The sequence below is a fragment of the Carettochelys insculpta genome, chromosome 1 (genome assembly GCF_033958435.1).
Source record: "Carettochelys insculpta isolate YL-2023 chromosome 1, ASM3395843v1, whole genome shotgun sequence".
In the NCBI taxonomy this organism is placed as follows: domain Eukaryota; kingdom Metazoa; phylum Chordata; order Testudines; family Carettochelyidae; genus Carettochelys; species Carettochelys insculpta.
Genome location: NC_134137.1, coordinates 46,512,311 through 46,800,668, shown reverse-complemented (window position 1 = coordinate 46,800,668; position 288,358 = coordinate 46,512,311).

Sequence of the window (288,358 nt, the reverse complement as noted above, 5' to 3'; positions counted from 1 at the left end):
CTTCCATGAGACCACTGGAAAGAGGAAGAATGCCCATGCCTCTGCTCGGCTGGCCACCAGTTTGGCAGCCCATGAACACCCTGCCTGGACATTAAGTAGGTACACTCCAAAGTCAAGAGCTATGACTGGGATACACCAGTGACATGGCCAGGAGGCCAGAATCCTCCACTTGCTCCTTCTACAAGGAGCTTCACAGCCTCCTTGGGGGTGAGGACAGCTCCTCCCTGCCCCCCACCCCTGCCGCCTTCTTGAGACCATGGCAGAGGAGCCTTCTGTGGTGATGGAGCTGGACATCAAGTTGGAGGAGGAACAGCCAGGACCATGGAACCAGACCACCCAGCTGGAGCCAGAGCCAGAGCCACTGTCAGACCAGGACTTGAGTGATGAAACCCTTGTCATCGCTGTGGCCTTGGCATCCTCCAGCCAAGCCAGGTCAAGCAGAGCTTCCCCAGACTTGTTTGAGGGTCTCCCCAGGGTCTCCCCAAATAAGTATCTCATGTGTGATGCATCCCAGGCCATGGCTGGAAGCAAGCCAGCCACATAGCCACTGGCCCCAGCCCAGATACCCCCTCAGAAGGCCATGGCTTCCAGCTTGTGGGCATGCCCAAAGGTGACAGTCAGCACCTGCTTCTGTGGATAGCTCCATGAGCTGCATGCATGGGGACAGGGTGAGGGGAGGCCTGCCCCACCCATGTTTCCCAATGCTCCTCAGTGCCCAGGATCCCCCAGGGCCATTGGACAAAGGCGAAAGGGGGGTACTTCCCATGAGAAGTCAGGGGCACGGCCCTTGGGGCTGTGGTGCAGGACTGACGTACCATCTTTCTCTCCCTTCCATACTTTCAACTGCACCATCTGAAGGCCAGGCAAGCCCCAGCACACAAACAGGGCCAGCCAGCCCTGTCCATGATGTCAGGCTGGGAAGTCTAGGAGTGGTGGCAGAGATGGGGCAGGTCACCCCCATAACTGGTGCCTGGGAAGGCTCATCCCTGGAGGGCATGTCGGCATGCCATGGACTATGATCTTGCAGAGCAGCAGCTGCGGGTGGAGGAGGCAGACCTGTTGTGGCAGTGGGAAGCCTGGGCCAAGCTCATGGTCCAACTTGGGAGAATCACTGGGATCCTAAGGGAGCAGTCAGCCCAGCCTCCTGCTCCTGCCACCCTCCATCTCCTGCCCTCTGCTGCCCCTGCTACCCCTGCAGTCCTTCTGCTGCCCCTGATGCCTCTCCTGCCCCCACCACCCACTGCCCTTTCTGTCCTGCTCCTGCCCAAAATCCCCCTGGTTGTCATGCTGGGCTTTGTCCAGTGTCTGATGGCCATAGTGGGTGGGTGATGCTGTGTCAGCCCTCCTGTCCCCCATCCTCCCCAGCCCCCCACTGCCCCATTCCTCCCACCTAGTTCCCCCTTTTCCTGCCACTGAGCCTGAGCCTGAGCCTGAGCCTGCTGTACTTCTTCCATGGCCATACCTCCCTGAGATCCTAGTTCTTCCCCAGCCTCGATGGGGACCCCAAACCTGGGATGGGAGGGAATCCTGCAGCTGCATGATTTCTGGCCCCCACACCACCTTGAAGGACTAAGGCCCCCACACTTCCTGTCCTAGGCCACTCTCCAACTTCAAATGACACCACCCCCTGTTCCAAGCTCCTCCATACATATATGTTAACACTCACATTTTGTCAATAGTTTTCATTAATGTGTTTCCAGTTTCAATAGTAAAGGTTTTATTTTTGCACCCCCCTTGTCCTTCATTACTGCAGGGGTGGTGAGTGGAAGGGGGTGGGAAGAGTCACGGTAGGGACAGGGTGGGGTTGAGGGCCAGAGGACCCAGCAGGGGGTGCCCTGGGGCCTGCAGGTAAAGGTCTCCTGGAGGGCCTCCCAGATCTTCATCCCATCATGTTGGGCTTGACAGTCATGGGCCAAGCCTGGCTGTTCATGCCCTGGGTCAGCCTTGTCTGTTGACCCCGAGGAGAAAGACTCCTACTTTCCCTCCACAATGTTGTAGAGGGGGCACAGCATGCTCCCACATTCTGGGGACATGCACTCTGATGTCCAGGTGCACAAGGAGGCACCTGAACTGAGCCTTCAAGCAGCCAAAGATGCACTGCACAGGGCAGTGTTCCTGGTTGAGGCAGCTGTTGAACAGCTCCTGGATGGGATCCGGCTGGCCTGTGTACAGCCACATGAGCCAGGGCTGCATGATGTAGGCCACATCCCCCATCATGCACAAGGGCATGATGACATCCCTGATCACGAGACCTCACTGAGGGATGTCGGTATCCACTTCCATCCTCCAGCAGAGGCTGGATTTGTGAAAGATCTGCATATTGTAGTCCCGGCCCAACCAGCCCTTGCAGATATCCATAAAGGGTCCCCTGTGGTCCACCAGAGCCTGCAGCATGACCAAGTGGAAGCCGTTGTGGTTGATACAGCAGGCCATTCTGTGCTCCAGGGCATGGATGGCAACGTGAGTGCCACTGATGGCTCCAAAGCAAAAGGGAAGCCAAGGTCGGTGAATCCAGCAATGTCTGTGTTCAGGTCCCCGACATGGACAGCCCTCTGGAGTAGGATGGTGTTGATTGCCCTCATGACTTGCATGGGATGGAGAGTGGACACACTTGTGAGTGTGTGAAGGGGTGCCCCTGGCCCTAGCAGGCTCCCCTCTTCCTCTCATCCCCCTTCTCCCCCCTCTAAACCCTCTGGGTACTCCCTCACCACAAGGCTACCCTCCCAGCAGTTGGCCTGTGTGGAGTTGGAGCGGCACATTTCCCCATGGATAGGCCTCCCTGCCCCACCTGCCCTGACCCCTCGCCCTCCCGACCCTGGCTCCCAAGGGTTGCCCTTGCTGGGTAGGACCCTCTCTCTACTTGTGCTGGGTCTGTGAGCTAAGCATGTGTTACCTCCATGAGGAGAGTCCTGATGGTCAACTTCTCCACCCCAAATTGCTGTCCCATGGAGCAGTAGCTGTCCGGGTTGGCCAGCTTCCAGATAGCAATGGGCATGCACTTCTCAAGGGACAGAGCAGGCTGCATGCAGGTGTCCTGGCATTGGAAGGTGGAGATGAGCCAACTGCAGAGCTCCTGAAGGGTCTCCTTCCTTATGTGGAAGTTCTGAAGCCATTGCATATTGTCTCACTTGCCAGTCATGAGCCGGTCCCACCTGTCTGAGCTGTTAGGGTAGCGCTAGATGCATCTGATGACCTGGAGGTGGGGGCAAGGCTGGGGCTCTGGGTGGTTGGGTTCCTTGGCCCCTGTGGGAGGTTTCTGCTGCTGGAGGACAGCTGCAATTACATTGGCCAGCATCTCAACTGGGACATGGATGCATTGCCAGCCCAGAAGCTGCTGTGGGTCCATAGCTTTGAGCCACCAGCTTCTGGTCCCTGCACTGGCTCTGCTCTGTGCAGGCAGGGACCCTTTAAAGGAGTGCCTGGCCAAAGCTCCCAGAAAGGTTTGCCAGCCATGCAACCTCATCTGCATTGTTTCCTGGCCAGTTCTTTTGAAAGAGCGGCTGAGGCTGCGTGGCTACTCTCTATCAAAGGATACGATCACTTTGTTGATCCACTTTTTGTGTGTGGCCACAAACCTTCAAAAGATGGGTTTTTTTTTCAGAAGAGATCTTCTAAAAGATCTTCTTCCAAACGACCATGGTAGCCCTAGCTAAACAGAAGAAATAGCCTGGACACAAAATAGTACTACTGCATTTCAATATGTGAGGAAATTAAATGTGCAAATTATCTGCACATCAAGAGAATAGAACAGCCAATAAAAATCAGGTTACAAAGAATACAATTGTTTTCCTTGGGTAGTTGCATATTTGGACCAAATGATTTGAGGAGAATTCTGGTCTCCCAAAACAGCAGCAAAAGATTTGAATCCTGCCATTCAACTGTGCATTACTCTGCCAGTCAATTATCCCAAACAGTGTACCTGATCATGACATACTTGTGCACGTAAATAACTTTGCTCATGTGAGATATCCCACTGGCTTCACAGAGAATACTCACAAGTGAATTAACTCACTTGTGAAATTGTTTGAAGGGTTTGTCCCAATAGTAAAATCACCATATTTTGTATGCCAGTGGCAAATGTGATTTCACACATCGTGCCAATGAGTATTTATTGTTGTTTCTGTTCAAATTCTGCTGTATTCCTTTGACAGCTAATACCATGGTGGCTTTCTTACTTGTTGATGGAGATAACGGGGTTCTGTTATAGATTTATAGTCCACAGTGTAAAATTTGATTAGTTCATGAAAGGATAAGAATGGCCATGCTGGGTCAGACCAATGGTCCATCTAGTCAGGTATCCTGTCTTCCAACAGTAGATCATGCCAAGTGCCCCAGATTAAATGAACAGAAGAGGTAATCATAAAGTGATCCACCCCCTATCATCCACTCCCTGATTCTGGCAGTCAGAGGCTAGGAACACCCAGAATAGGGAGTTACATCTATAAATGACCCTTCCCTCCATAAACTTACCCTCTTTTTTGAATGCCACTATAGTTTTGGCCTTTACAACATCCTCTGACAGCAGTACCCACAGGGGTGATATTGGACAAGTAGGAATCCCCTTTCCACTCATTTGCCACAGACTCAAACTTCTAAAGTTATCTGAAATGGCAGTGTCCCCATCTGACTGGCCCCTCTACACACTTAATGGTGTGCCTTGGGAACCTCCAGTTATAATAAGATTTTAACTCCCAAACAACAATTATAAATAGTGTATATCTAATGGATCAAATTAGAATTCACACACACCTTTACTTAACAACTTAAGGAAATGGGATTTCAGATGAAACTTGAATAAAATCAATTACCAATGTACACAGAAATAAACAAAACTTATGTAACTGACCGGTACCCTGCCATCAGTGATTTCATCCAGAGTGTACACTCCTCAGATATCAGCGTTTCAGATACTTGCTTGCTTTGGCACGCTGGCAGGTATTCCACTGGAATGCAGATGGCTCGGTGGAAGTTCTCTGTGTCAGCGTGGGCAAAACAGCAAGCTGAACAGCCCCTTTGACACAGGACCTGGCCCCTGCAGCACTTTAACAGGCACAGAGAATTACAGTCCCTTCTCTGCAGGGCTTCACTTCAGCAGGCTCTGGCTTCCCACAGCAGTTCCTGGACTGGGAAAAAGCTCCTGCCCTGAAGTGGTCTGTTTGATCACAGACCACAGTGTGCTTTCACAGTAGCCCTAACTCCCAGAACAAAGAGACTACCATCTTCTCCCTCTGCCTACCAAAAAGCAGTTTTCTTCCTTTCTGTTCCTAAGGCGTCATGAGAGTTGTAGTTTCTAGAGCTAAACTGAAGCACAAAGGATCCTCAAGTAAAAGTCAGAAGATCCTGTAGAGAGAGTAGAGGCATATACACCCGTAAATTATTGAGTTCTTTTTAAATAAATTCTTAAAAAGAAAAATATGAAAAATAAGCAACATTTCTAAATTAAGATTGCATTTTCACTGTTGTGCATCTGTAAGTAAAACATCTTAATGTCCCTTTAGAATAATTCGACGTATGTAGGTAGTCCTTTGTGTCCAACGATGACGTCAAAAAATGTGCAAAGAACCTGTGCAGAATGTCTGAAGTGGAAAAGCCATTGCACAGGGGCAGTTCCACTCTCTTGACCTCAGAAACCTGGTTCCAGTGGTATGAAAAGTCATCATGGCTGGGACTTTCTAGGCTTCAGTGGATGGCCATGCCATCTTTGGTGCCTTGTCATGCCCTTCGCTCTCCACAGAGTGTTGCAGAACTGTCTTACTGGTCGTTGGATCCTGCTGTTGATCTCATCCGTCCAATCCACTGGGGCCAACTTTGCCTGCTGGGATAGGCAATTCCCTATCTCACCTCAGGTTTCAGACCTGCTGGCTACCCTAACCTGGTTTACCCGCCTGTTGAAGTGGTTTATCAGGGTGTGGCCACTGCATACTACAGCTTCTTGGAGCCACAGGTGACAGCTGGGTGCCAAGTGGGGACCAAAGGTTCACGAACTGCCCCCGAAGAGACACGACAAATCCCCACACCAGAGTTGCTACCCCTCCCTGGGCACCCCATACACCCCAATTTGACATTAGTCTAACTATAATATAAATAATATGTAAATCTCATAAAGATATTTTGTTTGTTGTTTATGATTCCCCTCATTTTGAGAATCTGCGATGCGAACAAATTGGAATATTTGATTTTAGAGAGGTGGTGTGGCAGAGCTTGAACTTCCTCGTTCAGATGTTAGCTGGAGAAAGTTTGCCACATCCAAGATTAAAGTTCTTACCGAAGCTTTGTACTTTTTGCCCTGAGAAGTGAGGGATAGGTAAGATCCTTTGTGTGTGAAAAAAGTATAAAGAAAGGCTTGATCATCAAATTTTCAGTCTGCAGACAAAGAGAAGCCTGGTGATGATGTGGTGGAAGTGACAGCCAAAGAATTCTATCTGAACTCCACTTGCTTTGTGCACTAGTTCTCCATAGCTATGAGGGAAGCTCAAGGTGTGAGCCATCTCAAAAACATTGGAAGCATTAAGCAATAAAGTTATGTGAGGTCAATTAAAGCTCCATCTACCAAGAAGAGGATTTCCATCTCACATACCTAGGGGATGTTCTGCATACATAGCTGATTGTGCTACCATTAGGGCAACCATATCTGCCTGTCCCAAATACGGATAGGGAGATATGGGGAAGAGGGGCAGCTCCTCCAAGCCTCAGGGATCCCAGGGAAGCTGCAGCCTCTGGAGCTCCCTGTGAGCCCTGGGGAAGCAGCAGCTGCCAGCATTCCCTGGCAGCCCGGGAAAGCGGCAGCAACCGATTTTCCCTTGGAGCCCCTGGGAACTGGCAGCCACTGTTGATCCCCAGAAGCCCTGGGGAAGTGTCATCTGCCCACGTTCCCCATGCTACCCCTAGGCTGGTGTGGCGGGGGGCAAATAGGGGACAATGAGTTCCTTTTAAAAAATAAGTCGAGATGCCTTTTTGGCATCCCAAATACGGGACTGTCCCACCCAATATGGGATGGATGGTCACCTCAGCTAGCACTCATGTTATGGTAGACTCCTTAGAGGAGTATTAAAGGATTCCTAAACATGTAAAGGAAACAAGGCTAAGGGGAGACAGGCTTCATCATCCACTGCACCTATGATATGAACAAGAAGGGAAGCCCCATTTTGGTTTAGTTGAGAGAAGAGAAGGAGCATGAACGGATATGGTGATAGCTGTGTCAGTGAAAATGCCAGACACAGGAGACAAATCTGAGTGCTGGTGTCAACACCGGGAATCTAGAACAGCAAAGGAAGCTGCAATAAAGGCCAGAGAAGGAGAGGTTTAACCTTCAGAGTACTTCTTCCATATTTATCCAGGTAATATTAGTTGCCATGCACATACATTTAACAGCAAAGTATGTGTTGATGTCAATTTTCTGGGTTGAGTGTAGTATCCCTAGAGACTATTGAACATTTGTTGTCAGTCAACCACAACAGAAACCACCAGAGTCAGTGAATACTGACCACGGCTGCATGGTGAGGATTTAACCTTGCCTAATCCTCATCCATGCCTCATGCCTGGACCAAGGCAGTAACTGTCAATTTCTTATTTGCAATACCTTGGCTAAGCTAACAGATCATTCACAGTCCTCCAGGGCCTGTATCCTTGCATTTGAGTAAAGAAAATGAATGGAATGAGTACGGTTTTGATGTCAGGAAGTTATCTGAAGGTGTGACCCTGGCTGTATAGCTGAGCAGAAATGGAGGTCAGTTTTTCCTGTGGCCATCTCTCATATCGTCATGCATCCTGGACAAGCAAAGGCAGAACAGGCAGGGAAGAGGATGAAAAGGGGGCTGAGGTGGACTGACCCTTTCAGTTTAAAAGAGAGAATTGGGGTTGTTTTTACGTGGGGGTAGAAGGCTATTCCAGCAGATGAGAGCGTTTCAAGATGAAAGAGTTCCATTCTAATTATGTTTCACATGAAACTGGGTGCCCAGGAGCATATGGAGTATTAGTAAATAGACTAATATTTGGCCAGGAGCTCTTGCCCTCCAACCACAATGAGTTTAAATTGTGTTAGCTGTAACATTAAAGGGAGTACACAGCCCAGATAAGCAAAAGCAGATGCTTATTTTTCTGGATGCCTTCCTTAGCTTTTCAGCAGGAACAACGTGCCCCAGAGGAAGAGTACAAAAATAAAAAGTTCAGAAATAGCTTTTTCTACTTCTAAGACCAACTAGCTTCTTAAACTACCATGATGTCTTATTCACTTTGGAAAGAATTTACCAATCCCACAAATTAACGGTCCTAAGATTGATATGTTTGTCGTACTTTAGAAGGCTCACTCCTTGAGCTTCCCTCATAGGTATGGAGACCTAGTGCATGAAGCAAATAGAGTTCATCTCAGGTATTCTTTCTAAAACTATGCCTATTTATGCACTTCAGGGATTAAAAATCACTCATGGACCTTTGTAGAAGCTTGGATTACATTTAAACATTGTAATTCTTTGATGGTTGGTACTTAATTTATTTGGTGTCCTTTTCTACCTACTTCTGGGCAGTATTATTTTTGTGTGTACAAACATATGAACTAGGAAAGACAAGCTAATTAAAGCATGTATAACTCTTCTGCCAGGTGCTGTGCGCAATGGAAAAGAGTTAGGTTCAGTTTTCTAATTGGTTTCTTTGGAAAATTAAAACAACATCTACTCAATGAGGAACACAGAAAATTATGTATACCACCCTGAACACTTTTGACAGGCAATATTTCCCTACTCACAGGCACTGAATCTAGGAGTTTGGGGAAATGGAGGTTGGAGCAACAGTATAAACTTGGGAAGCCAGCAATTAACAATCAACAGTATTATATTTTATATTATATTATATAATTAATAAATCAACCATAGAATATTTACAATATTCTGTAAAGCTCCAACCCTTCAAACACCTCTTGCATCTGGGATTGGCCAATAAGCTTTAGTTATTTTCCTCCTCCTCAGCTTCCCCACTTCCAGTTGACTGTCCAGAGCTCTAGGGCTACGTCTACACGTGCATGCTACATCGAAATAGTCTATTTCGATGAATAACGTCTACACATCCTCCAGGGCTGGCAACGTCGACTTTCAACTTCGACGTTGGGCAGCACCACATCGAAATAGGCGCTGCGAGGGAACATCTACACGCCAAAGTAGCACACATCGAAATAAGGGCGCCAGGAACAGCTGCAGACAGGGTCACAGGGCGGACTCAACAGCAAGCCGCTCCCTTAAAGGGCCCCTCCCAGATACAGTTGCACTATACAACACAAGATCCACAGAGCCGACAACTGGTTGCAGACCCTGTGCCTGCAGCATGGATCCCCAGCTGCAGCAGCAGCAGCCAGAAGCCCTGGGCTGAGGGCTGCTGCCCACGGTGACCATAGAGCCCCGCAGGGGCTGGAGAGAGAGCGTCTCTCAACCCATCAGCTGATGGCCGCCATGGCAGACCCCACTATTTCGATGTTGCAGGACGCGGATCGTCTACACGTGCCCTACCTCGACGTTGAACGTCGAAGTAGGGCGCTATTCCCATCCTCTCATGGGATTAGCGGCTTCGACGTCTCGCCGCCTAACATCGATTTCAACTTCGAAATAGCGCTCGCCACGTGTAGCCGTGATGGGCACTATTTCGAAGTTAGTGCTGCTACTTCGAAGTAGCGTGCACGTGTCAACATGGCTTAGGAGTCCAAGATTCTGGCAGGTCAGTCGGTAGTCCTGAAGGCAAGGGCTGCCTCAGCTGCACTGGGGCTCTACTGCCTTACCCAGCTGAAGTAATTTCAGCTCTGGTTACTGGTGCAATCCACCTCAGCACCATGTCAATTCAATTCTCTCCGTGGTCTCAAAGTTGCCTTAGCCCTGTCCACCGGCTCAAAAGCATCTCAGCTCAGCTTGCTGTCTGAAAAGCATCTTCTGTCTTCACCATGCTCCTGCACTAGCTCTTTAGAGCAAGATCAGTGGTATCTAAACCCCTGACTAGAGTCCTTATCACAAGAGCTGCACTCAGAAAACAAAACAAAACAAAACAAAAAGAACACCTAAACAAACCAGAAGGCCTTTTTCATCTTTCTTCAGGTAGCTATGTCCTCTAAGGCAAACTGCCCCTTCACCAGAACTACTTTGAAGCAGTTTCATCATCTTTCAGTTTCCCAGAAAAGATAACGGTATTTTATTGATCTCAAACTCAAAATGCCCCAATCTGTCACAAAAGTGAAATACAGACTGAACCTCTCTACACCGGCACCCTCGGGACCTGACTGGTGCTGAATGACAGAAGTTGCCACACCACAAGAAGTCAATATTGTAGAGCAGCATTACCAACACTTCCACTGCTTACATGTTGAATCTCTCTAATCAGGCACTCTCTGGTCCAGCAACATCCATGATCCAGTATGGTTTTAGTTAGTAGAATGTCTTCTTATCATAGTTGTGTTCAAGTTTCCTGCTGTCCCATAAAGTTCTTTTATAGGTACCAGTCCTGGTTCTGAATGTTTTGTGTTGTTATTTAGCTTTAATTTGCCCTAAATGTCTTCTCAGAATCCAGTAAGCAGTGGAAGTGTTGGTAATGCTGCTCTACAATATTGACTTCTTGTGGTGTGGCAACTTCTGTCATTCAGCACCAGTCAGCCTAGAGTTAGGAATCTTCTACTGGTACATTCATTCATTTCCCCTTGCCTACTAACAGCGTACCAGTAGAAGATTCCTAACTCTAGGCTGCCCCTATGCATCTGGAGTGCTATGAACAACTTTTCTTCCTATTCATGGACAGATGTCAACAACCAGCCCACCATTCTGAGACTTCTGGCCATAAGGCTTGCACATACAAAAACCTGATGCTTCCCTAAGCTGGCAAAATTATGTCTGTCAGACTCAGGAAGGAGGTGAGTTTCTGAAATTGTAGCTGCCAAACTACCATAGTAATCAGTTATAACTCTGATCCTCTTCAGAAGCCTAACTTTTCCTTATAATTACAAGATATGTTTTATAGGAGAATAATAACGATATTTTATATGAACTGAACCCACGTGTCCTTGTATGACAGAAAGACTCATGCCAGCAAGAAAGCACTGTACTCTATAGGTTTATTCTTGAGAATTTTCAAGATTATATAAAAAACTAATACTGTTAAAATTGTTGATTTAACAATCTTTTCATGTCAGTGGTACTACACTGGGTAATTGCATCTGAGGATCTAGTCCAATTTCTATAAAGTATCCTAGAAGAGAATCTTAGATAAAAACCTTTAAGCAACTTAAAAATCTCCTGCAATGACATGCCTGTAGGTTTCATGGAAACTTTTGAAAATGCACGAGATGCTTAAATTAAATGTACAACCCTTTGGTTCTATATAATACTGATGGAAAGGAATCCTTAAATACTGAACCCAGCCCTGCTTGCTGCCAACTCCACCTGGCAGAAGGGTTACATCAATATAGATATTAGGTGCACACATTTAGGATCCTCATAGAGCCATCACAAAATAATATCCATGTTAGAGAACAACAAGAAGTCCTATGGCACCTTATAGACTAACAGATATTTTGGAGCATAAGCTTTTGTGGGCAAAGAACTGCTTCACCAGATGATCAGATTTGTCATCTTTGCCAACAAAAGCTTATGCTCCAAAATATCTGTTAGTCTATAAGGTGCCACAGGACTTCTCGTCGTTCTCAAAAATACAGACTAACACAGCTACCTCTCTGATACTTGTCCATATGTTAATTTTCCTACAGTGAATTTCCTCTGACAGAATTGAGAAACGCTCTCCAATACCTTTACTCACCTTTACTTTCACAGGCAGCCCATTCTAATCCATGAAAGACTAATCTCAGATTTAAAGAAAGTGTGACTTCAGTAATATATTTTGAGCATTTTTTGTCCTGAAGTCATTTTAAAGTCAATTGGCTTCATAAAAAACTGCCAACAAGACAATGAAATAGAAAAAATACAAATTGATGTTTTAAAGACCCACAGTAATGTTTGAGTTAGTCGCTTGCTCAAAAATTGAGCCATTACAAACTTAACGGGAACTGATGGCAACTGAAGTGATAAAGGCAACGAAACACTCTCCAAACCAACATCTGCATCCAATCAGAGAAATTAAGACAAAAATGACAAGGACAATTAATGAAGGAATTGTTTCCTTGCCAATGTTTAACTTAAAGAAGCTTGGCCCCATTCCATTTAGAAAGCACACCGGCACAATCAGCATGCCATTTCTGCATGAGATGTGACGGGGGTTCTCAGAGCTATCTGAAGAATGTCCGTAAATATCTGTTTGAAATCTGGACCATGAACAAGCTTCCCAATACTCATGACACTCTTGGTTGATCTCTCCTTTCAGATATTTCCACACACAAAAATTCTTTGCATTACTTATACATTACCTCTGCTAATATTGTAGCCACATTAATATTACAATTTTTGTGGATAACAAGTTGTTGCAAGACTGTGCCAAGTCCCCATGTAATTACTTGCTTTTCTCACACTGCTCAGTCCTCACACTGACTTCAATACACAATTTGACCACAAGCCATAAAGCACTAAAAGCTGTTTTGGAAGATGTGAGAGGAATAATTAAAACCAACCCTTTTCAATTTAGTATTTGACAGAAGGCAAAACTTAGATGTAAGATTTTAAATAAATGTTAATTCAATAAATAAATAGATAATAAATTGCAGTTTAAGTGCGATTACAGTGATTTTTTCTCTAAATAAAAATAATTGAATGTTTGTACAGCATTCTTCACAAAAGCTGTGTCTACACTGCAGAGTTCTGTTGATAAAAGTCACCGTCAACAGGTATTTCCCAAAAGAATCTCTGTCTACAGAACATGTCTGCACCTAATACAGGCACTCCCTGTCAATGCCTTCTGTTGACAGCGAGCAGCCAGACTGCCCAGCCCTCTGTCAACACAACAACCAACCAGAAGCTCTACAAATGGCATCCCTGTGAACCGAAAGCCCTCTCTGTTGACAGAGGGCCCCCTGGAGCATCTACACTATATTTTTGTCAACAGAATCTGTTGACAAAGGTGCTATGCCTCATAAAGTCAAGACAGAGCTCTGCCAGGAAAACTACAGTGTTCTGTTGACGGATTCTTGACAGAATGCATTTGTAGTGTGGACGCTCCCTAGATTTGTTGACAGAAGGCCTCTTCTGTCAACAGAACTGTGTAGTGTAGACCCAGCTAAATAGCGCTAAATCATCCTTTTATTCCAGCAAGAGTAACCCACAAGGGAGGTGGGTTACTCACTCATCCTTGTGCTTATCCACAAAAACACCAAAGCATCTGAAAGGATTTCAAATCCGAATGAAGATTTTCAAAGTCTTGAAGGCTTCCTAAATTTTTGGGTGTTCAAGTTAGGAGACCTGAAAGGAGCCTGATTTTTGAAAGAGCAGAACCCTCCATTCTTCTGAAAATAAGGTAATTTCTCCCTTTCAAAAGTAATTTGACAACATACAAATATGAGTAATGGGGAGGAAGGAGGAAGAATTCAAGCATAGAGGGTCTGGCAACAGAGGGGCTTTTTGCCACATGGCCTCTTTACTGCCAGCACCCCCCTCTGCCAAGACCGAGCTCTCATGCGGCTATGCTAATGAACTGGAGGACCATGCTAATGAGCAGCCATTTGCAATTTCGAGGCTGCTCATTAGCATGGACCTGCTGGGAAAGTGATGCCATGTAGACCCAGTCTTGGATAAACTAAATGGATTGATCTTAGTTGGTTTTTGACTATAAGACAGATTTTCCATCACTCAAGAATGTATTTTTCTAGCTCTTTTCTGAACCTTCTGCAGCTCAAAAATATCATTTCTGAGGTGGGAACCTACCACAATTATATACTGTATCACAGAATTACAAATATTTGTGGGCATTGAAAGAAGGGGAGAATTGATCAGGGATGCCAGGGACAATATATAATAATTGTCAGTGGGCAACATATAATAATTGTCAGTATAATATTGCCACAGGATTTGAACCACAGTAACTGGAAAAACTTTTATTATCTTCAATGGATTTTGGATTGGTCCAAAAGGGAACATTTGGATTTAATACCAAGAATAATATTGTTTAGTAATATTTTAGACTATAGAATAGTTTCAGAAATGAAATACTGGTTGAGTCTCCATTATTCTGTTATTCAGACTCAAGATTACTCAATCCATGGGAATGTTGCTAGAAAAAAAAATCCAATCATGGTACATCATAAATCCAGATAGAAAATCTGGCCTAAATATGAGAATGTACTAAGAACTACAACTCTTAAGAGGCACCACAGTGACATTTCCAAATAGAAATATTTTATTTACAGTCAAAAACTAAAAGAACTTTGGATTTCAGAATTTTTAGAACAAAAAGTCTCAATGCTCCCCTAAAAGCAGAAGTTATTTTTTAAAAAACCTTTTAGATCAAAACAAAAAAAAAGTCATCAAAAATCAGTTTTGATAGAAAATTTTCAACCAGCCATAGTCTCAGTTAAACTTTGTGTCTCCTTCCAAAATGGCTACAATAGAAAGCCTTCTGAAGATGCTGTAAAATAGTTAAAATTGTATATTTTTTAAATAGAGAATAAGCTAGATTTCAAAAAAATTGCCGAATTCAAGAAGACTTACGTTAAATTTATTGAAGTGTTGAAATTTCTCCAGTAACAGATTATACGGTCAGGCTGCCGTTACATTACAGTGCTCTGTCAACAAAAGTCATGGTCAGAAGACATTTCCTGACAAAGCTTCTGTTTACAGAGTGTGGCCACAAACCCACCAGCTGCCCCCACTTTGATGAGCTGGACTGCCTCCTAAAGGAAAAGGAGGCAGCTCCTCCATACTATCCTGGACACCACAGAGCTGGAGCTGGAGCCTGAGACTGAGGCTGAAGACCTGGTGGGACCCAGGGGTGGCAGCATCCCACAGTGGATGGGCAAGGCCACAAAGGCCGCAAGTGATGATGAGAGATCCAGCAATGGGGTCCTTGTCATCACGATCCTATCTGTGTCATCCAGCTGAGCCCCCACTACACCTGGGCCTACCCTGACTTCCTAGAGGGACCCTCAGCTAGGTCCTGGGCACTTCATATGCCTCAGCATATGGAGATGTGGGGCACGCGCATCAGCCATAGCTGTCAGCAGGCCACTCACATGGCCACTTTCCCCAGTCCAGCCCCAACCCAAACAGCTGCACTTCTCAGGCCCTGGAGGAGGCCAGATGCAGAACTCAGCACCCACTCCCATGGGCAGAACCACAGGTCACGCACACAGGGAGGAGAAAGTGAGGTTTCTGACCAAAGCCTGCATATGCTCTACCCATGTGGGGAACCTCAGCAAATGGGATCTCCCAGGGCTAGTCCACAGAACTGATGGGTTGCCCCACTCTCCTCTTGTGTCTCCACAGCTCCACCATCCAGGGGCTGGGGTGCCCCACAACAGCCAGCAAGGGGGCTGGGACAACCACACCTCTGCCCTGTGGAACCAAAATAGCATCATGCAGGAGTAGCTTATGATGGAGCAGAAGACCTGGGGTTGGGTGTTGGGTGCCCTCCACTCCCTCACCTGGGTCATGTCCCAGCCTCCCACTCCAACACCAGCCAATCCTGCAGCCCCCCACAGCTCCCCCTGCAGCCCCACCCACAGATGTATTGAGCTCCTGCAGGCACATGCCTTACAGATAGAATATAGACTAACACAACTACGTCTCTGTTACCATATAAGGGACAAGAGGATATAAAGAACCTTTCCCCTGATAAGGGCCAAGGAGCAAGGCCAAATCCTAACCCTACTCCTTCCACAGATCACAGAGAGGGCAAGCACAGCAGGGGTAAACTGCACTTTATAAAGAGAGGCAGCCGAATTTTCCCTGAATGCCAGACCACTTCAGAAGGCCTTTTGCCTCTGGATGTTACTCTTGGAACTATTCAGCTCTGCATCCCTCCTTATCATACGCTATGCAATTTAGTCAATAATAAATACAAGTGAATGAGGTAAATGGTACTGATTATTTTGAAATACTTGCTGGGTTTAACAATATTGTGAACTTCATGAACAAAACAAAACAAAACAAAAAAGACCCAGTAAGATACTACAGCAGTGTCAAGTGACGTACAAAATAAGAGCATATTATTTTGTGTTCATATTTCACATATCTGCACCTGAAATTAGTTGAAGCATTGATAAATCAACCTACATAGCTGCTTTTGCAAAAGGATTCTGTATATTGCCACCATCTGTGCAACCACACTTTTTAAAAACACAATATCAGAAAAAATGGCATTACAAACATTCTAAAAGTGTTACTCGGTATTCCAAACTCTAAAACTTTCTTCCCCTATTAGGTTTTCATTAGGATTTGGAATGGGGTGAGCAGGGTGAATTTCTCAATCTTAGATCAGTCAGAAGAAAAAAGATATCAAGAAAATCCCTACAAAAGAACATCACATCTAGAAGCAACATGTCATTTTGCATCTTACAAATTCTTTGAAAAGAATAAAATGTGGTTTGGAAAGCAAAGTGGTAGGCCATTAAATTCCATCTGAAGAATTAAGGAAGATCTGTTTTCTTCTGTCTTTTTGCACAGCTTTTTCTGGATTGCTTTATAGATTTGTAAAGCCCCTTCAGACTATCTTATGTGACAGGCTAAATATGATATTGTTATTTTTGTTGTGAGGACAAGTGAGCTACTCTAAAATATTTGGTCTACAAAATTGAATCTGTAATCATTTTTTTATGGAACATGCAATAAACACATCATACTGATTATGATCAGTTGCTTCTGGTGGTTATTCAAAATTGTATGGAGGAAAACAGCTCTTCAAACACTGTTCTTACATCTGTGACAGAGTATAATGCCTATTAGAATTAAGTAGTCGGGCTTCTCCCATTTTACCAAATCACAAATGCGAGGAAAACAAGAGCGTAAGCAGACATCAGAGGAATGAAGACAAAGAGGAGGACATGGACATATGTGAATCAGTGGAGAGAAGGAATGGGGAGAAGCTGGCTGCAACTGATACTTTGTGCACAGTGGAATGCCAGGTCTAGTGCCATGAAACAAACTTCAAAACTTCTGCATGTGTAAGGCCACTTTCATGGAACTTCAGAAATTGCTTCCCTGCATGCTGGAGCAGTGTGATACCAAAATGGCGATAGTTCTGTGGAAGCTTGCAACATTGGACAGCTACTGGTCAGTGGGCAATCAATTCAGCGTGGGCAAATCTACAGTGGGGGATGCTCTGGTCCAGGTAGCCATGGCAATCAATATTCTTCTGTTACAAAAGACAGTGACTCTGGGAAGTGTGCAGGACATAGGCCATAGTTTTGCCACAGTAGAATTCCCCAACTGAGGTAAGTTGATAGATGGAACACATATCCCTATCTCAGCACCAGATCACCTTGCCACAGAATAGAGAAATTGCAATGGGCACTTCTCCAGGGTGTTGCAGGCATTGGTGGATCACAAGGGTTGTTTCACTGTCAAATATATGGGATGGTCAGAAAAGGTGCACGATGCACACATCTTTAGGAACTCTCGTCTGTTCAGAAAGCTGCAGAATGGAACTTTTTTCCCAGAACAGAAAATCACCACTGATGATGTGGAGACGCCAATAGTGATTCTCGGTGACCCGTATTGCCCCTTGGTCCCTTGGCTCAGGAAGCCATACACAGGCAACCTGGACAGCTGTAAGGAGCAGTTCAATTAGATGCTGAGCAAATGCAGAATGGTAGTAGAATGTGCATTTGGCCATTTAAAAGCCAGGTTCAATAGCCTCCTGACTCAGTTATATCTCAGCAAAGGCAACGTTCTCCTTTTGGTGATAGCCTGATGTATGCTCAATAATTTATGTGAGATCAAGCTGGGAAATTTCATGCCAGGTTGGAGGGCTGGGGTAGATTACCTGGCCAGTAATTATGAGCAGCCAGACACCAGGGCAACAAGGATAGCACAGCAAGGATCCTTGATAATTAGGGAGGCTTTGTAAAACCGCTTTATGAATAACCAAACAACAAGATCAAAACAAAAAGCAGTTAAGTAGCACTTTAAAGACTAGCAAAATAGTTTATTAGGTGAGCTTTCGTGGGACAGACCCACTTCTTCAGACCATAGCCAGAACAGAACAGACTCAATATTTAAAACACAGAGAACCAAAAACAGTAAGCAAGGAGGACAAATCAGAAAAAGATAATCAAGGTGAGCAAATCAGAGAGTGGAGGGGTGGGGGGGAAGATCAAGAATAATATTGAGTCAAGTATGCAGACGAGCCCCTACAGTGACTCAGAAAGTTCCCATCACGATTTAAACCATGTGTGACTGTGCCAAATTTGAATATAAATGTCAGCTCGTCCACTTCTCTTTCTAAAACAGTGCGATAATGTCTCTTCAGTAACACACATACCTTGAGGTCATGGACAGAATGCCCCATTCCATTAAAATGTTGACTAACTGGTTTGTGGATCTGGAGTGTTTTGATGTCTGTTTTGTGCCCGTTGACCCTTTGTCTAAGGGAGTTAGAAGTCTGTCCAACATACAAAGCATCTGGGCATTGTTGGCACATGATGGCATATATGATGTTAGTAGAGGAGCATGAGAAAGTGTCCGTGATTCTGTGAGTAACCTGGTTAGGTCTAGTGATGGTATTTCCAGAGAAGATATGTGGACAAAGCTGGCAGCGGGCTTTGTTGCAGGGAAAGGTTCCAGGACTGGTGTTCCTGGGGTATAGACTGTGGCTGTCAGTAAGGATCCTCATGAGGTTGGGAGGTTGTCTGTAGGAGAGAACAGGCATGTTTTAATGGAATGGGGCATTCTGTCAATGACCTCAAGGTATGTGTGTTACTGAAGAGACATTATCGCACCGTTTTAGAAAGAGAAGTGGACGAGCTGACATTTATATTCAAATTCGGCACATTAACACATGGTTTAAATCGTGATGGGAACATTCTGAGTCACTATGGCTACGTCTACAAGTGAAGCCAACATCAAAATAGGCTATTTCGATGAATAACGTCTACACGTCCTCCAGGGCTGGCAACATCGATGATCAATGTCGACGTTGCGCGGCACCACATCGAAATAGGCGCTGCGAGGGAACATCTACACGCCAAAGTAGCACACATCGAAATAAGGGTGCTAGGCACAGCTGCAGACAGGGTCACAGGGCGGACTCAACAGCAAGCCGCTCCCTTAAAGGGCCCCCCCCAGACACAGTTGCACTAAACAACACAAGATACACAGAGCCGACAACTGGTTGCAGACCCTGTGCCTGCAGCATGGATCCCCAGCTGCTGCAGCAGCAGCCAGAAGCCCTGGGCTAAGGGCTGCTGCCCACGGTGACCATAGAGCCCCGCAGGGGCTGGAGAGAGAGCATCTCTCAACCCCGCAGCTGATGGCCACCATGGAGGACCCGGCAATTTCGATGTTGCGGGACGCAGATGGTCTACACGGTCCCTACTTCGACGTTGAACGTCGAAGTAGGGCGCTATACCGATCCCCTCATGAGGTTAGCGACTTCGACGTCTCGCCGCCTAACGTCGAAGTTAACTTCAAAATAGCGCCCGACGCGTGTAGCCGCGACGGGCGCTATTTCGAAGTTAGCACCACTACTTCGAAGTAGCGTGTACGTGTAGACACAGCTTATAAGGGCTCATGAGCATACTTGGCTCAATCTAATTCTTGATCTTCCCCCCCCACCCCTCCACTCTCTGATTTGCTCACCTTGATTATCTTTTTCTGATTTGTCCTCCTTGCTTACTGTTTTTGGTTCTCTGTGCCTTAAATATTGAGTCTGTTCTGTTCTGGCTATGGTCTGAAGAAGTGGGTCTGTCCCACGAAAGCTCACCTAATAAACCATTTTGCTAGTCTTAAAGTGCTACTTGACTCCTTTTTGTTTTGATAGTGCATAGACTAGCGCGGCTTACTCTCTGTTACTATTCAAACAACAAGATGGTAGTCATCTCTGTTACTCTTAAGAAGGTTCCCCTTGTAACCACCCTCCTCCCTTGAGCAGCACAAGCAATAAAGATATTTTTGTGAGCTTAACCATTTTTATTTCGGGGACACTAAAGGCTTTCATGGCAGGTGGATAAGCAAGGGCATTTTGCCATGACAGGCAGGGAAATATCAGTCTTCTGCTCTCAAAAGTGTCCTGGGGAGTGGAATGCAAGACTGCCCTGGACTCCACCCTACTCCACATTCTGGGGTGCCAATGGGGGCAGGTTATGGAACATGGTGAGGAGCACATGTGGTTCAGCATGGTCTGCAGTGGGGATCTTTGCTTCTGTGCCGGGAACCGCAGGAGCTCTGTTTGCTGCCTGACCAACTGCAACATCTCCTCCTGGGTCTCCAATTCATGCTCTTTGGGCACTCTCCTCACCTCACGATCCACGCGCCTTTCTTCATGATCAGCTCACCTCTCCTCCAGTGTGGGTCTCCTCCAGGCATTTACCTGTTCTCTGTCCATATGAAAGGCTTCCATGTTCTAGATAAACATAGCTTCCCATGCTTGTTTTCTCCTGTGTATCAGTGCCAGTCTAACTGCTGGAGAGGGGGGCAAGCAGTGGTCAAAGAACCCACTTTTGGGCACATTGCACCAAAACGTAAGTGAAGGCCAGACATTAAGGAAATACATTGAGCATAGATAAGTTTAACAACACACAAAGTAATTTAATGAAAAAAACCTTTGTGGAACACGGTACGGTTGTATTCCACGCAAGGGCAATTTTTGTCTTTTAAACATTCTCTGTGCAGCAAGTAGTTCACACAGATTGTAAGGGACCTGCTTGACTCAGTTTGCTTCCAATCATGGTAAGGCGCAGATGTGGGGCATGCTGTCAAGCCTATGACAGCAAAAGCAGTTTCTGCAGCTGTGCATGCTTCAAGAGGGTGAGGGTTGGGCCTAGGGGCTAGGGGCTGTGACAGTCACCATGTGCTTCTCCTCCATGCTTTGTGGGGCATTGAACGTTTGCCTTCCCCCAGAGGCCCAGGAAAAGGAAGGGAAGCTGGGGTTGGGAAATGCATGGTAGTGTGGCTTGTGCTATTGGGTCTTTGTGTCTCTTGCAGTCACCGCATGCTTCTACTGCCCACTCTATCTTTTTCCCCCAGCATCCCAGGGAAGTGATCAGAGTGGTTCAGGCATGGTGGAGCAGCTTGCGCTTTCCTCCTTGTGTGTGTCTGTCTCAGCTGACACCTGCTCTCCCCTTGGTTGGGACCATGAAAGTCTCCCTTCCCTTAGGAGCCTGGGGAAGGTGGGGGTTGTGGAGGGGGAAGTTGGTCCAGGCATGGAGGAGCAGCTTGTGCTATCATAGTAACTTAATGCTTCTTCCCTTGCTTCTGTCTAGTTGCAAAAAGAGATATCAGCATCCTTAGAATAACAAACATTGACAAGAAATGGATGCTGACTGAAGGTGGTCAGAAGGCTTGTTATGGTGTGGAACTGCTTGTGGTTCAATGACACCAGATTACTTACTGATGGTGTGGCATGGGAGGGTGTCCCGTCGAGGAGGTCAGAACAAGGCAGGCCTCCCCAAAAGACTCCTGAGAAGAATTAAAGTGTACTTGTCTGAGAGCGTTGTGGGGATGTGCAAGAAGGATTGAACCTCTATCCCCACACACATTAACAAGCTGTTCAGAGGGCCCTGGGCTGTTTAAGTACATCACCTGCCACAGAACACGCCCAGTTGCCTTAATCCACTTGTAGTATGACTAAAAATGAGAACTAACCAGAGGTCCCCTCCCCACCATCAGGGTCCAGCTGCAAAATGTCTTGGGAAGCAGGAACGAGAGCCAACATTACAAAAAGTTCCTGACTGTTGGCCAGATGAGCATCTCTGTTTACCTGCTGATTATTATTGTCCGTCTTATCATCATCCATGTTCAACTTGCTATTGCCAGAGGCTTCCTGAGGAATCTCTTTGGATGTATTCACAGACTCTTCAGGGATGGAGGTTGTTCCCCACATCCCCAGAATCCCATGCAGTTGCTTGTAAAAGCAGCATATTTGTGGCATTGACCGAGAATGGCTGTTTGTTTCCTTTGTCTTCTGGTACACTTTCCTGAGGTCCTTTATTTTACAGCAGCCCTGTTGGGCATCCCTGCTGTATACTTTTTCCTCCATGCCCTGTGAGATCTTGGTGTACCTGTCTAGGTTTCTTTTGCTGCTTCATAGTTTTGCCAGCACAGATTCACCCTCACCTCACTCCACAGCAATGAGGTCATGGATTTTCTGCACTCACCATGCTGGAGCACATCTGTGACCCTGGAAACTCTGGGCCAGATGTGTTGCTGAGCTGTGGTACACTCACCACACTGGCCAAACAGGAACTGAAATTCAAATTTTCACCTGGCCATTTACTGCACACCAGAGCTGCATCTACACGTGCACGCTACTTCGAAGTAGCGGCAGTAACTTCGAAATAGCGCCCGTCACGTCTACACGTGTTGGGCGCTATTTCGAAGTTGAAATCGACGTTAGGCGGCGAGACGTCGAAGTCGCTAACCCCATGAGGGGATGAGAATAGCGCCCTACTTCGACGTTCAACATCGAAGTAGGGACGTGTAGACGATCCGCGTCCCGCAACATCGAAATAGCGGGGTCCTCCATGGCGGCCATCAGCTGGGGGGTTGAGAGATACTCTCTCTCCAGCCCTTGCGGGGCTCTGTGGTCACCGTGGGCAGCAGCCCTTAGCCCAGGGCTTCTGGCTGCTGCTGCTGCTGCTGCAGCTGGGGGTCCGTGCTGCATATACAGGGTCTGCAACTAGTTGTTGGCTCTGTGTATCTTGCACTGTTTAATGAAAGTGTGTCTGGGAGGGGCCCTTTAAGGGAGCGACTTGCTGTTGAGTCCGCCCCGTGACCCTGTCTGCAGCTGTGCCTGGCTCCCTTATTTCGATGTGTGCTACTTTGGCGTGTAGACGTTCCCTCGCTGTGCCTATTTCGATGTTGGGCTGAGCAACGTCGAAGTTGAACATCGACGTTGCCAGCCCTGGAGGACGTGTAGACGTTATTCATCGAAATAGCCTATTTCGATGTCGCAACATCGAAATAAGCTATTTCGAAGTTGGGTGCACGTGTAGACGTAGCCCAGGAGAGCAGCAGAGCTGAAAGAGTGTGTTAGATTGTCACAGTGGGGCACTATGGGACACCTCCAGGAGGCCAAGGATATACAATTTCTCAGCTCTCCATGTGTGCTACCCTAACGTTGACCATGCAAGTTTGAATTTGGGATTACTCCTAGTGAAAAGCAGAACTACAAAAGTCAACTTTAGGAGCCCTTGAAGTCAATGGAACAGACCCTGTAGCACGGCCTGATTGCTTAGAAATTTGACCTAAGTCTCCTAAATTCAACCTAATCTTCTAGTGTAGACCAAACCTCAGTTTGCTTCTCTCTCAGGGTGAGCTAGAGAAAAATACTGCCCCCCCACCACACACACAATAGAACAGGGCCTCCCTTTATATAATCTTCTGGTCTCCTCTGTCAGGTGATTAACTTATCAGCCTCAACAGGTGACCAGAAACACCTGCTGTTGCCAAGACAATCTCCTCTCCCTCCTTCCCACAACCAGTACAGACTTGAATAACTGGCTTGCCCTCCTTGGTAGGCATCTCTTTGTCATTTGGATAGCAGATCATCAAAGTTTAATGACCTTCTGTTGTTTACCCAGTGCTCACTTCCCTCCAGAATTCTAGTGCAAGATGCAACTCAAAAGACAGCCTGACCATCCAAATGCAGTTTGTAGTCTGAGACATGTGTAGAGTTCATAATCTCAAACATACTTCATAAACTGTAATGACAGATGCTCCATATTGGCACATACCCCAAAAAGGGACAGACACGATCCTGGTCTAAATTTAAAAAACCTGCTAAGAAACTGTTGAAAACAGACAGAGGTAAAAGCTGTGTTTACAAAGAGAAAGAGTGCTACATACCTCTCTTTGTAAACCAGATTTCCTGTTGAATTAAAATTAAATATTTCAAAATAAGCCCTATTCTTAATAGTCTGAGGTTTACTGGAAAGAGTGTGTGCATCCCTTAGACACTGCACAAGTTATTTCCAAATAACATCTGTTATTTGGAAATAACTTGGCCATGTAGACATAGCCAAAGAGACCTCTTGATACCACTTGTAATTAACAAACAGGACCTGGGATAATTTCTCCAGGGCACCTCCCTGGAGTATCCAATTGTAATTATCACAACATCTCCCCTCTTCAATGCTCTGTAGTGCTTCATCTGAGAATGGTCAGAAATCAGTGCAGCTGTGACACTTCCTGCAGTTTTGGCTGATTGCTTGTGTTGTCCTCAAAAGAGAGTGCATTTCTAAACAATTTCCATCAAAAATCTTGGAACACCTATAAAAATCCATGATATTTGAGCTCTCTGCTTTTGTAATTGGCATATCCATGTACCAGTAACAATCCCATTACATAAACAAAGAAAGTATAACAAGGTTGGTGCTGATCCAAGTTTTGTAGGTTTGAAAACAATTTATTCAATTTGCAATAACTTGGGCTAACAAATAAAATCCAGAAAATACACAATTTAAGAAACTACAGGTTTAAAACCCACAACACACTTTGATTAGGGTTGTGTTGATATTTTGTTGTGGATCTTTGCCCATAACCTAACCTGTGTGAACTGGGCTTCATCAAACAGTTTCAGAGCATTGTCTGAAATTTTCAAATGGAACAGAACCAATTGGAATACTTTTCTTCTTCAGTGGAAGCCAAGAACTTTGGGTGGGGCTTTTAAAAATGTTTAATGCAGCAAAGTATAAGATGAGTGATGAAAGGTTATAAAATCCAAGTTATGTGGCATTGTGGCAACTGAAAGCATACCAAGTTTTTCTTTATTTGTGCACAAGTGGATTCTACAGAAGTCCCAGTTTGCCGCTTCCTGATTTAAGCCCTGCTATTCTGGCAGCACTGGGGCACCTCCAGATTGGATAGAGCGTGAAGACTCCGTAATTTTTCTTGGTAGGGCATTCTGGGATATGTATTGATTTATTTAGATTTTGGTTTCTAAACTACACCTATTGTTTCTCCATAGACAGCGGGCCTGGACAGGAGTGTGACTTGACAGTATACTATGTAAAACTTAGGGAACAGTCCGCAGAGGTCATTAGGAGCCTGTCTCCTACTGAAATCAATGGGCTGTAGGAGTACCTTTGAGTTACTGGGCCCATATATCATTTAATGGCAGGTCAGGTCAGCATAAGACTTAATCCACTCTATTTTTGTGAAAATGACTTGTGATCCGACACACGATATGGAGACTCTGCAGAGGGACCCAACTGGTCTATTTGCAGAGCTCATGTACTATTTCTTCCACTGTTCCATATCTGGGGGATGAACAGTACCATTGCCATGTGGCTGAATATGGCATTAGGTGATTCAGGTGTCCAATCCAGGAATTTGTTTCAGGCCTTGATCATCTGATCCTAACTTGTGGCTCTTGGGAAGTACGTTGTTAAAAACGGTGGTGGTGAAATGTCCAAAAATATAAATATGGCTTAGTAAAGGGTTCAGCTGTTTGCTGTAGTTGACTTAATGTTAACTGGACATATTCCCCACCTCCCACCATGCACACTTGTTCTGTTTTAGTTCACTGGAGAGGTCATCTTACTGACTCTCTGAAAAATTCTAAAGCTGGCTTTGCTAAGGAGAATGATTCCTCTTAGCTGTTCCCAGGACTTGTTGGGCAGCTCAGGGAAATGGAATAGATGGCAGAGATGAGGTACTGGATTTGAGGAGCAATGAAAGCTGAATACAGGAACATCAGTGGGCTTAGGACCAGGCAGGAGATGGGGTGGGGAGACAGAAAAGGGCAATAACCCCATGGTCGGGTGAGTCAAAAGTGTGTAGGGAAGTAGCAGCTGCTGCTAATGCAGAGAGGTGGTGGCCAGAGCCCCACACCCTTTAAATCACTGTCTGAGCCCCATGTGTTGCACACCAGGTGGCTCTGATGGTTGGCTGGAGGGGCTGGGGTGCACAGCAGCATGCTTAGGTCTATATGGCACTGGGGTCTGGCTGTTGCCAGCCCCTTCTGTTTGAGGCTACGCCCCTTCCAGGAGCATGGAGCTGGTCCCCCACCAACTTGCCCAGGGACCTGGCAACTGTGTTGGCCCCACCACCTGCAAGGATTGCTTTGCTTTGACTACAAGAATGCTTAGATGATGAGACCTATGAGAAAGACTTCCATTCCCTTCACTTGGCTTTTGCATTATGCCCAGAGAGCTTGTTGATGCCTGGCTGTTGCTTGATTTACATTGTAGGAAGGAACACACATACACACACGTATCCTAGAGCTGGAAGGGACCTCTGGAGGTCATCTAGTCCAGTCCCCTGCCCTCTTGGTGGGACAAAGCACCATCCCTGACATCTATTTGCCCCAGTCCCTAAGTGGCCTCCTCAAGGATTGAACTCACAATCCTGGGTTTAGTAGGCCAATGCTCAAACCACAAAACAAAGTACAGTGTTGTTTATGCTAGTCTCCTATACTTCCTAGAGCCATCATTTAATTTAACCTACCTTTACTTCTGCCCACACACATCTCAATAAAATATAACAGAAGCCTAAATGAGGAAGAAACAACTCAGTAACGTTAAAAGAAATACTTTTAATATGGCTGAATTGGCCGTTGGCAATAACAAGTGTGAGAAACGGTATCTGCCATCTGCTTATCTCACAGCTGCATCTTCTGAATGAGAAGAACAGGAAGAGTGAGAAGCACCCTCTGAAACACCATGGGCTCATCTACACTAGCGCCCTCCTTTGAAGGGGGCATGTAAATGAGCCCTATTGGTGAATAGCAGTGAGGTGCTGCACTGAGTATACAGCACCTCATTAGCATAATTCTTGTCATGCGAACTTTGAAGTCACTAACTTCAAAGTGCCAGCAAGCAGTGCAGCCAGGGGCACTTCAAAATACCCGTGCAACTTCGAAGTGCCCTTACTCCCAAAACCTTATGGGAGCAAAGGCGCTTTGAAGTTGTACCTGTACTCCAAAATCCCTGTGGCTACCTGGCTTGCTGGTGCTTTGAAGTTAGCGACTTCAAAGTTTGCATGTCGAGAATTATGCTAATGAGGTGCTGCATACACAGTGCAGCCCCTCGTTGCTATTTACCAATCAAGCTCATTTACATGCCCCTTTGAAGGAGGAGGCTCGTGTAGATGAGCTCTGTGAGAAATGAAAAATATCATACAGCATGCTCTGTAGACAAGTTAACAGTGGCGCACAGTTGGCTAGATGTATTTTCCAGCTAGGTGTCTGATTTTCCCTCTCAGTCACACAGCTTGATTTACTATAGAGATAATGAGAGACTAGTTCATGTAGTATAACTGTGATGATGGCCACCATCTTCTAGACAAGCTTGGTATTCTAGCTCTAGTGTTCCTTCCATGTTCCACTACTTTGACTATAAGGCATACATTTGGGAGCTGTCTTGAGGAGATTATTATGATGAGTGCAATTTGCCAGGTGTGGAAGGAGCTGTGGGAAGAAATAGTACTCATAGTAAAACCTGCCCTAAGGAGCAGGGATGCCGTCTTCTGAAATCCGAAAAAGAAAAATATTCTGAAAAAAAAAAAATTCAGGGCCCTGCGTACTCTGTGCCACCATGAAAACAGACTGAATGGCTAATGCCCCTGAATTCTTTGGTACGCTAATTTTAGCACCAAGATACTCCCAGCATTCCCACCCATACAACCGTTGCTCATAACTACCAATACTAATTAATGTACAGTGTGTTGATGATTATTTTCAAAGATTTGCTTTTCATTCTGCACCCTGTCATTCTGGTTCCATTCTCCAGCTGCAGTCTTCCACTATTTGGTTCAGGGTACCTAACACAGAACCACCTTCTGCTCATGTATTCTGTGAAAGGACAGAGCTTGTAGCTGGTTTTAATAAATCATCTTCTTGGCAGCTGCAGTGTTGCCGATACTGCCAACCTCAGCAAATTAAACATCTGACTCTCACCATCCCTGTCTGCAAAATGAATTTCAGCTCTGTCATACCAATGCACTTCTGCCCTGTTCCTTGAAACACTTCAGGGGCATGCACTGAAATCCAGATTAAGTCGTCCTTGTTTGGAGAGCAGGAGAGCAAGATCCACCTCTGGACTGGTGCTGGCAGGTCAGAGAAACGGAAAAAAACAAACAAAAAAAAACAGGTGCCTGGTGGCAATACAAAGGAGAATTGTGCGGCGAGAATGCTGAATTTGGTAGCAATTTGGTAAGTTGCCAGATTCCATGGCTTTAGAGTCAGGGAATTCACTAGCCCTAGTTAAGGGAAATGGAGCAGTTCACACCTCTAAAGCGAGTGCACCAGGTCGTACAGGTTCAGACATACACCACCCCATTACACATTTGTACGGTTATCTTTGCAAAGCAAAGGGCTAAAAATATAATGTAAACAACAAAGAAAGTAAAAGTTCAGAGTTTGCAAGGCAATTCTGTGTGGCAAGGATTAGATTCCATAGTAAATTCTGCTGCTTATGTTCCACATGGAAACACATGTAGTAATCTTGAAAAGTGAACTGAAAGAGCAATCACCAGTTAAGGGGTTAACGACCTAACTCCTACTTTCGTACAAGTCTGTCATGATTCACTTACACCGGTATACATCAGAGTATCACATTGAAAGCAATGGAGTTACACCACTGTAATAATAGTGCAGGTCAGATTAGAATCAGTCCTTTAAAGGCCCTCTCTGTGCTGTTCTCATTCAGTTGCAGAATGTGCTATATGCCCTGGGCTAGATCCTCACCTAGCATAAATCACTGTAACATTATTTATGTTACCAGAGCTGTGCCAATTTGCACCAGCTGAGTTTCTGACCTTTGAAGCAAGTTCTCTATTATGCTCACCCTACTTGCATTCATCTCCTCCCAGAAGAATTCCATTCTGAGAGGTCAGGAGACAAGACTCTTCTTCTGATCTAAGCCTGACATTTTGTTTAATCAGCCCCAGAGAATATCTCTGCTACTAATATCGGAGCACACAAAAGCCCAGCAAAGGTTGGAAGAAGAGCTGGAAAAAAAAAGTCTCATGAAAGAGAATGATGGCAAAAGTTGTGCTTTGATGCTGGAAGCCTCTCACACTGCAACTTAGTGCAATGCCAACAAACCACAAGAAAGACATTTTTTTGTTATGCATTTAAGTTCAGTTGGCCAAAAATGGCTCTTACCCGCCCTAGAGTAATTCTAACTACTCCACTGGGCTTGCATCTGTGTGAACGCAGTATTTGAGTCATGACTCGATCACATTTATAACGTGCAAACAGAATAAAGTCCAGAGCAGTCATATACGTATCTGATGGTTTAAAAGGGTCAATTTTGCAAAGTAAAAACAATTATGAGCCAGGCGGGAGGAATAATTTAACCAGAAAAACCTGAATGACAATTGGGAATTGTTTAAAAACACTTTTCTAATTACGCCAAAAAACACAATTCCACCAATAAACAAGAAGACTGTGTTGGTTACAAAAAACACAGTTTAGAGTTGAAGTAAAGGTAGCTATAATACACTTGTTCATGTGTGTGTGTGTGTTTATGCATAAAACAATAAATAGAAGAAAGTGGAAGTTGATGGTAATGTCAGAAGGTAGGAATAGCAAAAAACTGGTAAGAGAAGCAAAGCCACACAAGGAAAAATCTGTGGTCAGCAAGTTAAGAACAATAAGAAGGATTTTGACAGTATTTTGATAACAAAAAGAATCCTGACAAGGTTATTTATCCACTTCTAGATGTAAATGACAGAATTATCATTAATAATGCAAAAAAGACAGAGGAATTCAGTAATTATATCTGTTCTGTATTTGGGGAAGAAATGATATAGGTGTATCATGAAATGAACTCTTTCCATTTCACTAATATCTTAGGACTGTGATACACATACAACAGCTACTAATATTAGATATTTTTGAATAAGCAGGGACCAGATAATATGCGCCCATGAGTTTAAGTTGAGCTGGCTAAATAACTCACTGGACCAGAAATGCCGTTTTTTCTCTGAACACTTGGGAAGTCAGAACACTGGAAGATAGCTTACGTTGTCCCAAAATTGAAAAAAGGTAAGTAAGATGAAACAGATAATTTCAAGTCAGTCAGTCTTACTTGGACCCTATGCAAGGTAACAGCACAGCTGATCTGGGACTCGATTAATGAAAAACAAAAAGCAGGATAATCTAGTTAGTGCTAATCAAGATGAGGGGGCTTAATGCAGACTCACAAGATGATTAAAAATATACTTTAGGGTGATAGACTGATGGAGCTTGATCTAGTTAACTTATGCCTTAGAAGACGATATAGTAGATTGGTGCGGAGCTAGTCTACAGAAACTAAGCCACTCCACACTGGACAGGGAAAGATGGAAGGAAATAGTGAGAGAGGCATCAGACACTGATGGGCGCTGTGCGCACAGTTATTGATGATGGTGATGAGGTTGTTCTTGATCACCCACTATTAACCTTTTGTCTCTCTGTGCTATTTCACCTTGAATTTTCACTTACAATATATGTTAACTACCTATGCTAAATAATCTGTTCCACCTTCTGTTTAGCCATAATACTCTGTGTACATGTCCCAGACCTGAAGAAATGTTCTGTGTACCTTGAAAGCTTGTCTCTCTCGTCAACTGTTGTGGGTCCAATGAAAGATACTATCTGGCACTTTTCTACTTAGAAAAGAGACAACTAAGGGGATGTATGATAGAGTTCCATAAAATCTTGACTGGTGTGGAGAAAGTGAATTAGGAAATGTTATTTACTCCTTCAGATAATACAAGAAAATGGAGTCTACCAATGAAGTTAATAGGCTGTATGTTTAAAACAAACAAAAGGAAATACTTCACAAAATACAGAGTCAACCTGTGGACCTCGTTACCAGGGGACTTTATGATGGCCAAAACTATAACAGGATTCATGGAGGATATGTCCATCAATGCCTATTCACTAGGCTAGGCAGCCATGCAAAACATCGCATCCATAGCCTCTGTGTGAAGCTGGAGTTGATGACATGGGCTTAATCATGTGACTGCCTGTTCTGTTTATTCTCTTTGAAGCACCTGGCATTGGACACTGTTGGCAGACATGATACTGGGCTAGATGGACCATTAGTCTGAACCAGTTTGTTCTTATGTTCCAGAGCAACCAGGAACGGATTAGAACCAATTAAGTCAAGCAGACAGACAACATAAGACATCTGTTGCCCATTAAAAACTTGCTAGAAGCAAGGAAGACAGACAGACTAATCAGAACACCTGCAGCGCATTAAGAACTAATTTAAATGACTCCCCTTCAGGAAGGTGGTGTACTAGAAGTTGGCAGTAATATGATGTGCTATGGAAGAGCTGGGAGTATGAGCATGGTCAAGTTCCAGGAGGAAGATGTCAGGAGGAACTGTTTGGAGAAGTGGACCAGGAAAAAGGAATAGCTCTGGTAGTGGATGAAAAGCTACCTGTTGCTGCTGCCCTCAGGATCCCTGGGCTGGAATCTATAGTACAGGGAGAGCCTGGGATCCCCTCAATCCTCCCATACCACTACAGAGGCACTACCTGACGGGGAAGACTGGAACTAAGGATGGTTCTAACAGCAAACCCATTTGACTGATCTGTGATGAAAGTGGATTGGTAGGCTGTGACCCTGACCTCCAGAAAAGGAGAAAGGCTATGGTGAGGGTCATAGTGAGCCTCTGAGGCAAGCCCCAACCGCCTAGGAGTGCAGCACAGCAAATCCAGAGCTCTATGTAACTATCTATCTATCTATCTTTAAAGTATTTATCCTTGCAATACTCCTGTAAAGTGTTATTATCCCTATTTTACAGACAGGGAACTGAGGCACACAGAGGCTGAGGGCTTATCTATTTATTTTATGGCAGGCTATGGCATGAATCTACTCCACACTAGCCTGCCACATGCTAACCAACTATAGGAATCCTACTGATGTGTGCTAAAAGTTTGTCAATGCACTTTGCTCTACCCCACTTTGAAATAGGAGTAGATTAAAATACACAAACAAAGTATTAGTGTGCATTACCTGAGTCCACACAGACAGGCTGTGTCTACACTATGAGATAAATCTGACATTTTAATAAATTTGATTTTTAACCTTTTTCTTATGAATTCGAATGTAAGTATCCTCAAACCTTTTGGAAATTCGACCCACCATTTCTCCAAGTCAAGTTTCCACGTCCCCATTGCCTTATCTGAGTTTGACTGTGTGAGCAATGCTTTGTGGGTACCTCTCCTGCAGTGCCTTAGTCCAGGTTGCTTGTGGGTGTTTCATGTCGGAATCCCAGAATGCAAAGTAGTGTCCCAGAATTCAGACACCCAGTAACTGCATGAAAATGAACTAGAGATTGCACCATTTCCTGTGGCATTTTCTCTGGCATAGTGCTAGTGCAGGCATGGATCCCCAGATGTTTCAAGTCATTGCACTTACCGTTACAGCAACTTCCTGGACTGTTGCACAATTTTGCTTTCTATTAAAAGCACAGAGCTGGTTCAGTATGATGATGATGATGGTTTCAAAGTGGAAATCTTTGAACTGTGGTCCAAGAACTCACCAACGCCGGCTGCCCTCAATCCATTGATGACAGTAGAGTGGCAGTTTTGAACTTGTGAGACCAGCACACACTGGTGGGACCACATCGTTTCGGAGTCCTGGGACAAGCAGCAGTGGGTACAGAACTTTTGGATGTGCAAGTCCACTTTTATGGAACTTTATGATGTGCTGATACCTGCCCTGAAGCAGAGCAACACAAGAATAAGTCTGGCTTTAACAGTTCCAAAGCAAGTGGCAATTGCTCTGTGGAAGTTTGCAACACCTGACAGTTACTGGCCAGTGGCAAATCAATTCAGGGTGGGCAGATCTACAGTGAAGCCTGTGGTGGTGGAGGTTGCCCATGCAATCTGCTGACATCACCTCAGGAAGACTGTGACCCTGGGAGATGTCCAGGCCACAGTGGATGGCTTTGCTACCATGGAATTTCCTAACTGTGGTGGGGCAATAGATGGCACGCAGATCCCCATCATGGACCTGGACCACCTGACCTCTGAGTTTATAAACAGAAAGGGATCCTTCCCAATGATTTTGCAGGCATTGGTAGCTCACAAATGTCATTTCACCTACAACATGGGATGGTTGGGGAAGGTTCACAATGCATGCATCTTCAGGAAATCTGGTCTGTACAGAAAGCTCCTGAATGGGTCTTTTTTCCCAGACCAGAACATCAAGATTGGTGATATGGAAATGCCTATTGTAATATTGGGTGACCGTGATTACCCTCTGCTCTCTTGTCTTATGAAGCCCTGCACAGAAACCCTGGACTGCAGCAAGGAAAACTTCAATAACAGACTCAGCAAGTGTGGAATGCTGGTGGAATGTGCCTTTCACCATTTAAAAGTGAGGTTCAGATGTCTACTGACCCTTTGGATTTTTCTGAAATTAATATCCTCACCATGATTACAGCATGCTTTACTTTGCATAACATTTGTGCATCCAGGTAGAAGAATTTCCCTTCTGCCTGGAATTCCAAGGCTGAGGCCATGAGCAGGGCTTACTCTCAGCTATGTACATGGCCATTCATCAATTGCCACGAGGAGGCAGCAGCAATCAGGAACGCTTTAAAAAATAGCTTCATGAATGATCTATCACATGCATGATAGTGATGTATTTCTCTGTTGTAATACCAACCAAGTCCCACTCCCCACACTAATCTGTGCTCCCCAAGTGTGAACCAATAAATCAGACCTTGTTTTACTGAAAGAATGCTTTTACTTGGTGGGAGGGGGCTCAATTGCAGGAAGTAGAATGGATATGGAGGTAGGGTTATTTTCCTGAAAAAGGGCACCTGTGCTTTGAGCCTACTTCTTCCATACCTGTTTCCATCTGCTGTGAGTCCTCTGCAGACCTGGGCTTAGCAGCATCCACCTGTGCTTTCAGCCTGCTCCCTGTAGCACTCAGTTTTATCTGCTGCAAGTCCTCTGTGGATGTTGGCTTGGTGGCAGGCGCCTGTCCTTTCAGTAAACTCCAGTTCCGCCCAGTTCCCCACAAAATAAACTTATTCTTTTGAGCTTAGTGTGATTTTTGGCATGCTTGAGAGACAGGGTGCACAAATGTGGGAGGGAAGGCAAAGCTATTCCACCACCTTTGACAAAGCTTTTTTCCCCTGCCTGTCTCTCAAGCATGCCAAAATCACACTAAGCTCAAAAGAATAAGTTTATTTTGCGGGGAAAGAGAGGTGTAAGTGGCAGGGAAAAAAGCTTTGTCAAGGGTGGTGGAATAGCTTTGCCTTCCCTCCCACATTTGGGGACCACGACAGGGTCTTCAGGAGACTCTGGGAAGCATTGAGCAGAGCTTGCAGTGCAGCACTGGGAGTCCCTCTGCAGCTGCAGCATGGAGCACAGGACCTCAGTTTGGTCCCTCACTGCCGTTATGAGCTTTCTTGTTTGCTTTTGCTGGAACTGAAGCATTTTCTGTTGCCACTCAGCTGTAGTCTGCCACCACTGAGCTGTGTCCCTTATCACCTTACTGGTTTCTGCCTCAGACCCCTCCATGTGCTGCAGGATGAGATCCTGCTTGCACCTTTTTCCACTTACTCACTCAGGCTACGTCTACACGTGCAGCCAACATCGAAATAGTCTATTTCGATGAATAACGTCTACACGTCCTCCAGGGCCGGCAACGTCGATGTTCAACTTCGACGTTGCTCAGCCCAACATCGAAATAGGCGCAGCAAGGGAACGTCTACACGTCAAAGTAGCACACATCGAAATAGGGATGCCAGGCACAGCTGCAGACAGGGTCAACGGGCGGACTAGCGCTTCCGGGGCAACAGCTAGCCGCTCCCTTAAAGGGCCCCTCCCACATACACTCAGCCTGCACAGCACGCGGTCTGAGGAGCCATATAGGCACACAGACCCCGAGCGCCGCAGTCATGGACCCCCAGCAGCAGCAGCAGCAGCAGCAGCAGCAGCAGCAGCTAGAGGTCCACCCAGCCCTCCCGGCAGGAGCAGGGCTTGCCCTGGCTCATGCCATGTTGGGGGCAGCTGAGCACCTTCTTGCCCCAGGGGAGGAGATGCCCCCAGGGCAGCGGGGCTCAGCCCCTACCCCTGCAGCACCCCGCTCCACCCCCCGCCTCACACGCCGGCGGCTGTGGAGCTACCCCACCAGCACCGACTGGTGGGAGCGGCTGGTGCTTGGGGAGTGGGACGACGACCACTGGCTCCAGAACTTCAGGATGACCCTCCAGACATTCCTGGAGCTCTGCCAGTGGCTCACCCCCGCACTCAGGCACCGGGACACTGTCATGTGGCGTGCCCTCCCTGTGGAGAAATGGGTTGGCATCGCTGTCTGGAAGCTGGTCACTCCGGACAGCTACCGATCTGTGGGGCAGCAGTTTGGTGTTGGAAAGGCCACCGTCGGGGCTGTCTTCATGGAGGTAAGAGAACCCACAGGGGGAGGCCAGGCCAGGGCAGGGGGCCCAGAGCAGGCCAGGGTAGGGCAGGGCAGGGCAGGGGGGCCAGGGCAGGGCAGGGCAGGGGGGCCAGAGCAGGGCAGGGCAGAGCAGGGCAGGGCAGGGGGGCCAGGGCAGGGCAGGGCAGGGGGGCCAGAGCAGGGCAGGGCAGGGCAGAGCAGGGCAGGGCAGAGCAGGGCAGGGGGGCCAGGGCAGGGCAGGGCAGGGGGGCCAGAGCAGGGCAGGGCAGAGCAGGGCAGGGCAGGGCAGGGCAGGGGGGCCAGAGCAGGGCAGGGCAGAGCAGGGCAGGGCAGGGCAGGGCAGGGGGGCCAGAGCAGGGCAGGGCAGAGCAGGGCAGGGCAGGGCAGGGCAGGGGGGCCAGGGCAGGGCAGAGCAGGGCAGGCCAGGGCAGGGCAGAGCAGGGCAGGGCAGGGCAGGGCAGGGGGACCAGGGCAGGGCAGGGCCACGCACACCCTGCTCACCCCTCATTGGGGCTGTCCCATGTGCTTTCTCTGCAGGTCGTGCATGCCATCAACTCCATGCTCCTGCACAGGCTCGTGAGGCTGGGGGACCCACAGGCCACTGTCGCCGCCTTTGCCACCCTGGGCTTCCCCAACTGCTTCGGGGCTCTGGATGGGACTCACATCCCCATCCACGCCCGGACCACAGTGGAGGCCGATACCTCAATCGGAAGGGCTACCATTCAGTCGTCCTGCAGGCCTTGGTGGACAGCCGGGGACGATTCCAGGACATTTACATGGGCTGGCCTGGCAGCACCCACGACGGCCGGGTTTTCCGCAACTCGGGCCTGTGCCGCCGGCTGGAGGCGGGGACCTACATCCCCCAGCGGGAGATCCCTCTGGGGGACACCACCATGCCCTTCTGCATCCTCGCGGATGCGGCCTACCCCCTCCGGCCGTGGCTCATGCGCCCCTACACGGGCCACCTCTCCGCCAGCCAGGAGCGCTTCAACGAGCGCCTGAACCGTGCGCGCCAGGTGGTGGAGAGCTCATTTGGCCGCCTCAAGGGACGCTGGCGATGTCTCCTGACCCGCCTGGATGCCAGCCCCAACAACACCCCCCAGATTGTGGGTGCCTGCTGCGCCCTGCACAACCTCGTGGAGAGCAAGGGGGAGAGCTTTCTTCAGGGCTGGGCCGCCGAGGCCGGCAGGGCACACCTCCAGCCACCTGCTGCCCCCAGTCGGCAGGTGGACCCAGAGGGGACCCGGGTCCGGGAGGCCCTGCGGGCCCACTTCGAGCAACAGGCCGCGGGGTGAACTCTGGCCAGGCCCCCTACTGCCCGCCCCTTCCTCCCCCACACTCCTGCCCCAACGCCCACACCATGGAGCACCCCACCGCCCCTCCCCCCCACTTGTCCAGGAGAAATGACAGCACGAACTTGTGGGTGAACGTAAATGTTTTTTTTGTCTTAAGGATTTTTTTTTTTTGTAAATAAATAAATATGTGAAACAGAAACCAAAAAGGAGGGACAAACGTTCAACAAAAGCAAGATGTGCACAAATAAAACAATATACAACAACAAAGCAGAGAACTGTGCGCCATCAACAAAACAGAAAAGCAGGGAGGACAACGGGGAGAACTATTTACAGGGGGGGACGGGGCAAACAGGGGCAGTAACATACAGCAGTCCCCAAAGTCTGTCCAACAAGGGGGGGGGCCATGTCCCAGGCCCCTCGCCCCTACAGCCCAGCACTGGGCGTGCCCGGCCGGGAGCTCCGCCGGGCCTGCAGTCTGGTCCGTGGCTGGGTGGGAGCGGGCTCCACTGGAAGGTAGCGGCGCCGGCGAGTCTCGGGTGGCTCCAGGGGTCCCTCGGCGCGGTGGCCCTCACGGGGAGGTGGTGGGGCGACGGCGGACGGCCCGGCGACGGCTGGAGCAGCTGGTGGTGGGGCTGCAGGAGCGGGCATGGCAGGCGGTGGCTCAGCTGGCGCGGCATGGGGGGCCAGGTAGTCAACCAGCCGGTTGATGGTCTCCATATAGGCCCCCCATGCCTCCCTGCGCCAGGCCAGCACCTGCTCCTGCAGCTGGAGGTGCTGCTCCGACACCTCCAGCTGCCGGCAGAGGATGGCGAGCAGCTGGGGGTCCGTGGCCGCCGCCGGTAGCAGGCGCGGGGTCCGCCGTCTGGCCCTCCGCGGGGCCGGTCGTTCCTCGGCCGAGGGGCTGCCCTGGAGCGAGGGTCCCAGAGGGCTCTCCAGGACAACCGAGGCGTCGCCGGCGCTCTCTTCTGGTCCTTCGGATGGTGCAGGTGCAGGTGCAGGACACAGGAGAGGAGGGGGGAAAGAAGAATGGAGACAGGCATTAGTGTGGGCCCCGAGCCGTGGCCTTTGTCCCCCCCGCCCTGTGCTGCAGGTTCCCCATCCCCGTCCCCGGGAGATGCTGCTGTGATGGATGGGGTTCAGGGGTCCCCCTGCCCTGCACCCCGTCCCCTGGTGGGAGTGACTCTCACTTCACCCCGCAGGGTCTGAGAGCAGGAGAGCTTTCTTAGGCCACAGATGGCCAGTTTCTGGCAGGAGTGACAGCACCAGCTGTCGGAAGAGACAGTCCTTCCAACCCGTCGTGGGGAGAAGACCCCAAGGGGGGCCCCTCTGGGATGCAGCTTTCCCCCTCCTCTGGCTGGCTGCCTACCAGCTCTCCCTTCCCCTAGCCTCTACCTGTGGCCCCTGCCCTCGCCCCCCAATTCCAAGCCAGCTCGGCTCCTCCCTCCTGTTTGCTCAGGGCAGAGGTGTCACCTGCCAGCTGTAGCGCCAGGATCCTCCTTTGGCCCTGGGAGCTCCTCGGCTCTGGTGGCTCATATGTGGCCTGAGTCTCCCTTTGGCACCCCCCCCACTCCATCACATGCTGCTGCTGCGGGGTGTCCCACCCCCTCCGCCCAGGGGCCCCTCGAGGTTCCGCTCCCCCCTGGCCCGGGGATGGGGCATGGCACTGTCATGCAGGGTGGCGGGAGGCAGGGGCTGATGGCTGCAGTGCTGTGAGGGCCATGGCCCTAGTGTCCTTGGGGCCATGGCCATGTGAGCGTGTGGGGGGCCCTGGACACATCTCTGTTCCCCCCGCCCCTCAAGCCCCGGGGTGTCCACCAGAGAGGGGTACCTACCTGTGGGTCCGCTCCCACGGTCCGGAGATCCCCGGGGGTCGGAGGCCCTGCTGCTGCTCCGGGATGGCAGGAGGAGGATCTGCAGGCTGGATTCTGCGGAGGAGGAGCCCCCCTCCTCCTCCTCCTCCTCCTCCTGCCGCGATGTCCCGGGGATGGCCTCTGGGGGGGGCCCCCGGGGTGCGGGGCTTGCCTCCGGGGCGGAGTCCGTCTGCAGGGCCTGCTCGGGCTCGTCAGCCGAGGTGTCAAGGGTGGCCGGAGGGGAGGAGGTGTGCCGGGAGCCCGGGATGTCCCTGAGCTCCCTGTAAAAGGGGCAAGTGACGGGGGCGGCCCCAGATCGGCTGGCCGCATCCCGGGCCCGGGCATAACCCTGCCGCAGCTCCTTGACCTTACTGCGGACGTGGTCAGGAGTGCGGGCAGGGTGACCCCGGGCAGCCAGGCCGTCGGCCAGCCGAGCGAACGCATCTGCATTCCGCCTCTTGCTCCCCATTACCTGGAGCACCTCCTCCTTGCTCCAGAGCCCCAGCAGGTCCCGCATCTCGGCCTCCGTCCAAGAGGGGCCCCGCTGCTGCTTCCCAGACTGCGTGGCCCTCTGGCTGCCCTGGCTGCTCTGGCTGCCCTTGGGGGGGGGTCCCCTGGGGGCGCTGGGGGGGCTGCTGGGCAGCCATGGCCGGTGTCAGGGGCTGAGGGCTGTGCAGGCTCGCCGCGGGTGCAGGCAGGAGCCTGCACGTTGCCTCAGCCTCCTGCAGTCAGGGCGGGGGAGGGGACCTTTAAGGGGCCGCTCCACGCGGCCACCAGTGAGCTGAGGGGCTGGAGAGAGCATCTCTCAACCCCCCAGCTGATGGCCGCCATGGAGGACCTGGCAATTTCGACGTTGCGGGACGCGGATCGTCTACACTGTCCCTACTTCGACGTTGAACGTCGAAGTAGGGCGCTATTCCTATCTCCTCATGAGGTTAGCGACTTCGACGTCTCGCCGCCTAACGTCGAAGTTAACTTCGAAATAGCGCCCGACGTGTGTAGACGTGACGGGCACTATTTCGAAGTTGGTGCCGCTACTTCGAAGTAGCGTGCATGTGTAGACGCAGCCTCAGTGTCCCATGCTGGGAATGGAAGCTGGAAAGTGAAGGTCAGAATTGAAATACAATTAACACAAAGTGCTTCCTCATAGAATGAATGGGTCGCTGTCTCTCTCTCAGGGAAACTTTCTTTTTGCAAGGCTGCTTAAGGCTTATTAAGGATGGCATTCGAGGCGTGCATTGCACAAGCCATCATTTACCATCATTTATCCAGAACATTTCATTATGGACATGATAAGCTATTGTCCACTTTTCAGGGTAATGGAGAGGGCTGCAAAGCAGAGGAAGCCATCCAACGTCTTGGGCCAGAGGAAAAAAAATTGGGCCTTTCCTGGAGCAATCCAGCACAAATGACCAAGGCCCACAGAGCCCAGCAGTCACGTGGCAAGAGTGGATGATGGAGAAGGGTTCCATTCCAGCTTCATGGATGGCTGTTGGGGGGACCCTTGTAAAGTGAAAATAAATGCTGGGGAAAGGGGCGGGGGCTTCCTGCCATCTTCCAGGTCATCGGAAAGAAGTTTCTCAGCACTCACTGGAGCAGCCCTCAGGAGGGAAAAAAGGCCATGTAAAGGAAGGCAAACCCGCCTGGGCTGCACATGCTGGTTTGTGGTAGCAGGGTCCAAAAAACCTGGGAGCCATGTGTTGAGGGCGGAGGGTTCGATTCCGGCCACATGGATGTCTGGGTCGGGAGGAATCCCTCTAAAGTAAAAAGAAATGCCAGGGGGAAGGGACATGGGAGGGGAGAAGGCCTGGATAGCCTGCAGCCCCTGTGGTGGGGGGTAGGAAATGGAGGGCCCACAATCCACGTAGTGTGGCAATGCACTCCATGGAAATGTAAAAGGGCACGAAGCATGGGAAAAAAAATCCGATCCAAATTTCCATGCTTTTTTCGGTTGCCAAAGAAGACATCACCCTCTTAAAACTAACATATCGACAAAGAAGAAGAGCTATGCATCCTGTGTGACCACAAGCCTGGACAATTTGCCAAAATGCTGTGAGGTGCCACGACACCAGATCACTATCTGGCTGCCTCGTGTGTCAAGGAGTGCTACCATGGAAGCTGCAATAAGTCAGGCCTGCCCAAAAACCTTCTGAAAAAAATACGAGAGTTCCTGGATGAAACCTTCAAGGAGATCTCCAAAAAGGAGAAACAGTCCATCCCCAGAAATGTTAAAATGCTGTTCTGAGGGGAACTCATCCATAGAAAACACATACGCTTACCCATACCTAGGCCCGCCTACAATCTGGTTCTAGCATTCAGAAAAAAAATACTCACCAGAACAGCTTGAGCCCAGTGCCTTGGGGACAGGTGTAGAGGAGACCAGCTTAAAGCGGACTGACTTGGGGGGGCCTGCATTGCAGGGACCAGTTCCAGATCTAGGGAAGAGAGCTCCAGGATGTTGGGAATAACTTCCTCAGGCATCTGCTCTTTTCCCCCTTCCTCCTGTCCATTGGTCTCTTCCTTCTGGACCCCCAGCTCCTCTTGGATCACCTTGGACTCCAGACCAGGGCCTCCACAAGTGTTGTAACTAATACTGGACTCCGTGGTGGGGTTGCCCCCCCATAAGCACATGCAGGTGTTCATAACAGTGGCAGGCCTATGGAGATGACCCTGGATGCTGGTTGGCTTCCTGGACTCTGTGATAGGCCTGCCGGAGTTCTTTCACCTTCACCTGGCATCGTGTAGAGTCCCAGGAGTAACCTCTGGCGGTCATCTCACATGACAGGTAAGCATAGATTACTGCATTTCTCTTGGCCATCCTAAGTCTCCTTGCCACTGATTCATCTCCTCAAACTGCAAGAAGGTCCAGAATCTCTTGATGGGTCCAAGCTGGAGCTCTCTTGTGAGCCTGAGAACTACTAGGCAGATCAGTACCCTGAGTGCTCATGATTTCAGGAGATGGCTAATGATGTGGTGCAATGCGGTGGGTAAAAGAATCTTTTCATTGTGGGTGCCCTTTATATTTGCACACCTGGGTGCCGATGAATTCAAATTCAAATTTAATCAAAAATTTGCAGGCTTCCTGGGACCTTCCTCCTGCGCACCTGGACAGAAAACAGCAGAAAAGTAAGCAGCCATACCTGGTGGGTGACTGCGTAACTTTGTGGGAAACATACCGAACACTTGTGGAGGCTAATAAATTTGATTTGAAGACAAAGTGCTGCCACACTGTCCTTTATTTGAAATTTTAAATTCAAACTTGATGCTATACCCTCTCAGTTCCGACGATATTGTATTGATATTAGCGTTCCCTAAATCGAGCTAATGGTATTTACAGTGAAGACAGGGGTGTTTTAATATTGAGATAACTCCCTTAAATTTGAATTTACCTCATAGTGTCGATGCAGCCTTAGTCCTTGGCAGGTTAGTGTACGGTAGATTCACAGCTCAGCTTGCCACAAAAATAAATGATCATGTAGATTGTCTATAAGTGACTTGCCCAAGATAGCATAGGAAAACTTGGTGAAAAGGAATTGAGAACAGGGCCTTAGTCTTAGGCTAGTGCTTTGACCATCCTTTCCACAACAAGTTTAATTGAATGGGATTACCTAAATCCTTAAAGGTAAGCCCATAAATACCTTTTATCTGATCAGTGTCTGTCTTGCAGGTCTGTCTTGGAAGTCTGTTAATACATGGTAAACATCGTATGCTCATAGTGGAGAACCAGTTTTAAGGAGCTTAAGATAATGGTCTTTCTTTCCATAAAATATCTGACTAGTCTTTGTTAAATTCAGATAATTCCTGATACTCTTTCATTAAAATAGAAGAGAAGATTGGTAGCTTGGGAGATTCAATTTGATGTTCAAATGTTCTCCAAGCTTGGTAATTTGATTACAAAAGTTTCATTACCTGTCAAGGCAACATCATCAGTGCGCAATAGGTTTTTAATAAAAGTTCTCCCGGACCAGTCTTTGTATAGTCTTTTTGCATGACCCTAACCAAGAGCTGATTTTAATTGGTCGCTTACGGCTATAAGCGACCAATTAAAATCAACTGTTGGTTAGGGTCACACAAAAAGACTGTATAAAGACCGGTCCGGGAGGACTTTTATTAAAAACCTATTGCGCACTGATGATGTTGCCTTGACAGGTAATGAAACGTTTGCAAACAAATTGCCAAGTTCGGTGAATATTCAAACATCAAACTCTTTCATTAGTTATGTGATCCATCCATATTCTTTTGTGAATTCTTCTAAAACACCATATTTCAAAAAACCGTAGTATCTATTATCAATTGTTGCATGTCCATGTTTCACATCTGTAATTTAACACAAACCAAATGTGAGTTTTTAAAAGTCATAATTTAGTCTTCAGATTTATGTCCCTTTTCATCAGATGCTTATTCTTCCAGAATGTGTCTTTTGCTCTTGCTATTCTATTGCTATCTTCAGTATCCCATCTTCCATCTTCTGTAATTATGTTTCCTAACAGCAATAATTTCTCATCCTCTGTATGGCTGTGTCATACATTGGAAATTTTCATTGTTTTTTTTTTTTCAGGACACTAACATAAGACAAAACTTATACCTTGTTCACATTCAACTTTAAACTATATTATTTGCATACTCATGTATAATCTCCACTAACTTTATCAGACCTTTCTTTCAATTGTCTACAGCACTGTCATCTGCACAGTGAATGTTACTCACCTGTTGCACTTCATCTTACATTTGTCCATTTCTTCAAGTTCAAATTGATGTTTATTGAATACTTTCCACATCTGAAGTGGATTTCCATATCATATTTTTTAATTTGGTTTTGCACAATTTACCAAAGTATCTTGGAAGCATGCAATGTTAGGCTGATTGTTCCATAGTTTTTACAGTCCACAGAGCTGGTCTTTTGGGCACTGAAATACACATTGAGGTGATATAGTCTTCTGGCAATTCTTCTGTCTCAGACATATTCTTCGTTACTCTGACAGGGCTTTTAAGCCTTCATAACCTATGCTTTTTAATAACAGCCTGAATTCCATCACAACCTTGTGGTTTTCTATTCAGACAGCTTACCAAAAGAAAGATTTGATGCCCAGGGCATACGTTAAGAGGTTCACTGGCTGATGTTTGATTATGAGCCCTAGAAGGGAATGTTAATGGTAGAAGAATAAGAGGCAGGAAAAAAAAAAAAAGATCTTGGATGCACAGTGTGGCATTGAAAAGGATTGGTGGATTGAAAAGATACGAGTAGAGGATCATGCAGAATGGACTGCCATGTTCACCAACTTCCAGCAACAGAGATGGAAAAAGATGATGCTCTTCTCGAATGAATATGCAGCACTTCATTAGGTTAATTTCCCCCATGGCAACTTCGAAGTTTCAGACTTCAAAGTGCTGGCATGCATGTAGCCGCGGGCACTTTGAAGTGCCTGTGCTACTTCGAAGTCCCTTTCCTCTTCAAAATTTTGAGAACTGAAGGGACTTAAAGCAGCATGGGCACTTCGAAGTGCCCACAGCTACTCGCATGCCAGCACTTCGAAGTTTGAAGCTTTGAAGTTGCCGCAGGGGAAAATTAGCCTAATGAAGTGCTGCGTATTCACCACAGCACTTTTTTAGTAATTGCCCATGGCCCTGATTACCACGGCCCTTTTGCAGTTGAGGCAAGTGTAGACACAGCCTATGTGTTTCTCTTGTTTCATCTCCTAGGTCACAGGATCAGAATTTGAAAACAACAGCAACAATGACAGTTTCCACCCTTGTAACTAACTTCTCCCCCTCCCCGACTTGCTGATTACCATCATCTTTGAGATCACGCAATCAACTTTCTATTCAAACAAGGATTTGGGTTTTTTGTTGTCGTTGTTGTTTCCTTCACAAGCTCTCTATAGCTAAAGGGAAAGGGAACATGAGAAGTGAGTACAAGTAAAGCCTTCTTAATTCTTTACATTTCAAATACTTCAACTTTTTTCATTTTTTTGTTCTTTTTATAAATCAAAGGTTAAAAGGATGTTTAAAGACATATTTGCCAAGGTACTCAGCAGGCCTCTGCTCACCAAATCCCAAAGACTGTTGTAAACTGTTTTAATATTGGATAGTGACTAGGTCAGGGGTTAGCAAGAAGACCCATTTTTTTTCAAAATTGGTAAAAAAAAAACAACTCAATAATTCAAGAGCCACTATGCACGTGACTATAAGATGGTCCTTAATAAATAACATGAAACCATACTTCTTATAACCCCTATTTTAAGAACAGCACACACACAATGATTTGTAATGTGATATATGTTTACTGCAGGATGTTCACAAACTTTTTATATTTTCTATTTTCTCCCACTTTATGTGTGTGGTTGTGTCAGTATCTTCCTGACTTTCACTCCCAAACCCACTTTAGTTATGTTAGTTTTGCTTCATGCTTAATTTCAGTTTTCTTTCTTAAATATGTGCTGCCCTTCACAGCAGGAATGCTGCAAGCTCCCTTTAACTTTTTATCTGTTAGTTTATAAGGTGCCACAGGACTTCTTGTTGTTTTCAAAATCAAATATCCCATAATGCACTGCACATATTAAAAGGGGAGTTATCCAATGTTTTGAGATCAGATATATTTTGCTATTTAGATATGAGTTGGGCTCATGGTTGGGCTTTTAGACATTCATCGAAAATAATTAGGAGGGTTTTTCTTACTATGCAGTCATAGCATTGGGAGCCACACAGAAGTCATTAAAGAGCCTCATGCAGCTCCAGAGCTGCAGGATGCAGAGCACTGGCCTAGCTTAACACCTCTGATTCTTTGGCCACCCTTTTTCAAATGTAAATTAATACAAGATCAGAGCATAGTTTTAGAAGTGAAAAAATTTTAATTGAATATGCAATCCCAGATTTGCCTTTTGCAGAGGCTTGAGTGCTGAACTGTTAAGTTCATGATCCACAAGCGTCTTTGCTAGTAAAAATTAGCTTCTTGCTTTTTCATTGAAGGAGAACTTGTGTTTCCAAGAGACTGAAATCAAAATTAATTTTAAAAGTTCAAATGAGATTTTGCAGAAAATTGTTTCTGCTAGTCTCTCAGAAAAAGACAATGTTTTGTGTTTAACGTACATATACAAATTATAATAAATGTATCTATTTAGAGGGTAGAATTCAACCAAAAATTTAGGAACTATGATATAAGACTGCTGGTACTTCTTTATTCATATCATTGTAAAAACTTTGCAAAGCTTTAGTTACCTTCTTCTTAAAAAAGGGATCTAGGGAGCTCCAGTTAATGACAAACTAGCTATGGCTCACACCTGCACTGGGCAAATTGATTGAAATTATAATTAAAATAGAATAACAGAATGCTTGGAAGATCCCCATATCTTGAATACTGTTTGGAGATCTGATTTCCCCATCTCAAAAAAGACATGTTGGAATTGGAAAAAGTACAGAAAATGGCAACAAAGCGATTAGGGCTATAAAGCAGTTTCCGTATGAGGAAAGTGAAAAGACTGGAACTCTTCAGCATGGAACAGATGAGTAAAGAGGGTAACAACAGGTGTTTAAAAATCATGCCTGGCTTATAGAAAGTAAATAAGGAGGTTCAAAAAGAACTAGGTAAGTTTATTGAGGATAGGTTCGTCAATTGCTATTAACCAGTCTGGACAGGAATGCAGTTCTCTGAAGTAGCCTTAGCCTCTGCCAGAACCTGGGAATGCATAAAAGGGTAAGCATCACTCTACTATTGCTTGTTCTGTTCATTCCTTCTGAAGTCCTGGGAGTTGACCACTGCTGGAAGAAAGGGTATTGGGTTAGATGGATTATAGGTCTGATCCAAGATGGCTGTTCTTATCCTCTCATATTCATAAGAACAACAAGAGGGAACTCAACTTGCTCAAGAAAGTAAGAAAGGAGGAGGTGCTACATTATACATGAAGGCTATATATATTATATATTAAGAATATATACATCTTTTCTGAAGTCCACAAATAGCTAGGAGGAAGATAACAGGAGAATCTCTGGATAAAGATAAAAGGGGTAAAAACAGGGATGATGTAAGAGTATACTGTTGATCACCAAATCAGGAGAAGATGGGTGAAGAGGCATTTCTAGAACTATTAACGTACATCCAAAAAACAAGACCTGATAATAATGAGGGGCTTTAAACACACAGACATCTGTTGGAAAAGTAGGCAAACACAACAGGCAAACACAACATTTTTAATAATTTACTAAAATGTGCTGCAGACAACTGTTTCAGAAAATGGAGGATGTAAGCAAGAGTGCAGTCTTTTCAATTTGATTCTGACCAACAGGAAGGAATTGGTAGTTAATCAGAAGATGGAAGTGAATTTGTGTGAAAAATAGATTTTGTGATTCTGTGGAAAGAAAGGAGCAAGATTGTAAGAATAATTTAGATTAGATTTAGATTAAAGATTTAGATGTTCTCAGTTTGGCAGATACTGATAAAATTATTCCTAGGGTACCCAAGGAACTTGCTTAAGCAATCCTGGAATCATTAGCATTGTCTGTGAGAATGCTTAGAAGAGGGATGAGGTCCCAGAATAGTGGAAAAGGGTAATCACAGAACCTATCTTTAAAGGGAGTAACAAAGAGGGCCTGGAAATCATAAACCAATTAGACAAAATCCACTGCCTAGAAAGACAGAGCAAGTTATTAAACAGTCATTTTTAAGCACCTAGCGGATTGAGGGGTATTAGGAATAATTAGCAAGGGTTTGTTAAGGACAAGTCACATCAAAGCAAACAAATTTCCTTCTCTGACTGAATTCCTGTCCTAGTGGATAGGGAACAAGCAGTAGATGCAATATATCTTAATTTTAGTAAATCCAGGCTGCAGAAATTCTCTGCTTGGAATTTTCAGCCACTTGCCTTGGTGAGGGCAGAGATTCGGGGGCCAGGGCAGTGCAAGGGTATTGCTCCAGGGAAAGGGTGGCATGAGGGTAAGGACTCAGGATTCACACTGGACTCCATTTCCAACAGTTAGTGGGCTTTTTATATCATGTCAGTTCAAATTCCTTCTCCCTGGCAGGCAGAAAGGAGACTTGAATAGGGGCCTTCAGCATCCCACATAGCAATTCTAACCACCCAGCTACCCAGGTAAAGTTTAGGACAGTGTTAATCCTTTTCCCTTCCCATTCTTGGTCATATTATAAAAATGTTTCCATGGGGCCTGATCCATAGGTGAATGCTGCTCACATCCTCCAGACTAGGCGCTGAAGGGGACAGAGGCAGAGGAACTCCTGTCTTCCTCTACTTCATGTTTTGCTGTTGGCCTTAAGAGGCTACACACCAGGCATAAAGCTGCAATGAATGACTTGACAAACCCTTGTACTCTGAGTGGGGCATAGGTCATCTATGGGCCTCCTCCACTTCACTCTGTCTTAGGACAGAACTTTTAGCTGACCCCATGAGTACCCCAGTTGTTGTCCTTCAATCTCAATAGATGTTCTCCACGTTGACTGAGGTCTTCCTCTGTGTTTTCCTTGAGGGTTCCATATGAGAGCATGACCGACTACGCTGAATGATGGTTTTCTGAGAGTGAGGCCTAGCCACTCCCACTTTCTTCTCTTGATTCCATCGTCAATTGGTTCTTGTCCTGCTCTGTTTCAAAGCTGCTCGTTTGTCATAAAGTCTTGCCGTTTGCTGTGAAGGATGTACCTAAGGCATCTGTTTATGAATGTCTGTAGCTTGTGATCTGAAGACTTTTTAGTATGTTAGAAGCATAAGCTTTTATGGGCTTATGCTCCAAAAATATCTGTTAGTCTATAAGGTGCCACAGGATTTCTTGTTGTTTTTGAAGATACAGACTAACATGGCAACCTCTCTGATAGTATGTCAGGGACATTTTTCAAGCTAGAGGACATTGATTTTGCTGATGATGTTGCCCTCTTTTCACACTGACATAAAAGCATGAAAGAAAAGGTCATAACACTAGATAAAAGTGCCTCAGTGACTAGACTGAGAATTAACAAGGGAAAGACCAAGAGAAGGGGGATCAACCCATCCAACAACAACACCATCACGCTGGTAGGGGATGACCTGGAAGATGTGGAGTAGTTCCCCTACTTGGGCAGTATTATGGGCAGAGACAGAGGAACAGATGAGGATATCAGTGCCAGGGCAGGGAAAGCAACAGCCACATTTAAGACTCTTCATCGCATATGGAGTTCACAAATAATGTCTGTGAAGACAAAACTGTGGATCTTCAATAAAATGTGAAGAGTGAGGCTGCAGTGTATGTGCTCAAACAGCAGCACAGGAACATAGGGAAATTTGACTACAAAATTTTAGGTATTGAGAAAAGATAGGCATCTTCAGCATTCGGGGACAGCTGAGCATGAGGCTTGTGAATCCCCGTATTGCCGGCTTCTGGGATTTAGGCACCTAAAGTAGCAGATAAACCTCTTTTGTGAATCTAAACCAGGGTCTGTCAGTCATGAGCTACATTATTTCTCATGATTTTATGTATTCAAGACAAGCTAGAGAGGACGTGAGTAATAATTGTTTTCAGTTATTCATGAGCTTTTTCCCCAGGAGTCATTGAAAAATGTATTCCCTTGCATACATATTTTAAGTTGACCAGCTCTAACCGGAATTGGTTTTCTCCAACTGTGCAGATATTTATATCTGAATCATTCTAGCCTATACTGGGTGGATTGGCTGAGTCTAGTACAGTTCAGAAAGTTGCCCATGCTTTCTTTGTATCACATATACTTGGTCTCATCATGGGCAGAGGCAGAAAAATGTAAGAGACGCTTAGATAAACAGGTTTCCCGATTTAAGCTCCTGAGAGCATGGGGCAAAGAGCTCCAGTCAATACCAAGACAAGGAGTCACACCACTATCCTTTGGCCAACCTCAGAGTGCTTGGAAAAGACAGAGAAGGTCTGAATAGCCTCTGGGCTAAGAAACCTTTGGCAACTCTTCCACAGACATAAATGTGATTTGATCGTTCATTGGAAAAGACCTCCAAAGCAGCGTGTGGCAGATTTGCATTCCTCGCAGTTTAAACAGACAAAGCATTGCAAAGTGAAATTCAGTCTTCTCCCACTAGAGGTCACCTCCAAGTTACAAAAGAGGAGTGTATACAAAGCACTTTCAGAAAGCCTCTCTGTACTATAGGTAGATTGTACAACTTCCGGGCTATGGTTACACTACAGCGCTCTGTCAATAGAAGTCACTGTCGGGAGAGGTTTTCCAAAAAGCTTCTGCTGACAGAGTGCGGCCACACACCAAAAAACCAATCGGGAGAGTGTTCAGCTCTGTCGACAAGGCATCGGGAATGCCCGACTGCTTTCTTGAAAAAACAGGCTCCTGGAGGCACGGCAGACAGGGCTGCCCATTGTTCTGGATGCCCCATCTGTCGAAAAAGGCCACCCCTGTCCCCCAGAGTGGCCACACAGTTCTTTTCTCAACAGAATCTGTAGAAAGGAGCGTTATGCTTCAAAGCCTTGAGGCAGAATGCTGCCAGCGAAAGTGCTGTGTTTTGTCCAGATACCATCAACAAAATGAATTTTGTGTGCGCACACTCCACAAGTTTTGTTGACAAAACCAGGATTTTGCTAGCGAAACTTGCTAGTGTAACCACAGCCCAAAAGATTACTGTTTGCAGTTTTTTTCTTAGTCCTTCATTCATGTCTCAGTAATGAAGCACTCCATTTTTAAATGGCATCTATCACATTTCCCCCTTATTTTTTTGAATGACATCCACAACAAAATACCTGAAAGTTTGTAAATATTTAGGGTTAGCATATTTGAACTTTCAAAGAGATGACACCATGAGAGGGAGTGCATTTGTTTCAGTATCTACGAACACACATTGTATTCATATACTCTACAGTATATTGCTTCTAATGTTCTCTATAGTACATTAATACAAGAGCTGGTTGATCCTAATACAGATCTACTACCATGTAGTATAGCGTTTCCCAAAGTGTGTTCCGTGGCACAGTACTTGTCCTTAGAAAAAAAATACCAGTCCTTAGAAAATACAGTCATTCCTCAAGGTGCGTGAGGGTTGCATTCCACGCAATCTTCACGTGCCTTGAATTTTGCGTCAGTCGGGGAGAGCTTGGGGGGTGAGTTGGGGCCCTGGGATGTGGGCAGGGGGCACTCACAGCCGCTGCATCCCCAGGGCCCTGGGATGGTGAGCACTTGCATCAGTGGCTTCCCTGGGGGTCCAGGCCAGGAGTGCTCGCAGAAGCCACTTCCCTGGGGCTCTGGGCTGGGAGTGCCCGTGGCTGCCGCTTCTGTGGGACTCTGGGCCTAGAGCACCCTTAGCAGCCACTTCCGCAGGGTTCTGGGCTGGCAGTGTCCATGGCAGCTGCTTCTCCTGGGCTCTGGGCTGGGAGCACCTACAGTAGGGAGCTGGAGCCCTGCACAGAGGGGGGTGAGCTGGGGCCATGCGGGGGTTGGGGCCCAGGCATGTGGAGGGGCTGGGGAATGGGGGATGGAGGGGAGCCCCAGTCATGCAGCTGCCCCCCCCCCACTGGGGGAGTTGAGCTGGGGTGCCCTGGGGGGTAGCTGGGGCCATGGGGCAGAGGAGTTGTGGGGGTTGAGCCAGCAGGGGGTTTAGCTGCGCTGCTCTGGGAAGGGGGTTTTAGCCTGCCTGACTGCCCGCAGGGGCAGGCAGCTTGGCGAGCTAAAAGCCTTCTGCCTACCTTCCCAGAGCGACAGCTAGTGCCACTCTGGGAAGGCAGGGGAAGGGGCTTTTAGCCTGCCTGGCTGCCTGCAGCTGCGGGAAGGTACTCAGGGTACAGCCCAGCAGCTTCACATTGTGTGAAACTCGCGTTAATGCAAGTTTCACGCAATGCGAAGCTGCGTAAAACGAGGGTTTACTGTATACATATTACCACTATGTACTATTATTATTGTGAATAAATAATGAACAGTGAAAATTTACTCATTTTTTATTTTGTTTATTTGCTTTTATATTTTAGGCGACAAAAAGAGGTACTGAAAAAACCCGGGTCTCAACTATATAAAGTTTGGGAAATCCTGATATAGTGCATTAATACAACATGAGTTGGTACATACTCATAAAGATACACTGTCTTTCAGGGGTGTCCTCTTTTTTTAAAGTTCAGCAATGGGAACCCTAAAATATTAGTATGTTCTGAAGTACTCTCTGGATATTGCAGATTTATGCAAGGCTCATGGGCAAAGTGGAATAATTGATTGATATGGCTTGGAAATTTTTAAAAGTTGCTTATATAGTTGATATTAATTTTTGTCACATAGTTTTCTCATAACACTATTGCAGACGCTGGATAATTAAAAGCAAAAGGCTAACACCTAGCAAAGTGAGCTCAAGTCTGGTACCACCATATCACAGGACTGCTAGATACTCACAAGTCAATAGGACTGTCCCATTGTTTAAAGGAGAGGCCTCTGTGATTCTTGGATGGGGACAGTTCCAGCCTGATTTCTGTTTCATATGACTTCTGCTGATAACAGTTCTTTAGGTAAGACCTCCCAAGGAATGCAGCCCTACATTATGGAACTGCAGGTGCGGCAAAGCACATAACAACCCAAAGAGACATAGATTCTATCGGAAGTTTACAGCAATCACAGCTACTTGACTTTTAAACAAAGAGCTCAAACTTTCAGGGCTCAGTTTAATGTCTACCACAGTCCTTGGAAAACTTTCCTTTTATTTTAAGGAGTGTGCAGTCAGGCCCTAAATATTCAGTCCTTCCCTCCTCCACCCCAAGAAATAAATACACTTTAAGATAACACACTGTCAGGGGTAAAATCTGTTCACTTTACCACCGCAACACTCCACTAAAGCCTAGAATAGTTTTTAATGGGACAAGCAGAATCTGGTCTTTGATACTTTTGCCATGTATGAGTTCATCTCTAGACATTGTTTCTTACTTTTAAAATGCCATACAAATGACTTAATCTGAGAAACATCCCGTGGCAGGTAAATAAATTCACTAGCATTCCTAAGGATATTCCAATGTTGGCATGTGCCTGGAAGAAATAGCAAATTTAGCAAGCAAACTAGGACACAAGTTGCTGTCACATAAAAAATAAATGCACTCATAAAGTGAAAAAAATCATATGCACCAACTCTGCCACAGTAACAGATGTAAAGTAAGTTAAATGGTTGGAAGGAAATATACTGCATTTTTGTGAGTGAATTTAATCATCCATTATGAAAGAGAAGCTATTTGCCTGTTTGAGTTTTGTCTGTTTCACATAGTTCAGACAGCAAAAGCATTTAACATTAAAGAATTTCTTATTAACCCCATGACATTCAAATCACGTCAATGGATACAGCCCAGCTGTCGATATTAAGAGTATATTCAGTTGTGAGCCTGGTCAAGAGTCACAAAACATCCAAGAAAGGGTAACACATTGTGATACAATGAAAATAATTATTCTGTTATTCATCTCTACTGTATAGATATACCACAACAATGAATAAGATCTCCTCTCTGTTTAAGTTCTTCATGATTTAATATCACAGTTAGGTATGGTGTGACAAACCTTGTAGCCACAGGGAAAGGATGAGGATGAAGGTGATGGGTTTGATAAACATAAAAAGTTTTGCCCTCCCAGGCCTCTTTCAGGCAGCAGCAAAATGTTGGAGGAGTGGTATAATCTGTAGTAAGTAAGCATTATATATGTAACCATTAGGGCAAGTTAGTAGAGCTGTCCTTTGTGATTTGCTCAAACATCTGCTTACAACCGTTAAATAAGTCAGGGTGGAACATGTGGTCCTCATTTAAGACACTGAAAACACTATCATGATGTAGACTGTGAAATTTTAAGAAAGACTACTACTGTTTTGATTATAGTTTCAGACAGAAAATAAAAAGAGAACTGCATGCTAAATGATGTAAAGCTGCGAGAATTCCAGTCTCCTTTAGTAGACTTCCCTACTGCAGATGAAACAACAACATTTTTATTGCAAAACAAGCTAATTATCAAGGAAAGGCACCAGTTTCACTGGCTTTTTTTGTTTCCCTGTGAAGTTATTCATTACAAAATAATAATAATAATAAAATAGATAAAGGAAAAAGAGGAACCAGAAAAAGAAGCAGCAGCAAAAATACATGGAAAATTCAGTTACGATTAATATTCATGCATAATTCCCAATCTTGAAATCCACCTTACTTGTCTATTGAACATCGGTTAATTATATATTGACTTGGGTTTTTTATTCAATTAAAGTATCATTAAATGGCCATGATCTATCTTTGAAAAACATGTGAAAAGATCGTGGTAAGAATCCCTAGGTTAATCCAGCTGCTTAAAATGTGTGTTGTATTTGACCACTTGCCAAGAAAGTCCGTGAATACATGAGCCAGCTGGCATAGGGATGGCTGGTGGGAACCTGTCAGCTGATTAGGACCATAGATAGCTAAGGCCATTTTACAAACTCTGTTTTTAAAATACCTAAGAATGAGACACTCTAGCTTGGCAGCCTGGCAATTATTCCTGCACTGAAATCTTAAGATTTTTTTCTCTTAAATTATGATTTTTGAATCATATTCCTTGAACCACTGAAACAAGCAGCTTATTTAGACTCATTCTGAATATGTGACAAGAAGAAACAATGCATCAAAGCTGTACTTTGGTCTCTAGAGAGCCAAAGCCAGCAATTCTGACCAATGCTGCAAATCAGAAGAATGAAAATATGTGGATGTATCGTATGTAGTAGCATCACTATGCACAGCTTGAAATGTCACGTGTAATAACTTAGGGCCTGACCTGCAGGTGCTGTGCATCCACAGCTGTACTAGACTTTAGTGGGAATTGCAGGTTCTCCACTTGTCTAAGGCTGGACTGTGCTCACATTGGTGAATAGCTACTCCCATGAATATTGCTATTGACTTCATGTGGGACTGCTCACATACATAAATGTTCACCTGCAGAAGTAAAGGATTTATAATCCAGCCCCGAATGTACTATTTTCACTGTAGTGTTTAAGACAAAGAAACTTTAAAGTTCACCAACACTACTGCCATTTCTTCCCCGATTTTCATTATTAAACGCCATATATTTATTAGGCAGAGAAGTGATTTCTTCAGCATATAGACACCATCAATGGCTATTTAGATTCTGGGTCATGTGCGGGGTGCGTGTGTACGGCTGTGTGTCTGCACACCAGGCGTCAATATGGAATTCGCCATGCTAACAAGAGCCCTGCAACAGGCTGTTACTTTGATTTTTTCCACCTGGTGCTCGCTGCAGCAGCATGTCTGACTCGCCATGTGAGTTATCTGAGAAGCTGTCAAAAGGCAGGGAAGATTTGGGAAGTTTTCAAAAACCTGGCAGAGCCTGCCTTCTCAATAGTAACACTTTATGAGACTTTTATTTTCAATCCCATACCTCCATTGCCTGATTTTCTTTCCACTGAGGGAAGTTAGCACCAAAAGCCTCTCAGGTCCCAAAATGTAGCCAGTCACATTTTCTACAATATTTTCTTTTTTTGCTCAGCACAAGGTTTCTCCTCAGCTCCAAGTCTCTTCTTTTCTGCAGAAATAAGGAATGACCTTGTGATTTGTGCAAGGAAAGATGAATATTATCCATTAAGCATCCAGAAGACACGATAAAGCAGATCTTCTTAATTTAAGATTGGTATCTAAAGTCGCTTAATGTTCGCTGATTTACTCAGATGTGGGCCTGCTCATACAGTCAGAAAACAGGGAAAAGACATAACCAACTTTACATGAAAACATTAGAAAACAAAGCTACATTAAAAGATATTATTAAAGTTGCAGAGTTCTCCACTAGATATTTAGAAAGATAATGCCAGAATTAAAGTTGCCCCTAAAGAATTTGCTAGATGTAGCAGAAGGTGAAGGAGAGGGCTGGGCTGAAGTAGAACAATGGCAAGAATAACATGAGGTATAGTGGACAATTACCAGATTTTGTTCTAATTTTTAAAATATAATTTACTTTCAGTAATTCCTAAATCAGATTCCCAGAGCCTCCATTTACACAGAGAAACAGATAAATAATGATAATCTCAGCTTCCTTTCCACTCCATTAGAGTGCCAGACAGGCCATTGCCAACACTGAGAAAGTACAATCACCCTGCCCCTTTGGGCTTTGGCCTTTTCGCTGAGACCAAACTCAAGGATGCCAATTAGTGGCAGTTTTGAGGGCGTCTCTTTTGATGTGGCGTCATGGACTGAGACCACCAACTTATTTCAGGTAGGCCACCACCATGAAAGCTGTTTGTATTGTGGTTAAGGAAAGACATTTCTTGCACCCAACGTCTCAGAAGTTCAATGAAAACCCCACTCATTTAAACAATAGTCAGAGATTTGACCTTACAAAGAAAGTCTGGATAGGAAAATTTTCTGAGTCATGTTAGTAATGAACAGTCATTAATTTAAAGCAAAACACATTGTTTCTTTGACTCAGTGATAGGTAATGAAATACTGAAAGGAACCCACAAGCTTTCAAATTGCAACATTAGCCAGATTTTCAGTGCAGCAAGATCAAAGAAAGGGGATTTGTGAATTATAATCAGAAAGTATCAGACATGGAAACTCACCGCCAAGTTAGCAGAACTTAAGCAATCCCCCACCCTCGTTAGCCTCCTTCCATCTTCCCCCCACTATGTGTATACACACAGTACTTACAATATCCTGCTCCTTTGTTCTGTGTTCTGGTCCATTAGATATGATAAACCACAGGCAGACCTGCCTTGCTTTTGCACTGCTAGGAATCATTGCTTGTCCTTCACTGGAGTAATACGAAACAACGTTCTGTGAGCTTCTGTGCAGGTGAGCATAGCTCAGTATGGGATATTTTCAGGTATAGCCTGAAATCTGAATCTGAAGAATGATCTAAGGGTAATGAACACCATGAGATATGCTGCTGGGATTGTGTTCTGAATTACAGTTTGCACACAGTGGCCCACAGTTTCAAAAGTGACTCGTGATTTTGAGTGCACAATGTGAGATACCTCAAAGCAGTATTATTTTCAGAAAGTGCTGACTGGCTGTCCTCTGAAAACCAGGCACCTGTAAGTTGGCTCAGGTTGAGCATCTAAAAACCGAAGCATCCCAAATCACTTAATACTTTTGAAAATCTAACCCCAAAATGTCTTCCTGTAAGTATGGTGGTTTCTATCCATCACCTCAAAGTGCTTCATGAGTGTTCAATTGCCAAACAACAAAATGGACATTCCACTTGGTACCCTGCAATGCTGGGCCACTAAGATTGAAGTTATGTCTTATTCTTGATTCATATTTCTTTCCATAACTCTCAGTTATTCTTCTTGTTTTATTGTTCTCTTCTTCCAACTCCAGTCTCTTTGTTTTCCTTTTTGTCTAATTTTCCACCCTAGCTCCCCACCCCACCTCACCTTGATGAGTAACACCAGGGACAGGTTATTCTAAAAATCCATCCTGCGGGACTTCTTCACTTTCCTTTGGGGCAGCTGCTATTGGCTACAGTGTGGGACAGGCTACTGAACCAAGAGAACTACCAGAATCCCTGTAGTGATCTTGCATCTGACTCATCACCTCCTGCTGCTGGCATCAAATATGAGATGCAGTCCCTGCCAGATGAAGCAAAAAAGGCAGTATGGGGTGACATATGTCAGCCTGACACTTCACCTGCACTAGGGAGTTCCCCTTCAGACAGCTGCAGTGCAGCAACAGATACTAGACAATGCTGGAGTGACATACAGGGCACAGGGACCAGAACTGGCTTCACAGTTTCCCTCCTGTTCCTATTGTCACTCATTATCCTTAAGTGAATGAAGAAGCTTAAAGAGCTGTGCCAATAGTTAAATGGATCCTATGTCAAGAAGATCTAGTCTTAGCTCTAATAATGGAAAACCCACGTTGGCTGCCCAGCTTCCTTCTTATAAGGTGGGCGCATCAGAGCTACATTTTCCACCTCAGAGTACTATTTGATTCCAGTGTGGCTGAGATGTAAACAGGTGCAATATGCTAGGGAGGAAGTGAAGAGAAACATCAATTTCGACAAGCACAGAGCAGTTGGATCCCTTCCAGAATATCCCTTGCAATACAAGTGGACAGAAAGCCTGGGCAACTGGAGAAATAGTGCCGAAAAGGGTTTCACTGAGCTTGCACTTGGAAGAGCCTGTGAAAAGCACCACATTGAGAAACCAGAGATGTGAGATTCGTTTTTCATGGGGATGCTGAACACTTAGGTAGTAGATAACCAGGTCTGATAAAGGAGCATATGCTTATTCTGCCAAAGAGACAAAGATAGAGTCGTTTTATTCCAATATCTGCATCCAGCATGGAAAAATACAGTAAACTGTTTCATATCTGGCATTTTATTATCTGGAACTCTCAAATAACCAGCATTTTAACCATAAGTCAATTTTAGCTATATTTTCCACAAGTACAGTGTAGTGAAAGTAAATACAGCAAATCCAGGATAAGTTTACAGTGTACAATACTACTGTCATCAGCGGGGTAGCTGAATTAGTCAAAATCAACAAGAAGTCCTGTGGCACCTTATAGACTAACAGATATTTTGGAGCACAAACTTTCGTGCATCTGAAGAAGCGGGTCTTTGTCCACAAAACCTTATGCTCCAAAATATCTGTTAGTGTATAAGGTGCCACAGGAATACTATTGTTGTTGGTAAACAAAGTTCTTTGTTTATTTCTTAATGTTTAATCTCATTTTTCCTTAGTATTATACATTTCTAGGTACACATATCTATCAACCAGAATATTTGGATATTCAGCAACCATCCAGTCCCAGGGCTGCTGTATATAAAAGAGTTTACTGTAAAAGGACACAGAGACAGTTTTTGAGTTTTTTACCCTTAGTAACTTAAATTTCTAAACCAAAAGTAATTCTGAAATGAAAAAAAACCAGAATTATTTGTCTGGAAAATGTAAAAATGAAACACTTCAGGCAATTTTCTTTCAAAAATGTTTTCAGTTAAAAAATTTGTCAAAACTGTTCCTTTCCCACAAACAGTTCCAACTTCTGGCATACCAGCATTTTCCAATAAAACACATTTTGTTAAAAATTCCCAACTAGTTCTAGACCTGAACTGTTTGCTAGGAATGTGTCCAACATACACAGCTGTCAGCATTGTTCTGTCTGAGGCAATAGATAAGGATGACTCATTTTCTCTTCATCTCCACTCTGAGTATTGGAGGCACATTAAAAATAATCATCCTAATGCATTGTCTGCTGTAGCAGCAGCTCTCCTGGGAGTTCTGTGAACAGTGCAGATGGACTGAAGGTGAAGACTGGGTAAGTAAATGATGTGTCTAGACACACATTTACTTATTGCTGCAAATGGACTATTTCTGAGATGATGTGCTGTAATATCACAGGTTCCGGGGTGGCAAGTGCCTCAGCACTGTGTGAATTCTCATATCATCCTTGCCAAGTGGGTAAGCATTATTCTCAGCATAACTCATAAACCTAGTTTTAAAAAAGGGTTAAGTTTGAAAGCATGTTTCACTGGAGTTTAGAAAACACTCCGATTCCATATCTACCCATTCAAAATACCCATTGACCTTCCAGTGTTCCCGCTAAATTTTCCTATCCATTGGCAATTTACCATGTGCACCAGGACACATGTGGCTCTGCACCACCAATAGAAACACATATTGTCTGTTGTGAGTGTCTATGGGCTAATCATCTGGGTGGCACCTGAATGTCTCCTGGGAGGCTGCCCTGGCACTCAGCTTTACAGGAAACACTGCCACCTTCCCCTAGTTCTGTGGCCATCCCTTCCATCTTCCCATAACTTCTCTGCCCTGTCTCATTCCAGCCTCTGCCCTTCAACATCCACAGCTTTTCGCTCTTTTCCCATGCCATTAGAAGCTCTAGGCATTCTTCATCCCTTATATACCTTGCAAGAGTCTTATCCTTCTTCATTCACCATTCATTTGGTTCTGTATAGATGCTTGCATCACACTCATTACTACAGTAGCCAAACTCCTTTCAGTGATACATTAAGCAATGTGACAAACGTGTCACTTGTTTGCTCTCCCATGCTGTCTTGGGGGAGACATGCACAATGCACTGTTTCGTATTGCTATGTTTATGCTGGACAAGGCAAAGTCAATGAAATGTTTCTCGCAATTGGAGCAGAAGGTGATGAGGTGTGTAATGGGTCCTAAGTTCATGCCACAGTTTCAAACTGTCCCTAGGAAAGCTCTGTCTCTTGCGCTGACAAGCTTTGCTCATATTACAGAATGTCACATTGTGCCAGAGAAGAATGGCTGTTGACCATGGTTTTCATCCCAGAGTTTTAGTTAATCTTTTAGATATTCTAGGTCCAGACCAGGGAAGGCCTGAGAGATAAAGACTAAGACATTACATCTAACGGGATCATTCTATGGGAAGTCAGAGTAAGGAGCAGAGGACACATTTAAAGTGGCCAGTAGCACATTAAAGACTAAGAAAATAATTTATTAGGTGATGAGCTTTCGTGGGACAGACCCACTTCCTCAGATCTATAGCCTTACTGAACAGACTCAATATATAAAGAACGGAGGTCCAAAAATTGTTATCAAGGTTGACAAATCAGACAAATTGCTATAATTGTTGGTAAATCAGAGAGAAGGCAGAGAGACAGGGGTGGGGAAGCAGGTGAAACACCAAAGTATGTGAAAGAGTCCTTATAATGGGTCTGATAATTGTTGTCCCTGTTCAAACCACATGTTCATGCGTTGAATTTGAATATGAATGTTCTGAACATTCTCTGTGTAGACGGTTGTTAAAGTCTCTTTTCTGCAAAACACAAACTCTCAGGTCTTTAACAGAATGGCCCTCTCCACTACAGTGCTGGCTGACAGGTTTGTGTATTTGGAGATTTTTTATGTCTGCTCTATGTCCATTCATTCTTTGGCGAAGAGTGTTTGCAATCTGCTCTGTATACAAAGTGTGTGGGCATTGCTGTCACATGATGGCATATATGACGTTAGTAGATGAACAGGAGACTGTGCCCATGATTCTGTAATTAACATGACTAGTTCCAGTGATGGTGTCCCCAGAATAGATATGTGGACAAAGTTGGCAATGGGGCTTGTTGCAATAAAAAGTTCCAGGATTAGTATTATTGTGGTATAGCCTGTGGCTGCTAGTAAGAATACTCAGAAAGTCTTCTGGAGTGTAGCAGCATGATTTAGGATAAATTGTAGGTCTTTAATGATGACTTGCAGTGGTTTGAATTGGGGGCTGTAGGTAATAATGAGTGCTGTTCTGTTATTTGGTTTTTTGGGCCTATCTTAGAGTAGTTAGTTTCTGGGTATTCATCCAGCTCTGTTGATTTGTTTTTTTGTTTTTACTTCTCCCAGTGGATTATTAAGGTTTATGCATGTTTGGTAGAGATCTTGAAGTTTTTGGTCTCTGTCAGTAGGATCAGAGCAGATGCGATCATATCTCAGGCCTTGACTGTAAATGATAGATCATGTTGTGTGTGCCGTATGGAAGCTAGAAGCATGTAGGTAAGTAGGTTTACGGTAAAGTAGTATTCATCTGGCTATGTGTGATTTGTACTGCAGTGCCCAGGAAACGTATCTCTCCTGGAGTGGTCAAGGCTAAAGTCAATGGTAGGGTGCATACTATATGAAGATACACATCTCATAGAGCTGGAAGGATCATTGAATCTTGTTCCCTCCTCTCCAGACAGGGCTAAGCAACATCCCTGACTTTTTTTGTAATCTATTTGCCCTGTACCCCTAAATAGCCTACCTCAAGAATTGAGCTCACAACCCTAGGTTTAGCAGGTTAATGCTCAAGCCACTGAACTACCCCTCCTCAGCTAGCTTGTTAAGGTCTTTGTGGAATTCTTCTAGAGTCTCTTTACCAAGGGTCCAACTGATAAAGATGTCATTGATGTATCGTAAGTAAAGGAGGGGTAATGGGGGATGAGAGCTGAGGAATCATTGTTCCAAGTCAGCCATAAATATATTAGCATATTGTGGGGCCATGCGGATGTCCACAGCAGTGCCACTAATCTGTAGGTATAATTTGTCCCCAGATTGGAAATAGTAGTGGGTGAGAACAAAGTTACAGAGGTCAGACACCAGATTGGCTGTGATAAAGTCAGGGCTGGTATTCCTGATTGCTTGTAGTTCATCTTCATGTGGAATATTAGTGTAGAGAGCCTCTACGTCCGTGGTGGCAAGGATGATGTTGTCAGGAAGTTTTCCAATGTTTTGTACCAAGCGGAGCTTTCTCAGCGTGATGGCTTCATGCCCAGGTATGTTGAATTGCTGTTGTTCAGTGGAGTTGTGACAAAGGGATGAATAACTGAGGTCGGGTCATCATTTGCAAGATACAACAGAGTGTTCTGCCAAGGAGAGATGGTGGAAAATTTTACCCACAGGCGTGAGAATTTAGTGAGGAATCCAGGAGGACTCCTAAACTACAGACTGAAATTGCCAATTTTGTGTGCATATCTTTAACCAAATATATTGCCAGAGTTGAAAACTTTTTAAAATCATTTTCTCCTTCCAAAATCACCTCGCTGATCACACTGACTTTTCTGGGGTTCCACTTCAGCTGCCTATTCTGTATCTATTACTTGATCTGTCCAAGCACTGAGCTGGATTGGCATGGTTGTATGTGCTGAAGGATAGGTTATAGTTGTCATCTGCATATTGCTGGCACTAGACTCCTTGTTATCTGATCAGTTCATTTAGAGGCTGAATGTTCATGGTGGAAAAAACTGTAGTGAGACTAGACCCTTGTGGGACTCCATAAGGGTGGGGTTGTAGTGGTAGAACATGTTTTCTCATCACCACTTGTTGGATGCACCCCTCCAGGTGGACTCAAATCATTATAGCACATTGCCTTAGAATCCTGTCACCTTTCTCAAGTGAGACAGCAGTACTTTATGGTCAACAAGGTCAAGGGCCTTTTGTTGCTTTTTTGACAATTGCTTATTCTACAATCAGGCACCTGCCACCCAATGTTCCATGTTTCCTCCAGTCTGTGTCCCTACCTTATGTCCATTTACAAATTGCTGCCCTGCCACATTTCTTCCTGCTGTCCTTCCCTTAATCCATGCCTTTCCATCTCCAATTCAGCCTATTTGCTGCTGAACAAAAACATGGAGTCAGCAGAAGGTTTGTGTATATCCATAAAGATTTATCTTACGTATAACCTGTCCACATGCACTAAAAGGCACTGCTTCTTAACAAGGACAACTGAACAAAACAAATTCAGCGCTTGCAGGCCAAGTCATTCTGAAGGTATGACAAACAAAAGAAAGTTAGGAAAATTTCCAAAGAGAATGATGGAATGTTTTGAAACACATGCATCTCAAATTCCTCGTCTGGGTTTTACCAAACTTCCCAGAAAAATAAAATAAAATAATATAAACAGCACAGAATGAGATAATGCACCTGAAACTTCAGTGGGTCAGGGTCCTTTCTGGGGAACTCATAGGAGAGGGTGAAAATGGGGCTTTGGCTGATAGATGCCTTCATTTTCATCTATGGAGCAGCTACTGCAGCTCCATAAAACTGTAAGTAGGCTTGGCACCAAAAGCTAGTGGCAGAAGCAGCTAAATGGATCACCACATGGAATGACTAAGAAAACATGTGTTTTTATTTTTAAAGAGCAGCTGAGGTTGGGTCAGCTGGTTGTGATAAAGGAGGCTTCAGTGTTTCTAAATTGATATATAGGGAGGATTATAGGGTGCTCCTAAAGTCAATGGAAAAGCAATTCTGAAATAGTTGAGCTCCTCTACATTCCTTTGGTATTTGTTGCAATAATATTTGTTACTGAGGATTTATTTGCTACAAAAAGTTAGTGTTTTAGTATGCTTCCATGGGTATTCAGCTTTGTATAAAGGATGTACCATTTCTCTCCCCTGTAAACTACAATGCTCTTGAGTCCCATGAGCTGCATGAAACAAAGCTCACTGGGGGGCAAATCAAGTTTTGTGCTGTCATAGTTATGTCTTTAAGATAACATGGCTCTATTAATATAATATAGCATGGAAGGTTGTCAGAGTCAGGTTTAAAAGGAATGAAACCCATTATAACGTGGGTGTTCAAACTCTAATTTACAACCCAAATCCTGAGACCTTGAAGGTGTGTGAGATAACGTGCAGGTTATGGACTAGCATGGTATTCACAAGAGAAAACTATCCTGCACTGTTGTAAATGCGACTTTCTACTTCTATAGCCAACCTAATATAACTGTATCCTGCTTCCCTTTGCTTCTTTTTTTACTAACCCTCTCCAACTCTCTTCCATTTCTTGATGTCTTTCCTCTTTTAAGTTTGTGATAGCAGAGAACCAACACTTTAAGAAACATTTTAAGCAACATTCTAAGCCCACTTAAAATAAGAATAGCTTAGAAGTGGGAGAAGTGTATTAGGAGATGAACGAAAAATCAAGACCCTAGTATTTGGCATAATGGATGGTTCAAATAGGAGAGGCAGACCCCACAGAGAATGAATAGATGATGTAGTAGATTGGTGCAGAGCTAGTGTACAGAAACTAAGCCACTCTGCACTGGATAGGGAAAGATGGAAGGAAATAGTGGGAGAGGCATCAGACACCAATGGGCGCTGAGCCCACAGTTATTGATGATGATGATGATGATGATGATGATGATTCCAAATAAGCCTGCTCTGGCATTTCAAAACAACCCCCATTTCCGACTGATAGCCTAAGTCAGACTGCGCTTTCCAAAACTCCTTGTTTCATGAGAGAGAACGGAAACACTTTCCCTGGTTCTGACTCCCCTTCTATCCAGTCAAGTGGTTCTGCACCTGTAGGGGATCTTTCCTTTGGTCCAAATTGTAAAACACTTGAAAATTGATCCAAGGAAATAGGATCTCCTTCATGTTTAACATTATATTGCTCTAACATTTTCCATTTTTAGTGGCCTGTAGAACAATAGGCTCCTCCATTGGATCAATAGAGAGGTAGGTAGAAGGATTTATTACTTTTCTTCAGGTTTCAAGGCTGTATTTCCACCCTGGCATGCTTGGTTTGTTCTTTGCTCCCCAATGAACTCCATGCAATGAACTCATTATGGGTGGGCAGCATTTTGGCCTTTTGATGTCAGTGGGGCTCCATAGAGGCACACAGGTCTGCTCCCACACAGTTAATTGCAGGATCAAGATTCCAAGATTGGTCTCTGAATAAAGTACACAAAGGTCCCAAACCTGGAAAACACCTCCAGACAGCCGCGCATATCTGCATGGATTTCAAAGTAAGAGGAATAAAGACACAAGCTTAGCCTATTTTACTCCAACGATTACATGACAAAATTGACTTCACTGTGTGTTTTATCACTCTGTTGAAATCTTTTTTTATTTTAGTTTGAGTTTAGAAGTGCCCACAATCAGCACCAGCTGTTTTTTGCAGGTGTGGTGTGTTTTATTTCCACTGACAGAAAAGTGGATATATTTTTAAATATACACTCGCTTTTTCTTTCTTCAGAATATCTAGTAAGGGCCCATGTACATGCAAAACAAAATCTTAAAGCAAGCCCAGAAAATAATCAAAATAAACTGTGATGAGGGACTTTCTTCGTATGTTTAATGTTTAATAGACCTTGCAAAGACTCAGAAGCTTACAATAATGGGAATCTGTCCCTCTGGTATCTTTCACTGTGACAAAATCACACTGTATCAATCAAAGCCATTGATGAAAACAAAATATCTGAGGAGTTCAGAGCAAATGGAAACTGAAGCTGACATTCTATAAGCAGCACACAAAAACTGAGTAGTCAGTAAATTTAATTACAAGCTTGAATAGACTGGCTTAGCACTGTGTCCCATTAGGACTCTGGAAATAAGGCTTCATTCACCCAAATGACCATATAAAGTTACAAGAAAGAAAAAAAAACAGGGTGGGAAGAATCAGTGGATAGAATGCTAAAAGAGGGAATAATCTGTGCGACTTAATCAGTGGACCCCAACAGGAGAACCTCAGGCTTGTATTGGCTAAATATTTGGGTTTTACATGAGCTACAGGAAATGAAACAAGTCACCTGAAAAGATTAACTCTCCATTTTCTAGGATTGATGAGTTGACAGCTTGGTGATGCTCCCCAGATCAGGTTAGAGGCAGTACAATAGCGGCTTATTGAGTAGGAAGTGCCACAAACTAATGAAAGCAAATTGATAAGTTGCTATAGTATGTCACAAAGGATGATACTATTCAACATTTTGCCCTCAAAACTAACAAGTGCACCTGCAGCATTCCAGAGGCAAAGAAAGTGACTGGACTGAAGCCCCTCAGCTAGCTCTTTTGTGTAGCCGTTGGAATAGACTGAAGCAGTATGTTCAGTAGAATTTAAGGTGGGGCTTGCTTCTTAGTTACTGAAATTACAATTGTTGAAGACTAAAAATGGAATGAGATCAGGAAAGTAGAGGACAACTGACAGCAGAGCTCAGATAGCCATTATTAATCTGTAGTCAATAGACCTGGCTTGTTATAGATTCGTAGTAAAAACTGGCATTGCAATAGAGTGCAAGGTGATCCAGTTAACCAGGGCTGAATCACAATAAAGTCACCGAAGCTACAGTCAGCTAGGCACAGCACCCTGCCCTCAGAGATAAGTTTGCACAACCGGTACCTAAACAGGTGAAAGAGAAAGTTTCCTGAATTGCAGCTTTTTCAAATGCTTATACTTTGAAAATGTTCCATATCTCCAGAACTGAAGGAGTGGATCTGCCCCACGAAATCTCATCAACTAATGAATTATTTTGTTAGTCTTTAAGGTGTTAACATGACTCTTTGTTTTGTTTTCTTGTGTCCCCCCCCTGCCCCCAAAGGATCATATTTAAGTGATTTTCCCCCGAGTCTCTAAACATTAGGAAAGCTCCCTCGTTCCTTCCCGGGTTACACAGGAGTAAGCAACACTTTTGTGCCTGGGCACCTGGTGGGTTTAATATTAAAGGAGATCTTGAGTGTCCCAGCCTTGATGTTGAATAGTTGGGATTCCCCTTTCCACCCCTTGCTGCAGTTCCTTATTTCTAAAGGAATATAGATGGCGTTGCCTCCACCTGGGTTGGCTCCTGGTGCTCACTTAATGGTGTGCCTTTGGAATACTCCAGGAATACTTAGTCTAGTTATAATCTGGGTTTAACTCCCAAACAGCAATTATAAATAATATGCAGCTAATTGATCAAACTAGAATTAACACCTTTACTTAAAGTCTTAAGGAAACAGGGTTACAGACTAATCTCGAATAAAAGCAACTGACAAAGTACACAGAAATAAATGAAACTTAACTAACTGGCATTTACACTGCCATCAGTTATCCCACCCCAGAATGTACACTCCCCAGGTATCAGAGCTGCAGATACTTGCTTGTGTTGGTGCACTTGTAGGTCTTCACCTCAGCTGGAGACAGCTGGTACAGGTTCTGTGTGTCAGTCCAAGCGGGGCAGCAAGCTGAAGAGCTCCTCTGACATTGAAACTGGCCCAGGCAGCACTTTAATAGGCAACAATAATTACAGCAACTTCTCTGCCTTGTTTTTCAGCAACTTCTAGTGGCAGTCCTTGGATTGGGAAAAGGCTCTAAGCGTGCCCTGATCTGTTTGATCACAGGCTGCAGCAAGTCCTCAACATCAGGCCACAGCTTTCCAAGAAATGGAAAGCCCCATCTTCTCACATTGCCTGGAAAAAAGCCACAGTTTTCTTCCCCTTTTTTCCCAATGGCATCATGGGAGTTGTAATCTCTAGAGCCAGATTTGCAGCACAAAGGATCCTCTCAGTAAAAGTAATAGACTCCTATAGACAGAGGGACCTACAATTATATTTGAAAGAAGTTATGGGAAGTCAAATTTTCCAGGAGGAGTATTTTGTAGATATTTGCATCTCTTCTCTCTGCATCAGTTTCTTCTCCATTAGATGCAGATCATGTAATTGATATCACACAGGCAGACCCTTGATTCCACTTTGAGATTTAAGCTATGTCTACACAGAGGGTGCTCTTTTGGGATATTGTGGTATCCCAAAATAGCTGCCCATATCTGACAAATGTGGCTGTTGTCTTGAAACAGTTTTCAAGATAATGAGTGTGCTATTCTGGCATCCCTGTATATCTCATCGCAGGAAGAGTACAGGGATGCCTTGAAATAGCACTTTATTTTGGCACATGGCATTGTTTAGACAGCGCCATATGCTGAAATAACTTATTTAAAAATTACTAGAAATAAGCTATACAATTTGCATACTGCAAATTGTGTAGCTTATTTTGAGGTTAGGCTGTCATGTAGACATATCCTTAGAGACTTTGATGGGGATGCTGGGTACAAATCTGGTTTCACTCCTATGGAGTCAAACTGCTGGATTCCAGGCTTAGTTAACAAGATGTTTTTTCCCCTGTTAGCAACAAACAAACAATATGAGCATGACCATTCATCCTTCTTCAAGTATTTGGAACACTGAGGTCCCAATGAAGTTGGAGGAAATTATTATACTTCAAATACTTCATCTCTTCATAATCCTGCGGGGTGGAAGGGATGGGGGAACAAAAGAAAGAAAACTGTAGTATCTCTCCTACAGATCCCTACCTAGATTTCATCCTCATTCTGTTGAAAGTTGCTTGTCTGCAAGTTGGCAGAAACTTTGCATAAAGCCAAGCAAAGGATGAAAAGGTCTTCAGAATTCATGCTGTGTGAAACGTAAGCCCCAGAGAGACCCTCAGGCTATGTCTCTATTAGACATAGATGTCAACTGTTGATACAGAATTTACCTACACTAATTGTGTAGCTAACATTGATTGAGAATCATAGAATCACAGGGCTGGAAGGGACCTCAGGAGGTCATCTATTCCAGCCCCTGCTTTGAGCAGGATCAACCCCCATTAAGTCATCCCAGCCAGGACCTTGTCAAGATAGGACTTAAAAACCTCGAGGGATGGAGAATCCACCACCTGTTTAGGCAACACATTTCAATGCTTTACCACTCTCCTGGTGAAGTAGTTTTCCCTAATATCTAACCTACGTCACTCTCTCTTCCACTTCAGACCGTTACTCCTTGTTCTGCCATCTGACACCACTGAGAACAGTTTCTCTCCATCCTCTTTAGAGCTCCCCTTCAGGAAGTTGAAGGCTGCTATTAAATCACCCCTAAGTCTTCTCTTCTGTAACTAAACAAGCCCAAATCCCTCAGCCTGTCCTCATAGGCCTTGTGCTCCAGACCCTTAATCATTTTTGTTGTTGTCTGCTGAACTTGCTCCAGCACATCCACATCATTTTTATACCTGGGGACCCAAGCCTGGACACAGTATTCCAGATGTGGCCTCACCAGTGCTGAATAGAGGGGAACAACTGCTTCTCTAGATCTGCTTGAAATGCTCCTTCTAATACACCCTAGTATACCGTTAGCCTTCTTGGCTACAAGGGCACACTCTTTACTCAAATCCAGCCTTTCATCCACCATAACCCCTAGGTCCCCTTCCATCGTACTGCTGCTGAGCCAGTCAGTCCCCAGCCTATAACAATGCTTGGGATTCTTCCACCCCAGGTGCAGGACTCCACACTTCTCCTTGTTGAACCACATCAGATTTCTTTTGGCCCAGTCCTCCAATTTATCCAGGTCACTCTGGATTCTCTCTCTACCCTCCAACGTATCTACCTCTCCCCCTAGATTTGTGTCATCTGCAAACTTGCTGAGGGTGCAATTCAGACTCTCACCCAGCTCATTAATAAAGATGTTGAAAAATACTGGCCCCAGAACTGAGCCTTGCGGCACTCCGTTTGAAACTGACCGCCATTCAAATATTGAGCCATTGACCACTACCCATCTTATAGTCCCAGGATCCAACCCATATTTCCTTAACTTGTGGACAAGAATGTTGTGGGAGACTGTATCAAAAGCTTTGCTGAAGTCAAGGTATATCACATCCACTGATCTCCCCATGTCCACAGAGCCTGTTACTTTGTCATAGAAGCTAATCAGATTGGTCAGGCAAGACTTGCCCCGGTGAATCCATGTTCGCTACTTTTGATCATGTTCCCCTCTTCCAAGTGCTCCGAAATGGATTCCTTGAGGATCCCTTCCATTATTTTCCCAGGGATTGAGGTAAGGGTGACCGGTCTATAGTTCCCTGGATTGTCCTTCTTTTCTTTTTTAAAGATGGGCAGTACATTTGCCTTTTTCCAGTCATCTGGTATTTACCCCCATCTCCAAGAGTCTTCAAAGATAATGGCCAAAGGCTCAGCAATGAAGTCTGCCAATTCCCTCAGTACACTTGGGTGCATTAAATCCTGAGTCATGGATTTGTGTACATCTAGTTTTTCTAGATAGCTCAGAACTTCTCCCTTCCCCACAGATGGCTGCCCTCCACCTTCCCATACTGCATTGTCTAGGACCGTTGTGTGGGAGCTGACTTTGTCCATGAAGACTGAGGACAAAGCATTGAGTACTTCAGCTTTTCCTACATCATCTGTCACTAGGTTACCTCTCTCATCCAGTAATGGCCCCACACCTTCTCTGATAACCCATTTATTGTTAAAATGCCTGTAGAAACCCTTCTTGTTACTCTTCACATCCCTTGCCAGTTGCAGTTCCAATTGGGCTTTCACTTTCCTGATTACTCCCCAGCATTCTCCAGCCATATGTTTATACTCTTCCTTAGTCAACTGTCCAAGTTTCCATTTCTTGTACTCATCCTTTTTGAGTTTAAGCTGACTAAGGATTTCCCTGTTAAGCCAAGCTGGTTTCTACTACATGTGCATTTCTTACTATGCAAAGGGATGGTTTGTTCCTGTGCCTTCAGTAAGACTTCTTTAAAATACTGCCAGTTCTCTTGAACTCTTTTTCCCTTCATCTTCATTTCCCAAGGGATCCTGCTTATCAGTTCTCTCCAGGAGTTGAAGTCTGCTCTTTTGAAATCAAGGGTCTGTATGCTACTGTTCTCCCTTCTTCCTTTTGTCCAGATCCTGAAATCAGTGGTCTCATGGTCACTGCAGCCCAGGTTTCCACCTACTTCTATTTCTCCTACTAGTTCTTCCCTGTTTGTGAGCATCAGGTCAACTTGCACACGGCCCCTGCCCAGTTCTTTTAGCACTTCTACCAAGAAGTTATCCCCAACATTTCCCATAAAGTTCCTGGATTGTCTGTGTGCTAATGTATTGGTCTCCCAACGAATGTCCGGATGATTAAAGTCTCCCATGAGAACCAGGGCCTGTGATTTGGAAACTTCACTTAGCTGCCTGAAGAAATCCTCATCTATCTCATGTCCCTGATCTGGCAGTCTATAGCAGACTCCAACTGCAACATCACCTCTGTTATTTCTGCCTCTAAGCTTAACCCAAAGACACTCAACTGGATTTTCTTCCTCAGTATACTGGAGTCCTGAGCAATCATACTTCTCCCTCACATAGAGCGCAACTCCTCCTCCTTTTCTCCCCATCTGTCATCCTGAACAGTTTATAACCTTCCATGACCGTGATCCAGTTATGCAAATCATCCCACCAAGTCTCTGTTATTCCAACCATCTCATACTTCTTTGACTGTACCAGGGCCTCTAGTTCTTCCTGTTTGTTCCCTAGGCTTCTGGCATTAGTGTACAAGCATCTTAGAGAAGTAGCTGATTGGCCCACTTTCTCCTCTTCACCCAAGAAACCCACTTGATTGTTCCCTCCTCCTTTCCCATTTACCTCAGGGCTTGTGTCACCTCCCCTCAACGAACCTAGTTTAAAGCCATCCTCACTAGGTTTGCAAGCCTGTCCACAGAGAGGGAGGTTTGCTAATCGCTGGGATGTGGGATATTCTGGGGAAAGTCTTGCTAAGCCAGTCTTAGTGAAGCTGTTCCACTGTGTGTAAATAATTAGCTATGCACTGAAGTAGAGATGTGGGAACCTGAAGCTTCCACATCCCAGAGGAGTGAGCTAACCACTTGGCTACAGAGTCATTCTCACTTCTGATCTGGTCCAATGATTAAGTGTTCATACAAAATGGAGCAGCTTCAACAGGAAAGATGAGAACAGGACTGCCAATTGTGGAAAGGCAGTTGCCCACAGGCCTGGCATTTCAAAGGTGCCTGAAGGTTCAGGCACTGCCACTGCCAAAGTAGCCACAGTGGCAGCCAGAGTTCCAGGCACCTTTGAAACATCACAAAGCTTGTGGTGGTGTTCCACATGTGGCTTTGAGTGAGCATTGGGGGGGCAAGGGTTGACTGCACTAAACCCTGCCCCTTCTGCCCTTGGCCCCACTCCTTCTGGGGTCAGGGAGTCAGGCCCCCCTCCCACTGTACCCCCCCAGCCTGCAGCAGCTGTTGATACCTCTGCATGAGAAAGCCCAGACCCAGACCACCTCTGAGACCAGTGCTTCAAACGCTTCTTTAAAAGAAAGAGGATACTCAAATTAAGATCACTTGTCCACATCCTATGTCTCCCAAATCCAGAGTAAGGGCTCCAGCCACTGGGCTAACAGTTATAGAGCTGGTGCTAGGCCTGTCCACTTTCACATTTCAGCAGTTTTGCAAGAAATGGCTTATGTGCCTAACTCTAAGCAAGAATCCACACCTGAGAACTCCAAATAGAGATAAGTGCCTCACTCTGATGCAGACTGAGGCACCTAACTCTTTTTGAGGGGTGGCGCTAATGAGTCCACTCCTGAGCTCCTATTTCCTACTGTCTACTTTAGACCCCTACCCAATCAACAAGCTCACTTTTGTGGATCTCTTTTTTACCTAACTGTCCCCATGTATAGTGTAGGAGTGTGGGCATCTAATTAGAATTGTGAATAATGCTCACTCGGGACAAATCAAGTTGTGTGCTGTTACCATATAGACCTAGGAAGCCATTTAAATTATTTATCCCCAAATTATCATGCACTCAGTTTCCTGACGATCCACGGTGAATTACTTTGGCATGAAAGTGGCTTCAAAATATAGGCCTTGATTTACTATGGCATTATTCTGGTTTCATATAATTTTAATTTTGCTGAGTTGTGACTGTGTAAAACAGAAGTAAAGCAGTTGTGAAAAAAGAATATAATCACACTGAAATTGCAAAGAAAGTCTTGCATTGACTGCTGAAAAAAACCAATTATTTAGACATGATTTTGATAAGGTGCAGATGATTTTTGTACTCTGCATTTACCATTAGAATATTTAACATTAGTTTTCATTTCACCGTTTGGGACTATGTGCACACATATTTAGAGAGAGGTGAGGAATAAAAACCAACTGCTATCATTGAAAGGGGCTCGTTCTCTCCAGCATAAATCCATTTTATTTATTTTTAATGGAGAAGGAGAGAAGGACTTGAACAGTAATGAGTGACACAACAGATTAAGAATGTAATTTGAATGTGTTTGGGATTAGACTCATTGCTAACAATAAGATCTGCTAGACACATTCATTGTAGAAATCTGAATATATCTTTCTTCTACCTCTGGGCATGAAGTCAGGTTTATCTCCCAAAATCATGGGCCATATTTTCAAATACACCTCAACATGCCCTTCAAATGTTATCTTTAACACTGTGTATACTTACTTTTTCATGCCAAAGGATTTTAACCATAATAGAAGAAAAATGGTATCGATCAGCATTTCCCAAACTGTGCGCCATGGTGTTCCGCATCATGTAAATAGGTGTTCTGTGGAAAAATTTCAATGCTAGTAATGTTTTTCCTTCAAAAATATTAAAGAAGAAATAATATGCATATCAAAAATACAAAGGTATATGAAGATTATTTTGATTAGGTGTATTAATATTTATAGTTCATTGTATAGTCGTTATTATGCGACTCATGTAGAAACAGAGATGTAAAAACACTCTTCCCATTAAAAAAACTGTCAAATGTTACTTATTTTCATTTTCCAGTTGTTTTTTGTAAAAATAACACATTTATAAAAACACAAAATTAAAAAAATATTTTCCACACCTTATTTGTTTTGCTTTCCTTTCCCATAAAAACGTTTTTTAAGCTTTAAGGGAGGACAGTTCTTTTTTGAACAGTATTGTCCTTTCTACGTTTGTACAAAAGAACAATTGTAGCCATCTTTCTTTTGGATGTTATATTGATGTTTTAGGCAGAGGTGGAGGGGCTTGTTCTTAATTTTTAATTTTTAGACTTAAGTGTAGGGTTTCTAACCATTCTCTTAACAGAAGGAAAATGCAATAAGCTAAGGAAAGTGGCCAGAAAGCATAAGGCAAAATGGTTAGAGGAGCAGCGTGAAGATATATCGTCAGATGCAAGATGAAATGGGTCTTTGCCCATGAAAGCTTATGCCCCAATAAATTTGTTAGTTTATAAAGTGCCACAGGACTTCTTGTTGTTTATTCAGAGAAGAGCACTAGAATAGCTTTTCCTGAACGAATGTTGCCTTAGGAAAGGGTTAAATTAGCAGCGGTAACTGCTACATAGAATAGGGTCAAGGGGAATTTTGTTATGCATCACATAAGTGCGGCAATGCCAATGATTGAGGAGTTCTTCTCAAATCCTTACCTGGTAGGATAGTGCAATATTTTCTTTTCTTCTTAGTGAGAACAGAGGAGGAGAGGAAAATGACTAATCCTCTGAGAAATCCCTTAACACCTGCTTGTACTACTACTACTACTACTGCTTAACCCTTGTACTCCATGTGGAGCATAGCTCATCTACATGTCTCTTACACTTCACCCTGGCTTGAGATGAAACTTATAGCTGGCTGCACGAGTCCTTCAATCTCAGTAGACCTTCTCCACATTGTCCAAGGTCTTCCTCTTTTTCATTTTCCTTGCAGATTCCAAGTGACAGCTTGACAGACTATGCTGCACGATGGTTTTCTGAGAGCGTGGCCTAGCCATTCCCACTTTCTCCTCTTGATTTCAGTGTCAGTGGTTCTTGCCCTGATCTGTTTCAAAGCTGCTCATTTGTTATAAAGTCTTGCCATTTGATGTGAAGGATGTACCTCTGGGATCTGTTTATGAATGTCTGCAGCTTGTGATTTTAAGACTTTTTAGTACACCAGGTCTTGCATCCATACAAGAACACATTCTTCACATTTGTGTTGAAGATCCGCAGTTTTGTCTTTGCAGATATTATTTGTGAACTTCATATGGAACGAAGATTCTTGAACGCAGCTGTTGCTTTCCCGATCCTGGCACTGATATCCTTGTCATTCCTCCATGTATGCCCATAATACTTCCCAGGTAGGTGAACTGCTCCACATCTTCTAGGTCATCCCCTACAAGTGTGATCGTGATGCTGTTGGACTGGTTGATTTTCATTGTCTTGGTCTTTCCCTTGTTAATGCTCAGTCCAGTCACTGAGACAGTTTTGTCTAGTGTTAGCCTGTAGGGGACAGTTAATTCATTCTAAGCAAATTAGCACAATGGACTCCATGTTGGGGATGCATCTATGCTATATTTTCCTTATAGGTAGGTTTACGTAGCAAAGATATTTCAAAATGACAGCCATTATTCTGAAATAGCTATCCTAGCATCCACACACTTCACATAATTTGTAACAGCTGTTCAAGCCCCTGTGTGGTTATTCATAATTCAATTTACTGCTGACATATTGATTTATCTTACTGTGACTCCTTTAATTTTTTTTTAAATCACACCTTTAGCTAAACTGGCACAGCTTTGAATATAGACATGGCCTAATAGTGTGAAGGAGCTTTAGCAGTAGACATAAAATTAATGCACATTCAATCTATGGCCCATTTTACTGCCAGAGCAGTGTAAAAGCAACATACAGTAAATGAGAATTTGGCCCATATATCTTCCTGTATGGGAGCCTGCCCTCAATCCCATGTCTCAGTTGTATTCCTTACATTCTAGTCAAACAAACCTGACTTAGTATCTGCCATTCTGCCATATTACCAAAGCTTATAGGCTTCCATCCCATAGTAAGAGGTGTTGAACTTTCAGAAGATTGAAGGTTTTGGCCATTTTATGCAAGAATTAAGGTACATAAAAATTACATCAAAGCTTCCTTTAACTGCGTGCCTGAAATGCTAAGACCTGTGATTTCAGAAGAAGATAACGAGCATGCCCTGAATTTTGATTTTATCAAGAAAGTAAATTGAGAAAATATATAAAAGTCTGTAATGGATTTAAAAGTAGCCATCCTTCTACAAAATAAAATTTCAAAACGAGACTACAAAGGGCTACAGTTCATTTGCAAATTTATCCTAATCAAACTAGGACAGAATAAGTACTTAGAATGGTTATGTCACTACAAAGTCAATTTCCCCTGTTTTCGTAAGCATACCTCCCCATCATCTGATGGAAGTGAGCCACATCCACTCTGAATTGGCTTTGTTAACACTGATCATACACTTGATAAATAACTGCCTACTTTATGAAACAAAAAGCAGCCATGTAGAACTTTAAAGACTAATAAAATAATTTATTAGGTGATGAGCTTTCATGGGGCAGACACAGTTCTTCAGAGTTGGAGATTTGAACTCAGTCTCCTGGGAGGCGTCACAAGGGAAGACATCAAAATCAAACTGATCCAGAAGGAAATATTTCAATTCAGGAATGCCAAATGACATATTTCAAACAAAATATTTTGGGAACTTACCACTCTCTAAAATAGTTTAATATTTAGCCTTTTTACCCCAGTTCAGGAAAAAAACAAACTTCAAAATATTGGATTTTCCCATGGGAAGGAAATTTTAATTTTCTAACAGCTGTAACTCTACCTGTAGCCTCTAGTTTTTGCTCCTCCCAAATAGTGATTTATGTTGTGTAATCAGTCACCTATATCCTATTGCAGTATTTTTGTATCTCTGACTGGATGTTTCATTGAATGACCCACAAATATCTTTCAAGAGGGCTGTGTAGTCATCCCACATGTGACTATGCACATGACTACATATATTCATAGAAAATGAGGAAAAGCAGTTGTGTACGGGAAGTTTTAATTAGCGTAAGTACCCATTAATATGTATTTTTGCAGCATTTTCTCAGATCTGTCTGAGACTGACAGTTGGAGGGTTCTGTGCATAGACTGAAGTAATTAGAGCTGTGAAGGGAAGAGAGGAAACTGCTATGAAGCTGTAACTGGAACAACAGTGGCTGTGCTGTGCCTTGGTTTGACTCCAGGGAATTAAGATCTAATTCTTTCCCTAATACTCATGGATTTAGATGGAACTGAATATGTGCCAAGTGGAAGGTGAGCCATTTCAATCTCCTAACAAGAGAAATGAATTGGTTATACCTGACCAATATAAACAGCAAACTGCTATTTTATTCCAGAGCTTTTTAACTATGTTATTTGTTTTCAACTCTCTTACACTTTATTGAAATTTCAGTTTATATTGAGACATCCTTTGTTTAAAAATATCAAAGAGTACCTGTGCACTCCAGGTCTGAATTGTTGACTGGTGTTTTTGGTACTAGCTCCCGGGTTACCTTAAAAGCTTGGCTCCCATTTATAAATAAGCAAATGTCCAGAGCTTGCGATTGGAAAGAAAAGTAAACTCAACCTGAAAGTAACCAAACAAGTGCCTGAATCTGCAGATAGCATGGTACAAGTAGGGAGAGGTCTAAATTGCTTTACACATCTTAAGAAGGTATTAAATCAAGACCTGCTGCACCAGCTCTGCATTGACCCAGCTAACAGCACTCCAGCACTGCATTGATTAGAGGGGAAGAGGATAGCGCATGTAGCCCATGCTTTCAGGCATATTCACCCTGGATGCTGCTGCGTGGGGAAGTCCCCCATCTGCCACCCATTCCTCCAGGATCAACTAATGGACCTTTGCTGCTCCTGAAAATGTGGAGGGGGGCTGTTGTCATTCAAGTGAGTGAGGATTGCATTCCATGTTACTGCTGTGGGAAGAAAAGGGGGGGCCATTGGCAACCAGAGAAAATAGGGATTTAGGTCAACTGTGTGAGTACTGCAGAGTGGAGCAAAGATGATCCTTGCTGTAGTTCATTTAGGGCTGGATTGCTCTACTATGGCCTGGTGTTCTCCCACATGTAAAATTCCAAACACAGCAGAACCTGTTAGAAGCCAGAGTAAAGCAGATTTCTCTCTTTATTTAAGTCACATTGGACATAAATTACAAATTTATATTGCTCCTTACTACAGTCATTTTTTTTATTGCCACAGAAGTGCGGCATTCCTATGCAACTGGTCCAAGACACTCTCTTCTCAAATCCTGAGGCTTTCTTGCACAATAGCTTGACTGTACACAGTATTGTAGCTGCAGGTCGGGATCCTGGAGTCCCTTAAAGAGACTTCTGTAAGGTAAATTCTACCTCTTGGACCTGTTAGAATTATTTGCAAAGATTTGTGTTAAAGATTTCTTATAATATAGGAAATAATGGAGATGAAATTAAAAGCACTTGAAATTTACCCAGTACATCTAGCCCTGTTAAAATCAGTAGAACTACTATTGTAATGGAAGCCCATTTGGTTGTAGACTGGCTACAGTGAAGGTCTCTATTTATAAAGGTTATTCCACAACTTCAATAGTACGTTCACCGTCTTGGACATACAGCAGTAATACAGCACATTGGCTGCCCCTCTCCTGTGTAACTCGGACATTATGGTGCTACCTCTTAAAACTGGGTTTATTTTGCCAGCCATTGAAGAAAAACCTTAAAGTTCGTGGATTCATGGGTCAGTTTATTTTCACTGAACAAGAGCACTTTCCTTTTCATGTCAATGGTTTATCAAAGAGATTCCTGCAATTTAAGGTATGTATCAAGAAAAAATATATATTGAGACAAACGTATTGCAAAAGGTTTAAAAGCTATAAATGGTCTTACAAGAAGGATTCTTCCTCCTCGCTACAGAGGTTTGCATGCAGTAAAGGAGTTGCTCTCTTTGAAGTGTTGCCAGCATAAATAGCTACGAGTAAGAATTTTGGTTTTTATAACAAATACTGAAATGCAAGAGAACTATGCATTGATGAAAATACTGTATGGTTCACTGGGACTAGACAACTCAAGCAGATTTAGCTACAATATAAATAAAATGTCTTCCAAACTACTTTTTTTTTTTTTTGTGGTAAAGGGTGTCAATTTTGTAAAATGATTCCACGGTAACAACAATAGCATTCAAAGGCAGATGCTTGTCTTTAAACAAGGACAGCCTTTAGACTTCCTGAGATTTGGAATGCAGGATCTCACCTGCAAAAACAGCTTCAGAGCAGCAAGGTCCCAGCTTCTCACAGAACTCATCTACAAAGTTAATTCATTTTTTTCAGCTAGATCTATTTTATCTCTGGATTTTACCTGTGACAGTCCTTCTATTGAATAAACTGGGTTTTGGATTAGACCCCTAAATATACAGTAATACAACAAATCTGAGATTGTTCCTTTGTTCATGCCATTACACAGTAGTTTCTTGACAGGTTTAACTTCACTAATCTGTAACCCTAATAATTCTCATAAAGTGCCCAGAGATATTACTTTACTTTCCCCTCAGTTTTCATCAAAGAGTTAATGATATAATGTTATAACAAAGTCTCCTTAGAAAGCAGATTTCATTATTTTCACGCAATACACTGCAGGGTATTTCTTCTAAGTGTGCTACGTGGCATAATTTGAAATGATGCAGCGTTTAGCACACATCAAAATAAATGAACAAAGGTTATTTGTTTAATGGTGCAGCAGTTGTGTTTTTTTTTTAAGATTGCATCTGTTCACTTAAAGCCCACTTGTAATCTCACTGAAGTTGATGTCAAAATGGATGACTTCTGTGGCAGTAAGATGTGTTGCCTTGTTGCTATTGTACCACCTGTAATGACTCTTCTGTGGGTGCACAAGGGACAGAGAAGCATGCAAGGGGCCTTCCTTACTTCTACATGCCAAACAATGGCAGGTCAAAAGCCAGGCACTGACCTTGGAGAAGTAAGGGCATGGTTCCTCCATGTGCTCCGAGGAATCTTCTCTCTCCAGAGGGCCCTGAGGGACAATGTGTCTTGGGGGATAAATGATGTGTCCTCTGGCAGGGGGGCAGGGGTCTGGTAAGAGGCACGTACACTTCTGCTCATCCCACTCCCAATGCTGGGACACTTCACAAGGAATTCTGCCTTGCAGTCCAATCAATAGCTTATGTATTAATTATACGGGTTACTTAAGTTTTCTCAGTTCTCACTTTGAGTGCTGACAGATTTCTTCTGTCTCACGATCAGCAGAGCCTTGCATGGATACACATTTTATAACCACTGATGTGGATTTCCTCTGGAGCCGCGGGAGCATCTCAGGCTGCCACTGGCTGAAACCAGCGTCCCGCCCAGGGAGCTCCTCTGCAGATGTGCCACCCTCCCAGCCCAGTCCACTGGCATGGGCACTAGGCTCACTGGCATTTAACAAAGAAACACTCTAGCCCAGCAAGCTGGACAGAGACAGTACAGAATGTACATCTAAATGTCCATATACTCACATCAGCCCTTGCAGATGAAACTGGATTGTTAGCCATTATCTTCCTTCTCATCACCAGTGGCTATATTCTGGCACCATCAAGGGCTCCATCTCTTTCCCCTCCTGCACGCAGGCTGGAATGCAGACTTTCTGACATGCTACGTTGAAGCTGTGTTTCGAATGAATATTCAGTGCGGGTTCTTTCCTCTTACTTGTATTTCCTCACCCGAGTAATCTTGGGTCATTCTTCTACGGGTTAGTATATTAATAATCTTAGCTCATTATTGTGCACATCAACCCATTGCCATGGCACTCCTCTGAGCCAACATTTTATAGATATGCTCTCCAAAAGCCAGCATTAGCTCATGGCTGGTGGTATTATCGACAAAATGCCCCTTCACAGTCTATTTCCAGTTCCCCAAAACTTTGGGGAGACTATTAGGTCATTTTTCTGTGCCAAATTTCACAGGCTCAAGCGTTATGCTGACTGCTGAAGCCAATGTCTTGTAGGATACAGGCCTTTAGGTTCCTTGAATTAGTGCTGCATAGAATAAAGGCAGAGATGAAGTCAATGCAGTGAGTATAGAAGAGGCAAGCTAGCCGTACGGGCTACAGCCTCAGCAGTGGCTCCGGACTCCTTCACAAACCCTGTGCGTTGATGACACAGCTGAACCCTAATTTATGCCACTGCATTTCCCACTTGATCAGCTTGTCCACACTACCTCCCTATTTCGAAGGGAGCATGGTAACTAGGGTGTTGGGAGATAATTAATGAAGTGCTGCGCTGCATATGCAGCACTTCATTAAGCTAATTCTCCCCTGAGGCAACTCCGAAGTGTCAGACTTCAAAGTGTCAGCTCACGTGTAGCCGCAGCTCACCCGCCAGTACTTTGAGGTGCCTCAAAATTTTGAGGCGTAAAGGGACTTCGAAGTTGCCCAGCCACTTTGAAGTACTGGTGGGTGAGCTGCAGCTACATGCAAGCCGGCACTTAGAAGCTTAACACTTCAAAGTTGCTGCATTGGAAAATTAGCTTAATGAAGTGCTGCACATGCAGTGCAGCCCTTCGTTAATAATCTCCCGACACCCTATTTACCATCCTCCCTTCAAAGTAGGGAGGTAGTGTAGACACAGCTGATGTAATTTAGCAAAATTCTCCTGTATCTAGTAATTAAAGGCTGTATTCTCTAACACTGCTGCTGGCGAAGTGTGTAAAGCCCCAGATGGAATAGATATAGACTTCTGCCGTCTATGTGGGGTGGAAGAGAACAAGCTTTGGAAACTCTATGCAAAAAATTGCACTGCATACTGCATAGTTAAGACCTGCCTCATCTCTCTGCAAAGATATTGGTAAAGGGGGTATCTGGAAAAGAGATCTAGGTCACAGCACAAATTCTCTAACGCAAAACTTCACTTAGCCTGCATCAGTTATTCCTTCTCCTAGCCTCCAGTAGTGTCCCTGGAGTGGCTTTGCAGCAGCTACTTTAGACTGAGGTTGAAGATTCATATATACAGACAGCCTGCTGATTTAGATTATGTGCCCTATTCAAGGATTAAGCTCTAAAAGACAGCCATCCACATACCATGATAAATGGAACAGAAGCCAGAGGTCCCATTTTTCCCAGAGAAACTAGTATTGACAAGACCACTACTGGAACAGGGAATGCAGAAAGTTAGGCTGAAAGCAACTCTGCCACGTGGACACAAGGTTTTGTGAATAAAACCATCCACAATCAGCTCTTCCGTCCAGGAGAATTATCTCCACATCTTCTCTAGTCAATATAATGCACCCCCATTTCATTCTTAATTTTCCTCTCCCAAAGACAGTATTGCTATTCTAACACAGATTAAGGCCAACAGAAAAAAAATACAAATCCACAAAGAGCAGAGAACACAATTCAATTAAGACGAACTACAGAGGTTTATGTTGATTTGCTGTGGACCAGGACTTCTACATTTAATATGTTGTGGTCCTGATCAGGCAACTCTTACATATGCCTAAATTTAAGCATATCAGTTGTCCCATTGGCACCAACTCTACAAGCTCAGAATCTTCAAATACTTACCTGTGCGACTTTACTCATATGTTCACACTTCTAAGACTCCTCATACAAGTAAAGATAAACAAGTGAGTAAATGTTTGCAGGTTCAGGCCTATACTTGTGCAGTAGATGGCTGTCTATTAAAAATCTGCATAGAGATAAATACGAAAGTCCTCTGCCAAATGCAAATGCCAAAGAAAAAGCCTCTGAAACCAGAGGCAACATGTTTGCACATGTGCTTGTTTTCCTAAGAGTGCACCATTTGTGATTTAATATTTCATGACGACCACTTTGCTGACAGTTCCCTCAGAAAGGTAAACAGATCATACTGCTCCAGAGCAAGGGAAAGAATCTGTCTTTACATTTACTCGTTCTTGCTTGCAAAATCTTCAGCTGCTTACTCAACTTTGAAGCTTTTGAAGCGCGAGGTGACAGGGGGATTGATAGGAGACATTTGCACTGCACAAAGTTCCTGCTCCATATTTGAATCACTTCCTGGGTGGTCGGAAGGTCAGGAACAGTGAGATGAGCTATGATTAGGTGGTCCCTTCCAGCTGAGTGCTTAATAAAGAATTCCTGTTATCTCCACAGAAGTGGTAGTTAAAGGAAAGGAGGTCAGGCTTTGCATGAGCTAAAGGCAGCAGTCCCGGTCTTCTGCAAACTGGTCTTTGTGCATCCACATTAAAAGTAGAGCATCAGAGCCACACAGAGTATCTAGTCCTTTATTTTTCCCTAACAGAATAACTTGAGCACACATGGCCCTGTAGTAATAAACCTTACTATAATCATTAACAAATACACATTGCCCAAAATTATGTACTTCATTGAGCTATAGAGTTCTGCAAATTTCCACCCACTGAAGATGAGTCCTGGTGTTACTCTGTGGAACGTGTATATTTTGAAATTAATTTCTGAAAGAGAAATGCAAAACGAAATGCAACCAACACACCCAGAAGTAAACTGCCTTGTTTGTCAGAAAAACAATATCTTGGATGACTTAAAGTGTGACATTTAATACAATGTAGAGATTCCATTTAGGATTTGGATCCCACTCTGAGAATGTACTATGTGGGTCGTTCTCTGGAATCTGTCCTCCCCTAGAGTGCCTCCACTGCAAATGTACTGTGCTAAATCTCTCCCACATTGCTTCATTGTTATTGTGGTACTGGGGCAAAAATACTTGGCAGGTATTTCAAAGGAAATGCTTCAGATGGCATGACAGTAGTGAAGTAACAAAATGCCAAGATTAAGGAAAGTGTATGCTTTGCTATGTAGGGCATTTTTTTCCTGACGAACATATTAAAGAGTAGTTCACTCAAGATTTAATGCAATTATAGCAACTGCTCCTGAGACTGAGAGAAGCAGAAGGGACAGTTCTTCACATGTAATCCTTTAAAGATATTAAATATTAGAGTATGTAAACAAGTAGAAAAAAACCATCCTGTTGAATTCATATAAGGTTTTTAATAATAAAGAAAACACATTCCACTTGGAAATTCTCCACTTGCAATATAAATTCCTCACAGGAAAAGTGTAGCAAGATTCTGGATATAGAAAAAACAGATATTTTGTATTAGTATAGTAGCATATTTGCCTCACCAAAGTTTAGACAATAATTTCAACATTTCCATTAAAAGTTGCTATTTTCAGGGATCTTTTAAAACTTGGACATTAAAATTGGTTTCAAGCTGTGACTTGGTAAATGACATCTCAGCCTGGGACTCATTTTTAAGATGAAGGACTTTAAAAATATTCTGGACATCTTTAGTTACAAAAGAGCAACAAAAAAACCCAAAAGTTTTCTGGTTTCATAACATTAAACAATGCCTTTAGTTTGCAAATGCAATTTGTTAAGCAATTATTCCATTTGTTCTATATGGATGAAATGCTAGATGTGAAAATGACTTTGCCATGTGCAGTAACTACTTTCCATAAGCATGATTAGTTTGAGAGTTTGATCTGCATCGTGGGCATGCAAAATGGAACAGTCAGCATGTTTATACCAGTGGGAATGTGCTCATTATATTTTTGCACAGCTTTAGATGCACAAAATATGCATTCAGAAGTATGAACAATGTTTGGAGATGCTCCAACGTGCATTCCAGACTGCCATATAAATATTGATATTTCCCCTTGCTTCTTTCCCCTCTTGAGCCACACCCTTCAAGATATGTGGTCTTTCCCTTTATTTACTCCTGATTGATATCAGTTGCTCTTTTGGCTTTACCCTGCCATTTCAATGATGGATTTATTCCAAATTTAACTCTATCAAAGAAGCTTGTGATTCTTCTTAGAACTGGAGTGATGGCTACCCTGCCTTGATTATAATTAGGCTTCGCGGATTATCAGAGATAGCTTGCAGATTCCCTAAATCCATTTGTTTAGTATTTAACTCAGGTACAAAAAGAATAGTGCATCACTGGTAGAAATATCAATATTAAAAAACAAAACAGAACAACAACAACAACAAAAAATAGAAGAAGAAGATGTGTGAAAACCTTTCTCCATTGACATCAGTGACAAATCTCCCAGGCACCTTGGAGATAGCATTTCACCATTAATGTCTGCATTATCTAAGAAGTGGGTCTGTCCCACCAAAGCTCACCTAATAAACTATTTTGCTAGTCTTTAAAGTGCTACTTGACTGCTTTTTGTTTTGCATTATCTAAGAACATGCTAGTTCACTCCCCTGTATGGATTTTCCCCGTACAAGACATCCAGCTGGAGTTACCGGGAGAAACCAAGAACTCTTCTCCCCTGGGCCCCATGTGTGTGGATGATATACATTATGTAGACACCATGGTATGAAGAAAGGTCCAGATGCTTCAGTGGGCTTCAGATGATGGATCCCTGTGCCCATCCGCAGTCCAATGTGCTTCACCAGGTTCTACAAGGGTACCTGGAACTCATTCCAGGATGAGGCTTATGTCTGTAGTCCTGGGCTGTTGGATAAAGGAACGCTCTTCCCTTATTTCTAAGGTTGGTGTTTTCTGACATAGCTTTAGTATTGTTTTCTGACATAGGTTTGACATGGCTTGGGGATTTACTATTATTATTATGAAAGTGAATACTGGAATTACGGCCTTGTGTGTCATTTACTATCCTGAGTGAAGTTGAAATTTGTTGGACTGAGAAGGAGATTTTCCCAGCTTGCAAAGAGACATTTTCCTTAGAAATGATACAGCTCTGCTAATCCCAGCCATAAAATGGTTCTATTGAATGCCATGGTAGCTTTTGAAACACAAAAAATATCACTATGTTCACTGGGAAAGATTAAGAGACTGACAAGTTTAAAAAATTATTGGCTCTGCTTAAGACCTGCTAAGCACAGTACGGACTGTTTTATCCATTTGTACTCACTCACTTGTCTCCTTCATGTGTCTTATATAACAATTTCCAAAGTCAGAAACAAAGAGAATAAAAAGGCATCAGCTAAGATATAATGGCACAAGATGTAAAAAATTTAGCAGCTGTAGAACCTGGCCTGAAAGACCAAAGCAGATTAAAAACCTAAATATTTATGGTGTTAGAATGCCACATATTAAACATAGATGGTTTTGCTGCTATTGTTACACATTCCATTGGTCCCATGTCGTTGGCCTTCAGGACTTTATTATTCAGTAATTTCAAGCTCTGACACAGACAGAGTAAAATGCATCTGATCTCAATGAATGGCATGTGATGAAAAAAGAAACATATCAGTTGATTTCAGGACAAAAATACCATTTTAATTGTCCTGCAAGTCTATTGATTGATGACAGATGTTACTTTTCCCATTTAATTATTCTTGATTCATTTTCCGAATACAAATATCAATAAATGTCAAAGTATTTTAAATCATGTCAGCAAAGAGTTCATCTAAACAAGATTTCTTTATTCTTCTTCAGATATCTTTTGAATTCCAGGAAGCTTCAGTCAGAATGGCCTTATCAGGGCATATAGTCTCTAACAACACTACATAACATAGCTAGAAGAGCATCTGAGAGTGGAAGCCACACCTCCCTGAGCTGGGATGATGTCAGACTATTAAACTACCGGTTGGTAATTGGACAGAAAACCTCCAAGGAAAATGCAGTAGGAGGTGCTCTTAGTAAGCAATAAATCAGTGTTCCAGCATGGAGCGAGGTGCATAAAATTAAAGACTCATGATCACCTGCTCTTCATTTTAGCACCAAAATGTGGGTGGCAGCTAGCAGATTTTTTTTTTTTTTTAGTACCAGCCCTTCCCCCAAGGAGCTGTCAAGTGAAATTACATGAACTGGGCTTGAATGAGTTGTTACTCACCTCTCCTCTCCCTTGCGCCTTGGTGGAAGGTTAGCCGATGCAGGAGTCTAACCAGCATGACTTCTCCTTTAGCTGTCTCTGGCCACTTAGATACAGCAGAGTGGAGAATATGTTTTTGAAGCTTTAAGATAGTAAGCTATAGAATACACCAATGTGGCACTACAGCAACTAATAGTAATGATGATAATAATAATAGAACTAACAGTGTCATTCATGAAAAAGTTTATGATTTTTATTTGTAATTATTCACAGGCATGACCTATATAGAGGAATATATGTTAGACTGTTCTCTAGTAAATTTAAGTTTTTGATGTTGGATGTCTACAGCTATGCTATATAAAGGTAAGACTTCTTTTGTTTCACCTGTAATTTAGCTGAACAGGAGGAAAAGCGTAGCTATCCATACCAGACCTATATAAAATACATGTTTGGTGTTTTATTAGGATATGATATAGATAAGAAAAATCTTGTTATGACAACTCCATATGCAGTTGATTTAACAGTGAAAATCAAGAGACAATTCATGTAAAATAAAAAGGAAGATAAATAGCTAACTTGGATTGATTTGTCTTTGTTTAGGAGACTTGGCAAAATTTCCATTGTTGGCTATGATCAGACTTCTGGTGCATATCAGCCATTTGTGGGACTCCCCAGAGAGACTGATACAAGTCTGGCTGAAGATAATTGGATATAGGGATTCAATATAGTGTAGATAGTGTAAGCTGACAGGCTGAAAATGATCCTTATGGCCATCCTTTTGTAGTTAACAGTGCCAACAACTGCAATCTTTAGGCAATCCTTTATATAACTCATGCCCAGACTATCCATTCCTTTATTTTTGTTCTCCACAGAAAAAGGAATATTGTTGACTCAATTTTTCTAGGTTAAGAAGTTCAGAAAATTATTCGGCTAATGTCTGATACTGTCTGGCTAATATTTGGCTAAGGTCTGTGCTAGATTCAGCAAATCAATTAGACAAGACATCCATTGTGATCCATGTTGGCAGAGGCAGCTTGTACCACAGGGAAACACCCCAGTCTCCAGAGAAAGGAAAGAAATCTTGATCATAAATAAGTAAGGCCATGAATAAAGCACACATAGATACCAGCTTTGGGAAGACAGCAGTTTTGTTAACAGCATGTATTGTCTCTGGTGAAAAAGTGATCACAAACTGGAACATGAACAAAAAATACTGAAGGATTCTAAGATTATCATAATGTATGAAGTGGTAACAGTCTCTTCAGAGGGATGCCTTCTTTCCCAATGAACTTACAATTAAGGTGAAGCCCCCTTCACCCCCAATGCAATCACATTAGGGTTCTGTAAATCAGGGGGTTGAGTATGGGGAAGAGAGCAAGGCCTGGCTGCCTGTTCAAGTCAGTGGGACTATTCTGCTGAATTAGTGATCTGCCAGAATGGGGTCAGAGTCCTCAGGGTCTTGCAAGATTCAGTGTGTAGATATTAGTAGCAATATAGGGCCAGATTGTAGCAATATAGGGCCAGAAGGCCATCACTCACTGCAAGAAATGAGTTCAAGGAGCTGAAAAGCTCTACAGAAGGAGATAGATGTCTCTTGCTGTTTTGTAAATTGGGGAAAAAACAAATCAATAAATGAGCTAAAATGATGTTTTATCCTAAAACTTACCTGCTATTTTTCATATTTTACTCTCAAGAAACCTTCAAAGGTTAGCTAGGCCTTTGCAGCTGGGATTGTCTTTGCTTGGACCTCCTCGCAATCTGTGTATTTAGATTGGGTTTCCCGAAGCATCATTATAGAACTTGTTTCTGTTTCTTTGATACAATTTCAAATAATCCTTTCAGGCTACTCCATGGCTTTTTGGTCATGAGTTTCCTTTAATGAACTACCTCTGAAATCAGAATGCAGTTCCAGCGTCACCAAACTAAATTGCTTAATGAAGGTCCATTAGTATTGTGGTATGGATGAAAAGACTGAGTGTAAATTTTGGAATGGTTACTTTCCTCCTTTAAGATCACCTGTCTTTGAACTGAATGAATGTTCCTAACATGTCAGCCTGGGAAGCAGTAGCTTCCATATTTGTAACACCTCTATTATTGGCAGGGGACCGCAAGAAGGGCCAGGTTCAGTTCCCAGGGGATTCCATCAATAATACAACCACGCTGGCTTAAGCCCCCACCCAGTAGCCTGGGACAATCGCACTCTACCTGCTGGTTCCTATAAAGGCAGTTCTTCCCCTCTCACAAGTACAGGGTCTGAGAAAGAAACATCTTGTTTAATAACAGTAGCCTAGAATAAAGTTATCTACAACACACACAGTATTTCTAAAAAAAGGAAAACTCCATTATGCAAGGCACTGCCCCCTGAATATGCTAAGCTGAGCTATCCTGCTTACAACTTTTTATCTGCTCACCCCCACTTACAGAGTGTACCTCCACCTCAATGCTCTGCTCATAGTGTGGTCTGGTCCATATGAATCCAGAGTTCACAGGTACATCAGCATGGAGTCTCTTGCCACACTGGGGCAGGATTCTCCACTGGCTGCCTCTGACAGCCGCTTGTCCATAGCTCTCCATCAGCAACTTGCCTGCTGCTTTGTGGGTTTGGCACTGGGCAAAACCCTCTGATTTCAGCTCTCAGTGGTTTCAGTTGTGGGCCTATGCACTAGAACCTCAGTATCGACTGGGCCTATCCACTAGAACCTCAGTATCCAACAAGGTAGATTCTCACAGAAAAACTACAGACCCCAGTATTTGTCTGGGCTTTAGTTCTATTTTTGAACATGGGGGTGGGGAAAGGGTGAGTCAAACCAGACTTATGGCTGTATAGCCAAAAGGATCCTAGCTAGCTCATTCAACTAGTATCCTCTTTTCTATTTTACTTCACAGTGCTTTGCTGAGGGGATCCCTGTGCGAGCTACATCTTACACAGCAGTGATGACTGCCCTGTATCCCCACAATAATTTCAAGCAGTGGTGATATTTCACAGTTCCTACACTGGATGATAGCATAATTTGTGACTTTATAACAAGTAGTTTACAACAGGCAAAGCACCACTGCTTCATCTGCTACCCAGCAGGTCTTGCAAACAAAGCAATTATTTACATATACACACCCTGAACTTTTCCCATTTCCATGTAAATAATCTGTAAAAAACAAATTCCTTCACAGTAAGGAGATAATTGGAGATATGCTTCACTTAGAATTGGAAGGGACCTTGGGAGATCATCTAGTCTAGTCCGCTGCTCTCTTAGCAGGACCAAGCACCATCCTTGTCATCTATTTACCCCAATCCCTAAATGGCCTCTTTGAGGATTAGAGCTCACAATGCTGGGTTTAGCAGACTAATGCTCAAGCCACTGAGCTCTCTCTCCCCCTGCTTGTGAAAGTGACGTAAAAAATACATCTGGGGCAATAAATTGTGACGATTAGAGACTCAAAAGGAAGAGAAGAATGAGAAATAAAGGGCTTGTTTTGTTTTGTTTTGAAAAGTTTGTTGGTCTGGCCCATTTCACTGTAAAAATTTGAACCCCACTTTTCTAGTTCTGCTTTCTGGAATACAGTTTATTTCCCACACTAAACTAGGTCTGTATTGTGGACTTATGAGGAAGGCAGTGAAGTACTGGTCTTGCCTCCCCCCACATCCTCAAGTCAATGCATGACCCAAGAGAGCGTCTGGCACTTAGGTAACATTTGCAAAGGCTTCCAGCACTCTTATTCTGCCACTGGCCATCAATGAGCCAAGTGCAATCTGGCTCATAATTTGTCCCTGGATTTTTTTTCCTTCAAATTTATTTGCATTAGTGTATACTTAGTGTTGAAGATGTTAAAGAAGCCTGAGTTTAGCTTAGTTGCACAAGTTTATAGCACAGACTGTAAGTGGAATACACATACAGCTAATTAAGATATGCATGAAAATCTCACTAATGGACTTGACGTTGAGTTCATGGGCATCCTCAGTTCCTACTGGAACCTGAAAGTTGTCAAGAAGAGGGTAAAATTCCATTTGGCGTAAAACAAACCCCTCCTCAGACAGCTAAGGAAAGTTACATTAAAAAAGAAAAGCTATTTTTAGTGCATGTTTTCACTATCTAATTCTTTCCACTATCTATGAACTCCTTGGCTATGTCTAGATTACAGTGATTTGTCGACAGAAATTTTTGTCGGAAGATATCTTCTGACAAAACTTCTGTCAACAGCTCATGGTCAAACTGCCAAGCGAACTGACAGTGCAATCCACTCTGTTGACAGAAGGAGGCTGGACTGCCTGGCTGCTCTCTTGACAAAATAACCAACCAGAATCACAGCAGACAGGGCTGCATGGTGTCTGGGAAGCCCTGTCTATTGACAGAGGGCCCCTGGAATGTCCAGACCAGCTTTCTGCTGACAGATCTCTGTTGACAGAGGTGTTATGCCTAATGGGGAGCAGGATAAGACTGTTGACAACAATGATGTGTTCTATTGATATACTAGTGACAAAATGCATTGGGAATCTAGACACCCTCTGAGTTTTGCAGATCAAATTATTAGACTTGCAGTCTTCTACCTAACTCTGAATTTCTCAGTAACCTTTGTAAGGTTACTTCACCTGCTATGGGCAAAATAGGAAGAGAAAATAGGATTCCTTGTCCATACCTTTCTCATCTCCTGTTGATGCTGCTAACACATTTAAGCTGTGTCTACACGTGCACGCTACTTCGAAGTAGCGGCACTAACATCGAAATAGCGCCCGTCGCGGCTACACGCGTCGGGCGCTATTTCGAAGTTAACTTCGACGTTAGGCGGCAAGACGTCGAAGTCGCTAACCTCATGAGGGGATCGGAATAACGCCCTACTTCGACGTTCAACGTCGAAGTAGGGACCGTGTAGACGATCCGCGTCCCGCAACGTCGAAATTGTGGGGTCCTCCATGGCAGCCATCAGCTGGGGGGTTGAGAGACGCTGTCTCTCCAGCCCGTGCAGGGCTCTATGGTCACCGTGTGCAGCAGCCCTTAGCCCAGGGCTTCTGGCTGCTGCTGCTGCAGCGGGGGATTCATGCTGCATGCACAGGGTCTGCAACTCGTTGTCGGCTCTGTGTATCTTGTGCTGTTTAGTGCAACTGTGTCTGGGAGGGGCCCTTTAAGGGAGCGGCTGGCTGTTGAGTCCGCCCTGTGACCCTGTCTGCAGCTGTGCCTGGCACCCTTATTTCGATGTGTGCTACTGTGGCGTGTAGACGTTCCCTCGGTGCGCCTATTTCGATGTGGTGCTGCGCAACATCGATGTTGAACATCGACGTTGCCAGCCCTGGAGGACGTGTAGACGTTATTCTTCGAAATAGCCTATTTCGATGTTGCCACATCGAAATAGGCTACTTCGATGTAGGCTTCACGTGTAGACGTAGCCATAGAAGGCATAGATGTAACAGAGGGCACATAGAAGGTTGTCCAACCCACATAAACACAGTGGTGGGACTTCAAACTGTTGATGGAGAAGATCAGCATGCATGCATGACCCTGCACAACTGGGCAGTGGTGCCTACACAGGGGCCTGTGAGTGGAGAAGTACATGCACAAGCATAATATGGCTTCATTGACCACAGGGTGCTGTTCCAGGAAGAAAGACTGCTAAGTAAGGGTGGGGCTTACATATCAAGGAAGGCAAAGAGAGAATTCAGACACAGACTGGCTAACCTAGTGAGGAAGGCTCTAAACTACGTTTGACAGGACCAGGTGACCAAAGCTCAAAGGCAAGTCATACACCTGGAGATCTATGAGATGGATCAGAAATTTCAGGTGTAGGGTGAGCACGAGTTGTAATGGCAGTGTTAAAGGAGAAATAAGACAGAACCGGGAGGCAAAATCAAATCAGTATCTCAGTTGTTTATGTACTAATGTGAGGCATCTGGGGAATAAGCAGGAAGAACTTTGAAATGCTAATAACTAAAAACATCTATGACACAGTTCATATTACAGACACTTGGTGGGATAATATGCATGACTGGAATATTGGTATAGAAGTGTACAGCTTGCTCAGGAAGGATAGGCAGAGAAAATGGGAGGAGGTGTTGCCTTATAAAATTAAAATGCATACACTTGGACTGAGGTTTAGACGGACATAAGAGATAGACTTATTGAGAGTCTCTGGGTAAAGATAAAAGGAGAAAAACAAGGGTGATATCATGGTAGGAGACTCTATTGACTACCTAACCAGGAACAAGAGTTGGATGAAGCTTTTTTTCTTAACTGCAAGGCACATGTTATCCAACAAGTTCTTGGAATGTACTGGACACAATATTTTATTTGAGAGGGTTGAGAGTGTTCTAGATTTGATTTTGAAAAATAGGGAGGAAATGGCTGATAATTTGAGAGTGGAAGGCAGGTTCATGATTCTATGGAATGGTAGGAGGAAGAACAGCAAAATAAAGGTAACACATTTTAAGAAGGTAAACTTTAACAAACTCATGGAGTTGACAAGTATGATTCCATGGTAAGCAAGTCTAAGAGGAAAAAAACAACTGAAGACAGTTCATGTTTTTTCAGAGACTTTATTAAGGGTGCAAAGACAAACTATCCTACTGAGTTAAAAAGATACGAGATATGGCAAGAGATCACCCTTACTTAACCAGGAAATCTTGAATGATCTAAAAATTCAAAACAAGTCCTACAAAAAGTAGAAACTAGGCCAAATTACAAAGGATGAAAATAAACAAATATTACAAGTATGTAAAGGCATGAAATAAGCCCAAACTAGCTAGAGACATGAATGGCAACAAGAAAACTTTCTACACATATATCAGAAGCAAGAGGAAGACCAAGAAGTGTTAGGACTGTTAATAAAGAGAGGTTAAGAAAATAGCAGAAAGTGGGAAAATGGGAGAGGTGCTGAACGATTTCTTTGTCTCAATTTTTAACAAGAAGATTGATGGTGATTAGATGCCTAGCATAAGCTGTGTCTACACATGCATGCTACTTCGAAGTAGCGGCACTAACTTCGAAATAGCGCCCGTCGCGGCTACACTTGTTGGGCGCTATTTCAAAGTTAACTTTGACATTAGGCGGCGAGGCGGCGAAGTCGCTAACCTCATAAGGGGATAGGAATAGCGCCCTACTTCGACGTTCAACGTCGAAGTAGGGAGCATGTAGACGATCCGCGTCCTGCAACGTCGAAATTGTGGGGTCCTCCATGGCAGCCATCAGCTGGGGGGTTGAGAGACGCTGTCTCTCCAGCCCGTGCGGGGCTCTATGGTCACCGTGTGCAGCAGCCCTTAGCCCAGGGCTTCTGGCTGCTGCTGCTGCAGCGGGGGATTCATGCTGCATGCACAGGGTCAGCAACTCGTTGTCGGCTCTGTGTATCTTGTGCTGTTTAGTGCAAGTGTGTCTGGGAGGGGCCCTTTAAGGGAGCAGCTGGCTGTTGAGTCCACCCTGTGACCGTGTCTGCAGCTGTGCGTGGCACCCTTATTTCGATGTGTGCTACTGTGGCACAGCTGATGTTGAACATCGACGTTGCCAGCCCTGGAGGATGTGTAGACATTATTAATCGAAATAGCCTATTTCGATGTCGCCACATCGAAATAGGCTACTTCGATGTAGGCTTCATGTGTAGACGTAGCCATAGTGAAGTTGGAGAAAATGAGGTAGGTCCAGAAGTTAAAATAGAAAAAGAAAAAGTACTTAGCAAAATTAGATGTCTTCAGGTCACCAGGGACTGATGAAATGCATCCTAGAATACTCAAGGAGCTGACTAAGGAGGTATCTGTGTGCCACTAACTGTTATCTTTAAAAAGTCGTGGAAGATAGGAGAGATTCTAGAGGACTGGAAAAGGCAAATATAGCATAAAAATGGAAATAAGGACAACCCAGGAAACTACAAACTGGTCAGCTTAACTTCTGTGGTAGGATGGATAATGGAACAAATAATTAAGGAATCCAATTTGCAAAAGTTTGAAAGATAATAAGGTGATAAGTAACAGTCAGCATGGATTTGTAGAGAACAAAACATGTCAAACCAAACTGAGAGCTTTCTTTGATACTATAATAAGCCTTGTGGGAAAAGGGGAAGCAGGAGGTGTGGTATACCTAGATTTTACCAAAGCATTTGATATAGTCTTACGTGACCTTCTTATCAATAAAACAGGGAAATACAACGCAGATGGGACTGCTATAAAGTGGGCACAAAGCTGGCTGGATAGCTATTTTCAGAAAGTAGTTATCACAGTCATGCTGGAAGGACATAACAAGTGGGTTCCACAGGGATCAGGTTGTGGACCATTTCTGTTTAATATCTCCATCTTCATCAACAATTTAGATAATAGCATATAAATTTACAGATCATACCAAACTGGGTGTGGTTGCAAATGCTTTGGAGGCTAAGTTTATAGCTCAAAATTATCTAGACAAACTGGAAAAATTGTTTGAGATAAATAGGATGAAATTCAACAAGGTTAAATGGAAAGTTCTCCACTTAGGAAGAAACAATCTGTTTAACACATACAAAATGGGAAATGACTGGATTGGTTAGAGTATTACAGAGAAGGATCTAGGGCTCATAGTGGCCCACAAGCTAAACATAAGGCAACAATGTGACAACATAGCAAAATAAAAACAAACATCTTGCTGGGACATATTAACAATTATGTTGCAATGAAAAGATTAGAAATAATTCTGATATATTCTGAACTGAGTAGGCCTCAGCTGGAGTAATGTGCCCAGTTCTGGGCACCCCATTTCAGGAAAAATGTGGACACCTGGGAAAAGTATAGAGAACAGCAACAAAAATGATTAAAAGTCTAGAAAATATTACTTATGAAGGAAGACTTATGAATGTGGTGAGGCCAAATTTGGAATGTTGTGTCCAGTTTTGGGCCCCCCAGTATAGAAAGGATGTTCTGGAGCAGGTTCAGTGGAGGGCAACAAAAATTATTAAAGGGCTGAAGCATGTGACCTTTGAGGAGAGGCTGAGGGGTTTGGGCTTATTTAGTTTACAGAAGAGAAGACTGAGGAGTGATTTAATAGCAGCCTTCAACTTCCTGAAGGGGAGCTTGAAAGAGGATGGAGAGAAATTGTTCTCAGTGGTGACAGATGGCAGAACAATGAGCAATAGTCTGAAGTTATAGAAGGAGAGGAGTAGGTTGGATATTAGGAGAAACTACTTAATCTGGAGGGTGGGGAAGCACTAGAATGTGTTGTCTAGGGAGGTGGTGGAATCCGCATCTCTAGATGTTTTTCAGTCCTGGCTTGACAAAGTCCTGGCTGGGATGATTTAGTTGGGGTTGATCCTGCCTGACGCAGGGGGCTGGACTTGATGACCTCCTGAGGTCCCTTCCAGCCTGATGATTCTATGGCTACGTCTACACGTGAAGCCTACATCGAAGTAGCTCATTTCGATGTAGCGACATCGAAATAGGCTATTTCGATGAATAACGTCTACACGACCTCCAGGGCTGGCAACGTTGACGTTCAACATCGACGTTGCGCAGCACCACATCGAAATAGGCGCACCGAGGGAGCGTCTACACGCCACAGTAGCACACATCGAAATAAGGGTGCCAGGCACAGCTGCAGACAGGGTCACAGGGCGGACTCAACAGCAAGCCGCTCCCTTAAAGGGCCCCTCCCAGACACAGTTGCACTAAACAACACAAGATCCACAGAGCCGACAACTGGTTGCAGACCCTGTGCATGCAGCATGGATCCCCAGCTGCTGCAGCAGCAGCCAGAAGCCCTGGGCTAAGGGCTGCTGCACACGGTGACCATAGAGCCCCGCAGGGGCTGGAGAGAGAGCGTCTCTCAACCCCTCAGCTGATGGCCGCCATGGCGGACCCCACTATTTTGATGTTGCGGGACGCGGATCGGCTACATGTGCCCTACTTCGATGTTCAACTTCGAAGTAGGGCGCTATTCCCATCCCCTCATGGGGTTAGCGGCTTCGACGTCTCACCGCCTAACGTCGATGTTAACATCGAAATAGCGCCCAACACGTGTAGCCGTGACGGGTGCTATTTCGAAGTTAATGCCACTACTTCGAAGTAGCGTGCACGTGTAGACACGGCTTATGATTGAAAGAACTGGGTTTCTCTATCTAGAAGAGAGTAGACTGGGAGGGGGCATGGTATCAGATTTCAAGTACCTAAAAGATTGTTCCAAGGGGAGGGAAAAAAATTATTCTCCTTAGTCTCTGATGACAGAACAGGAAGCAATGGGCTTAAATTGCAGCAAGGGAGTTTTAGCTTGGATATTAGGAAAAACTTCCTAATTGTCAGGGTTGCTAAGCACTGGGATAAATTGCCTAGGGTGGCTCTAGAATCTTCATCACTGGAGATATTTAAGAACAGCTTGGATAAATATCTAACAGGGATGATATATATGGTGCTTGGTCCTGCTGTAAGGGCAGGGGACTGTTCCTGATGGCCTCTTGAGGTCCTTTCCAGGCCTAGTATTCTGTGATTCTGTGGAGGAGCTATCTCTGCTGACTCTATATAATTCAATGCACAAGACAATAATGGAAGTATCCAGTAGTGATAAGAGGCCATGATACTTATGATTACATGTATTCAGTAGCCCTATCACACCATTTTGTTGCTCAGAGAAGCTAAACTGCTATCTGGCCACATACAATGAATAAGTTGTCTCAAGTTGTGTTAGTCAATTTTACTACCCAATCACCCTCATTTCATCCCAAGGAGGCACATCTGGCTTACATCCTTGTGCTGGCTACATACAGAGTGGCAGTGGGTAGCTGGCAGTAATTTCGCCCAGTGTTGGTGACTTTAGGAAGGCTTCCCCAGGCTATTTTGAAAAGTTCAGCCTTGGTTCCAAACTTTCTCACGCACGCCCCTTTCTAGTTATTTTAGTTATAGTCTTTTAGGACATAAATCACTATGGCCAACCCCTGGCTTAGTCACCATTTGCACCACCAAAGCACAATTTACACTGGTAGCAACCGCAGTCAAACTTCTAGTTTAGTCATGAGTTGCAGTTGTGCAGAAGAGTTCTCCCTCTATTGGTCCTGTCATTGTACTTGGTCCTGCCTTTGGGGCAGGGGGTTGGACTCAACGGTCTCTCAAGTTCCCTTCCAGTCCTAGCATTCTACGATTCTATGTTTTCTGTGTGGAATAAATTTTGTTATGTGTGCCAACGCATGTGTGGATGTGCACCACCAGTAAAAAAACACATGAGGCCAGCCTCAGGCAGCTGTGGGTGCTCTGCAAATCAGTTTGGCAGCACATGACTCTCTCCTGGGTGGCCACCCAAGTGCTCAGCTTGCAGGAAACACTGGTGCAAAGCAACTACCACTGCGCTACATTGGTAGGAAACCTCACAGCCTCATCCCGAGTCTGCACAATCCCATCTCTAAACACGGCACTGGTTGCTGGAATCCCAGTCAAGGCCCTAGTTACAATGTGGTCAGGAGCAGCCAGATCACAGCTACTGAACTCAAATGGCAATGGATGAAGTTCAGCATGGGACCTGTAGGACTGTGTCATGCAGCAACACATGGTGGCCACAAATGTTGGAAAAAAAATTAAACACAGAAAACATCTGTGCCTCTTTGCTGTCCAGGCTTATTTTTCCAATACTTGGCATACCTCAAATAGTTCAGCGTGACTTCTCCGTTAGAACAGAAGAAAAGAAAAAAAAAACATGCAATATTTCATCAAGAAGAATATTTCCACTGACATGACAAATTTGATCAGACTCTTCTCCCTCCTTTCTCTTGCTCTTTTCTGAAACTTGCTGTTTGCTGTCCCATCAAGCTGCTCTGCCTGCCAGCCTCTTACTGCTGGTGAGATGTTTGGCTGCTCTCAGGCCATCATCTGACTCCAGTTAGTTTGGTGGGGAGGGGAGAGGACTCCAGCTGTGCTCTGAAATGTTATGGACAGAAGTAACAAAAGGGGAGAGGGTTCAGAGAATCAAATATGTTATTAAGCTTCTTAAAAAAACCTTTTGCCGTGGATGTAAATCACATGCTTGGCAGGCAGATCTGTGGATGTTAGCATCAGGGCGGGGGTGGAGCTGCTTTTTCCCATTATTTTCCTGAAATAGTCTCTAGTTCATACATTTTGTTCCTGTTTGTCTGGCTCATTTTTAATTTATTTCTCTGGTAAGTCCAAGAGGTCAAGATTTAGGACAAGATTTTGACAGCTCCTGCAGCTTATGCAAGAACTTTCTCATCCAAGCCATTTGGGAATCAGTTTTAGGCCTCTCATCATTAATATCATATACTTGTACCTCTGCCTCCCCTCTATTTCTTCTTACCCTATAAAGTACAGCCTCTTACTGACCTCCCCGCAGAAAAGCACTTGAGCATATGCTTAAATTTAAACACGTGCTTGAGTCCCATTGAAGTCAAAGTCAAAAATGCTTACATTTAAATGTACACTGAAGTGCTTTGCTGAACAGGGATGGACTTTGCATGTACTTCACTGAACCAGCCCCTTCCTGCCTCACTTCCAGGCCTGGTGATTGGGATCCGTATTCAAATAGGGTCAGAATGAACTTTCCTTACCTACAAAACACCTGTAGTACCCAGAGGCACTGAGACCTCATCTGGGGTGAGTGAGGTCTGTGCTCTACAGCCTCAGCTGAGAGCTAGCTGGCCTTTAGCTCACATGGTAGAGTGCAGGGCATTAGACCCTATGCTTGTAGGTCCTGCCCCTGGGGCTGTCAGTATTACAACTGGTGCAGTGACTGGGAAAAGCTGCTCAAAGGTCTCAGAAGCTCAGGACATGCTTTGTCAGCCAAGGGAAGCATGTTGTAATGCTGACAGACCAGGGTTGCCAGCCCCAGGGATAGAACCTGTAAGCATTGAGTCTAAAGCCCTCCACTCTACCACATGAGCTAAAGGCCAGCTGGCTCTCAACTGAGGCTGTAGAGCAGAGAATTCACTCACCCCAGATGAGGTGTCCGTGTCTCTGGGTACTACACACCCTTGGTTTGGGAGATGGGGAGGCTGGAGAACTGTCACCTTCAGTCCTATCGTTCCCTGTCCTTGCTGCTCTTCTACACCTGCTATGCTCAACCCCCAGTCAGAGCGACTTTTCTGGCCTGGAAGAGGTAGGAATAATGCCATGGAGGCTCCCCTGCTGCCACACCTGTTTTGATTTTGCCCATTCTGGCCCTGGAGTGAAGAGGTGATAGTGCCTTTGCTTTGCAGAAGATGAGAAGAGAGATGGGAGCTGAGGGGAAGCCAAAGGAATCATTAGCAATCTGCATGTCTGGCTTCAAAGTGGTTAGTTCAGATACGGTTAAATATGCCATCAACTTCTCCTCCTTTCTCCACAGGGAAACAGCAGTGACAATGAGCTTCAGAGGAACTGAACATCAAAAGCTAGGAACAGAGCAGAGCCAACCCAGGGAAGAGTGCCCTCAGGGAATGTTCTACTACTCTTTCCTTCTAACAGGGCAAGAAGTTAGGGTACTGCAATGTGGGCAAGGGGAACTCAGGGGTCTTACAGGAAAGGCCTCAAAGTGCTACTGGACTGCTTTTTTGTTTTGATTCTATATACTTGATATTCATCACCACATGCTCCCATCCCAAAATACAGCACAGGGACCCTACTGGGTGAAGGTGGGAGGGGTTGGTAACTTCCCTCTCCTTTCTGTGCACCCTGGGCAGCTCCATTCATGTACTGTCCACTTTACTCATATAAGTAGAAGGGATGGTCCAGGCCATTGCAAACATCGTTCAGCAGCAAATAATCTTTGTGGAAAGTGGCTAGTAGTGGTAGCAGGAATCTAAACATTGACCTTATAATTAGAGCACATCCAAATTTACTCATCAAAGCATTATTTTACACAAAAATGTTTTTGATAAAAACATTAAATACAACATTGAAATTTCAAGGGTAAAATTTTTGGTTTTGGAAAAAAAAATCGGGTTATGATCAACAAATTCTGGTTTGGTTTCCAAAGTTTGAAAAACAAAATTTTTCCATTGGAGACAGTTTCTGAAAAGTAAAAAATATGGTGGTGGTGGGGGCTGCAGAGGGGCTTAGAGTTTTTATTTCTCACAAAAATGCATTTGCACCGTAAGTGCACAAATGCATTTACAGTGTGATCAGTAGGGCTGGTAATGGAGAGATAATGTAGGGAAAGGCATACTGAGGAATCTTTTTGCTTGTTCAGGACATGATACAACAATGTTTGTTGAAGAAACAAATGTGTATTTAACACACTGGGGCAAAACCTTCATGACAAAAATTTATTTAAATACATGCTCCTCTTTTCCTGCTTGTGATCTGTCTTTGACATTTCTCTAATTATTTTGCTTTATAATATTATTTGCAGAATAATTTTGGTGAATGATTCTTAGTGTTAGGTTTGTCTGGGGGCAGATCATTGCAAATAGTTCATATTAAAAATTCTACTATGCTGAGTAGTTTTGAAGATCATATCAGAAATTATGGCCCAGAATGGATCATATGAACATCTGGGCTCAGGTTGCATATTTATGCCCTTAAAACATATTCTTCAAGAACATTCTCCAGTATTCACTTAAAATTTGCTGTTTCTATGATCTTTCCTACAAATTCCATTGCTATAATATTAATGAAAAGCAAACACAATTTCATACATTCAAACAGATACTTGTGGGCACAGCAAATTGAAGCTGAAATCTTTGTGCATTCCATTTGTGAGGACATGGGACAATCTGATCAGTAATTATTTGAACATAAATGATCAGTGTGATGAGCTGCGTCACACAGATACCCTTGAAACTGCCACCTGATGGGCTGATCGTATTACTGTGCCTGCCCACTTGCCCCAACTGCCCTGTCCTGCTGGGCCAGAAGCTCTGGTATCTCCCATCAAAGTAAAGAGTTTGGGTAACAGCCCCTTCACAGAGTAACACAGACACTGACAACAGCTCTTGAAGGACTAAGCTACAGGGATTTGACAGCACCCAGGAGCACAGTCCCAGTGGTACAAAAGCACCAGATAAATCCATATTACTCTGTATAAAAGTTTTACATACAGAAAGCTCATAAAATTCACTCCCTTTATCAATGAAAGTCAAATACGTGCAGCTGCTGTTCCCACCACGTAACAATTATTTACACTGTTTGCTAATAAACAAAAGTGATTTTATTAACTATAAAAATAGGATTTAAGTGGCTGGAAGCAATAAGAGGTGGATCAAAGTGAGTCACTAAGTTAAAACAAAACAAACTACGCCAGCTATGTCTAATACACTAAGGCTATGTCTACACTTACCCCTTCGAAGAAGGGAGCATAGTAATTAGGGTGATGGGAGATTAATAATGAATTGCTGCGATGCAAATGCAGCACTTCATTTAGGCAAATTCTCCCCCGCAGCAACTTCAAAGAGTCAAACTTTGAAGTGCCTGCATGCTGTGTAGCCACCCACACTACTTTGAAGTGCCTTTGGATAGTAAAGTGCCATGGAGGAGATTTTTCTCAAAAAGAATTTTCCAGTATGGGAAGTCTTTTTTCCACTCCCTCTTTCTCTGTGGAAAAGTGCAAAATTCAACATGGATTCCAACACAGGTAGCATGCTCACCTCTCTTTGTAGGATTAAACATAGTTTAGGCTTACAGGAAAAATAAGACTGTTCACAGGCATTAAGTTATTTAGGTACCACTAATAGCTTTGACTGGAAGACCTAGATTAATAAACAGACTTATATTTCACATTTCTATCTTCACATGCAAGAAAGATTCATGCACACAAATAGAATATACACATTCTGGGGATTACAAGCTCTTGAATGACAGGTTACTTGCCATGCTTTGCATGAAGCATATTTAAATTATGCACATTCATATTCAAAAACATATTTCCGTAAAAATACAGAGGCACAATATCACAATCAGATCCTGTTCCCACTGAGATCAATTTGGAATTTGCCAGCATGGAGAGTTAAATGATCAACAATTTCCCTGTCGCATCAGCCATCCTCATAAAACAGTGACAGCTCATATATGTACAAATTTTTAAAAAGATTTTATCTTTCTCACATAAGGATTCCCATATTTTCCTGCTAATTTGTGGAGTGAAGTTCTGCACCATGAAAAAGAAAATTTAACTGTCACTTGCATTATCTTTATTCATAAATGTAGTTTGAAATATATATCAAGAAAGTAGGAAGATGGCACATGTGTTCACCACCTGAGCAGATGAAAATATCATTGCAAAGGATAATATGATAAAATACATTCACTCCAACCTCCAAGATGAGCTCCTGCATCTGTTAGATATTTGCTTTTATAAAAGTAATTGTAGAGATTTAAGCATTTGAGACCAGAAGAGGGGACAGGCTGAGAAAAGGTAGTGAGATGGAAACATTTTGTTCAGTTCTGAATGCTTGGGGATACAAAACTTGCTTCCCTTAGTAATGTTTTTTTTTTTTATTTTATTTTTTAAGCCCTCATCTCAGAAGCCCTGGAGGATATTATTAAAGTAAATAAAACATTAAGAAAAACACGCACAAGAATATAAATGTAACAGCTGAAATATACGTCAAACTACAAACCACCTACTGTCTCTTTTTTTTCCTGCTTCTCCAAGTCCTCCTCATCCCATAGAACTGTTCTCTCATACCATGAATTAAAATAAGCTTACAAGAAAATAAAAACACATGCACTTGCTACTTCATTTTCAGACCACAATGATTTGTTTACTTATTTTGTGTCAGTATAAAAAGCCCCCAAAACTCACAAAGCATAGATTTTCAGATGTGGGCAATAAAGTGGGCAAAATAAACAAAGGAGACAGTGTTTACTGGAGGAGGGGACTGGATGTTATAACCTTTGAGATACAAGGTATGTCTGCACAGCAAAATTATTTGGAAATAACAGTCATTATTTTGAAATAACTTTGCCAGCATCTACATGACGTGACCACTATTTCAAAATAATTTCAAAATAGCAGACAGCTGATTTCCAAATTGGTAAAACTTGTTCCACAAGTAATAGTGCCTATTTCAAAATAAGCATTTTGAAATAGGGTCTGTGTAGACCAGGAACACAGAAATAAGCCATAGGCTACATCTACACTAGCACACTACGTCGAAGTAGCCTATTTTGAAGAACATTGAAATAGGCTACTTCAACACGTATCATCTACACGTCCTCCAGGGCTGGTGCCGTCAACATTCAACGTCGAAGTAGCGACAGGGAACGTCGAAAGGAGCCACCCCGGAAGGAAATGTGGAGCATCCACACACACAAGCACCCTCCTTCAAAATAAGGGGCCAACAAAGCCTGCGGACGGGGTCACAGGCTGGACTAGCCCTTCTGGGGCAACAGCAAGCCGCACCCTTAAAGGGCCCCTCCCAGACACACCCGGCCTGCACAGCACGAGGTCCACAGAGATGACAACTGGTTGCAGACCCCGTGCACACAGCATGGACCCCCAGCTGCAGCAGTGGCAGCAGGAGCCAGAAGTCCTGGGCTAAGGGCTGCTGCACGCAGTGACCATACAGCCCCACAGGGGCTGGACAGAGCGTCTCTCAACCCCTCAGTTGATGGCGGCCATGGAGGACCCCACTATTTTGATGTAGCGGGACGTGGATCATCTACACATGGCCTGCTTTGACACTGAACATCGAAGTAGGGCACTACGCCCATCTTCGGATAGGAATAGCGATTTCAATGTCTCGCCGCCTAACGTCGATTTCATCGTTGAAATAGTGCACGGCACGTGTAGACGCAACATGTGCTATTTCGACGTTGTGCCAGCTACTTTGAAGTAGCTGACTAGTATAGACACACCCATAAGGGGAGTGTCTACACATGGACTGGGGCTGGCACCGTTAGCCATTGAAAGGGCCATGTGCCACATCAAAAGGGGCCATCCAGGCCTTAAGAAGAGAGCATCCACACACACCCACACCTTTTTCAAAATAATAGGACAGGAAACGCCCCAGGTGGGGTCACAGGAGATCCAAGCCCTTCCAGGGCTGCAATAAGCCCCTCTTCAAAAGGGCCCTTCCCCAGCATCCTTGGCTTGCACAGCATGAGGCTTGTGGAGCCACCATAAGCCCTGCAGATGCAGTGCTCACAGGAAAGGCCATGGACCAGCAACAGCTGGAAACCCTGATGGCTGCTGCCACCAGAGTGGGCATCCTGCTGGCTGCAATACTGGTGGCTGTCCTGCAGCTCCTGGCAGCACCCCCTGCCCCAGGGCAGAAGGGGATGCCCCAGGTCATGAGGTCCTCTGGGGCCCCCTCAAGCACTCCACCAGCTCTGGAGCTACCCCAACAGTTCAGAGTGCTGGGAGAAACTGGTCATGGGGGAATGGGACAACAACCAATGGCTCTGGAATTTCCAGATGTGGTGGCAGACCTTCCTGGAGGTCTGCCAGTGGCTGTCCCCTGCCCTGGGACACCAGAACACCCAGATGTGGTGTGCCCTCCCCATGGAGAAGAGGGTCGGGATAGCTGTCTGGAAGCTGGACACCTCAGATAGCTATTGCTCAGTGGGACACCAATTTGGTGCGGGCAAGGCCACAGTTGGGGCCATCATGATGGAGATAAGGAGGCCTGGGCATTCACCCACTGGGGGGTGATGGCCCGGGGGGCCCAGTGGGGCCCGGGGGGGCTGGGCACACCCTTCACACCCTCATGGGTGCCTATGTTTCCCCTCCCCATAGGTGGTACGTGCCCTAAATGCCATGCTCCTCCAGAGGGTCGTCTGCATCAGGTACCTGGACATGGCCATCGTGGAGTTTGCTGCACTGGGGTTCCCAAATTGCTTCAGGGCACTCGATGGGACCCACATACCAATCCATGCCCCATAGCACAGTGAAGGACAATTCATAAACAGGAAGGGCTACCATTCAGTGGTCCTGCAGGCCATGGTGGACAGCCAGGGCTGGTTCCAGGATGTCTGTGTGGGCTGGCTCAGCTGCACTCATGACACATGGTTATTCCAGAACTTGGGACTGTGCCACCAGCAGGAGGCAGGGACCTACATCCCCCAGAGCTGCTGCACACACAGACCATAGAGCCCTGCAAGGGCTGGGCAGCACATCTCCACCTAACAGCTGATCACCATCATGGCAAAGCATCTCAGTGCATGCCCTTAACGTAGACATGATGCTCTGGTGGAAACCAGGATTTACACTGAGTTCACTGAAGAACCAGGATAAGCTGTACCGGTGAAGGTCACCTGCATAAAAGGTTCATACAGGGTAGCTGCCTTGGGAGCAAAAAGCCAAAATGTAGGCAAGCTCCGAGACTTGCTGTGGCACCATGGGAGAGTCCCTTTATCTGCCTGTGCCCAGGAATACCAATCAGAGACTTGTGCCTTTCAAAGGGTGGTATGAGATATAGTTACTGCTTACAAAGTGAATTGAGGGCCTCAGATGAAAAGCACTGAATAATTGTAAGGTGCTGCTATCTCTCTCTTACGATAGTATCAAAGAATAGCATGCCTTGTTCATCGGGAAAGCAAAAGGAAGCATTTGCTTCTGAAAAAATAACACTTTCATACCTTTGAATTCATTTAATTGAGCAGTTACACATATTGGACATGCAAGTGAGTACCCACCTCTTTTTTATGTGCTCAAAGGTGGGATTATCAAGTGCAGCAGACGCACCTCTAGGATTTCCAGACATTCTTAAATGCCCTTATCTGAAAATCTGGCCCAAATTGTCAAAAGAGTGAAAAGATCTAAAAGTAGAATCACTTTGTATTTGTCACAAAGCTTTTCCTTGGTTGGTTATTGTAACTTTAGTATAACCTGTTCCCCCACAGAAGTCATTTAATGATGTTCGAGTTGGGTCTATTTTTCTCCCCCAGATTAGTCACGTCAGAATATTACGTGGCCAATTTAGAAATCATTTCTGGAGGCTACTTATACAGTTTCTCCAAACAGCCACCTGTTTGGTACAGGGGAAATAGAATGATAAGGGATCTGTTGGGTGCTACTCCTTGCACATTTTTCCTTTCTTTCTCTCATGAGCATGGCTCACTGCACACATACACGCCTCACTAATAATAACACATAAACATTACCTCATGCTTTTAGAATAATTGATTTCGACACTCAGAGCTTTTTGACATTTTCTGTCAATGCAGTGGAAAATTTCCGGCTCATTCTTCATTACAGCCCTAAGAGACAAGCAACGCTGGACTTGTAAGGCTGAAGAGGTTTATTAAAGAGGCTTCTGTTTGAAATTCTAGCATCTCTAGTAATTGGCATTTTCTATGCATTTAGGGAGGGGCAAGCGTTACCTGATACACAAGTTTTCAAGCAAAAGGTATTTGGCTGAATCTGAATCTGACTAAAATGATTACTTTAAGCACACTTTCTTATTCCTTCCTGAGACACATTTCTAACATCATAGTTAGATATGAAAAGACCTGGTAATTCTTCTTGTTTGTGCTCACATCTTGAGCAGGATTGTACTCTTGTTCTTTATCCAGTCACACTTTAAATGACTCAAGTGAGGGAGCTTCTAGCACTACCATTGGCAATATGTTTCTTAGTTTTTTAGGGGGACAAGACATGCTAAAAGTTGCTGGCAACAGTTTAACTTCCCTGAGAGTCCTGTCATTGAAGATCCTACAAATTTCCCACTACTTGTTTTCAAAGCATATGGAGAGCCCCTTAGGTGAATGGTGAAATATTCTGAACTGCAGTGTCAACAACACAGTCATTTCAATCTTTCCTTTTCCTTGGGATTCTAAAGTTCTCTTACTTTCACAGTGTCTACCTGAGATCACGATATAGGTGACTGCAATCTGGCTGTGACACATCTCAGCTAAGACAGAAATAAAATCTGTTGGTCAGAAGGAACATGCTGAGATGTGGGTGTTTGTGCCAACAGCTGAAGTTATGCAGCACTCTTGTTATTGCCAAAATGATTGTGATTCTAATGACCTTATTGGATTCATTGCTTCTCCAAGATTCATTTGCTAATCATGAATGCCTTTCATCACCTTTTGCATCTCCTCTTCCAACACACAGAACTTGCAATGGTCTCTCATACTTCTGTAACCTCCAGATTGGCCTTCTGGAAATGGATCTTCTTGAAAACCATCCTGAAGTGCCAGAACATAGCTATGGTTTGACAAAATGGCTGCAAATATGTCTGATTCCAAAAGCAGTGATTTGCATTGAGGTAATGGCATTGGTGAGCTTCTGTATAAACCCTCTGAAGAATTAGGTCTTACTTAAATACATTTGTTAGTCTCTAAGGTGCTACAGGATAGCTTGTTATTAATTTGCTTTGTAATTTATAAGGTACAAATGTAATTTAATGAACACCAAATTGGCATGGAATTCTTGGGCTTATCCATACACCTTGCAATTTGGACAATGAGTGTATGAATACCAGCGCACACCAAAGTGCTGTACTGTAACTTTCCTGTGTGTATGCTGCAGGCATAAACTCAAGGGTATCCAGCTTGTGTTAACACAGTCTTCTTCAGACAGGATAACATTAATGCAAACTAGAAAACTTTTAGTTCACACCTGCAGCATCCATGCAGTTGAGTTACGATGCAGCATTTTGGTGCAATCTACTATTCACACACACACACCCTCAAAGTCCAAACTGCAGGGCATTGTAGACACTGTCTGTGAGTCATTCTGTTAAATAAAATAGAACTAGTGTTAGTATATAGTTGGAAAGATCATAAATTTTCCTTTGTTCCACTAAATTCAATTGTTCTTACTCACTCAGCAAGGGCTTTTTTGTTTTTTGTTTTGTTTTTTTTTTTTAATTTCTTGGATCCCAATCCAGCAGATCTTACTTAAATAAAAAGTCCCATGTAGACAGTAGGAGTTTTGACTGAATCAGGAGTAGGCCCATTCAAATACTTGTACCTAGTTATCCTATTCTCCACATACCCCATTATGTTATACAGCATTTTAAATGATGTATATAATGAGAACCTCCTGTACTGGCATAAAAGAAATGGCATTGTCTGTGCATTAGAGCTGAGGCCATGTGGAACAAATGGGTTTGGCCAGGCATGTGGGATGTAAACAACCATAAAGCTCTGAGTTACAAGGAGATTAAATCAATGTGGATAGCGAGGGCAGCCATAGAAAAGAGCCATCTTCCCACAAACTTGTAACCACAACATAATACATCAGGGATTGCTACAAAAGGACCTCTCGTACAAGATGACACTGCCTAAGGAAGAGCAGACAGGCAACGACCCCCTGTAGGCAAGCAGGTTGGCTGAAGAAATCCCAAGGAAAAACAAACGTGAGACACAGAAAAGAGTGGTAGCAACTGCAGACATGTAATCAGAAGCTCATCTCCAGAGACAGAATGCCCTGTGGTGAGAGTGAACTGGAAGCATGGGGCAATGAAGTAGTCTCCTGAATGTCACAAAGCTAGGACAGCCTAGTCATGAGGAGGACAGCCATCATGAGAAAAAATGAGAGAAACGGGCATAACAATGTATGTTCAGGTTTGGCCAGGCTCTGAGAACTGACTTTTGAGTACCTTGGCCTAGAATTCTAGTTAAGCCCAGAATTAACAGTGTGCTCCAGGAATGGTACCCTTGTAACTCTGAACTGCACAAACCTGGCTTTTTATGTGGAACTATATCATTTCAAGCACTCATAGTACTAGATCTGGGTAGAGGGATGGGCTTTGCAGCATGTCTCGATCAAAAGTGGCATTCTAACATTGATTTCCATTGGAGAAGGATCCAGGATGTAAAGCAGCTCCAAATTTAGCCAAAGGAGTCAAAGAGCCTTATTCTTCCCTGCCCTGTGTTTTCTGCAAATACCTGTGTAAGGTGAGTGCAAAGTTCTGTGCTCATGCACACAGATGGTAACTTAACTTGTGCTTAGTGGGTCTGATTCTCCTTTTTATGCTGGTATAAGTTGATAGTAACCCGGAAAAGGTCAGTGGCATCACAACAGTGTAAAACCAGTGAGGCTGTAATCAGGATCAATCCCATTTTTCAGAAAGGGAAGGGCTGCTCTTCAGCTAATAATCAGGCCCAAAGTTTCTAAAACAAAGCTAAACTGCACAATATACATTAAACCCTTTCATATCCAGCAGCCCTAGGACTGGGAGTTGCCAGATATTCAAATACTCTGAATAACAGAGAGGTATACCTAGCAATGCATAACACTTAAAAAAAAAAAAAAAAAAAGCAGGATTAGATAGTAAGAAACAACAAAAATGTATGCAGAGTGCTTTATTTACCAACAACAGTAGTATTGTACACTGTAAACTTATGCTGGATATGCTGTATTTATCTGTATTTACATTCACTATAATGTACTTATGGAAAATGTAACTAAAATTTACTTATGGTTAAAATGCCAGTTATTTGAGAGTTCTGGATGATAGAGTGCTAGATATGAAAGAGTTTACTGAATATAGGTCAACTCCAAAAACCTCATCTCATGTACCCACCCTTTCCCCCCAAGTAGCGTTTGGAGTACTGATCTGAACTGATATAATACCATACTCCTCTGGTTTATCTGCAGCTTCATTAGGAAACATACAACTTGTCTGTGACCCACAAATTCTATAGCAGGATAATATGTGCTATAAAAAAATGCCATCTCCCTTTTCTCTAACATTACATTAGTGGGACACACAAAAGCATAATAATATTACACTTGCTTCAAAGAAATTATTCTATACTTTGATCATTGTCTTGTTGCAATCTTGTCAGAAGTTTGTTTTAATAGTCCTTGCTTCCCTTTTTTTTTTTAAACGCCTCATTGTTTTCTCCTGTGTAGGACTAAAGACAAATGTGCATTTATAAAACTGCTACTTGCTTAAAATAGAGACACTATGGTTCTTTCTTCTTCTTTATGCATTTTGCAGTCAGAGGTAGCAGTCAGGTTTCTGGCCTCATTAGGCTCAGTGCTGTACAACTTTAGGCTCCAGTCTTGCAAGCGCTTGTAAATATCCTTAACTTGATACACATGAGTAGTTCCAGGGAAGTCAATGGGACCACTCATTTGACCAGCATTGTCTCATGTTTAAATGCTCTACCGAATCAGGACCGTAGGGTTTATGAGACACATCAGACATATTCCCATGCCAGCTCTCAGTCTCCTTCTTTTGTTTTTTTCATTATTTCTAGTTTCTGTAAAACATGCTGCTAAAAAATCTTGAACGTACTCTTGTGCACATGAACCCAAAAAAACAGTCTCTCTCTGCTCTGAACTAGAACATTATGATAATGAACAGCCTTTTGCTAAGTAAACAAAACATGGATTAAAATATTTAAATCCAATTAATGTAATGGGTATAACAGACTTGTTATAAACAAACTCTAGTAACCACACAGCCAGCACAATGTTATTGTTTTAAAATTGTTTTAAACTTACAGCTATGCCAAATGAGAACATTTGGAATAACTAGAACAAGAATTCTGCAGCCCAGTGGGGCCAATCTAATTGGCTATTTAAAGCATAATTTTAGTCTCTGCATAAGAAAGTTGGCTACAAGCAAAGGTCACTTGGCTTGTCTAAACTCATCCTTAATACATTTTTCCCTGAGAATAGCCACACTTGTTGCTTCTTGAATCACCCTTTTCCTGTCTCCCTTGTTTTTAAAACATCAGCAAGTGGGTTATTTTATGGAGAACAGTAACCTTTTTTAGAATCACATTTGTTTGTGTCATGAATATATACTTCTTTCGTTTTTGTTTCTGATGTCGTGCCTGATCTTACGCAAAGCGTATAAAGGTGATAAGAGTCAGCACTATGAATCCTATCAGGAGTTTACAAATGTCAACTAAAATCTCCTCTTAGAAGCCTATTCCTCTTAGACTTGTATAGATTTGATTCCCCTCTGTCGTGACTCATTTGTTTTTACTGCTATAATCAGATATTTAAGTTTCGTCAACATACTGTCAACACAACACATTTTGCATGTGGACACTCCGTGAGTTTTGTTGACAAATCCCTCCAGTGTAGATGTAGCCTTTGACTCTAGCGCTGATTCATACTCTAGCAGGAGTTCACTCAAACTTGTTTTATATCAGCAAACTTTTCCTCTTTCCTCCAGGGAACCCTTCACACTGGCTTAAACTCCCGTACTTACTCATCAGTCTGCTGTGTTGACCTTTAGCAGCAATACCCTTTTATCTCTCAAATTCTGTTTCCTTCTGGCGCTATTACTGGTCCCAGCCTTGTCTTGCTAGCTGTTTTGTTGCAAGGATGGAAATGGCTATGCAAATTAAGTAATATTAGCAATAGTGTGACTACCTTAATGTTTGTGTTAAGCTTCTGACCATGCCAGTTGTGAAACAGATACTTCCAGAGGCCAGAGCAGTCTCAAGTTGAACTGGATGCTTTTCCAAAGTGCTGTGACTTCCCTTCAAGCAACTTGCTTCCTGAATATAAACATTTAACAGTATCAGAAGATTACATCAAACAAAAGAAGAAGTAATAACTTCCTCTGTGTATCTTTTGTGTGTGTGTGTGTGAGATATGGGACAAACAGAACTGCACACACTACAGTATACAGTAAGCCCTTGACATGTGCGAGTTTGAATTGCGCTTAACTCACATCAATGTGAGTTACGCACAACTCAAAAATCCCGTTCCCCCCCGGCCCTGGCTCAACCCCCTCCCCAGCCATGTGCAGCCCTGGTTCAAACCACCCATCAGCCCCACTCAACACCGGAGCATGGCTCCAGCTCACCACCCCTGTGTGCGGCTCCAGCTCCAGGTCACTACTCCCACACGTGGCTCTGGCTCAATCCCCTTGCCCCAGTTCAACCCGCTCCCCAGCCCCAGTTTAAACCCTCCCAAGCACGGCTCTGGCTCAATTCCCCAGCCCCAGTTCAACACCCCTGCACAGCTCTGGCTCAGCTCCCCTTCCTGCTCTCCCTGCAGCCCTTACCCACCCAGGCTTAACCCCCCTGTTCTCCGCCCATGGCCCCAGCTCACTTCCAGGCTTAACCCTCCCCAACTGCTCCCCCCCAACTCCAGGACGTACCTTTCAAAAGGAGCTCCAGGTACTCCTACTGCTTCATTGGCTGCAGAACATGCATTCTGCCAGGGGAACCCCCGACACACACTTTTACGAAATTCGAGTTCTGAGAAGGTGTGTGGGAATGCAACCCTTGCAGAACTCAAGGGACTACTCTACCATGGACTTACATAATGGTATTACAGTATTTTATCTCTTATTATCAATTCCTTTCATAATGCTTACTAGCATTCTTTTCCCTCTATTTTTTTGACTGCCCCTGCATATTGAGCAGATATTTTCAAAGAAGCTTCAATAATGATTTCAAGATCTACTTCTTGAGTGGTAACAGCTAATTTAGACCCCATCATTTTGTACATATAGCTGGGATTATGTTTTCCAATATACATTACTTTGCTTTTATAAACACTGATTTTCATCTGCCATTTTGTTGCCAGCCACCCAGTTTTATGAGATCCCTTTCTAACTCTTCATGGTCACCTTTGGATTTAACTATCTTAAGTAGCATTGCTCTATCTGCAAACTTTGCCATCTAAAAATACACCCTTTTTTGCAAGCAAACTCCCATGGGGACACTGCTATTTACCTTTATCCAGTCTGAAAACTATCCTTTCATTCCTCTCCTTTGTTTCTTGTCTTTTAACCAAAAACTGATTCATAAGAAGACAGTTCCTCTCATCCTGTGCCTGCTTACTTTGTTTAAGAGCCTCTGTTGAAGAACCTTGTAAAAAGCTTTCTGAAAGTACTAGTACTTTCTATCGACTGGATCACCTAGTCCACATGATGGTTGACTAGCTAAAACTGAATAAATTGGTGAGGCATGATTTCCTTATCTAAAGCTGCTTTGACTTTCCCAAAAATGTTGTTCTTTGCCTGATAGTTCTGTTCTTTAGTGTAATTTCAACCTGTTTTCCTAGGACTGAAAAGAGACTTACTGGCTGAGCTTGATTAGATCACTTACGGACACATTTAAAAAAAAATTGGTGTTACATTAACTATCTTCTAATCATCTGGTACAGCAGCTGATTTAAATGATAGGTTAAATGCCACAGTACACTCATCCCTCGGTATACGAGCACAAATGGCTCCCATCTTTCTGCTTGTAGGTGAAAACTCATAAGAGGGACACTAAATTCGCATTAAAATTCATGTAAAAGTCTCTGGTTCCGAGTGCTTCTAACTCAGCAAAGGAATGGCAGCATATGGTGCTGCTTTTGAAAGGTAAGTGAAGGTTGGATTGGGGGTGAGGAGGTTGGGGACGGTTAAAGGCTGGGGGCAGTTTGGGGCCATGAGTGGGAGGGAGGGTTAAAACCTGGTGGTGGGTTGGGTCCATGGGGTGGACAGGTGAGGGGGGTCAGGCTGCTGCAGGTTGGGTCCATGGGGCAGATGGGGGGTGTTAAGGCTGAGGTGGGTTGGGTCCAAGGGACAGGCGGGCGGGGGGGTTCAGGCTGCTGCAGGTTGGGTGTATGGGCTGGCGGGGGTGGGGGGGTCAGTCTGCAGTGGTTTGGGGCTGCGAGGCTGGCAGGGGTATCAGCCTGCAGCGGGTTGGAGCCATGGGGCCAGCAGGGTGGGGGAGGTGGGGAGTCAGGCAGTGGCGGGTTGGAGCCACAGGGAGGGAGTTAGGCTCATATTGGGGGGAGTTCACTCATCTCATGAACAAAGGTAGGTATATATGTCCTTCGTTTAAGTGAGTACTTGTAAGTAAAGTACTTGTTTAACGAGGGATGAGTGTGCTTTTCAATTTCCTATTTGAGCTCCTTCCAGTAGTGCTGTCAGCTGCTGCAGGCCCTGGGGCAAGGTGGGAGGAGGGCCTGGCTCTGCACCCCAGATGGGACAGGGCCAAGGGTGGAAGGTGCATGGCTTAGGGCACTCAGCCCTCAGCTTTAACTGGACTGCAACACTGCCCGCTCCCCACACTTCCTCACAGCCACACACAGCAGCACTGTAGTCCTGCCACAGCAATTCAAAGGGGCCCAGAGCTCTGGCTGCTGCCACTGCCAAAGTAGCAACTCCTACACCTGCACATCCACTATGTGATATATGCCATCATGTGCCAGCAATGCCCCTCTGCCATGTACATTGGACAAACTGGATAGTCTCTGCACCAAAGAATGAATGGACACAAATCCAACAAGAGCAACTGGAATACACATAAACCTATAGGGCAACACTTTAACCTCCCTGGACATTCAATAACAGATTTAAAAGTAGCCATTCTTCTACAAAAGAATTTTACCACTAGATTACAGAGGAGACATCTGAATTGGAATTCATTTGCAAATTGGACACATTTAAATTAGGCCTTAACAGAGATCTCAATTATCTTATGCATTACAAGGGAAATTCCCCCATCTTTGATAGTCACAGGAACAGCTCACATCCTACTTAATTTGCGTCTCCTGCTGGTCCTATTTGCAACAGGTAACCCCCTCTTTTTCCCTTTTTCCTTCCCACATCCCTACTATAGGAACCGTGGAGTCTAATTATCTACTCCAATAATCTGAAGAGGTGGGTCTTACCCATCAGAGCTCATGACCTTATACATTTGTTAGTCTTTAAGGTGATACAGGACTGCTTGTTATTTCTGATAGATTAGGTATGTTTAAATTATGCAGGCTATGACTTAGCCTGAATGATTAGGTTCTGAGCAATTTCAGTATTGCAGTTTGTGTATGTGGTTTAAAACAATATGGCCCTGTTTCCTCACTGTTCTCTCTGGCCATTTCTATACATGGCACTTTTTCCGGAAGAAGATCTTCCAGAAGAGTGTTTCTACATATCAAATAGGACCTCGAAAGGGCCACCCCTTCTTCTGGAAGAGAGCATCTACACATACAATGGCACTGTTCTGGAAGAACAGGCAGGAAACGGCACCGGTGGGGTCGCACAGCCAGGGAGCCCTTCCAGGGCCGCTGGCCACACGGCCCCTTAAAGGGCCCCATCCAAACAGCTGCCGAGGTCAGCCACATCTATGCACAGTAAGCCAGACCCAGATCCCTGTCCAGTGCCCACCGACCAGCAGGCATGGACCCCCAGCAGGCATGGACCCCCAGCAGCCACAGGACAGCAGGCTTGCCCTCACCTGCACTCTAGCCATCCTCCTGGCCCCACTCCTCAGCCTCCTATGGAGACAGAGGCCCAGGCCCTGTGGGTCCTGCACCCCACCACCCCTGCTGGGCCCCCTCCGACCGGTCCAGTGCTTCTATACCCACGCCACCAGCATGGACTGGTGGGACAGGGTCGTCATGGGGGAGTGGGACAACAACCACTGACTGCAGAACCTGCGGATGAAGAAAAAGACCTTCCTCAAGATCTGCAGCCCCCATACTACGATGCCAGGATACCTGGATGAGGCCAGCCCTCTTCCCGGAGAAGTGCATGGCCATCACCATCTGGAAATTGGCCACCCCGCACAGCTACTGATCCATCCAGCAGCAATTCGGAGTGGCCAATCCACCATTGGGGCCGTCATCCTCCAGGTAAGCCCTGCACCAGACCCTGCCCCACCAGCAGGATGGAGGGGGCAGGCGGGCTCAGGGGACCCCAGGTGCTGATTGGGAGGGAGCAGGGCCAGGGGGGCAGGCAGGCCTAGCCCAGAAGTGATACCACATGGCTGCTGCTGGAGGGGTGCGTCAGTGGGCGGGGCCTGGTAGGGAGGGCGGGGTGAAAGGGGAGGGGGTCAGGGACCCTCTGCGTATGCCCACAAATACGTCCATTCCCCTGCAGGTTGTGAGGGCCACCGACCACATGCTGGTGCAGTGGCTGGTGAGCATCGGGGACCTGGACGCAGTCATTGAGCACTTCACCACACTCAGGTTTCCCCAGTGCTTTGGGGTGATCGATGAGATGCATATCCCCATCAGGGCCCCGGACCACAGTGGCAGCCAATATGACAACTGCAAGGGGTACCACTCCATTGTGCTCCAGATGGTGGTGGATGCCCTTGGGAAGTTCACGGACATTTATGTTGACTGGCTGGGCAGGACACATGACACGCAGATCCTGCAGAATTCCACCCTGTTACGCAGGATGGAGGCCAGGACATTCATGCCCTGCCAAGAGCATGCCATCGGGGATGTCATGATGCCTCTTTGCCTTGTGGGTGACCCGGCCTACCCACTCCAGCCCTGGTTGATGCGGCCATACGTGGGCCTCCCCATAACCTCCCAAGAGCTGTTTAACGCCCAGCACACACGGGCCCGGTATCCCATTGAGTGCGCTTTCAGACATCTGAAGGTGCGGTTCCGGTGTCTCCTCATGCGCCTCAATGTGCAGGTGGAGAATGTCCTGCAGGTCATGGCTTCCTGCTGCGCGCTCCACATCCTCATCAAGGCACATGAGGGGACCCTGCCTCAGGGCGGGATGGCAGAACTGGCTCCCTGCTACCAGCAGCCCACCGAGGCTCCCGACCGGCAGCTCGACTGTGACGGGCTCCAGATCCAGGAGGTGCTTCGGGAGGCGTTCAGCCAAGGGGGCTACTAACCCCCAGACCTCTCTTCACAGGCTCCCCCTACACACACACAACCATGCCTGCACCCCACACCCCCCCGGCCCCCCACCCTCCCCCACAGTAATTGGGGACACAGGGGATGCTGAATGCTAACATATATGTAACCCTCAACCATTAACAACCATGAGAAATGTAAATAGTAAATGGTGAATAATAAAAATAACAACCAAAACTTGATAGGGAGTGAACTATATACATGGGGTAAAGGGACAGGGGCACTGAAATCTGGACGGGGACTGGGGAAGGAATGTTGGGGGGCCCTAATCAAGGGATGGGGTGGAAAGCTGCGAGCTCCATTTCCTGTGGGTGCCCCTCCCACCCCAGGTGCATGGTCCCCTGAAGAGCGCTGACGGGGGCGGAAGCACCAGCAGGTAGGGCTGGTCAGCATCTGGCCCAGCCTCAGTGGAGAGGCCAGAGGGGGGGAGGTTGTGTCTCAGGCAACCCACCACAGGGCCCACCATGGCCACAAGCCATGCTGTGAGGTCCCTCAGCGCAGCATTGGGCAGGCCTAGGAGCAGTAGGGCAGCCAGGGCCTCAGGGTCACGGGCTGGGGACAAAGGAGCAGCTGGGGGCCAGCAGGGAGAAATGCAGGGGAGCAACTGGGGGGGCAGCAGAGAGGGGCTCAGGGGCAGTAGCAGGGGCTTCATTGGGGGACTTCTGGGGGGATTGCAGAGGGGGCCTCCAGGGGGACTTCCAGGGGGACTGTGGGGAGAGCAGCTGGGGGGGCTAGAGACTGGCCTGCTAGGGCCCTGCACATGGTGTGGAGCATCCCCACCACCTCCTCCCATGTGTCCCACCTCCACTGCAGCTCAGCCTTGTCAAGGGCCAGCCATCTTTCGGCGAAGGAGTTCTGCTGGCGGAGGGCTGGTGTGTAGGCTGCGACCTCCTCCTCACGGCAGCTGCATCGGGTCCGACGCACCTGTGGCCGCTGCGCAGCGGGGGCTAGTGGGGGCCCAGTTGGTTGGCTGCTGGGTCCTCCAGCCTGGATGGGGCTGGCAGGGCCCGGGCTCCTCGTCTGGCTGCCCTGGCCCTTGGATGGTACTGCTGTTAAGAGAGAGAGGGTGGGGGTCCGGAGGAAGTCAATGCCACATCTGGGACCTGGGAGGCATGGTCCTAGTCTCCCTAGCTGGTTACCCCCTCCATGAGCCCACGGAATGGGCACGTGCCGGGGAGGTCACTGTGTGGTCTTGCATGCAGTCACCGCAGCAGCCACTGGGGCATGATGCCGGAGCCAGGGAGCTATCCACGTTGGCCCACCCTGGCAATGGGCTTGTGGGCTGGGGTGGGGGCTCAGCCGTGGGGGTTCCAGATGCAGCTCTGCTGCCAAGGGGGGGCCTCAGAATGCTCAGGGGGCACCCGATGGGAGAGGGAGCCAGGTGCTGCTCGCAGGCATGGGTATGCCCTGGGCCCTGACCAGGGATGGGCTTTAGGGCTTCAGGGCCCGGGTCTGGGGTCCAGGTGTCCCCCTCCCTCCACTGTGCTTTTCCGCTGTGTGCTGTCACCCGGGGTGGCATCATATATATCAGGTGATGCCTGACTGGAGGAGGCCTGGCTGCTGGCAGTGTAGGGCAGCGCGATGATGAGGGACGCGTCTGTAGACTCCCCATCAGATGGGATGTCCACAGTGGTAGGTCCCTCGTCCTCCTCCTCCAGTGCGGCAGGGGGTTTGGTTGTGGCTGTCTCCACAGTGATGCAGGGTGGGGAGGCGTCATCCACAGCCAGGAGGTCCCGCAGCTCCCAGTAGAAGGGGCAGCTGGCAGGGGCATAGCCAGATCTGTGGGCACTATCCTGGGCTTGCATGTACCCCTGCCGCAACTCCTTCACCTTGCACCTGACCTGCTCCGGTGTCCGGGAGAGGTGGCCACGGGCAGCCAGACCCTGGGAGAGGTGTGCGAATGCTGAGGCATTCCTCCGGTGCCCTCTGGTGTCCCGAAGGACCTCCTCATCACACCAGAGCCCCAGGAAGTCCTGGAGCTCTGGCTCAGTCCAGGAGGGGGCCCTCCATTTTGGGGGCTGCCCTCGTCCAGGTTCCTGGGGCTCCCCTAGGCAGTGTGGGGTGGCGGCCGGCTTGCCATCCCTGTGGGTTGGGACCCAGTGGGCACTGTGGGGCCTTGGGGAGTGTGGCAGGCAGCCCTGCACGTGCTGCCCATCTCACACTCTCAGCTGCCTGCCACGGGGTCTCTGGGTCCTTGCAGCTTTAAAGACTGCAAGGACCTGGGGACCATAGAAGCTCACTGGGGGTGTCTAGAGTGGCTCCGCTCTCCAGCAGGCTGCCGCCATGGAGAACTGGGACTGCTTCTTTCAGAAGAAGCAGTCTGGGAACATCTACACATGCCTTCTTCTGGAAGAATCTTCCGGAAGAAAGTCCTCTTCCTGATTCTGAAACGGAATACAGAATCTGGAAGAGGGGGCACCTTCTTCGGGAAGAAATCCAAAAGAGCATCTTGCATGTGTAGGCACTCCTCATCTCTTCCGGAAGAAGGCACCTTTCTTCCGGAAGATCTTACCTGTGTAGAAACGGCCTCCATGTCCATTTCTGGGCCAGATCCTCTGCTGATATAAATTGCTATAAGTTCATTCATAACTGTGAATCCACACCCACTTTATACTAGCTCTGGATTGAACCATCTGTAATTTATACTACTCATTTTCATGCCACAGCATGTGAGGTTTTCACAGCCAGTCAAAAGTAAACATCAGCAGTTCAATCATGTAGACACAGCCAGAGACTAATCCATGAATCTAAAGGGTCTGCATATGTAGCCTTGTGTTATTCTGTTGCGTGAAGAAATTCTGCCTTCTATCATTGAACCTGCAAGGTCTACACCACATCACTTTTCCCACAGGCCCAAAATGTGGTTGCTTGTCTAAGCAATGAAATAAACAGCATGCACGCTTCATGTGCTGGCAAACATGTTTATTGAGGGGCTCAGTTGTGTAATCTATATACTTCACACTTCCCTTGGCAGCTGTGTCAGACAAATCTTGAGTCTACTTTAATTTCTCACACTCACTTGGAAGGTTAGGCTGTAGAGTGCATTTTGATTCTCGTTCTGGATTCCCTCCAAACCCAATCTGCCTCTCTTTTTAGGGCTGGGCTGCAGCTGCAAACAGAATGTACGTCTGCAGAGTACTCTCTGCAAATAGTCGTCTTTGTTGTGACTGAGATATTCAGGTCTTTTTTAAGTAGCACCCTTATTTGATTGACTGATGCGCCTGCAAGTTATTTTTGAATCTGGGTTATTTCTATTTCTGATGTAAGATTCTAGATGCTGTATAATTGCTAAGACCGCTCTTTTATTTGATAATACTTTTAATCTAAAATTGGGAGTAAAGTGTGTTGTTGTGTCTGTATGTTTCAGAAATCTTGATGGTCACAAGCAGACTATGGGCGTCTTCCTCATATATTACATTACATTGCCGGGAGGCACAACAACCAAACATTATACCCTCCTGCACTGTCACTAGAAGTCTTTTTTAGGTCTCTTGTTTCTTCCTGTTAGAGATGCATAGGTCTGCTCTATAACTCCTTCTGTATCAGACCCACAAAAAGTAAAAAAGGGATAATATCTATCACGACTAGTATTGCTGTGTGAGTTGTACAGCAATGGCTTTTGATTGGCTGTATTAAAATGATACATATTTTTTCACAAAGTATTTAGAGTTTGATAGGATTTGTTCAACTGCATCAGTGAGGCTCTTTTTCCTCATATAAAAATAATCGTAAATACATATTAAAATAATCACAAATAGATAATATTAGTACATATGGGACTTTTTTAACAATAGTGAAAGGATATTTCTGACGAAAAGCTGGTGACTAAATGCTGCTCAAATGAAAAGATGGGTAGTACTCTACGGCAATCTCCAAAAAGAACAGTGTGTGTGTGTGTGTGTGTGTGTGTGTGTGATCATAATTCTAAAAATTAACAGATGATTTGAACATTAGTTAAAATGGGTCTATTTTTATTTTGCAATGAAAGGCTGTAATGATCTTATGGAAAAGTTATCCCCATCCACTTAACTCAACCAATCGAAATGACCTGCAGGATAAGGGTGAAATCTGGAAGATTAAATTAAAATAAACCTCATGCTTCACATTAGCTTCTTTTTATAAACATATTTCAAAGAAACCCCTTAGCATCCAAATCCGGCTGATGCACAGACTGTCACAAAGATCAATTGAAACCAAGGGTGATGTAAATTTTAATGAAATTCTTTCTCTTTGCAAATGTTGGGATGTAGAGAATATAATGCTTATTTTATTCTCTTAATATAATTATTCTTGCTACAAATATCAAACAAAAGAGTTGGCATTAGTAAACTAGGTTTGGATAGTGTCAGAGGGATAACCATGTTAGGCTGTCCGTATCTGCAAAAACAACAAGAAATGCTGTGGCATTTTATAGACTAAAAGATATATTGGAGCATAAGATTTCATAAAGACGCACTTGGATAATGCATCTGACAAAGTGGGTCTTTGCCCATGAAGGCTTATGTTCCTATATATCTCTTAGGTGCTACGGGACTTCTTAGCTGCGTCTACACGTGCACGCTACTTCGAAGTAGCGGCACCAACTTCGAAATAGCGCCCGTCGCGTCTACACGCGTCAGGCGCTATTTCGAAGTTAACTTCGACGTTAGGCAGCGAGACGTCGAAGTCGCTAACCTCATGAGGAGATAGGAATAGCGCCCTACTTCGACGTTCAACGTCGAAGTAGGGACCGTGTAGACGATCCGAGTCCCGCAACGTCGAAATTGCCGGGTCCTCCATGGCGGCCATCAGCTGGGGGGTTGAGAGATGCTCTCTCTCCAGCCCCTGCGGGGCTCTATGGTCACCGTGGGCAGCAGCCCTTAGCCCAGGGCTTCTGGCTGCTTCTGCGGCAGCTGGGGATTTATGCTGCAGGCACAGGGTCTGCAACCAGTTCTCAGCTCTGTGGATCTTGTGTTGTTTAGTGCAACTGTGTCTGGGAGGGGCCCTTTAAGGGAGCGGCTGGCTGTTGAGTCCGCCCTGTGACCCTGTCTGCAGCTGTGCCTGGCATCCCTATTTCGATGTGTGCTACTTTGACATGTAGACGTTCCCTCGCTGCGCCTATTTCGATGTTGGGCTGAGCAACGTCAAAGTTGAACATCGACGTTGCCGGCCCTGGAGGATGTGTAGACGTTATTCATCGAAATAGACTATTTCGATGTCGGAACATCGAAATAAGCTATTTCGATGTTGGCTGCATGTGTAGACGTAGCCCTTGTGTTTTTTAGGTGTGTGTATTACAGGCAGAGCTATCTATTCTACCTACATGCCATTAAAGCACCCTATTTTCAGCTGTTAACGACATTTACGGACTTGTCCGTTCAGGCTGAAATTTTCCACATTGAGTTTCTACTTTAGGTTGAATATTTTTGGAAAGTTTCAGAAAAAAATAGCCATTTCCAAGAACGAGATTCAGGAAAATGTGTTGCTTGTGTATGTTAAAAAAAAAAAAAAAATCTTAAAACTTTTTCACTGGGCGCTTTGGAACAGAATTTTGTCAACTTCTATAGGTGTTATCTTCTCTGATAAAAAACAAATCTCTAATTTTGATAAGCAAATATTAAAAGTAGTCTTGAGCTCTGAGAGTACATTTCTTTTTATTTAATCATATTGCACTTATAAATAATTAAAGATAAGTAGAATATATGATGGCAGTGCTTACATGCACCAATAAAGATCAGAATCCCATTGTATTAGGCACTTCATAATACATAATGGGTGCATCTATACTAGCCGGCTACTTTGAAGTAGCCAGCACAGCCTCGAAATAGTATGCGTTGTGTCTACATGCGCCGTGCGCTATTTTGACATTGAAATCAACATTAGGCGGCGAGACGTCAAAATCGCTATTCCTATCCGAAGATGGGAAAAGCGCCCAACTTCGACGTTCAACATGTGCAGACAATCCGCGTCCCACTACTTCGAAATAGCGGGGTCCTCCATGGCAGCCATCAGCTGAGGGGTAGAGATGCTCTGTGCAGCCCCTGCGGGGCTCTATGTTCCCCGTGTGCTGCAGCCTTTAAATTACCATGGACCTGGATTTCTTGTGGCAGGAAGCTGAGAGCATGCAGGCAGCAGCACATGCACTTGCTAGCCCTGCATGCCCTCCAAAGGCCCTGAACCACCACCCACCACCCATGGCCTTGAGCCAGCCCCCAAAGCGCCCCCAGGGATCTCCTCTTCAGGGGACCCAGGCACCCCTGGCAGCCAAGTGGGGGGCCAAAAAGCAGCGGGGCCCCTCCTGGTCAGAGGCCAAGCTCCGAGACCTGCTGGGGCTCTGGGGTGAGGCGGACGTGCTCCACATGATGGGGAGCAAGCGGCAGAACGCAGAAGCATTTGCCCAACTGGCCGAGGGCCTGGCCGCCCAGGGTCACCCTGCCCACACTCCGGATCACATCTGGAGCAAGGTGAAGGAGTTGTGTACCCGGGACTCGGCCAGCCGGTCTGGGCCGCCCCCGCCGCTTGCCCCTACTACAGGGAGCTCAGGGCCATCCTGGGCCCCCGGGACACCTCCCCCCCGCAGGCCACCCTTGGCACCATGGCCGACGAGCCCCAGCAGGCCTTAGAGCCGGAGTCCAGCCCAAAGAACAGCCCCACACCCCAGGGCCCACCTGAGGAGCACCTGCCCCTCGGGATGGCGGAGGAGTGGTCCAGCAGCGAGGGGGGCAGGGAGGGCTTCTCATAGACCTCCCCTCCCAGAGCACCAGCTGGGCATCCACCCACCAGGGTTCCCCCAACTGTGGCAATGGACAGTCAGGTACGTACCCCACTGGGCACACAACCGTGGGCCATGGGATGGTGGCATCAGACATGACCAGGAGCCCCACACACCCCCACAGACCCTGACCTGCAACTGCCCAGCCACAGCATGGTCCCAGGATTGCAGCATGGCCATCAGCAACCATCAGCACCCACACCCATGGACAGCACTGTGCCCTAACCTCAGGGAGCAAAGGCACCATGCAATGGGGACACTCAAGAGGGACACCACACCCACCGATGGGGATGGAGACCCAGCACCCAAAAGGAGGTGGGGTGAACAAGCCATGGGCCAGGTCATAGTACTAACAACCTTCCCCTCCTTCTCTCCCTCTCTGCAGCTGCACCATCCAAGACCCCAGGCAGCCAGGCACCCTTCATGGTCCCCAAGACCCTGTCAGAGATCAGCCACCGCCAGCACCCAGGGACATCCCCAAGGCCAGCAGGACGGTCATGCCACCACCAGACCCAGGGGATGGCCCCCGTGGACTCCCAGCTCCTAGCGGCTCTCCAGCAGCAGATGGAGGTGGCCAAGGACAGACTGAGGTTCGACCGGGAGGAGTCCATCAGTACTGGGTGGCGTGGCAGGAGTTCATTGGCGTCTTCCAGGACATAGCCGGGTTGCTGCAGGAGGCTGTCGCCTGGCTCCCACCCCCCACTACCCCCCTGCCACCCTCCCCACCACTCCACCCAATGCCCCCCACCTGCTTCACTGCTTGTCTCGCCACCTGCTGCGCCACCTGCCATGCTGCCTGCCAGCCCCCCAGGACCGGAGCCCACTGGGGCTGAAGACCGGCCGGTGAAGGCATCCCGGCCATACCTGCCAGTCCTCCCAGCCCCCAGCCGGCCGCGCTGGGGACCGCAGACAAGGGGGAGGTCACAATCCGTACCCACTGGGGGTCACTCCCCTCTACACCTACCCCAGACTGATAGGCCAACGACTGAGCCATCCGCTGGTCCCCCGTTTGTATATGATTCTCCTCATTGTGTATAGTTGTTCCCCTTGTATATAGTTGTCCCCCTTTGTATATTGGTTGCAGTTTTTGTTGTGAACATAACACAGTTACCAGTTTTCAATAATCCACAGTTTTATTTTCCAAAGAACCTGAGATGTGTGCTTGTGGGTGGGATGGTGTGGGGGCAGTGGTGTGTGTGTGCGGGCAGTGCGGGCGGTTGCAGGGGGGCCCTCCAGGAAAGGCCAGGGAGGTGCTCAGGGGTCTCCCTGATCAAAATGGGCCTGCAGGACCTCATGGACCTGTTCCCCCTTGCGGTGTGCCTGGCGACTGGGTGCACCAGCCAGCTGGGGGAAGCCCGTGCTGGCATTGACTGCCCACCCCTGGACAAAGGCCTCCCCCTCCTCCACAATGTTGTGGAGCGTGCAGCATGTGCCCACAACCTGGGGGATGTTCTGGAGGCCAATGTCCAGGCGGGCAAGGAGGCACTGCCAGCGGCCCTTCAGGCGGCTGAAGGTCCTCTCCACCACCTGGCAGGTGTGGTTCAGGTGGGCGTTGAACCGCTCCTGGATGGCGTTGAGGTGGCCAGTGCATGGGCGCATGAGCCAGGGCTGGAGGGGGTAGGCCGCGTCCACTACGAGGCAGAGGGGCATGGTGGTATCCCCAGAGGGAGATTCCTCTGGGGGATGTTGGTCCCTGCCTCCAGTCGGTGGCACAGGCCCGAGTTCTGGAAGACACCAGGGTCGTGTGTGCAGCCAGGCTAGCCCACGTAGACATCCTGGAAGCGGCCCTGGCTGTCCACCGTGGCCTGCAGGACCATGGAGTGGTAGCCCCTCCGGTTGATGTATCTTCCCCCGCTGTGGTCCAGGGCACAGATGGGGATGTGGGTCCCATCCAGGACAGTTTGGGAACCCCATGGTGGCAAATCTGGCAACGGCTGTGTCCAGGTCCCCAACGACCCTCTGCAGCAGCATGGCATTGAGCACATGGACCACCTGTGGGGAAGGAACACAAGTGCCCATGAGAGTATGCAGGGTGCCCCAGGCCCCTCCCCCAAAACCCCCCTCCTAGGCACCTCCCTGGGTACCCCCTCACCCAGCCCCCCCCCTCCCCAGCCCCCCTTCCTCTCCAGCCCCACACCCAGCCCCCCCGCCTCCCAGTGGGTGCATGCCCAGGCGTTCTTACCTCCATGATGGCGGCCTCGACCATTGGCCTTTCCCACTCTGAACTGGTGTCCCATGGAGTGGAAGCTGTCTGGAGTGGCCAACTTCCAGATGGCTATTGCGACCCTTTTCTTGACAGGGAGGGTGTGCCACATCCATGTGTCCTGGTGCCTCCGTGCAGGGGTGAGCCACTGGCAGAGCTCCAGAAAGGCCTGCTGGCACATGCAGAAGTCCCGCAGCCACTGGCCGTCATCCCACTCCCCCTTGACCAGCTGATCCCAACACTCGGAGCTGGTGGATTAGCTCCAGAGGCGGTGGAGCACCCAGTGGGGGGAGGAAGAGGGGAGACTGGTGGTCAAGGACATCCCCGTCTGCCCCCTGGGAGGACCCCCCTGCCAGGCGCTTGTGGGCGGCCTCCCATGCAGCACCTAGCAGGGCGCTTGCTCCCTGGGTGACTCCCTGGAAGGCTTCCAGGTGCTGCTGCTGCTGCTGATGCTGATGCTGCTGCTGTTGCTGCTGCTGCTGGAGGGGTCCATGGCTGGTGTGCGTTGGTCTGCGAGAGTGTGGCTAGCGCTCTGCAGACCTTGTGCTGTGCAGGCCGAGTGTGTCTGGGAGGGGCCTTCTAAAGGAGCAGGTTGCTGTTGCCCTGGAAGGGCTAGTCCAGCCTGTGACCCTGTCCGCAGGCTTTTCTGTCCCCGTATTTCCACGGGGAGCGCTTGTGTGTGTGGACACTCCACATTTCCTTCCGGGGCGGCTCCTTCTATGTTCCCCGTCACTACTTCGACGTTGAATGTTGACGGCACCAGGTCTGGAGGATGCATAGACAATACGCATGGAAGTAGCCTATTTCGATGTTCTTACTTTGAAATAGGCTACTTCGATGTAAGCAACTTTGAGTACAGTGTCTACACACAGAAAACACCCCCCTTACTTCGAAGTAGGTGCCCCTGGTGGGGAAAGAATGGGGGAAGGGGCCCCCTGGCGACAAGAGGAAAAGGGGAAGGGGGGCCTCCCGGTCTGGTATTGATGGACATGTCTTCCTTCCCCCCTACCCCCCTGCAGGTTGTCCAAGCCATCAACATGGTGCTCCTGCAACACATTAGCTGCGTCTACACGTGCACGCTACTTCGAAGTAGCGGCACCAACTTCGAAATAGCGCCCGTCGCATCTACACGCGTCAGGCGCTATTTCGAAGTTAACTTCGACGTTAGGCAGCGAGATGTCGAAGTCGCTAACCTCATGAGGAGATAGGAATAGCGCCCTACTTCGACGTTCAACGTCGAAGTAGGGACCGTGTAGACGATCCGCGTCCCGCAACGTCGAAATTGCCAGGTCCTCCATGGCGGCCATCAGCTGGGGGGTTGAGAGATGCTCTCTCTCCAGCCCCTGCGGGGCTCTATGGTCACCGTGGGCAGCAGCCCTTAGCCCAGGGCTTCTGGCTGCTTCTGCGGCAGCCGGGGATTTATGCTGCAGGCACAGGGTCTGCAACCAGTTGTCAGCTCTGTGGATCTTGTGTTGTTTAGTGCAACTGTGTCTGGGAGGGGCCCTTTAAGGGAGCGGCTGGCTGTTGAGTCCGCCCTGTGACCCTGTCTGCAGCTGTGCCTGGCATCCCTATTTCGATGTGTGCTACTTTGACGTGTAGACGTTCCCTCGCTGCGCCTATTTCGATGTTGGGCTGAGCAACGTCGAAGTTGAACATCGACGTTGCCGGCCCTGGAGGATGTGTAGATGTTATTCATCGAAATAGACTATTTCGATGTCGGAACATCGAAATAAGCTATTTCGATGTTGGCTGCACGTGTAGACGTAGCCATTGTCACCCTGGGGGATCTGGTCACTGCCCTCACCGGGTTTGCGGACCTGGGCTTCCCCAGTTGTTTCAGGGCCCTGGCTGGGAAGCACATGGTGATCCAGGCTCCAGCCCACAGAAGGGGTACCTACATTAACAGGAAGAGGTACCACAGGGTGATACTCCAGGCCCTGGTGGACATGAAGGGCCATTATCTAGACGTGTGTGGGGTGGCTGGGCAGGGCCCTTGACCCCTGCATGTTCTGGAATTAATGGCTGGGACGCCAGATGCAGGAGGGCATGTATGTCCCCCCATGGGAGCTCCCGCTCAGGGACATCACAATGCCCCCCGCGTAGAGGCTGACGCCGCATACCCACTTCACCCATGGCTTATGTGGCCCTATACTGGATGCACAATGCTGGCCCAGGACACCTTCAACAGCCACCTCAACCATGCCATGGTACAGTACGGTGGGTGTTTGGGAGTCTGAAGAGGAGGTTTCACAGCTTCTTCACAAGGCTGGATGTCAGCCTCACAAACATTCCCTCAGTGATCACTGCCTGCTGCGTCCTACTTCATCCAGGGCTGGGCCATGGACCCAGGGGGTGGGTATGAACAGCTGCCCACTGTCCCACGCCATGAGGCCCAGAGGGATGGGGCCAGGCCTTGTGCCAGGCCTTTATGCAGGTCCTGCCCTGACCCTCCCAGACACAATCAGCACCACAGCCCCCCACCACCACTTTGACACCCTTCATGCTCCCCTGCCAAATACACCCCCTCCTGTTACCCCACTCCCCCACCACGCACCAAGGACTCAGGGTTAGGGTGGGAACATTAAACTTTACTTTGGGGAATAAATGTATTTGGAAAACAGAACATGCCAAACTGCTTGCAATGCACAGGGGGAACGGGCCAGGGAGGGAGGCAGGGGGCCAGGTGGAGAAACTGAACTTGGAGGGGGGCTGGGAAGGAAGAAGCCTTCGTTGCCCAGGGGCATGGGGGGCCAGGAGCTGTGGCAGCCATGACTGCCCCTACTGGCCCTGGTCCAGGGTCCCCTGTGGGTCTGCAACAGGGCCAGGACCATGGGGAGTTGGGGTGGGGTGGGGATGCTGCGGGCTTGGCTTCTGCAGTGTGTGTAGGGGGGACACCAAGGCTGGGCCAGGTGCCACCCAGCCAGATTGACGCAGGTGGCTGGAGACAGGTCCGCCACATGGTGGGTGCCTTCAGGGGCGGGGCAGCTGTGGGAGGAGCAGCTGCAGGGAGGTTGGCTGCAGGCCGGGCTGGCGAGGGGGCAGGAGATTGGGCGAGACAGGTGGCCAAGGCCTGGGCCACGGTGTCCAGGCTGCTGGCCAGCCACACCCACACCTCCTGCTCCATTGCCAGCCAGTTCTGAAGCACCCCAGTCATCTCCTGCATGATTGCTCAGTTGGCAGCTGCCTCCTCATCCCTTCAGCCAATGCAGGAATGCAGACTGGGGTGATGGAGTAGCCTCCTGCCCCCCTAAGGCTGAAGCCCACTCCAAAGGGATGTGGGGGCTGCTCGAAGATGGACCCATGGAGTCAGAAGGAGACAGGGCAACTGCCTGTGAGTGCTGGGTCCCAACCCCGGGGAGGCTAGGGACCCTGCTTCACTGGCCCCCACCATTCCCCCATGCCACATGATGGCTCATGAGCCCCTTGGGATCCTGAGTGCCCAGAGGTTCCTGCCTGGTGAGGGTCGGGTCATGTTTGCTCCCCCTCCCCCATCCCCAGGCATGTGGGCTGTGGGTCTGTGCCGGGGGGAACCTGTCCCCAGCCTTTGCAACATCCTGCTCGTCCCATACATACCAGCTGCAGCCTCCTTGGGCTAAGGTGAGACACAGGTGGATGAGATGTGGCTGGGTGTCCCAGACCAGAAGGTGATGACAAGGGTCCCATCACTGGATCCCTCGTCATCACCCTCGGTCTTGGTGGGCTGGTCCCCACATGGGGGGTGGGTGGTGCTGGAGGGGCCTGCCTCATCATCATTGTCTGTGGGGGGTGTGGGGCCAGCGGTGTCAACGAGGTGCTCCAGGGCAGCTGCCTCCCTTGGCCCCAGGAGCTCATGCAGCTCACTATAGTAGGGGCAGTACATAGGCTGTGCCTCTGACTGACTGGCAGCATCCCAGGCTTTGACGTATGCCTGCCTCAGCTCCTTCACCTTTATCTGCACACTGTCCCCAGCATGGCTGGGGTGGCTTCAGGCAACAAGCCCCCGGCCAGCCTGTCAACTGCCTCAGCATTCCTCTGGCAGGCACCGCTTTGCCAAAGGACCTCCTCCTCCCCACACAGAGTGAGGAGGTCCTTCAGCTCTGCCTCAGTCCAGGAGGGTCCCCTCCTGGCATGCCCCTTGCCTGAGCATTGTGAGCCCTCAGAGGTGTCATCTGGGGCCTCAGGGGGACAGGTGGGTCCTGGCATGCTGCCATGATGGTGAGGGGGGTGCGGAGACTAGGTGATGTGTCAAGCAGGGGCCGTCCGAGTGGGAGCTCTTGCTGCCCCTGCTTGTGGCGTATTCTCAGCTTCCTGTGTAAGGTTGCCAGTGAGCTGCTTCCTGTTAGGCGTCCATCAGGCACTATAAAGCCCTGCCTGGGCTGGTCAGAGTATCTTTGTACTCCAGGGAATGGACCAGTGACTTCGAAGTTAGCTCCCTTACTTCAAAGTTAACTTCGAAGCAAGGAAAAGTGTGTGTAGACGCTCTGTAGGCTTCTTTGAAGTAGCCCCTTACTTCAAAGTTAGCTTTGAAGTAATTTTGCAGTGCAGATGTAGCCTATTTGTTAAAATATAGTGAATGATGAGTTGATAGAACTGAAGAAAAAGTATATTTGATAGACCTCCTATTTCAAAACTTTTGTTAAAATGTTAAATAGAAAAAATTTAGCAGTCCTCTTTTTAAAAAAATCTGAAATAAAAATTAATGTAATTAAAATAACAATATTTTTCAGAAACACAATCATTTAAATAAAGCATGTACATTTTCTTTTTACTTTCCCTCCCCCACCAACAAATATTATTGAGTTAAGGACCCAAGCAGTGACAGGTAAACCTGCTAGTTATAGATACATTAATTATGTATGGCATTAATTTTACATTCACATTGGCCGTGTCTACACTAGCTCCAAACTGCGAAATGGCCATGTAAATGGCCATTTTAAAGTTTACTAATGAAGCGCTGAAATACATATTCAGTGCCTCATTGGCATGAGGACGGCCTCGGCACTTCAAAATTGCCGCGGCTTGCTGCTGCGCGGATCGTCCCGATGGGGCTCCTTTTCGAAAGGACCCCGCCTACTTCGAAGTCCCCTTATTCCTGTGAGCAGATGGGGCTAGTGTAGACACGGCCATTATGCACTAATTTATATGTATGTACTTATTTAAAAATAAGTGCACAGCCACTACACCCAACAGTCTTCGATCCTAACCATTAGCTGTTGGCTGTTTTCTTGTAGACATCAGAGAATAAGTGGATGTTGGGGAGGGACTTCAAGCACATTTTAAATGACTACAGAGAAATTCATGCAAGAAGCTTCAGCTAACCTTGAATCCTCAGGTATGTCTTTCCAACTAGCTATAGCCATGTTTCATAATACCAACTATATTTCTCAGATCCCCCCGCAACACATACTAAGAAACCAACACAGCACATCATAATTATAAACCTTTATAAATGATAACAGGCAATAAATCTATTTTAGTCTTTAGTCACATGGAGGAAACCAATCTAAGATGTTATTTTACTCTTGTTTTAGGAAGGCAGTTTTTTTCAGCAGTATCAGACTGTTTATGTTGCCATATTTTTCTGTGGTCTTACTTCACAGATATTCATACCTTTTAATGATCAAACGGAAAACTCACTTTTATCAACTTATAAATTTAAACATATCCCAAATAAAATACAGATACATAACACGAGCATAGTAATTTACTTTAAAAAATAGAAATAGGATTTTTAACATTCCTTATACCCCTCTAGAAACAAAAATAGCTTTCATACCAATCTGTAAATTAAGTCATAAAATCTGGTGGGATGGGGGGTGGGGACCTTGTACTGGAGTGAAACAGACTCTGCTGAATTGGAACATGGTGAAAAGCATACTCATCAAGAGCAAAGGAGATTAGAACCATCTTTCACATTGACCAAGCCTGCCTACATTGAGCCATAATAAATGTTTCAGTAGCAGAGGTTGACCATAATAAGTGTTTTTGCTGGCGTAAAGCCAAACCTTAAACAGGGCTCTGTAGGGCTTTGTCCAATTTCTTAATTTAAAAATGCAGTATTCATTTGAAAATGTATATTTTTAGCCATGCCAGTGCAGCTTTGTTGCACTAAAATGTGTTTTTTTACTTTCCTAAATGGTTGATAAACTTCCAGGTTCATTAAAGCAATGTTACAGAGGCATCAAATGATTCTACATCTCCCTCTGGCTTTAAGCTGAAGGTCACCGTAGAGCAGGTTCTTTACTTCTTAAAATATCAAAATGTTTGGTTTTAAATGTTGGGTCCTAATGTACCATAAGTCTTTAAGAAGAACTCCCCTTCCAGGTCTGAGGGGAAGTTTTGCTGAAAACCCGATTGCAAAATAGGATTTAAAGAATACACCAAACTTTTCTTTCCTGTTTACCCTCCTCACTTTGGCTTTATTTTTCACTTGAGAGAGCAACTCTCATAGACTGAGTGTTCCCGAGTAGTTAAAGGAATTCTCATGGGTCTGTCTATTGCTGCTGAATTACTGTGTGTCAGGTATCCCAAACTTTTTACAGCCTCAGAATAGTTGCTGAAAAATGAGTACAGCAATTTTCATCTACTCATTCTCAGAGGGTATTAATTTTTAATTCTTGTCTTATATTGACATTGCAAGCTCTTTGAACCAGGGACTATCTTTTTGCTTTGTGTTTGTACAGCTTCTTGTGAAACAAGGTCCTGGTCCTGACCACTACACAAATGCAAGTAAGATAGGGGAATAAGTCAGACTAAAACTGGGTGGCTTAGTCATCCCATCACATCCTAAATGGGCAGCTGAGGGTTCCTCCTCTCACAGGTGAACTCTCACATGATACAAAACTGCTAAAGCTGGCTCTGTGCCACCCATCCCTCCCACCCACACACACATCTTGGCTGGCCAAGGGAATGAAAGGGTCACTTGGAGTCACCTTTCACCTGTGTTGTGTGTAAAGGTGCAGGCTGAGCCCATAACTTGCAGAGTACTTTGAGGTTCATAGCTCACAGGTGCTCAGCAAGTATAAAGTATTATCAAGGTTTTAAAATGCTTATAAACATACAGGCTCCCAACTACCTTCACTGCTATGTAGTCTACTTAGGAAGCTTACTGAAGCCATGAAATGTATAAGTTAAAATGCCAGAGGCTTGTATCTGTAGCCAAAATAGCATCTTTTCATATAAATAATAGATTTATTATATGTTCTGAGAAAGGTAATTCCTAACATGTAGAGAGAGTAATAAGATTATTTTGAAACATCTTTAATATTTTATTTACTGTTGAAACAGGATATTGGAGAGAACTCTATGAAGATGCTTGGCCTTTGATATCCATAATGAGAAAGTGTTCTATTGCCTCTTCCTGCAGACAAACCTCCAGGAGGTGCTGGAGTGGGTATAAGTGAGTGAGACTCTGTGAAGTTACACTTGTGCAGTCTTTCCCTGGATCACTCCATCAGGAGCAGGATTTGCACCAACACTGAACTGGCCCTGGGCCTCCCCCCTAAATGCCACTGACTTGGCCACTTGCAGTATGAGTCCCGTAATCCTCATCTGACATTATAATCACTTCCATGGCAACCGAAAGTTAGAGGCCAGATTCACTGGTGCTCTAGCTGCTTTGTTCCACTCTGCTGATGCAACCAGCCTTAAGCAGATAAGTCTGTTCCAACTGGTACCTAGCTGTTCTGCATCACCTGAGCTTCATAGGGCAGCCAGAATTTACTGGTGAATCTGGCTCTGCGACATCAAGTGGGGAACTGCCTGCCAATGAGGCAGCTTATGTCATCAGTCTGCACCGTTTTCTCAAAGAGCAAAAATTCCAAGGAGGGACAATCCTGGTGGCATATGTCTATGCCTTCTGCAGGCATCCTGGGTGGAAGGCTGTTGGCCCCCCGTCCCCCGTCCATGGCAGCTGCATCCCAGAGTGGTGGCTTCAGGGGGCCTGCTGACAGTACAAGTAAACACAGTCCTTTTCCTGTTATATATCCTGGCTGCCTCCTGCTTCCTTCAGACAAACTTTCCCAACAAAACTATTGGGTAGAATGATGAATGCTCTCTTGCACCTTCTAAGAGACTATGGGGCTGATGCTCTAGTGCCTCGCACCATAAGTTGTTCTTTACACCTGTGGCATCATTAGTACCCACTTTGCCCTCCCTTTGCACAGTGCTGTACGACTACACAAGGTGCACGGTTGGGGGTGGAGGGAGAGGTTAGGCCCTTTGTACTTTTCATCAGGCAGGAACTGCAACTGAGAATGTTGCTAGATTTGATGTGAGAACATCAAATCAGCAGCAGTTCTTAGCTGAGTAATAGTATATTAATAGTTCTGTTCCTGCTTAATGTAAGCACCATTGTCCTGTCACACAGCAAAGCCAATGAGTGGCAGCTGGAAACAAATACTTAAGAAACAGAGATGTTGCTTTCATCCTAATTTTCCTAATCATGAACAATTCAGAGAAAAACAGAAAGTATCTGAAATACTGCTTACAGAACATGAAGTGCTTTTAAGTTGTCTACTGCAGCTTGGGATGTCTTCTCAAAGTGCTTTGCTATTATAAAAGATGACCTTTTACATAATAGTGCAGCAGCAGCTAAAGTATTCCATTACCTCAATGTTTGCAACTTTTCATTTACAAGGAGCTAAAAAACAAACCAGTGAATCCAATGAAAAATATAAAAATCCCTTTTTTTTTCTTCCAAAAAGAGATGCTTGAATGTTCACATTATCATGCCAGCTTAGTGTAAGGCTGTTTCTCTGTTGCTGTCTGTGTATTTACTCCATTGTCTTTCAATATTACAAAGTCTTTACCTATTAAATATTCCAATGTTATCCACAATGTTCTGTTCTTCAGGGATGACCTGAAATTTCTTAGGAGATCCTTCCCATGTGCAACATGACGTGCCAAAAGAGATTAGGGACACAGCTGCTGAGACCCAACAGCCAATTGCCATCAGCTACTGCCACAGTAATATTTCTGAAGCCTAAATCATCCCTAACACTCAGCTCAGAATGAGATCCTAAAGCTTGCCTTCCGTTGTGAAACAACAGATTTCATTGGGGGAAAGTAAGGTTGAGGTGCTTCTTTTGCTGAAATATAGCTTCCATAGTGCATGGACTACCCATACAACTTCCGTTGGCATTGGAAAAGGTTCAGAAAAGAGCAACAAAAATGAACAATCAAAGAAAGAAAGATTAAAGACTGGTACTTTTCAGCTTAGAATAAAGGAGACTGAGAGGGGATATGATAGTTATATAAAATCATGACTGGTGTGGATAAAGTGAATCAAGAAAAGTGATTTACTTGTTCCCATAACATAAGAACTAAGGGTCACCAAATGAAATTAATGGATAGCAGGTTTAAAACTAACAAAAGTAAGTTTTACTTCACACAGGGCATAGTAGGCCTGTGGAACTTCTTGCAAGAGGAGGTTGTGAAGACCAAAACTTTGAAAGGATTCAATAAAGAGCTAGATAAATGTAAGGAGGTTAGGTCCATCAATGGGTACTACCCAGGATAAGTAGGAATGGCTCTACCTTCTGTTTGTGATAGGTTGGAAATGGATGACAGGAGAGGGATCGCTTTGATGATTACCTATTCTGTCCACTGCCTCAGGGGCATCAAGCATTGACCTCTGTTTGAAGACAGGATACTGGGCTAGATGGACCTTTAGTCTGATACAGTGTGACCACTCTTATATTCTTACATCACAGCTACAGAACTAATTACAGGGTATTCTGCTTATCAGCCTGACAGATGTTTTTGCTTCCTTCCTTTGCTTTTTATGTCCAAGGGTACATTGCACAGCCATTAGTATAGAAATATTTTTGATGGAAATAGTTTCATTTTATCCTGCTCTCCTCACTTCTTCCTAGATTTGGGAAGGAGATTAGAACCACTCAACCATTTCTGTGTAAAACAGCATCCCAATTCAATGTACTTACAGTTCAGTCTGCAATCCGTCCTTGACTGCTGTATCCTCACCAGACCTTGCATGGTGATGGTGCTGTTTTGTTTTTCTGCAGGTAAGCCAGGAAGAGGTAATGTCTGTGAATTGCCAGCCTCCTCATGGACTGAAGTATGGCTTACCGTGATTTAGGATGGCAGAACTGGTTTCTTGGCTGAGAGTATGATTTTTCTCTTTTAAAATATTTTAAAACATCTCTAATTAAAAATGGATGCTGCTGTAAGACTGTCTTTATGGCCATTTAAAAGCAAAAGTTCAAAGAAACCAAAAAACCTGAAATTTTAACTTTCCTTGGTGGTGCATTACTGATTATAATGGTTTGTCACATATGTTGGTGACACTTGTTGCATGGTCTTTTCTGGACATCATATTTACAAACTCTGCACAGACTATTTGACTATAACCCACCGACTTAGGGAGAATGGTGACCCTTCCCCTCAAACTGAGCCTGTATTTCTGTTTAACTCCCCAGATTCAGTAGGATCATGTTTCCACTGCAAATAATGTTTAACGGTCCTGGTAACCCAGACTTAAAATAATATGAAACATGAAACTCACAAGATCTTGTAGCAGGCATGACATTAATCTGTGTCACATCTGCCTGTTAACATTTCAATGCATTGCTGTCTGCATGGTTTTCTTCAAAAGAGCAAGAAAGCACCAAGTATATCAAAGTGAACTGCACTTAAATGTATTAGTCTTGTATTCCATGCTATTTTTAGGTGAAAAAGACAGTGGCTGTGTGGCCCTTTTGCCATCTACAGCACTGTGCATTGTCATGGTTCAGTTGCCCCATCTGTCACATGGAGATAATAATGCCCTCACTCTTTGAAGCCTACTGATGGAAAATGTGTGTCAGAAATGGTCACTGATTGTTATTAGTCAGAACTCCCAGACTATTCTCTGTTATGGAGCAATATTGAAAACTTATCAGCTGAGGAAGTGAAAGTATAGAACAAATCCCTATCCACTTTACTCTGAAGCCATCTTTTCCATTACAAATCCATCTTCCCTTATGCTAGCAGTCGTAATTCAGTGGTGCATGTCTCTCTGCTTACTGCCGTGCTGCTCAATATGCAGCTCTGAGGCTGTGTGTGACTTGTCATAGCTCTGCAAACAGCTCTCTGAGCAAGGCACTGCTTGGAGCCGTCATGAAGTAAGGCATTGATGCCTTGAGCAAAGCTGACAATTTAAACCAAAGCCATGGATAGAGATCGATATGTGGGTGGGAGTGACAAGGATGGAAACAGACTTTCTCAAGGTGCAAAACTGGCCACAGACTTCAAACACTCGATCTCTCACTGACTCATTAGTAATACTGCACCTACTATAACATTTTTGTCGCTGTTTCGAGGAAGAAATTGACAATTGCTTTGCAGCTATCTGAACTGCCTTATAAATAAACTTCATTTGTGCATTTAGAGTGTATTCCAAAGATGTTTATTTTTCATGGCTCTGTGGTTGCTGAAACTTGCATCTCAGCTACTGATGATGAGGTCAAAGGTGCTTTAAAGCTCAGCCCTCGGCTGGAAGAAGTGATATACTCCAGTGCTGCCTGAGGTTTCCAATGCCCAGAGGAAGGGTTTTTTGCTGCTATTTTTCTTCGTAGGGTGTAGTATAAGACCCTTATGGATCGGGACAGCTCCGCTGATTGTGCATAGGGACTATAAGGACCTGGGACCATATTCTTTCTATGCCCAAGCAGTTCTTTCATCCTGGAGAAAATAGGACTGCTAATTGGGACTATCTACTGCAGGGGTTGGCAACCTGTGGCTCCAGAGCCACATCCAGCTCTTTAAGGAGCCACTTGAGGCTCCAGAGGCTGCCACCACTTAAATAATGCCCACCATTAACACGGAATTGCATGTTTTTGTTTAAGCAGCAGCAGCCTCCACAGTGCACTCCACATGGTGGAAATCAGCCTGCCGGAGAGCTGGGGGGAGGGATGGCTGAGCCTGCCCCAGCTGAGCCACGTAGCCATGATGAGAAGGAAGCAGTGGTGTCGGGGGAGCAGCGACAGCATGCGGAGCTTGTCGGCTGAAGCAGATAAATCTTGCAGATCGGGGTGGGTGGGTTTGGGACTGTGAGGGGTTAAGCCTGGCCTTGGGGATACAGGTTTGTGGGATGTGGGTAATTTAACTTTCTAACTGGTACAAATAATTGTGTGTGCTGTTCTTAAAATAGGGGTGACAAAAAGTACAGTCTGGCATTATTTATGAAGTACTGTCTTGTATTCACGTGCATTTCAGCTCTTGAAGGATTGATTTGGTAACTGGATTTGAAAAAATGGCTCTTCTCGCTAATGCGTTTGCAGACCCCAGCCTACTACTACTTCAGGGATTGCCTCCTAGTGCCCTCTACTCCAAAATCTACTGTCTAATCATTTCTTTCTGATAGTCTTCCATAACTTTTTGGTGTGCCAGGCACAAGGACTGGGGTAGATTTTGACTTGAGCTATATATATGTGAAAGGGAATAAGAGGGAATAAACACATGCTTAAGCAATCTGAATCCCAGGCCTAGGTTCTCAAAAGTCAACAGACACCTCATGCCTGCGTACTTCACCCAGAAACAAGGTTGGGCCAAAAAAGGGATGCAGCTTTGGCTCCATAACCGCCATGCACCACTGACCAGCAAAGGGACCACTGAAATTTTCTGCTGCAATAGGCCATTAATAAAAGATCCCCCTCCCCGCAGAGTAAAGAGCAAAGGGGGTGGGGGGATTTGTGCCTCAGATGAGTGTCAACAAGCAAAACAAAAAGCAGTTAACACAAATGTTCAGGGGAAAATGAACAAAAATGTTTGAAACAGTTGGCTGTTATGTGTGTATATTACCATAGTGCCTCAGAACCCCAGTAACAGCCAGGCCCGCATTGTGCCAGGGGTTGTGCAAACACAGAACATAAAAGGTCATTAGTCCCTCACCCAAGGAACTTACAATAAAAGTATAAGATACAACCAGCCATTCTCTCATACCTTTGATGTCTTCAACTAATAGCCCAGATACATACATTACTCAGAAAAGAGTGGTCGAGATTTTTCTCAAATGATCTGAAAAAAAGAAAGAAAATTCACTTCTGAACTGAGACCCAAAGGTTGAAGGTACCTACCTCAAATGAGAATGCTACCACTTGCTCTTTGCTTTTTTTTAAACAAAGGGTTTTAGTAGACATCCTTTCTTAACTTTAATGATAGTGTTTGCAGTAAGGTATTCAGAATTATGGTAATGGTCATAAGTAAGAACACAGAAATAGAATTATCACATATGCCATAATTTCTATTCTTTCTCTCTTTCTCACTCTGTTACACACATCTACACACAGAGGATCAGTGGATGAGAATATGACCATAAAACTGTAGTTAGCATTAAAACTTGTGAAAAAAAAGATGTTGAAGTCTGAAGCTTGAAACTACATGAATTCACTACAAACAATGCCAAAAGATTCTGCAAGCTGAAGCATTTTACAATGTGAATCTATAATTAAGGTGACTATCCATCCTGTTCTGGCCAGGACAGTCCCCAATGTCAGGTGTCAGAAAGGCATCATACTCCTCCCCCTTGCCATCCCGGGTGTCCCATATTTAACCTAGGGAAATATGGCCACCGTATCTATAATGAGTAGCCATTTCTTTGAAAATAAAAAAAGCTACATAACTACAAAGTGCTCCTGTGTCTTAGGAGAATAATAGATATTGCTAGGAGCTTGGAAGAGGCAACTAGGTTCAGACAACAAAAATACTCATGAGTTAGAACAATTATAGGCCAATTATAATCTAATCAGAGAATCCTTAAGTTCTAGAGGTACCATACTGTTAGAGAGCAAAGGGATTAAGGGAACAAGGGAGCTGCCCACAGAAAATCTGAAGGCTGGAGCAGGTTTGGTAAATGAGCTAAGCAGAAACATCTGGTGCAGAGAGGAGACCTCAAGTAGCTGGTTCCTCACAAGAGAGCTGAGGCAGTTCTGTGAGATGGATGACTCCAGGAAGAGTACAGAGGAGTCATCTGTGAGCAGGGCAACTTCAAGATGACTCCCAGAGTAAGTCACACCCTAAGGAGTCATTAAAAAAGGGCTCTGTGAAGGAATCCTTTGCTCATCCAGGCTCTGAGAACAGAGCCGTGCCTCAGGACAGATTTGGCAGACTTTGACTATAACTTCACAGTTTTGTCTGAATAAACCCAGACCTTAACAGTGATGGTGACTGGATAATCGAGTGTGTGGCATCTCTGGGCCTGGAAGAGGGAGAATAAAGGATAGTGCAGTGCTGAGACCCTCCAGCCGGAAGAATGCACCTGAGTGTGCCTAACTCATTCATTTACACATATCTTCCTTCTTCATTAATAAAAGAGGAACCAAAATTATAGTTACTTTCCCCCAGAAGAAAAAGTGTTCCTGAATGTTTGCAAAAATTCTTCTTTGAACACTTTCTTACAACTGTTCGTCACAGAAGGTGGAGCTATAGAGCAGTAACAAACGTTCTTCGTATAGTGAAAGAATCGTCCGTATTCTCCTTCCTTTCAGCACACTTCTCATCTTTAAGCAGCAGGTCTGGAATGGTTCAACGGCTGTGCAAAGTCCCTCTTATTCCACTCTCATGTACCAAATTTTGTCACATCTCCTTGAGCGCAACCATGCGCAGCCCGAGACCTCTGTTGGTATGCTGTAAGATACTGCTCTTTTCTACCTTCCTTTCTCTGCCTTGTCATTTTATTAATCTCAGCTGCCATGGGTACACTGATGAAATTAGCTATCTCTCCAGACTTCTACTTACATTCTTCACCATCATTTCTTCCCTGCACATCAATACTCATCCCCCACTACCCTCTCTGCCAGCGTTGACCAAATCAACTTACGCTTTTTCCATTCCATTTCTGTTCGATTGCGTATTGCCTCAGCCTCCTGACAAAAATCTCTAGCTTTGGTGTCATCCTAGACCTATAAACCTCCTCCTTCTCCCACTCTTCTTACATTTATATATGTCTGTCACCACCACCACAGCAGGCAGGCCACCTCAGAGGAAATCTTCAGCTGTGCCTATACGGCTACGTCGACACAGCTGCATTATTTCAAAATAATCCATTCTAGAATACCTATTCCAAAATGGCTTCTTTCAGACTAACACAGATACACACAAGAAACGCATTTGGAAACAGCATGTCCAGACACGTAGTGCCTCTTTTGAAATAGTGCCATTGAACACCACTATGGCTTATTTTGAAATATCACTATTCCATGGCTATGTCAACACCAGTATTCCTCTTTTGAAAGAGGCATGCAAATGAGGGAAATCAAAAATGCAAATGAGGCTCAGATTTACATATCTGGCACCTCATTTGCATATTCTTCTTTCAAAAGAGCTTCTTTCGAAAAATAATCCCCATCTTCGAAGTAACCCTTCTTCCTATATTTTTTTTAGTAAAAGGGTTCTTTCAAAGATGGGAATTGCTTTCGAAAGAGCTGCATCTACACTGCTGTCCTTCTGTTGAAAGAACAATATGCAAATGGGGTGTTCAGTATGTAAATCTGTGCCTCATTTTCATTTTCAATTTCCCTCATTTGCATGCCTCTTTCAAAAGAGGAATGCTAGTGTAGACGTAGCCCATGTCTTTATAGCACCTATTTTGAAATAGCTATTTTGAAACAGGTGTTACTCCTCCTGCAATGAGGTTTATGAAATTCAAAATCACATGCCAGCTATTTTGAATTTATTTAGAAATAGCATGCGCATAGTGTAGATGATTGCAAATTGATTCCGAAATAAAGGCTCGGGCAGAGGTCTGCAACCCATGGTGCTGGAACTGCATGTGGCTCTTTAAGATTTCTTTGTGGCTCCCAATGTTATAATTGCAAATTTAAAAAAAAAAATCTTATTTTTAATAGACGGTGAATGTCTAAAAGCCCAACAATGAACAACTCATATCTAAACAGCAAATGAAGTGTGATTTCAAAGCACTGGATAATTCTCCCTTTAATATGCGCAGTGCATTGTGGGATACAAAACTGTATCTGTGTTTTGATCATGTTGCTTATACAGTCTAGATTTTGAAAAGGAAAAGGAAGCTTGTGGCTTTCCTGCCATGAAGGACAACACACACTGATTCCCATTCAGAATTGCATGCAAACAGTTTGGACATATGAAAAGGATCCCAAACTATAAAAAGTTTGTATCTATGGAATACATCTAAAATACACCAAAATCCATTCCCATCACATGTTGAAATTCATTGTTGAATATCATATTATTGTAGGCATTAGACAGGGTAACCATATTTCCCACTCTCCACAGGCCTCCCCCACCCTCACTTCTGTTCCTAGTTACTGGAATTCTGTGGAGAAGCCCTCATGCTGGAATGCTGCTTCCCCACTGCTTCCCTGCTTCAGCGGAAAGGAAGGGGCTGGCATCTCCTTCCTCCACACCACACTTCACTTTTTTGACAAAAGTGAGCATTAGTCCTGTTTGCTCTTGCTAACTGATCAAGTCAGCAAGAGTAAACTGGGCAAATGCCTCTTTTTGGGAAAAACAAAATCAGGATACCTGGAACAGGACTGAAAAAGGAAGTGGCACAGCCAAAATGGAATATATGGTCACCCTAGCATTAGATATGCTCCCCCAAATGGATATATTGGACCAGTTTTACACCTGCTTAGAATCTGGTACATAATTTTTAGGGCCCAGGATCAGGAAAGCATTAAATCATGTGTTTCAATTTACATGATAAAGACTTAAGCACATGCTTAAAAATAACCATGGAAATTCTGAAGTACGAGATTGTATTTGTTTTAAAGCCTGCACTGTACGCTTCAACACTCTACCTGGATAAGGAAATACTCCGAGGCTTAAAAGAAATTAATCAATATCTGCATGTTTTTGCCTTGTGTGTTGTTAAGCATGAATTAGATCAATGTTTCAGTTCTGTGTCTGGATTTCACATTAAAACACAATGTCAGGAAGGTTGGAGTTAGAACAGTATTGATAGTGAATGAACGTAGGTCATTCAAATTGAAAAACTCAAGCTCAACATCTCAGTTCAAGATAATGGGTATCAATAAAGTGTCAATAAAAAGGTTAGAGGAAATGGGAAGGGGGAAAAATATACAGTGAAGTACAGAAATTACAAGTTTGCCTTGTCTTCCTTACTTGATTTTCTAATATTTTGTCATTGTTTTAGTGGAAGAAAAAAGAGCAAATCAAATGGTTTGTTTTCTTTTTGCTCAATGGCATCAAGAAAAAATCTTACTAACACTTGCTCATGCAAGTAGTCTCACTGAGTATAATAAGAGTATTTAGTGTATGAGTGTTTGCAATCTTTCCTCAGAACTCGAGTCAGCTATCTCCCTGCTCAGTTTACACTTCTGTGAGCTCCCAGTTGTTTTGTGCATCCAATAGTTTGGTGGTCAGAACTGAATGTGACATTTCAGATGCGTAGTAAGAAAGGTAGCCTTGTTAGTCTTCGTTCTGATATTTTCCAGGCATAAGAGGCTTCCACTGTCTTTTTCCCTGCCAGCAGCAGCCTCTGCTGGTGGGTGAATATGCAAATGAACGACCATGTGCATTTTCAAGACTGACTATTTGCATACCGCTGCTGACAGTTCGGGTCAGTGTAACCCCACCCTATGGCTACATCTACACTTGCATTCCTCTTTCGAAAGAGGAATACAAATGAGGGAAATTGAAAATGCAAATGAGTAATTGATTTACATATCTCATGCTTCATTTGCATAATCTCTTTTCAGAAGAGATGCTTTAGAAAGAAAAAAAGCAGTGTAGATGGTGCTCTTTCAAAAATAAACCCCATCTTTGAAAGAACCCCTCTTCCTATTTTGTTTCAGATGTACCAGGTTTTGTCAATGAAAAGTCAGCAAAGTGCATTTTGTGTGTAGATGCTCTGTTTTGACAGGAAAAGCCTCTCATGTAGACATGGCCTCTGTGTTCAAGTTGCTTCTATGTCCATTATCCCCTAAATTCTGTGTTTCTTACAGTTTTCTGCCTTCCCTGGAAGTTCCCCTTTGTAGGGTCTTCAGGATTTATGCTGATATGTATACTAAATTACTTCCTGTACGGCTGTTTTAATGAAAAAAAATGTGTCATAGCAAGTATGGTTTCTGTATATTTAACAAGGATTAGAGTTTTATGTTATGAATAGCTGTAGCAGCATCTGTGGTAAAATGTTCTCTAGTTAGAAGGGAGAAGATTAGATTGCTGTCGGTCAGGATTTGAACATCTTGCCAGCCTAAAATGGCATTACCCACAGGCAATATTTAGGCATAATATACCTGGTGGCATCAACCATGTATTCATAAATTGAAGCAAATGAATATGAGTGATGGACCAAAATACCGGGGATGTTGGCTGAAAAACGATCAGGGCAGTTCAAAAGAAGGAATAAGAAGAAATATAACAGGCCCCCACATGACTAACACAGAATTATGTTGGATAATGCCAATTTTTTTACTTTCATCACTATTTAGGCTTCTTCTCAATTTGGTCTAGTATATTTATTATTCATTCCACATTAACTTATTATTGTTAAAATATTTATAGTGCCCTGAGGCCCAGCAAGAAAGGTCAAGACACTACATGGAGGAAGACAAAGTCACAGCTCAGAAATGTTTACAATGTATACATACATGTGCCACTCAAAGGTTGTGGGAAAAGGGATACACTTACCTGCATACAATTTGATGCACATATCTACAGTGATAAGGCACTTGTCAGCCTCAGTGTTCCTTCCTCTGATGGGAGTGTGGCTGTGTAGGAAGTGAGAATAAATCCACATGAAAGCTGAGCAAAAGAGCAATCCGCTTCATCAACAGAAAGCGGCTAGACTCCCCTTCCCTCTCTCAACAGAACAGCTGACCAAAAGCTCGCAGACGGGGCTGTCTGGTGAACTGGGGGCCCTCTCTGTCGACAGAGGATCCCCAGAGCATGTACACGGCTTTTTCATCAGCAGAAACTGTCAAAGGCATTATTACTCAGGGGTTTTGCCAGTATTTCTTCGTTAGGGAGGAAGGTAACTCTTCACCTAGAAGAAACTTTTTCTCCCTGCAGTAAGTTGCTCATCCCTTTTTCTACACCCTCTCACTAGAAGAGAGGTTTATCAGAGGTTTTTAATTAGAGTCAGGTGTGTCTAATTAATCTGAGATAACCTCTTTTCAGTTCATAGGCAAAAGATCCTTCACCATTCTAGGACTGGTGTTCCTGCCTTCCACCACTCTCCTATAGTTGTAAGGTCTGACATTGTCATAGTGAGAATGCATTTTAAAAATAATGCACATTGAACCTCTCTCGTCTGGCACCTGGAGCCGGATGAGAGAATTTGCCAGACCACAGAACGTCAATAATGTCAAATAGCATTAACAACACTTTCACTGATTGCTGGGCTCATAGAAGACATTTAGGGTAAATTACAGCTAAACAGCAGCACAGAACACAGAGAGCCAGGACTGGCATTTGTAAATAAGCATTACGAGACCATGGGAAACTTGGCCACACCCATGATAAGTGGTCATCAGGTTAACTAAAATCATGCCGGATTATGGATGTTGTTGGACAAGAGAGTTTTGGATTAGAGACTTTCAACCTGTGTTGTTACAAGTAGATGATGTATCAATTATCTCCAGAGCACAGTCAACCTGTGGAATTTGCCAGGGGATGTCGTGACGGCCAAAACTATGACACTAAAGCCTAGATAAGTTCATGGAGGATAGGCCTATCAATGCTATTAGTCAGGATGGGAAGGCATGCAGCCCCACACTCCGAGTGTCCCTAGTCTCTGTCGGTCAGAAGTTAGAAGTGGATGAAAGAGGATAGATTACTTAATGATTGCCTGTTCTATTAATTCTCTCTGTAGCATCTGGTAATGGCTAGATGGATTACTGGTCTCACAAACTATGTTTGATCTTTTGTTCTTATCTGCCTTGAAAATCTGCCATCATTAATTGGCTGGTTTCTTATGGGCAGCAAAGCAGAAATTAATTCTGAGGAGTGACTTGACAGAGAAGGGACAAGGATATTATGGATCAGTTCTGGTTGGGAAATTCAAGAATAAGTGGCATCTCTCCAAACACAAATTTAGTTAGTGTGGAGGTAGATTCTACTCTGGAAAACAAAGTCCTACCACAAACTTCAGAAAGATACCAAAGAAACTGAATACACTAAGGTGCACAATGAAAAGCTGAAATGATCCACAGTAGGCCAAAATGACTCATACGTGACCAAGGTTGCATCTTGGTGGAAACCTGAAAATTAGTGTCCCATCAATTCACTGACCTGTCTGCACAGTACTTTCCAGCCATCTGAATAAAATATGTTTCTGAAAAAAGTTAAATTCCCTAAGCAGAATTTGTCGAGTTGTCTGCAAGTGCCAACTGATGTGCAGACAAGTGGACAAGCACCCAGCTATACAAAAATCACACATCACACCACATTACTGGCAAAAGCCTGTGCCAGCAGTTTGCAAAGACTTTTACAAACAAACCACATTTAAGATCTTCCAGGGTAATAAAGATCATATGACAGCCTAGACACTTTCAAAGGTTTAAAAACAAATAAATGTGCAGTTTACCTGCCAAGGACGTTCCACTGGTTTTATTACCATTGACAATGGAGCCAATGTTGTAAGAGAAGAGTGAAGTAGCCAATTCACACATCATGTTCTGTGTATAATCTAAACCTGCTCCTGCATGCATTTTGTTAAGAATGATGTTGTTGTTATTATTATTATTCAATATCCTCTTGCAGAGGCTACCTCATTTCAGTCACTCAACAAAGGCTTCTAACAGTTTTTAGAGCTGCAGAAGGAAGTCTTTTACCTAGTTGCAGATTAAAACTGGAAGTGACAATTTAATGAACCTTGACATTCTTCTGTACTGAAAAGGCTGGTACCGTAGTTGAAAGCCACCCCTATAAGCAAAGCATGTAATATAAAGTAGGCAAAAGGAGGGTGAAGTGGAATGCGTATGCCAAACTGCACAATTTTTCTGGAGGCTGCATACCACAATAATAAAATGCTGGGCTGCTATACCAGGCATTACAAATCACTCATTGGTTTTCTAACTATTTCGGTGCCTGTATGGTTCCCATTATTGTTACAATCTGAGCACCACCTGCCACAGATTAATGTTGCTTACCCTCAGGACGTTCCAGGGAGGTAAGGACATTTGACAAATGGCAGATTTGAGAATTCAACATACCTATTCTGAGTGCTTGACCAGTGCCTTAATCACAAGGACATACTTATAAGCAATAGAAATTATAATTGAATTGCAACTTAGTGTGCCAGTGATGTCCAGGCCTGCTGATGGGGGGCAGGGGTGAGGTCGAGAGGACAACTGCCCTGAGGCCCAGCGAGTCAAGGGGCCTGGGGCTGCCAGTGGTGGTGGCTAGAAACCTGGGCCCTTTAAATCACCACCAGAGCCCTGGGAGTTGCTATGGGCTGCGAGGGGGCATGCTGTGGTCTGGGAAGCACTCAGGACTGGCTGCTCCACACCCATCCCTTTGTTCAAAGCCCCACTCCTTTCAACAAAGTGAAACCAGGCTCCCTCATCACGCCCAAGGGTTCAGCAATTCTCATGGTCCCCCCATGATGTCCTTTTCACCATGAAGATGTATAGAGCAAGTCCTACACCACACTCCCTCAAAGACTCCACCATAAGAGGGCAACTTTAATATCCTAACACCTCAAATAGCAACCCAGTGAAAAGCACTGCAGTGGGGAAGCAGCAACTCAGCACACCTTCACCTCTCCCTGAGAAAATGTGCTACAGGTACACATATGCCCCAGTGGAGGGAAAGTTACAATAACTTTCAAGCAATTGCAATGACCTCTGGCAGAATTTCTAAAATCTGGGAGACACCCTTTGCCCTGCTAGGGGGAAGCAGGAGTGAATGGAGTCCAGTGGAGTTTTCTCTATTGGAAGTTTAATGAAAGGTCCATCTTTTGAAAGCACAGAGTTCACCTGTTCTTCTTGTTTTTAGCTTCTATTTCAACAAAGCACTTTAACTACCTCAGGGTTTTGCACAGCTCCAATTTTCTGTAACAAATCTGATGGCAGATGAATATTACCTATAAATTATTCTGACAGCATTCCATGTTACCTCGTGTGGTCGAGCCAAAACTGAATAACATTCAAATCTTCATGGACTGAAAGACAGAAAAGAAGCTGATGAGCTGGAAAAGCAAATGGTGTTGCAACCTTAGGCAATTAGCTGCATCAGTAGTGATGCACCAACCTGGCATACAACCATGCATTGTCTGTTTGGTGCCATGTGTGAAATGGGTTGGTGATGCCAGTGCGCTTCATCTTGGACATTGTCCCCTCTGCTGAGACAGCAAAGGAAGGTATCAAGTACTGCCAACTAAGCTCTCAGAGGAGTAGCCGTGCTGGACTGTATCTGTAAAAATAAGGAGTCCTTTAGCACCTTAGGGCATAACATTTTGTGGTTGTACCCATGAAAGCTTATGCCCTAATAAATCCATTAGTCTCTAAGGTGCTACAGGACTCCTCATTGTTTTGTCAGCAAGACAGTGGTTCCCAACCTTTTCAATAACACGGCATGCTTCAGTGAGATGAACAATTCCACAGCACACCCACTTTTTCCAGCTCTAATTGCTTATAACGAGCACATTTACTATGTCTACAATCTTCTAGAGAGGTTTGCAGCATAGTACTACATACAACAAGCTATACAAGGATCAAATGCATTAATGTGTAAAATCCACCACAGAATACACCGTCATAGACAGTGAATACAGATGCATTTTTAAAAGCTACTCAGTGGCATGCTAGGGATGTTGAGTAAATGAATAACCACTGAAAGCAGGCTCCCCTCCCCTGCCAGCCCATTGCAACCAGGACACAGAATTTAAACACCATCCCAGCAACAACAGGCTCCCACCCACCCCCTTGCCACAGCAGGGAGTGAGGGTGGGCTCCTCACCAGCTCACTGGGGCTGGGAAACAGCATTTCAGCTGCCTCCTGGCATGAATTGAGTCCTGTGGGTACATCATTTTTCACTCACGGTGGCTCTGCAAAGGGGAAATTAACAGAATTTCATGGCACACTGGGAGAGTTCTCACAGTACACTGGTTGAAAACCACTGAGCTAAGATGTTAGCTTTTGCCATATGGATACCCAGGAAATGGACCAATAACACATAGATATAAACTCATTGATGATTGTTCACAGCCATCAAATAGTATAAATGTTTGGTCAATAATAACTCAGGTGGAACTCAAACAGCTGACCCGGAGGTGAATACCTTTGTATTTCATTACTAATCCTCTGACTCATCCAGTGCCTCTTTTCTTTTTAAGTAAGGTCTCTGCAAGGGTTTCAGATATCACTTAATGGAATGTGGATATTAAATGTATGCAGATCCATAGCATTTCAGGGTAGAACTGCATTCCACCATCTCCCATTATAAACACCATCTCCTCCTCCTCCTCTTCAAATCTGTCAAAAAGTCAGACAGAAGAGTCTGCAGACTCCAGAGGTAAATCCCTATTTCTGCAAGGCAAGTGCTATTGCAGAAATGGAAAGTCACAATGAAAATAGCTTCCACATACAGAATATCACATAGACTTTCTACAAACTTTGGTTTGTAATATCCTGGAATAATGAGCATGTGTCTCTGAAAGTTGAGCAAATAGTTTTGCCATGGTTTTAGTGCTGCGATATAAGAGAACTCCCATAGATATTAGATATTATTCAGAGGAAGGGATCCACAGCTGCACCTGAACGACATTATAAGCATCAATTGCTATGATCATCTTGGGGCACTTACTTTCCTCATTGCATGACATTCTTTAGAGCTATGCAAAACTCAGCAGTTTTGATTCATGGAGATTCTTTTTTTTTGTTTTGTTTTTTGGGTGTTTTTTGTTGTTGTTGTTTTTTATCCCCATAATTGTACTTCAACACTGAATCAATTCCAAAAACTAAAACTGGAACTCCATTGAACCTATTTTTTCCTACTTTTTTTTCCCTTTAGAACAGTGGTGCCCAAGAGAAATTTAACCAATCACCACAGTCCCCCACCCCCCACCAGGCATTGTCCCCCCTGACAGCCAGGCACCCTCCCCCCATGAGATTACTCACTTGAAGCCAGGCAAGCCTCCCTGTGCTGAAGCTGCACTGCAGCAGAAGCTACTGCTGCATGAGCCACCCCAGGTTGAAGTCACTCCACTCTAGCCACCCTGCAGCTGGGACCCTCCAGAGCCGGAGGAGCTGCATTCTCCGCTGCTGCTACATGCTTTTCCCACTATGTGGTGGGGCGCTGGCAGAGAGCGGCCAGAGGGTCGCCTCACACGTGCGGCTCTCCTGAGCCACGTTTCGCCACACTACACTGCCCCATTCATCACAAGTGGCGAATGGGGTGGGGGGCATATTGGAAACTGCAGCTTCAGAAACCCATAGTTTCTTTAGAAACCCAAAGAAGTTCTTTCTCCAGCAATTTCTTTTCAGTATTCACCTGCTAAAGGGTGAATTCCTCATTGCCACTGCGCCTTTTCAGCTTCTTCATTTTGGCTTCCACCTTCTCTTTCAGAGGGGTAGTTTTGTGAAATCGTCTTTCACACAAACATTTGAGATAAGGCTGTCGTTAGACCTGCATAGATTCCTTTCCAGCGCTACTTTCACAGATCTTGGTAGTTCTATCTGTTCCTTGCTCAGAAGTGTGACATTTTATATTACCTGTCCCCATTAGTGACAAAAGGAGATGTGCTCTGTTTATGGAAGTAGCTGCTTATCTCATTTCTCGTCACAAACTTGCAGTAATCTCTCTGGGTTGATTTTAATTCAGCCAGATTGATGCTGCTACATGTTCAGTTAAATTCTGAGGCAAGGCACTAAAGTGAATCATCCTCCAGTCTAGGAGATGCAAACTGGCACCCTCACGACTTGTGTTTACTGCCTGACCAGCATGTAGTTCTGTATCACTGGCTGCATGTTTGCCTTCTCTATGTGGAACGGTTCCTTTCTTGCTGCATTCAGGACCCTCCTTCCCAATCATTGGACATACCAGCTATCTTTAAGGCAATGTATAACACACTTCACTTTCTGTGTTCTGACATACCCCTTGTGTGCCTTATCACAGACTGTGCTACATTCCATGTCTGATTCCACTGTTTTGTATGATTCCACTATTTCCACAAACTGACTGATGTCCTCAAATCTGTCTAACATGAGTTTTGGCTCAGCCCTAATCCAAAGCCCAGGAATGATTCCTGCTAATTTAAACAAGCCCTCAGTTAGGCTCTGAGAGCTCATTTGTAGAGCTCGGTTGTTGAACAATGTGGCAAAATTTGCACCTGGATGTCATAAACCAAATTAATAACATCACATGGGAAAGCTACGTGGCATAAAAACAGTCTCACCTGGGACTTATCTTGCTTGCCTGAAAGCCAGTGCTTGATTGCCCCTGTTACTTTTCTGAAAAGGCACCAGTCAGAATGTTTTATTCCATCCCTTAGAAGGCCTCACTCCCTTTTTCTAGGTTCCAGCCACTGGAGCTTTAAGTTTGCTAGTCTCCTGCCCACTGAAGGCCAAGGCTGAAGTGAAAAAAGGAGACAAAAGAGGGGGAAATCCAAGTTTGAATGGCAAACACTGGACTGGTAACAGCAACGTTCATTCTGAATAATTTCATGCTTATAATAAATGGGCATTTGTCCTTCAGATTCTACAATATGTTGCACATGACAAATCACAGAATCAAAGAAAGTAGATGTGGGAAATATGTAACAGGCTACATTTAGTCCCTATTCTGGGTAATAATTTTCCTTTCAATATCTCCCAGTTGTTTGTCCATTCTAACTTTCAATCCCTGCAGGTATCTTTCCAAAGACAGATGAAAACTGGAGAAAGGGATTCCAATCTGACATTTAAAAAGAACTTATATTTGACATGGTATTTTTGGTTTTCAAATATAAGTTAAATTATTTTCTTCCCTGATTCATTACCAACACAAAAATTCACAGTGCACATAAATGTAATGTTTAGACTCTGATTTCCAGCATTTATTTCTATATTTACATCACTCATTTTTAGTCCCCAAGGATAATATGTATGAAATTAATCATCAGGTATTGCTGATTAATCATCACGCAGATGCGAGCAATTCATATATACATTGTTTTTACTTTTCAACTGAACAGGTGGTCACCTCAAATATTTCTCAAACTTGAGAAAGATCCCCTGAATGAATTCATGTACAAAGAACACTCTGGCCATGTCTACACTTAGTAAAAACTTCAAAATGGCCATGCTAATGGCCAGATGGAAGAAAACTAATGAGGCACTGAAATGCATATCATTAGCATGCTGGCAGCTGCAGCACTTCAAAATTGCCGCATTTCGCTGCCATGCGGTTCATGTACACCAGGTTCCTTTTGAAAAGGACCCCACCAACTTCAAAATCCCCTTATGCCTATGAGTTCCATTTCAAAGTGCCACAGCTTCCAGCATGCTAAGGAGGTGCTGAATATGCATTTCAGTGCCTCATTAGTATTCTTAGATCTGGCCATTAGCATGGCCATTTCAAAGATTTTACTAAGTGTCGACATAGCCTCTGAAACAAATTAACGTCTTTAGTTGTAAGGGTGGAATGTGGAACAATATAACTGAGTTAAAAGAATGCTCATGTTTACACAGAAAACAGATACACAATATCTGCAAGGTAAAAAGGCAGCATCATAGGCGAGTACATTAAAATGACAAAGGCAGGAAGAAAAAAGGGGGGATTTTTTAAAACCTAAGTATAGGAAAGAAAGTTTTCCTCTTGCAAATACCCAAACACCAGGGCTATGTCTACACTAGCCCAAAACTTCGAAATGGCCAAGCAAATTTCAAAGATTACGAATGAAGCGCTGAATTACATATTCAGTGCCTCATTAGCATGCAGGTGGCTGTGGCACTTCCAAATTGCTGTGGCTCACTCCCTCCCCATGGAGGCAATGATTCAAACTAGGAGTCAGATACAAATACAAGAAACTACTGGTCACTTTTGTCCAAAGATGACCTCATTAGTAGAAACATGTTGGCTACGTTTACACTAGCATTCGTCCTTTGAAAGAGGCATGCAAATAAAGGAAATTGAAAATGCAAATGAGCCACAGAGTTACATATCTGGCACCTTATTTGCATATTCTTATTTCAAAGGAGCTTCTTTCAAAAGACGAAAACCAGTTTAGATGCAGCTCTTTCTAAAATAATCTTTGAAAGATCCCTTCTTCCTAAAAAAAAATTGACTGCTTTTTTGTTTTGATAGACTACACACTCACACTGATATCTGTCTTTCACTGCACTCTAAAATCTCAAGTGATGAACATTCCTCAGCTTCCATGGAAAGTTTATTCCAGCACTTCATTCCCTAGAAAGGATGTTTTTCTTCATGTTCAACTTAAACCTTCTTTGCTTCAATTTAAGCCCATTGTCTCATGTCCTAAAAGAGGTTGAGACCATTTTTTGCCTCCTTCTTGTAATAACATTTTAGATACCTAAAAGCTGTTCTCATGTCCCCTTTCAGGATTCTCTTTTCCAGTCTAAATAAAGTCTTTTTTTCAGTTTTCCCACATAGATCATATTTTCTAAACTTTTAATAATTTTTGTTGCTCTTTGGACTTTTTCCAATTTGTCCACATCTTTTGTGAAATGTGGGACCCAGAACTGGACACAATAATCCATTTGAAGTCTAATTAGTGCAGAGTACAGCAGAATGTTTACTGCTCATTTCTTGTTTACACCGCTCCTGCTGATACACCCCAGAATTATTTTTGCTTTTTTCTGCAGCCGAGTTACACTGTTGACTCATATTTAGCTTGCGATCCACTATGATCACTACATCCCTTTCTGAAGTACTTATTCTTAGGTTGTCATTTCATTTCCAATTTTGCATGTGGACAACTGATTAATCCTTCCTAAGTTAAGTAATTTGCATTTGTCCATCCTAAATTTCATCCTATTTACCCCTCAGACCATTTCTCCTGTTTGTCCACATCATTTTGAATTATAACCCTATCTTCCAAAAAATTGCAGCCCCTTGAAGGTTGGTATCATTCTCAAACTTTATAGATGTTCTACCTTTGTCGTTACCTAATTCATTGTTGAAAGTATTGAACAAACCTGGACCCAGACCTGAGCCCTGTGGAACTCCACTCATACCCTTCTGGCATAACAGTGAGATACTGATAACTACTCTTTAGCTGTGTCTACACTACAGAGTTTTGTCTACAGAAGAGGCCTTCTGCCAACAAAACTAGGGAGCATCCACACTACAAATGTGTTCTGTCTGGACTCTCAACAGAGCACAACCTTTTCCCCAGCAGAGTTATGTCTTGAAAGTTTGAGGCACAGTGCCTCCGTAGACAGATTCTGCAGACAGAAAAATAGTGTAGACACTTGGGGGAGCCCTCTGTTGACAGAGGGGGCTTCCAGTTCACCTGGCAGCCCTATTTGCAGAGCTTCTGGTTGGATGTTCTCTCAACAGAAGGCTGGGCAGTCTGGCTGCTCTCTGGCAACAGAGGGCGTTGATGGGGGAGCCCCTATTAGGTGTGGGCATGTTCTGTAGACAGAGGTTCCATTGGCAAAACTCTGTTGACAGTGACCTCTGTATACAGAATTTTGTATTGTTGACCTAGCTTCTGGGAATTGTTATCCACCCAGTTATGCAACCACCCTATACTAACTCCATCTGGATTGTATTTCCCAATTTGTTAATAGGAAGGTCATGCAAGGCTTTATCAAATGCCTTACTAAAGTCTAATTATACCACATCTACTACTTTCCCCACATCCACAAGGCTTGTTACCCTGTCAAAGAAAGCTATTAATTTGGTTTGATGTGATTTGTTCTTTATAAACTCATGCTATTACTTATCTCTTTATTCTAGATGTATGCAATCTGATTCTTTAACTATTTGCTCCATTATCTTCCCTGGTACAGAAATTAAGCTTACTGGTCTGTTAATTTCCTGGGTTGTCCTTATTTCCCTTTTTTACAGATGGGCACTGTATTTGTCCTTTTCCAGTTTTCTGGGATCTCTCCCATTGCCATGACTTTTAAAAGATACTAACTAATGGCTCAGGTATCTCCTCAGCTAAGTTCCTTCAGGGGTGGCTGCACAAAGTAACTTATCTCCCTGCTGGCTCCAACACAGAGCTGCTATGGCTACTCCGTGCTGCATTTGTGGGAGGGGAACTAAATTTTACCCCTCTATGCTTGTGTTATTTGTTTATATTCCTCCCTTGTAATTTGACCTCATTTCCACTTTTTATATTCCTCCTTTTCATTCTTAAATCATTCAAGATTTCCTGGTTAAGCCATAGTGATCTCTTGCCGTACATTCTATCTTTCCTACGCAATGCAATAGCTTGCTTTTGTGCCCTTAATAATGTTTCTTAGAAAAACTGTGAATTGTCTTCAGCTGCTTTTTGCTTTATACCTGCTTCCTGTCAGATCTTACCTACCAACTCCTCAAGTTTGCTAAATCTGCCTTCTTGAAATCCACTATTTATTTTGCCGTTCTTCCTCCTACTATTCCTTAGAACCATGAACTCTATCATTTCAGGAACACTTTCACCCAAGATGCCTTCCTCTTTCAAATTCTCAAGTAGTTCTTCCCTATCGTTCAAAATTAAATCTACAACTTCACCCATAGTAGCTTTCTCCAGCGTCTGAAATAAAAAATTGTCTTCCGTACATTCTGAGAACATGCTAGATAATCCGAGCTCTGCTGTGTTATTTTCCAAACAGATATCTGGGCAGTTGAAGTCCCCCATCACCACCACGTCCTGTGCTTTGGAAGATTTTCTTAGTTGTTTTTTAAAAAAGACTTACCTGCCTGTTCTTTCTGGTTAGGTACTCTTCAGTAGATCCCTACTCAAGACATCACTGCATTTTTTACTCCTCTTATCCTTACCCAGATACTCTGAACAAGTCAGTCTCCTATTTCATTCTCATCCTTAGACCATATATATTACTACATAAGACAATACCTCTTTCCTTTTTTTTCCTTCCTGAGCAAGCTGTACCTTTATATACCAGTATTCTAGTCATGCCTTTTATTCCACCAATTCTCTACAACTAATGTAAATCATAAATCTGCTTATTTCAATGGAGCTAATCCACTTTACATCAGCTGAGGATCTGGCCCAATTTGTGTACTTAGAAAGGACACTTAACATCCATAAGCCTCCTATCCTGTGAGTCCTCATTTGGGAACATTATTCTGACTCATGCACTTATATTTGAGCTGAGTGTGATGCATTTTCCACTTGACTCAACTTCTTTTTTTTTAAGTACAGTAACATAACACAACGCATTTGACGGCTGAAATCATCAGCACTTTCCAACGGTGGGTGCCATTGCTCCTATAACAAAGGATGAGGCAGGAAGTATGAGGAGAGGAGAATTTTCTTGAAAGAGTTATAAAAATAAGATTTTATTTTGCTTTGCTTTGTTTTATTGTCAACAAATTCCAATTCTTTCCCTAGGGTGAAATTAGAAAACTGTCAGGCAAAGACGTTGTATTCCTATAAATAAATGGGTCAAGTACCTAAGATATCTACAATCACACTCAATTTTTCCAAGGCTAGAAAAATAAACTTGTTACAACAGGGCAAAAGTAATTTAAGTCAATGGGCAATTGGAGCTCCACATATGAATTCAAATTTTGATAGTCTTTGGGCTTGCTCAATGTCCCTCCTAAGGGGATGAATGGCTATGAGTTTCCAAATTTTGCCTGGGGAGCTTAGGGAGGATTTTCTGTTAAAAGTCCTATATGTAGGGGAGAACACCATCCCAGAGTTCTATTGACAAATAAACAGATCTATTCCAGAAACCTGTCTCTTTTTTATTTTTGGCAATGGTAATCAAGAGTAATTTGTTCATAAAAGCGACAGCAACAGCAGCAACTTCTCATGAGCTTCACTAATAAAAAAAAACTTTCAAATTTTCACATTCTGTGGAGTGATCCAAACCAATGAGCTGCTGTGTTACTGCCTGTCCTGTGACCATGAGTACCTCAGAATGCTCTGCTTCTAAAATATCCTAGGCTGTGGTTTCGGAAAGAAAGGGCTTTCAAAACCAGGGGGTCATTTTGAAAGGTCCCCGGCTATACAGGCAGTGTGCATTTCAAAATCAGCAATTTTGAAGTGCGTGCAGCTGCCACTATGCTAATGAGGCACTACATATTCATGGCAGCGCCTCATCAGCATATTCTGAAGTGCCACATTACCACAGCTCCTTCGAAAGGAGGGTTCTACTGTGGCCACAGTCCTAGAGATTCCGAGCCAGCATATAAACATGCACTGGCATAAGTGTATAAACCAGCTCTGATTCAGCCATTCTGATTCCATCAGCCTGCTGGTTACAAAACTGGTCCAGTGTGACCTCCACCAGTCTTGGTTATGTTAGGCAAGATAAACAAAGTACCTTCTAATCCCAAATTTTCCCCAAACTGGGACCTCTGCTGTGTGCAGCCCTCTCCTGGGCCATTCAGAGAGGGTCTAAGGTTTGTTCCTTCCTTTAAAGATACGTTACCCAGAGCGTGCCACATTAACTGAAAGTAACATACACATTAAATCAAACATAGTGCTTCAGCAGTGCCTAATACAGGGGAATAATAACTTCTCCAGAGCTGCTGGAAATGCTCCTCCTAACCCACTGCAGAGGACATTAGCCTTCTTGGCTACATGGGTACAATGCTGACTCCTGCCCAGCTTCTCATCCCCTGTACTCCCAAGGTCTTTTTTGCTGCACTGCTAACTAGGCAGTCTGTCCCCAGCCCATAACGGTGCTTGGGATTCTTCCTTCCAAGTGCAGAACTCTGCCCTTGTCCTTGTTGAATCTCATCAGATTTCTTTTGGCCCCAATCCTCCAATTTGTCTAGGTCACTCTGGATCCTAGCCCTACCCTCCAACATACCTACTTCTCCCCCAGCATCTTACTGTCATCTGCAAATATGCTGAGAATGCAATCCATCCCCTCATCCAGCTCATTAATAAAGGTGTTGAACAAGACCTGCCCTAGAATCAATCCTTGGGCTCCCCAATTAAAACCAACCACAAACCAGACATCAAGCCACTAGTCAGTATCCGTTGGGTCCATCCACCTAGCCAGCTTTCTATTAAGCAAATACAAGAAAAAAAAAGCCAAAAAAAAGCCTTTGCATTGTTTTGTTTAGGTAACTCTCTCTGGACTCAATATCTTACCTTCCACATCATACTTTCCGCCTTCTTTGAACTGCCAGTTCACTACACAGACACTAAGCCACACTTCTTTACTATCTAAAATATACAATATCCCTTCTGCAACTGTGATCAGAAAGTGATCATGGTTCAGCACAGATATAATATACTGAAAAAGTTCATTCTGAACACACCCCTTTTGTTTAATCTACTGTGCCATTTCCTCCTCCTCTCAAAGCACTTCAGATTTGCCACCGGTTTTAGTGACACAATTTTGATGTAAGGGAAACATTTAGGTGCTGAGTCACAAACCTAATTGGCACCTTGAGGCTGGTGATGGAAAGTGAGCACATCTGTTGAGTGACTGGAAGCTTGCAAGTTCTATTTCCAATACTCATAAAGAATTTCTTATAGCTCTAATTTTAAATTTTTGAAGACCCTAATTAGGATAAAGTCTAAGTGCTTTATTTTTGTGTAATTCAGCAAGACCTGGGGCAACCTCTTGGCATAGACAATGGAAGTGCTATTTAGAAAAAATTATCTGATATATGTTCATGCACAAGATGATTGCTTTTCTCAGGAGTAGTACTTACTGATTTCAACTACCTACAAGTTAAGAAGTCGTATCTGATATTGTGATATGCAATTACATGTAAAAATTTCCATAACATTGCCAACTAACTGTGGACTTTCTGTACGTTCATTCAGTATATGCCTTTCCAGAATGAATTGTACTTGGGCAATTTAAAATATGGTAAGACATCCAACAAAGATCAGAGGGCAAATTGGGTGATTTTGAAATGTAACAGTTCCTTTTCATTACAAACCACTTGGGGAAATAATATTGAACCCATCCAAGTTTCACAGGTTCAGAGCATCTGAAAAGCACCCAAACACTATTGGTGTTTTTAACATTTCTTTGTGATTATTTTATAGACATGATGTCACTGTTTCACCTTCTTTTACTAATCACCAGTTGACACTGCTGCCAGAAAGCAAAGCAATAATGCAGCAGTGTTATGAACGGAAAATGCTGCAACATGGTGTGTGTTGTGCTTTAAAGGGAGGCCTAGTTTAGTTTAGGGATTTGGACGTAGTTCCTTTTACAGGTAGCTGTTTAGACAGAGTTAAAATGAAATTGAATCCAGAGGATTCCAACTATATCCTGTTCTGTTTACTAATGTTATTTTTCTTCCCTAAAGTCTTGTGAATTTAAGTGCTTAGGAAAGGGAAAGCTGACAACATACTGGTTTCAGCACAGCATAGGAAATCTAAGAGCTGTACAAACATCACAACATAAAATACTAAGGACCTCAGTTCTTACTGAATCTGTGACATATCTATCTAGGGCTACTGCTAGAAAGGCAGCTACTCAGCAGATTGATACTAGTACAATCTATTTCTGATCCAATGGGCCCCACTGTCCAGTTTTTACACATTCACACATCTAGGCTATGGCCACGCTTGGCCCAACCTTCGAAATGGCCATGTTAATGGCCAAATCGAAGAATATTAATGAGGTGCTGACTTGAATATTCAGCTCCTCATTAGCATTCGCATGCGTCCGGCCTTGGCACTCCAAAAGTGCCGCTTTTGAAAGCGCATGGCTCAATGAGGCTACACGGGGGTCCTTTTCAAAAGGACCCCCTATAGCCATGCCAAGCCACGTGTGTTCAAAAGTGGCACTTTCGAAGCACCATGGTAAATGCTAATGAGGCGCTGAATATTTAAGTAACCGCCTCATTAGTATTCTTCGATTTGGCCAGAAGGTTTGACCAAGTGTGGCCACAGCCATAGATAACAGATAGGAAAAAGGGAATTTCAAAGATGGCAGTGTCCTCTTAAAAAGGACCCGAGTGTAAACAAGCCGCGCAGCAGCACAAAGCGGCAATTTCGAAGTGCTCCATTTCAGTGCCTCATTAGTATTAGTATTCTTCAAACTGCCCATTAGCATGGCCATTTTGAAGTTTTTGCTAAGTGTAGATGTAGCTGTAGTGTTTAATCAAAGAGGCCACAGAGCTAACACAATGATTTTGTGTCTAATTGCATCTGTTTGATAAAGCCTAGTAATTCTGACATTTAAGAGCTAAAAACCACCACTGATTTTTCTCTCAAAACAGTTCCTCATACTGTGGACAACTCCATCAATACAACGGAAGGAACTACCAAAAAGTCATACACATTTATGCAAGAAGAGGTTACATGTTTATGTCACGATGGTGGCCATGATAAGGATTTTGCTTTGTGTGTGTGTGTGTCTAGAATTTATACAATGGTGGTTTCCTAGCTGCCCAGGTGTGTAGCTTCATATGTTAAGTATATGTTTAGTGCCTAACCATTGTGAATCGTTATAGGACTGTGCAATGCAGAATTGTCAATGAAATGGTGATGAAGAGAGACAAAGTATAGTCAGACCGATATACAAACAAAAGGGATGCTCAGAAATCTTGGGCATGGGAGAACTGTACTCTTCCTTCATGTTTGGTCAAGCCCAGATGCCTGCTGTTCCACCTAAGGCAGTTTCTCTGCCATTAGAAACTTCTCTTTCACCGGTTTGTAATTAAAGATGATTTATAATTCCACCTACCTTCAGAAAAGTTCCAGGAAATGTTTTTGACACAGCCTCCACACAATCACAAAAAAGACATGCAACATGGCCACTCCCTTATTCCCTATGTGGACGCAAGTAACAATTCCACTGTATGGAAACCCTACAGAACAAAAAGAGCATATTCCTCTTTTCCAGTCTTTCCCCCAGCATTTGGACTTATTACTGTTTCAGTCTTCTTAACTTTCTGGGTAAGAAACAGCTCTTGATCAAACATGAAAACTGGACAAAATAACTGAATCCAGTCAGATTTCAGTTAAAATATAAAAGCTGGATGTAGATGAGCAAAGTGTGACTAACAGAATAATGGGCACCCCAGTTTGGGGCAGAAAGGAGACTTTGCACAGGCACTAAAATTCATTATTTTAACTTAACTAGGCCACCCAGGTAGCAGTGCTATAAACAATGTAGCAGCAGATATACAGGTGACCACAGGGCTTCCTTCACCTCATCCTGTCATTATTTGAGTAAAGCCTTTGGAAAACATCTTACTCCTGGCATAATTGACATCAAAAGTAATAGAAAGTGGCAGGCCCAGGGCTCTATCTGAGGCACCCTGTGATCTTTTTAAACTGCAGGCAGAATAAGTGACTCACAGTAAAATCAAGGACTAGCAACTCAAGACATGACAGCATTCATTAGCTGATGCCACTGTATCATTTTTAAAAGTTCCAACTTACAAGGATGACAGGATTTAGAAGAGCATGGAAGAGGAACTTGGCAGGCTATTATTTCCTAGAGCGAGAAGACATGGCCACATGCAATTCTGAGGAGAAAACAAGTTCCCCTGAGTTGACAGTGCTGTAATACTGATAATTACTGAGACTGCCCCATGCCACTGCAAGCACAATGGGCTGGTCTCATCTGAGGAGTTCAGTGTCAGCCAGGAAGCACTTTGCTGCATGTAATTCCCTCCCTAGCTCTACCCGGCACAAATGTTTCCCTTGTTCATTCGCTGTTATATCTTCCTATATTTATATAGGGCCTGTTAAATAATCAGAACCACAGAAAGTGCCTTACCACTTCTGGCATTTGCTCAGATGGTACCCACCTACCTAAGGAGCAGACATTTATCCTCAGAGTTCCTTTTCTCTTGTTTATTTGTGGGAAGCTACATTCCAGACCAGTTTTTTTTTGTTTGTTTGTTTTTGTAATATACATACTGATATTAAGTCCTGTGTTGTACTTCCTGCAACAGGCCCCTTTCTGCACTCAGGATACTGCAAGGAAGGAGCCTGGCTTCCATACTAGCTGGCACCCCTCAGCCCCAGGTACATGGCCTGCCAGCTAAGAGTTGTGGCTAGGCCCACAGCCAGCTGTGAGAATGCACACTGCTCATTGGCAAAGAACATAAGAACAGCCTTACTGGGTCAAACCATAGGCCCATCAAAACCAGTATTCTGTCTTCCAACAGTGGCCAATGCCAGGTGCCCCAGAGGGAATGAACAGAGCAGGTAACCATCAAGTGATCAACTCCCTGTCACCCATTTCCATCCTCTTGCAAACAGAGGCTAGGGACACCATCCATACCCATCCTGGCTAGTAGCTATTGGTGGACCTATCCTCCATGAATTTATCTAGTTCTTTTCTAAACTCTACTATAGTCTTGGTCTACACAACATTCTCCAGCAAGGAGTTCCACAGGTTAACTGTGTGTTGTGTAAAAAAATATTTCCTATTGTTTGTTTTAAACCTGCTGCCTGTTAATTTCATTTGATGACCCCTAGTTCTTGTGTTGTGAGGAGTAAGTAACAATTCCTTATTTATTTTCTCCATACCAGTAATGATTTTATATACTTCGATCATATCCCCTCTTAATCGTCTTTTTTCCAAGCTAACAACAGAATCACAGAAGCACAGAATCACAGGGCGAGAAGGGACCTTAGGAGGTCATCTAGTCCAGCCCCCTGCTTCAAGCAGGATCAACCCCTACTAAGTCATCACAGCCAGGACCTTGTCCAGCCGGGACTTAAAAAACACAAGGGATGGAGAATCCACCACCTCTCTAGGCAACGCATTCCAATGCTTCACCACCCTCCTGGTGAAGTAGTTTTTCCTAATATCTAACCTGCACCTCTCCCTCTTCAACTTCAGACCACTACTCTTTGTTCTGCCATCTGACACCACTGAGAACAGTTTCTCACCCTCCTTTTTAGAGCTCCCCTTCGGGAAGTTGAAGGCTGCTATTAAATCACATCTAAGTCTTCTCTTCAGTAAACTAAGCAAGCCCAAATCCCTCAGCCTATACTCATAGGTGTTGCCCTCCACTGAACCTGCTCCAGCAAATCCACATCCTTTTTATCATGGGGGGGCCAAAACTGGACACAATATTACAGATGTGGCCTCACCAGTGCTGAATAAAGAGGAATAATTACTTCTCTAGATCTGCTTGAAATGCTCCTCCTAATGCACCTCAGTATGCCATTAGCCTTCTTGGCTACAAGGGCACACTGTTTACTCATATCCAGCCCTTCATCCACCGTAACCCCCAGGTTCCTTTCCATCGTACTGCTGCTGAGCCAGTCAGTCCCCAGCCTGTAACAATGCTTGGGATTCTTCTGCCCCAGGTGCAGGACTCTGCACTTCTTCTTATTGAACCACATCAGATTTCTTTTGGCCCAGTCCTACAATTTATCCAGGTCCCTCTGGATTCTCTTTCTACCCTCCAACAAATCTACCTCTACCCCTAGTTTTGTGTCATCTGCAAACTTGCTGAGGGTGCAATCCAGTCCATCATCCAGGTCATTAATAAAGATGTTGATTAACACCAGCCCCAGAACCAAGCCTTGCAGCACTCCACTTGAAACAGACCGCTATCCAGCTATTGAGCCATTGACCACTACCTGTTGGGCCCAACCATCAAGCCAGCTTTCTATCCATCTTATAGTCCAAGGATCCAATTCATATTTCCTTAACTTATGGACAAGAATGTTGTGGGAGACTGTATCAAAAGCCTTGCTGAAGTCAAGGTATGTCACATCCACTGACTTCCCCATGTCCACAGAGCTTGTTACCTCGTCATAGAAGCTAATCAGGTTGTTCAGGCAAGATTTGCCCCTGGTGAATCCACGCTGGCTACTTTTGATCACTTTCCCCTCTTCCAAGTTCTCTGAAATGGATTCCTTGAGGATTCCGTCCATTATTTTCCCAGGGATTGAGGTAAGGCTGATGGGTCTATAGTTCCCTGGATTGTCCTTTCCTTTCTTAAAGATGGGCACTACGTTTGCCTTCTTCCAGTCATCCGGTATCTCCCCTGATCTCCAAGAGTCTTCAAGGATAATGGCCAAAGGTTCAGCAATGACCTCTGCCAATTCCCTCAGTACCCTGGGGTGCATTAAATCCAGACCCATGGACTTAAGCACATCTAGTTTTTCTAGATAGCTCAGAACTTGTTCCTTCCCCACAGATGGCTGCCCTCCACCTTCCCATACCGTCCCAGTCTTATTAATTTCTCCTCATATGGCAGACGCTCCATGCCCCTAATCATTTTTGTTGCCCTTTTCTGAACCCTTTCCAATTCCAATATATCTTTTTTGAGATGGCGTGACCACATCTGTACACAGTATTCCAGATGTGGACATACCATGGATTTATATAAAGGTAATATGACATTTTCTGTCTTATTATATATTCCTTTCTTAATGATTCCCAACATTTTGTTAGCTTTTTTGACTGCCACTGCTCACTGAGTGGATGTCTTCAGAGAACTATCCACAATTACTCCAAGATCTCTTTCTTGAGTGGTAACAGCTAAGTCAGACCCCACTATTTTTTATGTATAGTTGGGATTATATTTTCCAAAGTGCATTACTTTGCATTTTTCAACATTGAATTTCATCTGCCATTTTGCTGCCCAATCACCCAATTAAGATCCATTTGTAGCTCTTCACAATCTGCTTGGGACTTAACTATTTGGAGTAGTTTTGTGTCATCTGCAAATTTTGCCACTTCACTGTGTATCCCTTTTTCCAGATGATTTATAAATATGTTGAATAGGACTTGTCCCAGCACAGACCCCTGGGGGACACCACTATTTGCTTCTCTCCATTCTGAAAACTGACCATTTACTCCTACCCTTTGTTTCTGATCTTTTAACCAGTTACCAATCCAAGACAGGACCTTCGCTCTTATCCTACAGTTAACTTTGCTTTGGTGAGGGACCTTGTCAAAGGCTTTCTGAAAATCTAAGTACACTACCTCCACAGGATCCCCCCGTACACATGCTTGTTGACCCTTCCAAAAAATTCCAGTAGATTGGTGAGGCACGATTTCCCTTTACAAAAACCATGTTGACTGTTCCCCAACAAATTATGTTCATCAATGTGTCTGACAATTCTGTTCTTTGCTAAAGTTTCAACCAGTTTGCCTGTTACTAAAGTCAGACTGACTGGCCTGTAGTTGCCGGGATCACTTCTGGAGCCCTTTTTAAAGATTGGCACCACTTTAGCTATCCTCCAGTCATCTGTAACAGATGCTGATTTAACTGACAGGTTACAAACTATAGTTATGCAATTTCACTGTTGAGTTCCTTCAGAACTCTTGGGTGAATACCATCTGGCCCTGGTAACTTATTACTTTTTAGTTTATCAGTTTGTTCCAATACCTCCTCTAATGACACCTCGGTTTGAAACAGGTTTGGGAATATCCCTCACATGCTCAGCCATGAAGACTGATGCAAAGGAGGAATCAAAGTGTGCCTGGCAGCACGTCACTCTGAATTCCTCAATCCCCTTGATCCATCTTGCTGCATGCCAGCCAGTAGGCCCATGTGCCAGATATTTGGACAGTAATGCTTCCTCACTGGCACCATATGCTTTCCTCAGGAGATGGTCATACCACTGCTAACTGCATGGCTCCCTCTTCAGTGTTGTGCTTTGTCATATTAGGAATCATTGTACAATTATTACTAAGAAAGCTAAAAACCATTACATCAAATGACAACCTGATTTCTTCAAAATTAATACCTACCAGACCCAGAAGTTCCTAGATCACAGGAAATAAAGAGAATGACCTTTATATTTACAGTACTGTCAAGTGTTTCTTTTTTTCAAAATGAAAATATACGTATTTGGATAGTAGTGGGTAAAAAAGCAAAAAAAAAATTTAAATATCACCAGCAATGTAATCTGAGCAAAAAGCATTCCTATTCCAAGGAAGTCCACAAAGTAATTTGGCCTCGTGTGCTAAAATGAGGTAGCATTCTACAGGCATGATAGGTATGATGCACAATGTTGTTTGTTAATCATTCAGTCATACTTAGCCCCAATCCTGCAAAATGCTGAACATCTGACTTCAATGTGGACTGAGAAAGGTCATCCAAGTTGAAAGAAAGGGCCATTCAATAGCATGCTAGAAGATAAAAAGAATGCATGTCTGGGATCCTAAGTATGTATAGATTAAAGGCACAAACGCATGGTACAGATAATGGATGCAGAGTAGCCGTGGGTGGGCATTCCATTGCCCTTCTTTAAATTCCTAGAGAAAGGTAACTAGAGACCCAGAGTTCAGTCTCTGAGGATATTCAGCAAGGATTGCACAGTCTGCCTCCTCACATTCAAGTCCTAAAAGAAACTAAAGAAATGAATGGAATCAAATAACTTTATAAAATCTGGTGAAGAAACAAAAACCTAATTGTTACAACACACCAAAACTATTTTATAGATCTTCAGATATTGCCTTGACAGTTACAATAGATATAAACAAAGGGAAACAAAAGTAAAACTTGAACAGTTCATTCCACAGCAAGCACAGGGAGCAGAAACAGAGATCCCAAAAGCTTGGGCTGAGCTAACCTAAGTCTCAGTTAGTGTCTTTGATCACCAAATATGTCCAATTCACTGAGTCTGAACCATCTTCCCTCCACTTCCTTGTATGAATCTTCAGTTGAGATCCCTGCAGATGTACCTCCGCGATGGAGCACTCCTAGACAGACAGCTAACAGATTTACCTGAGTGACTGTTAGTCACAAGTACACAGGTTAAAGGAACCCAGTCACAAGAAACACGAAAACTGAGAATAACAAACCAGAAATGACACTTTCACCGTTACTACATTCACACTGTCCATGGTGCCTGGTAGAGAGTTAACACCATCATCACCTGCTGCAAAGTGCTTCCGGGTGAGGGACAGCAGCCTGCTTCCGGCTCCTGATCTCAGCTCCTCCCTGTCTTCCATCCCTCATGGAGTCTGACCCCAGCAAAACACAGAGAGCCTGTTGGAGCAGACCCCACAACAACCAAACACAATTCCAGAACCTTCTGAGGCCACATCTACTCTAGAGAGTTTTGCTGATAAAAGTCAGGGTTTTGTTGACCAAACTCACGGAGCATCCACACACAAGATGCAATTTGTGGACAGTATGTTGACAAAACTTGGCAATTTCTTCAACAGCCTTCTGCCTCTCCTCCATGGGCAGAACGCCTTTCTTGACAGCATAGGTTGACAAAAAAGCCATGTGGATGCATTGGGGGACTCTCTGTCAACAGATGGGGCTTCCGGGTCACCAGGCAGCCCTGCCTGCTGTGCTTCTAGTAGGCCATTCTGTTGAGGGAGGGCTGGGCCATCTGGCCGCTTTCTGTCAACAGAACAGATGCTTTTTCGATTCACTTTTGTGTGTGGATGTGATCTGTCTACAGAGGGTTTGTCACAAGATCTTTTCTGACTAACTTCTGTCGACAGGTTGCTGTAGTGTAGACGCAGCCTGAGTGTGGAGTGCTAAATCTGCCTAGCAACCATGACCCAGCCACAACTCACTCCTACTCCCCTCCAGGGGTCTCTTAAAGAGATATCTCCCTGGGAGGTACATGGGTTACAGTAGCACACGGATCTTGGGTTAGATCTGTGCTATGCACTAGCAACTGGGAGGTGGAAGGGGATATAAAAAGCTTCCAGAGGGAATTCTCTTGACTCACCTAGATTTTCTCCTGGTGCTTGCAGCCAGCACACTCAGAACAGCTGTGCCACGCTGGCAGAAGATACAACATAGTCCTCTATCCTTGCCTTAGGACAAGATTGAGCAAATGGCGGGGGGTGGGGATGTGTGAAATTTCACAAGAGGAGGCACAGCAAGATCAGCTGCTGGGTCTCAGGCTCATTCATCTCCTTAAAAATATGTCACTTTTTATGTAAGTATATTCGCATTTATATGCTGAATAATAAAGTCTTTGAATTCCACATACTTATTTTCTTATCCCTGCCAAAAGGGGTTTTCTATTCCATAGGAACAGAACCAAAATTTCCATTGGTTTGGATTACATTAGACAGGTTTGAGGGGCCCCGGATAATTGCAGGGATGAAAAGCAGGGCCTGACATAAAAACATTGCTCAACCCTGCTCTAGGGGGTCCTGGCCTGCATTGGTCTTATAATGCTTCTTTAATGCAATCCCATATAAAATAACGAGGTAAGGATAACTATGGCATTTTCTACAATATACTGTCACCCATTCTTCCACCTCTAAAATTTGTAAGATGGTTTTGTAGCCAGTTCGGGGCTCCCATAAGGGCTCCTCCCCTTCTGGGTCAGTAGGCGACCATCCCATCCCACTGCCATGAGTAGCAAACAGCCCCCAAGTCACTCGTTCAGGGGGAGGTGTCCACCTTACCTCAGGTGGGTCAGAGGCAACATTTCAAAGTCCCCTGCCTTGGTGCAGCAGGTGCTGGGGAAAATTAGCTCTTGTCAGGGCCTAGCCCGAGGTCCAGGCAACAGCATGCCCAAAATCTTAGAAGGTCCCCTGCCCTAGCTCAGGGCAGGGTAACAAACCCAACACAGTCTCTAGGTGGACCCTGGCCCTAGCTCAGGGTGGGGTGGCACACATCCAAATAAGCCCAAGCTCTGGAGCAAGGCAGGGCAGGCCCTGGTGCACAGCAGGACAACAAAACCACAGTAGTGGAGCCCAGGCCTTAGCTCAGGGCAGGGTGGCAAACAGCTAAAAAGGAGCCTATGCCATGGTGCAAGGCAGGCCCAGGCCCTTGTGCAGGGTGGGGCATCACACAGACAGTTTAGGAGGCCAAGGCCTTAGCTCAGGGCAGGGCAGCACACAACCGTCACTCCACCCATGCTGGCAGAGAAGGGGCACACTGCCACCGGGCAAATTGGGGTAGAGGGGAGGCAGGGCTACCCACTCCACCAGGTCACAGTCCAGGGGCCCTAGTCACAGCAGCACAGTCTGCTGCGCAGGTCAGCAGGGAATCCAGAAAACAACATGCTGACCCGAGGTCCTTTAATGGTCCACTCTAACCCCAGGCCACTTCTAGTCTACCCCCCGGCACATACCCCACGTCCGGCCGACTTCTTGGGCTCGCAGGGTTCCAGGGCCAGCTGGGGTTCGGGTGTCATAGGGGTTCCGCAGCCTCAGGCTGGCTCATGGTGCAGGCTGAAGCGGGTACTCAGGTTGGTCCTCAGAGTCCAGCTGGTTTTCTCTGTCTGGCAGATTCCACTGGGGTCTGTAGGGTGTCAGGACTGTCAGGGGCCCAGACAGCCTCGGCCTCACTTGGCCAGTCCTCAGCTACCCAGGCAGAGAGCCCAGAGCCGCCCTCCAGCTCCTCTGGAGGCTCAGCACACACTGAGTCCTCAGCCTCCCAAACGGGAAGACCAGGGCCATCCTCTGGCTCCTCTGGAGTGTAGAAATATCCTCTTCTGAGGTGATTTATATGTCCCTGTCCATGAGCTGTGGTGTCTGTATGGTTGCCCTGCATCCTGACCAAATAGCTCTTAAGCTAAGCATTTTAAACTTATAATCTGCTTTACCAGCAGTGGTGACATATTTCCCTCACAAACCACATCAAAATTAGATAAATTAAAAACCATATTCACTGTTAAAATGGAGTTTTAGAAACACAAAATGGCCGCCGGAAAATGACAGTTAAAAAATGACAGTTGCAATTAATATTCGGCGGGCTATGAATATGTATGAAGTTATGGTTTGAAAGGTTTCAAACTGATTGGTTACTTTAGAATCCTCATACATATGTAATAGTCAAATGCCCCTTTGATACATTGTGGCACTGAGGAGGACCTAGCAGGCAGAGGTTGTCAAACAGGTCCACCCAGGCTGCATATATTCAGGAGAGCAGCCCTGCTTGGGGCATTCCGGACCAGACCTTGGAGGGGAGCAGAAGAAGAAAGAAGACTACAGAAGGACTGAGCTAAGAGCTGGACTGAGCCTGCAGCCGAACATCACTGGCGGAAGAGCCGAAGCTGACCTGCGTGTCAGTCATCGCTCTCTAGCCGCCGTGGGCCGTCGAAGAACAGAAGAGCTCCAGCCTGAAGACCAGAAGAGCTCCAGTCTCCATAGAGCTAAATCACTAGTAAGGCTCCGGTTCTTTTATCCGGAGGGTTTGCCCGGCAGACTGCACCGCCTAAACAACGGTGCCCTGCATGGGGAAACCGCAGCAGCGACCCTGCCCTTCCAGTCACCGACCCTAGCTCAGGCCGGTGTCTGAAATATCACGGTCGTTCCTAAAACACAGGAGGTTTTTGTCAACCAAGCCGGTTTTTCCTCCTGGCTCTCTTTTTCTTCCTCCTTTACTATCTGACCTGACGCGGCTGCCGTACAAGCGCGCCGTGAGTGTCATAACTTCCTAGCTCGAAGAGAACTACAGGCCCAGCGCCTGGATCACAGAGCAGGAATAAGGAGGTATTTATGGTCTGGGTTTAGGGTTAAATAATTAGGTGAGCAGTTAATGTTTTTATACAGTTTTGTAATAGAGGGTGGATTGGGACTTCCCCAAGTCCATGATCAGCGCCTTATATTTTGTATTCCTTGTCTTTCTGTAAAGGCACAGGGGGCCAATGCCATTGGTCTAGCCTAAAACTATTGCATGCACACAGGAGGGTAGTTAGGTAAACTGCTTTGTTATTATAATCCAGAGCTATAAGCTCCCCCCTATTTAGGAGGGTAGAGCGGTCAGGGATAACCCTATAAAGGGAAAACCCTGGTGTCCTTAGTAACCCTTTAAGGGTAATCGAAGGTCTGCAATAAAGGGCTACCATAACAAGGTGGTCGAAATAGGCAGTACCATTTTTTGGGGGGATAACCTTTAACTAGGAAAACCCCTCCACTTAACTAAGGGGAAAACCTCTCAGAAGGAAACCCCGCATATACTGGGCTCTCCCCTGCTTGGCCAGCAGGGCAACCCATTTAACTAGAGAATTGACCTAGCTTAGCGCAGGCAAATTCTTTTTCTAAGTAAGATCTGCTCCCCGCGGTAGTCGGCCAAGGGTTGAGCGACCTGGTGAACCTCAGGAAGATCCAGGAATAAATAAATAAACACAATACAGCTCTGAAGTTAATCTTTCCATTTTACAGCACGCATCGAAGGCTGCACGGTCCGTCCCAGAAGCACAGTAAGTAGCTGAGGGATTAGATAGCAGTGCTATTACAGCAGTTACCTATTGTTTAAGGCGATAACCCATAGTATTCAAGTCCTGTGTCTATTCCACACAAACAAGGGCTTACACATTTTGTGCAACTTAGCTTACCAAAATTCATACTTTTGAGTTATAAAATAAACCCTATCTCCCTGTTTGAACCTGACATCTTGTTTGTATTTTCTTCCTTGGGTAAACACACCGCAGCAGCGCAGTTCACACACCCTGAAACCCCGTTGTGATTAGACCCACCATAGACGGCGAGCAGGGTCGCGGGCTAAAATCCTGGAAGCATTGGTAAGGACTCAGTTTTAGTCCAGTCCATTGCTCTGGTGTGATTGACTTGACCTAATCAATATTCAAATTTATTCATACGTCACTCACATCCTCGATATGGAGGATCAGCCCAGACTGAATCCTCAGGCTGGGCTTTTCTAGGCCTGACCCCACCTGCTGACTTCTGGTCAGATGATTGGGAGGGACCAGGCTCAGTACAAAATGGCTACCAGAAGGGATACTCGCCTTCCAGGTAGTGGGGTGATCAGCCCACCCCATTACAGTTTAAATACCATATCTTAAAATTTTGTATATTTTCTTTTAGTCAGGACCACCCAGTTCCTACATCCAGTATAGACATTCTTATGTGTTCCTTCCACTACCAAAAATGGAGTGGCTTTTCCAGACAACTGAGAAAATATCTGTGTATTTTTAAGGGAAAGGTCTTGAGTTCTGTTCTCCACACATTAAGCATGCAATTAGCCAGAGCTGTAACAAGAGTGAAGCGAGTTTGGCACTTGCCTTGCGTACACAGCTCAGCGGGCGCAGTTAAGACAGCTCCCTCACCACTTCTGTCTCTCCCCACTCCACTACACTCGTACACACACACTCATGAAGACCTTTTCACCAGGGGATAGAACCCACTTCCTTTAAACCTTGCTAACACCAGCTGAACTGGGTTTTCCCTGGCATGTGGTAAATCTGGCCCATGGAGCAGGCAGTGGTGCCATTTTTAAAAGTTGGCTGGGTGGCTCTGAGCTGTATGTGGCTCTTTAAGGAGCCACTTGCAGCTCCAGATGCTGCCACCTGACTCCTCCTCCGCCAGCTCCCTGCCATGCCATGCAAAAAGAGTAGAACTCAATTTAATTTGTTTAACTGCCAGCAGAAAGGATCCCGCCCTTAAACCAATTAAATTGAGCCCCATTATTTCAGCAGGGCAGGGCAGGGAACTGCCCATGCTGCAGGTGAGGGAAGGGTGTAGGTAAGATAGGGGAACCATGCAGAGGAGGAAGAGGCAGCAGCAGCCTGACAAAGAAGCAGCAGAGGTCAGCAGCTACAGCACATGGACTTGTGTGAGGCAGACGATGGGGGTGGTTTGGGGCTGAGAGGGGTTTAAGCCTAGGCTCGGTGATCAGTTTGAAATACTTGTATTACTTTTTTACGATAAGAAATATTAAATTGAACAATGATGCTTGAAAAATGTGCATGTGGAGAAAATTAGGTCCACCCATGTCACCGCAAAGCGATTTGTTTGATGGGGCTGAGAGGTATTAAACCTGGGGATGGGCAGGGGACACAGGGTTAGGGCTGAGAGGGGTTGAGTCTCAGGGGGGAGCAGTGTTGGGGCTATTTCATGTTTGGCTCCCAGAACATATAAAAAATTGCTATGTGGCCCCAATGAAAAATGGTTGGTTACCCTTGTACTAAGATATCTTCACTCGTGCCTTGTACCACGTCAGTGCCCCTGCCCACACCAAAGATGGCCAAAGTCAACCGCTCCTTAGGGGTGCCATTTCCTTAGGAGTACATCTTTTTCAAACTGGTATAATAAAATAATATGCTAATGTAATATGTCAAGATTTTGTCCAATTTCTAAAAAGATGTTTTCTTTCAGGTGATTCTTTTGTTAAAATGGATACTGCTAATCTTCAAAAAGCAGCAGCAGATTTGTGTTTTGAACATGACAGCAATTTGAATACCTCAGAAATTTCTTCAGAGATTCAGAGTTTTAAACATCAGGCATTAGCGCTGTTACTAACTATTGCATCTGCGACTAGTTTGGACCTTCAACATTTAATTCATGAATATAACCAGGATGAATCTCATCCAAATTTGGAAATAGCCCTGAGAATATTTCTCTGCTTGCCAGTGACTGTGGCTTCTTGCAAAATAAGTTTTAGTAAATCATAGAATCATAGAATGCTAGCTCTAGGACCTTGAGAGGTCATTGAGTCCAGCCCCCTGCCCTCGTGGCAGGACCAAATACTGTCTAGACCATCCCTGATAAAACATTTATCTAACCTGTTCTTAAATATCTCCAGAGATGGAGATTCCACAACCTCCCCAGGCAATTTATTCCAGTGTTTGACCACCCTGACAGTTAGGAGCTTTTTCCTAATGTCCAACCTAAATCTCCCTTGCTGCAGTTTAAGTCCATTGCTTCTTGTTCTACCCTCACATGCCAAGAAGAACACATTTTCTCCCTCCTCCTTATGACACCCTTTTAGATACCTGAAAACCACTATCATGTTGCCCCTCAGTCTTCTCTTTTCCAAACTAAACAAGCCAAATTCTTTCTGCCTTCCTTCACAGGTCATATTCTCTAGACCTTTGATCATTCTTGTTGCTCTTTTCTAAACTAAAATTAAGAACTACCTTTAAGTGTCCACAGGCCAGGAGAAATGATCAAATATGTCCATCTTATCAACAGAACACAAGGTAGGAAATAATATTAATTTAAATGCAATTTTTGATGATTGTGCCTCATTAAAAGCACATCAAGTACAATTATAAACAAATATCTATTGGTACCTGATATGGTGATATTTTATAATTATATGTATTAATATATAGATTATATTAAAATTATATGTATTAAGATATATAGGTATTAATTGATTGTTTATGCAAATATCATAACCACAATAAATGCATTATTATTATTATTATTATTATTATTATTATTATTATTATTATTATGTATTTTCCCTTTTTCTACAAAATGACTGCTATGAATATATGAGGGGTATAATTTTATATTCTTGCCTCAGGTGCAAAATTAGTTAGTTACAGCATTGCAGTTAGCTGGAAACCTTGGTATATATGTATAAAAGCAAAGACAGATTACTACTTACTGCACTCAAAACATGGTGGTGTGAGGAAGTTGTGTCCTTATACAGGCATATTGCCTTTAAGACACCACCTGAGGGCTCTTCACATCTTTCTCAATGTAAGCACTCAGTGCTGAGAGGGAAAGACCAGTGTATTTGAAGAGATCTCTCTCCTCTTCCCTAGGGTGACCATCCATCTGTATTGGCCAGGACAGCCCTGTGTTTCTGGTACCGGTTCCTAGCTCATCCTCCTGCCCCATATTTGGCCTGGGGAAGTCTGGTCACCCTACTCTTCCCTTGATAGTCATAGATTCTCTTCTGGGTTGTTTTGTTTTATTATTATTATTACAAGCCCCAGATCATGGGGGAGGGGCTCTCCATGTTGAGCAGGACCACCCCAATTAGCCCACTGTAGAGTTGGTTGACCCTGTCACACCATCACAAGGATCAGGTGATAGGGAGAACTCAGGCCCCAGTAAACACTCATTCATTGTCATTCTAAGCTCCTGGCTGGAGCAAACAATTGCACTTGGGGCTTTGGTTTTCTGGGCAGGTTAGACCTGCAGCTCCTGGGCAGGGTAGTGCAGTCACCAGAGCTTGAGGCAGAGACATGTTCAGTTTCTAATGTCCTGGCTAGGGCAAACAATACCAGTTGGTGTAGCTCTGATCCTCTGGGAGCAGAGCAAATATTCACTCTGCAGCCCCCAGCTGGGACACAGTGAGGTCTCAGCTGGAGGTCTGATCTAATGGGCAGGCCAGAAAAAACAGTTGGTGGCTGGAGACTATGGCTGCCACACCTTAGCCGTGTCTACACGTGCACGCTACTTTGAAGTAGCGGCACTAACTTCGAAATAGCGCCCGTCACGGTGACACGTGTTGGGCGCTATTTCGATGTTAACATCGACGTTAGGCAGCGAGACGTCGAAGCCGCTAACCCCATGAGGGGATGGGAATAGCGCCCTACTTCGACGTTGAACGTCGAAGTAGGGACCGTGTAGTCGTTGCGCGTCCCCCAACTTCGAAATTGTGGGGTCCGCCATGGCGGCCATCAGCTGAGGGGTTGAGAGACGCTCTCTCTCCAGCCCCTGCGGGGCTCTATGGTCACCCTGTTCAGCAGCCCTTAGCCCAGGGCTTCTGGCTGCTGCTGCTGCAGCTGGGGATCCATGCTGCATGCACAGGGTCTGCAACCAGTTGTCGGCTCTGTGGATCTTGTGTTGTTTAGTGCAAGTGTGTCTGGGAGGGGCCCTTTAAGGGAGCGGCTTGCAGTTGAGTCCACCCTGTGACTCTGTCTGCAGCTGTGCCTGGCACCCTTATTTCGATGTGTGCTACTTTGGCGTGTAGATGTTCCCCCGCAGCGCCTATTTCGATGTGGTGCTGCGCAACGTCAATGTTGAACATCGACGTTGCCAGCCCTGGAGGACGTGTAGACGTTATTCATCGAAATAGCCTATTTCGATGTCACCACATCGAAATAGGCTACTTCGATGTAGGCTTCACGTGTAGACGTAGCCCTTGTGGCAAATGCCTGGAGGGGGGCTGGGGAACCCAAGTCAAACTTATTCCACTGGGTTCTGAACCACACCCTTTGAGGCCAGGAAATTTCCAGTTAAGGGTTCATGGAACAGCTCCTAATACATTCCTTGGGTCACTGCCTACCACAAGGCTCGGGCATCTCCTTTCAGTGGCTCAGCTTCCCAGTCAGTCTCCACTGTTTGGGTCCACAGTTCTCACTGTCCGAAAAGTCACAAATGCTTCTGCGGGAGTCTGCAGCACCAATCTTTCCTCCTCCTCCTCCTCCTCCTCCCCAGCCAGTGCAGGCTGAGCTGAGCTGAGCTATCCCCTTTTATCAGTCCCTCCCACCTGACACATGTGCAGAAGAGGCAAGGGGTGTGGCCTCCTGTGCACACAGTAATTGCTCAGGCCCCAGTGGCCCACTGAGGTGTCAGTACACCTTGTCACATCTAATTTACGACTCTCTTTTAAACTGAGCTGCTTTTTGTGTCAATTGGCCATCTTCAAACCTGGAGAAGTATCGTAACTCAGATTTGCTAATACTTGTGTGAACAAAATCTGTGGATTTGTTTCACTGATATTTGCAAACTTTCTATTCAGGACAATTTAAAGGAGCAGGGATTTATTTTTCAGACAAGCCATGGAACAGAAAGGCGTTGGGAACATTTGCTCAAGTGAACACTCATGAGCCTGCTCACACACTGATGTACTCATGTAGGTGTTTAGAAAGTTTTTATTTTTCAAACAATGTATTCATCGAACAAATGATGAATTCTTGAGGTTATTTCACAACTAGAAAAAGAACGTTTGTTTTTATAAAGCTGAAGTCACCCCATCAAGGGATCAAAACAATAATACTTCAAACATGTGATGAGTCAGACAGCACAAACAATAAGGAGCAAATCATGTGTACCCAGCGCAATCATTCTAAAAATAGTCAATGAATTAAAATTTGCTCACAGGCACTAGTCATCACATGATTTAACACAATGAAATAAAATTCATGATTTGTTGGAACATAATTTGGAACCAGAAAAATTGGTTACATTAGTCAAAAAATTGCTAGCTGTTAAACATGCATCTCAGCTTTTAATAGAAGATTACTGGTAATAAGTGGTTCATAGTTCCAATGAGCAAAATGTTATTTCCAGACACTTGACAATATAAAACAGCCAGTGTAAAGTCCATCTTTAAATGTCATGATCAGCTGCTGGTTATTCTGAGCCTCTGAATTCCTCTCTTTCACAAAACAAAAACCAGTGACTTTTAGTTTTTAAGAGTTTGAACCTTGAAAATGGGGATTTTGATGCTTAACTTTCAGCATCCATTTTAGAAACTGTTGTACTTATTCTTGCTGACCCTGCCTTCATATACTTTAGCTTAAATAAAGTTTGTAAAATGGTTCAGTAAAAAATGCTAAATGTGTGAAGCATTAGATACAGGAATTGACAACTAAACTTTACTGAAACATAACACTCATTAACATAAAAGTGCCCACACTGAGTGAGACCAGTGGTCCATTTGGCACAGTAAGGAAAACAACTTCTTGTCGGCTGATGGCAAAAGCAATTTGGTTGGGAGACTGTGCACTATCTGAAGTTCACATGTGTGTTGCCAACTAAACTGGGTTTAACCAACTCAAACTATTGCTTATGGTAAGGTTCTCCAAGATAAGATGCAGTGACTCATAGCACAATATTTGTACCATAACTTAGAGTGAGATTAAAAATAAATACTAATGCAGACACTTTTAAATGCTTTTACACCAACAATACTGTACATAAAGATACCTATCTTTCCAGCTTCTTGTCTTATACTAACCTTCACTCTTTTGGACAGATGTTCTTCTTTATTAATTATTCTTTGCCTCTATGAGAGCCTCAGGAAATCAACATATAACCATGTCTAGCTTTTGCTGAATTTAAATTATTTATTTTGGACAACTTGAATCATAGGATGGGTAGCAATTTGTAAGACATCTGAGTCATTGTTTATAATTTGATGATGTGGGATTTGTGTTGGTTTGTTTATTCTATTGCTGGGACTACCACCCCAGTTATATTCAATCTATTTTGTGTTCAGAAGAGCAAATCCTTTGGAGTGACGTGCTATCAGATTATCAGGGATGTTCTGTAAATATCTTAGTAAATGTCTGTAGAGCACTGGAGAGAAAGTAAAACAATGTATGAATGCCAATTATTATTAGACCTATCATTATAATTGTATATATTATTCACAGATAAGCATTAGCCCAACTGAGGGATGCATACATCCCTTGAATTTGGTGTGCCTCATATTCAGGGTTCAATGCCAAATTCTTTTCTGAACACTCCAGAATCTGAGGAACAACTTTGAAATTGGGAATTAGATCTACATTTTGCATCTCTGGACTAATTTTATGAACACAAGTATATTTAAGAGAGAAAATCCATTCATATACAGGACTGGTCCACAGCACTGCAGTAACACCAACATAAGCTAATGTTCATCAGGAGCCATAATGTATTGCTGTAACCACGGAAAGAGTTAGCACAGAAGAAACATCAGCGTGGCTGTGACATGAGCACAGAATGGGCCAGACACTAAGAACATACCTAGGGTTTTGAATGGGATTGTACTTTGGATGGCTAACCTATTCCACTACTTGCACCATTGCAGCTACACTTCTCTTAATTAGCATGTTAGCTCAATCAGAGCTAGCACAAATGTGGCTGCCCGAGCTAGAAATTACCCCTTCGACCTCCAATGCAGATGTATTCTAAGAAGTGGCTTTGAGTAGTTATGATTCTCATAAGATTTCTTTGCTGTTAGTCATTGTGGTGCCAGTCTTTTGCTGATGTTAACCTAGGCCTCAGCAAATATGTCAACATTTTTTCCAGAAAAAGTTTACTTGGATTTTGCTCATGCTCCTGACTCTTCCTGCACTAGCTGGGGACATGAGCATTTGAATGAGCAAGTTTGAGTGGCAAAAATACTGGAGGAATGTTATTGGACTTAACAAAGGGGAAACTGGGTAAAAGTCTATGATCAATAAGGTGACAATGGGGAGGGGCAGAGTCATATGCCCCTCTCTTCCCAGCAGCCAGAACTGCAAGAGGCAGGGCCAGATTCTCTTCTTTTGCAGCCACACCACCTGGGACACTCAGCACAGTGGCTGCACTCTCCTGACCCAGGCAGCGTACAAGGTGCCAGGCAGGGCAGCGTGAGTGGAGGGCGCCTGGGAAAGTGCATTAGAAGACTCCCATGCCAGGGGCACTGAAACCACCATAACTGGAGAGCAGAGCAGTCAACTCAACTCTTTCAAAGTAACATAAGATGAGTAGGGGATGGAATGAGAGTTCAGGGCCCTGGGCTGTAAAGCAAGGCAGAAACAAGTCACATGGGGGACTCAGGTGGAGGGCTACATTCTCCCCCCCCACCTTAATGGTGCCCCCTTTCTGTTCCTCTTCACTACTCACCATTGGAAGACATCAAAGGAACTCACATCCTTGAAATCTATGACTCTAATCACATCTGTAAGCATTGTCAGGAGTGAATTTTTAATTTGTACACACAAATGTTCACAATGGAAGTCCTTACACACTTACCAAATGTGCCCCCTAGTCCGAACAATCAAGTTTTCTGGTTCTCTGCTTGCATCAACTCAGGATATACATTACTTCTAAAATAGTCAGACACAGCATTAAAGCCACTGCATCTATGTGAATGTGGATCACCTGGCTCCTCCCTTGTCTTAAACACATCCACATCATTGCCCTCTACACCCGACTACATAGGGCTGATGCGAAGTCTGGCTAGTGCATGGTGTTCTGTAGGTGCAGAGACAACTTTGCGTGCTCGTTCCGATGAATTTTGCCTTAGTAAGCCTAATCATTTGCAAGTACTAGGGAGAGCACACCAGTGGAAGCCAAATTTAGAAAACATAGATGGTCATAGAGTTGCCTACAAAACTACTACAATTACTCAAACTAAAATTGAAGCACTACACAAGATATATCTGAATTTATAGTATTGCACTGTAGAAACTTGATTTAAACAGCGTCAGTCTCCCAGTGCTGTGAAACAGATTTTGTGCCTCCGGATGTGAATAGGATATGTGATGTTGTGCTTTAAGAATATTTAGGCATGGAAATAAATCTTGTACTGTGTAAGTATTTGTGGAGATGTGTCAACAGCATCTTTTTTACCTATGCCAATTTGTTAAACAAATTATATACTTTAAAAGGAAATGTTGAATTTAAAGCCTCAATTCCAGGTTTTATTTTTAAAGAAGAATCAGATACAAAACTGAACACAATGTCATACTTTAAAATATGCAGTAGTAAGACTGGTATGGGGAAGAACAAGGCAGTGGAGGTGAAGACAAGAGAGCTAAACGGTCTGTATTTAAAAGATTTTTAGTATCTTAGTTTCAATTTTATAGCACACTGAACTTTGTTGTATAGTTTTAAAGAATATAAACCAGCCTGTTTATAAACCATCTTACTTTTTTTTTTTTGACTTGTTACATATTAGTCAAGGCCAACAGGATTTTAAATAGACTCTCAGAGATATTCTGTTCTAGTCTTTAAGTCTAAGTTTGGACTAAGGCAGCGATTACAGAAATTTGCTGATTTGTTTGGCTCTACACCACAATCCCTGGAAAGCAAAGGGGAAGTACCCCTGCCATGAGACGAGACTCTTTAATAATAGTATCGTGAACATCTGTTAGTAAGTCTTGAATAAATCCAGGCAGGCTCATGATCAGATGACAACATGCTCCTGTCCTTGGAATTCTGTCCCCTGGGATTAGAGGAACTATTCTGTCTGTCCTTTTTAAGTGTGGCTTCAAATGTCACCTATATTTATACCTGTTTTCATTATTTTTAGCTATTTATTGTCATTTTGTAAAAAAATATGACTTGGTATTTAGAATGACCTTCTAAAGAGCGAATATACTGGTGTTAATGGGGAAACTTAGTGTTATTGCTCTCTGGACACCAAGTTGGGTCCAAACTTTTCCTGCATGCGATAAAAGCAAACTTTAAATATTCATCATTTTTGACAGACGTTCAGCTCTAAAACCAGAAAGCCAAATAAGATACAATAATAAAATAATAGCACCTAGATATTATAGATCAGTAGATCTCTAGGGGGTCAGCATCGTTATCCCTATTTTACAAGTGAGGTTAAGTGACTTGCTCAGGTTCATCCAAGTAGCCAACCAGAAATAGAGCCTAAGTCTCCTGAATCCAAGTTCGATGCTCTATCAACCACGGTACATTTCCAGTGTGCTAGACCATGTACCTAGCAAGTGTAAGGCAGCATAGGTCTCTGAGGATCTAGCCTTCCCTTTGTATGGCTGTTTTCTGGTAAACTACTCAGCTACCAATAAACTTGGAGCAGCTGTCCCACTGTTCACAAAGGGGTTGGAAAATAAAATACAGCCTTCCTGCAACCATTGCACCTATGTGCTGGAATCACACAATCCTCACAAATGGGAAGGATTCACACAGCTTGCAACTAACCAGCACAGACTGTGGAATTGCCTCCACACAGGGCGTCATGACCATAGCTCATCTCTCGCTCACTGCCATACCACAAAGCTGAGTCTTAAGAGACACGATCTAGTGCTCTGCATTGTCCAGTTTGTTTTAGTTTATTTATACATGAAGAGCAAGAGGGGTTTTGTTATTTTTATTATTGAAATATATGCAATGTAAAGGATAGAATTCAAGCAATATTTCCCTATAGTAGTTATTGAAAAGGCAACCTTATGAAAATGAACTGATACATGTTATGTCAGTGCTCAACAAAGCACTAAATTCCAGAATTAATGTTGCACAAGGCAGCTTTAATTTGTCCCCCTTGTGCATGTGCATCATGGTACAGTCTTTAATTACTTTCAAATATTAGTATTTCCCCAGAACTCCTCATCCATTCAAAATACTTAGCACTGCAGAGCACTTTACATGTTCTAACACAACTCCTACTGATTTCAGTTATAAACCAAACCACAAGGTCTAGATTTGGACACGCACAAAAACGAGGACACACAATTAGTGAGCATCAATGAAAAATCTGGTTTAGATGACTCATCCGGCATCATACAGGAACACCGTGGGAGAGGCAAAGCAACATGGACCTTATCTATTAGGCTATCCTTTCTTTCCCTGCAAGCTTCTGCTTCAGTCACCACACACCTTCTGCAAACAACGGCTACAGATCACAGTTACACAAACCTGATTTAGTCCTAGAACAGGTCTGTCTAATGCACTAAATGACACTGGGATCCTGAGGAAAAAGAAGTATGCGATCATGTCATTAAGGATTGTGCCATAATGTAAATTTACATGGGGCATGAGTAAAGGTTGCCTGCACAATTTTCAATTAAGGCACTTCATAAATTTTCAGGGCTTGGTTCTGTAAATTTATTAATGCTCTTTTAACATAATTTATCTCTACATGTAGAATGTCCTAAGTTTTGTTTTACTGCAGCACTGGTGGGGACAGATGGGAGGGGATGAGATAGAAGGGAGTCACACTTAGGAGGAAGTGGCAGAAGAGTCTGTACTCCCAAAGCCCTGGAACCCTTTTCCTGTGTCTCACCATCCCGCTGCACTTGTGGGGTGTGGCAATTCTGTATTTCAGTGATTCCCCAGCTCCATTCCCAAAATATCCCAGAATGAATTAACAGGATTACTTGATGATTACCTGCTCTGTTCATTCGTTCTGGGATATCTGGCATTGGTCACTCTTGGAAAAGAGGATGCTGGGCTACATACACCTTTGGTCTGACCCAATATATTTTGGGAATGGAGCTGGGGAATCACTGAAATGTGCAATTAGCAAAACTACCTTACCGTGGGAGATAGCCTTGCTTCCACAACCCTTGCCCCATTTTACAATGCACAGTAGAATGGACACAGGGTTGAAATACCACCCCACGCCAACAGGCATGCTGGCTTACTTTCCTTGCACTCCTCTTCAGACATAAGCTGCTGGAGTTTAAATGTGAACAATGGGGATATTATGGCAGAAGCACATACCAAGACATATATTGTGTTGCTAGCATACATGGATTTTAAGGAGAAAAATATTGGTCACTAGTAAGTCAGAGAAAATGTGCAGTACTGTTGCAGGGTTTCTCAGGGAGTATCTATTAAATTCTCTTACTACTTTTGTTTAGCCACGTCTGCACTAGCCGGCTATTTTGAAGTAGCCATGCCAACTTCGAAATAGCGCCCACCTCGTCTATACGTGCCGAGTGCTATTTCGATGTTGAAATTGACGTAAGGCGGCGAGACGTTGAAATCGCTATCCTCATCAGGAGATGGGAGTAGCACCCTACTTCGACGCTGAACTTCAACGTTGGGGCTTGTGGAGAACATGCAGGCTGGGCACGTGCGTGTGCTGCTGCCTGCACGCGCTCTCAGCTTCCTGCACAGGAAATAAGGGGGCGGGGAGCTTTAAGAGGCTGCTGCATGTGGTGACCATAGAGCTCAGGGGCTGGAGAGAGCGTCTCTCAACCCCTCAGCTGATGGCCGCCATGGAGGACCCCACTATTTTGATGTTGCAGGTTGCAGATCGTCTACACGTGCCCTACTTCGACGTTCAGAAAAAGGTGTATGTAGCCCAGCCCGTCTCCCACAACATCAAAATAGGGGGGTCCTCCATTGTGTCCGGTGGGGGGAGGCTGGGAGGGCAGCAAGGTCTGGGGCTGCCTCTTCATCCCCCCAAGGACAGCTCATCTTCCTCAAATAAAAGATGCTGAGATGCCTCCTCCATGGCACTGAGCAGGGCGGCCACTGCTCCAGGGGCGGGTGTGTGGGCCTCTGGTTGCTGCTGCTGCTGCTGCTGCTGCTGCTGGGGGTCCATGCTGCTTACACGGGGTGTGCATGCTTGTGGCTCTGCAGACTGCATGCTGTGCAGGCTGAGTGTGTCTGGGAGGGGCCCTTTAAGGAAGTGGCTTGCTGTTGCCCCGGAAGTGCTAGTCCGCCCTGTGACCCTGTCCTCAGCTTTTCCTGGCACCCTTATTTCAATTTGGGCCGCTTTTGTGTGTAGACGCTCCCCTGCAGTGCCTATTTCGATGTAGTGCTGTCCTACATCAACGCTGAACGTCGACGGCACCAGCCCTGTAGGATGTGTAGATGCTACTCATCAAAATAGCTTATTTCGATTTCACTAAATAAGCTATTTCGATGTACCGTCCCATTGTAGACGTAGCATTTGTGTTTTTGCAGGTATTCTTCATGCACATTTTAATGATCTAAGAACCAATTTACAGGGACAATAAGAATTCCAAATGGTGAACATATTGAAAACAATCAGTTCTTATGTTATCTTTACTCATGCAGGCACTGGAAATGTAAAAAATAAAAAAAATAGAGAACTATTTGGTCTAATTCCATTTAACCAGAATTGCTGCCCTTTTCCAGGTTGGTTTAGAATCCAAGTGCACAGCCCTGAAATTTTCATGTGCATCTTTAATGTCTGAAGATGAAATTACAGTTCTGCTACAAGGGCAAGAGACTCAGAAAACACATGCAAAAATCCCACAATTTGTACATCACAAATTCCGAGACACACAGAAAATGGCATGTTGGGGGGAAGAATGGTTTTGCTCTAGAGATGGATCTGCTGGGTTCCTTTCCTTGCTTTGCTTTTCATTTCCTGAGTAATCTTGGGCAAGCCATTTCGGTGCCTTAGTTTTTTCCTTTGTAAACTGGGGGTCTTCTTCGTCTTCTTCTTCTACTATTACTACTTCTTCTTGGATTGAGCCATTGATATATGGATATCATCTTCTGTGATGCTGTGGGCGACTAACTAAACCAATCCTTGACTGGCAGAGCTGAATACAGGTGTCACATAAAAATCAGCCAACTGCAGGCGTTGTACTTTCTTTTCAGATCCTATGCTTTTCCTATAGCGCCTGGGTACGCTAACTTTCAAAGCAATTAAGAACCTATACAGTGGTTGCTGACAGAACAATCTATCCTGAGCTAGAATTTCCAGATCACTGGGAGATATGCCACATGACTTCATGTTGGCCTTTAAGATGTCTTTATAGTGCTTATACTGGACACTGATAGAACAATTTCCATAAGCAAGCTAGCCATAGAAGACCATCTTTGGTATCTGTGTATCATTTATCATCGTAACATGACCAATCCAGTGAAACAGTTTGTTCCTAAGCATTGCTTCCATGCCTGTGATACCACACAGTTAAGAACCTCCGTGTTAGGAATTTTGTCCCACCAATTCATGTGGGCGATCTTCCTCAGACAGCACATATGGAACTGATCAAGGTTCAAAATATGGCAGCAATATATTGTCCATGACTCTGAACCACACAGTGGGATATTCAGGACAACTGCCTTATAAACTGTAACCTTGGCATGGAGTTTAATACCATGGTCATTCCATAGGCGTTTGGTCAGTTTTCCAAATGCAGCACTGGATTTGACTAATCGAGTAGATATGTCACGATCCATGTTTATACTAGAGGACAGTACACTTCCAAGGTAGCAGAACTTGCTAATAGCCTTAAGGACTGTAGCAGCAGCAGTGATCGCTGGAGTTCTAGGCTCTTTCCAAACAGACTGAAGCACAATTTCTATCTTCTTGAGGCTCACTGTGAGTCCAAATCAGTGAGCAGAAGTAACAAAGAGATCAAAAAGCTCCTGTGCATCCTTCACTGAATGACCCAACAATGCACATTCATCAGCAAACAGTAGGTCATGGATAGTTACATTAACCATTTTAGTGCAAGCCTGAAGTCTCCAAAGATTGCAAATACTGCCCTCTGTTCAGAACTGAATGGGTGTGCCCAATGTGCAGTCATTAAAAGCAACTAATAGCATGATGAATGGGAGAGGGGCAAGGATACATCATTGCTTTGTACCATTTGATATTTCAGAAGGTGCTGATGTCCCTCCATTGGTAAGGACATGACCAAGCATGCCATCATGAAAGGACCAAACAATGCTGATAAATTTTTCAGGACAGATAATTTGTTGAGTATTTTCTAGAATGCATTTCTGTTGACTTTGTCGAATGTGTTGGTCAAGTTGATGAAAATCACACAGTTCTAACAGCATACTAGGGTGCATTAGGACGAGCATTTCGACCTGATGTAGAGAAGTGGTTGTCCCCCTCTATTCAGCACTGGTGAGGCCACATCTGAATATTGTGTCCATCTTTGGGCCCCCCAGTGTAAAAAAGATGTGGATGTGCTGGAGCAGGTTCAGAGAAGGGCAACAAAAAGATTAAGAGGCTGGAGCACAAGACCTATGAGGATAGGCTGCGAGATTTGGTCTTGTTTAGTTTACAGAAGGGAAGACTTAGGGGTAATTTAATAGCAGCCTTCAACTTCCTGAAGGGGAGCTCTAAAAAGGAGGGTGAGAAACTGTTCTCAGTGGTGTCAGATGGCAGAACAAGGAGTAACGGTCTGAAGTTGAAGAGGGAGAGGTGTAGGTTGGATATTACGAAAAACTACCTCACCAGGAGGGTGATGAAGCATTGGAATGCATTGCCCAGAGAGATGGTGGATTCTCCATCCCTCAATGTTTTTAAGTCCCAGCTTGACAAGGTCCTGGGTGTGATGACTTAGTGGGGGTTGATCCTGTTTGAAGCAGGGGGCTGAACTAGATGACCTCCTGAGGTCCCTTTCAGCCCTATGATTCCATGATTGTATGATACCAATGTTGCTCTCTACTCTTTTTTTTATCTGTCTGGCTGTAACTATCATACCAGCAGTGCCTCAACTGGTACAAAATCCATACTGGCTTTCAGGAATATTGCTATTTTTGAACATATGCACCAAAAGCTGGTTGTAAAGACTATCACCAGGATCTTAACAACTATAGAAAGCAGAGAGATGCCCCCATGGTCATCACAATACGCATGGTCAACTTTTCTCTTGTGTATGTGTACAATCAGGACATCTTTGAAGTCCTGGAGGACTTGCTTCTTCTCCCAAATGGTGCTAAATAAATGGGTGAGGTGGTACATCAGCTGGCCACAAGCAGCTTTATAAATTTCTGATGGAATTGAATCGCTGCCAGTTACCTTTCCAGATTTAATCAATTTAAAAGCTTTTTGCACCTCATCAAGAGTTGGTGGTATGATCACCTGCAAATCATTAGCCCACTGAGGAATCTCTTCAAGATTGCTGCTGTCAAAAGTTGAAGCCTGGTTCAGTATTTTGTGAAAATATTGAGCCCAGCCATCAAGAATTTTAGCATTATCTGTGATCAAGGTGAGGCCATCAGCAGAGCACTCTGGTGTACAGTCAGCAATGAGTGGCCCATAGACTGCCTTCAGCCCACCACAGAATGTTTTAGAATCATGACTACCAGCAGCATCTTGGAGTTAATTGCTTGATATTTCCACCAGTCCTCTTTCATTTGTCATAATTTGACTTGTGCCTCTTGCTCAGCTTGAATATATGCCGACATCCTGGAGGCACTCTCTTTATCATTGATCCAAGCCAGGTGTGTCACACGCTTCTTGTGAAGAAGAGCTTGGGCATCTCTATCCTTGTCACCGACCAGTCCCTGTGCCTGAGTTTTTGGAAACCAAGGATCTCAACAGCTGTTCTGTATATTGTTTCTTTGATGTTAATCCAATCATCCTCAATGGTAAGATCTTCATTCTGGACCTTCATTGTTTGTGACTCAGGAAGCATCAAGACTGTGTTGAAGAAGAGCTTGTGTCTTGGGTATTTCCAATTTACCTACATCAAGCTTTTCTCGGCACATGGTATAATGATAACATTTCAGTAGATAAATGTTCAAAAAGACAACATTGCGTACCATGTAACGGTAGACCAGGATCCAGTGCCACACAATGCATGAGTCAACTTGACATCAGAAAGAGCTCTTTGTTTTAGTCATATGCCAGTGCTTAAGCTGAGGGTTTATCTGAGATGCAAGGAACGTGCCAGCAGGAGCTCAGTACTGTTGAAGGATTTGAGGAATGTGTCCTTTAGAGATCATTTGCTTGAAAATGCAAAGGTGTGCATATGTAATGCCTTGTAAACAAAATCTAATGGGCAACAGGTGAAGCAATGAGGTTTCGTCTATTGTAAACAACATGTTGTAAAGTCACAATTTATGCTATCTCCCAATGTAAGAAGTGTGGAGTCTCACCAATGCTTGACGTTGTTGTAGGGGTAACAGGGCAGTCATCACTGCTGTGTGAGTTACGGATCACACAGGGCTCCCTCCACCTAAGCATTGTGAAGATGAAGGAGGGAAGGATAGTGGTTGAACCAGCTGGCTGGGAGCATTTTGTCCATACAGCTGTAAGACTGGTTTGACTAGTTCTCTCCCCACCACCCCCACTATTTAAAGAGAGATCTAAAGCTGGGTCTCTAGTTATTTTGTGAGACTCCACCTTTGTGGATACTGAGATGCTGTGGCTAGGACCAGAGCTGAACCCACTATGAGCTGAAATCACAGGTAGCTGAAGCCACAGAGAGCTGGAATCACAGGGTTTTGCCTACAGCAAAACCCCCGAGACATCAGGCAAACAGATGGCAGAGCACAGCGGAAAGGTGGCTGGCAGGAGTGAGCGGTGAGTGGCTGGTAGGAGAAGCAGCGGACAGTCAGCAGGACAGCTGGCATGATCAAGTGTAATGCCAAACCAGCACAAAGGTGGCATTGCCTCAGGCTCAATGAAGGAATGCATCAGGGTGATGTGTTAGGGCCTGCACAGACTGGACAGAGTTGTAACTGGGGCATTTGAATGGGGGTACGCAGAAAGTTTGGGTGTATGAATGGGACCCTTACAGTATTGGACTGGTGAGCCTGAGAGGCAAAGGGCACTGCTCAATCCATCTGAGCTGGGACAGTTACATGAGGGTTGGTTATGAACTCTGAGGCTACGTCTACACTTGCACCCAACTTCGAAATAGCTTATTTCGATGTTGCGACATCGAAATAGGCTATTTCGATGAATAGCGTCTACACGTCCTCCAGGGCCGGCAACGTCGATGTTCAACTTCGACGTTGCTCAGCCCAACATTGAAATAGGCACAGCGAGGGAACGTCTACACGCCAAAGTAGCACACATCGAAATAAGGGAGCCAGGCACAGCTGCAGACAGGGTCACGGGGCGGACTCAACAGCAAGTCGCTCCCTTAAAGGGCCCCTCCCAGACACACTTTCATTAAACAGTGCAAGATACACAGAGCCAACAACAAGTTGCAGACCCTGTATATGCAGTACGGACCCCCAGCTGCAGCAGCAGCAGCCAGAAGCCCTGGGCTAAGGGCTGCTGCCCACGGTGACCACAGAGCCCCGCAAGGGCTGGAGAGAGAGTATCTCTCAACCCCCCAGCTGATGGCCGCCATGGAGGACCCCGCTATTTCGATGTTGCGGGACGCGGATCGTCTACACGTCCCTACTTCGATGTTGAACGTCGAAGTAGGGCGCTATTCCCATCCCCTCATGGGGTTAGCGACTTCGACGTCTCGCCACCTAACGTCGATTTCAACTTCGAAATAGCGCCCAACACGTGTAGACGTGATGGGCGCTATTTCGAAGTTACTGCCGCTACTTCGAAGTAGCGTGCACGTGTAGACGCAGCTTGAGTGTGGCATTTTCCCAAGCTTATGCCATATGACTCTTCTGCTTCTTTCATTAAAACTTTCTTTTCTACACTCAGACTTTGTTCTTGCAAGTGGGGAAGCATTGCTTTGCCGAGGCACCCAGGGTGTGTGAATTTCCCAGGCTACTGGGTGGGGGCTCAAGCTGGTTCTATGTCAGATAGTTGAAAAGGAACCCCTAGATACTGAACCCAGCCCCAGTTGCTGCCGACTGCTTCCAGGAGAAGGGTTACACAAGTTTCTTTTGAATTTGTTCACCTGTTGGAAGAATGTGTTTGCAATAGCAAGCTCATGCTGCACACGTTTGAAGAAGAAGATTGTCTTTTGAGTTCTCACTTTCAGTGCCATGATGTCCAAGAATCTTTGGCCATACGGGCCATGCCTACACTAACCCAAATCTTTGAAATGGCCATGCAAATGGCCATTTTGAAGATTACTAATGAGGTGCTGAAATATATATTCAGCGCCTCATTAGCGTGCCAGCTGCCATGGCTCTTCAAAATTGCCGCGTCTCACTGCCGCGTGGCTCGTCCAGAGGGAGGTCCTTTCTGAAGGACCCTGGGAACTTTGAAATCCCCTTATTCTTATCTGCTGATTAAGCTCCATGCCAAGGTAACAGTTTATAAGGCAGTTGTCCTGAATATCCTGCTGTGTGGTTCAGAGTCAAGGACAATATATTGCCACAATGTTTTGAACCTTGCTCAGTTCCATATGTCCTGTCTGAGGAAGATCGCCCACATGAATTGGTGGGACAAAATTTATCCTATCTGCTGATGGGAATAAGGGGATTTTGAAGCTCCTGGAGTCCTTTCAGAAAAGACCACTGTCTGGACGAGATGTGCAGCAACGAGATGTGGCAATTTTGAAGAGCCCCGGCCGCCTGCGTGCTAATGAGGCACTGAATATGCATTTCAGCACCTCATTAGTAACCATTTGCATGTCCATTTCAAAGATTTGGGCTAGTGTAGACATAGCCATGGTGTAGTACTGACCAACTCTAGCATTAAAATCTCTGAGTATATCTAGCTTGGATTTAAACGGTACCCAAGTGATCACTAAGTTTAGGCTAGCACAGAAAGACTCTTTTTCATCATCTGCAGCCATCAAAGTGTGTGCATATACACTATCAAGTACAAGACATTGTCCCTGCCTCAATCTAAGCTTTGTGGTCACAAGGCAAGGACTGGTATCATGTGGCTTGATTTCAAGCTGGGGGACAAGTGGTGGCCAGATGGTGAAAACACTCCTGCTTGCCTTGGATGACCTTGAGGGTAGCCCACACAGTAATATGAATAGTCTGCTTCAACCTCTGTGAAGTGGATGGTACCAGAAATACATGTTTCACTTCAAGCAGCAACATCAGTTTTATAACATGCAAGTTCTCTAGCAATGATTGCTGTCCTGCATTCATGGCAATCATCATGATCAAAAAGTGTGCATACATTCTAGGATGCAAAGCGTAGTTTCTGTTTAGTTGTTGATTTTCCCTTGTAACCACAAAAATTGGATATCCAGTCAGTTGTGGTTGACTGACAGGGAGCAATTGGAACAATCTGTGTTCAGGATTGTTTTCTCTCCCCTTCTTCTTTCAAAGAAAGCAGCACCGTCCCTAAATAGGGCTGCTTTGACACCTAGGCAGGATGCGGGAGCCTCTTTTCTTCCAGTTCAGCAGACAGATGACCATCACACATGGGCTGTCTATGAGCAGGTTTGTGACTAAATTCTTCCAGTAGTATCTTCCACTTGCATCTGATGTCATTTGCCCATCACCATAGGACTTTCATCAAGAGGTAAATCTTTGGCATCAAGAGAGATACCTTCACATATGAATGGATTAAAGTAAGACTGGCTTGTGAGTTCCAACTCCACATTCTCTTCTCACACTGACCATCATGCACAGGCACAAGAACTGTGACATGTACACTGGAAGGAGAGAGAGTGGGTTTGAGATCAGAGTTACCTTCTCTTAGACTGATGCGCCTAAAAAGGCTTAGAGTCTGCCCCAGTTTGGAATCAGAGTTTCTCCTAGGTACTCTTGGTCTTTGGTGCCTTATTCCATATTATTCAGTGCAATTCAATGAGATTACTCCACAGAGGGCTTGCTCAGTCCACCACCCTGAGGACACACCTCAGTGCCTTAATACCCCAGAGCGAGGAAACTGGAGATACTGACAATTTAGAGGTATTGTGAGAGTAAATATGTTAGTGGTTTCAATTTTCCCTGATATAATAATGATAAGGATCATATTAGTACCTAAGCATACAGATATGCCAAACAATATGCCAAATAATATGCCACAGATATGCCAGACAATATGCCACAACATATTTACCAATTGTGGGTAACACAGGAAAGTGAGTGGGCAGCAGGGGTGGCTCTTCATCTCAGTAGGTTGCAAGATTGTCCTAACCAAGACAGTCTTCCTGGGTAAGGTAGTTTTGCTAACACTGCTTGCATACCTAGTATTTATGAGGTGTGGCAATTGAACCATAGCAGCACTTTGATTGGATGCAGAAGGACCACACGGCTCTCAGTGTTGTGTGCGAGCAGTGTATACCTCACTACAGGTGCCTTTGCTTTACATATGTATCACTGTATTAATTTTTGTAGGGAAAAAATACATGGATGGAAACCAGCAGAATCTAGCAAACCTGGATATGGTCAATGGTAGATAAAATATCTTATGGGTGACACAGAAATCCAATGGGACGCATGCAGCTCCTGAGTTGCAGGTTGTCCACCACTGCTATAAGCCATGTGCAAATTCAAAACTAGAAAAGTAGCTTCCATCCAAATGCAAATGAATCATTCAAGCAGAACCAAAAATATTGTGAACAAGAAAAACTGTTCTGGCTCCTTCCTTTTCCTAGACCTATGTTTCATTTATTTAAAATTTATATGAAACTATAACCCTGTGTCTACACAAGCCCCTTCCTTTTGGAAGGGGCATGTTAATGAGCAGGTTCAAAAGATGCTAATGAGGTGCTGCCATGAATATGCAGCTCCTCATTAGCATAATGACAGCCACGGCAATTCAAAAGTGCGGCTTTTCAAATTGCGCACCGCCCGTGGAGACGGGGACCTTCTGAAAGGACCCACCAGTTTTCGAAAGCCCTTCTTCCTATCTGGTGTAAGAAAGAAGGGGCTTTCAAAAACTGGGGGGGTTCCTTTCGGAAGGTCCCCGTCTCCATGGGCAGCATGCGATTCACAAAGCCACACTTTCGAATTGCTGTGGCCACCATTATGCTAATGAGTCACTGCATATTCATGGAGTGCTTCATTAGCATATTTAGAACCCACTCATTAACATGCCCCTTCCGAAAGGAAGGGGCTCATGTAGACACAGGGTAAATGTCTCTGGGAAGTGACTGGAATTATAGTAGGCCACCCCCCGCAACTTATGCAGATGTTGCATTCTTGGCACCTCCAGGTACATTGAATTTTCACGTAACTTGGCAGCCAGGAAGCTGACCAGCACAGATATATTGAAGCATAAGCTTTCATGGGCAAAAACCCACTTCATTAGGTGAATCTATTATATAACTGTTCATCTATAAGGTGCCACAGGACTTCTCGTCGTTTTTGCGGATACATTCGCTCGCCTCAGACAGGCATGCCTGGAAACAGGGAGTGAAGGAAGCTCTTGTTATGTATGAAACTACCTTGGTGAAGGAAGCAGAAGACAGGAGAGCTCTCAGGAAGATCCGTGCCCATGACACAAGAGCGACATCTGCCTACTGCTGCTCACAGTGCGGAAAGAACTGCCACTCCCAGATTGGATTGCACAGCCACAGAAGAGGCTGCTTGAATCAGTCCAACTGGGACGCAAACCCATGATCCCTCGGGATTGAAGGATGCCTACTACTACTACTACTACTACTAACATGGCTACCTCTCTGTTACTCATCTCTTTTCTGAGTCATTCATTTCCATGAAGAATGCTCATGAAGCAGTGGAGCTGACCAAATCACATCACTGGCAGTGTTTAATGTACGGAATACGCCAAGGTGACACAATAGACAGATGAGGCCAGTGTTCTGTACAGCACAAGCTTTTGAACTATACAGAGCTCTTCTGCTCTGTGCAAGCTAGAAAGCTTGTCTCTCCCCACAACAGAAATTGGTCCAATAGAAGGTACTACCTCACCCACTTTGCCTCTCTAAGGTTCTGAGAACAACAACAAGGCTACAACACCACCACAAAAAATATGACATAATAGCCGCTGTGTTCTGTTGCAACAGCTGTAAGCAGAGGCACTTCCTTCACTAGCACCAAAGGTTTCTCAAGCATTTAACAGTTTAAACAGTTGAAGAAACTTCTTGAGAGATCGGTGTATCCAGGAAGGAATAGAAACAGGCAGAGCACAAACAGTATCAACACTTCAGAGTTCAGAGAAGCTCAAAGCACACTGCTATGGCACAAATTGGAGCTCCATATCTGCTATCATTTTAGCAAAATACCAGAAAGATGCTTTGTCATGGGCATTAGTTACCTGAGCGACAAATCAAAAACACAGTGGAAAAAGAACTGTCAATTGCACTAGCATAAATCCAAGAAACTCTATTGATATTACACAGTCAGACTGAAATCAGAATTCAGCTATTTCAGAGGTTTATACAAAAGGCATGGGATGTATGGGGTATACAAGGAGGGGTAGTACCTCTGTTGGAGGGACTTGTCGTACCCCTTTGGGGGTAGTCTGTCCACTTTGGTCCCCACCTGTCACTCAGCTCTCACTTGTGGCTCCAAGTAGCTGCAGCATGCGCAGCGGCCACACCCTGGGCAATGGCTTCGACGGGCCGGCCAAACCGGGTGAGTGTAACCGATGGGGCTCAAACCCTCGGTGAATTTTCGGATGTGCCTACCCAGCATGTGAAGTCAGTTCTGGCAGAGTGGGTGGAAGACATCATTTAGATCCAACGGCCAAGAAGGCAGTTCTGCAAAGCTTTGTGGAAAGTGAAGGGCTTGACAAGGCACAAAAGACGTCAAGGCCATCCACTGCAACCAAAGAAGTTACCAGTCGTGATGATTCTACGTACCGTTGGTGCGTGGCTTCCAAGGTTGAGAGAGTGGGATTGCTTCCATGCAATGGCTCTACCCACTTAAAAAGCTTTCACGCACAGGTCCTGTGCAAATCATCATATCCCCCAAGTCCTGCGGCGATGGGGGAGGGGCGAAGTGACAGGTGGAGGTTACCACTGGGAGTCGTAGTCCCAATCCTGCATGTAGGCAGCCCGTGGACAAGTGGTTGTCCAGCTCTGTACCTGGGGCAGCAGAGTTGCCCGGCAGAATCCCAGGCATCTGAGCAGTCCTCTTTAGGACAGCACTGCTCACCCCAGTAAGGGAGGGGCCTAGAAAAGGTGGCCTAAAAATTGCCTGCCCTACAACAATTGGCCAGCAAGCCATGGCTGGCAGTTCAACCCTACTTGCAGTCGAAACCAAAAGAAAAATTTGAGAAAACTTACCATTGGTGTATGGAATGTTCGTACTCTCATGGATCGAGAAGCTGTTGCGAGACCTGAGAGAAGGATGGCTCTCATTGCTCGTGAACTAGCCCACTATAACATCAATATAGCAGCATTAAGTGAAACAAGATTGGCTGCGGAACATTTCTTGAGTGAATCAGGAAGTGGTTATACCTTCTTCTGGAAGGGTAAGACTGAGACAGAGGATAGAATACATGGAGTCAGTCTGGCAATAAAAACCTCATTGATGTGTCAACTCCCAGACTTTCCAGTGGGTATCAATGAAAGATTGCTGAAACTACGCTTCCCACTAAATGCCAAATGTCATGCCACCATCATCAGTGCATATGCACCCACTCTAACATGCCCTGACAACTCAAAGGAACAATTCTACGAAGATCCCAACAGACTGATCAAGGCCACACCTGCAACAGACAAACTACTCCTACTTGGAGATTTCAATGCCTGAGTCGGGGCTGACAATGAGAACTGGAAAGGAGTAACCGGGCCACATGGTGTAGGCAAAATGAACAACAATGGACTACTCCTTTTGAGCCTTTATTCTGAAAACGACCTGACTATTACCAACACTCTGTTCCAACAAGCGGATAAATACGAAACGACATGGATGCACCCAAGTCTAAACAGTGGCATCTGATAGATTATGCCATTGTCAGAAGGCAAGACATCCGAGACGTACTGATCACCAGAGTAATGCGAGGCACAGAGTGCTGGACAGATCACAGATTAGTCAGGATATCTCTTCAACTTTACATTGCCCCCTCTCGGCACAAATGCCTTAAGCATGTGCGACCTGCTTTTAACATAGCCAAACTGAAGGATGCCCAATGTTTCAACAATTTTCAGAAGAGTCTCAATGACATATTAACATCCCACGGTCAATTGATGAGTACTGTAACCGAAAAGTGGGATCAGTTCAAGCAGATAGTGACTGACACAGCAATAACATCGCTTGGACCAAAGAAAAGAATACATCAGGATTGGTTTGATGAGAACCAAGAAGAAATATGTTCAGCACTGGAAGTAAAGAGAAAAGCCTTTATTGAATGGCAGAATGACCCCTCCTCAGCATCCAAACGGGACCATTTCAAGCACCTTCAGAGCAAAACACAGAAAGACCTCCGTCAGATACAAGACAGCTGGTGGGAGAGCAAAGCCAAAGAAATTGAGCACTATGCTGAGACCCACAACTCAAAGATGTTCTTTAGTGCTATTAAGACTGTGGACCTTCTAAACCAAGGACGACTCCATTGCTCTTATCAGACAACACAACACTGGTCAAAGACAAAGAGGGAATCAACAAAAGATGGCGAGAACACTTTAGCAACCTCCTTAACAGACCATCGACCAAGAATAATAACATTCTCAGTGAAATTCCACAACAACCCGTCCTGACAGATCTTGACTTTCTGTCCACTATAGATGAGATTAAGAAAGCTGTTAGCCAGATGAGTTCAGGAAAAGCTCCTGGAAAAGATGGGATACCAGCAGAGATACATAAAGCGGCAAGTCCAGCAGCACTAGCAGCGTTGCATAGCGTGATCATCAGCATCTGGGAGGATGAAAACATACCACAGGACCTCTGTGATGCTGTTATTGTTTCCCTTTTCAAGACTAAGGCAGCAAAGCAGAATGTGGAAATTACAGAGGCATATCCCTCCTCTCCGTTGGAAGGAAGATCATCGCCCGCATCATCTTGAACCGCCTAACAGCCAGTATTTCCGAGGCAAATCTACCTGAAAGTCAATGCAGTTTTCGACCTGGCCGGAGCACAGCCAATATGGTGTTTGCTGTCAGACAATTACAAGAGAAGTGCATTGAACAGAACATCCACCTGTATGCTTCTTCATAGATCTGACAAAGGAGTTTGACACCGCCAACAGGGAAGCCCTTTGGACCATTCTAATATGACTTGGCTGCCCAAGAAAATTTGTCCAGATTATACGCCTTTTCCATGATGACATGACAGGCAAAGTACTGTCTGATGGAGCCACATCAGCCCCCTTCAACATCACCAACGGCGTGAAACAAGGATGTGTTCTCGCTCCTGTCTTATTTAACTTGTTCTTTGCATTCGTCCTTAACTATGCAATGAAAGATCTGGACCGAGGTATATACTTGAAATACCTGTATGATGGTTCATTTTTTGATCTCTGTCACCTGAATGCAAAGACTAAGACAGTGCAGGAACTCCTTTGTGAGGCACTTTGCCGACGACTGTGCCCTTATGGCTCCCACTGAAAACTATCTTCAGCACATTGTCAACAAGTTTGCTGAGGCCTCACAACTTTTCAGACTAACTATCAGCCTCGGAAAGACAGAAGCTCTCTATCAACCTGCACCTGGATCAAATGCTCCTGTCCCGAGTATCTCCATTGACGGCACTCAGCTTAAAGTAGTGGAGAACTTTAAATACCTGGGTAGTGTCATATCCAGTGATGGATCACTGGATAATGAGATCAACGCACGAATATCCAAAGCAAGCCAGGCACTTGGCTGTCTGTGTGTCAAAGTTCTAAACCACCATAGTATCCGGATGTCAACAAAACTGCTTGTGTACAGAGCTGTTGTTCTCTCATCTCTTTTGTACGGGTGCGAAACGTGGACACCATATAGGCATCACATCAAGCAGCTCGAAGCATTCCACACGTGCTGCTTCCGTAACATCATGAAGATCCGCTGGCAAGACAAAGTGCCCAATCTTGAGGTCCTCGAGAGAGCCCAGATGACAAGCATCGAAATGATGATTATGAAGTCACAACTACGTTGGACTGGTCATGTCAGCCGCATGGATGCCAACAGAATCCCTCGCCAGTTTCTGTATGGTGAACTCTCCCAGGGCATCGGCCATATAGGTCATCCACGGAAACGCTACAAGGATACCATCAAAGCCAATCTGCAGTACAGCAGTATCAAACCTAGGGACCTTGAGGACGCCGCCAGTGACAGAACACAGTAGCCGCGTCTACACGTGCACGCTACTTCGAAGTAGCGGCACTAACTTCGAAATAGCGCCCGTCGCAGCTACACGCGTCGGGCGCTATTTCGAAGTTAACTTCGACATTAGGCGGCGAGACGTCGAAGTCGCTAACCTCATGAGGGGATAGGAATAGCGCCCTACTTCGATGTTCAACGTCGAAGTAGGGACCGTGTAGTCATTGCGCATCCTGCAACGTCGAAATTGCCGGGTCCTCCATGGCGGCCATCAGCTGGGGGGTTGAGTGACGCTCTCTCCAGCCCCTCAGCTCACTGGTGGCCGCATGGAGCGGCCCCTTAAAGGTCTCCTCCCCCTCCCTTCCTGTGCAGGCAGCTGAGGGATCGTGCAGTCAGCAGCCTGCACACGCGGCCAGCCTGCACCTACCTCAGCCCCCCACCCAGCTGCGATGGCTGCCCGGCAGCCCCCCCAGAGCCCCCAGGGGACACCCCCCAAGGGGAGCCAGGGCTCACAGCCCAGCCAGAAGGGCAGCCAGGCTGGGAAGCGGCAGCAGGGCCCCTCCTGGATGGAGGCCGAGCTGCGGGACTTGCTGGGGCTCTGGAGCGAGGAGGAGGTGCTCCAGGTAATGGGGAGCAAGAGGCGGAATGCGGATGCGTTCGCTCAGCTGGCCGACGGCCTGGCTGCCCGGGGTCACCCTGCCCGCACTCCTGACCATGAGCCCCAGCAGGCCGTGCAGCCGGAGTCCGCCCCGGAGGCAAGCCCCGCACCCTGGGGGCCCCCCCCAGAGGCCACCCCCGAGACATCGCAGCAGGAGGAGGAGGAGGTGGAGCGGGGCTCCTCCTCTGCAGAATCCGGGCTGCAGATCCTCCTCCTGCCATCCCGGAGCAGCAGCCGGGCCTCCGCCCCCCGGGGATCTCCGGACCGTGGGAGTGGACCAACAGGTAGGTACCCCCCTCAGGTGGACACCCCTGGGCTTGAGGGGCGGGGGTAACAGATATGTGTCCAGGGCCCCCCACATGCTCACATGGCCATGGCCCCAAGGACAGCAGGGCCATGGCCCTCACAGCACTGCATCAGCCCTGGCCCCCCCCCCGCATGACAGTGCCATGCCCCATCCCCGGGCCAGGGAGGAGCAGAACCTGGAGGGGCCCCCGGGAGGAGGGGGTGGGACACCCCGCAGCAGCAGCATGTGATGGAGTGGGGGGAGTGCAAAAGGGAGACTCAGGCTACATATGAGCAACAAGAGCGGAATAGCTCCCAGGGGCAAAGGAGGATCCTGGGGCTACAGCTGGCAGGTGACACCTCTGCCCTGAACAAAGAGGAGGGAGGAGCCGAGCTGGCTTGGAATTGGGGGGCGAGGGCGGGGGCCACAGGTAGAGGCTAGGGGAAGGGCAGAGTTCTCCCCGCGGCCTCTTCATCAAAGTGGGCCCGCAGGGCCTCCCGGACCCGGGTCCCCTCGGGGTCCACCTGCCGACTGGGGGCAGCAGGTGGCTGGACGTCTGCCCTGCCGGCCTCCGCAGCCCAGCCCTGGAAAAAGGTGTCCCCCTTGCTCTCTACCAAATTGTGCAGGGCGCAGCAGGCACCCACAATCTGGGGGATGTTGTTGGGGCCTGCATCCAGGCGGGTCAGGAGACATCTCCAGCATCCCTTCAGGCGGCCAAATGAGCACTCCACCACCTGGCGCGCATGGTTCAGGCGCTCGTTGAAGCGCTCCTGGCTAGCGGAGAGATGGCCCGTGTAGGGGTGCATGAGCCACGGCCGGAGAGGGTACGCCGCATCTGCGATGACGCAGAAGGGCATGGTGGTGTCCCCCAGAGGGAGTCCCCCAGAGGGATGTTCCCCAGAGGGAAAGCCCAGGCGTCCTGGGTGCTGCCAGGCCAGCCCACATAAATGTCCTGGAAACGTCCCCGGCTGTCCACCAAGGCCTGGAGGATGACAGAATGGTAGCCCTTTCGATTCAGGTATCGTCCTCCACTGTGATGCAGGGTGCGGATGGGGATGTGAGTCCCATCCAGAGCCCCAAAGCAGTTGGGGAAGCCCAGGGTGGCAAAGGCCGCGATGGTGGCATGTGGGTCCCCCAGCCTCACGAGCCTGTGCAGGAGCATGGCGTTGATGGCACGCACAACCTGCAGAGAAAGCACATGGGACAGCCCCAATGAGGGGTGAGCAGGGTGTGAGTGGCACTGCCCTGCCCTGCCTTCCTCTGCCCTGGCCCCCCTGCCCTGCCCTGGCCTCCTCTGCCCTCCCCCGCCCTGGCCGCCCCTCCCCTCCTCCTCCCCTGCCCTGCCCTCCCCCCGTGGGTTCTCTTACCTCCATGAAGACAGCCCTGATGGTGGCCTTGCCAACAGCAAACTGCTGCCCCACGGATCGGTAGCTGTCTGGAGTGGCCAGCTTCCAGACAGCGATGCCGACCCGTTTCTGCACTGTGAGGGCACGCCGCATGGCAGTGTCCTGGTGCCTGAGTGCGGGGGTGAGCCACTGGCACAGCTCCAGAAATGTCTGCCGGCTCATCCTGAAGTTCCTGAGCCAACGGTCGTCGTCCCACTCCCCAAGCACGAGCCGCTCCCACCAGTCGGTGCTGGTGGGGTAGCTCCACAGCTGCCAGCATGTGAGGTGGCGGGGGCGGGGTGCTGCAGGGTTAGGGGTTGAGCCCTGATGCCCTGGGGGCATCTCCTCCTGTGTGGCAAGGAGGTGCTCAGCTGCCTCCCGCATGGCATGGAGCAGGGCAAGCCCTGCTCCTGCCAGGAGGGCTGGGTGGACCTCTGGCTGCTGCTGCTGCTGCTGCTGCTGCTGCTGCTGCTGCTGCTGCTGCTGCTGGGGGTCCATGACTGCGGCGCCCGGGGTCTGTGTGCCTATGGCTCCTCAGACCGCATGCTGTGCAGGCTGAGTGTGTCTGGGAGGGGCCCTTTAAGGGAGCGGCTAGCTGTTGCCCCGGAAGCGCTAGTCCGCCCTGTGACCCTGTCTGCACCTGTGCCTGGCATCCCTATTTTGATGTGTGCTACTTTGGCATGTAGACGTTCCCTCGCTGCTCCTATTTCGATGTTGGGCTGTGCAACGTCGAAGTTGAACATCGACGTTGCCGGCCCTGGAGGACGTGTAGACGCTATTCATCGAAATAGGGTATTTCGATGTCTCTAATTCGAAATTAGCTACTTCGATGTAGCGTGCACGTGTAGACACAGCCAGTGGCATGCAACAGTCAGAAATACCTGCATTGCCTTTGAGGAAGACCGCTGCCGGCGTCTACAAGAGGCACGCAAACGATGTCACAGGGCATCAGCAATGCACAACCCACAGATTGCAAATTCCCATGCACCATCTGCGGCAAAATATGCACCTCTAGAATTGGCTTATATAGTCACCAGAGGGCACACCATGAGACCAATAACAGATGATCTTCACAGATTTGTCATCATCGGATCGATGGACTACCATTACAAAAGGCAATTAGATTTACTCTTTTGTCAACTACTGTGAATTAAAAAGGTCTGGAAATTAAAAAAAAAAAGTCTCATTAGACTATAAATGCCTGTTTCAAATCTTCCATCTGCGTAAATCAAGAGTAATTCCATTTAAGTTAGTGTCATTACAGTTATGTAAAACAGGGGTGTACATGAGAGCTGAATCAGACTCCAGGTGTTTCCAGAAATGCATGACTAGATTTGAAACCCAAAGGTGGAAAAAGCTTTGTCAATTTTGGGAGTATCCAGTCAGTTATAATTAGAGGTGCCAACTGCTGACAAAACACGGCTTTGCATGAAACTTCTCCATGGAAACAAAGAAGTCTTGCAAAGAAGGTGTCAAAAAATCAAGAGACTTTTCTGAGCTTGGGCGTAATAATTGCCTTAATGGGAACTCCTCCTTACAATGGAAAATAAGCATAAGATATGAAAGCCAGACATTGGTGCCAACCAGATGACTATTGGATGTGAACTCTGCTCATAATACATTGTTATTCTTCATTTCAGTTAATTTTATACATATATAAGTAAGCTGGGAATATTCATGGAGAATTTGAATTTTCCAAATCCAGAGGCTACTTCAGTTCTCATTGGATATCCACATGTGATCTGAGGTAATGTGTCTCAAACTGGAGGACATAGCAGGACTTTTTTCTGAGTTGATACTACAGATGTATGACAGTTAACATTCAGAACACCAAGGAAAAGTCTCTACCTCATTGCCTGAGTCTCTGAATTGTAGGTAAAACAAAGCGCTATTTTCTCTCTTCTCTTTTTCTCCTAAGTTACGTTTCCTTTTTCCTTCCCAGCTCCATTTCCTGTTCTTTTGGCCTTTCCTCATCCTCTGTTAGCCCCCTCTTGGTCTTTCACCTTTCTGTTTTAAAACTGTTAGTTGTACAATAATTTCTTCCACACAAGATTTGAACTTTAAGTTGGAACCTCAAAGCTTTTATACACACATACATGGAAAGATTCAGTAGTACTGGATTACGCCTTTACAAACTATTGAGGCAAGTTTAAACTGTTCACGTTCTATTCACAGAACACTGTCATTGCTGAATAGGGAAGGGTTTTGTTTCTGTGACTTTTTTTTCGTTTCCCCCTACAATTTCAATGTGAAAAGAAGAACTGTCAGAGAACAAGGTAAAATAACACCCAGAGGGAAGGAGGAGGAGTTGAGATGGGGTTATCTGGAGCTTGGGTTCCTTTTGAGTGGAGCTACAGCACAAAGGAACAGCTTGGATTTCACTGTTGGCTCCTCTCCATGTTTACTTTTCTTTCAAGCAAATGCTTACTTTGCAGAACTAGAAGGACAACTTTTTAAGGATACGAGCCCTAAGCAGAGCCCAAACTGGAATTTTTATTTTTGTAGTAATTTATTTTAGGCAAACTGTGGATTAGAAGCATTTTAGCAATTTTTTGGAACTATTTTGTGTAAACCTGGCAATTTTTATGCATTTCTCACACACTAGGTGCACCATTGCATGTAATTTGCCTCTTCTGTTAAAATCCACTCCATCTCTTCTGTCACTCCCATCACCCAGGCATCTCAGTGTTTTCAGATGGCAGGCTTTTCCGTGATAGAGAATCAAAACCACCAAAATCAGGCTACTTAACCAACTGGGAGGGCATGTTGAATAGTCCCCCTCCTGCCGCTCCTCTGCTCTTCCAATTTGCTAACCTTGATAACAGTTTTTCTGTTTTGTCAACCTTGATTACAATTTTTGGACCTCTGTGCTTTACATATTGAATCTGTTCTGGTATGGCTATGATCTGAAGAAGTGGGTCTGTCCCACAAAAGCTCACCTAATAAATTATTTTGTTAGTCTTTGAAGTGCTACTTCACTGCTTTTTTGTTTTGGGAGGGTATGTATGTACACTACTGTCTTCTTTAGCTACATGTAATTACTGCAGTACACCAAAGGGAAAAAGGAGCTTCTGTAAAACTTTCAGATGAAATATTAAATTTACAGTAGGCGCTCTACTTCCACAATACAATTAAAAACTTTATTACAGGTTAATTAAAATATTCATTAATGATTGTCACACAAGGAACAAAACTCTTAAAATGTGCTCTTCTTTGTTTCTATATGAGACAGTGGGCCAATGTATCTTTGTAAAAACACATTAGACACTATTTTGTAGATGGTGTGTGGGATCCAATAAAATTGACAGGTTTGCATTTGTAGAAGCTACCAATTTTAAAATTAATTTTGGAGCAAAAAATGTCAGATTTGACAAACAGCTGCAGCACAATGGATGTATTAAAAGCATTATTTTATCAGCTTCTACAGTAATTCTGTGAGATTTCTGTAGTGTCAGTGTCCTGAAAAATTCAGAGAAGTGGCAAATTTTATACAGTTAATGAAATTTTTGTATCTCACAAAAGCAGCAATGTGCCAGAAAATATATTTAGACATTCTAAGTAATTGTTTAAAGTGGATTATACATTTCTGAAAAGGTAATTAAAATAGACAGTTTTACGAAACCATTAACTGGAGTGAACTAATCAGAAGCAGATCACAAGATGATAAATGAGTTAATTGAATCTGTTAGCTTGTATGAAAGCATGTAAGTGTGTGAAGTGACCCTGCAGATAATTGTGTTAGTACCTGTGCGAATAAGGTTTAGGGATATGAATGCCATCGGTATTCCCTAAACAATCGTCCAATGAGTCAAGAGTAAGGTTGTAAAGTAATTGAAAGTAACATTATGGCAATGTCTGTAGCTATTCTTTAAGAGGAACTCGAAAACTTTGAATTTTGATGAACAACCTTAACTCTGTTCCTGAATCCCTGCTCTCTGCCCACCTAACAGCAATATTGGTATAATATGAGTATTTCAGTGTCAGAAAGTTTTTACATCACTGACATAGCTTTCCACACATTAAAATGTAATTCCACAGAAATGCCTCAGTCTGTTTCAGTGATCATGCTATTCTGATGTCTTTAAGCAATTTTTGAAAGCATTTAGAATATTAAATACTAATTTTATATATACACACATATACATATACACACACACATTACTTTCATAAACTCTTTCAACCTGACAGAAGAGCTCAAACTCTGTAGGCACAGAAGAGGTCAAAGTAGGGTATTTGGTGTGGCTTTGAAATGGCCTAAAACCTTGTCTACATAAGGAAATTTACCAGCCTTACTGTACCAGTATAATCATGCCACAGTCCCAACATGGGTGTAACCTTTGGTCTGAACACACTCATTTAGAACAAAAGTTGCCTTTTTCCAATTCAGAATTAAGTTAAACCAAAAAGACACTTTTATTAGAACTGAGCGTGTCTATGTAGGCAATCAGTATAATTGTAAGGCTGTGCCTATACTAGCAAGTTCTTTTGAAAGAGTTTTCAAAAGGTAGCTCTTTCAAAAGATCCAGTGGAGCATCTAAACACAAAAAGTGTTCTTTTGAAAGTAAATCAAAAGAAAGCAGTGCTCCTTTTGAAATTGCTCTTCCTTTCCCATTTCAGGAAGAGCGCCCCCTTTCGAAAGCTTCTTTCAAAAGAAAATGTGTAAATGCTCCGCAGGCCTTTTTTTTTTTCTGAAAGAGCAGTCCTCATTGGGCTGAATTTTTTGATCCCTGGTCTGTTCTCTCAAAAGAGCAGGGGCTGTGTGGATGTTCTCTTTTGAAAGAGCAGATCACTGTTTTGATCCGCTTTTTTGGCGTGGACACACGCTTTCGAAAGAAGTTCTCTCAGAAGAAATCTTTCAGAAGGGATTATTTTGAAAGACCTCTGTAGCGTAGATGTAACATATCCATATACTTTTACTGGCATTACTGTAGCTGTATAGTAATGTTGGCATGAGGTACTTACATGGTAATTCCCTTCCTCTCTCCTACTACCATAGTTTTGAGCAATTCACAGTCTTTAATTGTAACACTCCTTTGAGATAGGGCAGTGCTATTATCCCATCTTACAGCTGAAGACCTCAGGCTTAGAGAGATCACATGAGGCATCTACAGTAAGTTTCCCAAGTCCCAGCCTAGTACCTTTACCATTAGACCAGGCTTCTTCTCCTTTCACAGTCCTATCAACCAAGAGTGGGCAGGTATGCAAGAAAGAAAACACTGAATGGAGTCTGTTTCCCTGTTCCCTATATATCCAAAGGTGTATTTCTGCACTGCAGGCTAAGTCTGGGTTCTGATTCAAGCTTGAGTCCAAACGCCATGTCCGTCCACACACAAATCCATCTGACTCTGCTAAGGGGTGAATCAGAGCCGAGTCTTGCTGTGACTGGGTCCAAGCCCTGTCATGTTGCAGTGTAGATGCAGGTCCAATCACAGACCCCAATCAGAAGGTCTGCATAGGTGCTATGAGACACCAGGGCAGCATTTGTAAACTCAGGTTTACAGTACAGTGTGAATTGTTGGCTGGATCCATTTGAAGAGTTAACAGGAGACTTGAATAGTAACTAGGCCTATGTTTATGTGGTGAAACCTGCACTGCACACTCTGAAAATATATTCAAAGAACTGTAGCAGCTGACAAAGGCACAACTACCGTGAAAGGAAATATAGGCATATCTATTTCATCCTGGCTCACTTGAATTGAATCAGATATATTATTATTAGAAGTGGTCAAAAATTCTATCAGAACTATTTTATTTTATTATAAAATGGTGCTGGTTTTTAATTAAGTTTTGATTTCCCTCAAAATTATTGCTTTTGAATGGAAAACTGAAAACAAAGAGTTTTCATTTTTATCTACTTTTCTGTTCTGAAAATATTTATCATTCTTAATTATCTTTAACCTTCATTGATTTCTTTGTGTTATTAATTTATCCTCAAAAGTTACACTGAACTCTGCAATCAATGCAGCAACTCAGTGCCGAGAAGAAAAAAATCCTTCTAAAATGAGGCAAAGCATGTGATTCCTAAATTCCTGGGCTATGGCTACACTATAGCGCTCTGTCAACAGAAGTCACTGTCAGAAGAGATTTCCCAACAAAGCTTCTGTCGACAAAGTGTGGCCACACACAAAAGCCAATTGGAAAAGCTCTCTGCTCTGTTGACAGAGTGGCTGGACTGCCTAGCCCCACTCACAACCAAACAGGCACCCAGAAGCACAGCAGACAGGGGTGCCCATTTTTCTGGACTGTGTCTACAATAGAGAATTTTATCCACAGAAGGGGTCTTCTGTCAACATAACTCATGGAGCGTCTACACGCAAAAAGCATTCTGTCAACAGAGTCTCAACAGAACTCTGCATTTGTCTCGACAGGGTTATCCTTGAAAATGTGAGGAATAACACCTTGTGGACAGAATTCCATCGACAGAAGTGCAGTGTAGACACTTCTGTCAACAGAGAGGGCTTTATTTTCACCAGGCAGCCCTGTTTGCAGAGCTTCTGGTCAGCTGTTCTGTCGACAGGGGGCAGGGTAGTCTGGCTGCTCTCTATAGACAGAGCAGATCACCCTGTTGATTGCTTTTGTTTGTAGATGAGATCTGTCGGCATACACTACTGTTGACTTATGCTTCCAGGGTAGACGTAGCCCTGGATGTGCCGTCTGTTGAGAGAAGGCGCTCCAGAATGTCAACACAGCTTCTTTGTCACCAGAACTTGCCAACAGCGGTGTTATGCCTCGTGGCTGACAAAACACTTTTTGTGTGTGGAGATTCCATCAGTTTTGCCAACAAAACAAAAACGTCGGTTTTGTTGGCAAAACTCACTATCATCATACACCTGACCAAAGTAATTCCTAGAACACCTTTTTTAGAAAAGCATCTCATCTTGATTCTCAAATTTGCCAGTGACTGAGAATACACCACTTCCCCCGATTAGCTGTTCCAATGATTAATAACTCCCTGCCTACGTCTACACTAGCACACTATGGCTACGTCTACACGTGAAGCCAACATCGAAATAGCCTATTTTGATGAATAACATCTACACGTCCTCCAGGGCCGGCAACGTCGATGTTCAACTTCGACGTTGCTCAGCCCAACATCGAAATAGGCGCAGCGAGGGAACGTCTACACGTCAAAGTAGCACACATCGAAATAGGGATGCCAGGCACAGCTGCAGACAGGGTCAACGGGCGGACTAGCGCTTCCGGGGCAACAGCTAGCCGCTCCCTTAAAGGGCCCCTCCCACATACACTCAGCCTGCACAGCACGCGGTCTGAGGAGCCATAGGCACACAGACCCCGGGCGCCGCAGTCATGGACCCCCAGCAGCAGCAGCTAGAGGTCCACCCAGCCCTCCCGGCAGGAGCAGAGCTTGCCCTGGCCCATGCCATGTGGGAGGCAGCTGACTACCTTCTTGCCACAGGGGAGGAGATGCCCCCAGGGCAGCAGGGCTCAACCCCTACCCCTGCAGCACCCCGCTCCACCCCCCGCCTCACATGCCCGGTGGCTGTGGAGCTACCCCACCAGCACCGACTGGTGGGAGCGGCTCGTGCTTGGGGAGTGGGACGACGACCACTGGCTCAGGAACTTCAGGATGAGCCGGCAGACATTCCTGGAGCTGTGCCAGTGGCTCACCCCCGCACTCAGGCACCGGGACACTGCCATGCGGCGTGCCCTCCCTGTGGAGAAACGGGTCGGCATCGCTGTCTGGAAGCTGGCCACTCCGGACAGCTACCGATCCGTGGCGCAGCAGTTTGGTGTCGGAAAGGCCACCGTCGGGGCTGTCTTCATGGAGGTAAGAGAACCCATAGGGGGAGGCCAGGGCAGGGCAGGGGGGCCAGGGCAGAGCAGGGGGGCCAGGGCAGGGCAGGGCAGGGCAGGGGGGCCAGGGCAGAGCAGGGGGGCCAGGGCAGGGCAGGGCAGAGCAGGGGGGCCAGGGCAGAGCAGGGGGGCCAGGGCAGGGGGGCCAGGGCAGGGCAGGGCCACGCACACCCTGCTCACCCCTCATTGGGGCTGTCCCATGTGCTTTCTCTGCAGGTCGTGCGTGCCATCAACGCCATGCTCCTGCACAGGCTCGTGAGGCTGGGGGACCCACATGCCACTGTCGCCGCCTTTGCCACCCTGGGCTTCCCCAACTGCTTCGGGGCTCTAGATGGGACTCACATCCCCATCCGCGCCCTGCATCACAGTGGAGGATGATACCTCAATCGGAAGGGCTACCATTCTGTCGTCCTGCAGGCCTTGGTGGACAGCCGGGGATGGTTCCAGGACATTTACGTGGGCTGGCCTGGCAGCACCCACGACGCCCGGGTTTTCCGGAACTCGGGCCTGTGCCGTCGGCTGGAGGCGGGGACCTACATCCTCCAGCGGGAAATCCCTCTGGGGGACACCACCATGCCCTTCTGCGTCATCGCAGATGCGGCCTACCCCCTCCGGCTGTGGCTCATGCACCCCTACACGGGCCATCTCTCCGCTAGCCAGGAGCGCTTCAACGAGCGCCTGAACTGTGCGCGCCAGGTGGTGGAACGCTCATTTGGCCGCCTCAAGGGACGCTGGCGATGTCTCCTGACCCGCCTGGATGCGGGCCCCAACAACATCCCCCAGATTGTGGGTGCCTGCTGCGCCCTGCACAACCTTGTGGAGAGCAAGGGGGAGACCTTTCTGCAGGGCTGGGCCGCGGAGGCCAGCAGGGCACACGTGCAGCCACCTGCTGCCCCCAGTCGGCAGGTGGACCCAGAGGGGACCCGGGTCCGGGAGGCCCTGCGGGCCCGCTTTGATGAAGAGGCCGCGGGGTGAACTCTGCCCAGGCCCCCTACTGCCCGCCCCTTCCTCCCCCACACTCCTGCCCCAACGCCCACACCATGGAGCACCCCACCGCCCCCCCCTCCACTTGTCCTGGACAAATGACAGCACGAACTTGTGGCTGAACGTAAACTTTTTTTTGTCTTTCAGAAACTTTTTTTTTTTTGGCTCAATAAATATATATGTCAAACACAAACCAAAAAGTAGGGACAAACGTTCCACAAAAGCAATATGTGCACAAATAAAACAATACAACAAAGCAAACAACTGTGCGCCATCAACAAAGGAAACCAGGGAGGAGAACGGGGAGAACTATTTACGGGGGGGGACGGGGCAAACGGGGGCACCAAAACAAAAGAGTCCAACTATATACAACAAGGGGGGGGCCACGTCCCGGGCCCCTCGCCCCCATAGCCCAGCACTGGGCGTGCCCGGCCGGGAGCCCCGCCGTGCCTGCAGTCTGGTCCGCGGCTGGGTGGGAGCGGGCTGGACCGGAAGGTGTCGGTGCCGGCGAGTCTCAGGTGGCTCCAGGGGTCCCTCGGCGCTCTGGCCTTCGTGGGTGGGTGGTGGGGCGACGGCGGACGGCCAGGCGACGGCCGGAGCAGCTGGTGGTGGGGCTACAGGAGCAGGCAGGGTGGGCGATGGCTCGGCCGGCGCAGCATGGGGGGCCAGGTAGTCGACCAGCCGATTGAATGTCTGCATATAGGCCCCCCATGCCTCCTGGCGCCAGGCCAGTGCCCGCTTCTGCAGCTGGAGGTGCTGCTCCGAGACCTCCAGCTGCCGGTGGAGGATGGCCAGCAGCTGGGGGTCCGTCGCCGTCGGCGGTAGTAGGCGCGGGGTCCGCCGTCTAGCCCTCCGCGGGGCCGGTCGTTCCTCGGCCGAGGGGCTGCCCTGGAGCGATGGTCCCGGAGGGCTCTCCGGGACAACCGAGGCGTCGCCGGCGCTCTCTTCCGGTCCTTCGGATGGTGCAGGTGCAGGTGCAGGACACAGGAGAGGAGGGGGGAAAGAAGAATGGAGACAAGCGTTAGTGTGGGCCCCGAGCCATGGCCTCTGTCCCCCCCGCCCTGTGCTGCAGGTTCCCCATCCCCGTCCCCGGGAGATGCTGCTGTGATGGATGGGGTTCAGGGGTCCCCCTGCCCTGCACCCCGTCCACTGGTGGGAGCGACTCTCACTTCACCCCGCAGGGTCTGACAGCAGGAGAGCTTTCTTAGCCCACAGATGGCCAGTTTCTGGCAGGAGTGACAGCACCAGCTGTCGGAAGAGACAGTCCTTCCAACCCGTCGTGGGGAGAAGACCCCAAGGGGGGCCCCTCTGGGATGCAGCTTTCCCCCTCCTCTGGCTGGCTGCCTACCAGCTCTCCCTTCCCCTAGCCTCTACCTGTGGCCCCCGCCCTCGCCCCCTAATTCCAAGCCAGCTCGGCTCCTCCCTTCTCTTTGTTCAGGGCAGAGGTGTCACCTGCCAGCTGTAGCGCCAGGATCCTCCTTTGGCCCTGGGAGCTCTTCGGCTCTTGTGGCTCATATGTAGCCTGAGTCTCCCTTTGGCCCCCTCCTCCCGGGGGCCCCTCGAGGTTCCGCTCCCCCCTGGCCCGGGGATGGGGCATGGCACTGTCATGCAGGGTGGGGGGGGGCAGGGGCTGATGGCTGCAGTGCTGTGAGGGCCATGGCCCTGGTGTCCTTGGGGCCATGGCCATGTGAGCGTGTGGGGGGCCCTGGACACATCTCTGTTACCCCCGCCCCTCAAGCCCAGGGGTGTCCACCAGAGAGGGGTACCTACCTGTGGGTCCGCTCCCACGGTCCGGAGATCCCCGGGGGGGTCGGAGGCCCTGCTGCTGCTCCGGGATGGCAGGAGGAGGATCTGCAGGCTGGATTCTGTGGAGGAGGAGCCCCCCTCCTCCTCCTCCTCCTCCTCCTGCCGCGATGTCCCGGGGAGGGCCTCCGGGGGGGGGCCCCCGGGGTGCGGGGCTTGCCTCCGGGGCAGACTCCGGCTGCAGGGCCTGCTGGGGCTCGTCAGCCGAGGTGTCAAGGGTGGCCGGAGGGGAGGAGGTGTGCCGGGAGCCCAGGATGTCCCTGAGCTCCCTGTAAAAGGGGCAAGTGACGGGGGCGGCCCCAGATCGGCTGGCCGCATCCCGGGCCCGGGCGTAACCCTGCTGCAGCTCCTTGACCTTACTCCTCACATGATCAGGAGTGCGGGCAGGGTGACCCCAGGCAGCCAGGCCATCGGCCAGCCGAGCAAACGCATCCGCGTTCCGCCTCTTGCTCCCCATTACCTGGAGCACCTCCTCCTCGCTCCAGAGCCCCAGCAGGTCCCGCAGCTCGGCCTCCGTCCAGGAGGGGCCCCGCTGCCGCTTTCCAGACTGGCTGCCCTGGCTCCCCTTGGGGGGGGTCCCTGGGGGCGCTGGGGGGGCTGCTGGCTAGCCATCGCTGCTGGGTGGGTGGCTGATGGCTGTGCAGGCTCGCCGCGTGTGCAGGCTGCAGCCTGCATGTTGCCTCAGCTTCCTGCAGAGTCAGGGCGGGGGAGGGGACCTTTAAGGGGCCGCTCCACGCGGCCACCAGTGAGCTGAGGGGCTGGAGAGAGCGTCTCTCAACCTCCCAGCTGATGGCGCCATGGAGGACCCGCCAATTTCGACGTTGCGGGACGCGGATCGTCTACACTGTCCCTACTTCAACGTTGAACGTCGAAGTAGGGCGCTATTCCTATCCCCTCATGGGTTTAGCGACTTCGACGTCTCGCCGCCTAACGTCGAAGTTAACTTCGAAATAGCGCCCGACACGTGTAGCCGCGACGGGCGCTATTTCGAAGTTAGTGCCGCTACTTCGAAGTAGCGTGCACGTGTAGACACAGCTTATGTCAAAGTAGCCTATTTCGACGCGTATCATCTACACATCCTCCAGGACTGGTGCCATCAATGTTCAGTGTCGAAGTAGCTGCCCCGGAAGGAAATGCGGCGCATCCACACACACAAGCGCTTCCTGTCGAAATAAGGGGCCAGCAAAGCCTGTGGACGGGGTCACAGGCTGGACCAGCTCTTCTGGGGCAACAGCAAGCCGCTCCCTTAAAGGGCCCCTCCCAGACACACTCGGCCTGCACAGCACAAGGTCCACAGAGCCGGCAACCTATTGCAGACCCAGTGCACACAGCATGGACCCCCAGCTGCAGCAGCAGGAGCAGCAGCAGCCAGAAGCCCTAGGCTGAGGGCTGCTGCACACGGCGACCACAGGGGCTGGACAGAGCATTTCTCAACCTCTCAGCTGATGGCCACCAAGGAGGACCCTGCTATTTCAATGTAGCGGGACGAGGATTGTCTACTCATGCTCTACTTCAACTTTGAGCCCATCTTTGGATAGGAATAGCGATTTTGATGTCTTACTGTCTAACATCAATGTCAGCGTCGAAATAGTGCACAAAGCATGTAGACGCGACACGTGCTATTTCAACGTTTGCCAGCTACTTCGAAGTAGCCGGCTCGTGTAGACTCATCCCCTGTGTTAAAAATGTATTCCTTATTTCCAATCAAAATTTGTCTAGCTTTAACACAAACCACTGGACCTTCTTACACTTGCACTTTTCTCATCTAGATTGAAAAGCTTATTATTAAATATTTTTCCCCATGTGGGCACTAATAGACTGTAATCGAGTCACCCTTAACCAACAGACCAACATCACAGAATGTCTTATCAGGTCAACTCTTCTGGACAATGAAAGCTCACAGAATAATTACATTTGTAAAGGAAATTCAGTTTATAATATTCAGAACTCTGTACCATCTGGTCTGAACACCTGATAGAATGTGAAACCTGCTTTTGCAGAGTATTGTTATGAGCTTCTTCAAAACAGGTCACCGCGCAGATATTATACAATTTTTCAGACATTAGCTGTGCTGAGCATTAAGGTAGATTTTCTTCCAGAAAATATTTGGAAGCTGGTGGGGTTTTTTAGAATAATGTGTCTCCTTTCCCACTTTTCTAAAACATATTTTATTGAAGGGAAAATAAAATTATTCAAGGAGGTTTAAAGATGCTTCCATGCACATGTCCCACGATACTCAACAGCGGAATTAGAACAATAGCAACAGTTACAGTAGCTAGCATTTCAGTCAAATTTGCAATTTTGTTAGTCTCAGAACACACCATATTTAGTACATAATAAATAATAAAAATTAAGCAGAATACACACACACACACACACACACACACACGCACACATAATATCTCTCCAAAATATTAGTATATGTTATTGCAAGAAAGGTCCACAATATTCAGTCCATGGACTATGACAGGCTGTACAATTTCACCCTCCTATAAAGGAAGGAATTATGCTTCATCCCCATGCAAGTGAACAATATCAAGTCCTATAACTTGTGGTAAAAATACAGCATATCTGCTGATTTAACAGCTACAAGTGTCAATGAATTTACAACATCTCTTGTGATATGTTCCAACTGTTAATTCTCCTTGTGTTAAAAAGATTGCAGCTTATTTGCAATTCATTTCCCAACCCTCCTAACTTTAGCATCCAGCCACTGGATCTTGGCCAGAAGGGGAAAAATGAAGAAAGGCGTCAACAACTTAAAAACGTTATAGCTTTAATCAAACTTTTTCATCATAATGAATTGAGTCATTGCCCATGGGGTTTCATATGTGGCTATAAATTGCAGAAACTTTATTATACAAACAGAAAATTGTGTTAACCTTTGGATCTCCCAGCATTTGGGAAATTATTGTTCATGTATGTATAAAATGGACATGGAGACCAAGTCTCAACAAAGTCCTGAAACTTGCCCTGAAGGCACAGCATTAATTTGTCCGTGACCAAAGTGAATGCTAACCTTTTAACCCACTGTCTCTGTGGGAGGCATGACCCTACTTAAAGCTCTGATGATTACATTCTTCACGAAGATGATAATGCTTTTTAATGCGTCTGTTACACGGCTGGCAAGTTTATACATGTTAATGTATTGATACATCACTGTTCTAGAAAATGACTTCACATTCTTCCTCTTGCTCTTCCAACACAGATGAAGAATTCCATGGTCAAACCCATCTCTTGCTCCTTGTCAGACTCACTCTCCTCGCTGACTATATCATGCCACCTCAATCATTTACCCAGCAGAGTCCTGGCAAATGTGTTTTTCATTCAACAAAAATTCTGATAACTTCAAACTAGCTTTATAGCATTTTGGCAGCATGGACCTATGACTACACAAAATGTAATTCAGTGAAGAATCATGCCAATAATATGCGCTATACTGCATCAAAACACTAGATTCCATCTAACCGACAATCTACCAGCTAATCTCCAAATTACTTTTAACTAATATGCAAGGTAGTCTACTTGCACATCTGCTTCTTTCAGGTGTAATTATTTTTTTTCATTCACTTTGTCTTCATATATCATTTTCCTCTCTCTTTATGTAAAGCTGTCACTCTCCCCTCACTAGTCCTTTCTTTGTCCACTATTTTGCATAAGGAGCATGAAACAAAGTTTATTTTGTCATTACTTTTTTTGTGTGAAGAGAGAGAACTGTACCTTTTGTGATGAAATACTGCATTGGGCTGCATAAGTGGAATATGGCATTTCAAAAGAAAATAACGAGGGCAATAGAAGACACAAACTCTATAGAACACCTGCAGAAGGCAGTTTAAACTCAGGTCATATGCCATCATCTTGAATATAGCTGTCTTCCATTGCTATATAAATATGATAACCAATTTCGGGACAGACATAAAACCCATATTGCATTATTTTAAAGCTTTGTTAAGAGCAAGGAATGTGTGACCAAATCAAAGGTTTCACTAAAGCTAATAAATACAGCATCAGTCATATATGTGGCCTTTATCCACTGCTTGATTAATATCACATTTAACCTAGAATAATGCTGAGGTTACAGAGTTCTTTAAACAAAAGCCAGATTGAAATGGAGGGTGGGGACAAGTAGTGTGTTTAAATTAATAAAGTAATTGTTCTGCCTACATACCAAACATTTGAACGTGTTAGCTAATGGCATTAAAACATCTGAGGGCCTATAATTATTTAAATCCAAGAGAACATCATGTCACCTTGGTGTTATATGAATTGCTTTTCAAATGGCTTGGGGCTTCAGCAGGAGCTCAGATATACTGAATAAATCTTGAATAGGGTGTCAAGCATTGTAGCTGCAAATCATAATCTCATGCATCAGACTGATTACATGGCAATTAATTATATTTAGTACCTCATTAAAGTATACAGTAAGAAAGAGAAAACTGATCAGATAACCCCCCATAAACTTAACTTCAAAAGGTCAGTATTCTCCCAAATTTGTTAATAGGAACAGTGATGATTATTTAATTCCTTAACTATTTGTTTTGTCTGTTACAAGTTAGCCCAATCTTTAATACATTAATATGAGTCGTTCTAGCTTTATGAAAAGTTCTTTCATTCCTTTCCAAATGTTCTCAGAACCCTCAGCCTTTTCAACAAGGTAATCTAAGTAGAATCAGTTTTTGCTTTTCCCAATTTAATTTTATTTCCATTTCAAAGCAGAATATAAATATCCAAATCAGCAACACATCTGCTTTGACTATTATTTTTGCCATGTCTGATTTCCTTAATGAGAAGCATCACCTTGTCGTGGGTCACTTAAGGATAACATTTCTTTGCCTTAACCTGACTAGTAGTTATGAATCTGAGATGATTGAAAAGGTTTAGCATTCAGAAATATAACAGCTACAGGCATGAAGACTACATAAACATATAATTTAATAGGCCAACCAGTTAAGCAGCATGGTGACATCTCATGGCTATGTAATGAAAACGATTTAAGATTCCCACTTTCCAAGCCAGTAGGTACTAGAATTCTCATATTGATTTCTAGAAGCAAACACCAGTTAGATCATGCCTAGAGTATTTCTTGCCAGGCACGTGGGATAAAGTAAGTCCACGACAGCCAACTTTCATGCTTTGGCAGTCGAAATACAGTAATGTGTTATTACCATCAATAGGATGCCCTTTCAGGGATACTTAAAAACAGTAGAAAAACTATTTCCTTTCTGTAATATTTTAGAACAGAAGTTCAAAAAAAGATCTCTATTTCTCACCAAAAATTAAAGAGAAAAATTAGTATATTTGTAGTTTATTAATGATTCCTTATTGTTACTATAGTATCAGTTGTATGGGATGCCAAATAATTCAAAAGAGATACAAATCAACAAAAAACAACATCCAGAAATATAGGTTAAATCGTGTAAAAGCAAAATCCTGATAATTATTCAATCACCATCACTGTCTCCACTGACAGACCCTAGATGCTAGCTCACATTCTTGGGAATGAAAATACATATCAGCTCACGAACCATGGACATATTAGCAAAACCAATGATCCCTTGAGAGTTATTCAGTCATACAACACAGGCTCGGGGAAAGAGGCATTTCCTTTTGAGCTAGGCACGAAGGCTGACTCTTAAAAATTGAATAAATATCAATAATCAATGCACTATATTAGCGCTTAGGAAATATATTCATATTCTGTGAAGCATGATCATCATCATCATCATCATCAATAACCATAGGCTCAGTGCCCGTTGGTGTCTGATGCCTCTCTCACTATTCCTTTCCATTTTTCCCTCTCCAGTGCGGACTGGCTTAGTTTCCGTAGACTAGCTCTGCACCAATCTACTATATCATCTATCCATTCTCTGTGGGGTCTGCCTCTCCTTTTCAAACCATTCATTATACCGAATACGAGGGTCTTGATTTTTCATTCGTTGTTCATTCTGCAAATATGCCCAAGTAGTTGTAACTTCCGTTTTATAACCTTCTGCAGCAGGTTCTCTTTTGGCTGTATCTTTCTATATAATTTCTCATTGGTGATCTTCTGCATCCATCCTATTCTCAGAATCTTTCTATAACAACTCCTTTCAAATGCCATTATTCTTCTTTTCGAATCTTTCATTATCACCCATGTCTCACATCCGTACAACATGCTGCTGAATGCACACGTTTTCAAGACATTCAGCTTCATTCCTAAGCAGATCGCTTTGCTTTTCCAGATCTTATCTACTGCTTTCAAACTTGCTCTTGCTTTTGCTATTCTAGTCGCTATTTCCTTCTTACAGTCTAGATCATACATTATGTTGCTCCCCAGATACGTGAACTTCTCTACATTTTCTAGTTCAATACCATCTATGCTGATCTTCCTTCCCATTTCCTTAGCTGCAAATACCATTGTTTTTGCTTTATCAATGTTGATAATCAGTCCATACTGCTTCCCTTCTTCATTTAGCACCTTCGTTTCGCTAGCTTCTCCTCATCTTCCTCAATGATAACTATATCATCTGCGAACCTCAAGTTGTTAATTCTTTCATTTGCTGGTGCTTTTCCATTGCAGAGAGCATCAAGAGCTTGAGAAAGTTCCTCCTCCATAGGCTCTGGATCTCGGTCAGACATTTCTGGAAGAGTTGGGATGAGGTTGTCAATTTCAGGTTGTATTGTATGCTCATGGCAATAAAGACTTAAGTGGTGTTCCAGCCATCTGGACATCTGCAGCTTTTTGTCTGTGATCACCTGTCCATTTAAATGCTTCAGTGGGGTGACTTTGGTAATGTTTGGTCCGAGTGCTTTCTTCAATCTATCACGCATGGTTTTCAGGTCACTGAAATCAGATGCCTTTAAAATATAACACAAATCAGCTCAATACTTGTTCGCAGACAGCCTGGATTCTCTCTGAAGAACAGATCTTATGTGTCAAAGTTGATCTCTTGCGCTTTTGATAGCTCCGGTGTGGGAGGTGGCAGCTCATTCCTCCAGGCTGCACCAGCGGTGTCTGAGTGTGGGGGTGCGTGGGCTGGGGGTTTTGGGGACCAGGCTGGGGTAGGTGTTGGAAGTGGGGTGGGCTAGAGGGTGTGGGGGGGATGGGGGAGTGTTGGGAGTGGGTCAGTCCGGGCCAGGCTGAAGGGTGCGGGGAAGCTGTGGGAAGGAGCTTCCACTGGGAGGGGAAGATCCCAGAGTGTGGGGGCACCACCATAGAGCAGTACTGTGAAGGAAGAGATACTGTAGGCCAGGAGGGACTCAAGAAGCACAGAAGACAGGTAATGGAGGGAGACACACCACCCAACAGGGAGTGCTCCAGGCTGGAAGAGCTCATTCATGGAGAGACCATCAGGAGGCACTGCTGCAAGGAGTCATGAACCCTCACAAGGCAGACTAAAGCTATGTGTATTAACAGGGTATATTTGGGGAATTGCATGAGCAACCTTAACTCTGCAGTTCCTGTTTTCAAAAATTTGTGTTTTACTCAAGTCTCCATTCTGCAAATGGACAAGACACAAGAAAGTGACCTTAACTCTACATATAAACGTTTTTCTTTTGACCTTGAAATCCCTATATTCTGAATAGGAAAAGACATAGGCAACAGGTGCCTGCAGGGGAGGCGGTGTAGGCCATCCAAGCCGCGTCTACACGTGCACGCTACTTCAAAGTAGCGGCGCCAACTTTGAAATAACGCCCGTTATGGCTACACGTGTTGGGCGCTATTTCGAAGTTGAAATCGACGTTAGGCGGCGAGACGTTGAAGTCGCTAACCCCATGAGGGGATGGGAATAGAGCCCTACTTCGAAGTTGAACGTCGAAGTAGGGCACGTGTAGACGATCCGCATCCTGCAACATCGAAATAGCAGGGTCCGCCATGGCAGCCATCAGCTGAGGGGTTGAGAGATGCTCTCTCTCCAGCCCCTGCGGGGCTCTATGGTCACCGTGTGCAGCAGCCCTTAGCCCAGGGCTTCTGGCTGCTGCTGCTGCAGCTGGGGATCCATGCTGCATGCACAGGGTCTGCAACCAGTTGTCGGCTCTGTGGATCTTGTGTTGTTTAGTGCAACTGTGTCTGGGAGGGGCCCTTTAAGGGAGCGGCTTGCTGTTGAGTCCGCCCTGTGACCCTGTCTGCAGCTGTTCCTGGCACCCTTATTTCGATGTGTGCTACTGGGGCGTGTAGACGTTCCCTTGCAGCGCCTATTTCGATGTGGTGCTGCCCAACGTCGAAGTTGAACGTCGACGTTGCCAGCCCTGGAGGACGTGTAGACGTTATTCATCGAAATAGACTATTTCGATGTCGCTACATCGAAATAAGCTATTTCGATGTAGCGTGCACGTGTAGACGTAGCCCCAGAGGGACAGTGAGAGGACGTGTGGAACGTGCCTTTCAGTAATTAAGTTTTGGCGGAGGGACACAGAGGCAGTGCACTTCCTGAGTGCTACCACCAGTCACCTGTGGGAAAAGAGATGTTATTGCAGGAGTTAGCAGTCATTTGGTCAATTGTAGAACGCATATGCTGCAATAAGCATACTGAGCCAGGCTTCTCCACCATTTTCCTCCCCACACTCATCCTCGTTGCACCCCCACTAACCCATTTCAGCTCATCTCCTGTGCCCTGCCCCAACACACGCAATGCACTCCTCTCTCCCAGCTCGACCCCTCTTCACTGTCCTCCCCACCAGAAGCAGGGAACGCATCTCTTTGATGTTTGTATTCCCTAGTACAGACATGATTCTCTTGCCTTTACTTCCTTCCCACAACAACCAGGCTCACATCAAGTACCTGGAGCAAAATGGAGTAATGGAGTGTGGGAAGGCTGGAGTGCATTGCATTGGCAAGCTGGTGGGACAATGACAGAACTGGAAATGTGGTGGGGCTGGAGTACACTGGCAGAGCTGGATGAGGGAGTAACCATGCCTCCCTCACCTGAGCCCTCAACCTCTCATCCCTTCCCTACACTCCGCCCCATAATATTGCTCCCATCTCTGCCGTAGCAAACCCGTCTTCCTGTATTTGCCCATTGCTCCCACTCCCCATGCCGTTTGCTTCTCAGGAAACATTCATACAGCTAATTTTCTCCCCCAAAGACTTCAGTTGACTTGCCCCAAAACTAAAATGCCCATCCCTACCTCGCAAATTATGCCAGTCTCTGGACTCTTGGTCCAAAACTCTGTTTATTTTAAGTGGTAGTTGTGATTAATGTATCCTTAGTTATGCTAAGTGAAGGCTGAGTCCACAGCCTTCAACAGGTCTGTCATTCATTCACTCCATACTTACCATGCCCCACCCCCCCACACACGTCTGAAATTTTCTGTGGTCAAATTACCCCACATTTGGATCACTAGGGCTGTTCGATGCCTTAGCCAGGTGCACCAAATGTCAGAGTAACTCTGTAACCGTTCAGATTTCAGATCACTTGACAGTCGAAGTCTGAAGCCAGGGCTGCCGATAAGGGCAGGTGGGAGGGAAATGGGCCCAGCATTTCAAAGGGGCCCAGAGTTCCTGCTGCCTTTGCTGCTACTTTGGCAGCAGTGGCTGGAGCTCTGGGCCCCTTTGAATTGCCAGAGCAATGAGGCTGCACCTCTGCACATGGCCGTGAGGGAAGTGGGGGCAGTGCTGTAGTCTGAGAGGTGCTGAAGGCTGAATGTTCTAGGCCCCACCCCTTCTGCCCTTTGCCCTGCCCTTTTCGGACACAGAGCCAAGAGTTCCCCCACCCACCCACCACCAATTTGCCTGGGGGCTTGCAATGACTGTCAGAGCCACTATCTGAAGCATGGAAAAAGTTGGGAATGGAACCCTCCAGCCATTTGGATTGGTGCCTCTGCAATATAAAATGTACATTTTCTGAAATGCCATTCTCAGTTTGGTTCCTGTAAAGATTTAATGCATGGCAAGCACTATCTTGGGTATAACTTAACAGATTGAGACCATTTTGACCCACGTGACATCAATGATTTAATCTCTTGCTCAAATAAACAACAAAAACCTAGACACTTTCTTAAAAATGGCTAATTGGGCCTTACGTCTCCAGAACACCTAGCTAAAATGACTCAAAGTCTGATCATTAATTTGATCCCGCACTCTTTTGAGGTGCACCTAACCTCAAAGATCTGACTATTGCTACTGAAGGACTTCGAAAGGTTGGTGTCTAAACAGGTGTCTTGACTCCACCTTAACTCCCGTGGTGCATCAATATAATAACAAAACTTGCACAACTACCAAGACAGCTCCTAAAAGACATACTCTATCGTATGTATGATTTGTATGATGCATTTTGTACATACTTGCTGTTTGAATCACTGAATATCACTGTTAAATTCTGTCGGTGCTGGTCAGATATAAGAGCAATGATAACGGAACATGAGATAGTCAGTGAAATATATCTAAAATATATAAATGGGATTTTCAAAAGCACCTGAGAAATTAGGTGCCCTTTGATTTCCACTGACTTTCAGTGGAAGTCTGGTGTATAAAAGTTTCATCCAATACCATTAAAATTGACAGAAATTATTAGAAATTGGAAATGGAGCTGGGTGAAATTCCCACCCTCCAGCCTCTGCCCCAAGAACATTAATAGCCAGAGAGCGAGTGTGAATGACTGTGTAGTCTTATGATATGTAGTGAAAGACTATCATTAGATGTATGAACCAGAGAGAATATTAAAGATTGGACAGTCAGCCATTCCATATGGCCTGTCTCTGACTTCTGGATCACTTTAATAGGTAAACATAATGCCTAAAAGAAAGCTTTAATACTATTCACAGAGGGCAGCTATGAAGGTTTGGAGCTGCTGTGTAATAATTTATTGATACTGTGAGTTGGCCTGATTACTGAGTTGTTTTCTGCATGACTGCATTGGTTTAGCTCACTGGAAACTGGTCTGGAACACAACTGAGATAAGTCTTCAGGGAGCAATGCTGGAACAGTTAGCTTTCATGGTTCTTTCTACCTTTGTCTCTGGCCAAAACTGGTTCTATAAAATTGGCTCTAAATAGGACTGACCAAGTAGCCCTCAAACACAAGAGCAAACAACTCTGGCAGTATTTAAAGGGATGCTCTGTCAGGGGAGAGTCAGTGCTTTGTTTGAGGGAACCAAAGGAAATCCACTAGATGTGCCTGAAGACTTTAGGACTGCCTAGGTCTCCATTAGGGGATGGCAAGTCTTTAGGCAAGACAGATGTTTGTTTATCTAGTAGCAGGACCAAAGCTTTTGGTTCAGTGGGATTCATACAATCCATATGGCTGTTTGGTCAGACTCCCAAGGACAAGAACAGAATGTGCCCAGACTCAATCCAACTTGGCATTGATGCACTGGTTCTGTAGCCAAGGGCCTGCTTTAAGAGTGGGATACTTGCAGAATACCACTCCATGATAGATAAAGGCATGAGGCCTATCACTTAAGGGGATGACTTCAGGAAGCCCTGAAAGAGGTACGGGAGGCAGGTGGTCCTGTAATCACACCTGTAACATTCAACCCTGTGTACACAGGTCAATGCAAGGTCTGTGAGTCACTTAACTCCAATATCAATGGCTTAAATACGACTTAGTTATCCAAACGCCTCACACTGTCCCTCTGCACAACAGGGAATTTCACGCACAAAGAATAAATTGTGTGGACTCTTCCACACAGACAGAAATGCAACTTCAGAAAATTAAATGCAAATCAGAAGATAACCATTCCAGTAACACACAGCAAAGCAGACAGTTCATCTGTATCGTCACTGCATGACAGACCCAAAGGGAAATCCTAAACCTGCTGGCATAGCTAAATTAGGCTTCTGCCAGTGAGTCAGCTGCCATGATTAGAAATCTACCTTCCACAGTTTTTCATCTGAGTCTTGCGGTCATAATTTACAGGGAAGGAAGAATGATAAAATATGCTATCCCTCTTCCCAGCATGTAAATATTATCTATGCTACATCATTTGTTTAAACTTAGTTTCAGATTTACACCTGTAACAGATCAATCTGTTCTTTGAATACAGAAAAGAATGAGCCTGATTTACTACATTGTTCTGCCAGTTTTACTCAACTGGAGCCATGCAGTGGTTAATCAGGCCCACTTCCTTAAGAGCATCATATTTAAATACCAAACATTAGTGAATTGCTAGAAACATGGTGAATAATTTAAACAGTGTATGGATGTATATAGCCTAGCATTTTATAAACAGTTTGTCTCACAGAAATAGATGACTATTCAAAGGAGTCTGTTATGGTGCAGACACACCCTCCTCTATGGAGGCAAGGTTAATGGGGTGTGATCATCACTCGAGTCCCTTCTACTGCTCCTTAATCTGGGGCAATCCCATTCACTCGTCTGAGTCTTTAATGTGGGCCACTGGCCTGCATCCTTAACACACCCATACAGTTCATGGCCACAGTGCCTGATGATTAAAGTCCAGGGGTAAGCAGGAGGGGGACCTGGACCCAACCCGCTCCACTGGGTCTCCACCACAGGCTCTGTCCGTGGGGTAGTAAACCATCATTTGCTCAGCAGAGAATTCCACTTCAGCATGCTGAGCTCCTGGGTGGGAGCCCACTCACACACCCTCCCTGGGTCACTTCCTACTTGCTCAGCATGTGGTGGTTTCATCAGGCTGTTTTCTCTCTTGAGGTCCAGTGTAGTCTCACAGGTCTCCAACTCCTGTCTCTGGCTGGCCTACCTCGGGAGCTCCTGTAGCAGGACCTTCCTCTCCAGCAGCCAGCCCAGAGTGAGCTGATCTTCTCCTCCTTATATTGCCCCAACACTTGGGGCATGCTCAGTGTGACCAGAGGGTGACACTTCCTGTGCCCTCCATGAATTAACCCCCTGCTCTGAGCCCACTACAGGCACAGGAACAAACAATCCCGCTGCATAGTAAGAAATGCAAACATGGTAGGTAACCAGCTTGGCTTAACGGGGAAACCATTAGTCAGCTTAAATTCAAAAAGGATGCATACAAGAAATGGAAACATGGATAGTTAACTAAGGAGGAGTATAAACATACGGCTGGAGAATGCCAGGCAGTAATCAGGAAAGCGAAAGCACAATTGTAACTGCAGTTGGCAAGGGATGTGAAGAGTAACAAGAAGGGTTTCTACAGGCATATGAACAATAAATGGGTTATCAGAGAAAGTGTGGGGCCATTACTGTATAAGGGAGGTGACCTAGTGACAGATGATGCAGGAAAAGCTGAAGTACTCAATGCTTTTTTTGCCTCAGCCTTCACAGACAAAGTCAACTTCCCCATGACGGTCCTGGATGATGCAGTATGGGAAGTTGGAGGGCAGCCATCTGTGCAGAGGAACAAGTTCTGAGCTATCTAGAAAAACTAGATGTGCACAAGTCCATGGGTCTGGATTTAATGCACCCCAGGGTACTGAGGGAATTGGCAGAGGTCATTGCAGAACCTTTGGCCATTATCCTTGAAGACTCTTGGAGATCAGGGGAGATACCGGATGACTGGAAGAAGGCAAACGTAGTGCCCATCTTTAAGAAAGGAAAGAAGGACAATCCAGGGAACTATAGACCCATCAGCCTTACCTCAATCCCTGGGAAAATAATGGACGGAATCCTCAAGGAATCCATTTTGGAGCACTTGGAAGAGGGGAAAGTGATCAAATGTAGCCAACATGGATTCACCAGGGGCAAGTCCTGCCTGACTAATCTGATTAGCTTCTATGACGAGGTAACAAGCTCTGTGGACATGGGGAAGTCAGTGGATGTGACATACCTTGACTTCAGCAAGGCTTTTGATACAGTCTCCCACAACATTCTTGTCCATGAGTTGAGGAAATATGGATTGGATCCTTGGACTATAAGATGGATAGAAAGCTGGCTTGATGGTTGGGCCCAACAGGTAGTGGTCAATGGCTCAATATCTGGGTGGCAGTCTGTTTCAAGCGGAGCACCGCAAGGCTTGGTTCTGGGGCTGGTATTATTCAACATCTTTATTAATGACCTGGATGAGGGACTGGATTGCACCCTCAGCAAGTTTGCGGATGACACAAAACTAGTGGGAGAAGTAGATTCATTGGAGGGTAGAGAAAGAATCCAGAGGGACCTGGATAAATTGTAGGACTGGGCCAGAAGAAATCTGATTTGGTTCAACAAGGAGAAGTGTAGAGTCCTGTGCCTGGGGTGGAAGAATCCAAAACATTGTTACAGGCTGGGGACCAACTGGCTCAGCAGCAGTACGATGGAAAGGGACCTAGGGGTTATGGTGGATGAAAGGCTGGATATGCGTAAACAGTGTGCCCTTGTAGCCAAGAAGGTTAATGGCATACTGAGGTGCATTAGGAGGAGCATTTCGAGCAGATCTAGAGAAGTAGTTATTCCTCTTTTTTCGGCAATGGTGAGGCCACATCTGGAATATTGTGTCCAGTTTTGGGCCCTCCCAGTATAAAAAAAATGTGGATTTGCTGGAGCAGGTTCAGCGAAGGGCAACAAAAATGATTAAGGGTCTGGAGCACAAGACCTGTGAGGATAGGCTGAGGGATATGGGCTTGTTTAGTTTACAGAAGAGAAGACTTAGGGGTGATTTAATAGCAGCCTTCAACTTCCTGAAGGGGAGCTCTAAAAAGGAGGGTGAGAAACTGTTCTCGGTCGTGTCAGATAGCAGAACAAGGAGTAATGGTCTGAAGTTGAAGAGGGAAAGGTGTAGGTTAGATATTAGGAAAAACTACTTCACCAGGAGGGTGGTGAAGCATTGGAATGCGTTGCCTAGAGAGGTGGTGAATTCTCCATCCCTTGAGGTTTTCAAGTCCTGGCTGGACAAGGTCCTGGCTGTGATGACTTAGTAGGGGTTGATCCTGCTTGAAGCAGGGGGCTGGACTAGAGGACCTCCTGAGGTCCCTTCCAGACCTGTGATTCTGTGATATGTACACCCAGTCACAGAGTCCATTTACCAAAAGTGTGGTCCCACTGTTCCAGGAGCAAATTTTTATCTGCATTTCACTTGTGCACTTAATTCTGAGTGTGTTGCATCTTTTTGTACCTCACTGTTGGTATAAATCAGGGAATGAGTTGCAGTTACTCAGATTTCGTCCCATCCTAATTCATTTTATGGCCCCAGATTTGCAAAGTACAGCTGCAAAAAGGTGGCAGCCTCTTGGATTTGTGAAACTTAAAATTTAACAATTTCTTAGAGACATAATATTGCACCGACATAAACGGCACTGCACAAAAAGCTGGGACTCAGGCCAAAAAGGTAATGCGAAATGCATAAAACTAATTCTCCTCACAAAAATTATTACACAGTGGAAACCATATTATCCAGCCCTGTACCAACTGGAAAGCACTATACACTGGCATTTCTGATCTGCCTTGCAAATCTGGTTTATAATCCAGTGGTTGGTGCAAGGCCAGCACAATCCTTACATGGCTCTGCATGGCTCTTGCCCCTGACCTGGCTCAGCATGGCTCCTGGGAAGTAATGAAACGTCCATATTGCTCCTAGGCAGAGGAACAACCACAGGGGCTCTGTATGCTGCCCCCATACCACTCCAAGCACTGGCTCCACAGCTCCCATTGGCCAGGAACTGCTGCCAGTGGGAGCTGCAGACAGCACCTGTGGGCAGAGGGAGTGGACAGACCTACCTAGAAGTTCTGCGAGCTAGGGGGAGACGTAACATGTTGCTGCTTGTGGAGAGCCACCCAAAGGGAGTGTCACCCAGACCCAGCACCCCAAAACCCCCCTGCACCCCAGCCTGGAGCCCCAAACTTTCTACATGAGCCCAAACTCTGCACCCTCTCCCACACTCTGTAGCCCTTAGTTACAGCCTGGAGCCCCCTCCAACACCTCAAACCTCTCATTCCTGGTGCCTACTCCAGCCCAGAACCCATGCCTCCTCCTACACCCATCCCCCACCTCAGCCCAGAGCCCCAACTTTTATTTAACCAAAATATTTAACTAACCAGCACCCCATATTCCCCCAAGATGCCTGCTAACAAAGCGTTTACTTTACTTCAGCTACTAGAGGCGACTAATGAGAAAGCACGGGCAGTAAAAATTGATAGTCAAATACTTATGAAGTCTTTTGGTTTCTGACTTTGAAACTAGAAATGGCTAAAGAAGGTTTTATGTAAAATACTTTGTATGAAGTCTTGCTGCCTAAGGAAACCCTGGAATGGATCCAGAGGGAGATGTGCTATCTACCCAAAAACTATTTGGCACGTCAGTGAACTCTGGTATTGTATGAAAGTCTGGGCTTCAATACAAGTTTTCAAAAAGTGCCTGTTGGCTGAGCTACCACAGCAAAGCTATTTATTGGCAGAGATGTTATATGGGAAGCTGAAATGAAGACCCTGTTTCTTTTCCCACTGTGATTTTTTCTTTATTATAGGTATTTCAGTCCAGACCTTGTGCACAGTGATCAAGGGACAAAGTCTAGACATAATTTATTGGCCAGTGCATGGTGAAAACAGAACTGCACCATCCACATTTTCCCTCCATCGCTTTTTTTTTATTTGCCAGTCACACAGAGTTCACTAGATGATAAATGCTACCTGGTATGTGATCTAAAGCAATCAAGGATGGATTTCTTTGTCTAGAGCTGAGCTGTGTATATTGTGATAATTTGTCTTGATTTTTAAACAGCAATTAACAACAATGATAAAATAATCATTCTTACTCTTTTTACTTTTCACTTATACAGACTCTTTCTTGTCATGCCCTTGACAAATGTGAATTAAGCCTCACAACATTAGATAACTATTGTGATGCTCATTTTACAAAATTGTCAAACTGAAGCCCAGAAAGCTTAAATGACTTAAAATCACATGACAAAGCAGTGGCAGAGCTGGGGATAGAAAACACAAATCCTAAGTATCTGTGTTGCACATGAAAACACACTGCCTCCCTTTAGACATCTGATCATACAGAGAATGGTACGGAAAAAGGCCAAGAATACTAATATTTTAGCATTTATGTCATGTGTTCCGTCTTCAAAATGCTTTACAAATATTAATTAAAGAGTCCTCAAAGCGTCCCTTTGAGAAAAATGCAGTATTGTTAACTCCACTGTAAGGGAAGGGGCAGCGAAAAGCAGAGCGACTGAAAGACCTGCTCACAACCACACAGCAAGACAGTGACAGTCAGAATTTAAGACTTCCTCTGTCTCAAGTCTGTTCTCAGAAGATTGGACAACATTCCCTCTCTATAAGCACATGTGGGCCTATCCCCTGATCTTTCAGCTAGTCATTGCAACTACATGCAACAAACCTGAGTTAGAGTTACGGCAGGAGGATGGGGGAGTTCCGTGCCTTGCTGTATTAAGCTGCAACCGAGCCCACTGTAATCACTGCTGAAAGAAATGCAGCATAATCAGCCAGAGAGCTCTGTATTAGCCCAGAATACATATAGAGAAGCTCCCACAGAACTGGACACAATGACTAGCAAGAGTGCATGCATAATAAAATGAGCTAGGGCAACAAGAGCATCATTTGCCATGGGATGATGGGGGAAGGCATTGCCCCCAACCTTGGGCCACCTCCCCATTCCTATATGTAGATCTCTGTGCTCCTCTGCCAGTGACCCCAGATGTTGCAGGATATAAGGTTGTACATACTAATAAAATTCCCTCCCCCTGCATTTTTTTTGACATGACAGCCCTGGTTGGGAGATATCATCATCATCATCATCATCATCAATAACTGTGGGCTCAGCACCCGTTGGTGTCTGATGCCTCTCTCGCTATTTTCTTCCATCTTTCTCTGTCCAGTGTGGAGTGGTTTTGTTTCTGTAGACCAACCCCGCACCAATCTACTATATCATCTATCCATTCTCTGTGGGGTCCGCCTCTCCTATTCGAACCATCCACTATGCTGTTCGGTAGCTAACTTATCAACCCAACCCCCATCATTCAATTGGTATCACGGATCTTGTTTATCAAGGCGACGGCTGAGCCAGCATCTTCTATCATTTAGTTGTACTGGCATCAGATTTCATTCGCATTGTTGTTTGACGGTCAGCGTGTCAACGCTAGTCTGACCAACCCCCTTCCTTCATCCAGGCTTGGGACTGGCATGGAGCTTGTAGAGGCTACATGGCAAAGTTGATGGGAGATGTGATGAAGGGTAAGTTTGATGGGGTCAGACAGAGATGGGATATGACCAGGGTCAAGCACAATACATTAAATGCCTGGAGAGTTATTACAATTTTCAGGTACTTTGCCTGTCAGCAAGGAGCAGTGACTTACCCATGGATGCTCAAGGACAGTTGTCTTCTAACTACATAAAAATTGCCATTTTTACTCAGTAGAAAGGCTCCCTGTGTGTATTTAAGGTCATAGCTGCTGATTTAAGATCACAAAAATGTGTGTCTGCCCTGTACTACTGTTGGCCCTCCAGAGACAACACAATTCAGAGACAGCAAACAGAAGTCTATTCCTTCTTATGCATAGAGTACAGAGGTGTCAGTCTGGGTGTAGTTTCAAGCCAGTAATGCTGCTCAGTGTATAACTCAGTTGGTCTTAAGAACCTTTATTACAGGCAAAAATGTCGGATTATAGCCCAGTTTGTCTTTCCCATACCAGAAGAGTTTGCAGGGCTGTCACTTAGAAAAACACCTTTTTTAATAAACTGGGCAAATTTGATACGGAACTTACTGCGAGAGAACACACATGGAACCCTGTGATGCTATGTTTACTGTCCGCTCTCAGTTTGAGAGCATAACTCGACTTTCAGTAAGAGCACAGAGATGCCCTCGGGGTTTGCCATTGACAGAAACAGTTCTGAAGGTTCCCTTGAAAAATTATCGCTCACAGCTCTGCTGCTCCATGCTGGATACTTGGCATCATGTCATTGCCATACCACCTGCCTGCCTGCTGCACCTGCTCCTAACTCATTTTGCCTGCTCAGCAGCCTTAGTGATGGCTCAACACTGCTCTCTGACAATCCCCATCTGCATCCAGAATGAAGTCCTTCCCTACTTTTGGGGTATTTGCTCTCCTCTTACCTAGAATTATTTTGCAAAAAGAAATACATATATTGGGCCAAATTCTGCTGTCCTTGCTTAGGCAGAAAGTCACAGTGATTTCACTAGAAGTTTCATCAGAGTAAGTGGAATTACTAACACATGTATTGCAACACAGTCTCTCTGTCAGGCTGTCCTTGAGATGTCCTTACTGTGTTTATGGTAGAAATCAGCAGGGGTAGAAACACTCCATAAATCTTTAGGAGCCAATTTATAGTAACCATTATGCAAACACTGCCTAGAAAGTGATCATGGACATAGCAATAGTCATGAAGGCTATGTCTAGACTGCAGCCAGATTGTGAAGCGTGTTCTGTTGAATGTAAGTTGACAGAATGGAGCAGGTTTTTTGATGGCCATACCCTGCTCGCCACAAGGAAGAATGCCTCTGTCAACTCCTCTGGCCTTGCTGAGGGTTCCTCCAGCGAGTGCCCCATTTGTCACCCACCCCAGGGTGTGGGGGATGGGTGCAGATGGGGCAGGCTGTGAGCATTGCTCAGCCGGGACCCCATGCTGCAGTCCCAGCATGTGCACCACCCGTACCCAGCTGACAGCCCCAGGGAACAGGTAGCATCCTGCTTCCAGTCTCGCAGGAGGCCTGACAAGTGTCAAGCCCCGTGGGGTGTCATCCCAGCACCTGCCATGACTGGAAGCAGGCTAGCCACAAGGGTGCTAGCTTGACCCCAGACACACTGAGGTGCGCAGCACCCAGCATATGGGCATGCCTGCAGGTGCAAAGCAGCACCCGTTCCCGCAGGCAGCACTGCAAGCCACAAGTGTGTGAGTGGACCCTGGGGAGGTCCAGGCTGCTCCTGGCTCACCTACCATCCATGAGGCTACCCCTCTGTGGCCAGACGCCTCCCATAACTGCTAGCCCATCAACTGGGAAGCGGGGCGCAGCAGTCAGCACAGTTGGGGAAGCACTGCAGAGTCCCCGTGCGGCAGGGCCCACTGCTCAGCCACACATGGCTTTGCTCCTGGGACATCCCCATCCCCTGGTCCAACAGGTGTTGGCCGCTGCTCAAGATGTGGGGCACAGTCTCAGGGGCTGCTTTGCATGAACGACTCACCATCTCTCCCTCCTCGTGTTGCATAGAGCTGGACCTACACTGAGCGAGGGTCAGGCCAAACCACCCACACCACCAGACTGCCCCTGGAGCCACAGGAGAAGATGGGGGGGTCCGTGAGGACCTAACGCAGAAGCACATCACCGTTCTTAAGGACGTTCAGAGGACATGCACACCGTGTGCAGGAGGACATGGAGTGGCGGTCATAGGCTTGGGATCCATGGATGTCCTGCTGTGACTCTGTCACAAGCATCTGGTGGAACACACTGGCCCAGCTGCTCACTGCTGGCCCCACCACCCTGCACCTTCCTGCCCTTCTGCAAGGTGCCCTGGACCCCTTCCTGCTCCCTTGAGTGATGGCCATGTCCCCTCCCCCCTGTGTCCCAGGCCCCCCAGCTCCCCCTGCCCACCAGCCACTCCTCCTCCCTAGCAACCCAGCCCCCACTGCCACCCCTCCTGTTCCCAGTCCCAGGCCAGCCCTGATGGGGGCCCTGAATGCATGGCAAGAGGGGATCCCAAAGCTGATGCCACTTTGGTCCCATTCCTCCTCAAGTACATGGCCCCCTACTCCCCATAATCTGAGCCCCCCCAACCACTGTCTCAAGCCCCACCCCAAGTCCAAGTTGCAAGCCCCCCTCACCCTATAGTCCCAGCCATCTTCCCCCCGCACTTTGTAAATAGTTTGCAGATGAACCCACTTATCTATTTCACCTCACTTTGTACATGGTTTTGACAGTAAATCCAGTTATTGTTCATTACACAAGCATCTGCCTTTATTGTTCAGGGGTTGAGGAAGGGAGAAGGAGCAAATGGAGGGGTCATGGTGGGGACAGCCTAGGGCTGTGAGCCCACGGCCCCCACTGGGGGTGTCCTGCCCTCTACCCCTCAGACCTCTCAACCCCACTTACTGAGCTGGGCTGCTCCCTCTGTGTGGGAACCGCAGGCCATGGGTGTGTTACCTCCATGAGGAGGGCCCCAATAGTTGAACAGATTGCCCACGGACTGGTAGCTGTCAGGGGTGATGAGCTTCCAGAGGGTGACTGCAACTCACTTCTCCATGGGTGTGATGGGCCGCAGCTGGGTGTCATGTCTCTGGAGGGTGGGGTTAAGCCAGACACAGAGCACAAGAATGTGGCCTTTGGTATGCAGAAGTTTTGGAGCCAATGCTGGTCATCCCACTGCTCCGTGACCAGCCAGTTCCACTGATCCAAAAAGGTGTGGTGCCTTCAGACCCCAGAGCCACCTGGGCACTGAGGGCGGGCAGGGAGAGAAGGGCAGGTGCAGGTGTGTACCTCCCATATCCAGGACAACGGTCCCAAAGGCAGATGCCAGAAAGTTCAGCACAAGCCCAGCATGTCTGTGTGGGACCACTTAAAACCCAGCGGCCGCTCTGGCAGCATGGCACCCAGGGACCAGCACCCACAAATGCAGAGCAAACATTGTGAGAGCTCTGCTGTCCCTCGCAGGTGTAGGCAAGCCTGCAGCAGGGGCAGGGAAAGGCTTTCTAGAGGGCCACAGGACTCCAGCACTGGCTTTCAGAAGGAACTGAATGACCTGCAACCCTGGCTGGCATGGGTCTGGGTGTCCATTTTGCCAATAGAGCACCTGGGCTGTCTGGCCGCTGGAGATAGGATCGCTCTTTCAATGTGTCTTCATGTCTGGCCATGAGCTGGCTGGCAGGAGTTTTGTCACAAGGTATCTTCTGACACAAACTTCTGTCGACAAAAGCCTGCAGTCTAGACATAGCCTAAATGTGAAACAAGAGATTTGAACAGCAAATACACTTTCAAGAGCACCTAAAAATATTGGAACCAAGCTGCTGGAATAAAAGGAATTTGAAGCCTATATCATGCATGAACTGCCCATTTCCAAAATAGTTAAGACTCCCCCAAATCATTTCCCGTTTCCACAACATACATCACAAGTGGCTCCTTTAGATGGTGATCTCTGACATGTATGTTCTATCAGATCATGCCAAATTCTTACCATGTAGAATTAGCAGGAGACAGTATAAAAAGTCAAAAGTGTAATAAAGCCTGATAAGCTTAAAATGATCAAACATTATTACTCACAAAACAAAGCAAGTAGTCCTGGAGCACCTTTAAAAGACTAGCAATTTTATTTATTATTGTTAGCTTATCACAACACACTTTCAATCAGTTCCTACTCTTCCAGGGAGATGGGCAAAGGGTCAACTTTTCAAAAGTACTTAACACCTTCAAAAATCTGTCCCCAAAACCTTAGTGCCAACATCTACCAAACTTCTTGAGTCAGAGACAATTAATCTTGTGGTAGTTACATAAAACCTCTCATCCAAGAAAACAGAACAGAAGCAATAATGTGACAGAATGCCAAACAGTTACCCTCACAGCAAGTGGGAATGAATGTTACATTTCAAACACAAAGTGATTGGGAAACTGCCAACCTAGCAGCTGTACCATGCAAGGCAATCGGTCATGCATAGCCACTCTTGAGGTTCAGTTTTCTAAAAAGGAACAAGACACTTAGGCTGCATCTAAACTATTAGATAAAATCCAATTTAAAGGAATTAGTGCGATATTAAAATGTCACTGACCTCATTGTAAATAGCTTGAATTAGTGAGCCCTGATACTGATAACAAAATGGTGATATTACCGGATGGGTATAGTGTCAATTTCAAATTTAAAATTTCGAATAAAGACTAGTGTAGAAGTGCCATGTCCTTAATTCGAATTTATTAGCCTCCAGACATGTCCCATATGCATCCCACAAAGCTACGTGGTGATCCTCCATTTATGGCTGATTCCTTCTCTGCTGCTCTCCATCCAGGTGCTCAGGAAGAAGATCACAGGAATCCCATGAATTTTTGATTGAATTAGAATTTGAATTTGAATTCGAATTCTGCAACTCCCAGGCCTCCAAATATCAAGTTCTAGACATGCAGCTGCTCGAACTGAGTGGGGGTGGATAGGGCTGATTGCACAGCTGCCTGCTACTACACCAATGTCCACAGAGGATGCGTGGCACAGGGAGGGATGAAGGCAGAGCTGCCCACCACTATGGTAACATTCGCAGTGGACACGTGGCTGATGGAACCAGGTGGGGGTTCACAGGGCTGATAGCACAGCTGCCCACTGCTACACCAACATCTGCAGGGAAAGCGTGGCACAGGGAACCCAGGGAGGTTTGGGGGAGGCCTGAATTCTGTTACTGGGTGCTCTGAATTCTGGGACAGTGCTTTGCATTCTGGGATTCTAACATGGAACACCCACAAGCAACCAGAACTAGGGCCCTGTGGGATACTGTCAAACTTGCATAGGGCAATGTGGACGCAGAAACTTGGTATGAAGAAATGGTAGGCAGAATTTAGAGAAGGCTTGTGAACACTCACATTCAAATTCATAAGAACGAGGTTAAAAATCAACTTTATTACAAATGAAATTTATCTCATAGTGTAGACGTTACCCATGACAACAGTGTCGGCAGTGTCACCAGCATCATGAGGGTGCTAAGGCAAAGTTCCTCCCTGCTGTGGCATGGTGAACTAAGCTGTGGGGTGGAAGTGTCCAGCAGCAGGTCCAACTCCTTGCATGGAAGTGGCTTTGCACACTGCTGTCACCTGCAGATGCCATTCCACCAGCTCCCATTGGCCGGACAAAGGCTAATGGAGTACAGAACCTGTACTTCAGATGAGGGCAGCACACAGAGCAGTGTTGCCCCCTCCTGCCTAAGAGCTAAACCTGATACTGGCCACTTCCAGGTGCAGGGTGGTCCCTACTGCCAGGACAGGCAGGAAGTTTGCCTTAGCATCCCTGCTGCCCACCATACAGCAAGGTGACCCAGGCCCTGACATTCTGCAACCCGCTTTGAAAACCACCAATCTAGAATGCTTACTTGGAATTTCTGTGTTTCAAAAGGAACCATCTGCTTGTCAAGAACAATAGTGACCAAGGGCCATGAGAAATTTTACCAAAGATTTTTGGAAAAACAGAATCTTCAGCAATTTGCCACACACACACTGAAAGGACTCCATTACATCATGTTACAATTAAGAAGAAAGCATCAAAACATTATCACATGCAAGTATAAAACAATGGCTTATGCTGAAAAGCATCTGCTTCGAGTTAAATACATATGTGAACCCATTGATAGAAACCATGACTATTATCATCGGTGTTTTTGTTTTACTTCACTTTCCGTCACAAAAGACTTAACTGGTTCAGGCATCTCTTCATCAAATTGACTTTAATCCAATTAGGCAGAACTATTCTGACTTTTTAAAGAAAGGGTTACAGTTTTGGAGCACTTTCAAGGGAAAACTTTTCCCCAATGTACGTTCTAATATAAGGCATTTTTAATCTGTATTGTAGATAAACTATGTGAATGCTGTAGAATTTGGGCAGATTCAGCTTCACACATACCTGTTTTTTAAGTCCAAAGAGTTATTTCATTTTTAAACTAATGTGAGAGTGGAATTAGACCATTTGCTCTTCCTTTCGACAACTGGCAAGAAAAAGTGGAAAAAAAATATACTGCACTAATTCACTAACACAAAGATGCGCGCTTGCCAGCAGAAGCAAGAGAAATGTAACTGATGGACCAGTTTACTTACAAATGTACACGAGAGTGAATCGATAAGCATGCAGAAAATACAGCAAAAGGACAAAGAGCAACTGACACACCATTTCCAAGCATCTGGTGTCAACCTACCAAATAAGATGAGAGCGTTATCAGTAGGGCGACCATCCCCTCTCCAGGCCAAATACAGGACAGGGGGATGAGCTGGTGTCCTGGCCAAAACAGGAAAGATGGTCACCTTACCATTCAGACAGTGGCTGCCCTGTGGGGGCTGCCAGATTACAGGGGAGGGTTGCTACCTGACTGCCCGGGTAGCAGCAGCTCCTGGCCAGGAGCCAGGAGCCAGCAAATACGGGGCAATTAGCCCCTTCTTAGAAATAAATTGGGACACCTTCCTGGCGCCCAAAACCAGGGGCTGTCTTAACCAATATGGGATGGATAGTCACCCTAGTTATCAGTGCAAATGTATTTAATGATATAGATAGGACTTCATGCATGGGAATATATTGGTTTGCAAGACTGGACCCTCAATGTCTGTATTATTAATATAAAGTTAATTTACAGACCCTAGAGTCCAGTTAGTTTGTGCCTATTCTACTTACACGGTCTTGTCCGAACAAAACAAGAACCTATAAAATCTGTGAAAATGCTTTCTTTGTCGTGGTGAGTGACTTACAAAAACATGTATCAGAGAGGTAGCTGTGTTATTCTGCATCTTGAAGAACAACAAGAAGTCCTGTGATGCCTTATAGACTAACAAACATTTTGGAGCATAAGCTTTCATGGACAAAGACCCGTTTCATCACATGCAAAAACATGATGATGTAAACAAAAGGTGATGATCATTTTTGTAAGGAAGCGGATGAATGTGCAACTGTAACATTTTTTTAAAGATTCACTCAAGAGCTGGAGAACAAATCCATACAGGACCATCCAATCAGAGGGTATGAGCCTATGCATTAAATCCCAGATCCACACCCTGCTCTCCAGACCCATCAACCCTGCAACAGTTATTACCCAGTGTGTAATAGGAGAAACTGCATAATTGGCTTAATCAGCATTCACTTATGTCCAAAATCTCTGCAACACCACATGCTGCAGCACTGTCCTGATTGCCCCCATCTCACCTTCACATTTCTCACAGTAGGGCCCCATGCTGAAGTCTGCAAGATCATCAACAGTCAACCTACAGATATCTTGCATAGTACATGCATGTAAGGAATCATCTCCCATTCATATACAGGAAATTTAGGGTCCTTTACGCTCCTCCAATCCTTTTAGGTAGCATAAAGGGGCCTGAGTGGAGATGAGGAGGTCACCCTATTGGCCTGATCCACTACAGCAATTCTTGTGTATCGAGGATGTGGCTCTCCAAAACAGTAGTGAACATTTAGTCATTATTATTAATAAGTTTCTTTGGATAGCACCAAAATATACTAGCATATCATCCTTAATTAACCCCAGTTCAGCAAGGCACCTTCTCACATGGGACTTACAAATATTAAGATTAAATTTAAGTATATATTTAACACTCCAATATATACACTTCAGTATAGGCATATATTTCGGTGCATGCCTAAATTCTTTGGTTAAATGGGGATGGGTTTAAATATGTGCTTTCCTGAATCAGGAGTAATGGATGTTTTGCACTGTATTGAATCAAGAATTATTACTCTTAAATAAATGGTGTATTGAAACAAATATTATTCTAGACCAAAAACAGTGAATATTTTAAAAGCAAAGCTAGCACCTGGGACAAGCATTAGTTCATATCTATAACTATCTGAACAAGGAATTGTAAGAAACATTATTCTTGTTTTCAGATGGGTTCATTTTATTTATACCAAAGTTGACACCCTTATTTAAATCTTTTTATGAACGATTTACAAATTAAATCTGTGTGGGTTGCTAGATACTCTTATTTTTAAGAGAGCACATAGTATTTAAGGTAGCATTTTAAGGCTATATCTTTGGTTTTTAAGATACTATTCTCATGTTTCAGGAAATATTGAAAAAGATGCAACAGATAACATGACTTTATCATGGATCACAATGAGTCAACACTGTTAACAATTATGATCCTCTTTGTAACATACAATAGCTACAATAATTTACTAGCACAACTGAGGTTGAAATGATACCCTACAAAATGCTTAAATAATAAATACTACCTGCTGTTAACTATAACTTATGGTTCACTTTTTGAACGTAGGGTTGTCTGTTCTGTCACTGATAAAGTACAAACCAGGAACCCACATGCACTCAATTGCAAAGTCCGAATGAAAAGAAAAGACTTCTCGTCATAAGGCACAGTCTCAGTGACTGTTGCTTTGCATGACTGATAGTGAATCAAACTTTGTGGATCACTGGGTTTTTAAACTTTTATATCCCTATTATCTCATTTGTCTGCTGCTCGAAGATCTTTAATCCCAGAAACATGATGGAATGAGTTTTTTAAGGGTTGTGATAAAAATTTGCATCTCTGCTGCATACATGTTTTTCCACATCTGAAAATAGTTAAACTAAAAATTTAATGACTGGATCGAGAAAATCCCCTTCAGGCCACAGAAAATTAGTTTAATCTGTGAATGTGATTTATGCCCTTCAGAAGACAGAAATTCACCATGAGTACTACAGCTAGCAATAAAATGTGGCTTTGTATTTGTTCTTTTTAATGACGCCTGTCTTTGTCTTATAGTTGCCTCACTGATTCTTTCCCTGCACAGTGATGGTGGATTGAACAGTGCTTCATTATTGACAGATAACTAATGTATTTAATGATAACTTCAACTACCCTTACTACTGATTACTGGACAAAAGGTCATCCTAAAGTGACATGAAGCCATGCTGAAGAATGTAGGGGTTAATTCTGTTTTATTAATTATATTTGAAATATAATGTTGGGACAGATGGGAAAAGCAGCTGTGAATTCAAATAGAGCTCAAAGGGACAGATTCTGATAAGGTTATGTTAAATCATGCCTTATCCCAGGAATAGTTGCAGTGATTTAAGAGAAAGATGGGTACTATGTAACCAAAACAAGTAAGGATATAAAAATCTGGCCCAAAATGTATTATCTTAAAATGCCTTGTTTCAGATGTACAGGGATAAAACAGAATGTAGCATGAGCTCTTTCAGATTTAATTCTTGTTTATGTGGGTGTATTTTGAGTTCAATATCACTTTAATAGTAATATTTTGAAAGCAATATAATACAGCACTCATGTTTATAGGCAGTTGTGGTTGCATAAACCTGCTACTGTTCCACAATGAGGTTACTGTTCCCCCAAAAAGCATACTTCCTCATGGGGCAATGAGGCATTCAAGAAACAGCAGCTGCACATATCTAATAGGGTTGGAGTTGTTTGTTTGCATTACATGGAAATATCAGGATATGAGGAGGTCAAGAAAACCATTTTCTGAATTCCTGCTATGCATATGGTGAAACCGCCATATGCCTTCAATATGCCATTGCTGTTTCATATCAAAAGAGTTCAAGCTGACAAATTAGCATCTCTGGTGGCCCAGGTTTCAGAACTACACAAAAGGACAAGAGACACTGCTGCTTGACAGACATGCACCTGAGTGTGAGCTGACAGGTGGCACTGACATGGAGTCAAGCATTGCAGAAGTGGTAAATGTGGCATATCTCGACTTTAGTAGCGCTTTCGATACTGTCTCACATGACCTGATCATAAATTAATGAACTAAAACTAGATGATGTTCCTACAAGGTCGATGCAAAACTGGCTGGAAAACTTTTCCCAGAGAGTAGTCATCAGTGGCTCACAGTCACCGGAATTGATCCTCAGTCCATTTCTGTTGAGTATCTTTATAAATTGTGTAGATAATGGCATAGAGAGCACACTTATAAAGTTTGTGGACAATACCAAGCTGGAAGGGGTGGTGTGTGGTTTGGGGGACAGGATTAAAATTCAAAACAACCTGGACAAACTGGAGACATGGTCTGAAGTAAAAAGCATGAAATTCAATATGGACCAATATAAAGTACTCCACTTAGGAAGGAAAAAATCTGTTGTACAGATACAAAATTGGAATGACCACCTAGGAAGGACTACTGTGGAAAGGGATTCGGTGATTACATTGTATCACAAGTTCAATAAGAGTTGCTAGTGTAACACGGTTGCAAAAAAGCAAAATTAATGCTGGGGTGAATTAGCAGGAGTTTTGTCAGCCAGATATGAGAGGTAATTCTTCTGCTCTACCCAACCTTTTTTCCACCAGTTATGGTGGATAGGGGCAGACATCCATAAGTCAGTTTTATCAGTTTGGTCTTTGACTTAAAATTTGAGATTTTGGCTTCTTCTGTAAATATTTTCAGGCCATTGCTAAGGTTAGCGCATGAGGAGACAAATAGAGCTCAGTCATTCACCTACTCCAGGTCTATTACATGGGAGTTATGCCCATAGGTAGCCTGTTCTTGTCAAAAGTACTGGTTCTAATAAGCTCCAAACTTTCCATTAGTTCTATGGTGTAAACAGAAGCTTTAAGCAGCCTCCCTTAAGCCTTACCAGCTTTAATATCCATGATCAAAAATGTTCTAATTTCTAAATGAACCAGTCACACAATCGGGCATTCAGCAACCATCTAAGCTAATTTAGGAGGAGCTAGGAGCAGATCATGCTTACGTGTGACCTCTCCATCACACACCGGGTACCTGCTCACCTTAGTGGTGACTATTCAATACCTCTTTAAGTGTGGAGCACAATGTTCTCACGTCTGCACACAAAATTAGTGCCAGACATTCATAAGTGCTCCGCACTTCAGAACTTTACACTATCATTCTCACAAGAGCAATGGGGAAATAAAATCTCTTGTTCTACAAAATCCCATAACCATCACATTTAACTCACTTGAGAAACAGCTATCTCAGCATCTGCCGTATTCCTCTGGGTAATCACTACAGTAAAGATACTGAGGTGTGTGTGAAGTAATATTACATATTTATCTATTTAAAAAGTGCAAAGTTTATATGAGCAATGTTATAAATTAGCAAGACACAGGCCTGAGCTGCAACATTTAAATCCAGTTGTCCACATCCTGTGACTTGGTTGAGGCCATTTCTAATATTAATATTACAAGATCAGTTAATTTACTATGCAACATAAATGCTCTGTTGACTATGACTCCAGGGTTTATTCTTACTGTATTAAGTGTCGTGTCACTAATGCAGCTTGTGATTGCAGGGTAATAAAGAATGCAAAAAAAGAAAGACAGACATGCAGTGTTCAGGACCACTTTGAAGGGAATTATGATGAAAGCGTCTAGTAAAGTTCCTAATAAATAAGACACCATGTACGGTATAGTTTACTGTACTTGTGAATTTGAGCATTTCCAGGCCAATTCTGCTGTAATCCACATGTGCTTGGCAGCTGGCACATGTGTCACTCTGTCTGATGAGAATTACTGAAGTTAAGGAACATTCCTTGGGTGCAGGGAGTAGACTATAATCCGAGTTCTCTCAACAAAAGAAACCTTCACTGATGAAACTAGGGAACTGCAGTAAAATGACATCAAATATTCATTGACTCATTTCCCAATGAACAATGAGGATTAAAAGGATTACCATAGGCCATTAATTTGAATTACTTCAGAGACGACCCGTAATACTGAAAAATGACTACCCTGGGTAATTTGTACATGTACTGAGCTAGGTTATTTTTGAATCCCAAATGGTTTGCAAATAAAAAGAATAAAGTGTTTTTGAAATTACCTTTTGTTACTCAAATGATATTATTCTTCAGTGGAACCCTATAAGTACAATAGCTATCATTTCTTCACATTTGGCAGTGAAAATGACTGGGTTAAAACAATGTACATTCATTCTTTCTTTTTTCTTTTCTTTTTTTTTTTCCTGTGGCAGTAGTGTTTGAAATACAATCAGCCCCACATTAAGAAGATAAGAAACCAATCCAAAGCATAGACGCTCACATTGTTCTCCCCCTCTAACTCGACAGCTGCTTGTCTGAGGATCTCTCATATGGAAAATATGTGAATATGATGAAACATCTGTTAATGTATCTCTAGTCCCACCCTGCTCCTTAAAAGCAAAAACTGTAAGCTTGTTACTATTTTCAATAGTACTCAGACACTTGTTCTATTTATCAGAGCATTAGAACTTTAGATAGAAGGACATGCTGGGGCTGTCTGTTTGAGGATGGAATGGCCTTTTCAAAGAGCAGCCTCCATTAAAAAGTACTGACACTACAATAATGTATGAAATGTGAAGTTATTCATACACAACAGTAATGTCTCATAGAAGAAAATAGTCCTAAAAGGTAACATTGAAGGGGATCTCTATTTAGAAATGCTTAGCCGCAGGATAGCTAAAAGCACAATTTAGCTATGCTGGTCTGGTAATATACTCTAACTGGCAAAATAATTACCAGCTGCTTGTGTTCTCCCTCCTATTTTTAATTAGATGTCTGCCTCTCTGATCTCTTGAATGCTGAAGACACATGGAGTTCATACCTGCTGGCGACACTGGCAAATTTTCCTGGCATTCATTGTATTTTTTTTTAAATGGGAAAACTAGGAGAGTGTCAGCAAACCTGGTGCAATAAGGGGAAAAAAGCTGACTACATTTTCAGATAGAAAAGGAGAATAAAAGGAGAGACCACATTTTTATTGCTGTTGGGAACGCAGCTTCAGAAACTTCATAAAATGCATTCTTAGTCCTTAGTGCCCATAAGTATATATCCCACTACAGAGGCAACAACCTTACAGTAGGCTATGGTTTGAAAACAATTATTTTGGATCAAACAAGAGTTATTTTGGGGACTCTCTTACTAACAGACAAGGTACTGGCTGTCATTTCCAAACTAATACCCTGCATATCCCCTCCCCATCAGTCAAACCCTCCTCCCCACACACAGCCTATGGCTGCAGAATTAAGCAAGTTCAACCACAAGGGAAAAATTAAAATATGCAAAATGAAAATGAGATGATCTTCTCTCTTGATTGAAGCCATAATCACCGTATCCACTTGACAAATTTATTCTTTGGCTTTTAAAGTGTGGTGCAGAGTGCCACAGAGGAAGTAATTTGTAAATGTTAGATTTGATTGAGTATGACACTGCAAAATAAGCATGCCAATGTGTGATGCATGCAGTCTGCTTGTAGCTGTGTCAGTGACAAGATATTAGTGACAAGATGGGTGAGGTAATATTTTTATTAGACCAACTTCTGTTGGTGAGAGACCAGCTTCTAAGCCACAGAGAGTTCTACTTCAGGCAGTCTAGGAAGGTATATTTCTTCCCATATATTGCCCCTCAATGATTGACACAGTTACAACTATACTGCAACAGACCAAAAGAAGAACTCTGTGTGTGTCTCAGATGCTTGCCTCTCTCAGCAACAGAAGATGATCCAATAAAAGTTTACCTAACCCACCATCTCTCTCACAATGTGGTGTGTGATGCTGCAGAAGTTGCTTCCAATAAGTGGATAGAAATGATGTGGGCTTCTGTGGTGAGGAAGGTTCCCACCCCACTCGGGAAGGAGTTAAAGGTTCCCCTGCATTCAATCTCCCATGGCACCTTGATGCTTTTTACACCTGTATAAGGACAGCATCTCAAAAGGCAGGATCCAAGCCCAGGCAAAGGTGGCATGCAGAGGAAAGCCAAGATGGAGCTCTCCAGTGCCACAGAGCCAAATGATCTCTCCTGCTTGGATGCTCTGCAGAGGTAGAGAGACCATCTTTGCTTTCCATTAGAGGCCATGGTGCTCATCCTGTGCTCTCAGTCACTCAGACGGTTAGGGACACAGCTCCGTTTATGAAGAGATTTAGCTTTTGACTTGTGCAGAACAGTGGGATGAGGCTTGACTGCTTTGTGGACTGCAGGATTGCTTTGTTTCCCCTTCTTTTGTCTCAGACTGCAATCACTTGTTGAAAGAGGAGAGGTATCTTCCTAAGACTTACAGCTAGGAGACCGCACCCTTCACTCCAAATCGGTGTTACAGTGACAGTGCAGCCAGAGGGAGACAGTCATGGGGAGAGCCTCTATCTGTCATCCTGTGAGGCACACTAATGGTATAACCAAGACAGCCTCAGACCAGGCAGAATGTCAGAAGCTCACAACACTGGCTGGTAAGCTTAAATGTTTAACCACAACACTGGGAAAGAAAATAGTAAAAACCAGGAAAACACTTGAGACCCCATGTGAAGATTTTTTAATAGCCAACATTCACACCTTTGTTGAAAGAAGAAAAGAGACATATTTGGTGGAAGAGGGAGAAAGGACTGACAGAAAAATGTATCAGGTGCATCTGACAGAGTGGGTCTTTGCCCACGAAAGCTTATGCTCATACATTTCTGTTAGTCTGTAAGGTGCCACAGGACCCCTCGTTGCTTTTGCAGATCCAGACTAACACGGCTACCCCTCTGATACTAGAAAAATGTATCGTCACCCTCTGCTAAGGAAACATTTATTTGGAGAGCTGCCTTCATTGTGCTACTCCCACTGTAAAATGGGTGTAGAGACAACTCTCATACAATGACGAAGATGGAAAAATCATAGCAAATCTCCAAGTTGGTGCCTTTCGTTTTTACTGCTTTGGATGTGCATACTGCAGACCTGTAAAAGCATGGAAAAACCTATCGAACAAGCCAGGTCTTTTCTTTAACCCTTTGGCACAGGGTGAGTAGAGTCTGGAAATTTTGACTCCTAGTGTCAAAGGTATCAAAACAAAACAAAAATCCCTCACAACACTCAAAAGTCTGGCAAGACAAGTGGAGAACATAAAAGTTGTGAAAAAGAGGTTAGAAAGAAAAGGATTGGCCTCAGAAAATATTAGGTCTTGCTGAGTGATCTATGAACAAAGAAAGTTCTTTAAGGAGAAATCACTTCACATAGTTTTCACACAATAGAATAGTTTTAATTTCTTTGTTTAAAGATAAAAAATTAAGGGTCAGGTTTACAATAATTGAAATCACATTTAATAAATTTACATAAACTCTTGTCTTACTCTGATGCTCCCAAAAGCTCAGACAAATGAGATGCTGCGATTTAACATTTCTGAATATTACGTGATCACTTTGCTCCCTGTATTTGCAGAAGCCTTGGAACTCAAACTTCTCATCACCATTATTCCAGAAGAGGAAATGATTAAGTTGTTTTTTTTTCTTTCAATGTTGAGTCAATTTAAGTCACAAACTCAGTCTGTGAGCTTCTTTGTCAGTATGTAGTAATGAAACACAAAAAAAAACAATGGGTTGGATGCTCAACAAATGTGTATCAGTATATCTCAATTAAAGCCAATACAGCTATTCCAATTCACAGTACAGGATGAACCTTTTTGATGATCCAGAACTCTCTCATCCAGCAAATTCTGTAATCCATCTCAATTTTATTTAGCTGGATGAGCACTCATCGTGAGCATGGCCAAGTTTCCCATAAAAAGTTTGTTTACAACCACCAGTCCCGGCTCTCAGTGTTCTGTGCTGTTATTTAGCTGTAGTTTACCCCTAAATGTCTTCTGGGAGCCCAGTAAGCAGTGGAAGTGTTGGCAATGTGCTAGAAAACATTGACCTTCCATGGTCAACCCAATTCTCTTGTCCAGCCTCAGTCAGATCCAAAGGGTGGTGGACAAGAGAGGTTCAACCTTACCTGAGTATCTGGCCTGGCATTGAATATTGCTTCTACAGGTGCTTCTGCAGATAACATATATAGGCCAAATCCTCAGTCTCATATAGGCATGTGTGGTATCTTTTCCATCCTTCCCTGTCCCCCTCCAAGCCTTGTGCCATATTTCTGGCCATGTCCTCCACGCCAGGCCTCATTTTATTGCTTGTTCTGAGTCTCTATCTTCATCTGAATGTCTATCTGCCCTGTCTCTCCTTCTTTCCCTCATTTGCTTTCTTACCTGCTTGGGTTTCTTAAATAAGATTTCTGCAGGGGTCGCAAAGACGTAGGTACTGCGACATGCACAGTCACTAGTACAAGCATAATTCAAACACACTTGAACAATATAATCAACGCTGCCTCAGGAGAATCCTAAATAACTCTTGAGAGGAAAGGTGCAGAAACACTAGTGTCCTGGAAGAGTGGAACATGACCAGCACTGAAGCTATTATCATTCACCCACAACTTCATTGTGCTGATCACATGGTGCGGATGTCTGATCAGCGCCTCCCGAAAATGATTCTCTTTTCAGAGTTGGAGGAAGGACAGAGGAGTGTTGGGGGCTGGAGGAAGCAATATAAGGACATGGTGAAGGCACACATGAAAAAGTGCAGCATCAGTGTTGACACTTGGGAGAACCTTGCCCAGGACCTTCCCCAATGAAGAGCACTAACCCATGACGGGGTGGCACAATTTAGCTGTGTCTGCACTACAGCAATCCTTTGAAAGAAGTGCTGCCAGAAGAGATCTTCCAGAAAAAAACGTATTGAAAGGTCACATCCACACACAAAAAAGGGAATCAAAAGATCGATCTGCTCTTTCCATAGAGAGTGTCCACACAGCCCTTGCTCTTTTGAAAGAACAGGCCAGGAATCAAAAACTCCGGCACCAGGAAAACTGCTTTTTTGAAATAATAAATAAAAACAAGTAATTTTGTTAGATTCATCTCCATTGTCCCCTTAATCTGTCCCTAGACATAGCGATTCTGACATAATATCTGGCATGTTCATCGAAGAATGATCTTCTAGCTCCAGGGTGGGGAACCCCTGGCCTGTGGGCCAGATCTGGACCGCGGCTTCTCTGAATCTGGACCCCGAGGCTTGGGTTCTCCTGCATGGCATCAGACCACAGCAGGGTGGAGGGTTTGGTGTTCTGAGCCTCATGTACCAGGTCAGGCAAGGCTCAGTCCAGATACAGATCATAGGCTCTGCCAGTGGCTGGGGGGCAGGAAGTGACTCCAGCCTCTGCAGCCAGCCAATCAGACCAGGAGAGGGTGGTGCCTAGAAGCATGGGGGAGGAGGTGCAGAGCCATGTGCATCAGGGGGTGCTGCAAAGGTAAGTCACACCTCCTTCACCCAGACCCAGCATTCTCAGACAGCTCCCGTACCCCCTTCCATCCAGACCCCCTCTGACCCTACTGACTCCTCCCTTCTGGACCCCTCACCCCCACCCTGACCCGCTCCCTCCCAGACTCCACACCCCAAACCCTCCAGCCACTCCTGCTCAGACCCCACACCCTCCTCCTGCATCCCCTTCCTGCCCAGACTCCCTGCCTGTACCCTACTCCTGCCCCTCCCTCCAACTACCATCTCTCACATCCTGCCCTCTCCTTTCCAGCCCCCAAGCCCATCTGTACCCTTCCTCTCACCTAGACCCACACCCCCAGCCTGCTTCTCCACCCTACTAGCTTCTGCACCCTCCTGCTTCTAGCTCAGACCCCCCACTTCCCAGCCTGCTCCTGCACCCTCCCAGAGCCCATATTCCACAGTTGGGGATCAATTCATTTGTCTACAGGTCAGTGACCCCTGACCTAAAAAAAGATTCTTCACCCCTGTTCTAGCTCATTTCTCTTTCAAAGACACACACTGGTGTCTCAGTGCTGGGAATAAAGGGAAATGGTTGGGCAGCTTTGGGATGCACAGAATCTGCTGTGTTTTTTGCAAGCCAGAACCATGGAAGCCTCCAGTGCGACACTGCATGTGGGTCACTTGAAAAATAACAGGTGTGAGCAATTGTGAGTGTATGAGCTATAGGTGGAAGGTCAGGAAGAGCAGGAAATTGCTATATGTGACTTGGAAAATACCATATAATAAATTTCTTCTCTTTCCCCTCTTCTGTTCCCCCTTCGAAAAAGTAACACACAGGCTGTGTCTGCCCACACTTGCATTCTTCTTTCAAAAGATACATGCAAATGAGGGAAATCAAAAATGCAAATGAGGTGCAGATTTACATATCTGGCACCTCATTTGCATACTCTTTCAAAAGAGCTGCTTTCGAAAGAAGAAAAGCTGTGTAGATGCAGCTCTTTCGAAAGTGAATCCCATCTTCAAAAGAACCCTTCTTCTTATTATTTTTTTAGGAAGAAGGATTCTTTCGAAGATGGGGTTTACTTTCAAAAGAGCCACATCTACACTGCTTTTCTTCTTTCAAAAGCAGCTCTTTTGAAAGAAGAATATGCAAATAAGGCACCAGATATGTAAATCTGCACCTCATTTACATTTTTGATTTTCCTCGTTTGCATGCTTCTTTCGAAAGAGGAATGTAAGTGTAGACACAGCCACATTGTTTAACCTACAAAACAACAAACTGTATATTTTACCTGGACTGGATCTGAGAAGTTTGATTCTACTTAAATTATAGTTCTATTAGAGGACATACAGATACTGTCCATAGGTGTGTTCTTTTAACCTTCTGATGTGATGTTTCTTTTCAATTGCTGTAGGTAATAAAAACATAAACAAAAACGCAATTTTATTTAAAGAAGCAGTTTAAATTTGAAATCTATCCACTGCCAAAAATATGTGCAATTCAGTAAGTACCTTCCAACTGAAAATTCCTGAAAAAGGAAAAATGGTTTTATGCCTCTTTTTTATACATATGTAATTTACAAAATACTTGAAACATATTTTTTTAAATGACTTGCTTTGTGCTTTAATATTTCAGGGATCTCAAATTTGGTCACCCTTGGTTTTGTGAGAAGATTCACTTTCAGTATCAGAACACACTATGAACTTTCTCAGCACTTAAAAGACAAAAAGAGTGTCAACATTTAAAATAAACGGACCATTTTCTTCAAAGAGTTTTAAACAATTTGAATCAAAATCTCTTCTCTCAGTTAATCAGGATTTAGTGGCTTCCTAATAGTCCTACTTTTTCTCTTTATGTCTACAGTATCTTCCAGGAAAACAGGGTAAACAAGACCTGAGTTTTTGATATAAATTTTATGATACTAGAATGTACTTTTAAAAGAATGTTAGGGTTGAAATCTCTCAATTGAGAAATGACAGAATTAAGGTTGCCCTGTGCCACTGTAATTTAACGCCCACCTACCAACCATCTTGATAACATATTTAATTAGATGATCAAATGCTATTTTTCCACAGGACCTCTGTACCACTTAGTGCACAGGATGGACATTGCTCAGGGATTGAAGGAAGATGTTTTCTGTAGGCCCTCATCTTTACTGTAGAAGCTATACGGTAGAAGCTGTTATGGAAGCTGAATTATAATCTCTATATCTTCAGCATAGACCTATACCACTTGACCTGAATAACTGGTGGAAGTGGTATGATGTTATTTTGTGTAGACCAGCCACCAGAGGTACAAGACCTGTGCTTAACCAGTAGTTTTGACAAGTATTGGTTAGACAGCGGAGCAATGTTGGAATTAGGATTCACAGGCTCTAATCCAAACCTGTGTTTGCTTTTGCTTTCTGTAACCAAAGGACAACACTCCCTCCAGAACCTGCCTTTCAGAAAGGCAGAGAGGCTGAATAAATGTGACTTGGATCTCCCACACTGCAAACCTACATTCTATCCCCAGCTCTGCACAAGGCAGTCTTGTGCAGCCTATTGCTCCAGCTATACTTGGAACCAATGGTACAGAGTGAGACTCTCTAGTCCAGCACCATCAGGACCTGACCAGTGCTAACCCAAAGAATTTGCCGAACAAACGGGTAATATTGTCTAGCACATTACCAACACTGCCACTGCTTTCCGGGCTCTTAAAAGCCATTTACAAGTAAATTAGAGCTAAATAACAGCACAGAACACTGAGAGCCAGAACTGATAACTATAAACAAACTTTGTGGGACCATGGGAAATTTGGCTACATGCATGATAAATGGACATCCAGGTAACTAAAATCATGTTGGACCATGAATGTTGCCAGACCAGAGAGCGCTAGGTGACAGAGGTTCAACAAGTACTTGCCATTACACCTAGGACAGAGTATCAGGCCTTGGTCAATAATAAGGGTTATGGAATGTGAATACTAGCACTACATGGTAGATGATCCAGGACATAACTCATTGTCTCCTACGGTCTCCCAACAGAGCACTTCCTTTTCTCCACCAAAGCTGAGTTTGTGCAGCTTCATGAATGATGTTTCTCACTATTGAGAAATGGTCATTTATCTGTTCCCCCTATGGTACCCTGAGCCAGTGGGAAGCATGTGGGGAGAAACTAGAGCCTATTCCAGCACTGCCAAGAGCTGCTGCAGGCCCCAGGGCAAGGTAAGAGTAGGGGCTGGCTCCACACCCTGGATGGGGAAGGGCCAATAGTGAAAGGGGCGTGGCTTATGGCGTTTGGCCCTCAAGAACACAGGGACTGCAGTGCTGGGCAACCCTCTCAGCTGGCCACAGCTGGAGCTGCACTGCCACAGAAATTCAAATGGTCCCAGAGCTCCAGCCACTACTGTTACATTCGCAGTGATGGTGGCTGGAGCTCCAAGCCCTCTTCAAAAGCCAAGCCCAGGGACAGCTGCTCTCTTTGTCCCCTCCCCTGCCATTGGCAAGCCTGTCCTAGTCCCTTCACTTCACAGCAGAGGTAGGGCCACAGGATCCAAGAGTTACTTGAGCATCTCAAGAAGTGGGAGTCAGAGGCACACAGTGTGGGAGAGAAGCCAGAGAGAGGAAAGGAAGGATTAAGAATGACTATTCTGCCCTTTCATCCCTCCCCCAACCTATCCTCTTTGTCCCTGTCCCCAGCCTTATGCTGCTTTTGTTTCCCTCTAATCCTGATTTACCCCTAGATTTACTGCTAGCATACAACCCCTGTGCTGCTTCATAGATGTACTCCTTCGTAGATTCCAAGGCCAGACGGGACCAATGTAATCATTAGACCTGAATCCTCTACAGCACAGTGCCGCAGACCTTCCTCAAAATAATTCCTAGAACAGCTGTATTAGAAAAACATCCAATCTTGATTTTAAAATTGCCAGTGATGGAGAATCCACCACACCCTTGGCAAATTTTTTTCAGTGGGTAATTACTCTTATTGTTAAAAATTAACATGGTTATCTTAGAGCTACAGCATAGAACTAATTTGGAATGGTTCAGCAAAATACTGTTGCAAATACTGTTTCTTAAAAATGAGCTGTGTAGTTGGTCCAAAGTGTCAGTCACTGCTGCAGCCAGCCAGTCTCTGGGAAATGAGGGGAGAATACTCACAGTATAGAAACTAAATCCTTTCTCCTGCTATTAAATGAGAAGGAGACATGGTGGAACAATGCAAATGTGGACATTTTTCTAAAATTTGAAGGCTCTTAACACCCCTGCCTTAATCCTGTCATCAGTTATGCCCATTAAGGATATACAATGTGTTGATCCTATTCCATTGGCTTGTAAAATGAAGGGGAAGAGAGGGTGGCCATTAACAAGAACATTCTGAGAAAAATGCAGCACATTTAGCAAGGGCACAGTTTTGTATATCTAGCATTAATGTAACATTCAGTATGCTACCAAATTTGCCTCTCTATATTGGTTTCTAACTTGTCCCTTATTAGTAGTTTATTTTTTTATGTCTTCAATGATAGCACCAAAATAAAAATAACACTGAGGTTTTTTGCTTTGCTTTGTCATCAGTGGAATAATGTTTTGACTACTGTAACTCAATATCATGTTCTCCAACTGTTTCCAAAAGTAATAGAACCAAAATTAGTACCAATCATAAAACACACAGTAGGCAGAAAAGGGCAACATTATGGGTCATTTTTTTTCTTTCTATTTTCTGCATCTGTAACCTAGTGCAGGTGCAAAAAATGCCACTTAGCTAATAATTTAACTGTGTCTGAAGTTCTGATAGTTACATGCATAAATGACATTTGGGCCAGCAATTAACTGCACATTGAGTTGCAGTTGCAAAGAATAGAAGCCAAATTTATGGTCTTCCAAACATTTGGCCCTGGGTGTCACTAGATCATACACATATTTACATCTCTGAATCATAAATTGGCAATTTTCAGATTTGATTTTATTTATGCTTACAAGACAGGATTAGATTTTACAAGCTATGACACAGAATAAACACATACTCCTATTACAGACATAACCAAAGGTTACATGCTGTTAATATGATCTGATGGTCTAAAGTGGAAAAAGCACATTTAATTTTCCTGCACTTTACCTGCAAAGCATCTGAGTAATCCTGCTGGAATCAGTGTTTATGTGCTTGAAACTACCGTTGTGTTTATAGGGATGAAGAGCCAGTAGCCTCTGACAACACACATAATGGCCCCAATCCTGCAGTCCTCACTCAAACAAACATCCCATGGGAGTTTTGCCTGACTGCAGGATCAATCCCAATGTTTCCTGTTGGATGATGGATCCAGGCCAGGTTTCTAGATAAGCAGATTAGGCAGAATGATAATCCAAACCAAACTGTGTATAGATATTTACAGATCACTGATAGAAAAATCAAAAACAAGAATACTTAGAGAAAACAAGTCTAACAAAAACACAATTGTATTTGAATCTTATTTCCAAGATGAACTTAAAGCAGTAACTGCAAAGAAGTTACAGAAATAGTATTATTTGTCCACCTGTGTCAGTGAAGAAGCCACAAGAACCTCAGGAAGGGATGAGACCTACCACAGATCTTACCACCTTCAGCACGAATTGTAAAACCCATTTCTCTGGCCTAGAGATCTTCTGGGTGTTTACTTTGTGGATGTATACGTTGGACATATACCGTGCACATTCTAAATGGATTGAGAACAAACGTAAACCTTGTCACTCTGGTGTGACATGCACCAATTATCTGCCATATTTAGTAGGCAGAGTCCTATGCACAGAACCAGCTGAAACTTCCAAGCTGTCAGACTCAGCAAGGGACATAAACTACTTAGCATGTTGGATACCTTGTAACTAAACACAAAGGCCACATCTGTATGGGCAGCTTCTGTCAACAAAACTGGGATTTTGTCAACAAAACACTCCGAGCATCTACAACGTTAAAGCACTGTGTTGAGAGTTTGTTGACAAAACTCAGCTGTTCACCCAGCAGCATTATACCTCTCCCAGTCAGGTATAGTGCCTCGGTCAACACTGTTTTGTCAACAGAGTGCCCGTGTAGGCACTTCTATCGACAGAGAGGGCTTCCATTTCCCAGGGCACCCTTGCTTGCAGAGCTCCCAGTCAGCTGTTCTGTCAAGAGGACACGGCATTCTGGCTGCTCTCCGTTGAAAGAGCGGATTGCTTTTTCAATCTGCTTTTGTGTGTAGATGCAATCTTTCGACAGAAATTTTGTCGGGGTTTCTCTGTCAACAGTGACCTCTGTTGACAGAAGCTGCCAGTGTAGACGTAGCCAAAGAGAAGATTCATATAAGTTCCTATAAGAGAGGAAAGGACTCAACCACTAGGAGTGACAGCACCTAATTACTCAGCATAAGAGATCTAAATGACCTGGGGATGAGCTTGTGTAATTCATTCCCTTGATCAGTTTGAGAACAGTGTCTACATGTCTTTCTCTAAGGGTGTCTATGTGTCTTCCTCTAAAAGTGTCTATATGTCTTTCCCTATGTCTGTCTCTCCCCAAAAGGAGATCCACAACCTTCTCCCTTCCCAAGACATCACACAGATTTTCTGGTCATCAGCCTTCTTGTAGGAGGACTAAAATGCCATTCTTCTGAAAAACAAACAAAAAAGCAGTCATGTAGTACTTTAAAGACTAAAAAAATAATTTGTTAGTCCTTAAAGTGCTACACAACTGCTGTTTTGTTTTGTTAGAATACAGACTAACACAGCTACCTTGCTGTGATGATCCTTTTGAAAAGCACTAGGGCTTGGGGAAAGCCCAAAAGAAGGAGGAGCAAAATGGAGCGAAGTAGGGAAATAGGTGGATATGAGTTTAGAAAGCTAGAATGAAAAAATGAACAAAAAAAAAAACAATGGAGAGCTTTCAAAGTAAAAAGCCAATTTTGCAAGAGATGTGAAGCTAGGGAAGTATTCTTCCTGGGGGTGCAGATTACAGGGGCCAGAATGAGAGAGTACTTCCTAGTTAGAAACCTGAACTTTGTGTAAAGAACTGGTCAAACATGCTCATTGGAAATAAATTCCGCCTGAACCTTTTTTGTTTGTTTGTTTGTTTGTTAATAAATCACTTACAAATGGAGCCTGAATTCTGCAAAGGTATCACAGGTAATTTGCCTGACAGTTTATAGAAATAAATTTCAGTCTTTCATAGGTCATTCACAGACTGTTCAACAAGTATTCATGATTCCTTTATTAGCAGGGTGGGAGTTTTGGTTGAGCAGATCAATCATATGTTATAACTTCTGTACCATGATTGGAAGACTGAAACTTAACAGGTGTATAACAAATAATAATTAGGGACTTACGAGCAATGAATACTCCTGTCTGCACAAAAATATCTCTGTTTATAAGCAAATATGGGCACTGAGATTAACAGTAGCCATTCACTAAATATTTATGTGAACAAAAAGTTCATCAAAGAAAAATGTCCATTAATAGCAAATAAAGGGTTTGGATCCATTTGAATTGTATACCCATTGAAAATGCAAACAAATGCTTACAAACTCTGGGCTAGATCTTAAGAGGTATAAATTTGGTGATGCAGATTGATTTGATGGAGCTTTTTGGGGATGCTTCCAAAGTCAGGATATAGAAGGACCATAATAAGCGGCAATTGGAACAGATGAGATGGGAAAAGTATCAATCAAGTATTCAAAAGAGACGAACAAAAGGAAACACAACTTCTGACAATGCTGCTGAAGTAGTGACAGTTGGAGTTACAGATCTCCTTAGAGATGAAGGAGACAAAAAAGAAAATCTGGGGTCAGGGATAACTCCAAGGTTGGTTTTTTTTCTCTTGTTTTTTGTTTTTTTTTTAATATTTAAGGCTCAGAAACAAAGACAAGATTTGCTAGTCTTTAAAGTGCTACTTGACTGCTTTTTGTTTTGAAAGACAAGAGCCGTGTCTACACGTGCACGCTACTTCGAAGTAGCGGCACTAACTTCGAAATAGCGCCCGTCACGGCTACACATGTTGGGCACTATTTCGATGTTAACGTCGACGTTAAGCGGCGAGACGTCGAAGCCGCTAACCCCATGAGAGGATAGGAATAGCGCCCTACTTCGACATTCAACGTCGAAGTAGGGACCGTGCAGTCGTTGCACGTCCCGCAACATCGAAATTGCGGGGTCCTCCATGGCAGCCATCAGCTGAGGGGTTGAGAGACGCTTTCTCTCCAGCCCCTGCGGGGCTCTATGGTCACCGTGTGCAGCAGCCCTTAGCCCAGGGCTTCTGGCTGCTGCTGCTGCAGCTGGGGATCCATGCTGCATGCACAGGGTCTGCAACCAGTTGTCGGCTCTGTGGATCTTGTGTTGTTTAGTGCAACTGTGTCTGAGAGGGGCCCTTTAAGGGAGCGGCTTGCTGTTGAGTCCGCCCTGTGACCCTGTCTGCAGCTGTGCCTGGCACCCTTATTTCGATGTGTGCTACTGTGGCGTGTAGACGTTCCCTCGCAGCGCCTATTTCGATGTGGTGCTGCGCAATGTCAATGTTGAACGTCGACGTTGCCAGCCCTGGAGGGCTATTTCGATGTCACTACATTGAAATAAGCTATTTCAATGTAGCATTCACGTGTAGACGTAGCCAAGATGTGTCAGAAAACTGAGATAAAGAGAATAGGATAAACTGTTAGAATAACTGTTACATTTTGCCATGTCCAGAAATATGGATTGACCTACATGCTACAGAATTTTAATATTAATGTTAGCCAGCAGATGAAACTCTTAGACTAACTGAGTCACAGATACATTGGATGAGCGAAATGACTGGTCAGCACATTTACCACAGAGCAGACTTAGCAAGATTTAGTTTACTGAACTTTCTCTGTTATGAAGCTTGGTCAAATATTTTTTATACTGAAGGAGGACTATGAATGAATGCCCTTTTTTCAAAACCCATCAAAAATCACAGTGACACCACAGGGCTATTTCTAGCATAACACAAAACCTGTCTATATTGTAAACATGAAGCAGTTTCTACAAAGGTTAACTCAGAGCTCCGCTGCTGTGATGAAAAGCTACAATTTAAAAAACAAAATAAAAGGATGTAGATGCATTGTTAACAGGAAGAAGGTAGCAGAATGCATACCCTATGTACCATCTCTGCCATAGTGATCTACTATTACACATATATCCCTTACTTTTTATCTCATAGAGAAACATGTAGGGTGTTGGCAGAGAGGGCTGTTATGGGAAAGACTAGTGCTTAATGCTGGGATACTCAGTCCAGGCTACCCCTCTTGCTGATTCGTACACTAAATGCAGCAAATAAAACCATCTACGGTAAGGAATAATTTTCTTTTAACTCGTGTTCCATGTAGCTATGAAACAGCGGTGTCTGCTTGTGCTGTGCCTTTATGTTGCTAGACCTCTGTTTGCACTGACCAGCTATTTCGTTCTCACAGATGCTGCAGCTGAATACAAGGGATGCACACATGTACAAAGAGCACTCTTTTATATGGCCTTTAAGTTTCTTCTTTCTTGTCTGTTTTTCCTTCATCTAAAATAAAAGCCATCTATATTGAAATCACATGCTTGCTCTTTTTGTTTGGGAAAACATAGTATAACAGCTTCCTTACAGAAAAGTTAGCTTAGGAATAGCCATGATTGTAACAGTATCAGTGGCTACTGAGCCAAGCGTGTAAGTAGCCACCTTTTTTAACACTATGATCACATCGCCAAAAATCCCCAGTGGCAATAAATCTCCAAGCTTGGGTCAAATGACTCAGATTCAGAAATTAGGAAGGCTCCAATCCAAGTGGGAACATTGATGGGACACTTATTTTTAGCACCAGAGAGTGTAAGGTCCACAGGCTCGACTCTGTTGAGTCAGGTTCTGAGACTGGTTTCCACGTATTTATTTTTATTCCCACCATGTAGACATATTTTCATGATAGTCATTTCATGTGACTGGAGTAAGGCAGTAAAGCCCTGCTAGTTCCTTCCCAGCACTAGTTTGTGTGATACCATGACTACACTGAGATGCAAGCAGAGCACAAGAGAAATGTTAAATAATTTTACCTGTTTAAGTTGGTTGCTGCTTCCTTGATCTGAAATACAAATACTCAACCACAATATAAAAAGTGTAAAAAAAAAAGTTGTGTGAGAAAAAAGTCATAAATCATCCCACGTAATGATTTAGTAGAAAATACTTCCTCTCTCAGTCCATTGAAACTATACTGAGGTTACGCCCTTGTGATGTCTGTATTTCAGCCATTGACAATTGAAAGGGAACACATCAACATTTACTTATGCTGCCTAATTAATGTGATTGTATATAAAAGATAAATCAATAATAGCTAGGAGCAAACATACCAACCTCTTTTTGAACTTACAAGGCCCTTATTTATATAAATCTTAACAACCTGCTGGACTTTCTCACTTCACACAGTGAGTGAGCCATTGCCCAGTAGAAAAGAATTCCTGTCAGAAGAATTCTCACTGCAGTTTGAAACAGTGGCCAAAATGAATTGCTGGAATGACCATCCAAAGGGCTACTTGTGAGCTAGGACTGTCCTTGGGAATTAGCCAATTGTGAGGTAACATGACCACAAAGTTCTGTTGGTTTTGGCAGGTGAAGCAAGGTTCATCATAGCACCTCTTGGCTAGACGAGGGATTTAAGAAGGAGTAGAAAACAATTCTTTTACTATGTGCACTTGATGTTCCTGCCCATTTTTCTATAGAAACTTTAGGACATTTGGAACTTTTATTTTATATTTCGGGAAAATAATTTATTTTGGAAACCAGAATGACTCACTTTGGAAACTGATTGGCAGCTGATCATCTTTTAACACTAGACGTTTCAGAGTCAGATGAATACATTTTGAAGAAGGTGTGAGGACTCTGTTTTTAATGTGAATTAATTAATCTTATGCCTGATTAATTTGTTTGTTTCTGGTGGCTCCCACATGGTGCTAGAGACTGTGTAAACATAAGGGAAGGCATGCTGCTAAGAGCTTTGGCTTCTAGCCAACAATCTGTTGTATGTGGGTAGACCTCCACCCAGGAGGAAGTTAGTGAAGTCAATGGACTTGGCATGATAAGGTTCCAGAACAGCTTTCAAGAACAGGGCCTAAAAGGACAAAAACACAGGAAAAAGGTATAACTTTCAAGTAAATTTGTCACGCTGATCATGCAGTAATTTGATTTTTTTTTCAAAACGACCCACAAAAATACACCTAATTGTCCATCTGTAACGGAATCACAACCACCCCTTGTGAGCCTCCCCAGTTAAATGCATGTGCCTGCACTCTTTGTCTCATCATCACCCCACCCAGGATTCTGCAGCTTTTCCTACCAGTCAAGCCCTGGGCGACAGTAGCCTACCCTGGACCTCAATCCAGTCTGCAATAAGCTCTTCACAGTGAACTGTCCACACTAGTGCCACTCCTTCAGCCAACCAGTCTGTGCACCTTGAGCTCCAAAGAGGAACTGCCTGGCTCTGGCCCAACAGTTTTCATTATACTGGCTTGATGGGTCCTGATTGGCTGTTTCTATTGCAGCCAATCTAACCTGCTTGGAGGACCTCTCTACTGCCTTTTCCAAGACACGGTGTGACATAACCACCAGACCTCCAGCAGGGGGCCTCAGGGCCTTGTCCGCCCTGTCACACCATGATTAATAATGTCAAAGATATCCAAATTCTTTTTCAATGTGAAACCTATGTACAATATCACAATCTGCACAGTAACAGAGAGAAAGTCAGGCTAGTCTATATACTGTCCAAAAAAAAAGCAGTCCAGTAGCACTTTAAAGACTAACAAAATTATTTATTAGGTGATGAACTTCCACGAAAGCTCATCACCTAATAAATTATTTTGTTAGTCTTTGAAGTGCTACTGGACACTTTTTTGTTTTTATCAGAATCTGCCCATAACCTAATTATAAGTTAACATCTCTGTCTTTAACTCCCCCTTTCTCAAGCTAGGCAACATCAGTGTCTGAGACAATTTGCGTTATAGAAATGTAACCTCCCTAGGTATAATAGCCAGGGGTAGGGCAGAATCAGAACCCAGGGATCAGTAGTTGCTCCTAACAAAAGGTAAAGCAAGGTGGACTCATTCATTCCTGACCCAGGACTATGGATGGTGCAAGGTTAGAAGGGAGGGTGATTGTACATCCCTTATTCTCCTGTTGCTGCTGCTGCTTGAGAAGAAATGATTCAGAGCAACCTTGAAGCTTATTGGCTTCTGTCCCCATTTCTACATCCACCCTTTCTTGGGATTTCTTCATGGTGGAATGCCCCTGCAATGGGGCTTCTGTGCAGGGGATAACAAACTGGCTGCACAGTAAGGAACAGGGGGTTCTCTGTGCTACAGAGAATTTATGGGAGTGTCTGCAGACCTTTTGTAATTGTCGCAAGAGTGATTTTTTCCCCCATATAAAGCATGAGGTTTTCCCTCCCTTTGCCCCTAGTTTAGGGTTGAGAGAGCTTTGAAAATATTTCTGGGAAGGCTAAGTAGTGCTAAGGCCGAGTGAGTAGCACAAGAGATGGACAGGAAGCCTAGCGGTTAGCATGGATGAGAAAATGAATGGAAGCCAAGTTTTCACAATTGTGAACTCTCAACCTAAAATCCTAAAGACAAGAATAGACATATGCAGAGAAGCAAGGAAATCCATGGTAGTCTGTAAATGCTAGTAATGTGTCTGTTTCACAATTACATCCATGTTTGTATTGTGCTTATGACCTTAACAACAAACCCTTTCACACCTACTTAGATACTGGAACTGGATTCACTATTTTTAGCTTTTTTTTTTTTCCTTTTAAGTTCTTTCTTCAGTACATAGCAACTATTCCATTAATGGCCTGGTGCTGACTCCTTTACACAGGAAACATTCCCTTTAGCTTCAGGTAGCTTTTTGTTCAAGTAAGAAGTTCGGGCACAGGACTGCAGGAGTGTTGCTCACTGACTCATAAATCTCAAACTCAACCTATTTTGACCCTCTGAAGTTCAGATAATTTTTCCCCATTTGCATTCTTGATTCCATCTTGAACGGGAAGCAAAAATGCCAGAAATCTCAGAAGAAAGCTTTTTCTCATTACCTGTTTAGAAGTTTTGGCAAGTTTGGGGTAAATTTGGAAGCTTAATACAGTCAAGCTCCATATCTATCACATCTCCAGTTATAAATTACCTAAATTACCTCTAAAGGCATGCAAAGTCCATAACTTCCCTCTTTTCAACCAAGATAAAGCTCTTCCATGGCTGTGTCTAGACTTGCTCCCCAACTTGGAAGGGGGCCTGGTAATTAGGGCATTGGGAGATTACTAATGAAGTGCTGTAGTGCATATGCAGCACTTCATTAGGCTAAATCTCCCCCATGGCAACTTTGAAGTATGAGACTTTGAAGTGCCAGATTGTGTGTAGCCCCGGGTCAGCTGCAGGTACTTTGAAGTGACCGTGCTACTTTGAAGTTCCTTTAGTCCTCAAAATTACTACTACTTTGAAGTACCATGGCTCAACCATGGCTACATGCAATCCAGCACTTTGAAGCTGCACATTTCGAAGTTGCCACGGAGGAGATTTAGCCTAACGAAGTGCTGCATATGCACCACAGCATTTCATTAGTAATCTCCCAACGCCCTAATTACCATGCCCCCTTCAAAGCTGGGGGCTAGTCTAGACACAGCCTATTAATCCGAAAAAAATCAGAGATCTCACTCCTTCCAGCTTATTCTTTGGGTGCTTTAAGATGCATTGGAGGAAGAAAGGGTGCATAGCAACCTTGTAATGGGTGGAACCTTAAGGAATAATTCACGCATAGCCAATTATGTATCCTCTTGGTGGCACATGCTGGGACAACAATTTCACCATCCAGGGTGGGTGAAGAGTCTTTTCTCCACTCCCAGAACATTCAGCTGAATGTTGTGTGTTAAATGATTCCTTTTAGTGCTTTAAAAAGGATCCTAGAATAAATGACTGACATTTGCTGAGGTTACAAAATCTTAAGTTCCAACTTCCTATTGTACACATATTTTTTCTCTGTTTGCTTAATGTATTATTTTAATTGTGGTAGTAGCTAGAGGCCCTGATCAGGGACTGGGCTCACATCTCTGCAACCATACTAATAATAAATATTAATGTATTAATGTGACTGACCTTTGTTGATTTGCACTTCGGGTCCAGGAAATGGATCTCTTGTATGGAATGGTCAAGGCTGCTACTGATGGTGAGGTGGAAATTGTTGAAATCCCTGTGGAATTCTTCCAGGGCCTCCTTACCATTGGTCAATATGATGAAGATGTCATTGATGTAACATAAGTAGAAGAGAGGTGCTAGGGGTTGGGAGCTGAGGAAATGTTGTTCTATGTCAGCCATAAAAATGTTGGCCATGTGGGTACCCACAGCAGTGCCGCTGACTTGGAGGCATAAATTGTCCCCAAATCAGAAATAGTTGTGGGTTAGAACAAAGTCACATAGCTCAGCCACCAGATGTGCCATGGCATCACTGGGGATGGTTTTCCTGGCAGCTTGCAGTCCATCCTCATGTGGAATATTGGTGAAGAGAGCTTCTACATCCATGGTGGCCATTATGGTGCTTTTAGGAGGATCATGGATGTTATGTAGTTACCTCAGAAATTCAGTGGTGTCTTGAAGATAACTAGGAGTGCTGGTAGCAAAGGATTTGAGGAGAAAGTCAACATAGCAGGATAATACTGCCGTAAAGGTGCCAATACCAGAAACGATAGAATGTTGGGGGTTTCTAAGTTTATGGATCTTTGGGAACAGATAAAATACGCCTGGTCAGGGCTCTGTGGGCATGTCTACGTGGATTTGGGCCCAAGCTGAAGCAGGGAGTTTCTTGAGCAGATACATAATTCCTTTTAGTGTTCCTCAGTGAGATCAGAGGAAAGAGGCCTATAGATGGAGGTGTTGGAGAGGTGCCTGGCCACCTCATGTTCTTAGTCTGACTTCTTTATGATGACCACAGCACCCCCTTTGTCAGGCTCTTTGATTACAATGTCAGAGTTGTTTCTGAGGCTGTGGATAGCACTGCATTCTACATGCCTGAGGTTGTGTTACTTGATGTGGTTTGTTGACAATGTCAGCCTGCACATGTTTGTGGAAGCATTCAGTGTAGAAGTCTAGACTGTCATTACTACCATAAGGGGGAGTCCACGCAGAATCCTTCTTTTGGCACTGGTAGCAGAGTTATAGTGGCTCAGTGTGATGTTCATTGGTCTGTGGAATTCATTTTCAAATTTGACACTTTTAAATTAGTCCTTAACAGGAATCTCAATTATTTTATGCATTACTAAGAGAATTTCCCCACCTTTGATATAAGCAGAAATTGCACACATCCTGCTTAACTTAATTTGCTTCATCTACTCATCCTATTAGTAACAAGTAACCCCCTTTTTTCTCTCCATCTTCTTCCCTCCCCAACACATAAATTAATTTTCTACCCCCAGATCTAAGGAACTGGGTCTTACCCATGAAAGCCGATGTGTTTGTCTTTAAGGTGCTACAGAACTGCTTGTTATTTGTGATGCCACAGACTCACACGGCCACTCCTCTGAGTCTGTTTGCTAGCATGGTTACCTCTATTGATTTCAATGGGACTACTCATGTTAGTAATGTTAAGCATGCAGAGAAGAGTTTGCAGGCTCAAGCCTAAGTAAATGTATCCCATGTGGCTGAGCTCTCTTTAGGAGCTGACAGCTTAAAATAATCAAATTTTGTGGTGAACAGCTAATCCCTTTAAGAGGGCAAAGCTGTGTTTTTATTTATCAAATATGTCTTTAGCTATCTAAAGTATTATAACTAATCACAGCAGTTTTCTTTTAAGTAGAACTGAGTCTCTCAACAAGCTTAAATTAGTGCAGCTGCTTTTTTCCATTACAGCAATGGGCATGTGTTATGTGCTATATAAGAGTTGGGTATTAATTGTTATTATTAAAGGCAGTTTTTCAAGCTGGATCTATGTGAAGATGAGCTCACTATGGTCCTGTGTTCAATGTAAGGCACTCACCACAGGCCTGTGTTCTTCGCTCACAAACTTTCCTGAGTCAATTACATTTCAATTAGAATGTGCAGTACTGTCTATACAGACACTAATCAGTGCTCAGCAGCAATAGGGTTAACTTTCCCCCTCAGCTGAATGGCTTATGACAAAGACTGCTGAAGAACTCACCACACAGGGCAATGTGGCTGGAGCAGATTACTCCATCAGTGTATCAGGCTATAAGAGAAGTTTGACAGGAAGCAGCATTTTTCTTGTTTGGAGTAGGCTAGGAAAGCAGATTCAGTCTTGTACATGGGGTTTTCATGCATCTGAAAAGTTCTAGTTATCTTCATTAAAGCAGTGTCTACAGCAATGGCCTTGTTACTGAGCTATGGCTTTGAGTAGCCTCTCATCTCCATATATTTGAACCCCAGACAGAAGGGTGGTTTCTCTTTCACTTCTCCTTCTCTTTGCCTGTTTGTCAGTGTGTGAATTCTTTGGGCAGAAGGTTAAGGGTTATGCGAAGAGCGAGAAACATTCTTCACAAATACTTCAGCCTATCAGAAAATGAACTCTACTCATTTGTATTATTTTTCACAAATATTTGAGTGCTATGGGTAACTTCATTGACCACTCACTGAGGGAAAAATTTGAGGGTTGAACTAAAATTCATTTACTGGAGAAAAGTTACTTCAGTGTAAGAACTGTATTAGCAACTTAAACTAAGGCATATCTGTTTAATTAGAGAACTACTTGAAAGATTACCTAGAAATACAAAACTCCTCTTCTATCACCTCTTTTTACAGGAAGTTACAGCACTTTATTTCTTCTTAGTGATCTAACTTCTCACCCCCAACAGTCCAGCATGGCCTGGGCTCTCAGCCTACACAAATGTGCTGCCTTTTTTCCCAGTAAACAATAGATGTTCAGCAGAACAAAATACAGAGATTTCCAACCAGGGGTCATCTATAAAGTAAAATATGCAAAAAACACAATCAGGGAAAATATTGACTTTGGGGCTGTTTTCACAAAACAGTTTGCAAATCCTGTGCACACACAAAGAAACAATGAACGAAATGCTAGTTATCAAGCACCTACTATGTGCTCAGAGGCTAACAAGACACAAGGTACAGTTCCTGCCAAAAGAACTCACAAATAGAAGGGATCCCACTTGCAATCACTTATGCACATCCGTAATCCTTATGCGTCAGTGTTTCCTGAATTTTACCCTGCTGTGATTCTCATGATCTTCCCCGTTCTCCTCAAGAGTAATTGACACAGAAGAAATACTATGACATGTCTTGTCTCATTGAAAAGATGCACTCCCTCCACCTCTTCCTGAAGAGGAGGAGTGATGACTTACCTTCTTCCTAGCAGTCCTTCACTGGGTACCTAGAAGGCCCTATGCCACATGGGTCCCAGGGTAGTTGAGCCTGGATGCTGACCTTCTTGTCTAGCATTTGTCCACACTCCAAACACTTTACTTCATACTATGAGGCAGAAAAATGTTCAAAGTGTCTCAGGAGACATGGAAAATGTCTGCTCCTTGAGATTCCCCCACCCCCTGCATAGTCCCTCCACCCTTTCTTCATCACTGCCATTTCCTGCTGATTAATCACTTAGTGGCATGGATTTAGGCTACAAATCATGCTCTCTCTCTCTCTCTCTCTTTCTCTCTCTCTCTGATATTTTCTGGCCTCTGATGACCCCAGTCCCAAACACACAAAAGCAGTATGTTTAGCATATTCAGGACAAATATGCTTATTCTTGGATAAACTCTTGCATTCATGCACAAATCAAAGCTATCCGAATGTATATGCAAACAAAAATTGGTCACACAAATGTTTTGTGGGAAAGCAAACAGGAACAGGCTTGAACATGGTAGAGTCAAATCATGATTTCACATACATGGCAGTAAATCACACTCCATCTGGCCCAGCACTAGTCTCCACTGTGTTTGTTTATATAAGAATCATTACACTTGTAGTCACGCAAGGGCTAGGAGTTAGCCAACCATCGTGCTCACTTGTTTTTTCCCAACAAAGACAGCATGCACTATATTTGGGTGGTTAATAAGGTGGTGTTGACCATAGAGGTCATGCAGAGCATGAAACATCACATGACAAGGAAACATATCAGAGAGAAGAAATTAATGTTTTGTCCATGAAAATACTGAATATTCTCCATTCACTTTCTTTTACCTTCTTTCCTACACTGCAGAACAAATATGAAAACAGTTGATGATGGACTAATAATAATAATAATAATAATAACAACAACAACAACATCAACAACAACACTTTATTATTAATAGTCTTTGTGCCTTGTGCATTGGAGTGACAGAAAGTAAACAATGATGTCAGACGGTGTATAATAGAGCAAGTAAGTCTGTAAAAACCTACCTTTTCCTGGATATAATGACATGTTTTTGTTGAAGCAAAACCCTAAGGCTGATTCCTTACTCGTGACTCCAAAACCCCATCATTCAGTATTTTCTGAAAATACCACTTTTCCATGTAATGCACAGCAACAGTGGTCACTCACAGCTTACCCTGGTGGCTTTTGGTGTAGTACAGGAGGTTACGTGAGGTGACATACACAATGCACTAGGTTAAAATAAGCTGGCATTTTGTGTAACTGGAGCAACGAGCCAAAGCTAAAATCTGTTGTCAGCCTTTGTCTGACCATACATTATTTTTACTATGGAGGGCTTTTTTCTTCACGTTACCTTTATGAATGTTTTGAGCATATACTGACTTAGAAGACACGCATTTACTGAAGAATTCATCGCTGAAGTAGAAAAATAGCTTGGCAAGTTTCCTTCCCCTCCCTTCTTCAGGCTCATAAATTCCAGAATTTTTGCCCCACCTTTTTGGCATATCTTTTCTTCATTTTCTCTGAAAAGCAGGAATAACAAAATTAACCCTGTAAACCACAAACTACCTGAAGTGTTTGGCAAATCTGTTTTGATCTAGCTCCTCAATTAGGGTCCCAGCCAAAGCCCACCGAGTCTTTCCTTTAACTACAGTGAGTTTGGGAGCAGGCATAAGAACATAAGAATGGTCGTTACTGGGTCAGACTAAAGGTCCATCTAGCCCACCACCCTGTCTGCTGACAGTGGCCAGTGCCAGGTGCCTGAGAGGGGGTGGTCGGAAGACAACAATCAAGCAACTTGTCTCCTGCCTTCCATCTCCCGCCTCTGACACCATTCCTATCAGGCCAGGGACACCATTACTACCCCTTGGCTAATAGCCTTTTAGGGACCTAACCTCCATGAATTTACCTAGCTCTTCTTTGAACTCTCTTATAGTCCTAGCCTTCACAGCCTCCTCTGGCAAGGAATTCCCCGGGGTTGACTGTGTGCTGTGTGAAAAAGAACTTTATTTTATTAGTTTTAAACCTGCTACCCACTAATTTCATTTGGTGGCCTCTAGTTTTTATATTATGGGAACAAGTAATTAATTTTTCTTCATTCAACCTCTCTGCACCACTCATGATTTTATATACCTCTATCATATCTCCCCTCAGTCTCCTCTTCCTAAACTGAAAAGTCCCAGTCTCTTTAACTGCCCCTCAATTCAATGACTTCTGTTACACCACATGCTTCTACAGAAAGCCAGGAGTTTGTAAACATGAAAGGAACCTCAGCCGTTAGTATAAACTAGTCTGGTGTTAATCACTTTGCACTGACTGGCATCCTTTCTGCCTTTTTTTATTTTTCAAACAACCTGTTTCTCTCTTTCTAGCACTCACAGACACTTCTCATTTTGTTTCAGACTTCTAGAATTTTCTCACAATATTTCACGGTTAACAGCTTTTCAATACTCAGTGCCTCACTAGTAAACATGGCTCTGACTGCATTTGACTAGTTGAAGTTTGTGCAGCTGCCATTGCTTTGGATGGGGGAAAATATACTCCTTTCAAAAGTGAAAGAAGGGCTAACTCAGTAATGTGATCTCTTAGCAAACCACACCCCGTGCTAGGAACAGTTAGGTAAAATCCATTACACAAGGAATGTCAAAGATTCTTTTTCAAAAGTGATCAGTGACAATGCAGCCCATTGTTTACATTTTAATTAACTTCTCTTACACTGATTTATATAGAAGATTAATTAACCTTATGCTTTTAGATGAATTATTGCAATTTGAACCTATCCAGGCTTTCGTTAAGATCTTCAAAGCCTAGCATAGATTGTTTATGTAGGGGAAATCAAATTAGCAATGCTGTTTCAGTGATTTAAGGGCTTACAGTTGCTGCCATGGTGAGGAATGGTAATTGGAGAACCCATACCCCACCTTCTTGTGCTCACACGGCCTTTTTTTTTTTCCTTTACCTTTGCAACAGATACAGTAACTGTACTGTTGATGTGTCAGTAAACATGGGTTGTTAGATGGTCACGGTGGTTCTTTCAAATATTAAAGTCTGTAATTTCATAGCAGGGGCCAGAAAAAGGAGGGAAGTGAGGTCACAGTAAATATTCACAACCTGGTGAACTATGTAGGAAAACGCTAAAGTTAAAAACAGAAACATGCCGGAGTTTGTGTTGTGAACATAGTATAGAGCTGGTTTTAATGTTTGGACCAACTCAATGAAAACAAAAACAACACAGAAGTAATGCAAATATATTACTTCTCTATAGTAATAAAAAAAAAGACAATGGTTCTTTTAAAACTCTCACTAGAAATTTCATTGCAGCAAACGTAACTCTGACCTAGTGCTGTTGCTTTTATGGTATCTGTTTTGGTATCTCTATATTTTATTTTTGAAGGACATTGTTAAGTTGGAAATATCAGTTGATGATGAATAATTGGTGAATATTTGTAAATGCTGTTTCTTCAGTGTAATGTTGTATACATGACACTGATCAGGAAGGTCTACAGATGTACACATATAAGCCCAGATCTTCAGCCATGACAACAGTGCACATCACACAACACAAGAGAAGGGTGAAAATCAACAGCTTATCAAACATAAGAACATAAGAGCAGCCTTCCTGGGTCTGACCAAAGGTCCAGCCAGCCAGGTATCCTGTCTGCCAACAGGGGCCAATGGCAAGTGCCCCAGAGGGAGTGGATTGAACAGGTAACAATCAAGCTATCTCTTCTGCCATCCATCTCCAGCCTCTGATAAACAGAGTCTAGGGACACCATTCCTTGCCCATCTTGGCTAATACACATTAATGGACCTAACCTCCACGGATTTATCCAGCCCTTTTTTAAACCCTGTTATAGTCCTAGCTGTCACAGTCTGCTTTGGTCTTAACTATTTGGAGCAATTTAGTATCTGCAAACTTTGCCACCTCACAGTTTACTCTTTTCTCCAGATTGTTTATGAATAAGTCGAATAGGGTTGGTCCTGGCACTGACCCTTGGGGAAAGCCACTACTTACCCATCTCCATTCTGAAAATTTGCCATTTATTCCTACCCTCTGATTCCTGCCTTTTAACCAGTTCTCAATCCATGAAAGGATATTCCCTCCTGTGGCAAGGAGTTCCGCAGGTTTACAAGTTCTGCAGGTGCACTGTGTGAAAAAGAATTCCCTTGTATTTGTTTTAAACCTGATGCCCATTAATTTCATTTGGTGTCCTCTATTTCTGATATTATGGGAACAAATACATATTTTTCCTTGTTCACTTTCTCCACACTACTCATAATTTTATAGACCTCTATCAGATACCCGCCTTTGTCTCCTCTTTTCTAAGCTGAAAACTCTTAGTCTGTTTAATCTGTCTTCATATAGGACCCATTCCAAGCCCCAATTGTTTTAGTTGCCCTTTTCTGAACCTTTTCTAATGCCAATATATCTTTTTTTAGATGAGGAGACCACATCTGTATGCGGTATTCAATATGTGGGTATGCCATGGTTTTATATAAAGGCAATAAGATGACCTCCATCTTATTCTCTATTCCTTCTTTAATGATTCCTAACATCCTGTTTGCTTTTTTGACTGCTGCTCCACACTATGTGGATGTTTTCAGAGAACGATCCTTGATGATTCCAAGATCTCTTTCCTCATTGGATGTAGCTAATTTAGCCCCATCATACTGTATGTATAGTTGGGGTTATTTTTTTCCAATGTGCATTACTGTACATTTATTCATTTGCCATTTTATTGCCCAATCACTCAGTTCTGTGAGATCTTTCTGAAGTTCTTCACAGTCTGCTTTGGTCTAAACTATTTGGAGCAATTTAGTATCATCTGCAAACTTTGCCACCTCACAACTTACTCCTTTCTCCAGATTGTTTATGAATAAGTCAAATAGGATTGGTCCTGGCACTGACCCTTGGGGAAAGCCACTATTTACCCCTCTCCATTCTGAAAATTTGCCATTTATTCCTACCTTCTGATTCCTGCCTTTTAACCTGTTGTCAATCCATGAAAGGATATTCCCTCCTATCCCATGATGACTTAATTTACATTAGAGCCTTTGGTGAGGAACCTTGTCAAAGGCTTTCTGGAAATCCACATACACTATTTCTACTGGATCCCCCTGATCCACATGTTTGTGGACCTCTTCAAAGACCTCTAATAGATTAGTAAGACATGATTTCCCTTTACAGAAACCATGTTGACTTTTGCCCAACAAATTATGTTCTTCTATGTGTCTGACAATTTTATTCTTTACTATGGTTTCAATTAATTTGCCAGGTACCGACATTAGACTTACTGGTCTGTAATTAGTGGGTTCACCTCTAGAACCCTTTGTAAATATTGGCATTATATTAGCTATCTTCCAGTCATCGGGTACACAAGCTGATTTATAGGATAGGTTACAAACCACAGTTAAGAGTCCCGCAGTTTCACATCAGAGTTCTTTCAGAACCCTTGGGTGAATGCCATCTGGTCCCAGTGACTTGTTACTGTTAAGTGTATCAATAAGTTCCAAAACCTCCTGTAATGACACCTCAATCCTGGATGATTTCTTAGATTTGTCACCTACAAAGGACAGCTTGAGTGTGGGAATCTCCCTAACATCCTCAGTCATGAAGACTTAAGCAAAGAATTCATTGAGTTGCTCCTCAATGACTTTGTCATCTTTGAGTGCTCCTTTTGTATCTCGATCATCTAGGGACCCCATTGGTGTTTAGCAGGCTTTCTGCTTCTGATATACTTAAAAACATTTTGGTATTGGTTTTTGAGTTTTTGGCTAGCTTGTTCTTCAACTCCTTTTTGGGTTTTCTTATCACATTTTTACATTTAATTCAGCAGTGTTTATGCTTCTTTCTACTTTCCTCCTAGGATTTGACTTCCACTTTTTAAAAGATGTCTTTTTATCTCTCACCGCTTCTTTTACATGGTTGTTAAGCTATGGTGGCTTTTTATTTGGTCTTTTACTGGTTTCTTTTTAATTTGCAGTACACATTTAAATTGTGCTTCTATTATGGTGTTTTTTAAAAGTTCCCATGCACCTTGCAGGGATTTTACTTTAGTCATTGTACCTTTTAATTTCCATCTAATTAACCTTCTCATTTTTCCATAGTTCCCTCTTCTGAAGATAAATGCCAGAGTGTTGGATGCCTGAGATGTTCTTCTCACCCCAGGAATGTTAAATATTATTATATTATGGTCACTATTTGCAAGCGGTCCTGTTACAGTTACCTCTTGAACCAGATCCTGGTCTCCACTCAGAACTAAATTAATAATTGCCTCTCCTCTTGTGGGTTCCTGCACTAGCTGCTCCAAGAAGCAATCATTTAAGGTATCAAGAAATTTTATCTCCACATCTTATCCTGAGGTGACATGTAGCCAGTCAATATGGGGATAACAGAATTGCCCTATTATTATTGAGTTTTTTATTTTGATTGCTGCCCTAATCTCTCTGAGCATTTCGTAGTCACTATGACTGTCCTGGTCAGGTAATTGATAGTATATCCCTACTGCTATACTCTTATTAGAGCATGGAATTTTTATCCATAGAGGTTCTATGGAAACTTTTGATTCATTTAAGATTTTTACTTCATTTGATTCTTCATTTTTTTTTCACATACAGTGCCAACCCCCCCACCTGCACAACCTGGCCTGTCCTTCAGTTTCTAGGGCATTGGGACTGAATTCCTGACCCTTGTTCCTTCGATTGCCTTTGATCAGCCTCAGGATCAGCCTTCACCTATGTGACTAACGAGGGGTAAGGCCTGACCTAGGCCATCAGGTTTTCAAAAGCCAGAGGCAGAGCAACTAGGGGAGCAAAGTGGGCAGGGGGCTGCAGACAGGGGAGTTTAAGAGGGAGTTTAACAGAGGGAGGCCTACAATGGTCAGGAAGACCCACAACACCTGTGCCAGCACTGCTTCTGTCTCTGCTACCTGTGTCTGTAGCCAGACAGACTTCCTGACCATTGATGCCTCTACTCAGATCCTGGCATGGTTTTGCAAGGGTTGTGACTTGCAATTCCCACTTACTGATATCCAGGCTGGGGGGACCATCCAATATGAAAGGTGCCTGCTGGTAGAATCTCACAGGCAGCAGGTGGCAGAGCTACAGGAGGAAGTGGCTAGGCTGAGGAGTATCCGAATCCATGAGCAATTCCTGGACAGTATTCATGTGGAGACAGATGACGTAGCTGTCCCAGTACACAGGACTGCTGACACACCACTGGTGGAGGAGGAGATGGCTCAGGGTGGACACTGGCAGCTGGTTACTTCTGGCAGTAGGCAGTGCTCCACCCCTGCTCCCAAGCCTCCCACCGTGGTACTAGGAAATGGTTAGTCTGTATTTGATACAGGAGACAAGGAATCACCCCTACAGCAGAGGAGAAGCCTCGTACCCTCAAGGCTGGGAGGTCAAATGCCACCACTATGAGGAGGAAACGTAGAGTGATGGTGGTCATCAGTTCTCTTCTGAGGGGGACAGAGGTGCCCCTCTGTCACCCTGACATTTCATCTCAGGAGGTGTGCTGCCTGGCGGGGGCCCATATCCAAGACATTATGGAGGTGTCATTGAGGACTATGCGGCCCTCTGACTACTACCCCATGCTACTCATCCATGTGGGCACTAAGGATACTGTGAGGTGTGACACTGAGCAGATCAAGAGTGACTACAGGGCTCTGGGATTATGGGTGAAGGAGTTTGGGGCATAGGTGGTATTCTCTTCAATCCTTCCTCTCAAAGGCAGGGCCCCAGGCAGAGACAGGTGCATCCTGGAGGTGAATGCCTGGCTGCACAAATGGTGTCACCAGGAGGGCTTTGGCATCCTTGACCATGGGACGCTTTTCCAGGAAGGATTGCTAGGCAGAGGTGGAATTCACCTTTCGAGGATAGGGAAGACCCTATCTGGACACAGACTGGCTAACCTAGTGAGGAGGGCTTTAAACTAGGTTCAATGGGGACAGTGGAGCAAAGCCCATGGGTAAGTAGAGAAGATGGAGACCTGGTAAATGGATTGGAAATGGGAGGGAGCATGGGCTATAATGTCAGAGAAAAAGGAGGGACAGGGCAAAACTGGGAGGTAAGATCAAATCAATATCTTAGATGCCTGTATACAAATGCAAGAAGTATGGGTACAAAGTAGAAATGCAGGAAGAACTGGAAGTGCTAATAAATAAATACAACTATGACATAGTTGGCATCACAGAAACTTGGTGGGATAATACACATGATTGGAATGTTGGTATGGAAGGGTACAGCTTGCGCAGGAAAGATAGACAGGGGACAAAGGGAGGAGGTGTTGCCTTATATATTAAGAAGGTACACATTGGACTGAGGTGGAGATGGACATAGGAAACAGATGTGTTGAGAGTCTCTGGGTTAACCTAAAAGGGGTAAAAAGCAAGGGTGATACCTTGCTAGGAGTCTACTACAGGCCACCTACCCAGGTGGAAAAGGTGAATGAGGCTTTTTTTAAATAACTGACAAAATCATCCAGGGCCCAGGATTTGGTGGTGACGGGTGACTTCTACTATCCAGATATATGTTGGGAAACTAACACAGCAATACACAGACTATGCAATAAGTTCTTGGACTACATGGGAGACAACTTTTTTATTTCAGAAGGTTGAAAAACCTACCGGAGGGAAGCTGTCCTAGATTTGATTTTAACAAATAGGGAGGAACTGATAGAGAATCTGAAAGTGGGAGGCAGCTTGGGTGAAAGTGATCATGAAACCATAGAGTTCACAAGTTTAAGGAAGGGTAGAAGGGAGAACAGCAAAATAGAGACAATAGATTTCAGGAAGGTGGATGCTGGTAAACTCAGACAGCTGGTAGGCAGGGTCCCGTGGGAAGCAAGGCTTAGGGGAGAAACAATGGAGGAGAGTTGGCAGTTTTTCAAAGGGACATTATTAAGGGCCCAAAAGCAAGCTATTCCACTGCATAGGAAAGATAGAAAATATGGCAAAAGACCATCTTGGCTTAACCAGGAGATCTTGCATGATCTCAAAATAAAAAAGGAATCATAAAAAATGGAAACTAGGACAAATTACAAAGGATGAATATAGGCAAACAAAACAGAAATGCAGGTGCAAGATTAGAAACGCAAAGGTAAAAATGAGCTCAAATTAGCTACAGGCATAAAGGGAAACAAGAAGACTTTTTTACAAATACATTAAAAACAAGAGGAGGACCAAAGACAGGGTAGGCCCATTGCTCAGTGAGGAGGAGAAACAGTAAAGGAAAACTTTGAAATGGCAGAGATGCTTAATGACTTCTTTGTTTCGGTCTTCACCGAGAAGTCTGAAGAAGGAATGCCTAACATAGTGAATGCTAGTGGGAAAGGGGTAGCTTTAGAAGATAAAATAAAAAAAGAACAAGTTAAAAATGACTTAGAAAAGTTAGATGTCTGCAAATCACCAGGGCCTGATGAAATGCATCCTAGAATACTCAAGTAGCTGATAGAGGAGGTATCTGAGCCATTAGCTATCATCTTTGGAAAATCATGGGAGACAGGAGAGATTCCAGAAGACTGGAAAAAGGCAGATATAGTTCCCATCTATAAAAAGCAGAATAAGAGCATCACAGGAAACTACAGACCAGTCAGCTTAACTTCTGTGCCAGGAAAGATAATGGAACAAGTAATTAAGGGAATCCTCTGCAACCACTTGGAAGGTGGTAAGCTGATAGGGAACAACCAGCATGGATTTGTAAAGAACAAATCATGTCAAACCAATCTCATAGCCTTCTTTGATAGGCTAATGAGCCTTGTGGATAAGGGAGAAGCAGTAGATGTGGTATACCTAGACTTTAGTAAGGCATTTGATACACACTTGCATGACATTCTTATCAATAAATTAGGCAAACATAACTTAGATGGTGCTACTATAAGGTGGGTGCAAAACTGGCTGGATAACTGTACCCAGAGAGTAGTTCTTAATGGTTCTCAATCCTGCTGGAAATGTATAACAAGTGGGGCTCCGCATGGGTCAGTACTGGGACTGGTTCTGTTCAATATCTTCATCAACAATTTAGATATTGGCATAGAAAGTATGCTTATTAAGTTTGCAGATGATACCAAGCTAGGAGGGGTTGCAACTGCTTTGGAGGATAGGATCAAAATTCAAAATGATCTGAACCAATTGGAGAAATGGTCTGAGGTAAACAGGATGAAGTTTAATAAAGACAAATGCAAAGTGCTTCTCTTTGGAAGGAACAATCAGTTTCACACATACAGAATGGGAACCAACTGTCTAGGAAGGAATATGGCAGAAAAGGATCTAAGGGTTATAGTGGACCACAAGTTAAATATGAGTCAATGGTATGATGCTGTTGCAAAAAAAGCAAACATGATTCTGGGATGCATTAACAGGTGTGTTGTGAACAAGACATGAGAAGTCATTCTTCTGCTCTACTCTGCACTGGTTAGGCCTCAGCTGGAGTACTGTGTTCAGTTCTGGGCACCACATTTCAAGAAAGATGTGGAGAAATTGGAAAGGGTCCAGAAAAGAGCAACAAGAATGATCAAAGGTCTAGAGAGCATGACCTATGAAGAAAGGCTGAAAGAATTGGGCTTGTTTAGTTTGGAATAAAGAAGATTGAGGGGGAACATTATAGCAGTTTTCAGGTATCTAAAAGGGTGTCATAAGGAGGAAGGAGAAAACTTATTCTTCTTGGCCTCTGAGGATAGAACAAGAAGCAATGGGCTTAAACTGCAGCAAGGGAGGTTTAGGTTGGACATTAGGAAAGAGTTCCTAACTGTGAGGGTGGTCAAACACTGGAATAAATTGCCCAGGAAGGTTGTGGAATCTCCATCTCTGTAGATGTTTAAGAACACATTAGATAAACGTCTATCACGGATGTTCTAGACAGTACTTGGTCCTGCCTTAAGGGCAGGGGGCTGGACTTGATGACTTCTCAAGGCCTCTTCTAGTCCTAGTATTCTATGATTCTATGATTTTATGCTCTGGTATGAGTGTGTCCCATTGATTATCCTCATTCCACCAGGTTTAGATGATGCCTATTATACCAATATTCTCCTCTAATACAAGGCACTCTAGTTTTCCCATCTTATTATTTAGACTTCTAGCATTTGCGTATAAGCACTTCAAAAGCTTGTCACTATTTATTTGTCTGCCCTTTCTTGAATATTTTTCATGTCATTGTTTGTCTTCTGATCTGGCCCATATTTTATCCTCTTCCATCCTCTTCTTCTGACTAAAAGATAGAAATTTTCTATCAATAGACTCCCCTCTAAGAGAAGTCTCTGCCTGATCCACTTGCTTCTCTGCACTAATCAGCTTCCCAACCTTTTTAATGGTACGTGCCAGCACTGCAGTTTCACTTTGGTTGGTGGAGTCCATCCTTCCTGTATAGGTTCCCCCATCCCAAGAGTTTCCCCAGTTCCTAATAAATCTAAACACCTCCTCCCTACACCATTGTCTCATCCACACATTGAGACCCTGAAGTTCTGCTGCCTACTTGGCCCTGAACATGGAACTAGAGGCATTACTGAGAATGCCACCATAGAGGTCCTGGATTTTTGTCTCTTTCCTTGAAACCTAAATTTAGCATCCAGGACATCTCTCCTACCCTTTCCTATGTCACTGATACCTATATGTCCCACAATCACCAGCTCCTCCCCAGCACTACACTTAAGTCTATCTAGATGCCTCGAGAGATCCGCAACCTTTGCACCAGGCAGGGACTTAGCCATATGGTTTTCCTGGTCATCACAAACCCAGTTATCTATGTTTCTAACAATTGAGTAGCCCATTGTTAACACCTGTCTTTTTCTGCTGACTGTAGTTCCCTCCCCCAGATAGGCATCCTCAGTGTGAGAGGATGCCACAACATTATCTGGAAGAAAGGTCCCAGCTAGGGGATGGTCTCCTTCTGCTTCTATTGACTACTCTCCTTTCTGGGGTCTTTCATTCTCCTTAACAGCGCAGGGGCTTCCTGACTGGAGGTGGGACAATTGTTCCGTGTCCTGGAAAGCCTCATCAACATACCTCTCTGCTTCCCTCAACTCCTCCAGTTCAGCTGCCCTAGCCTCCAAAGCCCACACTCAGTCTCTGAAGGGCAGGAACTCCTTGCATCTAATGCACACATATGTCACCAGGCCATGGAGTAGGCAATCATTCATGTTACATTGGATGCAATAAACAGGATAGCTCCCACTATGCTGCGGAACTTTTGTCTGCATTTTCTATGGATAATTAGATTATAAATGGGGTTATTTAAATGTGGTAGTTTGGGGTATAATTTAGTATAAAGGTTTTAAAGAATGTCAAAAGTAACGAGCTCCGTCTCAACTCCCACTCTAAACTCCCCTCTCAAAACTCCCTCATGTTTCTAATCAACTGTTTGCAAGCTCCCTGGTCACTTACTAGAAGGCTTTATAAGCTGCCCCCTGGCTATGGCTCAACCAATGAGCAGAGGGTTCTAGATTTCAAATCCTAACTGCCAGCCTCAGCACACGGTCTTTCAAACAAACAGCTTAGCACACAAACAGCTCAGCAAGCTGAGGGTTAGGGTAGATTCTCCATCACTGACAATTTTTAAATCAAGATTAAATGGTTTTCCAAAAGAGGGAGGAGGGGATGTTCTAGGGCCTATGTTATACAGAAGGCCAGACTAGATGATCGCAATGATCCCTTTTGTTCATAGGATCAATAAATCTATGAAAGGCAGCTTCAGGTGGCAATGTGGTGCCCTGACCACAAGCTGGCAACAAGCTCAATTGGTCTTCCAGTGCAAGTTGGATGTTCTGAGTTACACCTCCAGCGAAAAGGGCCTGTTATAACAGCTAGGAATTGTCAGTAAGTAGGGATGCCTCAGTCATTCCCTATTCCTCCAGCTATGACCCTTACATATCTCCACCCTCTATCCTGTATCTCCAGCCCCTACCCTCCACCCTATGCCCATACAGTCCCTGCATCACTTTCTGTTCTTTTTAGTTTCCTAGAGAGTTTAAGACCAAAACAGACAATTAGATCATCTAGACTGATATTTTGTATATCATATACCCTTAAATTTCACCCATTTGCCACCATATTGATCCTTGTAACTTGTTAGGCTGAAGTACCACTCATGTTAGGTCAAATTCTAAATTCCAGAAAGACAGTCACTTGTGAGCTGAATACATCAATAAATGGAGACTTTACCTCTTTCTTTGCTAGTTTGTTTCAATAGTTAATCATATGCACTGTTCCTCTCCATGAATTTACTTATACATTGTAATGAAGCTTCATTTAAATCTTTGTTTTGATAAGCAAAATAGTCCTCTCCAGCTCCCTCTATTTCCTCTGCCTACTTAACAAATTATTGTATACTTATTTTTAATATTTATTCTTAAACAAAGTCCTTTGACTCTCCTCTGTGACTTATGAGGTGAAGAGCTAAAACAATCTAGGATGCTGAACCCACCTAAATTTATGACCTTCAAAAACTTCTGCCTCCACATAGGAAGTACCAAAACTATCTTAGCACCCTGTTTCCTATGACACACAAAACCCCCGTGTTCACTCAGACAGTCACCAGCTCAAATGGCAATCATACACCTTAGAAATGTCTATTTTTCTTTTGCAACCACTGTGCCTCATTCAGGCAAAAATCAGAACCTTTGCTCCATCCTACTGGGGGATGAACTAATGCTAGTTGACCTGTGGGAAAAGTTTGTTTCTGGTCCCTCTGGTGTGAGGGAAAAATGTTCACTCACACAGTCGAAATGCCAACAGCCTGGGAGGACACAAATATTATCTGATGACCAGAAACATCAATGCCTTCTCTTCTCATTCACAGACCAAGAAAATCTCCAGGGTTTTGGGAAGCACTTTGATAGATGAAGAACATGGGAAAACTATTGTATCTATAGCATACCAATGCTGAACCCATCCAAGACTATCATACAGAGGCTTCCCATGTGGTATTAGGGACTGTGTGTTCAAAGTCAGAACTTCCCAGACAGAATGTGAGTGGGCTGCTGTTAAGCTTTTGTAGTTTTTATGGACAGTCAGTGGTGACTAGAAACTAAATAAAGCAGATCTCCTCTAAGGACTACAGCAGTGAGTGATAACTGAACACTACGTTCTACTGTTGTAAAGGAAGCAAGAATAATTCACTGTTTCACTATCATCACATCTACAACCCCTACACATGGCCGAGCGGAATTATTAATCAGTTCTTGCTACATCATCCCATCTTCTGACACCATTACTGACAGCTGCATGGAGCACTAATCCTACTTTGCAGAGAAGATAAACTAAACAGGAGAGAAACTCACCAAGACAGAAAATTCCAAAATGCCCTGCACTCCCTTATCCACCATGCTGCCCTAAAAGAGTTTGATTCCATGCAACTTATCCAGTGAAGTTGAAAAACACCTGATAAATATTTGAGTCACTATGTAAGAGGGACCTATGCCTGTCATTGCTGGTAAAAAGCCAGCAAGAAACATGTATGCCCATCACTAACATTCTGCATAACACAGGGCAATAGGATTTCTTTATATTAATTCCTGCTACAAGACCCATAGTGGTGGCTGAACTAGAGCGTAACTTCTAGAAAAAACATCCAGTCTTGCTACAAAACTTTCAAGTACTGGAGAAGCCATCCTAACCCATGCTAAATGGTTCCAATGATTAATTACCCTCACTGTTGAAAAAAATTGCTTCATATTTCTCACTTCAACGTCCATCACTGGATATTGTTTCACCTTTGTCTGCTACACTGAAGAGCTTCTATTATCCATTTCTGTTCCCCAAGTAAGTACTTAAGAACTGTAATCAAGTCTTCCCTTTACCTTTCCTTTGATAAGCTAAACCAATTGAGCTCCTTGAGCCTTTCATTATTATATGTTTCACAGTCTTGTAATCACTGTCAGTGCTGTTCTCCAAACCATCTCCAATTTTTCAACATAAATCTTAAATTGTAGACAGTAGAACTGATGGCAGTGTTCTAGTAGCAGTCACATCAGTGCCAAATACGATATTAGCTTTTTTTTTTATCCAACAGGCTGGGAGAGTGGAGGGTGCCAGTAAGTGAAAAATTCTAGTTAACTAACCAGGTTGAAGTTTGGGTACAGGAGGGAGTTGACACTTGAGATTGGGGCATGAGGGGGAAACAGTCTTTGGGAGTCAGTTTGGGTGTAGCAAGGGGCCAGGACAGAGGGATGGAGCATGGGAGAAGTGAATAGCAATGAGGGCAGGACTGTGAAATCTGGAAGCTTTTAGTCATGGACCAGCATGTAGGCAGTGGATCTCATGAGTCATTCCATTTCAAGGACTGAGGTGGTAGAATGGTCCAGCTGCTGAATCCACAACTGAGCAGCCCTATTTAGGATCCACTCTCCTCACCCTACATGAGGAGGGAGTTAGAAAAGGTGCCCTAAACATAGTACACCTTAACCCCCTGACTGGATAAACACGTCCAGTGGGTTCATCTCTCTGCAGTCAAAATTGATCAGTAAACTTTGGAACATGGAATAGTCAGACTCTAATGAACAACCCATACAGTGAGGTGCCTGAAAGACATACAGCAATTATTGCCCATGAGCTGAGATGATTCAACATTGATATCGCTGCCCTGGCAGAAACACATAGCCCAGAAGAAGGACAGCTAAGAGAAGAAGGCGGAGGGTACACATTTTTCTGGAAAGGAACGCCACAGGAAGAAAAATTAATTAATGGAGTAGGATTTGCCATCAAACACCAACTGGCAAAGGTCCTATCTGAAGTCCCTGTCAGCATCAATTAGCATCTCATGACTCTCTGCTTGAAGTGTGCCAAAAACCAAAAGGCAACTGTCCATCAGTGCTTATGCACCAACTCTAGATGCCGAAGATGATGTGAAGGAGAAGTTCTACACCCAATTGGACACAGTCCTGAAAGACATCCTCAAAGAAGACAAGATGGTTCTCCTGGGAGATTTTAATGCCAGTGTTGGAAGACGTGGATCTCTGGCAGACTACCATTAGGAAAGAAGGAGTCAACAACAGTAATTTCAATGGAGTGCTCCCCCTTATAAAGTGTGTGGAAGATGAGTTCATCATCATGAATACCTTCTTCTGCCAGAAAAACAAATTTAAGATCTCATGGCAGCTTCCTCCATTGACGCACTGGCACCTTGTAGACAATGTCATTGTCTGCACTTGGCATAGGTGCGATGTCCTTCTCACATGTACAATGACTAGTGCCAGTGCTGATGACTCCTGGACTCAATGCCATCTTATTCGATCCACAATGGCAATTAGAACTGTTACCAAATAGAGAAGTCAGGGGAAACAGATCCAATGACAGAGGGTGGGGGGAGGAATAGCTCAGTGGTTTGAGCATTAGGTCTGCTTAAACCCAGGGTTGTGAATTCAATCCTTGAGGAGGCCATTTAGTGATTGGGGCAAATAGATGTCAGGGATGGTACTTGGTCCTGCCAAGAGGGCAGGGGACTGGACTGGACTAGATGACCTCCAAAGGTCCCTTCCAGTTCCAGGAGATGTGTATCTCCTATTATATCAATATACAAGGCTTGAAGGATCCCATCAGACAAAGTAACTTCCAGATAGTGCTCCAAAGGAAGCTGCCAACAGTACACCCTAAAGATGTGAAAGAGCAGTGGTGTCAATTGAAACATGTCATCACTGCATCCTGTGGTGAAACTACTGGCTACCAGTCCAGGAAGCATCAGGACTGGTTTGATGAGGACAATCTAGAAATTGAATGCCTCACTGAGGCAAAAAAGAAAGCTTTTGGGGCCTGGCAAAATGATTTCAACTGCAAAATTAAGAGAGAAGCACATGCCAAGGCCAAGGCAGAAGTCCAATGTAAAATAAGGACTCTGAGAACCCTGTAGTGGACTGAGAAGATGCGAGAACTCCAGCATCTCACAGACATCAATTATAGAAGAGACAAGACAACAATGCTACCAAGGTTGTTTATGGCCCAAGAAACATGGAACCAATCCCCTGAAATCAAAGAACAGTACCCAACACTTGAAAGACAATGAAGCCATTGCTTCTCACTCAGGGGAGCACTGCTATGACCTCTTGAACCACCCCTGTAGCTTGGTTCTAGAATCCTTTGACCAAATTGCTCTGCAACCATCTAGGGATGATTTTGCAACACTGCCTACCCTGAGTGAGGTCCAAGTCACCATCAGAGCAATGAAGTGCAATGAGACTTCCAGACTAGGTGGAATCTCAGCTGAAGTCTTCAGAGAAAGTGGGCCAGGCATGGCCTATCCTCTGACTTTTATCCAACCTCCCTGCTCCCTGCCCCTCAAGACTCCACCCACTATACTACTTCCCCTGTTCCCCACCCCCTGAGACCACCTCCTGGAGCACCAGGGCTGGTGGCACTGAGGTCATGCTGCCCAGCCAGAGCTGCAGGTACACCACCCAGAGCACTGGGGCTGGTGGGGCTGCAACCATACCACTTAAATGATGGGGGAGCAGAGAGTGCAGAGGGGAAGGCCAAAAGGGAGGACGTGGGAGGTAGCCATTCCTGCTTGCCATGCTGCATAGGAATTGAACTAAGTATCAGAGCAGTAGCATTCTGATGAAGTGGGTCTTTACCCATGAAAGCTTATGCCCCAATATACCTGTTTGTCTAAACGGCGCCACAGGACTTCTTGTTGTTTTTGAAGAATTGAGCTGGCTCCTCCAGGCAAGTGGAAACTCCAGGGCTGGACTGAAAGGCCGTGTCTACACGTGCCCCAAACTTCGAAATGGCCATGCAAATGGCCATTTCGAAGTTTACTAATGAAGCACTGAAATGCATATTCAGTGCTTCATTAGCATGCGGGCGGCAGCGGCGCTTCGAAATTGACGCGCCTTGCTGCTGCGCGGCGCGTCCAGACGGGGCTCCTTTTCGAAAGGACGCCACCTACTTCGAAGTCCCCTTATTCCCATGAGCTCATGGGAATAAGGGGACTTCGAAGTAGGCAGGGCCCTTTCGAAAAGGAGCCCCGTCTGGACGCGCTGCGCAGCGGTAAGGCGCATCAATTTCGAAGCGCCGCTGCCGCCCTCATGCTAATGAAGCGCTGAATATGCATTTCAGTGCTTCATTAGTAAACTTCGAAATAGCCATTTGCATGGCCATTTCGAAGTTTGGGGCACGTGTAGATGTAGCCTTTAAAAGTCCAGTGGGACAGATATGGCTTGCAGGCCATAGTTTCTCTCTCTCCCATCCCTGGCCCTTGCCGACCTAGATCCTGATTCTCTGAGTACTTAATGAATCTACTTCTATGATTACATTTTAGTATTTGCATAACTCTTGGTGGATACTGTGGCAGTCTTGGCAAGCAAAGAAAAGATCCCTGAGTCTGTCTCTGAATCCCTTTGCTTTAATACAAGATCAAACTCTCTCCCTACACTAATTCAGAAAAGGAAACCAAGCAGCTGGTAGGGAGGTATCTAAGAAATGAACCATTAGGCCACAGGGATTGGCTTACAGGGAAAGATTAAGAGAGCTAAATGTGGATAGCTTGACTAAGCAATGACTAGCAGGCTGACATAAAATCTATAAATATTTGTAGGATATAAACAGCAAGGAAGGACAGGAAGAATTTAATAAAGTACAAAGCAGTATTTGAAGTGAAAGTAAAATGTAACTAATAGAATGCACTTCCAAATGTTTGTCTCGTGGGACAACCTGGAATTACTAATACTTCATAATTTTAATCAGTGCCTCCTCCAGGTATTATTGCCTGCTGTATAGAGGCAGAAAACTCACTCTGGTGAAACGAGAAAAAGAAAAAACTTTTGTTTTCTGTCAGTCATCACAGCTTTTAAAAAAGTACCTTAGTATGGCAACACTGATTAAAATTACAAAGCAAAACAATTTCTGAACAAATAGGCTTGTCTGTCCCTGGTTATAATGTTCTCAGGTTAGAAGAGTGTATTAGTGAATATATTACAAGTTTGTTACATTATTTACATTTTCTTTTACTTTGATTCTGGGGAAGGGCTTTACTGAGACAGTATTAGTCTCGGTGTTAGACAGTGTGAGTTTCTAGCTTAAAAAAAAAAAAAAAAAAAGCATCCAAGGGTGCTGTGGAAGTTGATAAATGTTGTTGGACAGCCTTTGGCTATTATGTCTGAAAACTTGTGGAGATTGGGGAAGGTCCCAGATGAATAGAAAAGGTAAATGCAGCGTCCATATTTAAAAAAAGGGAAGAAGGAGAATCCAGAGAACTACAAACTGGTCAGCCTCACCTCAGTCCCTGGAAAAGTCATGGAGGGACTCCTCAAAAAATCCACGTTAAAGCGCTTAAAGCACTTGGAAAAGAGGAAAGTGATCAGGAATAGTCAACATGGATTCAAGGGCAAGTCATGCCTGACCAACCTGATTGCCTTCTATGATGAGGTAACTGGCTGTGTGGACATGGGGAAGTCAGTGGATGTGATATACCTTGCCTTTAGCAAAGCTTTTGATATGATCTCCCACATAATTCTTGCCAGCAAGTTAAGGAAGTAGGGATTGGTAAAAGGACTGTAAGTGGATATAAAGCTTGCTAGATTGTCAGGCCCAAGGGGTAATGATCAACAGCCTGATGTCTGGTTGGTGGGCAGCTTCAAGTGGAGTGCCCCAGAGATTAGCTCTGGGGCTGGTTTTGCTCAACATCTTTATTAAGGACCTGGATGAGGGGATGGATTCCACCTTCAGCAAGTTCGCAGACAACACTAAGCTAGGGGAGAGGTAGATCCATTTGAGGGTGGGGATAGGGTCCAGAGTGACCTAGGTAAATTGGAGGGTTGGGCCAAAAGAAATTTGATGAGGTTCAACAAGGACAAGTGCAGAGTCCTGCACTTGGGATGGAAGAATCCCAAGACTTGTTGTAGGGCGGGGACCAAATGGCTAAGCAGCGATTTTGCAGAAAAGGACATGGGATTACAGTGGATGAGAAGCTGAATATGAGCCAACAGTGTGCCCTTGTAGCCAAGAAGGCTAATAGCATATTAAGGTGAATTAAGATGAGCATTTCCAGCAGATCTAGAGGAGTGATCATTCCCCTTTATTTGGCACTAGGGAGGCCACAACTGGAGAATTGCATCCAGTTCTGGGCCTCCCACTACAAAAATGATGTGGACACATTGGAGAAGGTCCAGCAGAGGGCAATGAAATGATTAAGGGGCGGGAATGCATGACCTGCAAGGAGAGGCTGAGGGATTTGGGTTTGTTTAGTCTACAGAAGAGAAGAGTAACAGCAATGAAGGGTCCTGTGGCACCTTATAGACTAACAGAAAAGTTTTGAGCATGAGCTTTCATGAGCACGGACTCTGTGCTCATGAAAGCTCATGCTCAAAACTTTTCTGTTAGTCTATAAGGTGCCACAGGACCCTTCGTTGCTGTTATAGATCCAGACTAACATGGCTACCCCTCCAGTAGAAGAGAAGAGTGTGGGGGGAGAGGGATTTGATACCAGCTTTTAACTACATGAAGGGAGGTTCCAAAGAGGACAGAGAGAGGCTGTTCTCAGCAGTGACTGATGGCAGAATGAGGAGCAGTGGTCTCAAGTTGCAGTGGGGGAGGTCTACATTATATATTAGGAAAAACTCTTTCACTAGGACAGTGGTAAAGCACTAGAACAGGTTACCTTGGGAGTTGGCAGAATCTCCATCCCTAGAGGTATTTAAGTCCTGGCTGGGATGATTTAGTTAGGGTTGGTCCTGCTTTGGGCATGGGACTGGACTCTATGTCCTCCTGAGATCTCTTCCAGCCTTGGGATTCTATGAGACTGAGAGAACAGAAGCTCCCAATCTACCTTCTTTGGACCATTCATTATTTACTAGATGCCCTGTTACAGCTCTGCTTGCAAGCAGAAGTTGGGCTGGAAGAAAGTTCTAGACAGAAACTTGTTGTAAAACACATCCAAAGTTCATGGACTAAGTCCCACACTGGCTGAGGGAGGAGCTCTTTGTGGGTTGGGCACTGCCCTGAGCTGCCGGTGGACAGGTGGGGCTGTCAAGGTGCAGGGAGGCTCAATTAGTGGAGCTGGGCTGGGCTCTGCACTGGCTGGGAAAGGCAATGGGCTGGCATGGTGTAGTGGGAGTTCCATTGAAGGGCAGGGCCGGGCCCTACGCTGGATGGGGGAGGGGATAGCATGATGTGGGGGGAACTCTGTTGTGGGGCTGGGCTGGGCCCTACACAGGCCAGGGGAGGGGCTGGGGCTGCCAAGGTGAGGGAGGAGCCCCTTTGGGAGGCTGGGCTTGTCCCTGTGCTAGTTGGAGGATGGGGGGACATAATCGGGGGAGGGGGAATCTGTCAGAGGGCTGGCCCAGGCCCTGCACAGGCCAGAGGAGGGGCTGTAGCTGGCACAGTGCAGGGCGGTGAGGAACATGATAGATCCTTGCCTGGACAGACAGATGGGTGGACACAGCAAAAATAATATGTATGATTATTGTCTTCTTTGTCTTTTAATGTCTACAGCAAACAATCCCAGTCTTCTCCAGCTCTCTTTCAATCAGAGCTTTTCCTGCCTCCTAATCATGCGTCATCTAATTCTGCAATACCCTTTTTCAGATGGAGTAAGCAGTACTGCACGCAGTGTTTCAGGTGACTTCATACTGATCCTGGACACATGGAAGGAAGGAAGAGCATGTTATTTATCCACAAATACAATCGAGAGAAACCCATTGCAAGCTGCTTCACTGGATCTGATTAGGACATGATGTATGAAATCATCATCTTTTGATAGATTCCTATAATTTAAGGGCAGAAGAGACCCACAGTGATCAGCTAGACTCCATTATTGCATAACTGTCTATAGAACTTCATCCAGGGACTCCTGACTCAGGCCGTAACTTCTGATTGATCTTAGCACTTGTCTTTTAGAAAAATTCTTTATCTTGCTTTTTGGTGCTGTGTTACAATAATCCTGGCTTTCTTATCGCTGAAGCTATAAAAAAGAGAAATCATATATAAATAAACAACTGATTTCAGAAATGCAAGAGCAATTGGTGCTCTTCCAAGTATCTTTTAGAAACCTCTTTTGAAATGTTGCTGTATAAAACGAAAAACACAGCTGAACCAAAATAATAACAGATGTACTGTAAGTGTTCCCAGACCTAAACACCTTCAGAAGTTTAGGGTCACATTCATTAAAATTGATTCCTATCTGAAACAGTTTTGACACATACTTTTAGCCTCAGTGGTAAGCAACTGAATCCTTTGAAGCAGTCTATACCAGGCCAGCTAACATCTGTCAGAAAGGTTTTTGTTGTTGTTGTTGTTGTTGCTTTATATTATATTTTTGTATCAGTTTCTCCACATTGGATAAAAAAATGAAATTTTTCAGATGGTCTTTCACAGAGACGACACATTAAAGCAACAATGTGCATGGGAGGTAGGTGGAATGGAAGGTATCCTTCAAATGTATAAAACCAGAAAGCTAAGATGCTATAATTGAGAATAGACTGATTATGACAGTGTTCCCAAGTTACCATAAATGTCACTGGATAGGAATATGCCCTATAAACTGCAATTCTTCATTTAACATTTTTCTAATTATTGCTCAATCAGTAAATAATTATGCAGAATTTTCTCAATCAGCGTTTTATGCTGTTCTGTACACAGAATTGCATTGTACTATAGGCTACAATATGACATGATAGAAGATTATAAAAATATGAGTATTTAATGGGTGGTTCAAAATGTTCCCCAAAATACTATGCAGGGATTCCAGTTAAAATGTTGACATTTATGACCCTATAGTGTAACTCCTGACATCAAAGGAGAAGCAGAAAAAATGGATTCAACAGATCTACCTCAGCAGAAGACCAGACAAAAGAAAACAGAACAACTTATCAGAACCAAGACAACTCTTTATCAGAAAAGCTGGTTAAAACATTCATAAGAATTTCTACACTTTGTATCAGAAGTTTTACTGAAACACAGTAAACACAGATGTCAGTAAAAAAATCCAGGTTCCAGTCATGAAAATTTTAAAATTTGCTACGGTCTCCAGTAAAAGATAGCACAACATAATTTGTGGAAACCAGAAAAAATTGGTAATATTGAAAATTGAAGACTTTAAAATCTGAAAATTAAAGATAAGGGCCAGCTGCTAAGTTCCTCCACTGATCCCCTGCCTTCAGCCCTCTCCAGCCCCTGACTCTGCCTGTCCAGCTTTGAACCAACAGACAACTTCCTCTGCTGCTCCTCCTGCCTCCAGCTCTCTGTCCCTGGCTGTTTGATTTTAGGAAACCAGACAGGGAAGCTCTCTTGCAGCTTTCCTACCTCCAGTCTTCTTCCAAGAACCACTCTCTGCCAGCTCTCATCTGCTACTCAATCACCTCCCCGCAGGCATCCCCATCTCACCAACCCTGTGTCTACTCAAGCCCCCTTCCGAAAGCATGTTAATGAGCAGGTTCAAAAGATGCTAATGAGGCACTGCAATGAATATGCAGGGCCTGATTAGCATAACAGCAGCGGCAGCAATTCCAAAGTGCAGCTTTTCTAATCGTGCACCACCCATGGAGCCAGGACCTTCCAAAAGGACCCCCCCCCCGCCGCCAGTTTTGTAAAGCCCTTGTTCCTAACACCAGGTAGGAAAAAGGGCTTTTGAAAACTGGGGCGGGGAGTCCTTTCAGAAGGTCCCATCTCCATGGGCGGCGAGCGATTTGAAAAGCCACACTTTCAAATCTCCGCAGCTGCCATTATGCTAATCAGGCACTGAATAGTCATTGCAGTGGCTCATTAGCATCTTCTGAACCCACTCATTAACATGCCCCTTCCGAAAGGAAGGGGCTTGTGCAGACCCAGCCCAGGTGTCTCCCTTGCAATGTCTTTGTCTTCTCTAGCGTGCAGGTTCCCTCTTTTAAGCCCAAATTTCAGGCGCAGATAAGACATTGGTGCACTGTCTCTGCTCACTCTTAAAATGCCAGTGACCTCTTTTGGAAGGGCTATTCAATGAGACTAACAGATGACAACTTCAAAGCTGATAAAAGGAAACACTTCTCTACTTGACATGTGATTAAACATGGAACTCAGAAAATCCCTGAGGCCAAAATCTCAAGGAAGAATTTGTGTGGATAAAAGGACTATCCAGAGTTTTCATAAATAATTACAAGAGCATGTTTGGAAGTGATATTACTCCTGTGCATCGGGTCACAGCAGCCCAGGCAGAGGCAGAGGCTGGCTCCCCTGAGTACATACCCACATGATAGGTTTGTACATGGGATGGCTCATCCTTCCCACCACTGCCTGTGATACTACAGCCACACCACTACTGTTCATGCACTAGCTTGAGTCTGTCTACTCAAAATGGATATCAACCCACCTTTCCCATAGCGTCATGTGTAGACGTAGCCTCCGGTCTGCTTTGCCTTACTCTGTGGGATTTATTCTTCTGCAAGAAGATTTTTTCTTTTTCCTTCAACCTTGACAGGACCTTCAAAACTATCAGCAGTAGGAAAGCATAATTTCATGCTGCATGGCTACGTCTACACGTGCACGCTACATCGAAGTAGCTAATTTCGAAGTAGCGACATCGAAATAGCCTATTTCGATGAATAGCGTCTACACGTCCTCCAGGGCTGGCAACGTCGATGTTCAACTTCGACGTTGCTCAGCCCAACATCGAAATAGGCGCAGCGAGGGAACGTCTACACATCAAAGTAGCACACATCGAAATAGGGATGCCAGGCACAGCTGCAGACAGGGTCACAGGGCTGACTCAACAGCCAGCCGCTCCCTTAAAGGGCCCCTCCCAGACACAGTTGCACTAAACAACACAAGATACACAGAGCTGACAACTGGTTGCAGACCCTGTGCATGCACCATGGATCCCCAGCTGACGCAGAAGCAGCCAGAAGCCCTGGGCTAAGGGCTGCTGCACACGGTGACCATAGAGCCCCGCAGGGGCTGGAGAGAGAGCATCTCTCAACCCCCCAGCTGATGGCCGCCATGGAGGACCCGGCAATTTCGACGTTGCGGGACGCGGATCGTCTACACGGTCCCTACTTCGACGCTGAACGTCGAAGTAGGGCGCTACTCCTATCTCCTCATGAGGTTAGCGACTTCGACGTCTCGCCGCCTAACGTCGAAGTTAACTTCGAAATAGCGCCCGATGCGTGTAGACGCGACGGGCACTATTTCGAAGTTGGTGCCGCTACTTCGAAGTAGCGTGCACGTGTAGACGCAGCTATGTTGAAATACCAGTCTATTGTAAGAGGCATCATTTGCACAATATGAAATGGGCAAAATTATTCATGAAATTGTTTTCTCATTTTGTGCTTTTACCACTTTTATTTCTGACAGTACTCCAAAATGATCATTATAAACCTACAGACAAGGCTTTAAAAACCCTCTTCCAGCTTCATACACTGAAATACTTTCTTCCTTTCATTGAAAAATGAGCTTGTCTCAGTGTACAGGGAATCATAGTATTGCTTTTAGTTTTGAAAATCTGAATCGATATTTTTCACAGAGAAGAATAATTTCTTGATATTATATCTTAGACTTTTTTCCTCATCCCCTCCA